Below are 285936 nucleotides of genomic sequence, written 5' to 3'. Positions count from 1 at the left end.
GCTTTGTCCAGTCGCATCCAGTTACTAATATATCTAGTTAGGTAACAGATTTTCTTGGAATTTTCCTGCTAAAAGGACATTTCTTTTTACTGATAACTAACTCATTTGTCCTCTATCTTACAACTCATGCTCTGGGGATTAAGTATTTGTCCATCTGCTTCCTGTTTTCTTTTTGCTGCAATTTCCAACCCACCTTGTTCATCTTACAGCAAACGTCCCAGTGTGTTTGTATTTGTTTCTTTCATGTCATCTTAAAACCCAAACAGTCACAGCAGATGGTCACACAAACTGACTTTACTTCTGCTTGAGGTTTCTTCCTTTCAGAGGGAGTCTTTCCTCTCCACTGTTGCCCTTTGTATTTGCCATTTACCATTTTACACCAGCTTGGGTTTCTAAATATGATGAATATGGCAAAAACTCTTCGGTATAATCTGTTAGTCACTTATAAAAGTCACCATTAAAAATTTCACACATCTGCTATTAGAGGAATTATCTGGATATGTCTTGCAATAATCCGGAATGAGGTCGATTATAACTGATACATTTGTTTTGATGTTTTTCTGGGTAATGCCACATTCACACCGGCCATGCCAACAGACAATCAAGCGACCACTTCCAATGGAAAAACCTGTATAAATACACGTATATACAAGTTTTGTGCTTCTCATTCAAAACTCTTGCGTTCTCACGTTACAATACAATATTTAAGTCCGTTTTTTGGACTCGACATACAAATTGTGCAACCATTGGGCGCTCATTAAAAGGCAAATCAGTTGAACTTTGACCAATCAGGGATTTAGATTTAGATTTAGTAGTGACGTGTTGGTAGGGTCCTTTTTAATTCACGGAAGTGAATGAGAAATGAATATTTGCAGTTTGCTCCTTACCGGAATTATGATACCAAGTCTTTCATATATCAGAATAGAGAAGTGAAAGAAAAAGCCTGGAGCAAGATTTGCAATGCTTCAACATTCCACCTCTTCTAATTGTAGGTACATGTGCTGGTATTTGGTAGTGACAGCCCACTGTTACATATTAGCATACGGTGTAAACACGTATGCTAATAGTGCATCCAAGATCCCACGTTCAGCGGCTCTATGTAAATGACCTGGATTGAACAAGAAAAGTGCTTTATAAATGCTGCCAATTCACCATTATTCTTGTATTCATGGTCAAGATGATGTGTAGAAGGAAAAAGCAATTCCTTGATATGCTGTTGTCTTTATACAAACAAGTTAAGATATCACTGATCACTCCTTTGTGTAATATGCCAACAAGTGTCATTTTAGCAGCTAGTGAATGAAAGACATAGGTATTGGTAATGGTAAGCTTACCAAATGCATCAATGTCAGCCGTATCCTGCACTAACAGCATCGGTGTACACCACAAACCCATTAGCTGACACAGAGTCATAAATGCTGCAGAAAGCCAGATAAAGCCGCCTCTTGTAGTCTGCAGTTCATACTGAAAAAATCAATCAAAGCAATAGAGAGAAACATTAATATCTCCATAGGAGGGTTTGAAAGGGAGGGTAATCAATACTGGCCATTCTTTCTGTAGAGTTTTATGGTGGCTAAGGAGGGTGGTTGTAAACTATTTTTCATATGGCAACTAAAATAAAAAAACAACATCTTTTTAGGTAGCTGAAGGAGGGAAAGTGGTTACAGAACAGTACAGCACATAGGTTACACTTTTATTCAGCATTCATGTCAGAAGGTGGATCTATTTGAGTGGCTACTAGTAAATTAACTTTAGCAAATTGTAGCATTTTTTCATCTAAAATGTATGTTAAATAATAAAAGAAAACATGTGAATCTGTACAATAATTAAACTAACAGGAAGTCATGAGTGAACTTATGAAATGGAAAATGTTTAATGACAAAAAAATCGTTCATCCTTACTGCAATGAATCACTTGACGAGCTGGTCTTGTTACATGTCATTCATTCTTGTTTAATAAAACTCTATCAGCCGCGCCACAAGGTGCCACAGTCAACTACTGAAACCTCCTGAGATCCTTCAATGACAAAAAGGCAAAACAAAAGTGTTCTGCCAGCAGACTGACCCAATAGATAAGTTCTTCTTGAGTCCAGTGAACCAGAATGAATTCAGCTCAAGCAATGTTTGTTTTTCACGCATTCACATTCAGCTGTCTGACCGAGCAAAGAAGCAAGAGAAGCTGCCACTTGGTTTTTGCCCTGAAAATATCAGCAGGACACAAATCTGCGAAGAAAGACTATCTGGTGAACACAATGTGGGTAGAGGTACAACACAGGAAAGACAGTAGAGAAACAACTATGGTGAGTATCAACCGGCAAGGAATGAAGTTTTTCAAATATTTTCAAAGTGTTTGTCATTTTTGATGCCAGATTCACCTCAGGAAATTCATTTTATATTATCTTACTTTTAAGTGAGTGTTCATTGTCAGATGGCTTTGTAACCCTGGGTCCTCTTAGTATGATGAGAAGAGAAAGACATGCATTTTAATGTCTTCCACAATCTTTTGATGAATTTAAAGACTGATTTTGGACGAACTACAAAACAAACTAGCATTTTCATCCCTGAGACAATTTACTTAGGAACTTTCTGCTGTTTGTCCTTCAATAGTTTAGAAAATTGAAAATGTAACATTACATTTTGTATCACTTGGTTTCAATAATTTAAATACAAAAAATCACAACAATTATTCACTTTTTTAAGTTTATCTAATTGGAAGAAATCGACAATTTAAAACTGTTTAAACTATTGTATTAATTCACATAATGTGTTCCTGCTACCTATGAGCTTACTTAATGTTTTTTGTAATTTAAAAGGTTTATTTCAGTCATTTAATGTATTAAAAAATATACTGAATATTATAAAAGTAAATTCAATTTTACAAAGTTGTAAAGGGAAGCATTTATCAGATACTCAAATTCAGCAGACGTCGGCCCAAATCACTGTAGTGACAATCCATGATGTATTTGTGCAGCTATAAAGCTCTGGATTGTTTCATTTTAACCACATAAGCATTGACTTTATTGAAGATTTTATGACCTCAACTCTGTACTCTTGATTTTCAGTATCTATCAAAGTATCTTTTGCACCACAACATTAGGCATTGAGCTTGCAATATTTAACCTATCCGTCAGGGGTAGAGATGGGGGGCAGCTGCCCCTTTAGCAAAAAGCCCCCCCCCCCCCCCCCCCCACACACACACACACAAACTTGCCCTCAATTTTTGAGTCCACATTAGAATCATTATTGACAAAGATTAAGAAATCATCATTACAAGCTTCTTTAAGCATTAGTAATTTAGTAATAGGACCTCAATTAAACAGAACTGCTGTTTTAACATTAACAATAGTAGCAATAAAAATAAAAGTGTCAGAAATATGTCTTTTTGATCCTTTCATTTGTAATGGCCTCCCCCAATTTAAAATTTTCTAGCCCTGCCACTGCAATCTTTCAAAAACAATACTAAAACAAAGATAAAGACAGACAGTTTTGAATGAAATAGAACCCAACAATTTTACAACTTATGGTATAGTTTTACTCTACAAAGCAGTCTTCCCTCTAAAAACAATGCCTCTTTTAAAAAGATGGTGAAGCTTGAAACTTTAACAGTACGTATATATTCTTTGATTGACAGGTGTCAGATAAGATGGGAGTTCCAAACAGCTATGGAGTAATTTTTGCTTGCACATGTGGAGTCATCTTGGGAATTGGACTATGCGCCAACCTTCTTGTTTTTTCCTTGTTCGCCAAGTACAACACCATCCGCAAGAACCGCTTAGATATTCTCCTCCTCAGCATGACTTTAGCTGACTCCCTGAGCCTTCTGCTCATCCCCTTCACCTTGCACTCCACTGTAAGCCACACTTGGCCTTTGGGAGACACCTCCTGCAAGGTTTACCAGTTTCTGCTGGCATTCAGCCTGGCAGCTAGCACCTACTCGCTGTGTGCAGTGTCGCTGGCCCGTGCCATGATTATCACCAACCCATATCAGCCCCCCACCATGGATGTGGTGATCCTCATGTTTGTTTTGGTCTGGGCTCTGAGCTTCTTCATCAGCGTGCCTCTGCGAATGTTTGCCACCAAGGAAAGTTTGAACCCAAGTTTGGCAAACTTTACCGTCTGCCTTCCAACCATTCATGAGCATCACTACCAAGTGGTTCTGAGCCAGTTTGTGCTTTACTACTTTGTTCCAATGCTGATCATCGCCTTCAACTATGCTCGCCTGGCCCTCTTTTTACACAAGAGTCCTGTAATGTCAGTGTCTAGTGCCAGGAACACTCGCAGAGCATCTGTAATGGTGTTTTTGGCTGCTACCACCTTCTCGGTGTGCTGGCTGCCTGGTTATGTGCTGGAGCTCTGTGTGTACTTGGAATTGTATCGTCAAGGACCAGCCTGGGATATGTTCTATTTCATTTGTACTGTGCTTCAGTACTTGCACCCCAGCATCAACCCTGTGCTCTACGTGCTGCTGTCGAAGCGCCATCGCCACAGGAGGGCAGCCTGGTTCTTCAGCTGTAACAAGACCAGAGTACATCCACAAATCATTAGTGTCACTACAGACACTCTTTGAGTTCAGGTGAATGCAACTAGGTCTGATTAAGCATCCTCTGTAAATACCAACTTTGGAGGTTTTTGTGATTTGTTCCTTGCTTTTAGTTGACAAAAAATTACAGAGCCCTGGACATGACGTAAAAAAAATTGTAAGCTTCAAATTGATAATTTGTGCACATAAATTTGGATTTTGTGGCCACAATTTAGTATGTTCTGCACAGAATGCATATTTTGCAGCCACAATTTGTGCCTTACAATTTACCACCGTAAATAATTTTTGCCCACAAATTAGTAGTTTGTGGGAAAAATTTGGCATTTTATTGGCATTCGTGTGCAAAAAAGTTTGCATTTTGTGCAAACAAATAGCATCTTATTATGAGGCCAGAACAGTCTCATAATTCAGAATTGCACACACTTCGAACGTGTGCATTTCCAAATTTATTTAGCACGTTTGCATAAAATGACATTTGTGAATCGAAGTGTGTGCATTTGTGACTCGGAGTGTGTGCAATTCTGAATTATGAGACTGTTCTGGCCTCATATCTTATGAGCACAAATAAGAATTTTGTGGGCACAAATTAGCATGTTGTGCAGTCAAATTAGCATTTTGTGGCTTGAAGTCAGTAATTTGTGGACAAAAATCTGCATTTTGTATGTGCAAATTAGAATTTGTATTATAGTACCTTCGATTCCTATTAATGTGTGCCCACAAAATACTAATTTGTTTGCTAAAATACTAATTTGTATGCATAAAATGCTAATTTGGGGCCACAAATTATTAATTTTAGGTAACTGTTTTTTTTGTTTAATGTCTTGTCAAATGCCCTGTCAGGAAGCGAGAAAGTGGAGAAAAAATGCTTTTCTTATGATTAAGACTGAACACCACGAGACCTCAAGGTTATCATTTTAGTAAATGATTTCTTTAGTGTTAAAATTTGTTATTTTAACAAACAATTTTAGACAAATGTACAATTAACATAAAATTAATTTAATTGTATGTCTTAATTGTGTTTTGCAATGGCATTTCAAGCATCACAAGATGAATCTTGTTGACTGATATGCAGAATTTGCTGAAAAACAGCGTAACTAGCTTTGTTAACACATTAACAAGCATTATAGTATAATTTTTAGGGTGTTAGTAAGACATTTATTAGTACAATAAGTCTAATAAGGTTAATTAAATTACCTAGTGAACACATTTACAAGCTCTATTATTACAATGTTTTTAAGATGCTAATGATTCCACACTTTAGATGAGGTGCTGCAAAACAATTAATAAACTGTTAACAAAGTTAATTAATACATTTGTTAAGCTTATAAGCAGTTTAGTAATATGGACTTTGAAGACAATGGTCTGACTTTAGATGTTAATGAATCTTATTAACACCTTCAGGTATTTGCAAGACATCTATAATGCTAATAAATATCTTACTAGCATCTGACACATTAATAATGCCTGTTAATTTGTTCAGTTTGTAAATAAAACTTATTAAGATTATTAACACTTAGGCTTGTGTGAGACACCTATAATGCTAATAAATTTCTTACTAGAACCCCAAATAATACTAATACTTCTTAATATGTTAAAAAAGGTTGTTAATAAATCTTATTAAGCTTATTAACATTGACACATTTGTTAGGCATCTATAATTGCAATAAATGTAACATTGGCATCTTAAAAAATTGTAATAATAAGACTTGTAAATGTGTTAACTAAGTAATTTAATTAACCTTATTAGACTTATTGTACTAATAAATGTCTTACTAACACCCTATAAATTCATTTATAATGCTTGTTAATGTGTTAACAGAGCTTGTTAAGGAATCTCAATATAAAGTGTTACCAGTTCATTTAGTTCTTCACTTTTCTCTTTCAGATGCTTCTTATTTGCTGCAGCCTCCTGACACTTGTTCTTGCAGCTATAATGTTTATATTTATTAATTTGCTGCTCTGCATTGTCTTTGGCTTACTTTAGGTAAACACACACAAAAAAGTATGTTGAAAATAAAACAATTTTGCCCCAAGGTCACAGGTTCAGTGCTTTGGCTCTTCCACCAACCAGTGACGAGGACATCCATTATGCACAGGGTTCAAACTATCAACAGAACCAATGAAGCCGGTTCACTGATACACAGTAGGTATAGCCACATGTTAGCCATATCTAAATATGTAAAACACCATGAGCTTATCCTGCTCAGTCATGGTTAATTCAGCACTTTGTGTTTACCAAATCAGAAACACAGAGATCAAAGGACATTTTCACGTTTTCTTTGAGTGTTGATTTTTGTGTTAATTTGAGTTTGAGGATTTCTATAAAGCTTAAACTTATTCTAAAGTACATTAAAGATAATTAAATGCCTCAATATTGAAAGTAATAGAAGTTGTGCACCTCAACTATGAACTGCTCATTCTAATTGCTACAGAAATAAATGGGCAATATTGTATTTTCAGAATGTATGTTTTATATTTCTGTGTGTATTTTTCATGACTGGGAATTGGATTTCTTCCCTCACTTCAACTGCTCCTCTGGTGTGGAAGTGCTTGGATGGGCTGCAGGGGTTGGTATATCAGTGAAATAGTAGTGCTCCCTGGTGTACGAACTATGAAACAGCCACACTTACAAAGAAACTGAAGAACTCACATGCCAATGAATTCAACGTAGCATTTTATTTTTTAGTCAAAAAAAAAAAAAGAGCAAAAAATAATGAATCCTGTGTAAAAATGTAGAAAATGTTTTAAATTAAACTAAATGAACTTCACTGCCTTTTTTACCAAACACCAAACATTGCAGGAGGTAGAGTTTTTCCCAAGTCCCTATAACATTAAAAAAAATTTAAAAAATGAAATTTTACAATACAGATTTGTCAAAAAATTTGTTTTCACTTTTAACCCTCTTTGAGTAGTAAATTAAAAAAAAAGTTAAAATAGATACATCACATAAGAATCAACAATAAATGCCGAAGTGTTTTTATTTTTACACAGCAACAGACCAAGACATGTAAGATTGATGCAAACGCACAAACTACATTTTCCGAATTCCAAATAAACCACATTCCTGACACGCTCCAGGAGTTAGCCAATGGTCATGGCTGGCAGAAAATAGTTGTGGCTACACACTGTAAGATCAGGCAGCTCTTGCCATGAGCTAATAATTCCATGTGCCTTATAGGCAAGTGTTGAAGGAGTGTTGCCTGTTTATTTATAGGAGTCTCCAAGGTTCCAGCACAGGGGTTTGCACTTTAATGCTGGATTCAATTACAGCTCTGCTGAAAGACTAAAATACAAAATTCATTTAGACATAAACATGAGAATAATACCTTTATATCTTAAGTTTGGGTTGGATTCATTTGATTATGTTTATTAAGTTTTGAGTCACCTAAAAAACGAAATATCAATGCACAATTCTTTCTTTTGATGGTGAAGGAAATCCCATTTCAAAGTGAGGGCAAGTTGTATTGATCTATTGCAATGTTGCAATCGCTAGCTTTGCTGTAAGGTAACCAGGCAAATGTAAAAGCAAGCAACGGAAACTAAAAGTAAAATTAAATTTGCAAAAACAACTAAAAATGATGAAAGATTTTCCCTTTATGTCAGGCAAACACAATTTTAAGACATCTTTGAAAACATCCATTTAATCACATGTAAAAGCCTTAGTTTGATCCAATGCCCCTGTCCAGCTGTGTGACCCAACTCCCAAAGTGCCTAGGATAGCACAAGGGTTAAACTGAATTTCAGAACAAGGGAGTGCTTGTAAAGTGCTTGTGTAAATGTGGTGGTTCCTGTGAGGAAAGTAATCAGCAAAGAAAATCCACTCATGGCCTCAAAGACTTGAAATTATTTGTCCTGGTTAAAGGTTTTTGGTGATTTAGCCAAGAATTTCAAAAGATCTTCAACAAAACATGACACAGTGTAACAGGGTGTATTTTTTCTTCATTTTTACTTTCTTTATATTTTCTGATTTTGGATGTATAGTGAAGTGACGGATGAATATTCATTACTGCGTATTTTTAATAACCAGCCGATGCCACTTTTTTAAAATGACATTTAAAAATGCGTTGAGCTGTTGAGCCAAATTAATTTTCACGTATAGTATGTGTAACCCTTGTGCTATCCTAGGCACTTTGATGTTGGGAGTTGGGTCATCTAGACCTACTAGACAGTGCGCTGAACCTTTATTCTTCAATGATTTGTGAACCTCACTGGTGTCCATGGATTACATGAAATCTTTCCACCCTTATCCACCTTTATCATGGTAGGGAGAACACGTTAATGTAAGGGTGGGGTCATCTAAGATTGCATAAGGCTTAATTAGTCAAGTCTGAAAGAAGCTCACCTGAACTTTAATGTTATCACCGGGAGGCTGCGTTGCAGAGGTACAGTGGTCAACCCTCCGATCGAAAGATCGCTGGTTAAGTTCCCACCATGGCTGCCCATGTGTCAAAGTGTTCTTTGGCAAGACACTAACACACCGTCTTTTTGCATTGGTGACAGCGGAGCCTCCATCAGTGCGTGTACGTGTGCATAGATGAACGGAACTGTGACTGTAAAGCGCGATGGGTCTTCTGAGAAGGTAGTAAAGTGCTATATAAGTATACACCACTTACCATTTGTTCCAATGAATCCATTCTGGTCTACCTGAATACCAATGATACGACCCTTTCAGCAAGCTGGAGATCAGAAGTGAACTAAAGTGCTGGTGCAATTCCTGTTTTCTTAATTAAACAACAACCAACAGTGCAGAAAAAAAACCCAAAAAAGGTTTAAAAACATTTTAAATATTTAAAATAATGAAGTAAAGAAGTGTAGACACATATATGACATCCAGAACAAATACATATTTTTCCTGCTTTCTTTCAGCATCCAGTCTGGTCTATAGCTTTTGCTCCCCTCTCATGAGCGCTCTGTGTGAAGGGCAACGAAAAAGAGGGTGAGACATTTTTTGGGTTTTTGCCACTTACACCAAGTCTTGTTGACGCTTTTAAAGTAAAAGTGTCTTGTGTCATTTTTTTAATTCGCTCCGGGCTTTCAACAGTTTGCTCAGTATGGTCCATTTTAAATAATGATGTTGAATATTGTTTTTTTACACAGCACTAAAAATGACCTCTAACCAGGCTATACATCAAACTTTCAGGAAACAATTGATTTTACAACTTGACATGGATACCATCATTTCATGGTTCTTGAGAGAAAATGTGTATTAATGTCAAACTGCAATCACCTATCATGGCACACAGACTTTTTTTTTCTTTCAACCACAACAACAATAAAAAAAAAAACTACAAAAAACACTATTTTTATCAGTTTTCTTTCATTTTAGTTTTAGTTTTAAATGACTGTACAGTATATAATGGTTAACATTCTTTAACCTATATTCTAATTTTCAAATATTAGTCAGGAAACTCAGTCGTAACAGGAAAACTACTTTTGGATCAGCTGATTTAACTAAAACCTCCATGCTAGCCATTTCAGCAAAGTTAACATTTATGTGTTTGTCATTTTTTGGCAGCAAAACAACTGAAAAGCTGTGCTTTGTGCAGGCTGTTTCACAATGTAGGTTTCTGTTAAAAAAAGATGTTGAACAGGCATTCAAATGAAACTATACTGATGTTCAGTGAAGAGCGTTACATTTCATTCAGTCACTGGCGCCTCATAAGTGAGAAGCAACATGGAGTTCAACAACCTCCCCAGGGAGGGTCGACATGTGAGCCGTGGAAGTTTGAAGATCCATCCAACAACCTTCAAACGCGACATGTTAGTCTCACCCACGTTTAACCTTTTGACCCTTAGAGAGCCTGATGGGTCAGACCTTCACTGAGCTGTTGCTTATGGAGGAGTATATGTTTTTTTAACTGTAAAATATTTAAAAAATGATTGGTAAATTGTGAAAAAATAAGTAATTCAATCATTAGGTGTGTGGTTTAATTTTTCTTTTCATTCGCACATAAATTTTTCCATTTAACTTCAAAGTCACAGGAGTTTCCCTGAAGAAAGGTCAGAGGGGGATTTTATCCAACCAAACAACTTCAGTCAAATCTTGAATCTGACCTCTTCTTTGAATTTTCTCTATAGGAGACTAACATTTTATGTTATTAAACTGTCTTTGTGAAGATACTTTTGGTTAAATTATCTGTGACTGTCAGTCAATTCCAAATGTGATGAATACAACATGTCTGATGGAAGCTATGGATGTAAATATCAGTAAATAAGAGTGAATTGACAAGAATAATAAAGTTACAAACATATTTTTTTAATGTTTGAAGTCAGCTTTGATTGATAACCCATGTGGGGCTTTCTTTTGAAGTGATCCCTGTGCACTTGCCTCAGTTGGGATTTTGGATGATACTGGGGGCTAAAAAAGGCAAAGGCTTGATCAAGGAGTGAAATCATAATCCGAGATGGGCGTGGGGCAAGACATGCAGAGAGGTAATTCCAAGGAACCCTGCCCTCCGGATCTGAGGTGTCCTGTTTCATATCTTTGCTGTACGCCTCGCTGCCGATCAGCAAAAAGCATGGACATCTACTTCAGATGACAGCAGGCTAAACTTGGTGGCTATCAAAGCGCAGGAACTGGCAAGTAGCTCTGCATTGGTGTCCACTTTCAGGAGTGGAAGCCCTGGGATCACAGACACCTCAGAGGCAGGAGAGATGTGCGCTCTGCTCTGTTATAGAGCAGATAATTGAGACGGTATAAACATAGGCAAGGAGCAAGCAGGATAGAGCTTTCACACTGCTAATTACAGAGACCTGCATGTTCCTCACATCTTTGATGCACATGTAAATGCGTACAGTCATTCCATCAGTCACTGCATCAGACCATGTGCATAAAGTATTGCTTTGGCATGACTTGGTCAGAATCCCAAGCAAAGGTGCCTGAATGAAAGAGAAATTATAAAACGAATAATGGAATGGTTATGGCCTCATTAAACAAAAACAAGAAATATAAAATAACAAACTAGAAAACTTGGGTGACACGCAACCTAATCACTATAGGCTAAAGCTAATTGTTAAATTAAACATGAACTCTTCAATTGTATACACTAAATCTCTGTTCAATCATCTTTTGATCTATTCTATAAGCATTCCCAGTGGCCTTTTAATTATGATAATGCCATTTTTAGCGAAAATGAAAAAAACTATGCTGCTTTCTAGCAGTAGTTTATTTGAAATTCCCCTCTGAGTTGTGGGCGGGACTATTGGTGTGGTTCAACCACGCCCGCTTCCCCTCTCTGTCGCTGGGAGCTCAGAGCAGGGCGTTTTGGGGCCCACTGTATTTTCTACATCACAAATAAGCTCTTTCGTAAACACCCTTTTTTGTCTGCTTCTCATTCCCAACGATTTAAAATAAAAAAACATTCAGAAATGTAATTTTAACTTTCTCTTTGTTAATTTATGTCCTAAATCATCAGAAAATTGTCACAAGAACATGTTAAAAACACCAAAAACACAATTTGCATCAGAGGGAGTCTATAAGAATCGTTTACCATCCCATTAAAACATTTACAGTTACAGGTCAACAAATCCAAAAGTACAAACAAGAATCCCTTAAAAGAGCGGAACACTTTGATAACAAAAAGTCTGGAATCACAGAAAGTTTTCCCAAGATGCTACAGAATGAGAGATGTTAACAGTACTACTAAAGAAAAACAGAAACACAACAGTGCTGCGAGAACGTTTTACAGTCTCAACCCGATCTAAAAATTATATTTACCTCCTGTGACTTTATGGTGCAATGCAGTCCCTGAACCGCCATGTGCTTCCGTCTTGTTTAGTGGCAGTTAAGCCCGTTTGCACCCATGATTGTAGCTAAGCGTCCAGAATATTTTACTTTGCCAAAAGAAATATATCCTGAAAGCTGAAATCATTTTCATGGAGAACAATGGTTAAAACTGGCCTGGAAATAATCAGAATGTATTTTTCTAAATAGCTACTCAGGACAGATTGGAAGATTGCACATTCTGAAAAACAAAAAAAACAACAACAAAAAAACGCCAACATCCTTCCATGCAGTTGCTTTTTCTATGTTTTAGACAGGATGTTGGTGGTTTACATGAATGAACCTCAACATCTTAACCAATTTTAGAAGTGATTAGAATAAATATCAATACACTCCAAGAATATCTATACGTATTCAGACTGTGTTCTTTTAGCTGGTTGCTAAATTGACTTATGGATCAAAAAGTTTTTTTTTCCTGTCTTGCAGCACATCTATCCCTGGTTTGATGTTTCTTCTTGTATTTTGAACAGGCTGGGGTCATCCCTTAAAAAAGTACAGACACATACATGCATACAGACACTTGGCCTGGGGTTCAGGAGGAGGTGAACGCCAAAGAGAGTAACTGACAGAAGCTGCCGCTGTCATTACCTCACGTCTGCTATAGGTTTGGAAAGAAAACTCAGCCTGTGTATATATAGACAAAGACAAAATTCAAACTTTAAAAACATATTTTCTTTTTACAATCAGAGCTTCAATGATGATACCAAAAGTGATAAATTCATATTGATCTCCACAGTCGTTGATTAGAAAGCAGATGTTCTCTTGCTGCAAGTGAACCGACGATCTTATTACAGAGGGAGTCTCCTGCCCTCATAGGTCGAGCCATTAATAACGATGGAAGGTTCCTCCCTGTCAGCAATTGTGCACCCTGCCATCTTCATGGCATGTGTCCCTCAGGCCTCTCCTTGGTACATGCAGCCACTTTTAAGTCGGAGTGCACGAGACCGCAAAGCCTCGCTGCATGTATTTATATGAAGCCAAGCGCAATCAAAACATAGAAACACAAGACACATCAAATTAAACAATGATCAAGGGTGATTGAGGATTGGTAATTACAGTGATGATGGGAAAGTGTCCGTAATGATTGCCAATTTAAGCAATAAATCTGGATGTCTCAGAGTCTCTGTGGTAATGACTGACTAATGTGTCGAGAGTCACGTGTCATCTTCTCAGCTTGTTTGTTGTTGTTTGTTTCCTTGGATACCATCAGTGGGCGACACTTTTGCATAACCCAGACTAACATTTGATGCCTGCCATAAGCAAATATCTGAGCAGCAGGCGACACAAAGGTCCAAAACAGATATTATACTGAAACCTAAACTTTAGTCCTTCATAAAAATGATAGAAAAAAATGTATAATTGTGTGTCTTTCAAAGGAATTTAAGATATAGGGGTTTATACTTTATTGCCAACCATCCTGTTGATTAAAGTGGGCTGTTGTTGTTGTAGGTTTACATTTACAACTGCAGCGTCTGACACAGAGCCTTACGAAAGCAGTGGAGTGAAAAAGAGAGAGCTAAAAATAGATCACAATGCAGCAGTGGACAGAAGAGTTTGCTGTGTGGAGTTAGCTGAAGTGAGGAGTTTGGAGCAAACATCGCTCATCAAAAAGAAAAAACTCTGAAAATAGTTGTGAGTCTATCAATAAACCCATATAATTTGATCATTTAAAAAACAGGGAATTTTAAACAAGTATAAGAACCTTTACTGGTATCTTGCAGTTTTGATGCAATGGACAAGTGTCACTTAAAACACAGATTTAATCTCAAAGAACAACTTTTAATGGTTTAAAATCAGATTGAAAAGTGAATTCTACATAAACTCTACAAGGAAATGACTACTGTGAGCTGTGACATGCAAACAGACAGGTCTGTGTTAGGTAAATTTATATTATTAATCTTTTATTTGTAAAAAATATCTTTATTCTTGGCTTCCTGTTTCTTTTTGTTTTACTCTACCTGTTCAGAAGATAGGAAAATAATAATCTTCCAAAAATATCACAACTTCCTATTCATACTGTAATCTGCCAAAAATGTGGCTAATTCCAGTCGGATCAAGTAAAAAAAATAAATCTTTTTTTAGGGTCAAGTTTTTTCACAATAATGTAACTTTTCACATTTACAGAACCTCTCCACTTTATTTTTTCAAAATAAAACAATGTTTGTGTTAATTGATATTTACAGTACCTGTCTTTACACTCACAAATGTAGGGAAAGGAGGAATTTTCCGTACAATTGAGGTCTTTGACTGTGGGCACCAATGTATGCTTTTCTTGAAGGCAGTTTCCTTTCTGGTGACTCAGGTGTGCGTCAGGCTTCCACTGGTCGGGTGGGTTTCAGGTCCTGGTTTTAGTATTTGGTTGATGTATTTTAAAAGACGCATCCAATATGTAGCTGCAGAGATGACAAGAATAACTTTCTGATTTTATGAATGAAGGACCTTCAGGGCTGTGGAATCCATTTTTGAGGACAGTATTTTTAAAAATTACCAAATCTTAAAGCGGAGAGCACAAAAAATACAATGTTTGACACAAACATGCATGGAGGCCGTGTTAAAGGTGATCTTATAAGGCTACTTGTTTAAAACTGCTGCAATGCTATGAGGTGAGTGAATATGAGAGGGACAGGCAGTAGCAGCAACAAGTGTCATCTGGTCTTCTAACATGGGGAGGGCTTTGGAGTTTAAAACGGTGTGAATATGATAGCCTCCTGGAGCCACTAGTACAGCTTATGCAAGTGGAGATGTGTGTGCACTATTCAGAGGCACTAATTTGACAAAAAAAAGAAGCAAAAATCAACAGCAGAAGAACTCATTTTGGATGTAAATGACAGAGGGTGACGGAAAAAAAAGAAGAGCTTGTTCTCCGGGGGTTGACAGCCGTTTGGGGCACAGGAGGAGTTAAACAGATTTACCCTTGGAAGGGGTAAAAAAAGATGACTGTGGTGTCCGAGCACGATCACGAAGAGACTGTGGCAGTGACTCCTCTGCTCCAAGATGCTGCAGACTTGGAACCAGCGGACCAAGAGTGCAGCGAGAGGCTGGTCATCAACATCTCAGGCCTACGCTTCGAGACGCAGCTGAAAACACTCTCCCGCTTCCCGACCACTCTCCTGGGTGATCCGCGTAAAAGGATTCGCTTCTATGACCCTCTGAGGAACGAATATTTCTTTGACAGGAACAGACCAAGCTTTGACGCTATCCTCTATTACTATCAGTCAGGAGGAAGGCTCAGGAGGCCTGTAAGTGTTCCTGTGGATATTTTCCTGGAGGAATTAAAGTTCTATGAGCTGGAAGAGGAGGTGATTGAACTTTTCAAAGACGATGAGGGCTTGCCCAGAGAGGAGGAACGCCCGCTGCCCTCCAATGAGTTCCAACGTCAGGTGTGGCTCCTATTTGAGTATCCAGAGAGCTCTGGACCTGCGCGGATGATTGCCATAGTGTCAGTTATGGTTATTTTGATATCCATTGTTATTTTCTGCTTGGAGACCTTACCTGAATTTAAAGATGTCCCCCCAGAGCCCGATAACCATGCCAATGGAAGCGCACATGGCAAGGAGCCCAGCCCGTTCACAGACCCCTTCTTTATGGTGGAGACGCTGTGCATCGTGTGGTTCTCCTTTGAGTTCATGATGAGGTTTCTGTCTTGTCCCAGTAAGCCGGTTTTTTTTAAAAACATCATGAACTTGATTGATGTTGTGGCCATAGCTCCATATTTCATCACCTTAGGCATGGATCTGGCAGAGCATCAGGGCAGCAGTCAGCAGGCTGCCTCTCTGGCCATTCTGAGGGTCATCCGTCTGGTCCGTGTTTTCAGGATTTTCAAACTGTCCAGACACTCCAAGGGTCTGCAGATTCTGGGCCAAACGCTTCGCGCTAGCCTCAGGGAGCTGGGACTGCTGATATTTTTCCTGATCATCGGAGTTGTTCTGTTCTCTAGTTCGGTTTACTTTGCTGAGGTGGAGGACCCCAACTCTGAGTTCTCGAGCATACCCGATGCATTCTGGTGGGCTGTGGTGACTATGACTACAGTTGGGTATGGAGACATGTGCCCCACCACCATTGGAGGCAAATTCGTGGGATCTTTGTGTGCAATCGCCGGAGTTCTGACCATAGCTCTACCCGTTCCAGTGATCGTTTCCAATTTCAATTATTTCTATCACAGAGAGAATGAAGAGGAGGAAAATGTGCAGCATGTCCACGTGACTTGTGGGCTGGTGGAGCAGCAGCCCTACACAGGTGAAGGAGATTCCATCCGAAGTAACTTGTCGCTTTCCCAAACGGAGTCCTATCAGGAAAGCGACGACTTGGAGACCCTGACGCATCCAAGCACGAATCAGTCAGATGCATATGTGGGGAAACTGACGGATGTGTGACTAAGAGTGGATTTGTGGTGAGTTTGCTTTTTGTAGGAACTTGTGTTTATACTGCCAGCAGCTCCTTAAAAAAAGAAAAGAAAAAAACAAACAAAGAAAAAGCGGTATTCCACAGCATTATGTGTGAGCTCTCATTTTCACAAACGAGGGTTATTATTAGACCCAACATGACATCATGGCAACGCATATAAATAGCGCATTGCATGGACTTATTGTGCATGTCACGTCCATGCGTTTAAGAGTTTAAGGTGTCATTTTACACGATTCCACAGCAGGCGGGTCAAACAACAGGGCAAGGTCTCTGAGTTACATGCGTAAAATGTGAAGTATCAATTGAGAAAAGAAAAGGAAAAATTAGAATTTCTTTGTTTTAGGTCCATAAGAATAAAAAGCTACAAAGAAACACAAATTTACACACAGTCAAAATACCTACAGCCACATAAATATCGATCACATACGTCTGAAATGTTTGAAATGGTAGATTAAAGTACATTTGCATTCGAGAATCGAACACTTTTTCCCTTGCAGTTTCACGCGTCTGAGCGAACCAACTACGATTCACCTGTGCGTCAAAACGCACAAGGAAGCGGGTCCTGCGCAGGGAGTCCCACAAGCAAAACGCAGAAAGTGAAGCTTCCAAATCGTATTACTGCTTGTGTGTCTGCGTGTCACAACGATTTCTTAGCTGAAGAGGGCTTAGGGTTCTTGGAAAAGGCTCAGCACAACATTGTTTAATGAATGTGAAATATGTTTAAAAACTACAAAACTGAAATTTAATGCAGAGAAATTAAAACTGGCACTTAAGCACACCCCAGTCGCATAATCTCATAACAAAGTCAAATATTTATTTCCTAATGTGTAAATAATTTTACTCTGAAAAACACGAATATTAACCATCACCTTGGAGTTTAGCTTAATCTGAAAAAACGCCCTAATCTTCACGCAAATGCACTTTTTTCATTATTATTTTTTTATATAAAACTTGCCCCTCATATATTCGGAAAATAAGATTTAAAAAAATCAGTGTTTGCATCGCAGCGTGAGCCCAGAAGTGGTGATCTCTGAGCGCCGCTTTGTGGATGATTGATACCTCTGCAGACAGCAAAACGTTCACGCACCAAACAGGAGCATTTCCCTGGATTTAAACCTTCTGCTTCTGCATGTGTCAGGAATCATGGGGGGCTCCGTGGATGTTTGTTTTTGCTGTTAACATTGTGGTTTGTTCTCTGTTTACGTGCAGAAAGGCAAGGATTAAGGAAAGCCTGACATCCTCTTCTCCAAAGTAATGGATCCTTTTCTTGCGGATTACTCCATGCATTGACAAAGTTGCAGAGACTTCCTGGCGGACATCAGCTTCTGTCTGCCACTTTTTGAGTGTCAAGAACATTCTTTTGCTTTGTAAATGTATTTTTGCAAAAATGCTTGATGTATATACGTTACAGTTTTGTAAATCTTAATTTTCAATGTCTTTTACAGAACTTGACTTTGATCCTTCTTAACTGATTGCCATGCAGCCACAAAAATCAGAAATTGTTTTGCTAACATGCATGATATGCACTCATGTGAATTTTTGACTAAAATAAACATTTTATTTTTCTATAAGCCTGAATGTCAAAGAGTTGTTGGCTGTTCTCACGTTTCCTTTGTCCTGAAACTCGAACTCTAAAAATTAGACTTTATGTTTAAAACAAGAATCCATTCGTGTGCTGATTGTGATTGGACAGTCAGAAAACCAACTAATAAGATGTCAGTGATAAAGAAAAGTATTTTATTTTGTTAACAATTTTTGTAAATATTCGCAGAAGTCTGCACCTTTTTTGCAGGTCAGCTCGGCCCATCACTGCTGTGGATGACTGTATAGATTTATGTCAGCCAATAGGAAATGATTGGCCGTGATGAGCATAATCATGCCTTGGCAATCTCTCCAGATGTGGGACCTTTCTAAGGTGACGCGGGTGACCTTCGCTGTCCGTGGTGCTGAAAGTTAACCTATTGAATTCTTCCACATTCTTGCTTTGCTACCAAAAGAACCAATCGATTTAGCATAAGAAATTATTTTATTCAACCTGTAAAAAAAGAAAAAGAAATCCAATATGTTATTTCTTACTTTTGGATTTAAACACAAATGTTCTTAATTGAGTAAAAATGACTGCACATGTCTGCGGAAATCAAAGTGATGGAATGAAAATGTTTTGTTTCTGTCTCGCGCACGATCTGAGGTTATTTCTTCAAGTTACGGATTTTTTAAAATGTAACACAACGGCTTTGGATGGAGTTTTCCATCCCTGCTTGCAGTGCTGGTTGCGCCAGTGCTGGCACACTGTTTTTGTTGTGCATGAGGAACTTCTGACGGCGTCCTTTAGTAGAGCCGGTCTGCATTGCGTCGAAACCCCTCCAACTCCTCCTCCTCCTCCTCCTCCTGCTACTGCTGCTGCTACCCTCCCTCCCTCACTCTCCTCCCCTCGCATCCACTGCACTTTCACGTAAAATGCACTGAAAACCGGCCTGACATTGTTGAGTTTTTTTGGTCGTCGCTGCTACACCTGTCCACCATCCTTTGATTTTTCTCTTCTTTTTAAAAAGAATTCGTTTCCTCCATCCTCTCCAGCAAAAACACCCCGTCCGTCATCCTGACCTGTGGCCAAAAGAAAATAGGTGCAGATTTATGCTGATGTAGTGATGTCTGGAAATGTCAAGGGCTCGGTTATTGCGCTCTAATGTATCTCCCCCTCCGAACTGCAGCGCGAGGTTCTCTCCTGCGGTACAGACTGCGAGCAGCTCTCAGCGCCGCGCACCTCGGACTCCGCAGCTGAGCACTTCTCTCTGCTACCTACTCTTCTCACTGGACCGCTCAGCTTTTCGTGATTTTTTTAAATGCATTTCACAAGGTTACCACTGCACTGAGGCTGAAGGCTGATTTTTGATAGGAGCCACGCAAAGTTTCCACCTGACACCGCACCGGTGTTGTTGGATGATTCCACTTGAGCCAAGACGTCTCAAGACCGAGCCACGGTAAGGAAAACTGCTGACTCGGGCATTTGCTAAAGTTATTTTACTTTTAGAGATCCAATCCAGCAGGATGCTGCTGTCGTCCATGTGTTCATAAATAGTGCTTATAGGGCCCATGCGCTGCATCATGAAACAAGAGTTGATTCATCACCATTGAAATCCTATGCGTCATGGCTAATTAGAGTGCCACATTACAAATCACTTATTCTCCTTTGAGACGCAGTGCCCTGTGGTTTCTCTGGTAAACTGAAAGTCACGTTCCAATAAAAGTTTGATAAAACATGATTAAAAATGACACTGTAATTAAAAAAGTGACTCAGGAAAATTATTAGAATGAAATCGATGACCTCACTAGTAAATGTCATTAATAACTCTTCTTGAGTTTTCTTTTTTTACTTTTATGAGTGGCTCCATGCATTAATTGTAGTCAGAGATCGGTATAAATATAAAAATGAATAAGTGCAGAAATGCTGAGCCAGCAAATATCTTGGCTGTTTGATTCCATTATTCCCTCCCTCACTCCCACCCTCCTGCCCTCCCTCTCTCTTTGGGTGACAGAAGCAGCAGAGGCAGCAGCAGCAAATGCTGCAGAAGCGCTGGAGAACAGCAATGGTCAAGTCAGCGAGAGCCGCAGTGGAGCCGCACTGAGGCAAAGCAGCCAACCGCCCCCCTGGCATCTGGGGACGCCTCCAACAGTCTAAGGGCTGTGGGATGCTGAGGAGTTGAAATTTTTTTCTCTCATCCTGAATGCCTGACCAGTCAGCCTAACCAACACCCCAACACATTTCCCGTTCCTCCTCCTCCTTTATCACCTGCTCCTGCTCTTCCCACAAAATGACCGTAGTAGCGGGGGATAACATGGATGACACCTCAGCCGTCCCGGGCCACCCTCAAGACACCTACCCCCCAGATCACAATGACCACGAGTGCTGCGAGAGAGTGGTCATCAACATTGCTGGCCTCCGGTTTGAGACTCAGTTAAAAACTCTCTCCCAGTTCCCAGAAACATTGTTGGGCAACCCCAAAAAGAGAATGCGGTACTTTGACCCCCTGAGGAACGAATATTTCTTCGACCGAAACCGCCCCAGCTTTGATGCCATCCTGTATTACTACCAGTCGGGAGGGCGTCTGCGAAGGCCAGTGAATGTACCCCTGGACATGTTCTCAGAAGAGATCAAATTTTACGAGCTGGGAGTGGATGCGATGGAGAGGTTCAGAGAGGACGAGGGTTTCATCCGGGAGGAAGAGAGGCCTTTACCTGAGAAGGAGTTTCAGCGTCAGATGTGGCTCCTCTTTGAGCACCCAGAAAGCTCAAACACTGCAAGAGGGATTGCCATTGTGTCTGTGATGGTGATCCTGATATCTATAGTCATTTTTTGTTTGGAGACTTTGCCACAGCTGAAAGTTGACTCCACAGGTCATTTCTATTCGGTGGGGAACTCTACTTTTTATTACAAGCCAAACATCTTCACTGATCCCTTCTTCGTCATTGAGACTCTCTGTATAATTTGGTTTTCTTTTGAGTTGATAGTTCGCTTTCTGGCATGCCCCAGCAAACCAGCCTTCTTCAAGAACATGATGAATACGATTGACATTGTGGCTATAATACCTTATTTCATCACACTCGGAACCGAGCTGGCAGAAGACCCAAACAAAGAGGCAGTGGGGGAGCAAGCGACATCTCTGGCCATCCTCAGGGTTATCCGTCTGGTCAGGGTGTTTCGGATCTTCAAGCTGTCTCGACACTCCAAAGGACTTCAAATTCTGGGCCAGACCCTCAAGGCCAGCATGCGAGAGCTGGGATTGCTGATCTTCTTTCTGTTCATTGGAGTCATCTTGTTCTCTAGTGCTGTCTACTTTGCTGAGGTGGAAGATGGAGGATCCTTTGTCAGCATTCCGGATGCGTTCTGGTGGGCTGTTGTATCCATGACAACTGTGGGCTATGGGGACATGGTACCGGTCACTATAGGGGGCAAGATTGTGGGATCTCTGTGCGCCATTGCTGGAGTGTTGACAATTGCACTTCCAGTGCCTGTAATTGTGTCCAATTTCAACTACTTCTACCACAGGGAGACCGAAGGGGAGGAGCAAGCCCAGCTGCTCAATGTTAGCACTCCCAACATCCCCTCCGAAAGCGACTTGAGCCGCCGTAGCTCATCTGTTGTCAGCAAGTCAGAGTACATGGAGATCGATGGAGACATCAACAATAGCATCGACAACTTTAGGGAGGCAAACCTTAGAACTGGAAATTGCACTATAGCTACTCAGAACTGTGTAAATAAAAGCAAACTGCTAACAGATGTTTAGACTTGAGGCCAGAAACTTTTACATGAGGTGAACCATCAGTTAGTAATGCTTGATTTACTCCTCCAAAGCACTCTTAAGCACTAAGCCTCCAACCATGCTCAGCTATACTTGAAAGGAAGCTGAAAAAATTGCTTCTGAAGTACATGCCATGTAGAAAGAACAACTTATTCTACCAATCCTAGAAATTTATAGTCATTTCTAAAAGAAAACATTGATCATAACAGATATACACGGCTCCCTAGAGGACACTGAGTGCATCTAGTCTTATCAGAGACAGGCGTAATAATTAAAATCTTATGCATGGAGTACAGATAACATTTCAGCAAGTTGCACAATGCACCAGAAACGACTACACACGCAATCCTCAGCAACCACGGTTAACCGCCAAGAAGTCCGATGACCTCCCGCCATCCTTCACCCTCTCCTCTCTCCCCACCCCCATAAACGATCAGCCACTCAGCAAAGCACCTTACAGGAGGAAGACTGATCCTTCTTCTTTGGATGTAAACAGATGGTGGTCTGCTTGCTTCACAGACATCTACACTGCTGTTGCAGCTGCTGTAACTGTGTTATCACCAAGTGATTCAATGCCATGCCCTTTAGATGCAATGCAGCGCCACGACAAAAAGCGAGCTTCACACGAGCATGATTTAGAGACTTTCCATTTTGATATTGGCATGCACAAGTCATGTGTCACACACCAAAAAAAAGGAAGGATGTTGTTTTGGATGTCTGTCTTCATTCCCCCTGGCACATATGTTTACATTTTGAGTGCACTGGACGAGGTTTTAATTTGAAAACGCAAATCATTTAGAAGTATAAGAAATGAATGTAAAATTTTAAGGGAAACAATACATAAATGAGATCATAGCATGAAAAAAAGTTACCTGCATTATGGCCTTTCAGCTAAGGTACTTTTGTATCCTGGTATATTAAATGCATGACATGAGTATACAGCCTGTTGCAATTCAAGCACTTTGCAGTGCCCTAACATCAGGGAAACTGAGGAAATCAAAAGTCTTTCTGAATTGTTATCAAATATATCGAAAGCCACCTTGAGGATGCAGAGTTTCTAATTTAAAAGTAGACAAAATGCTGACTAAGTAATTTCAGAAATGCATAATATAACCACGGTAAGCATCAGTTATTGTATTAGTCAATAGTTCAGTGCATGGACCTTTTTTGAACAAGATGTTATGCCATCTCCACCTCTCAGTTTAGTACAAGTTGGTTTAAAATCCAGAGAAAATTTTGAATTCATACTTTAGATTTTTTTGTGTGACATCAGTTGCGAGTGCCTTTATCCCTTCCACCAACAGGACCAGTGAAAGTGCCTCAGAGTACTCAGTCGAGTGAAGTGGATTTGTTTCAGAGAGTGACGCCAGACTAGTTAGGCTCAAATAGTGATGGGACGGACGGTTGAGAATAAAGATCCATGCTGCCATGTAAAACCCGCATTTCATGTCATGCACTTAAACATCACTCTGCATGTTTGACAATTTAACTCGAAATGTTTTCCTCCATGCCTTTAATTTGCACCATCCTTTTCCATGTCTCTACCTCAGCTAGATCATTGCAAACTTGCTGCAGAGCTGCAAGCTTCGAAGCAGGGCTTCCTATAATGCAAAATAGAACCATAAGTGTTAATTGCAGTCATGCAATTCTGAATGTGAAAGTCCCAAAGCATAGCCTTTACACAAGCACTTATATGTACAACAAGTAGCTCATTTGCAAACCTGCTCTTTTGCTCACTTAAAGCTGCGCACAATCAGGACATTAACTTGAAAACAGTTTGCAGAGATGACTTGACTTTTCCCATACTGTTGCAAGTCAAACGTTCTTCAGAACGGTGCTACGTCCAGTTTAGAGGGGTGTACACCTGAATGCTTTTAAAACATTTGTGTAGAATCCATAGGAGAAAAATAACTTAGCTAGTAAATACAATATATTGCACTTTTTGGGCATTATCATGTACAAATAAATTGTACCTCGTCCTTGTTTTTTTTGCACAAAGGATTCATTCAAATGCTTGAAATGCTTTTCTTGGTTGCAAGATTTTTTTTTCTGCAGTGCCTGCTTATTTTTCACGTGCAGATGGGAGGAGAAGTGCTGATAGATTGGGACAAAATGTAATGACTACTTGAAAATCTTCTGCCACTGTACATCTGCACTCCTTACTGGAATGAGTTTATCCGAATGATAGTATGAGTTGTACTGTTCGGGCTTTTTAGTGCTTTCCTGAAAAAAACCCTGCAAGACATATATCTGAAAAGAGCTTCAATGCAGGGAGCCTCCGAGTTTCTCAGCTGCTTCTGTTGGTGCAGTGGCCATCTTTTGTGGTGCTAGAACAGGAGCACTCTGTTGTCCTGTTACCCGACACATCATCAGAAGCTGAAGTTTTCAAATGATTTTTTTGGCTCTCACAGCAAAACATGAAACAGTTTCACAATGACACTTGCCCCTCACACGGACTGATAGTTTTCTGAGACATTTTCAGGAAAAAAAAGTCTGTAAATTTTGAAGAAATTAACAATCTCATCTGCTGTATTTACTGACAACAAACATAGGATGACATCTTTCTTCATATTTTGCTGTGGAGTCTGCCTCAGTAAAAGTTTTTCAGTTGTCAGTTTTTTTGTTGTCAGAAATGTATCAAAATGACTTTTTTTTCTTTCTGCAGTTAGGATAGACGTGTCCCGATGCCATAAGCAGAAATGTTGAAAATTATTGCTTTGGGGATCCTTGGAACACAGATCTGTAAGAAGTCAGCCCCATCTGTGTCTATCAGTCCAAAGTGAAGTGGAAAACATCACATTAGCAGTGAGACTATCAACAGATGGTGCTATGCATTCACCTGTCCAATTGAAAAAAATGGACATTTTGTTTGTGGTTTGGAAAAGAAAGAGAGAAAATCTTTTCAGATTGCACATAAAACACATAAAACAGGGCTACATGCAAAAGAGCCACTGGGGTCTTTGGATCTTGTGAAATCCCTCGGGGTAAAAAGATCAGAGCTAATTTGAGAAACTCACAGATAAAGATGTTTTTATAGTGGTTGTAGCAAAAGCTGCTAAACGGTTTAGTCAGGCTGTAAGGATGAGCCCATATTCATGTCTGCTGTTGGAGAAATTTGACAAAAGTTACAAGTAAATTTTGTTTTCTTGTTCCTTTTTCTTTTTTGCTCGCTGTGTAATGTTCCTTCTGTAAAAACACGGAGCGTTAATACAGCCCAAAAAAAAGATCAGCTTTAGCGAAAAATGCTATGTTAATACAATAACTTAAAAAAATGTAATCTCTGCATACTGTACTTACAAAAAGAAAAATGTGAGTCCTTTTTCTTATTTCTGTGTAATAGAACTGTAAAACGACTTATTTATTAATAACATGCCTTATAATAAAATAGGAAAAATACATCTTCTGCCAGCAAGCCATGAAAATGAAACTGCAGTGCAACCATCTCTCGCCATACTCTGGACGACACAGCCTATCAAAAAATGAATGACCTGCATTTTTTTTCTTTTCTTTTGAACAGAAAAAGGACAAAATGTGATTCACATCTGTTCAAATCTTTTTTCAGGCTCTTCAGCTGCCGCAATGTATCTACCTTCTGGTTGCAAAAAGAAAAAAATAATCTGCATGAGAGATGGAAGACTGCATGAGCTTTGCCTTTCCAGCTTCTGATCGACTGTAACCCAGCTGCACCTTTTAAATGAAGAAACCCTTGCTTTTATGCACATCGAGGCCCTGTTCAGAAGTCGAATTGCTTCCTCTGTCGGATTTCTTAAAGGCACCTTAGGGGCCTACCGGATTGTGGAGGTGGCGCAAGGTATTTGAGCTGTGCTCACCGACTGTGTGTTGTGATCAGGTTGTGCTGTCTGGACTCTGAATGTGAGCAACGTCAACAAGGGCTAGTTTCTTAGACTCTCGGACTGAAATGCTCTTTCAGTTATCTCAGTCCAGACTGTGAGAAACACGTCCATCATGTCTAAACAGGGCCTGTGCCGCCAACAATCCCCTGTACAGATTACCAGGCAAGTTTGGATGCTGGATTGCTTTCTTGCCTGCAGATGAGGCAACGGCCTGGACTGAATGTTGGGATGTTGTGTACCTCACTTGTTTGTTTTAAAAGTGTGATGGCACAGAGTTTGTATTTTCTATGAATGCACATTTGCCAGCTGGTCGGGAAGCTGGAACCTTCTGGAGTAAACTACTGGAGGACTGTTGAACTCTTGCTCTGCTCTTCTGTTCATCCACAAATCTAGCCCAACACATTGTCTAATGCAGCCATCATGTCATGTTATGTTATGTTTTGTCAAGAATTCTGCTGCAACATGTTCTGTTTGTCAGATGAGAAAAAGGCATGGTCAAAGATCTATGCAAGGGTTACTTGTGTTTTCTTTCCTATATCACCTATGACTTCATTTGACATTACGTTCAATAAATTTTTAAGGATCGGCCGATGTCCTGATTCTTTAAATTTAGAACGTTGCACACTTTTCACAAGAGGACACACAATTTCTCTTTTACTCCTCTCTACCTGCCTTCCCGCTCCCTTCTCCTGCGTTCAAACAGTACATGTGTGGCACCTGAAATATTTTGGGTTTTTGAATTTCAATCATTGAAAAGATTGTATTTTCAAGGTCAGACCTTCATACAAAAAATTCCTTTGCAGAAATTCACAAATGCTGAGAAAAATTTAAGCAGATGTTAAAAAATTAGGTTTTGTCTCCAACACATCTTTTTCAGCTACGGTAAATTAATCTTTTTAAGTCTTTTTTTTAATTCACTTCCATCACTGTTTAAAACTAGCGCTCTACCACCTACATTGTGGTTAACTTGATAATTATCTCATGATCACTAGTGCTTCATATTTCTTCTTATTTAGGAGTCCAATGAATATTTAAATAGTTTGATCTAAGAGAAGTTCGTTTTTTTTATTTATTACTTAACCAAGACTTAAGATAAAGTTTTCTTTTATTGTAAAGTACTACTAGTATTACTATTTAACAATGATAGTCCGAGGATCGAAAAGTAGCAAACACAATCCCATTCAGTTATTCAGAGGATCAATATCAATCTTTCCAAATTTATTCTTATTGGTAAAACTATCAACATTTGTTTCAACAATTTAAAGTTTTTAACTAAAATGAGAAACATCATTATTTCTTGTACTGTTATATCTGTGCTGCCAGAATTCAAGCTCTATATCAATATATTAATAAATTACATGTTACGTATGGTTAGCGCTCTCGCCTCACAGCGAGAAGTCCCTGGCTTGAATCCCAGCTGAGACCTTTCTGTGTAGAGTTTGCGTGATCTCCCTGTGCATGTGTGGGTTTTCTTTGGGCACTCCAGCTTCCTCCTACAGTCCAAAAACATGCTTCATAGGTTAATTGGTTACTGTAAAGTGTCCCTAGGTGTGCATGTGAGTGTGAGTGGGAATGATTGTCTGGACCTGCAACAGACTGACGCACCTGTCCAGGGTGTGCCTACGCCAAGTATTCGGCGGGACAGGCTCCGGCAACCCAGTGATCCCAAAAGTGATATGAAATGGTTAAGAAAATGGATGGATGTTTTATATGTGTCCAGCCTTCTCTGTTGCATCCGTTTTTAAAAAGAAATATTCACTTAAGGTAAACTTTAACTTATGAGGATTTTCCACATTTACAGATATCTGAGATAAAGCACACATCAAAAATATATATAAAAGCAAGTTAAGGCTTAAAAACCATAAATCAAAGATTAGATTTTTGTTTCATAAAAAACAAGTCAAGTAATTTTAATAAAGCTAATATTTATCAAAATAAAAATGACATTTAAGAAGATATTGCATAGGTAAAAAATGTGCAACAAAAATCCGATATTCGGTAAAAGCCTATTTAATGTATAATTAATCATAATGAAAACAAATCTCTTTTTGCAAGAATAAATTCATATATTTTCATTCTATTTCTTAAAAATACTTAAACACAATAGTTAACATAAATTATAAAATGTATTGATAGATGTTAAAAGGAAAAATGAATAAATGCATGAGTCCGATTCAACAATTCTTTATCTAATTTCTAGTTAGCTAAGATAACAATGACTGGTAAAATTTAGGTATAGCAAAACAACACACAGTTAAACTCTGAACGTCTGCAGTGCATAAAATGTGAAAGATTTCAGAATATTAAAGAAAATCCTGAGCATAAAGAACAAAACTGAAAACTTTTGTTTTTGGTTTGTAACCTTTGAGCCCTCACTTAGGACGCTGGGGAACTGAAACGCTTCTGTGATTAATGTAGCTATAGGCACTTGTGGGGACCTTGGAGACTCGTCCAGCACACATATAACCCGAAGCTGCATAAAAGAAAAAACAGTTAGAAAGTTAGGAACAAAGGGGAGCGATTGTTCTAATGTGCAGGGGCATTGTTTTCATTGAGAGTAACATGCAAACAATTAAAGTCAGGTTGAGCTTTTCTTTCTTTTTTTTTTTTTCTTTAAGCAAAAATAGCAAACGTCTGCAATACATTTGTCTTTGTCCCTCTGAGGTTGCGGCTTACGGTGACCTGCACAGAGCTCCTTCCCCCTTTTTTCTCTGCACTGCCCTCAGGAAATGCAGCACTCCTCACTCTGCAGGGAGCAGCCATAAGGGTGGGGTAGCTTGGCGCTGATCCCAGTCCAACCGCCTTCACTCTCTCTCCTTCTCTGTCTCACATCATGTTTCGTCTCTCACTCTTTATTTTTCCTCACTTGAGTGCTTAGAAACCCTGCTGGACTCTACCGACCAGGACCACAATACAATCCAAAAATTAAACTTAACATTGAACACCATTCAATAAAAGGTTGATTAGATGTTGGCTGTAAAGAAACAATTGAGAATTTACTAATTAATGCCCCTTATGGAAAAAAAAAAAAAAAAAAAAAAAACGGTCTGCTACATCACCCCACCATGGTCCCAAGCCCTGGATTGGGGCTACCAGGCAATCGCCCGGTGGCTGGGCCTCTTCCCCCGGGTCTTGGTAAGGCTCAGGCAGAATATACTTTGTGGGATCCCATAAGTCTATCACCTCCAGGAAAGATCACAAGGTGCCGGTGCAGTCAAAGGTGAGTGCCTCTGTGACCCAATGCATGGGATTTGGTACATGGTAATTGGTGTGTACTTATATGGTGCTTTTCTTTTATTTATTTATTTATTTATTTATTTATTTATTTATTTATTTATTTATTTATTTATTTATTTATTTATTCATTTATTTATTTATTTTTTTTTTTTTAACTTGTCCTGTCCAACAGCTGGGCAGACAGATGAGACCTGAGGGCCTTTTGTGTTGGACATATTTTACTTTAACAACAGGGGTTAATCTTCTGACAAACCAGAGGTATGTCTGAATAAACCCCTTTTGTAATCAAGGCCAAACTTTATTCATTTTAATTGTTTTTGAAAATCTTTTGTGTTGGACCGGACGGAAAAGGAAAGGGAGGAAGAAGAGAGAGGGATGTTAGAGAGGGGGAGATAGGAGGGTGATCATAGGAGGGGGGAGGGGGGTAAAACCATGAAACAGCATAAAGCAACAAGCTACTGGATGTTTATCATTACGGTAAGGTTCAGATAGAATACAAATCTTAAAGGGGGGGGCCTGTCCTCACACTCACTCAAATGTTGTAAACACACCTGTTAGCTGCAAAAATATCAACATGTCAACATGTACACAATACAGATATTGTTCACACATGCATACTTATGCCTTCAAGCCAACTAGTGTGAGATATTTCATTCAATCACGCAAACTATTAGTGCAAAGGTGAGCTAACACCTGTGTTCAGTTGAGTGTTTATGTTCTTCTAAAATGTATGATGGAATTTGAAAAGAAGGAAGGGGAGTGACCAGCCATCCCCACACCAAGACCCCCACCGCAGCAGCCGCGGCAGCCAGAAGCCCCCAACGCCACGCGGCAGCAGGCACAGAACAACCGCCCCCGGGGTGACCACGTCTGCCACCCAAGCCAGGGCCAGCAGGACCACCATGAGGCCCCCAGAGCCAGAGAGCAGGGAGGCATGGGGGGAAAGAGAGTGCCCCCCCAGCCCAACCAGGAGAACAGCCCCCCCGCAGCACCAGGAGGGCCCAACGCTGGGCCCCACCCGAGAGGGGTGCCCACAGCCCAGACAAGCACCTCATCACCACCCAGGGGTTCTGGGCATCCCCCCGCCCCAACCCTAGGTACGAGCCAGGACCCCCCAAGAGAGACCCGCACCGCGCTCCAGGCAGCCATCCACCAGGCCCACGGTTGGTCCAGAAAGGTGCAAGACAGGGGCCAGCCGCCCCCGCCCAGGAGGGGAGCACCCCAGGGAGAAGGGGGCCCACAAGGGTTGGTGTAGACATGGCCAGACCAGGCTCGGCCACAGATGGAAGTTTGGCAAGGTCCTGCACCCGGCGGCAAGGACCAGAACCCACCCCACAGGGACACAGACACCCCCGGTTCAGGTGTGACATGATTACTCACAGTGATGTCCCATCACCCTCCCCACCAAGGGGCCCTAAATGTCTAAGGTGCAGTTAAAATTGGCGAGTAGGGTGCTAAAATATGTATATATAAATATATGGTGCTTTTCTACCTCAAGCACTTCACAGTCCCATTCGCCCCTACACACACATTCACAAATTGATGGTAGCTCCTGTGCCTTTCATGTTAGCAATGTCAACTACCAGGGGCAATTCTGAGTTCAGTGTCGTGCCCATGACACTTTGACACATTGGCGGGCAAGGCGATAACTGAGCCTGCGATCAGAGGTTGACCGCTCTACATCGGCACCACCGCCGCCCCGTAACCATATGGACATGTAATGTCACCTCAATGAGTAGGAAAAAGCCTGAGATTGTGGTAGCAGCAAGAGACAGTAGTGCTTGCCTCCATGCATAAGTTGGGCTCTGAAACCCAACTCCTCCAGATGGTTGGACTTTCTTCTACTCTGAAGCTTCCTGGCAAGAAGTGAGAGGCTGAAGGGGGTTTGCCTATACTGTATGTGTTACATATGCATGTGTTAAAGAGGGTTGCGTCCCTGCGCCTCTGGGTTGGGGACAGGTCCCTTAATGGGTTTCAACTAGCGAGAAAAACAGGAGTATCTGGCTTTCTTGAAGTCTATAGAAGGGGCACTACAAAGAGCTCCAACTGGGGACTGAATTGTTCTACTGGGAGACGTCAACTCTCTCGTCAGAAATGAGCGTGATAATTGGAGGGATGGAATTGAGAAGAATAGCCTCCCAGATCTGAGTGGTGCTTCATTTATAGATTTCTGTGGCGGTCAGAGTTTTTCCTTAGCAAACAGCATGTTTAAACACAAGCATGTCCATCGGTTTAAGTTGCACCAAAGTACCCATGGCAGGAGCCTTTGACTTTGACTTTGTAGTTGTGTCATCTGACCTTTAGTCGATGGTCTTGTCAAAGTTAAGAACCAATCAACCTTGAATTAAATTTGTTGGTGGACAAAGAGGCCAGATAGACTTGGCAGGCCCAAACATACTATGAGAGTCTTTTGGGAACATTTGGCTGAGCTCACTGTAAGAAAGGGCTTCATCTCTTACATCTAAAAGAACTTAAACCAGAGACAGTTGAAAAAGGAGTCCTATTGAGCCTGGTTGGTTTGTGGAACTTCTGAGGCTGCTGACAGGTATTCACAGCCCTAGCTGCAACCACTGCAGGCAGTTTAAGAGGCAAAAATTCAGCCCTTGTAAAAGTTTGAAGAGCCCACAATGAAGGACTGTCAGTCGGCCATCCAGTCTCTGCAGAATGGAAGTTTGGTCCATAAAGCCAGAAAAAAGTCAAGGCTGTTCAAAGTGCATGTTGTTCTCTGGCAGGGATACCCCATATCACCGGTTCTGTTCAGAATATTAACTGAAAGAATTTCTCGGTGCAGCAGTTGGCTGGATGGAATCTGGTATGGAGACAGCAGGATTTAATTTTTTTTTTTTTAGAGATTATATTTCTCTAAAACCGGGACCTTCAGTGCACACTAAGTCAGTTTGAAGTCAAGTGTAAAGTAGCTGGAATGAGAATAAACCCCCTAAGTCAAAGTCCAGGTTATCTACCTAAAAAGGTGCTTTGCTTTCTACAGGAGATCTCCTGCCCAGGTGGAGGAGTTTAAGTATCGTGGGGTCTTTTTCATATGTTATGGAAAAAAGAGTGGGAGGTACAGGTGCAGCAGCTGCAATGAGACAGTCGTAGAAGCAGTCCATTGTATGAAAGAAGGAACTGAGATAAAAGGTAAAGCCCCCAACTTACGGGTCCAACTATGATCCTGCCTTCACCTATTGGTGATGAGCTTTGGGACACGACCAAAAAGATTAGATCCTGGATTTGAGTTGGGGGAGGAGATTGGCTCCTTGGGAGGAGCTTGAAGTAGATCCATTGCTCCTCCATATTGAGAGAAGCCAGTTGAGGTAGCTTGGGTATCTCTTTTCCTCCCGGGCAGGTCCCACAGGCTGGAGGCCCTGGGGAAGACCCAGGACACATAAAAGGGACTGTGTCCGTCAGCTCACCTGGGAGTCTCTCTGGCAGAACTGGAGAGAATAAAAGTAATTTCAAGATGTTTTTATTAATGTAAAAGTTTTGATTAAAAATAATTTTCAAACCATCGTTGATAATGCAAAAATTAGTTTTAATCTTCGCGAAACCTGAACTTACTTTTTTGAATCTTTGAAATTTTGAATAACTTTAAGACTATGAATTTTATGTATTAATGTCATCTTTGTTGAAAACTCTTATTAAATGTTACCAGAAGTTTAACACTATTAGTTCAATCTAGTTCTATTTTGGGTTCTTAAAGAAATTTTTAGCTCACATTGTCTCAAATGACTGAAATTGTTAATAAATGGAGATGAATGACAGCAGGAAGAAATCTTCACACATTGACGTTTTTCTTTAAAAGGTCAGGTGAATAAATGTCACCATCCACATGAAAATGACTGTCATGGCAATGAAACTGAGGTGATTTAGCCCAACATCCTTTGAATCCTCCCTCCAGGTTTCAGAGAGATGGAGGTATTGTTGGTCAGAGAGTTTCCTTGAATGAATTTAACACTTCTCTCTTCCCCCTGCTCTGTAGGTCCAGCATTCTCTGCAACTGTACAGACTGAAAGGTTACGCATCAGCTGTTATGTAAAAGTGCCCAGGAAGTGGGTTCTCATGGAAAATTTCTCTGTGGCTGTGAGCACAATCACACATACACACTCACACACACTGGGAAGGCTGGTCAATTTGCCTGACTCAGGCTTCTTGATATTATTAGATCGATTCTTTAAAGACAGACTCATCCTATTTTCCTGATACATAAATATTACACCGTTCCTGTTGATGTCTTCCAAAGTGCTTCCTTTGACCCCTGTGTCCTGCGTAAACAGCGCTGCACAGGAGTCCTCAGCTATCACCGAGAAACCTCTGCAGTCCCAAATCCCTGCAATGCTTGAACACAATAGTGTGAACAGCCCAATTTTTGCGTCAGAACGACCTGTAAACTATAGCTTTGGCAGCACTGTTGCATATCCAAAGCTGGAGGGGCCAAAGCCCAGGGGTCCAACTCCACCTCTTCCCTTGAGGTCCCACCTCCACCCTCAGTCCCTGAGATTCTCACTCTTTCTGGCCCACTTCCTCTTTGCATTACTTCCATCAGGCCAAGTTGCTGACACACTTGTTTAATAATTAAGGACATGTCCATAATTTCCGCGTCCTTTTGGAGGTCCACAAATGGTCTCTGTGAAACAGAGCAGTAAAATGCACCTCTTTACTTACCCCACTGAAAGCCTTCCATCATTGTGGTGATACAAGAGATGTGACCTAATCCAGTAGAGGTGTGTGCCAGCTGCTCTGAAGAAAACCCTTAAATTCCCTGCAAATGACTAATTTCCCCATTTTTAAGGATATTTGAAAAGTTACAAACTGCACAGTTTGGTTTCCACTGGAATTTAGTGAACCAAAACGTCATATCATAGTAGCTATGAATGACAGAGGACATGTCAACTTTGAGATTACATGGCTTAAAAGAAAAAGAAAAAAAAAGAAAAAAATGCCTAAAGTCTTTTTATAGATGTCTTTTTTTTTAAATCCACCGATCCTTGTTTCAAATTTGCCATCAAAGCTGCAAACTAGCAAACGTGCTTGCAGAATGAGGTAGTTTGAATCTAGTTTTACAGCCTCTCCTCCACAGCATGCAGAGTCAGCGCACCTGTCTGGGGGAGAAAAGTCAAAACTAAGACCAACAGGGCCATCACTGTGACCTTTCTGCTTCAGTTACATCACTGAACAGCATTCCAGGATGATTCCCAAAAAAAAAAAAAAAAAAAACTATGAAATGATATCATCATGAAGAAAAAAAAACTGCTGAGACAAAAATCTAAAAATAAGTCAAGAACAAAGGTTACTGTCATGCTCAATTGGCTGCTTGACGACACATTTTGGGTGGATGAGTCCTAAAAGGTATCAAACAATTATTATTTTAGGGTAAAACAGTAAAATTAGAAAACTTACTGTACAATTTCTTCCCAACATTGAACATTTTCTAAAAATTATGAACGTCCCGTTTCTTCTCCTCAAGATTGTAAAAGAATAATAATTAATTTGGATATGAATTATTTATATTGATGGGAGTGAAAATAGTTTTGAACAAGTATAAACTACAAAAAATGACACGCCCAAACAAAATAAAAGTTAAAAGTCAACATTTTATAGGGATAACAAAACAAAGAAAACCTCATAATTGATTCCTCTAATACAGGTATGATCATCAGAAGGCTTTCATGTATCCAAATGTCTTGCATTGCAGTGATGACCTTGGCTTAAATACAAAAGAAAAAAAAGTTTTTTAACTTTTTGTTTCTAAATCTCAAGATATGTTTCCTCCTCTTAGTACAAAAATAAAAACTTAAGACAATTACCCAAATTCATGATCAATATGGAAAATTACAAACAAAAAGATTCTAAGACATCTTTTTTTCATTATTATAAGCTATTTTTAAAAATGCAGTTCTTTCAGTTAAGCATTTTTGGAATATTTTGGATTCAAATATTTGACTTTTTGACAAAAATGTTGTCTTCAATTTTTTTTAGAACCTTACGATGAGCTTGGTTGTAATTTAGCTTTTTATTAATAAACAATAAAAGAAATCTATTCAAATCAGTTACAGATTATTTGAAGGAAAGAACATCTTCAAATCTTAAAGGAAGCAGCTCTGTGTTCGACATACATCTCTGTGGTACAGCACATGCAGACCATAGCAGAGCAAGTACACATTGTACTGCCATGGAGGAGGATTTCAGCTTTACTGGCTAGCACACATTAACTGAGCTGCTTGTGGAATTTACAGTAAAGGATTGTGTAGGTCAGCTGAGAGTTGTGCACGCTGCAAAAAATGTCCTTTTAATTGAACCTTTTAGATAAGCAGCCTCCTCTCCAAGTGCTGTCAAATAGCTGAGTGCACAACAATGATGGGTTAACCTCGTTTGTCATCTTTCTTTGCAGTTTGAAGCAAAAAAGATCATATTTGAAAATTGTAGTGGTTGTGTCACAATCTGGAAGGATATTGATCTTTGCCTACAAACTAACTCGATTATCCATAATTAACTTATAAATATTTAACTAAGAAATGTCTAGCTTTAAAGTTAGATGGTAAAACCACAAAATTGTTTGGCTTAATAAATGCACAATAGTCAAATCATCCAGCTGAGTAAGTGATTAAACGTGTGCTCTGGTGTTTTAAAGGCATGCCCTGAGAGTGAACGTCTTGTTAATATTGTCATTTTTTGCAGTGCAAGAAGCCCTACTGGTGAGAGAGGCCGTCAAACGAGCTGACAAATGGAGAGTGTTTTCTGCTGATAGCAGTCCCTGCAGGTTTTCCATGCTGGCAGCCTGCCCAGGACCAGGAAACTATGTGTACATACCGCTGCCTATCATAACCATGCCACATGTCAACCACATGGATTCTGATTTTGCTTTTTTTGCCTGTCCCACATGGACTTTTTTTTAGAAAAATGCAAAGAAAAATGTAATGCTAAAAGAAAACAGCCATTATGGCAGATCATTGCAAGGTCAAAGTGCCAAACACCATTTTACAGAATCTGTGCTTATCTGTCTTTTGCATCACTTTTTTCCATAAAGCACTTTAGAAAAAGAATTCTGCATTTTAGGTTTCCTGAGCCCCCCCCCCCTTCTTCAAGCGTTCAGATCTGGAATCTGCTGTTGTGGTGGATGTCATAATCATAATCTATCCTTGCTTTTCAGAATAAATAAAGTGTTCCATTTCAGTCCTGGCACTGCGGCTCCTTTGCCCTCTGCACGCGCCTTCTTTCTGTAGCTGCAGTCCTTGAGGAAAGCAAAGCTTCAGCAGTTTAGCAGACTGAACCCCTGCAGAGGACATCTCTGTGGATCGCTGTGAAATTGCGATAAAACACCTGGTTTTTGGTTCAAGGCTGCTTGTTCACATTTATTCACTCAGATTTCCTTTAATAAATCAGTACAGACACGATCAGAATTTAAAGATACAACATGTTCTGGAAAAACACACTTTTGCAAGACCTGAATAGATTCTGTGTCTTTTATAATTTTATTTTAAACTGCTTGAAAACTGTAAAGCACTTTGTGTTGCTGCTGCATGAACAGTGCTTTATAAATAAAGTTTGAATTTGAATGAGCTGCTAATTAGACTCAATGCAAGCAAGCTTTTAAGCTTTACAATCAGGTGGAAGCTAATTTCTTTTGGAAGTTTGGCATATTTTGTCATCCAAATTTTTTAAATATTTATATTTTTAAAGGAAATATAAATTAGGATACTAAGATTCTTTAAAATTTTAGACTAGCAGTGGAACAGAATGGTGGCCATCAACAAATGCATCCTGGTAACAAAAAAAAAGTGACAAATCAAGCAAATACAGGCAAAGTAGTTTTGCAATCCGGCAGATTATGGCGTGTACATTTCTACTTTTATGTTTTCAAAGGTTCAAAAGACCAGATCAGCTATCATTTTGAATGTATCTTGACAGATGGCGTGCTTCCTATTTCCCCAAGTATGAGCACTTTAATGAAAATGATTTTAAAAATCTAAGTATTAATTGCAAAATCTGGCAGCTTTCCGTGTCAGTTTTTGCCCCACCAGAGTCTCTCACAGGGCTGTGATTTCCCGTGGCTGTGGAGAAGAAACAGATGCTATTCTTGTAAGCGTCAGGCATGCATCATCACCCAGATTGCTCCATTATGTTACAGCACAGTGTAGTCTGCATGAGTGTACGGTGGCGTGGGGCAACTCTCAGCAAAGCGGCTCCTCCAACCCCCACCCACCCTCGGGTTCTTGCTGACTCACTGTCACAGGCCCGGAATCTGCTTCCTGCCTGCATTATTTACACGCTCACCTTCAACTGCTGGTGCCTCCTCAGCACACTCAGCCTGAAGCAGCTCCAACCATCCCAGGGTGTCTGTTTCATCTGCATGTCCGATTACACCTGGACAGATGCTGAGACGACATTTCGGCAGAATTAAAGTCATCATTTATGTCGTTTAAAGGGCAGCTATGCATTTCTAAACTGTTCCTATTGGAACAATTGTTCTGGTCTTAGTATCGTGATTTCTTCAAGATTATGTTTTCTGACACTCTGTGCCAACGTTTCTCACAAATTTTGTATCCATCACTCAGCAATCCCACAGCATGATAGCATTTCTGCCATGCTTTAATGTTGATCTGTTACACTCTGGGATAAAAAAAAGTGTTTGACAGTTACAGATTCTGCAGGTCATCCCACTTAAAAAGATGAGAGGTCTGTAATGTTCAACACTTCAAAATAATAAATAATTAAAAATCCAGGAAATCACATTGACTGATTTTTTGTATAAATGGAGTAAAAAATAAGCACTTATCTTCAATAAAAAAGCCGGAATTCCATCCTTAACAGAGCAGTTAATTCTTCTTTAGGAAGTTATTCTATCCTCCACTGGTTACCTGTATTAATGTCACCTGCTTGAACTGGTTATCTGTATAAAAGACGCCTGTCCGCACCCTTAGTCAGACTGCAACTGTTTCCCCAAGACCAAAAAGCTGTCTAAGGACACCAGCAACCAGGTTGTAGACCTCACATGTATGAACCAATCAACAATAAGCAAGCAGCTTGAAAAGTAGAGATCAGCTGTTGGAGCAATTATTGGAAAAACGAGATCCATGGCAATCTCTGCACCAGAAGTTCCATGGAAGATCTCATCTGGTGGGGTACAAATGATCTCTTTTGAATAGCAGAACTAGCAGAATCACTGACAGATAAATTCGTTTTGTTTTTTTTACCCACTGTCTCAACAGGTTTCATTTTATCCTCTGTTTAACTGTACTTTACTTTAACTGTTCAGCCAAGCATGTTTACTTTGTGGTTACCTTGTAAACACTGAAAGAATTTCACCTCACCGCTGCCTGTTTTTGTCTCTTTAAGCCGATTTAAATCAATGTATAGATTTAATGCTAAAAACTGATCATGTTGGAGAGGAGGGTGTAATTGTGCAAACCAGCACAAAAAAAAATAACTCATTCAACAATATAATTTAAGAATAAAAACAAATAAATGGCAATACACAAAAACTTGGCACCATATGTGTTTCTGCATTAGAAAATTTAAAAAAAAAATCTTTATAGAAATGAAATTAATAAAGTAAAATGATTTCATCTGAGAATAAAAAGGACAAACCTATTTTCTCCAGGTATAAATCCTCCATCTCTGCAGTGCAACTGTAAAAAATGTGCATTTATAAATGTGACAGAGCATATTAAATGTTGCTAAATCGCATGCATGCATCTTCAACGGTCTGTCATTAACGTCACGTGTGAATGACTTGAAATCTGACTGAACCAGCGACCTTCCCTAGTCAAGTGCCCCCTAGTGGAGGATATGAGAACAGAATACAAGTCTTCTGTGATCTCCCAGGACCAAACCCTCCAGTTGTTGAGTTCTGTAAAATGAAGGTTTGTTATTAGCTTGTTCGTCAGTGAATAAACAGAATCTGGTGGTGCAAACAGAAGAGCAGACAAAACTGTAGCTGAGTTTTCAGTTTATTTAAGGTTCATTTATTCAGACCTGCAGAGGAAAGTTCACGTTCTTTAAGCGCCTCCGAGTTGTTGTTTTTTTATTTTTTTCCTCGCAAAATATGTTAAAACCCACTGTATGACTCTGTTGGTTTCTCTGCTGGACGACTTTGTTCATTTTTGTGAAATACTGTTAAGGGGGGGGGGGGGAGTGTCAACAGGAATCAGAGTTAAGACTTTGTAAAGAAAAGAAACAAGAATAAAAGGGATGGTGGAGGTCAGAGGAAGGATTTGCTAGCAAATGATCTCATTTGATTCCTTTCTACAGTACTTGGTATCGTCTTCTGTTGGGATGCGCGCTCGCATTCAGCTGCCGAAGTCACATACAGGCTTGCATATTTTTTCAGCAGTCACAGACACGCCTCCAGCTTTTTCTCACCTTTTTTTTTAAGGCCTCGTGAACCGTTAACCCCATTTAGCTGGCAGATATCTTCTCTCAATCAGTCACCGTCCCATCGATGCAGAGGCTGTCCATGTTAGGGCTAACTACCGGAGGTGCCACACAGTGGCACTGTGAGTGAGTCTAACCCTAGGGCTCCTAGTGGTTTTGTGCCAGATCTCCCACCGCCGTGGCTCCCTGTGGTTGAGGTTTGTGCTCCACCCTCTGATACAGAGGTTCAGCAACCAAAAAAGAAATCTCCCTCCAGCTGGATGGGGCAAGTGGAAGCCCCACACTACAGGGAGTATGAGCAAAGTGGCCTTCCAGGCAGGCCATTTGTACACCTACTGAACAGGGAGCCAATGCATAGCCTGCGCCCTCCACTGATTGGTGTTGCCTTCTATTCACCCTCAAGCTAAATCTGAACTTCTCTTGATTTTATTTGAAAGAAAAAAAGTGCCAACTTCTCTGATTTCTTTTACGTCATTGAGTTTATACCACATCTGTAAGTTCGAACCGTTTCACAGTCTCTTTTTAGAGTGGGGATGACGACGATCTTTGGGGAAAAGCTTCAAAGAGCAGATTCACAGCTTGCTTCTTGTCTTGAAAACTAACCCTGACTTCAACTTTCCAAAAAAAAAAAATGTTTTCATGCTTAATCATCAGTTGTTGTTTTTTAAAGAGACCTCCACTCTGCTAATTGTTTCCTTGCCAGTTTGAGGAGTTAATTTGTGTTACCACTGGGCACTTCACGCTATTCCGATTCTTGCGCTCTCTGATGACACTAAGCTACACATTGAATCCCGTGTTATGCCCAAAACTATGCCTAAGGAGTGGTGATGGCAGCAGACGGAGGGTAGGGATTATTTGTGTGCCATAAAACAAAAAACAAACAGGGTTTCAGAGTCGACACGAAGGAAGGAGGAAGAGAAAAGAAGAAAGCAAGTTTGTTACTTTGTTAATTTTCGTTCTCTGCAGATTGGTGTGTTTTGCATTGGGAGGGGGGGGGGGGGGGGGGGGGGGGGGGGTTACAGAATCGGTGGGTAGATCGTGGTGGTGGGGGGAATGGATGGGTGTCTGCTGCAGTCTGTGCTCAGTGGCGATCCACAGCCGCACTCTGTAGTAGCTCTGTGACGGGCTGTCCTGGGGGTCTGAAGGCGGTCTGGAAGCCTGGTGGGGGGGAGTGGTACTGGCTGACTGGGTTGGCTGTGGGAGTTGGCAGGTAGGGAGCCCAGCCGCTGGCGGCTCTGTGGTGGAGGGGGAGGTGACCGTCGAGGAGGTTGCTGTGAAGGGGCTGGGGAGGGGGCACGGCTGAGCTGGCGGGGCCGTCCATGTCTGTGAGTGTCTGCAGGGACTTGAGCCAGTGGGGTGGGTTGTCGTCTTGGAGACAGTCTAAACTGTTGCCTGCTGAGGCTGGGATGCCTGAGGGAGGAGGGCAAAGGGGATTGAGAGGAGACCATCAGAGCGATCATGACGGCAGTTCAACAGAGAAATTCTTCAAACTGGTAAAATGCTGAAAACATCCAAATTGTTCCCCTAACAGGGTGAATACTTCTTTCACTGCACAGAATGTGTTCAATTTGTCACATTTACACAAATCTTTGATTGCGAGCAGACCTTTGTTTTAATTTAATAAAAGTGGATTTAATTTTCAACTTTGAGAGATTCAACAAGAGAGCAAAGTGAAAATGTTGAAGCCTGTCCGAGAAAAGTTTATAAAGTGCATAGTGAGAGGTTTTACAGCCTTAAAAAACATCGTGGCCTTTACCTATCCGGGTTATTTATAGAACAAAACCAGGGAAAACGAGGGAAGACTGTACGCTAATGACACCCCCCAAAAATGAGCAACATCTGTAAATACAAGAGAAAGTGAACGGCCTTCTTCTTACCAGAAGTATAATATAATGTATTGAAGCTGGAGGGAGGGGGTGGCATCTATTTGCCTCACAGTTATCTGCTCTACAATAAGGTTCTACAGTGGCCCAACGCTAGAACGCAGTTCTTGTCTTGCAGTTTTGTGATTTTTTTGTGCAGTATTTCACTTTTTTTATGTTTACAGTGCATTGTGTTCTGCACCCTGATTGGCTGCAGACTAATGTCAATCAATCTCCTCCGTGCCTCGTCTCCTGTCCAGAGTGTGTTCAGAATGCAAAGATGAGCTTTGGTTTCATTCTATAATACTGGACTCATATTTCTACAAAGGCTTGAACTTTGAGAGTTTCAACAAAAGAGAAACGTGTAAAAATGTCTGAGGAAAGATCATGAAGTGTGTAGTAAGGAGTTTCACAGCCTTAAATTATCTATAATAATTGTAAAAAATAAAGATGACTACTGTGCAGTAGGGAGGCGCCGGTTATTTTTAGAATGCAACTAGCACAATAAACAAAAGAACATTAGTTTATAATTTAGGCTAAAGTCACAACTGTTTTGCTAATTATGCTCATTTTAAATACAATACAATTTATTGTGTTTATTTAAAGACTTCAAGTTGGAAATGAAAACAACTTTTCAGAGAAAAAAAAAAAAAAAAGAATTGACTGAAGAAGACACCTACAGCTATTTCTACCTGTGATGATGGCCGGATCCATCCAGCTGGCTGTGCCGTCCCAGCTCAGACTGTGTGAAATGCCTGCTGGCCCCGGAGGCCCACCGATGTGGTTAACACTGTTGGAGGACGAAGAGGATGAAGAGGAGGAGGAGTTGGGGAGGCCGCCGAAGTTGATATTGATATTGGGTAGAAGAGCTCTGAGGCCGTCCTGCCACTCTTTCACATTTAAGCCGTCTATAGAGCCGCTGTTTTCTGCAGAGAGACAGGAAGCAGAGGAGTTAGACCACCAGATCTTTAAGCGACAGAACATTGTCGACACAAAGTGATTAAGTGCAGAACTGCAACTACCAATATGTCTGTCTGCACTCTGTAAAAATCAATACACACTGATCAAAACAAGTATCTCCAGGCTACAGGCAAAGCTCATTTGTTGTGATATTAAATAACTTCCTCATGCAGCACATCTACTGTGTTTTAACATACACAGCTTTCACTGCACACAAAGAACCTGCCAAGGTGACCCGAGTGTCAGGTACCTGAGATGGGGATCCCTCCTAGCCCTGTGTTGTGCTGAAGGGGCAGATTCAGGTCCAAGAAGTTACTATGTGAGGCAGCTCCAGCTGAGTGGTTCAAGTGTGTGATGTTATTTCGTGGGGGTAAGCCCATCCAGGGGTGTCTGGCAGATGGGGGCTGCTGCTGATTGGCCTGGCTGTTGTGACTGCTGGGGAAGCTGAACATGGGTCTGTGATGAAGCTGATGAAAGCGTGGCAGGCCACTGGGGAAGTGGTGGGAACTGCTGGGGTTGGGTTGTAGCATGTTTGGACCGTGGTTGGCCCCCTGGGTGAGGGGCCCGGGGGACAGGGGGCTCTGATCTTGCACCGACAGCTCCTTCTCTATCAAGTCGGCCAAAGCCTTGCGGGTGACGTCGAACGGATCGAAGCCTAGGTCGTCGTCTTGCTGCTTGGTGGAGGAGCCAAAACCGAAGGCTGCCTGCCAGTCTGTAGAAGAAGACACTGGTATTGTGTCTGCAAGAAAAAGGAGAAGGAAGACTTTAGAAGAACACCAACATTAACCAACATGGCTCCTGTAACGGCTCCACATACGACTAAACACAAATGATACACTTCCCCAGGCTCATCTGTTAAAGAAGATTTACAGTATATTTAGATGAATGAATACCTGATGTGAAGATGCTCTGTGGTTCAGGCGCCATGGGCCAATCAGAACTGCTGCGGGGGGAGCTGGGGAAAGGGGGCAGTCCGGCAGGGAGGGGGTTGGGATGTTTGAAGTTGCTGTTGTCTGAAAAGAGGGACTGAGACTCAGCGGATGCACCCTCAAAGGGCGAGCGGGCCGGGAGGTCCGACATGCTTATGGGCACCACCAACACGGGCTTAGTTAGACCCGGGGGAGGGGAGGGGGAGTCACTGGTGGGAATCTAAAAATTCAAAGCCGGAAAAGTGAGAACGCTTGGCTTCATATCTCGAGGATTTGATGTTTGATGGTGGTTTTACCTGTTGTATAGTATCTCCATTGACCATACCAATTGATTCTGAAGGCTTATCATTTGGACTGCAGATTAAAAGAAAAAGAAAAGAGTTTAAATATTTTCTGAGGATTTAATATTATTTTTCATTGAGGAGGCCTGTCTTACCTGTTGCTATCACAGTTGGAGGGAAAGGGGGACATGGCCGTAAGCTGGCCAGGGCCCAACTCTGTTTCTAGCCCATCTGAATTGTTAGCTTCTTGATCTAGATAATCTAGAAGCGGAGGAGACTTGCGATCTTCTGAAAGCCCATTTGGCAGCTTGCTATGTCCTGAAAGTGTTGGCCACCCATCTTTACCATTACTACTGTTGCTTCTGTTGGAAATAAGGGAAACAAATACGTCACACATTTTGATTCATTGAGGATTAGAATACAGACAAGCACGTTGAACGGACCTCTGTGTGGAGTTGGGTTTATTCTTTGACTTTTCTGTTCCACAACTTGGAGGTTGTAGAAAGCCTGGGTTAATTTTATAGAGGTCTTGGAGGAGTTTCTGTTCATACTCTTGATGTTTCCCAGCCTATAAGAGGTTCCACATTCACATCAAATGAAGAACAAGAGCAGCTTCGACTTTCCAACAAACAACACAAGAACAGCTTTACCTGCATCTCCTCCTTAGTAAAGCTAGCCGCTTCATCCCCAAGTTCATGTAGATACATACAATCAGGTTTTGGACATTGCATACTTTTGAGGAAGTAACTGCAGTACTTTGTTGTTCCTAAAGAAGCCTGTAACAGAAAAACAAGATAGAAACTTTAATGATAAGGCATAGTTCATTTCTAAAAAAAAAAACAAAATCTAATTTTTTAATGACTTAACACAGATTTAAAATTAAAAGTCAAACAAAAGTTTGATTGTATTTGCAACAGATTAGTGTCAGAAAATAAGCTTGAAAATACATGAGAAAAAAAAAAAAACAGAGGAGCTAAACTTCTTACCTTAAGTGTTCTGCCATCTACAACCACATTGTTGACACACTGTATTGCTCTTAGAGCATCTTCAGAGCGGATGTAGGTGACATAAGCGCTGGCACTGGGCCCCTGAAAAGCAAAGAGCAAACAATACAGGTTAAACAGACTTCCCATAGATCTCTGTGCACACAAGCCAAACTCAAGTTCAATATCAACAAACTGTGGTTCTGATCTTTTTTTTCTTTTTTCCAGTAAAAGCTACACCAATAAAACCACTGTTTTATCTGTAAATACTTTAAATGTTTTGAACTTACCTGTGAACCTGCATAAGATGTACTATTGTTGATAACCACTTTATGGATTTTCCCAAACCTCCCGAAATATTCAGGACGTTTTAGGACCTGTAAGGAAAATACAAAACTGTAAAATCTAAATATTTTCTAATAAGGATAAAAATAGTAATTTCTAACTAAATGTAGATGAGATTCTCCCTCAAAGAGCATATTCTTTTACCGTTTCCAAAAACTAGGTATAAGCATTTTGTTTTTGTTGCTGCAACCACGTGATTCCCACCAAGCAAATCCCCAAGAGTGCAACCTCCCAGTGGCAAAGGTAGGAAAAATCTGCGACTTTGTAAACTGCAATGCAGTACTCACCTCAGGGTCAGCGAGTCGCTGCGAGAGCCCCACCACAAAAACCAGGTTCCTCTGAACCACTCTGACACTGGCCAGATGCTTGCGATTTTCTGTCACCTTCTGCTTTTTCTCGTTCTGTTTCTGCTTCTTTTCATTCTTTATCCTCTGGATCTCCTCCTGTGACAGAGGCTTGTACACTGCAGGGTCCTCTGGATATGGCTACACAAAAAAAAAAAAAAAAAAGTTAAAAGAAAGAAAAATATTCACATTTTTAAGCTTAAATGTCAAAGATTTAACTACGGTTGGACTGTAAGGACAAAATGAATTGATCAGTGTATTTAAAGACTAGGAGTGGAGTAAAATAAAGCATCTCAACACAACTGTTTTGCCAAACGAGTGCAGACAAAAACCTTTTTTTGTTTGTTTGTAATAAACTCAGGGCTTTGTATCACCTTTCTGCAGGCCGGGCAGAGGCCATTCTCATCTGTGCGGATGCGGTGCCAACAGAAGCGGCAGATTTGATAGCCACAGGTGCAAGGAAAGAAATTGACATCATCAATTTCTAGTGGCTCCATGCAAAGAGGGCACTCCATGGGGTCGTCCTTTATTTCGGGGCTGTGGGACATCCTACGGTGTAGCACAAGTGGGCACTGAGGCTGGTCACAGAGCACAGGGCTGCAAAAATAAATAAAAATGATTTTAGGCAAATACGGTCCTTATAAGCAGTAATAAATCAAAGGTGAGCAAACTATTTGCTGTAAACATGACTGGTGTATAATTTGATGTAAACAGAAGAAAACTTCAAGCAGTTCATAAGTGAAACAAATAGAATAATAAAAAATATTTTTCGAATGGACAAAATGAACGTATATATTTCACTGAAGTTTTTGGTGCTACAGATAAACTGCATAGGGCTGCTTCAGAGCTGTTCCTAGTTTATCGTCAGTTCCAAAGCTAGAGAACCTGCTGACACATGAGCTACATATACATGTAGTACTTCAAATTTGATAATATGTCAGCATCATAGAAACTGACCTTTTTCAGATCTTCAAATAGTTATTATATATGGAAACAAAAAAGCTGATTTGCTGAGGTGACTCCTTAAGGGAAAAGAATGGAAACAAAGTCAAAATTAAACATTTACAAAAAAGGAAATAGAAGCACAACGTTGATTTATTCAGTTAAAAAAGGAGCTGAACTAAATCAACAGGACATGGGTATATCAGTTATTTTTAAACATTATTCAACCTTTAAATACATTTAGAAAAATGTCAAAAAAGTCATGAATAGTTTAAAACGAAAGCTCCAAAACTAGAAAATATAGAAAAGAAAAAAAAAACTAGCTTTTGTAAGCAAAACGGACAATTATGTTTTTAAAATAATCACATAACCCTATAATTGTGAATGATGCCTACAATATTTTCAATATAAAATAACATTTCATATAAAACACAGGCAAATTAAAAATATAGTTAGTTCAAGGTTAGGGGGGAGTGACTTTTTTTCAGAAAGTTTGTTATCAAACCTAGATGACAAACCCAACACGTAAAAAAATAGTAAATCAGGTAGTTCTCCAAATACGTGCGGTCAGCCCTAAACTTTTGTCTTGGCCATACAGAACCAGAGGAAGGACTAAGGTCAGGATTACAGTTGTGGTTAGGGTTAAACCACCAAACAGATCCTGAGTGTGGCTCTCCGCTCCTCCAGGGGATGGATCAAATTTGGGAACACATTTAACACACCTTGGTTTGTGACAGATAATGGGAGTTTAAACTTTAAGTTTAATAACACGTGCGGCCAACAACAAAATGCAACCTTGGACACCTATAAAATATGGGCGGGCAATGTAGCAAGGCGCATCTTGGCTGCACGTATTAGCCAACATGAATTTCCATCACTTTTTGTACAAAAACATTTTTTACATTTGAAATGAAAATAAATAAAAGTATTATATAAAAAAATAAAGCATAAAATTACACGTTTGCTTTTTTTCTACGAAGAAGATATCTGAAAGGAGATACAAGCGGTCATTAAGATGAATACAACTACCAAAAATCAAGAAGTTATGTAATGATATTGAAAGGCAGAGAGAGAAAAAAACAGTGCTGTACCATTATAAGTCGTGAAAAATGTTTGCAGTTTCTTTGACACAACTAGCATAGAGAACTGATGGTCTAACAAAACAAAAGGATCCCCCTTGAGCTCTGGGCAATGCCAAAACACAACTTGGATTAAATAGATGAAAACACGACAACCTATAAAGGATGCTGAGGGATGTTGGACAGACCAGCAATCACTATGAGTGGCTGTACTATTTAATAGTCAGAAAACTAGGTTTCTAGAAAAAGCTGAAACAGAACTACCGACAGCTAAGTGTCAAAGCGGGTGTTGTACATCTCTAGTGGCTTGACAGAGTTTTACACGTCACGTTTGACGCTTAGGAGAAAATAGGTGCGTTTCTCTATGAATATAACCCTGTTGAATAACTCGGATAGTTAACTCGGTCTCTACGTGACAGCATCGCTTAAGACAGATGGGCTTAATTACAACCTCAGATTGATAAACATAAACAAAATTAAGTTACATTAACGCAACACCAGCATTTTAGGTGATTGGTTGATAGCCTCCTGCTACTGACGTTTATTATATAGTATCATTGATTGTTTCGCAGACATCACCGTGTTAAAGAAAAATACAGAGATAACCCTGCGTGTGACTTTAGCTGCGTGGAGACAGACTGGCTCTGTCTTCTGGATCGTACATTATCGTGACAGATGTTTTTTTGACTAACGTTGAGCTAAGCTAACGTTAGCAACAAATTGGTACAGAACGCCGGTTCGACTGCTGGCGGGTATCCAGTTATGTTGTAAACGTGACTAGAGAAACAAAACACACGAAACACAAATCAAGCAATGACACGAAACAGAAAGAAAGAAAGAAAAATAAATGGCAATGACGTTTGCTGTAGACAGAAAAAAAATGACAGCTTGGGTAATGCTATGCGTTTAGCTTGAATGCTAGTAGTTAACGATAGAAGTACAAGGTTTTGGAGCCTATCTAACGTTGCGGCCTACACAAGCTAATATCTGCAGACAAATTGCTTGTACAGTGAACAGCTGACAGTGCTCCAAGTGCACCAATATTACCTGGACAGCAATTCTGAAATCTTGACAAAACTCTCCTGTCGGCGAGAGCTCGTAACATGCACACCCGCCCTTTATTTACTGAGATAGGAAGGAACTCGAGCTAGCGGTCTTGGCTAATGTTAGCGTTACTTACCCTGTCCGTATTTAGCTTAGGATTCCACTCCAAAGGAGTCACACCAAATTGGGCGGGGACTAAAAGCCAATCTAACAGAAAAGTCACAATTTATCTAAATGGACACTTAATATAACAGTAGTTGTGCTGTTCTGCTGTAATTAAAAGGTTGTAAAGATGTTTTGCCCCTTTCTTTTCTTGGTATTGTTGAGACAAATTACGCTCAAACCACCATCTTAGCTAGCATTATAGTAGGGAGGAGGGAGCGGGGCAAACATTCGGTGCCATTGAGCCTGCGCAATAGAACAGATGCTTTGTGGGAGATGGAGTTTACATGCTTCTTTTGCTTTAACATGATCCAACCCCGATTTTGCGAAATAAAAAAAAATGAAAAAGTAAAAACATTTGGAAGATGTAGATGATTTTTTTAATTGATTCATCAACAAAACAATACCAAAATATAAAAGACAGAGAATAGTCACCAATTGCTTTACAATATGATAATAATTACCATAATCCCAGCTGTTCAAATAATTATAAAACAAAACATCAAACAAAAGCCCTGGTTCTAAAATCTCAACATCAAGGTTTAGTTTTAATTATTTGTGCTGTTTTAAATGGCTGCATGATTTCCAGACACTTATAGCACTTACTGTATGTCTGCAACATTTTCATCTGACTTTTTTAAGAGTACCGGTATATAGGTTTTATATTAGCAGGTGTCGGCTAAAGTACATTTTTGAACTTGAAATCTATCTGCTTAAAGTCCTTTACACCCATAACCCACAACTTTAACATATTTGATTTATTACCTTATTTACCTTATTTATCAATGTGATAAAATGACAATAAAGATTCCTGATTCCTGATTTATTACACCATTGTGGACAAAGCACTTTTATGCATTAGTTTACTTAGTTACAATCAAATTTAACTATTAAAAGTTAAAAGGCTAAAACTTTAAAAACAAATAAATAAATGGCTTAAACAATCAGAGAAGTACACCCTTGTCTATCCAGAAAAAACTTGGTGCTGGCCAATTCATTTGTTTTAGTTTTGTAGGATCTACGGAATCCACACTGAGCATTGGAGATATGGGGTGCGGCGATGCCAGGGACATCTTTGCAGCCAGAAGACCCATTCGCACACAGTCGTCTGTGTCTTTTCCCTGGATAATTCCTGCTATCAAGGCACCTGCAAAACTGCAAAAACAACAAAGACATGATCAAGTTCTTTAACATGTTGCGATGACAGAAAGAAACATGAAACATTTATAAACTTTCCCAGTGAATTTAATTTACTGAATATGAAAAACAAATGGATATTTACATTTCTTTTTAAAGATGACTGATTTGGTATTTAAATTAATGAGTACTAGGCAAAATATCACATAGTAGCAAAGGGAATGAGGAAAAGGAACTGAAAATAGAAAAAGTAAATATTTTGCACCTATCTCCGGCTCCTGACACATTCACTGTCTCCTCTGGGGACACATTTAGAGCTGGGTAGTGCACTGCACAAAGCTGCCTTTTCTGCAAAAAACAAAAAGGCAGCAGAAATATTTCCACCATGCTGATTCAGGAGTTATCTCTATAGCTGAGATGAATAACTGCTCACTTTCTTCTGTTTTCTCAGCTGCAGGTTGACTGAGTCTGCACTGTGCTCCCCACACAGCAGCACCCCATTTGACCCAAGAGTCACCACCAAACAGTGAAGATGCTCCAGAAGGGGGCGTGAAAGAGACACAGCCACATGCAGGATTTCACTCAGAGAGGTTGGCAGCACTGGAGGAAACCACATCCTCAATTACCAATACATCATTTATATTCTTCACAAGAACTGAATTTGCAGATCTATGGCTGAGAGGCTTATTTCTTCTGAATGATCTGCTCACCATCAGGCGTTGCAATACCCAGAGTTTTATTCATGTTGCACAGCTCTGCCATGTTTGGGGATGAATAGGACAAAGACTTCCATGCGTCTGTCAGGAAAGGCTTAGAAGCCCTTTCCACATCTGTTGGCTCATACCAAACTATGACACAGATTATTCAAGCTATATTAAATCAACAAAAGCCTCTGTTTGTGTCCATTCCCAATATTCTTTAATGGCTGCACATCCGTACCATTTATGTTGTGCTTCTTGGCAAGAGAACAAATATAGTTGATGGTGGAGACAGGGATGTTTCCATCAAGACACACTAGAGCAGCTGAGGAAACCTGCTTCTCAAACTGTGACACCTATCAAGAGGATAAAAGCTTGTTTTACAATATTCCAAATGTATTAGCACATGTATTTTTCACAAAGCTTATTGTCAAAACTGGAATTTGGTTTTAAACTTCATTCTATACACACTGCAAAAACGAAATCTCAACAAAGTAAAAATACCTTTATTTTTAGAAAAGTAGTCTACTTTTCTGTCTTGCAAGAAAAGATTTTTTTAACATCAAAATAATCATAGTTTGAGAAAACGCGTCTTTTTCTTAAAACAATTCTTGCTAAAATAATTTTTCCTATCCCATTGGTATTTTTTTTTGCTTATGTAGAGAAAATCTTCCAATTGGGAAAATCGTTTTTGGCTTATTTTTCAGGGGCCTGTTTTTGCAGTGCAGTCTACATAGTGTCTGGATATTGTCAAACACAAGGATCAGGATGCACAAAAAAATTATAATTTCATTTTGCATCTATGTTATGTCTAAAACTGATTTGTATTATCAGTCATATATTTAAGCAAGAGCTTCTTTTTTATTTTTTACTATTGAGAAACACAGTCTTCATTTTCATAAAAACTAGTCCTAAAACTATGTTGGATGAAGCACAGAATCGTAATTTCCTGAACCAATCTAGCTAAATAAATACATAAAAAATAAAAAGTGAGCAGAGCCAGCAGGACTTACATAGTTCTCTGTGATGTGCTGGTGGATATCCATATCTCCTAAACCAAAACTCAGCTCTCCACTCTCTGAGATCACAACACAGTAGGTTGCTGTGTTGTGCCCTTCCAGTCTGGCCACTCCGCTTGTGTTCTTAGTGAAAATGTAAAAAAGTGCATATTTTGATGTTAAAACAACAAGATTTTAGACATGCTTGGGATTAACCACCTGCTGTGTCCACACACCATGTGTTTGCAGTAGTTAAACACAGCATCACTGTTTGCATCACATCCAGTTGCTGAAATGAACAGAGGTGCCTGGCCTAGTCTGCTCAGAGAGTCTTGAAGAGAGCACAGGAAGAATGGGTGCAATAATCAGCTATACTGATTAAAATCTGCACGTATAGGATTAGATAAAGGAAAGAAAAAAAAACCCCCAAACCAGCTATGTTTCGTCCTACGCCTCCAAATGACTGACACACACTTCCTGGGTTGGTCTGTCCAAACTGAATGAGATAAAAAACACTCTCCAAAGTCAGTCTATGTATTTCATTCTGCAGATCTGCACATTTATGCTTAAGATAAACGAAAAACTCACGTTAATTTTTTTTGTCTTTCCTTTGGCAATAAAATCAACATTTATCCCTCCAATAACCACCTGTAACAGAATCCCACCTTTTGTTTGAGTTATTTTGGAGTTGGACAGGACTTAAAAATGTACAGTTTTAATTCCTACTCACAATGTCTGATTTGGTGTTTGTAGAGAGATTTCTACGATGCTGATTTTGAATTTTTGTTGAGGTTTTAGCAGTCTGTTTTGATAGTGCACAAGCTATCTGACTGCCAACCTTTGCATTGTTGCGAATGAGAGCCATGTCTTTCAAACAAGAGATGTTAAGGACATTGGAGTTTAAACAAATTATTGGTTAAAAATCTCAAGCTTTGGGCCTAAAACAGTAACGAATTGTGAAAATCTAAAGTTTAGGAATCACACATGAGTCATTTTTCCTTTTTACTATAAACCTGTTACAAGTGTTTCATGTTTTCTTTGTAACTTCTAAATATCTCACATTGATCAAAGGATACTGGCTTGCAGGGACTTTCCTTGAGTCAGCTCGTTGACCTTTTGAAGGATAAATGGTGTCACGTCTTTACCTATGACACATTTGGAACTGAGGGAAATAAAAAAAAGAAGTGTTTTCCTATTTTGTTACAAATAAATTTTCCCAACGAAAATGAAAATGAATTAGGCTTTTGACTGATCTTCATTGAGGAGCTTCTCCACACCTCGCCTCTCTTACTGCAGCCTGGATGGCTTCCTCTATGTGCTGGCCTGCTGCTGCATGCTCCTCAGGGATGGGCACTGCTATCAGTACACCATTTTGGAGACCCAGTGAAAGAGAACTTGCTGGATAACAAAATTAAAAGTCAAGATGAAATAATAAGCAAAACCTTTGTGCACAATTTACTGACTAAAAAACATTAAAAGCCTAATATTGCATTAGCCAGGTCTTTATCATATTCAGGACACAAATGATCTGATATACCAATGAGACTTGCAGCCTCACTCGGGTTACAAACATGGTATGCAGAGGAAAATCCACTCAGTGGAGAGAAGAACGCTGGAAAACTCTTTGTCATTCCATACGTGGCGACACAGACACCCTGAGTCTCCTATGGAAAGATTAATAGAAGAAAAAAACTGAATCATAAATCTAAATTAATGTGATATGTTAGCCCTTTAAATAGTGATTTACTGTTTATTTTGTAGGAAATAGCTACATAAAAAAGCAAAATGTTCTTACAAGGAACTCCAGGGTGCGACCGATGTCCAGAATAGATTTGATTCCTGCAGAGACCACAGCTATGGGAGTTCTTCCAAGCTCTGTCAGGTCTGCGCTGATGTCCAAACCTGAGAAAAGGATTGTTTTCTCAATGAAAATAAAGTTCAATCTGTTTATTACCTTAGAATAGTCTTTAACAAGAATTTGTTACTGCCATTTTACAGAATTCTCCAAATCTGTCAGATTGATTTTGACTTTATCCATCAGTTGACCTTTTGGTGACAACTTTGTTCCATTCAAGTGAAGCTTTTTGTGAAAAGACACAAAATCGATGTAGCAACTTTTACGCACAACAATTTTTCAACAAGGTGAGACCAAGCTTACTGTTGTGTCCATCTCTGTGAACCCCTCCAATGCCCCCCGTGACAAAAACAGGGATCCCCACTCTGTGTGCAGCAATCATAGTGGCCGACACAGTTGTTCCTCCTGAAAGACCCTGAAAAAGAAACTGAAAATGTAGGACTGGACATAAAACCCTGACACTGTTTGAACTCAAGGTTTCAGTTCACAGCTTGAGTCACTCCTCATGCAGTTTGGTGCAGTTTAGTTCAGGATGTTCAATGTCGTCAAGGCATTGAACAATGACAGTCAATTTGTATTTCAAACAAGTTTGTAGTGTGTTTTAATGGAAGAGACACAGCACAAGCTGGTAATCAAATTCTCCATAGGAAGTAAAGTAAAAGTCTTACTTTGCTGATGACATAAGGCAGATCCCGTCGCGACACCTTCAGGGCGTTCCTGCATTGGGCGAGATGTTCGAGATCGCTTGGTGAAAGTCCAACGTGAATTTTCCCCTGAATCACACCAACAGTGGCTGGAGTGGCTCCTTCACTTTGCACAATGGCCTCCACTTCATTTGCAGTGCTGCAAGAACACATCAATCAACTTCATTATCATTGCTTTAATTAAACATTAACTTCTAATAGTAGAGCTCATGGAGATGTCACCTCAGATTGTGTGGATAAGGCATTCCATGTGTGATGATGGTGCTTTCAAGTGCAACCACTGGCTTGTTTTCAGCTAACGCCTGGGATACAGATGGGTGAACTTTGAAAAATAGGTCTGAATGAAAGTGCAGAAGACCAAGCTGTTAGTGACACAGAGTTGCTCTAATATCCATCTGATCAATTTCAATGTTAGAGGTGAGCTAAGATCCATTTACCCTTGTTGGACCATGTGCTGTGAGAAGTTTTAATTCCTCTCCTCAGGATGAGAGTTGAGACCTTTTTTAGCATCTTCATTCTGGTCACTTTTTGTTACGAACCTTGATAACAATTGACATTACATTTAAATGTGCTTTGGAAAAAAATCCCAGCTTAGAGAACAAATGGTCAAATCATGTTTTTGATAACAGATACATTGTTCCCTGAAACTAAATGTTTAATAATTTCAGTCATTTAGATTGGTTTGTCATCAAAAGCATTGTATTTAAGGAAAACATACATCGACCTGGATTTTCAACAAAATATGTCTATTGTTGCAAAAATTCTCAAGTACAAGTAAAGTCAAAGGGGAAAAAATGAATTCTCAAAAACTAGTACCGTAAAAGTAACATACCGTGATTGAAACACTTAACATTAGTAAAGTTATTATTTCCAACAAAATACACAAACTACAATTTTCGCAACTGAAAAAAATAACATAGAATCATATGGAAAGCTTACATAGATTACAGAGATTGCTCAAATGGCGGATGGCAATAAAACTTTACTTTACAACAAGCCATGGTAGCACTGGTAGAGCTAGAACATTTTGAGGACATATGAGGACACAAGGGGGACTGAAGACTTTGGAAGGGTGGCAAATGAGTGGAAGGTTTTAAAAATGAAATGATTAAAAATATGTAAAAATACTTAAAATACTTAATTTAAAGAACTCAAGATTTCATTTACAAATGCTGCTTTGCTTTATTTTTGCAATACTTACAAGAGCTTGCATTAATGACTTCTTAATTTTTGACAATAGTGATACAAAGGTTAATTCCGGTTTATTCCCAAAGAGCCCACAACTCTGAAGTTGATGAACTGTTTAGTTTTTGTTGGATCAAATAAATGCTAACTAATCCTGTTCCAATGATATTTGATATCTTCCTTCTTAACTTCGTTCATTGTGAATCTTTAGGGCAATTTCACTCAGTAAGATCTACCGTATCTTCTGGGATACTGACTCTTCGCTAAACACGTCACTCTTCAATTAATCTTCACTCTTATGAGGTTCCATTTGTGCCAAAAATATCAAAATGAGCCAATAGCTAAAGTATTCACTTTCTTCACAGCCAATCACAATCAAACAAGTCATAGAGGTTTTTTTTATCTGTATTCCAGACATTTTAATGCACACATTCACATACAGAATTAAATATTTCAATCACACTTTCAAGATACCTTCTTATTGAAATGTTGTCAGAGAGAAAATTTAAGAGGCAGAGAAATGTTTCACAAACACACATTTGGATCACAACAATGCATGGAAATCTGTGGATAAAGGTAGAGATGCTTGTATTGAAATAGTTTAATTCAGTCCTTCATTTAAATTAGACTGCAATGGATGGATGTTGGATGGCTAATTTTATCTACAAGTCAATCCACTAAAGATATAAAGCTGATAAAGTTCTTTCTCATGATTGACAAAGTCTATGAAACAACATGAGACACCTTCACCTCTTCATCTCACAGGTCCAGGCTGTTGACAGTCAGGTAAGCTGTTTTTGTTGTAGTCCCGGTCGATCTTGCTTATTTGGTTTGCCACAAAGATGTGCTATTAGCGAGAGGAGCGTTTACTGAAGCGTCTTCATTTCATGAGCCTTCTTTTGCCAAAGAGCCAAAAAACTTCTAAAAAATAAAAATGTTGAACCTGGCAGCCACTGTCAGTTTTTTAAAGAAGTAAGTAATTCTTTTTGGCAATTGCTAGTAAAATGTAGGATTTTAAACTTTCTCTTGAAAGACCAAGTACACCACAATACTTCCTGATTAGTTTGTTCTGGAGGTTTAAAGATGTTTCTTTGCACCCTGTTCCAACTGCAAAGTACACTCTCATTCAGCCATTGTGAGGATTATCTCTGCTCCAGTTAGCTGGCTGAAATTCCCACAGTTCTCTCCTTTTTTGAGGCCTCCTTCACAAGTTGGACCCCAAAGCCCAGTCAGGGTCCCCCCCACCACCTCGCTGCATTCATTTACTAAGAGACGTTGGTTAATGTGCATGCATAATGTGGTTGTTAAGAGTCCTTAATAAACTATTTACAAGACATTAACAAGCACCAGTAATGTTTTAGTAAACTACTTATAAAGACATTTATTAGCATTTGTTAATCCTATTCACAAGCTTTTTATAAATTGCTTGTATGGGATTAATAAACATTTGAACAGTGTTCTTATTAACAGTTCATTGAGTGCTTTGAAGCCCCCCCAATCTAAAGCAGGATCAAATACAGGGGGGGGGGGATCTTTAAAAGCCATTTATAAATTGATTACAGAATCTACCCATCTGAAATGTTTATTCAAAATAGATTTAGATTAAACATTGATACACTCTGTAGTTTTAGCTGCAATTCCCCTAAAAAAGTCATCCATCTCTTCTGGTATTGTCCTAAAGTTAAAGTGTTTTGGCAGAAGATGTGTGATTTCTTTATTGATACAATTGATTCTTGTTTTGTTTTATTCTGGAAAGATGTCTTGTATCAAAGATGTCTAATATAAAAAATATACAAAAGGGCTCTGGTTTACTTTTAAATCTCTTGCTCATTTTGGCCAAATTTCATATTCATAAATGTAAATTCTCTGGTCGAAAACCCTGTTTTATTGTATTCTTTTCTGAGTTAAATCAGCATATTAATAGTATTTGTAATTCTGAGAAGCAAAAAGCAATTAAAACCTTGTCTGTATGTGATAGATTCAACATTTTCTTGTAGAGTTTAGCCCCCTGACTTATTCCTATTTCAATTCTTCTTTTTTTTATACATATATGTATTAGATATTTGCAATTAAGTTCTTATTGCATACCTGAAAGTGAATCCTAGTAAAATGGCATAATGTGCAATAAGGTTTATACATTTTTTTTATAAATTGCTTGTATGGGATTAATAAATATATGAACAGTTCCCATGTCAAGCTGGACTTACATTTTTTAAGTCCAGCTGATATGACTCAACCTCAAGACTACACCACCTGGATGAACAAGAACCTTCATTGACAGTTTGAGACGCTTTGAGTGTTTTGCAACAAAGAACCAAAAAGTACAGAATATGAACATTGAATGACCTTTATAACACTAACCAAAGCCACAAATATATAAAAACTCTTCAACACATCACAACAACAATGTAAAAGAAGAGACACCCGTACTGTCCTTTACAGATTGTGCCTTAGTGCCTTATAACATTTGGAAATAAACAAATTTGAATAATCTTCAAAATGTTTGCACTCAGAATCTGCCCTTTCCAAGGGGCAGTAACTGTCCACAATCAATTTATAAATGGCTTGTATAGATCACCCCATGTTTGGTCACACTTTAGATTGGGGGGGCTGCAAAACACTCAATAAACTGTTAATAATAAAACTGTTAATATATTTATTAATCCCCTTCAAGCAATTTATAAATAGCTTGTGAATAGGATTAACATATGCTTTTTAAGGAGCTTAATACCACATTGCTCATGATTGTTAATGTCTTATAGGTAGTTTATTAAGGAATATTTTAATGGATTTATAAACACCTTATTAAAACTTGTAAGACAGTTGTAAGACATTTACAAATGCTAATTAATGTACTTATAAGCAGCTTACTAAAACATTACTAGTGCTTGTTAATGTCTTATAAATAGTTTATTTAGGATTCTTATTTTAAAGCGTTACCGTTGTCGTAAACTACAAATAAGAAAAATTCAGTCTCCAAAAATTATTTTCTTTAAGGTAAATATAAAACTAAACAAGGCTTATCTGTAAAGTGAAACTTCACCACAAATGAGGACCTGTGTGAATTGAAAGTAACAAGAAAACAAATGTGGAAAAACTGTCAAAAATGTAAAAATAAAAGATAATTTCCACAAAGTGTATGACATCAGATTAAAAGATCTGAAATGCATTGTATTCTGACAGGAAGTTATTTAAGAAAAAAGCTTCTTCACAAAGCAGAAAGTGCTTACCTTCCCCGATGCAACGTAAAAGTATTTACGGGTAACCCTGGACTTTGACTCAAACACTGATTGCACAGTCCACAGTAATCATGCTGATCTCTGTAGTCTAAACGTCTCTGGAACATGCACAAGTGTGTGAGTTTTTATGCCACTATTTATTAATTTTTAAACTTTTTAATTGTGTTTTTTTATGATATTTTAAGGAGAGATTGACCCCACAGGAATTTTTAACCTTCAACACAAAAGACTTTTATCCAGTTTTATTTTACAATAGCTGATGATTGTGCTCAACAGCATTAGAATTGAACTCTAAAGTTGAGCACATTTGAAGCTTTTTATCCAGGTGCATATCCATTTCATGTATGGAGAAATTATCTTCTTCTGTTTCCACATGATTCACAGCTTGGACTGGGTCAAACATAGTGCACACCAGGTGGTTAGTCATTGTTCTTGAGTATTCATACATGTCATCGGATTCCGGTCCATCCTCCAACTCTGAGCTTTGGAGTAATTCCTCCTCAAACCACTGTGGCTGCTCCCTCTGAAGGACTTGAAAAGCTTCTAAGGCATCCCGCAGGGCTCTGCCTGAGGGACACTCATGATATTTGTCCTCTGATAGTCCAACGATTTGCTTTATCCGGCCTGGTTCATGTTTCTCTGTGTCCAGGATTCGAAAAAATACTTCCTCGAACTCTTTCATCAGCTTGTACCGTACTGTCACGTTGAAAGGAGAAGGAACATCTTCCTCTGAGCAAATTTCATCAAAGTAAGCTATGATGTACTTTTTAAATGACACAGACTGGATAAAGTGGGGGAGCATGAGGGTGAAGAATGGAGTGACCATGTCACCTGCGAGTGAGCAGGCATCCTCTCTCAGAAAAACCCGTTTGCCACTGCACATGGCTCTCCATTTGGCTTGTACTCCCTGTGAGCAAAGAATGAGTATCTTATCTGATGAGTTCTCAATTTGTTCTTTGTGCCAGTCCAACCACTGAATGCTTCCCAGCACTGCCAGCCTAGTTGAATCCAGCAGGTCCAGAACTACTTCCGTCCCACATTTGGTCATAAGGAAAGCACAAAACTTGAGAACAATGTTTTTGTACAAAGGATGGTCAAGGGAGTAGATGATGAGCACACGTTTCCTCTCTTGAACCTGAAGGATTTGTGGTTGCTCTTCAGCTGTAGATGGGGATGTGTTTGAATGATCTGAAAATTAAAGGACAATTATATTTTCACTGTCTAAAAATGCATGCTGGAAATTATTCATTCATTCACTTGATGAAAATACAAACCTGTATGAAGACCCTGAAACCCTAAGTAAGCAAGGCAAGCAGAAACCACAAGCAGCAGCCCCAAAACCAAATAAATGGTTAGAGTCTGTAATGGAGTTTTATCTAAAAAAAGAAACATATGGGTGAAAGGCAAAGCATATTGATTTTAGCCTTAACTTGTATGGTATCTGAAAATCTGACCTTTGCAGTGATTGAATCTTTTTTCAGCAGTCTTGCAGTGATTCTTGCAGCGCAGAAAAAATGGTTGGATCTTTTGAGTAAAGTAGATGAAGATGAGCGGTTGAAGTTTTAACTCTACAAGGAATGACTTTATCAAGTGCTGAAACATCAAATTGAACTTCTAACTCACTGTCACCAAAGCTTTACATGCTCCAAACCTCCAAGAATCAACTTCAAGTGTGACATTCACTGATGTCCTGTTTTCCTGTTGGATTTAAAAAAAAAAGTTTTGTGTAAAATTTTGACATTAAAGCAGGAAGTTAAAACGTAAGTTTTCAAGGCTGACATAAAAAGGGGGGAAAATAATCATAGAAACCTTTGAGATGTTTTTTGAGTATGTAAAACTATTGATTTGGATGGAAACTTGGTATCTGTCAGCATGCTGGGCAGTTTTAAAAGTCACTATGACCGAGTCCTTTGGTTTCCCACTGGTAAATAAAACTGAGATTCTGGGATCCCACAAGCTACCTAAAACATCAAAACACACACAAACGCATAAAAGAAAACATGTTTAAGATCTAAATAACAGAATAATTCATGCTGTTTAAGAAGAAATAAAAAAATAAAAGCACAACCATTCTCCAGACAGATCCGGAACCTTTCAATGATTCTGTTTTCACACCCTGACAGCAAATAAAGACATTTTTAGGTTTGTGTGACTGTCATAAATGCAAACACAACTTTACACAAAAATAGAATAAAAATATCAGTCTTTACAAGCAATAAAAAGATCAACAAATAATGTACTTTAAAATTTTACTTTCTATAGTAATACAAGTAATTAAATGGTAAAACATGTTTTTTATGTAGTTAGAATGACAATGTGATGCAATCTTACCTGGTATGCTAATTTGCTTTTTGACCCTGTAGTCTCCGTAGTCAGGTTCTGGCAGATTAAAAACTGTCACGGTGTAGATATGTTTAGGCTCTGCCACAAGAGCCATGGAAAAGCTCCACTTGAGGTAAACCAATGAAACAAAAACAAGATCTATTCATGAACAGCTGCTATATGGTGACATTTGCAAACAGTTGTTTAGCAGTTGTTTCACAAACTCCCCAAAAGCGGGTTGAGAACTGGAAATACAGACTGATTAAGCCTTAATCACATGCTGAGCTTGATCCGTATGGGTGCTGTGGGTTTTTGGGATGTCCAGGCCCATAGAGGGTTGCAGACAGGACAGCCAAATCTTAAGAGGAGCACAGGTGTGTCTTGTAGCACCCTTGAGGACTGTAGAGCCACTTCAAGAGATGTCGTTGAAAGTTTTATTAAGTATTCGTAAGGGAAATGTAAGTTGCACGCACTTTGGTGCCCTGACGCCACACTGTAGTCATTCGTAAGGAGCGCTTGCTGGCTGCCCGCAAATGTCACATGTGCGAGGGTGTGCGTGTGATACCCAAGAGCTTGTAGGATGCCTACACTACGCTCTGATTATCACATGAACAGCACTAACAACCCTTGTGCAAAAAATGTGTACAAATACTGTACAACACATTTGCCTCTCACCTATGTCACCCTTACTTTACTCTTGCATTTTGTGTAAGTGTTTGCTATGACCTGACGCTAGAACCACGTCCATAGAAAGAAATGTGCACAAACATTTTCACTCTACCTGCTCACCATGCAGTCTACGACCATGTTATTTCATGGTGGTCTCCTGTGTGCCTCCTTTTTTTTTTGTTCTTTTGCCCCCAGACAACCAGTATCAAGCTGTAAGGGCAGTTGTGACTAAGTCTTTAGGCATGTTGTTTGAAAAGGCCATAAAAGATCTCAACAGTCAAGAAGAAGTACATCCCAAAGTTAACTGCAGTATTTTTAGTTGTGAAAGAGAAAAAAGAAGAGCAGAGTTCTGAATAATGCTGAATACAGCCCAGTCGGAAATTTTAACCTGTATGCTGTAGTTCTTTTCAATGATAATGTACATGAATACCCCAGCTACAGTTATTTGAAGCCGTGATGCAAAGGTAGAGTGGGTGACCTCTGATCAGAAGATCTTCCTGCCCTGCCAGCCCACATGTTGAAGTGTCCTTAAGCAAGATTCTGAACTCCACATTGCTCCTGGTGGCAATAGGTTGGTTCCAGTGTGGGACAATGAAGCTTCCATCACGGTGTGAAAGTGTGTGTGTGTGCATTGGTGAATGGCACTGTGACTGTGAAGCACTTTGAGCCCTCTAGGATGGTAGTAAAGTCCTAGACACGTATACACTACAGTTTTTACCATTTTTGTGTCAGAAATCTATTGAACTGTATGACTAGAAGGACATTTCAAGTTACCAAACCACATCATGGCTAATACGTTTAATTTTGAAACTAAATTTACCACTTGAGGGTGAACAAAAGCAACTTCCTGTTTGCTTTAGAACAACTAGTCATGTAAGAAGGTAGGTTTAAAAAAGGTATTCTCTGAAAAACAAAAATAAAAAATTGCTAGTGTGAGCTAGTTGCACTAAAATAAGAAAAGGTTGAGGGCAGGATACATGGTCACCTACATCGACATCTTACCACAAAGCTGCCCAAAAACAGTTTGCACCTCTTCACCCACATAGCCAGGAAGACACAGAAGGATGTGTCAAGTGACAGATAAGCATGCAAAGTGATCAACAAACTTATAAAAAAAGCACCTGATGTAAGTTAACAAAACAATTTATCTAACCTTTTCATTTTTTGACAGTGATTTTTGAAACGTGTATGAATACTGCACACACACACTTTCAGTCGTCATTTCATCCACAATTCTTATCCTCGTTCCGATAACGGCAGTAATTGAATCTGTAAAAAAAAGTTTGAATTTTCAGAACGTCTTACTTTTATTGATTTTAATTAGTTGACACCAGCATAGACTGATCAAACAATAAATCTAACTCAAAATAAAACTGATTGATTTTACGATCACCTACCGTCTGGCTTCATGGTCCAAGTGACATTCACAACAAGAGAATTTAAATGTTCTCTGGGGTCAAGAGTTACCCAAGGGTCATTTGGGGAAAACCTTCTGAGAGCAGTATCACTTTTATCCAAGCAGCCATCTGCCATTTAAGTGAGTTGACATTGACATGCATTAAAAACAAGCTTCAACATAAAAAAACAAACTTTTCAGCAAATTAATCTGATTGTAATAATGTGTTGTGAATCTAATAAGAAAGTTACCATAAATACTTAGGCAGACACTTACTATTTGCTCTACGGGTGCAGTTGTAAAGACCCTGTTAAAACATGAGAAAACTTTTCAAAAACTTCTGACTAATTTTTACAACACTGCTTACTTGTGTATAGAAATTAAGTTCCTACCTTATTGCTGCAGTCCAGTATCTTCAGAGAGGCTTCAGCAGCCAGACAAAAGCATAAAAACAAAAAAATGGTCATCATGGTGGAAGTCCCATGGAGAAAAAATATCAAGAAAAGGTCAAACTTTTAAAGCCAAAGATGATAAAGTAAATAATCTACTTAGATTTGGAAAACCGTTCATCTCTTACAGAAGTTGACAAGTAGCGCTTTTGCTTGCCTTTTATCAGGCTTTTGCATCTACGAACACAGGAAGTAGGTTTGTCACTTTCACTCCGACAAACACTGACAACGTGAAAGATGAATGTACCGGTACTAATAGTTGGTTGACAGAATGCATCAAACTCTGTTAGAAAAACTAAAATTAGCAGTCTTATGTGTCATATTCTGTGTGCAAAGTATAATTAACAGTAATAACTGAAATTTACAAGTGTATGTGAATGTTTGCGTATGTATTTACCCGTCAATGTCAGGACTAATATCCTAAGTTTGATATATCTGTATAGATGTATTTTCTGCTGTTTGTTTAGTTTCGTTTTATTCTTGTTTTGATTGCTTGAAATAAACCATTTCCAAATCCATATATATATGTGCATAATGTTAGTTTGTGTCCGTGTGTGAGCTCTGATTATTGAGGCAGCAGCATAACAACTTTTTAAAGAGGTTTGACACTAGGAGGCAGCAAGTTAATTCTACAATAATGAAAGGTCCTTTTAAAAGTGAATAAACATCAAATCAATGCATAAACATAAATATGTTTGATCAAACTTCAATTTTGATGAGTTCAAGTAAAAAAAAAGAAGTAAAATATAAAGCTTCTTCCCAAATAATTCAATATTAATTATTTTCATGGAGTCAGTAATTTCATTGCATTTTCACACAGTGAACCAAGTGAGTTTAAAAAAAAAAGTGTGGTTTTCCACCACACTTTCTATCTATTCACTGCTTAGTTACCAGGGAAAGTATTATGGGACAGAAATAAAAGGCATGGCTGTGGGTTAATCTCTGTCTCATTGTCTCAGTGTTACCGCGTGTTCGACCACTGTGCTAAACTATATCAGTGCCACACACAAGTGATCTGACCAGAATAGACTGTACATGTCTCCATTCTGCTTGATGGACACATCATGGTAATTGGGTTTTCAAAAGACAGGTTGGCATTTTTTAAACAAACACAGACACACAATCTTTTAAAAAGTCTGCCATCTTTTGCTAAAATAAAACATTAAGAACAACTAATTTTTGTTTCTATACTGAATCCCAATGAAATAAAGTTTTTTTCTGTAAAGCTGCATAAAACAGCTGCTGTGTTTAAAAATTGTGTTGAGGGTTATATTTTTGTTTTGAGTTATTGCAGAACTATTATACTAAGTACTATGGAAATGATGAGATGAAGGTGAAGCTATTTTTTTAAATGTACCAACTGAAAAGTGCCATAAAACTTTTTGTCATGAAGCTCTATAAATCGTAGCACATCTACTCTCTATGTATTTTGCTTATTTTGATTATCAGTTTTAAGAATTATTCTCGCTATAGGGAAAAAAAAAAAACCCTGCTGAAATGTAGCTTGAAAGCAGCTGGACTTTGAAGTCGCCCTCTGCCAGAGACTCATTGGACACAAACTTAAAAAGCACACATGCTCCAAGCTGATGGCATCTGAAGAGGGCTGCTCAGCTGACAGTTAGGTGAGGGGTCTATGAGGTGTGCCCTTGTGCGATCCAATCACATGAAATAAATGGGTCACACGTAGAGGGCGAATCAAAAAGGCATTGTGCATTATGATGCAGCAACTGTCAGGTGGACAGGAGGTCTATTTTAAAGAGCCAATGGCGTGATCTTTTGAATGCGTAGATCTGCCAGTAATAACCTCAAAACTGAATTTGTTTTATCAACTGCTGATCTCCTGCCTTGACTGATTTCTTCTCATCTTTAAGGTAAGTTTAATATTAATATGAATATTTATCAGAACAAAACACACGTCAAAGAGATTATGGTGTGTTTGATTCTTCAATCTGACTTTGGGGAGAGGAGGGAGCTTCTGTGACAGCACAAGGACCAAGTTATTAAAAATGAAAGCTGCTCGCACCCGACACAGACATGCACTGGCATTTATGCCGGGGGGAGTCGCAGCCAAGTCGCCAAGGTCTTAAACAAACTTTAACATAGCAAGCTGGCCTCAAGCTTCCTAATTATCTCATGATCCCTTAAGAGAGGGAATTGTAATTTGAAGCCGTCACTGCGCAAACGACTTATGGCAACTAATGTGACAAATTGTGGTCTGCTTTTATGAAATTTCAGCCACAGAGAAAAAAATGTGTCGACTTTTTCAAATATCATTTCCTTATTACCTTCATTTTGACTTTTCTTGGTCATTTTAAACTTATCCAGTTTTTCTTTTGTAAACATCCATCAAATTCTGAGGTTCAGACTATTTTGAAACTAGAAAACAAAGTGTAATAAAAAAAAAATCAAACTACTTGTTTTTAGGCTGTCATGCTCTAAATAGCAGGTTTTATCCAGCTTTCAAATGCCACACATTTGTGCTTTCACTGACATTATCAAGGCCACTGCCGTGCTTGGCACACTCTGAAGAATGGGGGCAATGCAGTCCAATATAGTTGGGCTGCAAGCTGCACTTCAGGCCTTTCAACAACAGAGCTAGTACTCAGGCCTGGAAAAAAACTGAAAGCATTCGAAAAAGCCCAAAGGACGGTTGAAAGGAATTATTTAATTGAACCAATTGGATTTATAAAAAATACTAAGATGAACAGTGAGGCTTTAAAAAAAGTGATTATTACTGCCCTACAAAATGTATAAAAGTCAAAGTAGAGTGACAAATACTTCTTGACAGTAAAAAAATATGTACGCTGCAGAGTTTAACATTTTTTTTTAAAAAATGATTTTATAATGTGCAACACTTAAGTACTTAGTATCAACCAATAATATTTTATCTCTTCTCCTAAGGAGCTATAAGCTGCTGTCATGTCTGAGGGGTGAGTGGTGACTTTGCAACCTTTTCACAGCTTGTGAAAATGCTTTAGAGAATACAAAAATAATATGTCTTTTGATCAGCCGTACACAAAGTAGCTTTGAGGGATTTTTTAAACCTGGTTTTCTTGTTGTTTGTCATGGTGTCTCATTATTAAACTTTATAAATAAGAATAAACATACATTTTTTGAATTTCTTTTACATATTTCTTCATGATGAAGACCGGTGAGTCAATCACAAAATGTTCTACATTCCATACAATTCAGACGATATTTACAAGTAGTTGTTTTGTCCTCTTTACAGAAAAAGCCAAAATATTCAGCAACACGCCGGCTGCTTTTAAAGGTAAATCCTTTGACACTCTCCAACATTTTTTAGGTTTTTTACAAGCCATCTGTGGTAAAGGTATACTTTGTTTCAGTCTAAGTTGCTGAAGAAAGCAGCTTCCATGCTGGTGGCTGAAACTGAAGAGAAAAAACGCGAGAAGCAAAGAGTTGTGAGTGAATCCTTTCCTCCACTGAAGCTCTCAGGTCTGTCAATCCAGGAGCTCCAGGTACTGAACAAGTGCAGCCAGATTACTACCGGTAATTTTTTCTTCAACAACTATTTTAAATGCCTGCTCTTGTTAATCATAGGAACTGTGCAAAGAGCTGCATCAAAAGATTGATGTTGTGGATGAGACGCGCTATGATATAGAAGTAAAAGTGGCCAAAAATGAGAACGAGGTATACAATGATTCCCACTGCAATGACTCTAAATACTTTTTTTTTTCTAACTTTTTAACATATTAATTTGTTTTGGCATGGGACACATTGATGTTTCACTAGCATGGACTACAAAATATTACATTTTTACATATATTAAAAAAAGCACAAAAATAACAGTAAAATCAGTATATTAAGGATAAATTGAATGTGCAAAAACATTTTTAAAATTAAGTTACACAAGTTGACTTTTGTAGAAAATTAGAAAAATACAGTTTTACAATGAATTGAAGGATGCTTCAAAATACTTGGGTTTTTCAGTAACTGAGTTATTTGTGGGGCAGATCCAGTCACTAAGACAGAAGATAGTCGATCTGAAAGGTATCAAGAGGCCCAGCTTGAAGAGGGTGAAGAAAACAACAGATGACATGCTGGGTGCATACACCGATGCCTCTAAACTCATGAAGGCTGACTTTAAGGCAAACCTCAAGACTGTGAAGAAAGATGATGAAAAGGTCAATTACAAAAATTCCAAACAAATTGGAAATGTTAGAAAGTTTGTTCTAAATTTTCTTTCTTTTTCTGATTATTTTAGAGGGAAGAAGTGACGGACTGGCGTAAGAATGTGGAGGCCATGTCTGGCATGGAGGGCAGGAAGAAGCTGTTCACTGCAGGACAATAAGCCGACGCTCATCTTCCAAACCTAAAGTTTGAAAATCAAGAGCCCACATTGTTTTCTTCAATTATGCCCTTGTTCAACCATCACAGACAGAACAATCACTTTAGTAAAGTTTGCTCTTTTAACAAAAACAAACTAGTTCTATTATAGTCTGAAGATTGAATGTATGAATATGTATGAAATGTATATGTTACTATTAATGTATGTGTACAAAAAAAGAATTGTAACTGCGTTGACTTGGTGAAAGTATTGTCTTTGGCTGCTGTCATGGAGGGCAGTACTGTTGTTGCACAGATGATGGCGCCTTTTCACAACCTATAAATGCAATGCAGAATCAAGACGCATATTGATCCCTGAACTTGAAGAATTTTGTTTCAATAAATTTTGGAATAAACAAACACAAAAAAGACAAAAAGACAAATCTTAACGCCCTTCAGGAACAGGAAATATCACAATTATCTTATGGACTATAGTAAAGTCACCACAAATTTTTATCACCCATTAATCAATATCCTTGCAGATATTTAGATTACAAAACATGCAAAAGTGTTATGGTGTGTGCTTTTCGTGTGAAAGTGGAGGTGGGACAAATTCTCCATAACTCCTTTTTCTATTATTTATTACTGTAAAATGGAATCCAATGGATGTTAATAAGAGAACCCCTTCAACTATCTGCAGCACTCAAACATGCACATTGCCAATTTTATGGCTCCATCTTGGCATGTGACCATTCTAAAGTGAAGACATTTTTGATAAGATGTAGATTAACTAAATTCTTTGTCTCATTAGAGAAATATCTGGAACTTTTTAAAAGATTTATTTTGATTAACAAAATTAATCTTATTATTCGCAAAGAAAAACATTTAATTAAGATCAAAACATCATCATAGCGATACACATTTCAAATAAATTTCTAGATAATTTTAACAGTAACAAACATTTAGTTTTAAAAAATATATGTGAAAGCTGAAAAGACTTTTTCAGATCATTTGCTCAGAAAAGGTAATAATGCGTTTCAACATGAGTCCCACACACTTGCAGAACTGACTTCAGGATGCTCAATGATAGTATTATCTCTGTCCATGTCAGGTCATCAACCTTTGGCAGCAAAAGATGTCAATTTTTTGCTTAAAATATGAAACAAATGAACAAAGTGTGCATACACTGACATGCAACATTTAAGCTGGAAGTACTTGCTAAAACCTAGGAGAAGATAAAGAAAGCTTAAACTTGTCCTGCAGGAAAATTAGTTTGATGCATCGCAAGAGCAATCTAACAAACAAATAAATAAACGAAAACAGTCTCATGGCATTCTCACATGCAATATGAGGGCTACACAGTGGTGCAGTGGCTTGCCTAACAAAAGGGAAGTCCTGGTTCAAATCCTGGCTGGGTCCTTTCTCTGTGGTGTGTGGGGTTTTCTCTGGGCACTCCAGTTTCCTCGCATGGTCCTAAAGCATCCCTATTGAGTTTAACTGGTGACTCTAAAAAGTCCCTTAGGTGTGACTGTTAGTATGTGTGGTGGTTTTTCTCTGCGCTGCTCTGTGAAGGTCTGGCAAAATGTCCAGGATATACCCCGTGTGCCCCCACCGGCTCCAGCAACCCCATAATCCCAAACAGGAAAATTGCAGTTTTTGAAGATGGATGGACATACCGGTACAACAATAGCAGAAGAACAAATAGGCCAGTATATGACCTATTGCTTTATTCAATGTAGAAATAATGCTAATGGTTTTTCAACTTTATGATCCACTTTTTAGTCCACAACGAAATTCCAAAGAAATAATTTGGGCACTAAAAATTACACAGTTGAGATGAAATCAGTTACAACCCTGGGTGTGGGACACTCACAATCACAATTCATGTTATTTTATTTTTATTATTCCATCAAATGAATATGTTGCACGAAGCTCTTTCCGAATGTCTCCTCTCCTTTTTCTCTGTCTTTGAGCCAGTCATGACGAAATGAACATAAACATTGATCCGTTTCTTTTAAAACTACAATTGTGCTTAGATTTTATTTTTGTATTAGGGAATTCTACAAGTAGTGATGTTCTAGTTTAAGCAATAAAAAACCCTTCTTCGTATTTTTCTTTTGGAGGAAATTTTTTCAAATTTGTTTCAAGTTAGTGCACTTGAAATAGTTGCTTTCACATACTTTCTTTTTTGTCTTTGTTTTACATATTGAAATAATGTCTCTCTGCAAGAAATTCCTACATTCACCACCAGATGTAATTCCATTTTTCTGTCATGGTTTTTGTGATCATCACCTTTCTTAGTTATTTAGAAGTGTAGGAAAATCGCAGTACAATTTGAATTTAAATGTTTTATTTTACCCAACTCTGCATGCAGAGAAACAGAACACAGTGGAAACTTTTGGAGACATTCATGTCCAAAATTAACTATTCTGCACATTGTTCTACTTAGCGGATATATTTAACACATTTACAGATCCACATTCAATTATGATTCATGTCCAAGCCACAGTTTCTTTTAGCCATATTATATGCAATTGCTCTCTGTGTTAAAATGAACATTTTTGAATTGAATGGTTTCTTCTGCTGCATGTTTAAACAGTGGCTAAGTGAGATGATCTCAAAATCTCAGTGGAAACAGATTCAGTTCAATAAGTAAAGAAGACGTCCTCACTTTGGAAGAATCTGTCAGCTATTTCCAGCATCTTTAGAAAAAGTTGTGATTCAAAATATAGATACAAATTGTTTTATGAAATGAAAACTGAATAAATCCTTGAATATTTCAGATCCTTGAATACAGATCAACAAAGACAGAGATTTGCTTGCTTTATTTTTCAGTGGATTGACGTAAATGAGAAAAAGTTAATATTATGAATATGGAGCAAATGTTCTGTTCCTCAAATAAGTTACAATGTTAAGTTCTTTAGGCAAAATTTGTAATTTCAGATTCAGAATTTAACAGAAACTTGTCAGATTGTCAGTGGCAGGAAAAACAAAAAAGCTAAAAGAAAACGTGATTTATTTTATTTTTTACAAAATTGGTTTTAAAATAAATGAACATGAAATTCCAAGAACAAACCCAAACTCCCACAATCACAGTTTTGATGTGAGCATGACAGTATTTAATGTTGCAATTCCTCAATTCACCCCTGGAGTAAAATTTCCCATTTACTCCCAAGTACAAGAAACAAATTCTACACCAAAAAAATGAATGTATGTTGAGTTGTTTCCAGGTGTCACTTTGTTGTTAATTAATTTATATTTTTTCATAACAACAGACTGGGCATAAGTTCATATTTAGGGTAAAGCTGAACTTTTTAACATGGAAATGAATGAAAAATGTCTTCCTTCTGCAACGACCCTGGAGCTGTTGAAGAACTGAAAATTCTTAATACTTCTGGGTTTGCTTTGAATTCAGAAGCAGAATGTTGGGGCTGGAGTTAACCACTTGCTGCAAATGTGCTCAACTTCAGCTCTCCAATTAACAAATAACATTGAAAAATACACATGGCTTTTTTTTTATTTTTATTTGTTTACTTACTATGTACGTGGGTATCTTTTGTGAAAAAATTTGACCCAGTATTTCAACACTGGGCACTGGCTGGCTCAGTTTACAAGTAATTATGGTCCAAGGAGCACCTGCCCTTGTTCCTCTTTCTGACCTCAACAGAAGTGGGTTATAACCTTTAAGCAGCAGGGTTCGTATCACAACACAATATACAATAGAGAGGAGATCTTCATGATTAAAACATAAACAGGCAGAATGATTTTTAGGATCAAAAACATTGCAGGTTTGCTAAATAGCAGCATGATTGTGGCTGCATGTTGCCATGTCAGGACAGCACTGTGTGTTCCTGGACTTTTCTGAGCAACACTGCATTGACTTCTACCTTCTTCTGCACTCCTCAACGTGATCCGACTTTAACAAGTTAACCCTGCTCCAGTGGGAACGCCTGGCCCTGACCTTAGATGAGTGCTAAACGAGCACGCTCTCTGCCACCGACAGGTGTTGCACAAACATTTGAAGTTACCAGGTATACAAAGTCATAAATGATGTTTTATTGCCTCCTTTGCTGTGTGAATATTGTCATGAAGCTGAGGGCCATGGTTGAAGTCACTGCACTCTTTCACTGTCACAGACTGTGAAAGAGAACACCTTCGTCTTCAGGGGGGGCACTATAAATTGAATTGATGACTTTCCATGTCTTTGAGAAAGCTGACTTCATCTCCCTCACACACATTTGTTTTCAGTTCTCAGCTGCATCTCTAGAGTCTGTGAGGCTTCAGCTGCTTTGGGTAAAGCTTTCTGATATTTCTAATTATTTCTATGGTAGTTTTTGTTAACTGAAATTTAAAATTTAAAATTTTAAATTTTTTAAATTATTAACCATAATTTTAATTTTAAATTTAAGTTATTTTGTATTTAAATTGTTCTAGCACATTCTCATGTTGTGACTTCTCTTTTTTGTTTTAGTAAAGTACTTAGACTGTTTAGCAATAGCAGTTGGATGAATGCTGACGTCAATCATGGCATTGGATTATCTGGTCATTTATCTTCTTGTCACCAATGCAGAACCTCTTAATTATTTTAGCACATGCACTGTTGCAGCTTTTTAAAACTTCACAAGAGCTATGCAGATATTAAACTATGTTAAATCTACAAATTTGTTCATATTTGTAATTTTTAAAAGAAACAAAAATGGAAGAAGAAAACCAATATTTTTTTTGCATGTTTGATTTATCAATTGAGTGACTTCTCAATTAAACTTGTCAAGGCATTATCTTGCAGCTCAGCAGGTCAGCTTTTAAAAGTTACAAATCTATTGAACTCATGTGCAAAATCCGTTATTGTAAATTTCATTTCCTCTAGATACTTGAAACATTTCAAGTTCTTTTATTTTCCACTAGTGCAAAACCTGAAGGAAAACATGACTGACGCGTACGTATCATGTCCTTTGGATCTTTCTAATTAAAAATAACAAGTATTAATAAACTGTAATAACTTGCAACCTCTTGATTTTCTCATGAAATGCTTATTTCTTTTCTTGACCCTGTTGACTCAATAGAACTGTAAGTATCTGGTATATATTGTCATATTAATTAGACTATATATAATAAATGAATGTGCAAGAACTTTCAAGTGGTTTTTGTGTGTGGATTGCAGAGAAAATCAAAAATATCCTCATCTCGACGACTGGGGTTAAAAGTAAGACTTTCGTTTCAACTATTGAAATTGTTTTATGCACAATTTTAATTATTCTAAAATTGATTATTTGACTTGTGAGCTAACAAGATTGTAAAAATTTTGTCTACAAAATAAAAATTTGCAGTTGTGCTGAAAACCCAAATAGAATGATTAAAAAACTCTCTTTTACGTTCTCTTTTCTGTTCTTTAGATCAGACTTTTGGCAGTTGCTACTCAGATGCTCCAGGATGAGAAAGAACAAAAAATGAGGGAAAGAGAACTTACACTCAGAGAGAGACTTCCTCCCCTTAACCTGTCTGGCCTGTCTTTACAACAACTCCAGGTATTTTTTTATAATGTTATGAATATGTTGTTTAAGGAAAAAAAAAAAAAACGTTCAAAGAGCTTGTTTTGTCTTTTGCAGAACCTTTGCAAAGAACTGCACCAAAAAATCGACATTTTAGATGAGGAGCGCTATGACATTGGTCTGAAAGTCACCAAAAATGAGAATGAAGTAAGCAGTTTAAAAATAACTTGTTAGAAAAATATAGTTCAGTAAGAGGATGGCATGTCTCAACAAAGATCATACCAAAGAAAGCCCTAATAAAATTAGCTTAAAAAAATACTGTTTTCGAGAGGTTGCATGATGTAACACCAAAGTTATAATGAGAAATTGTGCTTTTAATGACAATTTAACAATGTGAATAACAAAAAATATGTAAATACTTTGCCGCATCTGAAATACTTAACAATACAAATACAGGGATAAGAATTCGATACCTCTTGCTAAATATCAGTAAATTAGTCAGTCAAGGTTTCCAAGTATTTATACTTTTTTTTCTGAAAAACCGTGTGAAACTTTAAAAATAAAAGTATAACGAGCATATTTTTATTGATGTTGGAATCATTTATTTCTATTATTATTGCTATTATTATCACCCTTTCTGCTTTGGCTTGTTTACCTCATGTCAAAATTTTTGTATTACTTTTTACAGCCGCAAGAAACGTCATTAAAATGTGCAGGTAGCATTTTAATTCTGAAAATCTACAGACATAACAATAAAAAATAAATAAATAAAAACAAATGCTACTTATTATGATTTTGAAATTTATAAAATTAAACTTTTGCAAAAACAAAAAGTTGCCTGAAGGTTTATTTTCCCACAATTTGACAAAGTTTTCTGAAAATTTTAATACACATTTATTTCCAACTAGTGTGGTATCAGCAGAAGCAGGGGTTCTCCACCTTTTATTTGATTTTGAAAACAATTATTTGGCTATGTTACATTTTTATTCATTTAAAATAAAACATTTATCCAAATGAAATATCAGACAGTTAAAGAAATTCTCTTAAAAAATGTAATGAGTAAATGTTGTCAAAGTTTTACTTGTTCATCTAGATTATCTAATTTGTATATATATTATTTGTGTGTAAAACTTACCCAGTTAGGTAAAAAAAACTGATTGTAAATTAATCTGATGATGGAAAAAGTAAGAACATATCTCTTAGGATCAGAAAGAATTTCATTATGTGATTTCTTGGACAGATTGAAAACCTGAGACTGAAGATCACTGAGATTCAGACCAAATTCAAGAAGCCCAACCTGAAGAGAGTGAAGATCTCAGCTGAGGCGATGCTGAGCGTTCTGCTGGGCTCCAAACACAAAGAGTCCTTCGACTTCAAGGCTAACCTGAAGACAGTCAAAAAGGAAGAAGAAAAGGTAAACCAGTCAAACGTTTAGAATCTGACAACCCCTGAAATAAAGCACCGTTTAAGTTTGGTTATGATTTTGTATCCAACATTTTTTATTTCTTCCAACAGAAAGAGGAGGTCACTGACTGGCGCAAGAATGTGGAAGCCATGTCTGGCATGGAGGGCAGAAAGAAACTATTTGATGCTTCTGGCAACTGAAGGAAAATGCATATTTCTGATCAGATTTGATGCAATAAAACATAATTTCCATAACACACACAGTACAATAATAACTTAACGAAATGAAAAAAAGTTTAAAGTTTATAGTGTGACAGGAGATTTAGAATTTTTCATTTTCAATAGACTATCAAAGCCGTAAATTGAAACGCTTTAACAAATCATCTTATTTTTGCGAATTCCTCTTTATTTTTAAATTACTAAAGGATTTTTTGGTAAGAGCAAAGGTTCTTGAAAATGCAAAGAAATAAATACATTTTTATCATAGCACATGGCACAATGGTTAGAGCTCACAGGAAGAAAGCCCTGGTTAAAGTCCCAGCTGGGCCCTACAACAGTCTGATGATCTGTCCAGTGTGTACCCCACCTTTGCCCAACACTAGCCAGGTTAGGCTCTGGCAGCCCTCATGACCCTGAAAGGGATGCACCAGGGTTAATACATTACAGCTTGTCAGAGTGCTACCTTGACATAAACTTTTGTGTTTTCAGAGGTGTTCTGTTTGAAAAAGGAGCAGTTCTCCATTGTAGCCTTAAGATGGCAGCACGATTCTTCATCATTTGTCTTTCCTGAAGCCTTCAAGGTTCTCTCTTCTTGTGTAAAGACTTACTGGACTGTTACCTGGTTGACAAACTCTGATGTCAAAATTGTTGTGACTAATAAAGACATTTAAAGGAAATAAAACAGTAAATTTCCTTTTTTATTTTTTTGTTGTTGCAAGAGGTTACATATGTCAGTGTTTGAAGCAATTTTCATCCTTTGCTGTTGTTTGTCTCCATTACAAATTTTGGATTTATCTTAGACATAAATTGATGCAGTAAAAAAGGGCGACTTTTTTCCCTCCTCAGCACTGAGAAGGAGTCTCTGAGAAAGCATCATAGATGAACAGTTGCCAGCAAGAACTTTGACACCCTGTACGAGAGGGATATAACAGACGTAGGGCAAGAATGGTGAAGACAGAGGGTCTATTTTGGTGAGCCACTCACATGAGCCCTGGGATCTATATATCTCCCCTCCTTCATCCCTTCTTAACTCAGACAAAGAGGTCTCTGTGTCGTTGTCAATTGCAGTTCAAGGTAGGGAGAGTGCTTTTTACAAAAATGTAAAGAAATTTTGCTGGTTCACACTCAATGGCATCTTTAGCGACTTTTTTAAAAACTTTTTTTTTTTAATTCTGGCTGATTCTTTAATATAAAAGTGATGAAAATACGGTTTAATGTGTTTGAACTTCACATTTTAGGGTTAGAATAGTTTTTTTCTCTGTAATGTTTAAATTTAAATAAATTATTGTGCTTTATTAAGTGACATTTTGGTTTTTCGCAACATTCTGCAAACTCAAAAGTTTTGGTCGGAAAGAATAAACAAGAGGAGTCTTAAGATTTTCTCATTGTTTCTTATACAATTCTTATTGATTCTTTTCCCAAAAAAATGGTTTTTGGACTACTTTTTTGTTTTGCACATATTAAATTAGTTGTATTTTGTTGCATCTCTACTACATAAATAGAATGACATTTCTAATTTATTTTTTGCCCCGTTAGGTACAACAAGGAAGAACACAGAGTTGCCACCATGTCTCAAGCGTAAGTACTTGCTACATTCATCCTAATATAACTTATTATTTTTCGCTCAAGTATTTAACACTTAGGTGCTGTAATAATTGCATCTTTCTTTTCTCATCACATTGTATCCATCTTCATCCCAATACACAGGCCGGTAAGTATTGCTAGTTTTCTATAATGGGTTGCACTTAAAACAAGAGAGACAACTTTTCTTATTACCGTATGTGAAAAAATGGTAAGACCTGGACACATTCACATGCTTTTCAGAAACCCAAGCCCAAAATATCTGCATCGCGTCGATTGTTCTTGAAGGTATTTCATGCTAGTTTATCTCAATTACGCAAAATCTTTGCCAAATAGATTTCTTCTTCTTTGTTAGTATAGATTTACCAACAATGCATCTGCTGTGTGATCTTGTTGTTTTATTTATGCCAGACAAAACTGCTTAAGAAAGCCATGACTATGCTGGAAAGTGAAACACAGGCCAAAGCAAGTGAAAAAGAGAGGACTCTCGCTGAGAAAGTGCCAGCCCTTCAGCTGTCAGGACTGTCTTTGCAGGATTTACAGGTATCACAGGAATTACAGTATTTTAAACCCTCTCCTTTAAAAAAGTTGTGTAAGAGCATTACAAAAGTGTCAGAAAGGTGTGTTCTATTGGCTGCAAAAGACTGGGACAAAAGGTCCTACACTATGAAACAGAAAGGTTTATGAAAAGTGAGTAAAACCACCATTAAAAATGGTGGTAAATGGTAAAGAAACAGATGTGAGACAATGTCTTTCTGCCTGCAGAATTTTTGCAAAGACCTGCACAGGAAAATTGATAAGGTTGATGAGGAGCGCTATGATCTTGCTGCTAAAGTAACAATAAATGACAGAGAGGTAAGTATTTCCTTTTTTATGTAAAATAAAGCATATTTGACGGTATATGCATCCAGAATCAACAAAGATAAAAAAATGCATTTGTTTATTGCACTTGAAAAAAGATACAAGATCTGTCCCAAAAAGTTTTCGAGATGAAAGGTAAGATGAAGAGACCTGCACTGAAGAGGGTGAGGGTGTCTGCAGACGCCATGCTGGGAGCTCTGCTGGGATCGAGGGTCAAGGAGTCTGTGGACTTCAAGTCTCACCTCAAGACTGTGAAGAAAGAGGAGGAGAAGGTAAGAGAAGGAGGCATAAAGTTTAATAACGTTTATTTCATTTTTACTTTACCCAATTAGGAATTACACAAACTTTTAAAAATGTAAAATTTCATATACTTCTGTAACCCTTTCGTACCTTCATTAAGACATGAAGGGCTTTACAGTTGCAGTACCATTCATTCATTTATACACACATTCACACACTGATGTTGGTAGAGCTGTCATGCAAGGCGCTAACCAGACCACCAGGAGCAATAGGCCTACAGGATTCAGTGTCTTGACCAAACACATGGCAAGGCAGGAACCGAACCTTTAACCTTTAGACTGCTCTCCCAATGATCCACAACTATTCTGAACAGTTTATTTAAAACAATAAATATAGTACAGTACTATGGTACTACTATAGCAATATAGTAGTATTTCTACTTGGACAAAAGAAACAACTGTGGGCAGAATTACTTCCTCGTCTATATTTGGTCAGAATAAACTGGTTCCTGTTTTCCACACTGACTCTTTTCAGAAGGAAGAAGTGACTGACTGGCGTAAGAACGTGGATGCCATGTCTGGGATGGAGGGCAGGAAGAAGCTCTTTAATGCTGGGCAGTAGGCTTGAAGTAGTCCTTTTTGTGAAGGTGTTTGCTGATTTGAAACAGGTGAAAGTTGAAATTATATTGAATTAGTGCTGTACTATTGTAAATGTTTGTGCAATTGTCACCAATGACCTATCTCTGTTTATATTTCTGCTGTGAAACTATTTTCAGTTTTAAAAATGTGTATTTAATGTAAATGCACTTTGATTCATTTGGTCTTACAGTGTCCTTTACACATTCAGTAGCAAATGAAAGAGGCGCAATTTGTGTGATTTCATGCAATCCAATATGACAACTCTACAATTAATAAATGTTTACTTGTGGTTTGTCTTTCCTGTTTTTGGAATAAGAGGAAGCTGTAATATATCCACTTACTAAACAAGTGACAAAAAAACAAGCTACAATTATTTTCTTTAAGGCAGCTTAAATTTAAAATAGAAAAAAAAGACTGAATGTGACACTTTCAAAATAGAATATATAAAAAGACTTTTATTGGATTGCATTGGGTTTTATTGTGTACCTTCCGAGGTATGATTGAACAGTATATCACTTGACTGTTTCACTTGGTGTCTTATTGTCAGATCAACCTCTTGTAATAAAAGAAATCTAAAGGGAATTCCTGTGGGCATGCATTTTGCCCAAAGTTTCTTAAATGTTACAGACCGTTTTGCTTTAAAATGGGTGGTATAGTAAATTAATGCTTAGGCTAGCTTTGGTTGTGCATGCCGAACTTTAATGTGAAAGTAATTATATTTCATAACAAGAATTTGAGCTTCTGTATAAATAAATAAAACATTTGTCTCATTGATTGCTTTTAGTTCAGTTGTGTGATTTGTGGATACAGGAGAAATTCTTTTTATTTTTTTCTACCAATTTTTTTTTATGGTTTTAGAAAGTTTTGCTCTCTATTGTGGTATTCAGAGCTTGTCTCCTCTACTAGCATAAACAATTAGATTTTTTAGGTAATTTTACTAAAAAAAAAGGTGGTTCGGTCTCCTTTTTCACAAAGACAATTCAAAATACACGACTGATAATGTTGATTATTTTATTGTCTAATAATGTCACTGTAGCTGTAAAACATGTCTAATTTGCTGGACTTTAATTCCAGACACTTACTGGCAACAACAAAAAAAAAAAAAGAACAACAAAACCCAGTTAGCTCTTCAACTCTTATGTATTCTGTCCTGGTGAGAAACAGAACAAGCTCCTTCCTAAGAAGTGTTTACAATTTATCAAAAAACATTTTCCCCCCAATTTCACTCTGGAATTTGAACATATACATTTTGGCTTTCATAGTACAAACGTTGACTCAAATAAAAAACTCACAATAAATCTTATTTTTATATTTGGCAAATTTTATATTCGTTAATGCAAATTCTCATCATCTTCTATTTTTTCCCCCATATGATCAAACTCAAACACATTGAAATGCATCTCTGTACTATCTCTAAAAGCCTTAATCAGAAAGCTACAGGTATATGTATCTATGAAAGTTGTAGAATCTTGAATGTTTTTGTGTAAAATGCACGTTATGCTCCCCTGGCATATTTAGTTTTATTTTGAAAAATTGTGTTTTACTTCCATTTTGTGCAATAAAGTTGTGGGGAAAAAAGAGGAGCTACTTCCTCTTTGCTCTGACTCTCTTCCTCCTAATATGGGCATGAAATTTAGTGAGGCGACGCCTTGACGCAAAATCCAGCGTTGTGATTGGTTAATCGTGACGCCAATCAGGAACCTGATGGGTTGGTTGTTGTGGCCTGCAAGAACCGTCAATATTAAAGAGAATCGGGGTTTTATCCCACGAAAACCCTCTTATTAGGTAAGACCGCGTTGTTTTATTGTCATAAAACATGTAGATTTATTGGTTTAATGTTTTGACGCCAGCTTTTGCACAAGTGTCTTCTTTACATGATTGTTTAGGTCATTTGTGTCGGTTGCCCATCCATTCAGCTTTAGCTAAGCAAACAGTACTGACTGTATGTTGTTTTTTATTTTTTGTATGAACAAGTTCTCTTTTACTACAATAATTAAAGTTTTGTTACAATGATTAACCATTTGAAGGTAAAATATTACATCTTTATTGTAAACATGTTTTTCCCAACATAATAAATGATGAGTACGTCCATGTTTCTACTAGATCTCGGATGTCCAAGTTCTCACTCCTTCTGTTGAGGCATGGAGAGGGGGCCTGGAACAAAGAGAACCGGTTCTGCAGCTGGGTGGACCAGAAGCTGAGTGAAGATGGGGTGAAGGAGGCCCGGGACTGTGGCAGGCTCTTGAAGGAGCAAGGCTACCAGTTTGACATGGTGTTCACCTCTTTACTCAGCCGCTCCATCCATACGGCATGGCTGGTGCTTGAGGCTATGGGGCAGGAGTGGGTTCCTGTAGTCAAATCTTGGAGACTCAATGAACGCCACTACGGAGCCCTCATAGGACTCAACCGGGCCGAGATGGCTCAGAAACATGGAGAAGAAAAGGTCAAGTTGTGGAGAAGGAGCTATGATCTCACTCCACCTCCCATTGATGAATCCCACCCTTACTTCCTGGAGATCTACAGCGACCGCCGATACTCCACCTGTGATGTTCCAAACGACAAACTTCCCAAATCTGAGAGCCTAAAAGATGTGTTGGGCAGGCTTTTGCCATATTGGAACGGCACTATAGCCCCAGAGATAAGGAAAGGCAAGACTGTACTCATATCTGCTCATGGAAACAGCTGCCGGGCGCTGCTGAAACATCTGGAAGGTGTGTTTTTGAACTTCTTCCAGCTTTCAGAAACACTACACCTTTATGCTTCTGTCTGTTTTTTGGGTGATTTTTTTTTTTCTTGCTCTAAACGTCTGCAGCCTTTTGCCTTTAAGTCACCAGTCATTAAATGAGGAAGACATATTTTAGTTCCTCAAATGGAAGGTTGAACTTTTGCCAAAATGTCAGAGAGGTCGTGTTACGTTTAATTGTAGCCATGCTGACCTTTTATCACATACGCACTGGATGCACTTAGTGCTATGACCTGCTCAGCAAACGCACAATATATGAACCACTGCTATGAACACAAATGGAGTTTTGCTGCCTTTATTGTTGCTTTTCAAGTTAGACTTGTAGTGCTATTGATGTGATTAGAATGTGAATGAAAAGCAACACAGCTGCCTGTTTCTATCAGGTCTATTATAGTTTAGAAATCTGTTTGAGTTGAACAGAAAAAAAATAGTGAATGCACATTTTGATTTCAACATTTGGTAAAAGAAAAAAAAATCCTGAAGCTAAGAGGGTTTGATGACTTTTAATTTAAAATCTTTGGTTTATGCTGGCAAGATTAAAATTAAAAATGGAGGGGTTTCTGTAGTTTCTTTTTTTCTGCACTCTTAAAATACTTTAGTCATTTCTTCAACCTAATCATGTTGGGATGTAGTTTTTGGCTCACTTTTTGGGGCAGTTTTTTGGGTTATAGTGGTGTCATTTAAACCCAATTTATAGTTTTGTCTGAGTTTTTTTTTTTTTTGTCCTGAGTTAAAATAACCTAGCAGAAAGTTAGTCCCTTTTTGACCTCGGAGTTGGGTTAAAAACAACGTAACTTGTGTTATTTTGAACTGTGGCATTTCTATTGTGTGTAAACAGAACAGAAAATGGAGATAATGCACACTGTATCAAGCACTTCTCAAATAGCCTTTCCTCTTATAGAAGACCATAATTTTATCCATTCCTTTTACATTAAGCCCCCACTGACCTTATATTGGGACTGTGTAGCTGTAAATACAGTCTAATTGTGAGACTTTGATGTTATTACAGTACTATAAAAAGTAAACCATCGCTGAAAAGCTCTATATAGGTGTGGATTTATCTGTAACACTTGTTTGCAATCAACCATAATATTTTAATTTTGCAATAAAGTAATGTGTTCGTTTCATCTTAAAACTTCTTCCCGCAGGTATATCAAATGAGGACATCGCCAAAGTGACCTTACCCACAGGGGTACCAGTGCTGCTGGAGCTGGATGAGAACCTCCGACCTTTGACACCCCGCCTGCTGTTGGGAGACCAGGCGGAGATCCAGGCAGCCATTAAAAAGGTGGAGGACCAGGGAAAAGCCAAACCGTCAAACTGAACACATAAATGTTACTCATTGCCTAAAAACGCTGAGGACCGTTTAGCCTGACCTGTAAAAAAAATACACAAAACTTGAACGAATGATAAAGTAACAGTAGGCAATAATAACAGGATTTAATTGGAAGGAATAAGCTAATCGATGTGGGTCTCAAATTTTAAGCCGCTGTATATCTGTGAGTTGACCGGATTGGAGTACAAACAGTACGCATCCTGTTAGGAAAACATGGAAACTGTAGATGTTTTTGCACTGTGTTCTGTTTGTATACACGGATGAACTCTGTCTTATTTGTGAGAGTTCCTACTTCTTCCTTTTAGTGAGCCGTTAGGGGATTATTTATTTATTTATTTATGGATTTCCCACCTCAACTAACTCATTTCAAGTTAATTAGCGTGAGATGCTAAAATCCGAGGAAAATTGTTTCAGAACCATCTTTTTTAGTCGGTTACATTGATGTTAAATGTCTGCCCTAAACTTTAAACAGGTTAGTTTGTGCTGAGAGAATGTTCATTTGGCAAAAACACATCCGCTGTCTGTCTACCACTGATTGTTTGGCTGCTTCAAAAACAGCAGGAGGAATCTGTTTTCTCAATGTTGGTTCTCGCTCATCATGGGGATCCGAATAGCTAAGTCAGCTCAAAGTTTGTTTGTTTTTTCCATTTAAGAACTAAACTCATAAAAAGCTGAACAGATATTTGTCTTTGTGAGCATCAGAACTTACACTACCTCCTTCTGGGTTTCACTCAGGATTCGCTCTATCTGCCTTTATTACCACAATCAGGAACCAGCTCTCCAAACCTCTTTGTGCACATTTATAGTAAAACCCATCCCTATTAACTTCATTTAACAAACAAATTAAATATGGTTAATAAACAGACTAGATATCCCAACCTGTCAATGAGATTTGCCAATCTAGATGTATGTGAAATAGATTGCAAGTTCTCTCAAGCAAACTTCTGAGGCAGACAAAATCTGGTAATTTATGAAACAAAATACTATTACTTTGTTCCGGTACTAACATTTAAAGATTGAGAGAATTTTTTTCTGACAAAGGAAATTGGTTAAAAAATGAATAAGCTGTGAGGCACAGAAATGCTGCAGATGAACAAAGCTTCTGAAATACGTCTGTATCTGAATTTCTGTTTCTGTTCTGTATGTTTAAAGTATGCTCGCTATGGTGCAGACATTACTGAAACACTGGGTTAAAGTGCATTGGTATAACTATATTCATGTTATGCATACATGATGGGTATTACTTGAGAATTCAAAGAGAAGTCTTTAGTTCATCTATTTTGGTCAATGTAGTTTTGTAAAAATGTTAAGTTAAACGTTGGACTCACTTTACTGTAATAAACTAAAGGAGTTGGGATTTAGATTTTTTTGGTTTAATAACAAGGTTGAATATGTTACAAACTGCCAACATAACATCATAATATTTATTTTTACTTTTGACAAAGAATAGATAAATATGGGAAGTGTTATTGCTGAAGTGTATGTTTGATCTTTTTTTAAGTGTTTTAGTAAAAAGCTGTGCCACTATCTCGTCACACTTCCATCTAAATGTTGTTTTAGTCAAATTGACCATTCGTTTGCTAGCTCCTATAAGAACATTCATACCAGGTTTGTGGGTGGGGAACACTGATATTAGTATTACGTCTTTTTTTTTTGTCATCAGTTTGGTTTTGTTTGATGAAATAAACAGAACTTTCTGGAAGTTGCTAAGCATTCCTGGTGTGTCTGTTATTTTAAAGTTGTGATTTATTGGGTTATTTATGATTTTGCCAGAAGGAGACATTCGCGGCTTCCCAGTGAGAACAAATCCAACAATGATTTGGTTTGAGTGAAAAATTCCTGCAGTTTGGTCACTGAGAACACTGGGAACAAGGAAACCGCTTGGTTACCACAGACGGCTCCAGAGGACTGGCTCAGTGTTTAAACCATTTCTGTGTTTGGGCCAGACCATTGGGCTCAACAACATTTTAATTGGACTACAATCAACAGCTGGTTGTTTTTGTAAACACATAAATTCATCTTGATGATCAGAGTCCTCTCATTCAATGTTCGACACAACTTTATTAATCCCTCAGAAACTGACTGCATTGATCCAAATATAAGAAAGATAATCTGAACATTAGATTGCGATCATAAACTGAATCCATTACACATTGAAACGCTTTGGGATGTCCATATATTCTTAAAATGAAAATCCAACTCCTCCGCTTTCCAGATAAAGTCAAAAGCAGCTGGAGCAGGCGGAGCTGTGTCTGTGGTGCTTATAAACCTTTGGTTCCCTTTTTATTCTTTGACTTACAGTGGGAACAGTCACTTTATCTGCAACCCTGGTAAGTTTCATTGTCGCGATGCTGTGGACTTTATATAATGTAGAACGCAAGAATAGTGAAGAATGTTGCTCATAGAGTTTCAATATAAATATCTAAGTTTTTTTTTTTTAATCTCCAGAGATTCTTAATTCATGATTTTTCTTATTTCAGCATAATGAAATGTCAATATGAGGAAAGTGTAATTAGCTTTAATGGATGCTTGAGTGAAACTTGGAATCAAACAGAAACAGATAATTTCGAAGATTTTTTTAAAGATTTGTATTTGCAGAAATGGGTCTCATTGTTATAACTTTGTCGCTAAGGTGTTAAAATGCATGTCTTTCAGATAATCTTCCAAAATCTAAATGAAGTGTGTCATTTTAAATAATAATAATACATTTTATTAAATAAATACATTTTACTGTGGAATGCTGGGAAAAAAAAGATCTGCAATGGATAATTACAAGATGCCCTGTGAGGGGATTTTATTTTTTAATTCTTAAGGGACTTTTTGCTCTTAAAACTCTTAAAAAAATATATTTACAAAAAAAAGGAACCTTAGTTACTTAAAAGGAGCTTCATTAGTTAAAAACAGAAAAAAATTGTGGTGCAATTCTTCCAAGGGATCATAAACGCAGAGCATTCCATTCAATTCAGCAATTTGAAGTGATGTTTGGAAGGAAAATCTCTATAATTTAAGGAGTTTAATTTTCATCCCAAAAAATGTTGTAGAAAGGAAGTGACCAAGTTTAAAAAACAAAACAAAAAAAAGCTCAGACATTTTCCTTTGGTGGTTCAATCTCCTTTGTCTAAAACAGAAATCAAAGGTGTAATTTGATCGTAGTATGTGTAACTTGTGCAATAAGCAGACTGATGTCTGTGGACACACATGCGCCAAGTCAGCCTCCTACTCCTTAGATGGTATTAAGGATAAAGTCTGCAATCAAACAAGGCTTTGCTGTTTGAGATGCTCACCCGTCTGGTTGGGGACTGTGTTTGGATTCTCAAAGCGTCCTCCCTCTTTGCTCTTGGTTACTGCAGCAGTCAGTGTGGGAAAAAGCAAACATCTGTGTATGAACGAGTAAAGAGCAGTGGAGAGGCATTTTGCGTCCTGCTCCTTCCAGACTTGCATTTTAAATGCATACATGACGGTTAGCTTTATTTGAACAGAAAACTGACTATGAGATTATGAAAAGAAATTGTTTTTCTTGAAAAAGAAATGTGTATTTCTGTCATAGAAATTAATTAGGAATTCATTTGCCAAATTGTAATTTGAAACTGGATTCATTTAGCTAAAGGGGATGGAACAGATCAAAGAAAGAGTGATTTGACAAAAGAGGAGGTCCTTTGGATGAGGTGATGGTGCATGAAATCAGTCTCCAGAGGACAATTTACAGGGGAGGTTGATGTGTGTGACTCCAAACTCAAACATCCATTCATTTCAATTTAGTCCACTAAGGACAACTAGTTCCCGTGTAGGCTCTGCTTTAAATAAACATTGTATTCTTTTCTCTAATATTGTATTAGCTGCAAAGAGCTGCCATGTTTTTTTGTGTTAAGAAATGAATGATGGAGTTGACAATGGAACAGTTATTTGAGGGTAACAGCTTTGCAGAGGAGCAGGTATTTTCTAGAGTAAACTCAGCTCTTTGTAGCGTTGCACTTTGCCAAGCTGGGATACAAACAGACAGAGCCTCTGCATTTCCTTAAAAGGAGGGCAAGTACACCATCTGAAAGATTTCAAAACAGGGAGAGCTCAGAGTTGCACTTTTATTTCTCTTTAGGTACCTACATATGATGATGTACCCGCAGTTTACTTTAGTTAGGTCATAATATGCTACCAAAAGTGAGTATGTAAGGAGAAATTTCATATCTTTTATTTATTTTATTCTTTTTTTGAAGAACAACTGCGCCATAGCAACATAGGAGGAGAGGGCTGAGTGTTTTTCAAACGAACCGCACTCAAACATTTGAACGAGCAACAGAAAAAGCTCACAATGTGTCATGTTGTTGCTTGTAAACTGTGTGGAATTCCAGGCCTTGTCATGGACTTTTTTCACATATCCATGTTTGGTCATGTGGACTAAGCAGCTGCGACTTTGTGACTGATTGCAAACGCCTTTCTGGCACATGTTTATAAGTGTGTTGAAGGACTTTCTCCATCCTTTAATGTGGATTGCAGGGAGCTGAAAGAGTGTATACTCCATATTTGTGTATGTTTACATTTCGCACTAATTCAGGTCGGTTAACCCTTCAGTTACAAATAATTTACAAGAGAGGATTAGATTTGTTTGGTAAAATAAATAGTGGGAATAGAAATTGAGAGCTTAAAGCTTTCAAAGCAAGGAAAGGTTGACAGAGGTAAGCAATACCCCAAGCTAGTTAACGAAGGTTAATCTTTTGTTTAAAATCCTAAATCCAACAAAGGCTGATACAAAGGGTTACAGATTTATTGTAGATGTAATAAAATGTTAAACAAATCCCAGTACAGTAAGTAAAGTTGATTTATGAAGTATTAGCAGTTGTAATGATAAAGTAGCAACGTGTCTCACACAACGTGGGACTTGTGCAAAGGACTGGAAAGTGGAACTAAAAATGTGCTGCAAAAACAGAATCTTCATAAGGTAAAGAGACCCTTGTTTCAAGGAAAAAATTTCTTTTTTTCTGTCTTGCAAGAAAAATAGCCTTGTCAAGAAAGTATTTTAATAGTAATACAAAAAAAAAGGATTTCAATAGCAAAATAATCTTAGTTTGAGAAAACACGTCGTAGAGACTTTTTTAAAATTAGAATTCCTGGCAAAACCATTTTTCTTACCACATTGATGTTTATTTTGATTATTTAAAGTAAATCTGCCAATGAGGTAAGAGATTTATACTTATTTCTAAGAAGTCTGTTTTTGGGCCATTTCTGCACATGCACTGTTTTCTTGCAAACTTTTACAGAGCCACAACTGAGAGGGTCTTGTGTGTCAGTATGGTAGTGTGGTACCGAAACTCCACAATCCAGGACAGGAGGGACCAGTCCCGTGTAGTGAGAACGGCACAGGCAATAGTGGGATGTCGACCACAGTAATCCAGGAAAAGGATCAGCGAATAGCAAAAGGTCGCTCCCACCCATGCACTTTTTATCTGATTACTATCAAGAAGAAGGTTCAGGAGCATCAGGTGTAAAACAATCAGACTGAGGAACAGCTTCTTCCCAGAGTTGTTAAGCCATAGCTCCTGCAGTGCAATGCCCAAACCCCACAGCCATCGACAACCCCCAAACATGTCAGTTCTCCGTAACTTTGTCCATGTGGTCTATTTATTTGTTTGTTTCTTTTTTATTATGCTAAAGCTCTTCAGAAATTTTTTATTATGTGTCCTAATGATATTAAATATTGAAACAATAAAATCACATTTAAAACTCTAAAAACAACTTATTTCATTCTCAATAAGGACAAGCCATCAATTATCATTTGGGGTTCAAGTCCTAAAGAAACTTACAGAACCTTCCTGCTGCTCTGTTTAAGATTGTTCATAGAAATAAATCTCAGATTCATCTTTTTTTTAACGTTATTGTACATCTATTAGCAGGCCGTAAAACAAAGACAACAATCATTTTTAGATTTATTGGGATCCAAGTTTTCACACTTGAGACCCTTCCCTAAGCGTCTGTCATTGTGGTCAGCCCTCAGACCCAGCAGCCGCAATCTTTCACAATCTGTTTTCCAACGTAGTTTGGACTCAAGTCTGGGTTGGTTTATTCTCATCTTCTATTTACTCGAAACCTTCTCTGGATGGTTTGGAAGAAAACCAACAGTTTATTTTCTTGACTTTTGCCACTTTTGTGTGTGTGTGTGTGTGTGTGTGTGTGCGTGTGTTATAACAGGTTTGAAACCTTGGTCCAATCAAAATAGGTGGATACAATTTCTAAAAGAGTTAGAATGAACCAGGTTCAGTTTATCTATGGCTAGAGAGGCAGTATGTCCTAAATGATCAAGTTGAATCTGTCTAGAGTACAAAAACTTAAAGATACAGACGCAACTGAGAGTTCTCATTAATCACTGGCTGTCAGCACAGAACACTGACTCTGAAACCAGTGCACTCAGATATTTGTCCTATAAACCAGAATCCCATGTTTACATTGGACAGATGGATGTGATCAATTTCTTGCCTTTCAATTTTTGGCAGCGTATCTCCAAATACTTCACCTCAACAGGAAACCAGAACTGTTGTTTTTAGTTCTTGATTTAATCCTGTTAGTCTCCATGCTGCCTGGTTGCACAGAGAACCGCCAAGGTTCTGTAAAAAGTGAGATTGTCTTTGGATGAGACAAATTAGTCGTACAGATTACATTCTGTCCGAAAGCTCAGTCTGCACTTCAACGATCTGTTGTATAATCCCACAAAATAAAAGCATGAGGGTCTGGAAGGGGTTTTACACCAATTCTGACTGCATTATGACAATTCCTCACAACATTTTCTTTTTAGTATCAAAAACATTTTCTTGATAGATGATTGATAAGCAAGCTGATACAGAGACTTCTCAGGTTAACACCTGTATCTGTTTCCATAGGTCTGCCTTTATTACAAAGTATGTAAACTAGCTTACTCTGAAGTATTTTTTCCAGTCTAAACAAAGCATTTTGAGCGTAAACACTGTCTCTGTTTGGTGCTTTAAAAAATACATAAATGTCCTGTAGTTCCAGCATTATTCAGTCAGACTGTCTTAACAGTTTTTTCACATTGGGTTTGTAAATTTAACATTTGAATTCGTGGTTCTGCAAAATATAAAAATATTGAGGATTTTAAACAATTTTTTAGAATTTCAAATTTAACTTATTAATTATTTAAGTTTAAATGTATACCTATTAGCATCCACAGCATTCATCATTTATATCATTTTTTAGGTAGAATAACAAACAGCATCACATTTAGCTTTGTCCAACTTTAATCAAATATTCCTTGAAATTATTTTGCATACATCACTAAATTTCAAGCAGTGAAGTTAGCATTAGGTTAATAGCTTGGCAGTATTGGAATTTTCATAGCATTTTTAGCCACAGCTAGCATGATGTTTGTGGCTCTGTCACACCTGCTTTGACAGTAAGCAATATCTTTGCCGCTTTAGTAGGTATTGGTTTTGATATTTTAATTATTTTTAGAAGCTTGCATTATCTTTGCTGAAAAATTACCACTTACCTTTAAAAAAAAAATCAATTTAAATCCTGTTGAGTTGATAAAATGCTGTTTGCATCACAGCCTGACCTTAAACCAGGGGTGAGGAATACATTAAGCTTTAGGTATTAGATTTAAAAAAAAAGAAAACACATGGTGTTGGTGAACAAAGGAAAGGTTAAAACCAAGTCTATTAAAAAAATGATTATTAACAAGAAAGAAATGGTATTAGTAGTATAAGTATTTATTTTTTAACCTTCTTTAGAGATTGGTATTAGCACTTCAGTTCGTTTTTTTAATTTTATTATTAACAAAAATCATTTAACAGTTTGGAACCAGATATCCTCAGAAAGCTGTGATAAGGCCTTCTACACTTCTATGGCAACGATTCTCTCCAATCAGGAGTGAGCATGTTAAAAGCCACGCCCCCTTCCTCTGTAAACTGGGCTCAGGAGAATCTGTCAATCAGAAGCTTCAAATATTTGATGCGAGCCACCTAAATTCTTGGGGCATCTGATTGGTCTGTTTATAACTTGAGTAACTTGCGCTACAGCAAAAATTTCATAAACATGACAAACATAATGACTGAGTAATAGCTATTTATTTCTCCATAGACATTTTGGGGATTTTGGCTTTTTTAGACCAATGGGTCCTTTTGTTTGAATGACTGTTGCTAATAACATACTTGCCTCATTGCCATCATGTTGTTGTTCACCTTTCGGCACATTCTGTTAGGCGTTGCCACAGCAAGTAACCTTTACTGCTTTGCACAGGCGGTTTGGCAAAGAGTTTTTACGCCGGATGCCCTTCCATCCTGACACAACCCTGTATTTCCAAGATACAGGGAGACCCATGGAGGCAGCAGTGCAAAAGGTCTTGCCTAAAGACCCACACTGAATTTTAGCTCATTGCATGTCTTGGGAAGCAAACCCAGGCTTCCTCATTGACATCATATGCTGTTAGATAGCTCTAACAACCTTTACACATTTCTCTCCAAATTGCATTGCATTAACTCCAGGTCCTGTTTTACCAGAGGCTCCATGGGGAAAAAAAAAGCACCATCCTTTTCCAAGAAGTCCTAAATTGTTTAAAGCTATTAGTGCAGTGAAGATTTTTTAAAAAGAAAACCTTTTTGGGTCAGATTATTTATGAGCTTAAGTAACTGTATACGGTGTTGGCGATTGTAAACTAAACTGTCCCATGCTCACATCCCAGAAGAACCCAATGCTCAGAGTCGGTGGGCTCCTCTGAGACAAGAAGATAAAAGGACAAACAGTAAGGACTCCTCTGTTGGACTGGACTTACACGACTGATTTGTTAAAATAAGTGTGAGAGAATGTCTTTCAACTGGTTCTCAGTTGCACATCCTGTTGCTAAAAAACAAAACAAAACAAAAGGATAATAAAGTTCTACAGACTTTTGTGACAAAAAACAGAAAAAGTAAAAAAGAATTTTGCTTCAATTGCCAAGGATATTCTTTTATGCATATTTGATCATAAAGATATTTTGGGTGTAAAAGTCAAAAAAGTGTATTTTTGGAGTAAATTAAATTGGGAAAATGAGTGTGTAGTTGGAAAGCTGAACCTTATTTTATATCACTACAATTCAAGATTTTGGTCTTGAATAGCTGCAGCCTGCTAGAAACTCAGCTATCCCTGTATCCTTTGCTGCTGATAACAGAAGTTTAGGGTATTTTGTCAATTGAAGCCTTTATCACAAAATTTTAGAAAGGGATGGAATAAAGCAAGGAAAAGTAAACGGGCATTCATATTTGACTGAACACAACTGCAGACAGTACAGGGATGGTTGGAGAACAAGCAGCTCTGTGCTACCAAATGTTTCTCAATGTATGTCAGTGACTCCATGACAAATGTATGAGCATAAATCCAACTACGCAACCAGCAGACGCAGCAAGTCTTTTCCTGAGATGTAGATCTGATGCTAGCATGACATACATCCAAAGAGTTTGGGGGTTTGCAGCTCACACATCTCATATACTCTAACCTTAAACTGTAATTATAGTTCTCCTTTTTAATTAATTTAACATTTTGCACATTCAAATACACTATTTTTTGCTTTGTGTTGACAGTTTCAATATAGTTACTACCAAAAAACTTTGCACATAGTTTTTAAGATGGATCTGACAGTTGTCTCCCTTTTAAAACCCTTGTGCTATCTTAGATGAGCCCACCCTTGCATTGACGTGTTCTCCCTACCATGAAAAAGGTGGATAAAGGTGGAAAGATTTCATTTAATCCATGGACGCCAGTGAAGATCACAAATCATTGAAGAAAAAAGGTTCAGAGCACTGTCTGGGTCTAGGTGACCCAACTCCCAATGTTAAAGTGCCTAGGATAGAACAAGGGTTACGAAAGAAGATCCAGAGAAACAGGTGGAAAAGGGATGGGCTGCAAAAAAAAAAAAACCTGAAAAGAAAAACCCCAATTATATCTTGAATGAATAAAGATAGTGGATTTCTGTTTATGGAAGAAGTAAACAGGACAACACAAATCAAGTTCAAGAGGGTCTGAAGTCAGTGATGAAGGAGAGGAAATCGAGACAGAGGGGAAGAGGAGGGGGACTGAGAGAAAACCAGCGTTGCCTTTTCTGGTAGTTGAAGTCGCTAAAAGAACAACCAGGAATTTTTGGGCTGCAGTAGGACTGAGATATAAACCAGACTGTAGAAGCTAATCCATGCAAAGAAAGCAGACAGTAATGTCTATGGACTAAACCCAGCTGCTGCTGCGGTACTGTTAACCAAAAGTCTGTTATTTTATTTTATTTTTTTTTGTCCCTCGTGATAAACACATTTGATATTTGTCTCTTTTAGTGAGAAAATCGTAAATTTAAGCCAACATGGATGACGACTTTGACCGCCGCATGGAGCTGAGGAGGCAGAGGAGGGAGCAGATGCGTCTTGAAGCTGACAGGTGAGTCAACACTGGAAAAACAGGAAAATGTATATGCTGAAAGGGAAATATATTTTTGGCATCAGACTCACTCAGAAGAAAAAGTCAATCTAAAAATTTAGCAAACTTTAAAAAAAGAACAAAGAAGAGTTTGCACTACATTGGTTTAAATTCAAGTCATGGTCCTGACTTGAAGCAGAGTCTGACACAAGAATCAGGGCTTGATGTGTCAAAATGGTGCCTAAAAGTGGCACTGGAAGAACTTCCATGAGGTTTTTGCACATAGGAGATTATAATAGCCACACCTCTTTTTTTTTAGGTGTCAGGGGTGGTGCTGTTTGCGTTTATCTGCACTTTTCTGTTATGTACCGGTATTTAAAAAAAATCTTCAAACAGATGTCATACAGATAAGTTCACATTTACTTAAAAAACATATGCTACGGTGGCCCTGAAGTGCAAACCACATCAACAAATCACTCAACTCGAAAACATATTTAAGATGACGACAACAAAAAAAAGATGAAAAAAACAGCATCGTATTTAAGAAAACAAAAAAATGTCAAAAAAAAAAACGAAAAACACAAAAGTAATTTCCAGAAACTCCATGCATTTCTTGCTGTTGATCACCTGACTCAGGTGTTTCTTCATCCTGATTGACTGAACACACCTGGTCCAGGTTATCAACAACACATGCAAGGTGGAAGATTTTCATGAGTTGGGCAGCTCTGGGTTAAACAAGAAACACATAAAGAAAATGAAATACAGTTCAGTGGCAGCAGAAACACAACGAAACAAAACAATAATTACATATTTTATAACAAAATTATTTCACTAAGCAAAGAAAACCTCAAAATAACAACCACCAATGAAGGTTAAGGGATTGCTCCTCTGTCAAGTCATTGCACTTCCTCTTAGTTCACCAGACCACAATGCTTTGATAAAAATCCCGTCTAATTTAATTTGCCGACAAAAACACATGCCACTGGGTTTCAAAATTTAATTTATCGTAAATGATCTATACCTAAAACTTGTAGCACACTGATTCAACTTAAACAGCAACATAAAACAATTTTAAATTATCAAAATAAAATCACTTTTATTGATGACTTGTTTGTTATTTTTATTAAATAACCTCCAAACCAAGCAACTCCATAATTTCACAGTTCACGTCTTTTATTTTCTCCAAGTTGAGTTCCGAATTGTCTTATCAGCAGTGCCATTAGAACGCCATCAAAACCTCTGAATGTTCCCACAGTCGAGCTGCCATTTCTGGTTCCAATGCCAAACCCTCATGCCCCACAGCCCCTCAGCTTCCCTGTTCTCTGCTGCAGACTTAGGAATGTTTCAAATAGCATTTTGCCAGAAGACGCCATTGTTAATGTTTTTTTTTCAAGCATGTTGATGGGAGTGTTGGATTTCTTGGAGTTGACCCACGCCATTTGAAAGAAGCTTACCAAAGGATTTATCGAAAGTTCACCTTTTTTGTCTGTTTTGAAATCATTGATAAAAAGAAAGACTACAGTGGTTTATTTCTTTAACTTCACTCTGTCTCTTTTATTCTTTTATTTTGTGTACTTTAAGCTTAAGATTGTTTATAGGTATAAAATTAGTTTTAATAAAAATAGATAATGCCAGCCGCCCATCCATCCACCCAGTCTTCATCCGTTTTTTTAGAGTCTAAGCAGAGATGCCTAGACCTCCCTCATCACAGAAACATCCTCAGTTCTGCTGCTGGGGGAACGCCAAGGCCCTCTCAGGCCATCTGAAAGACACAATCCCTCCAGCACATCCTGGGTCTTGGAATGATTGGAATGCCTCTACAGGAAGGCCTCCAACAGAGATACTTTAGCCACCTCAACTGGCTGTCATTGTGGAGGAGCAGCGGCTCTACTCCGAGCTCCACCTGGTATCTCTAAAGCAGTGCTTCCCCACCTCAGGTCTTTGGGGAACACTGGCCTGCATTTTTTCAACCCTACCTTGCTCTAACACAACTGCCTTTGATGACTTCCATCATCAGGCTTCTGCAGAGCTTGATGATGAGCTGAATCAGGTGTGCTCAAGCGGGGCAACGAGGAAAGCAGGCAGAGCACCCAGCCACTCAGAGGAAGCGCATGATTGTCAGCAGACTTTGTCTTGATTAAGCAAACTTGGAGAAATCGGATTTCTCTGGGTAAAATCCCCCCATGAAACCAAGTTTCTGGTTAAGATTACCCAAGAAAGACAATCAGAGCCTATAGGTTGTATAATGCATCCACTGTCATTAAAAAAAGTAAATACATTTTGTAGTCTTTGCAAAGTTACCCTCTGTCTTTGGTCTTGAAACACTCCTACTCTAGCATTTCTTCAAAAACTTTTTTTTACTTTATACACATTTCTGGTGATAAAACCTTCAGACATCTGCCGAGGCTTTTTTGGAACAAGCAGAATCAGAAAAATCTTCATCTTTACTGACCCTTTATGTGTTCGTTTAAAACATGCACCTGTGCCACAGTTACTCTATAGGGGTTTTGCCGAATTCTGCTGTAATATTTGGGCCAGACAAGCCATTTTTAAATAAAAGCTATTTGACATGCAGCTCCTGAAGAATCTTGTCATATTTTGTGATTCATGAAAGTTTTGGGTGCATGAATGGGTTTGATGTAACAAAGGATATACACCAAACAGTTGAAATGATTTTACTCACAGGCTGTTAATGCAGATGTTTGCTGTTTTGTCAGGTCTGGTTTCACCAATGAAGATGAAGAGGAGGACGCATTGGAGCAAAGGAGACGCGCAAGGGAGGAAAGGAAGAAGATGAGAGACTTAGAGGAGTCTGGTGGAACTGATGTAAACAATACCAACAGGTATAAAGAAAGTTTAAGTGGAAGTGAGGGAAAAGGGCAGAAAAAGATGATAAAATATAGTCTCCTCAGATTTCCTGGGGCACGTTTTTTACATAAATAATTCTTGTTTATCAGTTTATTTAACTGATGTTTTCCCTGGTTAGCCAAAACCTTCAATCTCCTCTTTCATTTAATTACAGATTTTTAGAAATTGACTTTGATGCCAACTTTCAGGGCTGGGAATCACTTTCTTTCCTTTTCTCTCAGCTTGCCAGAGATCAACTCCACGGATAATGCTGGTGCTGATGATGACCAGGCTCTGCTGGAGCGCCTGGCCAAAAGGGAGGAGCGCCGTCAGAAGAGAATGAAGGAAGCTTTGGAGAGACAGAAAGAACTGGAACCTACAGTCGGCACCCCCAATGGCACAGACGGCACGCAGGATGAGCAGTCCTCCTTTACTAACGGCAACACACAGCAGGATGCTGAGGATGCAGACGGGAAAAAGAAGTCTGTTCAGGAGGAGGTGGCAAAAACAGATACAAACTCCTGGAGTAGGCAGGGAGATGAGAAAAAAGAGGATGGGAAGGTGGGTTTTTGCATAAGTGTGTGCTTGTGGGGAATTGAACATTTCCTTTAAAGTGAAAAATGCGTTTTACTTTTTACAGAATTCTGAAGAATCAAGCACAACACTCCCCCACAATGAGGTGTGTTTTCTTTCCACTACACCTTCAAAACATCTTGATAAATCAGAGTAAAAATGGACAACAATTAAGGGTGAGTTGTTTTCCAGAAGGATGCTAACAGTACGGCTGAAGCGACAGAGGCGGAGCCTGAACAGCTGAAGTCAGAAACTAAGAAGGCTGAGGAAAAACCTGCACCTGATGTCCATAATGAGGAGAAAGAAAGGAGCAAAGAAGAAGAAAAGGAAAAACAGCAAAAGGAAATGGAAGAAAAACTACGGCAAGAAGAGGAAGAGGAGGAGCAGCAAAAAATAAGAATGGAAGAACAGCTCAAAAAGGAAGAGGAAGAAAGGCAACAAAGTGAAGAGAATGAGAGGAAGAGGAGGGAAGAAGACGAGAGACAACAAATGGAAAAGGAGGAGAAGCTTATAGAGGAGAAAGAAGAGAAACAAAGTAAAGAGATGGAGGAGAGAATAAAAAAAGAGGAAGAGGAGGAGAGAGAAAGACAAAGAAGAGAACAGGAAGAAGAACAGAAGAGGGAAATTGAAAGACTAAAACAGGAGGAAGAGGAAAAATGCAAAAAAGAGATGGAAGAGAAGAAGAAGAAAGAGGAAGAAGAGGAAAAGCAGAGGATAGAAATGGAAGAGAAGAAAAGGGAAGAGGAGGAGAGGCAGAAAAAAGAGCAGGAAGAGAAGAAGAGAAAGGAAGAGGAGGAGAGACGGAAAAAAGAGCAGGAAGAAAAGAAGAGAAAGGAAGAGGAGGAGAGGCGGAAGAGGGAGATGGAGGAAAGGAAAAGGAAAGAGGCTGAAGAAAAAAAGAAAAAAGAGGCAGAGGAGAAGAAAAAGAAAGATGAAGAAGAAAGGCAAAAAAGGGAGATGGAAGAGATAAAAAAGAAAGAGGAAACAGAGAGAAGAAAAAAAGAATTGGAAGACAAGAAAAAGAAAGAGATGGCGGAGAAAAATAAAAAGAGGGAAGTGGAAGAGATGAAAAAGAAAGAGGAGGTACTGATATTCTTTGTGCCGATCCATTTGATTTGTTTGTCATACTTTACTTTTTTTTCTCTGCACCAATGTTTGGTTCAGTGCAAATATGTTTTTGACATTTTTCTTTTTATTTAATCCTCCCTTTTGCGTAAAGGCTGCAAAACCAAAGACATTTGGCTTCAAGGAAAAGGTAAAATAAAAAAGTAGTAGTTAATGTCATATTCAAGATTTCCAGGAAAACCTAACCAAATGGTTTTTTTCTTTTGCAAGGCTGATACTGTCCAAAAGAATGGCGCTGTGGCTGAGAATAAGTTTAGGAAAACAGAAAAACCTTTTAGGTAAATCAAACTTACTGTGCACTTGCTGTTTCCTGTGTTGATTTCAGAACCAATTCAGTTAATTTCCTCGTTTCAATCCAGCTACATAACATATTTTAATCCAGGTACATTTACTTAATTGTGCATGTTTCTGCAAACAGAGACAACCCTCCCTTCACAAAAGCTGATGATGAGGAGCGGCGAGAGGCTGAAAGTAAGCTGCAGGAGCTGAAACAACGGCGAAACAACACGGAAAGCGCTGAATTTGAGAAGATGAAGCAAAAGCAGCAGGACGCAGAGGCCCAGCTGGAGGAGCTGAAAAGGAAGAGGGAAGAGAGGAGAAAGATCCTTGAGGAGGAGGAGAGGCAGAGGAAGCAGGCGCAAGAGGAAAAGAAGGCCAAAGAGCAGGTGAGGAGGGTGTTCAGCAGGAGAACAGCTGAGGACATTTCTACCAGAACTCATACAGATATCTGATGTTCATTTTGTAAAATAACAGGAGGAGAGAAAAAGAATGAAGGAAGAGATCGAGAAAAGGAGAGCAGAGGCGGCAGAAAAGAAGAAACAAATGGAGGAGGACTCTTCAAAACCTTCTTTCACCATCCGCCCAAAAGGCTCCTCAAAGGTGAAAAAAACATATTCAACCCTAACAACTGTATAAAAAAGTGTTAAAATGTGTCAAAATTTGAATTGGATAGTTAAAATATTTCTTGACATTTTGTTGCACTACTAATTTTAGGTTGGTGTTGTGAGGGGCTGTGAGCTAGCGGGAGAGGATATAAACAGATGGATGACAGGAAGTGGGGGGTAGGGTGGCTCCACGCGAACAGTCCCACCCAAAAACAAGAGGTTAATTTCTATTTAACAACTGCCGCTCTGCAGAAACTATGTCCTTGACAGCGACACAGGGTTTTTTTTTATTCACCAAAAAATGACATAATCATAGAAAAAGTACCACTGTGAACGCTTTTACAGACCAAAAGATGATTGGAGTGGGACTGTAAGGATTTCTTATTTGCAGTTTTAAAAGTTTGAGATTGCTCAAATACAGTCAGACAGTAATATTGACATGTTTTGCCGTTGTAATTTAATTTCTCCTGAAAATGTATTATTTCAGAGAGCAAAGCCCTCATGAACACTCATGAGTACTACAGCTCCTTTGCTTCTTACTACTTGTCGGTTTGGTTTTGTGAATTTGCATGAGTTTTGGCTCCAGGTCAGCCACTGACAGCCAACACAGCCACCTAAATCACAGACAGGACTTTCCAAGAACAGACTGCTCCGTCTCAGGGGATCTGTCAAATCCTCGGATCTTCTAGAGACAGGGAGGAGGTCGGGGGTAGCTTGACCATGTCATGATGTATCTCTCCAACTTGTTTTGTTTCTTTTGGTTTTGTTCTTTTACAGATTGGAGAGAAGGCTGAGTTTTTGAGCAAATCTGTTCAAAAAAAGTGAGTAATGCAAAGTAAATGGACTATAAAGAAGGTTTTTTCAATTCTGAGCCTTGGAGTCTAACTATTAGGATTTTCATCCATGCAGCTCCACAGCCAGAGTGTCACACACCCCAATCGTCTCCAGGGTGGGTAACAGACTGGAACAGTTTACTTCTGCCATCCAGGTCAGTCTTAACAAAAACCCACAGCCTGAAAACTAATATTTTAATCGTCAAGCAATATTTGGGGTTTATTTATATATACTTAAAAATACTTCACGTTTATTCCTGTATTTTTTTACGTTTGAAATATATTTTTTGTACATGTCTGACATAGTGGGGAAGGTGTTAAAAAGACACATGTCCATCATTATAACTACAAACCATATAAAATCATCTAAGACCTTTTTCACAGGGAAACAAAGAAGTAAAAAACCCCAAGTCTCCGTTGGTGGACATTCCTGCAGGAGGCACCCGCAGCATCAAAAACATGTGGGAGAAAGGAAACGTCAGCAGTTCCTCTGAAAGTCCAGCTCCTGTAAACAAGGTCATTTAGGAGGAGGTCGATCAGAAGACACGACACCTTATATCCGAACGTTCACTCAATGTTGGTGTGGGAATCTGTTCAGGATGAGGCGGGAAGTAAGAGAGATACAGCAGGACGCCTCAACAGCAAGACTGGAAAGCCCGGAGATGCACAAAAGGCAGCAGCAGCAGGCCCTGCAGCAGCGGGAGCGGCACCCCCAGCCGCAGCAGCAGGAGCAAAACAGCTAGTGAGATCTAATAAAGAATAATCCTTGAGTATTCTGTGCATGCTGGAGCGCTCCTTTACAACATGCCACTCCTTTGTCAGCAACAGACAGCAAACCGGCAGAGTGGAGTCTGGTGACACCATGTGTCTGCTTTATGAAAAGCAGCTCTATCCCTGGAGAACCCATAGGGTCAATTTAGGCTCTTCATTCTGTATTTATTTAATTTTATTTAATTTTTTTCTATTTTTTTTACTTTTATTTATTGATTTTTTTATTGAAAATGTACTAAAAAGAGATCAAATTAACTTTAAAAGCCCAGATGACAATTGTTTTAAATATGATGCAAATGCAATTCAAGCAGAAAAACATTTTTAACTGCAATGCTTATTCATTTTTTGTCTGTACTAACTAACTTTAAGTAGTGTTTTAACTTTTTTGATACAGAAAGAAAAAAATATTGGCAAAGGAGGTAAACATGTGACATAATGACAAGACCACACAGCTATAAAGTCACAAAACCAAAACTAGAAGCTGATTCCTTTGACTCATTTTCACTTTTTAATCAAAAATAAATAAACATATTGCTGTAGATGAAATAGACACTGTTTGTTCTCCCTGAACTGCTGAGTCAACTGCTAATCCTTCTGGAGCTTCTGGAGACATTACACTATTTAGATATGTGGCAGCTTTTCTGGTGACGTACAATATTGTTCCGAAGGAAAATTTATGGATGACATGTCTTTGGTGTCAAATGGCCTGGCTAAAGTAGTGCTGGAACCCATACAGCAACTTTTGCAGCGGTGGTACTCTCTAATGGACATAGAGGTGGAGCAAAGTAGTACATGTGTGTCTCCGTATCACTGAAATATACTTTTGACTTTTCCTGCAGTGATGGACTGTCACTGTGTTTCTGTCCTCTATAATTACACACCAGATAGTCAGCTGCCTGTCTGACATTGCCTGAAAGACTTGGGCCATAAATTGAATTAAGTAGAACAAGCATGATTTTGACCATAAGCAATTTTCTGAAAAACGTATAATCAAATAATAAAAATGGGTAAGAAAGAGGACCAATTTTTAGTTGTATTCTTTTTTGCTGATCCTAGTCATTTTCAAAACGTATTTAGATTCCATGTGACAAAAAGGTATTTTAAAGAGTTAATTGTGCTCCTTTAACTAAAGTGATCTTTCATTTTCTTTGTGAAGGACACTAAACAAGGTGACATTGGGAGTAAACGGGGCATGTGGGAAACCAAAAGGAGCTCGACTCCTGGAAAGGTAATCCACACACGTGCACCCCTCCTCAGACATGATTTCCTTCTTGAGAATTAATAGTGAGCTCTTACTCTGCATTTGTTTCATTTAGTTCACAAAATAAGTGAAAGAAGAAGGTAATTTCTTGACTGTTTTCAGCATTGCACTTAAAGCATGAGCTGCTTGCTGTGATTAGAACAACGTTTCATGAATTTAAGTCAGTAAGTCACAACAAATGTTCGTCCTTCAGTCAATTGACTCTTTTGTAAGTCTATATATGAGAAAACAATGCTCTTCTTAACATATTAAGTTGGTTTTTTGATGTATGTAGAACATATGTATCTCAATTTCAAAATTTTAGTTTTGATATTTTTCATCACAATTGACTCTCTTACCACACAATACTACTTTATATACTCTCAGTTTTATGCCCTTTATGCTCAGGTTTTTTGTGGCTCATTTCTAATCTATCAGAATATGATGATTTTATTATTATTGAAGAGCTTTTATGTGTTAAACCTGTGCAGAACTAATCTAAAAGTGCATGAATTTATGTCTAAAAGCTGTGTTTCATGCAGGCAGAGACAATAACTGAGCATTTCACCAACACTTTACATGAGTGTGTTCGTGTGGCACTTGGCATCTCACACTTCGGGTTTAAGCACCTGTCGCACCATGTTGTCCTATTACACCACCCGTTTGACTTGTAATACTTTGGACTTGTTCAATAATCGAAAGGATGAGGGTGGGCTTTGTAGAAGCTCCTTTATGATTTGAGAAAAGCTGAAGCTTATTCCATTAGCTCTTAATTTGTCATTTGTTTACTACTTCTTGTCACTTTGTTCTCACTCTTTTCCAGACGGCTGTTGGAAGCAAGGCCAAGCTCTTTGCAAATAGTGAGTCTCCATAACACACTGGATTTACATTATATAAACACAAATTAAGAAAAAAAAAACATTTTTTAATTAAGATTGGTCAAAAAGTACAAGGATAAGCTTGGCTTCTCTTGAATTACTCTAAGCCTGTGTTAACTTCATTTTAAACGGGCCTCATCCTGATCGGCCCTGGGGGGGACTGATGTGTATTTGCCCTTCACTTCCCATGTAAAGGAGAGGGTTTGGTGGATTTATAGGTCACAGTAGGCACATTATGTCTACAACCCACTGTCCCTTCTTTGTACCAGAGTGGGACCTCACTGTAAATCAAATCTGCTGCTGCAGATTTTTGGGCACCGTCTCAGATCTGTGGCTCCTGGGTCTATATTTGAAAGCCGTCACCATGGCCTTGTTTCCCAGTATAAAGGAAGTTCCACAGCTCCCAGGATGGCTGTCGTGTTTGTCCGGCTCACTGTTCACCTGTTGCCACCTTTGGCCGTCCATTGCGACGCAGAGAGTCTGCATACTGTCAGACATACCAGAGTGCAGCTGCTTGATTTTCACATTACGTTTGAGTGCTAGTGTGGATTACTTGCTGTTCAAGCAGTGAGCGTGGCTTCATAACCTGGCTTACTCACTCTGTGGTAATGATTAAGACAAAAAGCCAGAGCATCAGGCTTGAAGCCTCGAAAATGAAGTATATGCAATGCTGACACTGCAAATCTGTCTCTTTCATCGATTAAAAAAAAAAAAAAGTCAGCTTGTTTATTTGAACCCACAGTGTACGAACTGGAGAGTGAAACAATGTAACTGCAAAGGTGTGTGACAAGTGTCAGCTTCATCCCTAAATAGAAATCCTTGTTTGTAACCTCACAGCTTCCTCGGATGGACAGCTGAGGGAAAAGAGTAAAGGGCAAATGACACAGTAACAGCTTTCAGTCACAAAGAAATGTGACTGCAGTTGATTGCTCATCTGAGTCGGATCTCCAAACTTGAAAAACCTTTGAGTCAAAGAAAGAAATGATAGAAAAACTGCTAAACTTTAATAGGATATGCTTTGATGCTGACTGGACAGTATATTTAGTGTCTAAATTGAGCTTTGTTGTCTTCCTGACAGCTATTGTGAGACCCTGATATCCAACCTGACCTTCCAGTTGACATTCGTCTGTACAAACAGGGTTTGAACGACTGCATCCATTCCTGAACTTCACGTGTGTCACACCAGGAGGGGCCAGACCGAGTGACACCTCATGAATCACACGCCAACTTCATGCTTAGGCATCCCTCTGCTTAACTCTAAAAGTAAAGCATTTTGATGTGGCAAAATGAGTTCCCCTCCTGCTGTTAGTCATCCCAGGATTAAAAAATGTGTTTTTCCTTCTTCTCACTGCTTGTTTTTTTATATCTTTTTCCCGAAATTGTTTTTGAATATTTAAAATAGTAAAATCATGACTGACTGAAGAAAAAGAATAACTAAATAAACCTAAAAAAAACTTAAAATAAAATAAATGTGTTTAACGTTTGGACTTGCAATTAAAAGACATATTTGATGCTTAATCTTTTGACCTTATACATTGTGCATTCTGAAAGTTTAAATAAAAGCTTTAACAAATTACTTAGTTCTTTTAGAAAATGTACATTAGTCTCTTTGTTTTCCTAATTTGACATTATCAGGCAAGAAGGTGTTTAAAATTTGGTGTTTTTTTATGTAATTACTAATTTTTTTAGCTTTATTCTAATGCTCATTTTGACAAAATTATGACTCAGTTGAGTAACTTTGCGAACCTGCTCTAAAGCTTTTGTTCTGCCAAGTCACTGCAGTAACTTTTATTAAGGCTTGTGTTAATCTAAGGATTCACTTGTGTTTTATTGAAAATATTAACAAAAATCAGTTCCTTCAAGATTTGTGAGTGACTGAATTACAACTTTTATGGTTAAAATAAGTTAACAGTTATCATTATTTTTGCTTAACTTTGTTTTGAAATGGGATGTGATGCATAGATCCAGGAAGTTTTCAAACCTGTATCCCGCTGGCATGGATAATGACTATCAGCAGTGCTCAGCTGTCCTTTGTGTTTATTGCTAAGAAGTGTTCGCACATTAAGGGACTAAACAAAAATGGAAAGCATGCCAAGTATTAAGGACCACCATGCACATTGTCAATCTGAGCATCAGCATTTCTATCAATTCTGCTTTATGGAGCAGACTCAGTGACCTGACCTCTGCTCTCCTGGTTACCTGTGCAGCATCTCCACTGACAACTGCTAATAAGCCTGAGTTGATGTCAATTTTCCTAAAAGCTTCCTCCGCCTCAAAGCACTGACACTCTGCAAACATAACTTTTTATTGTTTACCATCTTAAACTTCATAAAACACCATTTTATTTGTGTAATTATTCAGTGACCAAAAACAGCTCAATTCCAACATTAGAAGTGTCTTAAAGCCTGTAACTAACTTTAAATGTGTGTTTAATATCAAGTGAACCCTGCAAGAATGTATCATGTATCTCAGTATTTTTGTGGTGTTCTGCTTTGTTTGAATGTTTGACAATAAAAAGGATGGAAAAATGTGAGTGTCTTCTCTGTCGAGGGTTTGTTGAAGCCTAGGTAGTCGGCTTGAAAAGTCATGTGACACCATGGGTTGGAAATGCACCTGCAGAAGGTGTGTGGATTCAAAACAGCCCTCTGATGTTGAGCTGCCTAACAATAGATGGGGCAGCCATAGGGCGCTGCAGTCACATGAGATTGAAGGGCTGGACTGTGCTCAATCTGTGTGTTGAGCTCTAGGAGCTAAACTCTGCTGCTTGTCTCCTGCCAGGGTCTCAGGGTAAGGACATCATTTCAAATGCAAATTCAACATGTTAAAAGAAGAAAGCAAAGTTTAACCCTATTGAAATAACTCTAACGCTTTCTAAAAAATATTTAGATGATTTAGCTGCACACAGTACAAATAGGTTTAAAATCATTATGATGTGCCTATTAAGATATTTTTCAGCCATATTTAACATCTGAGTAAAAAACTGTGTATCCACTGTTTGTCTATTACTAAGACTAAATTACATAATTTAGTACTTATACCCTTTTAACGTGAAAAAATGTTTTACAAATCTAATTAAAAGCAGATCTGACATTATTTTGTACATTTTTGTGACTCCTGAGCAAACAATCTGGTTTAATATTTACAGCTAAAAAGTAAACAAGCATTTTTAATCCTTGCTCTTGAGTTAAGTGTGAAGGTCAGTGCAGCTGCAGTGCTACAAAAATAAATACGTTACGTATATTTTATCAACTACAAAAAAATACATTCACAATGTGAAATTTGACCCATAATTTGTTCTTTGTAGCTAAAAGAACTATATTTTTTTTTATATTGTCTTAAACCTTCGTCTAATCAGTGAATTTAAAGTTTTGAAACATTTTCTCTATTACCACAGCATGATGTTAATGATTAAAAATATTGCTGCAGTAACTTAGATCTGTTTGGATCCATTTTGGAGAGTTGGTCCAGAACAACATGTCTGACACAGAAGAAGTCGTGGATGAAGACGTCCAGTATGTACACCTTCATATGAGTTCATTAAAGTGTAACATCTGCTCTAATCAAAATGACACTCAGTGGAGTGAATACAATTCTTTTATCAATACATAGATATTGTCTTAATTTTCTTTCCCTTTTGTTTCTTTGTGATTCTTCTGAAGGGATGGAGAAGGTAAGATGTCGATTTTCTTTACTAGCAGAATCATGCTGGACCTGAAAAAGGTTTCATTTGGCAAGAAGTTCACAGAAATGTTTTATTCGTGTTAAAAGCCCTTGTATAAGTGTATGGTGGTGTTTTTTTCTTTTTATCAATCAAATGGGTTTTTTTTGCTTTTTTTTTTTTTTAATCCAATTTATTGGTCTTTACCAAACAAGGTATGACTCCTACAGAACGTCAAGTCAATAATTAGAGGGTGTCAGAGATGAGATCTTTTTACAATAAAACTCCTTGTCTGCATGGTAACATAAGATTCTTTTTCTGGAGGAATCAAACTTTTGATTTCTGCAAAGTGTGACAAAAAAGATATTTATTTTGTATGAGATAAGGCGAAAATCTCACAATTTAAGCCACATGAGAATATCAGCAGCCAAACCATCATAAATGAATATAAAGTATTTATTTTCTTACTAGTGTGTATGTTTATGAATTTTATTATTATTATTTTTTTGCTGCAGATGAATCTAAGCCAAAGCCAAAGTGAGTTTAGCTTCCTCTTTTCACCTGTCTACCTCTAGCAGTATGGCTTGCAATGACTAAAACATATTTTATTTGTGCAGGTTCATGACAAACATCACAGCCCCAAAGATGCCTGATGGAGATAAAGTGGATTTTGACGTGAGTCCGTACATTTCAATGACCTGGAATCATCAGTTTGAATGAGATGATGAGCCACCCTTGTTGTGTGTGATTGTGATTGCGGCGGCAGGACATGTACAGGAAGCGTCAGGAGAAGGATCTGGCTGAGCTGCAGTCTCTTATTGAGGCTCACTTTGTTCAGCGCCATAAGGATGAAGAGGAACTGGTCGCTCTGGTTAACAGAATAGTGAGCCAGTCTGTCTGTTGGAAATCGTGATGTATATGTCTTTTAATGTGATGATAAACAAAACTCTATTTTTGTTTAAAGGACAAGCGTCGTGCTGAGAGAGCAGAACAGCAAAGAGTCAGAGCTGAGAGGGAAAAGGAGAGGCAGGCCAGACTCGCAGTAAGATTTTTTTATCTGATCCCTTTCCTCCCATTTGACCTGATGGTCTTCTCCTAAATAGTATGTCTGTCCTTCATACAGGATGAGAGGGAGCGCAGAGAACAAGAGGAGCAGCGTAAGAAGCAAGACGACGATGCCAAGAAGAAGAAGGTCCTCACTAACATGACTCAGCAGTACACAGTTGGACAGAAGGTGTGTCTTTTAAAGGAAGAACTAACTGGGGGGGGTATCTGCACCTGCCTCACTTCCAAACTAACAGTTGGGTTTCCGTTAACAGAATGAAAACAGGAAAGGAGCCAAAAAACAGACCGAGAGGGAGAAGAAGAAGAAGGCCCTGGCTGAACGCAGGAAGCCTCTCAACATTGACCATCTCAATGAGGATAAACTCAAGTATGACTCAAATGCTTCTTGGTCAAAAAAAAAAAAAAAAAAAAGGGCTAACCATTGGGATGCTCTTTCTAGCATTTACAGTCCTTTGTCCTGTGTGTGTTCAGGGAGAAGGTTGGTGAGCTTTGGCAGTGGCTGATGGGTCTGGAGGCCGAGAAGTTTGATCTCAGTGAGAAACTTAAAAGACAAAAATATGACGTGAGTCAGCTCCTCTTCATCAAAAATATTTTAATGCATGGAGTCTGAGTCTTTTAGCCTAAATGACACAAGAACAAGATTTCAGTTTATTTGAGAGGTTTAAAAAATAAAATGTTTTAGGTTTGAGGTGTGCCAATGATTTAGAAACCTCTTGCATACAAAATAACCACAAAAACGTCACATTTTTGCAGATTAATCAGCTTCTGTGTAGAGTTCAGGATCATCAAAGGTGAGCAAAAGACCCTGTCGTCTAAAATTTTATTTAAAAAAAATACAGATCTGTCAGCCTTTAAAAACCCATCGCAATGTCATGTGAATTCAAAACAATTTTTAACTGCAGACCAAATAGACTTCCCCTGAAATGTGCCTCTCTTCCTCTCTCAGTGCCAAGGGTCGGGGTAAAGGAAAGATGGGCGGCCGGGTGAGGTGAAGCCGTTTGGGACAGAAGCAACAAAGAACAGAGAATTGCCTGTGTGACTGCAGAGAAGCATGTAAAAAGTTAATCTGAGCAGCAACAAATGTGTACATGTGTCGTGAAAAAACAAAAGACAGAATACTGTGAAGAAATGTCAGCATGTCTCTGATGAACATGTAATAAAAGGATGAGCTATGTTTGTTTTTGTCATTTCCATCTTTTTATTCAAATCCACAGTAAGAACATTCATTTGCAGCAGCAGAACACTGCAGAGCTTTAGATTGATTTATTGGCTGTTTTCATTACATTAGGAAATATATCATCCAGGACAAATGCTTGTGTAATGCTGCCAAATGGTGACAGAAACAATCTGCCTATAATGTATGAACTCTGGTTTCTGCAGATTAAAACTATATTCTGTCAAATACATATTCACACAAGTGCATCAGCAGGTCGTCTGTACAGTCTGACGGGCTGCAAGACTCTGCAGGGGTGGGGGGGTTGGAGGTTTCATGACGGACAGTGTTTCCTGAAGAGGTTCTCCTCACCACATGTGGGTTTCTCTGATCTCTGCTATCACCTGGCTAGATTTCTGCAAAGCCTGCACACAGAGAAACAATAAAGTAACAAGTTAGAAAACTAAAAATACTGATGCTGTGTATGTTCATGTACAAAGGAGGCATAGGATTTTAGACAGCTTTCTCTTTTTTAGATGTGGCATTTAATTAGAATAGATTTAAACAGTTGCTTTTGAGGAATAAATGTCAAACAGGTTGTACCGTATTTTCACGTCTATAAGGCACACTTAAAAGTCTTAAATTTTCTCAAAACTGCAGGGGGCGCCCTTTGAGGCGGTGCACCTAATGTGTAGTTGTGGGGCGTAGAAGTAAGTGGCAGAGCGAGCAATGAACGTACCTGCTCACTTGTTGCCGCAACACAGCACCTTTGTTCTGATCACAGAAAGATCGTAACAACATGACAGTCACTTCTCTTCACAGCTCCCTAACTCATTGTGTGGAAAATACTTCCCATGAGTCTTAGTGGCCATGGGCGGGGCTAAGTCCCGGGTTCCCTCAACGTTATTTACAAAATGGCTGAAGCCCTGTTTAAACTGCAGCTACGTGGATTGATGGATTTTTAGATGCAGTTTTATGACTGAAAAAAAAAACCTCCTCCTGCTACATATTTTAAACACACACAGAGTGTTTGTGTGTGTGTGCTTATGCCGTCTCTTCGCCAGCGTGTGTGTAGAAAGGAGGAAAGCAGACGCACCCGCGTGAACAACAAGGAGGGGGGTCAGGCGCTGAGCGCAAGTGAGTCTGTGGTCATGCATTCAGTTTGTGTTACTCAGTTAGGGAGAACAGTAAAAAAAAAAGGTTTCCTCTAAAGAACAGAGACTGGTTCCTTATTAAGCCACTCTGGAGGCTTTCAGGATCCGGTTGGGGAGTTAACGTGCCTGCGCCTTAACACCCAGTACGCCTTTTGTATGTGTCAAAGACTGAAAAAAAAACCTAAATGAGACCGCGCCCAATGACCCGGGGCGCCCTATGGTCGTGAAAATACGGTATTTACCTCTGTCTACTTTTGATTGGTATTTTCACAACTGGCTCGTTTAGTTTGGTTTAAACCTGACTTGTTTGGTTTAGCTAAAGAACAGAATTTGTTCCCCCCGTTTATTTCAAGCATTATAAGCCAATAGGACTAAACCAGTACATAATAATATAAACCACTGAATCAATCGTCAGGATGTTAGTCAGGACTAAGTGTGCAGGTGTAACTACACTGATGCAAACTCTGTTTCACACCACACAAGAGAACTAAGATCTCTTCAAAGAGGTGATCACAGGCTGCTCTCAAACAAAGTCATTAATAGTTTGTTCATGTTGTATATGTGAACTGGTCCAACTCTAAACGTCATAAGTCGTTTGGGCAAAAAATAAGCTACCATAAGAAGGAAGGTTGCATTAGCCATAGAAAAATGTTCAAAGTAAAAAGTAAAAAAGCTTTTTTTAAATTTCAGAATGGATGAAAAGAAAACAGAATAATAATCCACAAACCGTAGGCTACCCCAAATGTGATTGTTTTTCTAAAGTTGCATTGCAAGCTTCTTAACCTATAAATTATAACCTATGAGCTTTTCTACATTCTAACATGAAAGATTTAAAGCTTTGAATTCAAAATATTTATATTTTACACCAGATTGAAGGTCTCATCTTAACTAGTTGCAAAACTTAAAACATTTTTTGAAAAGAGAAAATAAATGGGGGGGGGCTTATGCCCCTTTTGAATAGTGTAAGAATATATATGATATAAAAATAGATTTAATGAGCTGTGCATGGTTTAGAACTGGCTCGTCTTTGCTGTCTGTAGAGCAATGTGAAGAATCTGTCACCTTCAGCATGTCCGCCGCCTCTGTCCGTCTTTGAGCCATGTCCTCGGACTCTATCAGCAGGTCGTCCAGCAGGGGGCCTTTGTATAACTGACCCACCAGCTCGCTCTGCAGGCAGTCCTTCACATGGTTCACCAGGAAGTGCATCACTGCTTTGGGCACACTGGGGCCAAGGCAAATGTCAGCAAAGAGTTGTCAAAGTTTGCATCCCACCAATTTCAAATTTAAAACTGTATACTTGTTTAAATGATTCCGCAATGATGTCAGCAGGCGTACCTGTCTTGAATGTTTTTTCGAACAATTAGGAAATAAGACTTAATGAGCCTCTCAATGACCTCGCAGTCCCTCTGCTCCCGAGCAGACAGCTTTCTGGTGACTGGAACCGGCTGGTGATGAAAAGTCAACAAATGAACGTGGTGATCCTTGGATTTCAGAGATTTGAACACAGGAGTTTGAGAAAATAATTATTTTAACAACTACAGTGAAACACATGACAAACATTTTTAAACCTTGTTAATAAACATTAAAGTGGTGACTTTCTGGTTTTTTTGTCGGGTCGATACTAAACATAACTGCTCTAGAGGAGATCTGCATGGAGGAATGGGCCAAAATACCATTTTGTCTCTCATACTTGAGGTATACCTATGAAAAAAATTACAGGCGTCTCATCTTTTTAAGTGGGAGAATTTGCAAAATGAGTGGCTTACTAAATACGTTCTTGCGCCACTCTACATCTCAAAAGGTTATGACTTAAAAAAAACCTCAACCTTTATAAAAATAAAAAAGGATGAAATATGTGGTACAAACAAGCCTGCCAGGAGGCATGTGGCAGGAGAATGTGCAGGAGGGTTTTTCAAGAGCTCTAGACTTCATAGCTACAGTCTGTACACAGTTGTGACATTTGTACTAAATAGAATGAGGTTTATATATCAAAATTCAGCTCTGTGCAATTAAATAGATATTTTATCTTGCCATAGAGATGAAAAAGGTTTCAGAACCATTTTCCAGGTGAAGTCTTTGCAAATTTGGGATATTTTGTGATATAACTGCGCAAAAAACCACATTGTGGTCATTAGGTAAACTATTGTTTTAAATGGACTGAAATCCACAAGTCAGAGGATTTTTCTTTGTTTGTAACAAAATGTATAGACTAAATTTTATGTTCTCCTTGCAGTAGGACATTTCAGCTTGGAGGACAGTTTTTGGATAAATTCAAATGGTTCATTTTTATCTTCATGCACTGAAGCTCTGTGCTCATGAACGGTTGGTCAAGATAAACTCCTGTGGAAAAGGACAACATTTGAATAAAAGAAGTAGGATCATTTAGTTTTTTAATTGAGACACTGATTCAAAAAAAAAGTTAAATTGTTTCTTCTGACGCTGAAAGCGCATAGGTAGGAGAATTGCAGTACATGAAGCTACAATATGTTTAGCATCTGAAAAGACGTAGAGCTGCCCTTTTAACAGGTTACATATTTTAACAACTAAGTTTCTCCTTTTTTTTTTTTGAACAGTTGTGTTTTTGTTTACTTTTGTGGCCCTACAGGCTCCAGTGATTGCATATAAAGCAGGCTAAATATGCCTCTTCAACTTCTTTCCAACTTGTTTTTACCTGTTCACCTCCTCCAAGTTCCTAAATTATCTTAGATTTTTTATTTCCTGGTATGTCTGATAGTTTTGTAAACACTTCAACCAAACGTGTTTACTTGTTTAGCTTCTTATTTCTAAGATAAATCTCCTCCTACCACATCCAGCAGGTTGACCGCATGGCTCCTCTGGGGGCTTGGAGGGATCTGGGTGTGGAGCGCGACTCTATCACCTGATGAACCCTCATCTCCCCTCCTCAACATGCCTCTCCAGCTGCCCGTCCCGCCTTCTGTCTGCTCACCAGCGGGGGCGCTCTGAGAACCACCAGCTGGTGCCTAATGGTAGAACAGACAGGGAGAGAGGAAAGGTTACAAACATGACTCAAATAAACATAATAGTGATACATGAATTAACAAAATACACTAAAAACAGCTTTAAATAACAGTAATGAACCATAATTGAAATGGTCTGGTAGGCAGCTTAAAAATATTTCAAAACGTAGTTGAAAAAACTTAAAACAACATTAAAAACAACTACAATTACAACTTACAAAAAAGTATCTTTATGTATCACTGGAATAAATTAAATAATTTGAGTCCCAATAACACAAATGGTTTTTGTGTTGACATTCCAGAAATACTCGTTCTTTTTAAATGTCACCCGTCCGGTTGATGTGATGTCAGAGAAACAATGTATAATCACAAAAGATCTCACCCGTTATTACATAAGGTTGTTGTACCCAAATATCACAGGACAATTAAGTGCAGTTAGTGGCATCCATGCAGTCCACATGCAGAAAATAAAGGGTTAGATATAAAAACTGATCCTCCAACAACTAAATCCTTGAAAAGGTTTGTTCAGACTTTTTCTTTTTTATAAACTCAAGAAGGATTTAGGAGTTGTCAGTTATCAGGTGCTAGCCTTGCTGGCAGTGAGCAAACCAGACAAACCTTGAGAACCTCGCCCTCCAGAGCAGGAGGATCAGTGTAGGAGAAAGATTGCCCACTAGGGCTTTTAAGGGACTAAAAGAAGGGAGGAGAAAAGAGGAAATGGACAAAAAAAACACTGAAGTGAAATAAAAACCATTATTTCAACACAAAAGAATATTTAGACAAATATTTAGGCAAACAAAACTAAAGTAAAAAAAAAGACCAAAAACATGGTAAAAAAAAAGAACTGGAGAAGATATAGTAAGAAAAAGCTGACTCATGGATTTGGAATTTACCTTGTCTCTGGGAACGCCGGCTGGCATTTCTTTCAGTCTGTGACGCCTCTGTTCCTACAAATCAACCAACATCAATGGAAGGAGGGGTTTAAAGCACATGAGTGTGTAGAACATCATCAGGGCAGACATATTGACAGGAGTACAGGTCAGTCTCTTACATCTAGATTGTTGTTTATGAGGCTGCACGCATCAGCAAAGTCCGGGTGTTTAGTGTTGATATAAGCTAGCTCTATGGCAACCAGGTTATGAACCTGAAAAAGAATAAATAAATAAGAATGTGACTTTACATTAAGACAGGTAGAGAGATGTATCTGGATTTGCTTCTGACCATTTCGTTTGTGACTGGGAGCCTCTTCCTAAGAAGAGAAGTAACCACTTCCACTACGGCATCGATGAGCTTTGGAAACCTCAACAACTCCTACAGAGAAAAACAGGGACTGTTGCTGCATCTGTTGAGTCATTTTGTTTATGGATTCCAGTAAATCATGGGCATAAGGGTTTTCAGTGCGTCCACGAGGAAAGAACAAGGTGTTTCCTACCTGTGTGCTGTAATTGCTGCAGTGCTGGATGATCCTCTGCATTTCCTCGTGCACCAGCTCCACACATCGCAGGCTGGGCTCCTCCAGACGTTTAATCTGCCGCTTCACCAGCAGCTCGAAGGAAATCTCTGGCACAAATAAGGCAGGCCTCGGGCCCTGTCGGTATAATTTGAACTATGAGTTTTATTAAGTTTTTAGAAAAATATGTTTAAAAAAACCAGACAAAGATACTAACAGTTGCATTTCTTATTGCTGTCAGAACGTCCATGGTCGTGAGGCCTCCCAAAGGATCAACAGACTCCAACGTGCGCCCAAATGTCTCATGGAATATATAACAAATTCTTGCTCCGCCACATCTAAAAAAAAAAAATAATTAAATACATCAAAAGCAGGACACTGTTATAATTAATGCTGTATGATACCCTTAGCGCCCCCTAGTGCTAAACAAAGCCAATCCCCAGAGAGTGTTGTAACTCACAGTTCTGCTGTCTCAATGTACTTGGCTGTGCCTTCTATGGTGTTGCAGTACTCTGCAGCAAACTTGGTGATGAGCTGCAGCAAAGTGGAGTTCTTGTCGTCCACGGGGTTCCCATAACTGTTCAGCAAAGACTGGTACTGAGCAGCCAAAACATTGATTCTTGTTTTCAGCTCAGGAAGACAGTCTCTGATGTGGTGCATCAATAATCTGTGATGACATCAATCCAATCAATGTAAAAAGTTATTCAGCTAGATTTGGAAAAACAGAAAATAAATAAAGTTCGAAGGTGCAAATCTGCATCTAACTTCATACCGATTTAACGTCCTGGCCAGATATTTGGTTCCATTTCTGTTTGCCAGGGAGGGGTACTTCTTTTGCAGGAAGGCATGTTCATCCCGAATAGAATCAACCACCAATTTCTTCTGATTAATATCCAGCTGACTCCTAAAGAAACATACAAAGACTGCGGTGAATATCATTTTGTCTTTTACTACAGAACATAAAAAAGCCCCACATACTGCTGTAACACCTGTTAACTACTCCAATAATACCCAGTTTGACTGGAATGACTCTCCCCATCAAGACATCCATGGCATCAGTGCCTGCATCCATCAGGTCCAGCTTGGTCACAACTGCAAGTGTCCTCCTGCCTGAAAACAAAAAACAATAATGATCTAGTGAAACAAGCAAGAATCCATGACTAAAGAGGGGCAAATCGGAGTTAATGAGTTAGAAAAAAGGTAAACAGACAGACGGTGCGTACCATCAGGGTCCACCTCACGGGCAACCTTAAGAGCCTCTGAGGTGGCCATGTCTGTGTTGGCAGCAGTCACAGCCAGGATGATGGAGTTTGGGTTGGAGATGTATTTTAGGATCAGCTCTTTGATCTGGATTTCTATATCTCTGGGTTGGTCTCCCACAGGGACCTGTTCAAAAAAAGAAAAAAAAGTACATCACTGCAAATACACAGTCAAATAAAATATGAGCATTTTCATTCCAATTTGTAATGTTTCATTTGCAAAGTGATTCATATTTTATTCACAAAGTGATTATGGTTTTTATTCACAATCAAAAATATTTATTTATTTTTAAGGAATTGAAGGAGATCAATTAGTCTTAACAATAGACAAAATGCACCCAATAAAAAAAGAAATACCTAAAGTTTGACTGTAGAAAGCTAAGAAACAGATGAGTCATTACTTCTCAGCAAGTATTTTACACAACATGCTTATAACTAAATGGGATCTAAATCCGGGTGAGTCCTAAAGATTTATCTCTAAAGAGTTCACAAAGTTGTGTAACAGATTGATTTTCACAATACATTTGAATCATCAACCAAACTACAGCTGAAGATAACTAAAATGAACAGATCTATTACTTTTTTCAGCCATTTTTTTACAAAATTTTGTTCATTCATTCCTTCATTTTCTATTCCGTTTCATCCCTTTGGGGGTCATGGGGCTGCAGTAAAAGAAAGCTCACTTTAGTGATACCAGGGAGGTCCACTAATGTGAGGTTCACCACATGAGGAGAGAAGATTTTGAGGTGAATGGGTTCATCACTGATACCCTAAAAGAAAAGAAAAACAAGAAGTCATTCAACCCCCCCCCAAAAAAAGAGTCATCACTCCAGGAAAATTTGATCTCATCTGACTTTTTTTTTGGTGGAATTGAAATCGGTACAACAAACTTACCTTGTTATTTCCAGAAATTCTTTCGGTTTCTGCTTCAATTTCCGCCCTAATTTCCTCAAAGTCCGTATAGATCTGGAAGAGATCACAGACATTTAAAACAAAAAATATGATTTAAAAAAGTAAAATAAGGTGATCTGAGTATACTATAGGCTTGAGAATAGCTGTACACAAGGCTAAAATGAATGTTTAGCATCTGAAAGGATGTGGAGCTGCCCTTATACCAGGTTACATGTTTAAACAATTACAATTTTGCAGCAAAAAAAATTATCACATACATGTTGATATAATGGAAATTCATAGATCAGAAAATGGGGGGCTGGTATAAACAATAAGAGAAGATAAATTCAAATTAATTTTGTTTTTATGTCACCTTGTTTTTGGTGTGCAGGAATTTCCCCCATTCCTCTCCATCGATGCCTGTGGAAACACAGTAAAGGACAGAGGTTTTAGTGACGGTTACATATCACAAGTGGCTTTTAGAGCTGTGTAACTATGACAACCGGTGTCTTTTCAGTGTCTCGTTGGGGTATGTTTCTACTGGACAGCAAAGGAAGGAAAAGCTCCTCAGAACCAAAAGTTCAAAGCAGAGGCCGAACAAAACAAGAACTCAGTAGAGCAACAACCATTTTCAAGCTGTGATAATGGAGGCAAATTATTAATAAAAGCAAAAATATAAAAACATGAACAACTGAGGGAGGAGGAAGTTTGTGACTCTAAAGTCAAAGGAATTTTTTGCTATATATAAAAAGAAAAAAAAAACAGGAGTTTGATTCCTTCTAGATGCTTTGTGACAACATTGGACGACTTACATGGCGGATCTAAAATTAATATGAGCCCAGTAACTAATTTTATTTCTTTTGAATAATCTATTACATTTTTTTTCTGCTTGTTTTTTACTAGCTAAGAAAAAACATCTTTTAGGAAGTTGATCCTATAGATCTCTCATTTATTTATTATTTGTTCTTTCTTTGTCTGTATATTTGTCTTTGCACAAATGACACGCAAAAGGCATGGATAAAGTAAATAAAGCCCCAGAGACTTGAAATTGAAAGAAAAAAGAACCTCCACAAGCACAAAGCAGAAAAGATTGAGCAAAAAGCAGGGTGGGAGATGGAATTACATAATTGAGCAGAGGAGGTGTGCGATACAAGGAGGAAAAAATTAGAATTGGAGACCTCTGCAAAGCCGTCCATTTTTCTTGGGTTCTGCGATTAAAGAGAGACAAGAGGAAACGAAAGAATAAGGGAGAGCTGCAGCATCTTTAGGCTTTGTGAGAGAATCTGCAGAAGCACAGAGTTCCACTGAGGACTTCTCACAGAGGACAACAGCAGAATGGACCCCACTGTTCAGTATTTGTACTTGAAAAGTTGACCACTCAAGTTGATAGGATAAAATTAAGTAGCATCGACATTACCAAACCAAAATACAAAAAGAAGGGGAAAAGGGACGTTACCGTTCTCTTCATTGGTTTTCCTGCGATCCTCGGGATCAATGTGAACAAGCTGCAGGATCAGGGGCCGGCGTGTGACGACGCCAGTGCCGCGCGGCAGGATGTCCCTCCCAACCAGGCTCTCTAAGACAGAACTCTTGCCACTGCTCTGTAAAACCAAGTTAATGTAGAAATCCACAAAATAAAAATGGAAATATTAGTGAATTTACAAGAAAAACCAGTTCAATATGTACAAAAACAAGTTCAAAAGATACTGTCTACAAATACCTCTATAGCCATTGTTACTGTACTGAAAATATTTCTTCCATATCAACAACTGAATCTTATACTTTTGTTAACTTGTTTGCCACACTTGATTCACCTCCTCAGAGACTTACAATCAATTCAAGTCAATCACATGATATGACACAGAGACAATCAATTCTTAATGCTTGATATGCAGCCTCAGCACTTGCAGTCACTGTCTGATAAGGGGCAAGCCCAACATGGCATGAAAACATCCTATCTGTAGCGTGCCTTCTCTCTTGGACTGAGGCCAAAGAGTCTGGGACAGTCTCATCCTATTAGGTGACCACTGGAAGTAAACTAGTTAGACTAAACCTTGCTTTTAAAACCAATTAGGCCGTAATGTGTGCACGTGCTAGCTCAGTCTTAGTTTTTGTTGTTGACAACCAATATCAATATTTATGTATTTATTTTAAATTTGCTGAAGTTAATGAATAGTCTGTTAAGGGAACACAACAAGGTGTGAAATTTTGTAAATATGACAGTGAAGTGCTCAAAAATAATAAAAAAAGGAACTTCAAACATAATGCATTGAATTTGAACTAACTTTATTGGCAGTTGAGACTTGAGTCAAAAATGGTTGAGTTCTGTACTAAAAAAATAAAGTATTCTGATAAGAATTTTTCATTTAAAAAGTTTTTAGAATGAAAAACAATACTCTATGATATTTAATGCCATTAAATAGTTATAGCATGACATTAACGCAGCTGTCAACTCAGCCCAAACCCTTTATGAATCATATGAATCTGTTGACAATGCTAACTTAGCTAGTGTGACACCTTACAAACCAAATGTTGACGTTAAACGGACTTCTTATCGGTAAAATTCTCGAATAGAAACGAATACGAAGAGAGCAGACACTGGTTTAGACATTCTATTAATGAACTTGCTAGCGTTGAATTAGTTTCTTACCTGGGTTCCAACAACGACTATTTGCGGTAGTTGCATGATATCGGCACCGACTGTGTTAAAAACATCTTGCAGCTTATTTATAACAGGAATGAGGGCTTCCATTAGCTCTGATACAAATCCCGGGCAGCCAAATACACAACTTTGTTAAGGTTTCCACGGACGGTTACAAAGTCATTCAACGTCCCCCAGCTAACGCTACTTTCGACCGAGCTTTACCGATAACTGCGCACGCAGTTAGTGTATTTGTTGCATCATGGGAATTGAAGTTCAAAATGAGAAGAAAGTGTTCCTGCACAAATGTAGCATAAGTTGCCGAAGTAAATTTCTAACCGCTGCGTTTACCACACAACAGTGACGTCTCACGCATATTTACCTTTATTTTAAGCACTTGCTGCGATGTTTGGAGGCGCAAACTCGAAGGTTGTTGGTAAATTCTGATCACATTCAAGGCACATCAATGTAATTTGCTGCCATCTAGTGATACAAGGATGTATCTTACACTTCTTGTGTAAGAAAAAAAATCCAAAAGTGTGATTCGTTTAAAACTGTATTATAATCTCAAACCAACATATTCAGTTCCTGCTCAACAAAAAACACTTGCGTTACAACTTTAAAAAAGTAGAATTTCCCCAAACCTAATCAAACCGCACAAATTTACAAAATGTTAAGTAGGTTACTGATCTTATAGGGATCCAACAATTCCCTTTCAATATAATTTAGTTCAAATCTCCATTTTTAGGTCATGGTTTTATTTTAGTTCAATATATGATTAAAATTCCGAAAAAAAAATGTTTTATGTTGCTTAAAAGAAAGAAACAATGAAGAAAATCTTTACAGTTGGCTATATGAAGCCGCGTGTAATGTAATAAAACAGTAAATGATAAATTCTTCTTAAATTTAGCGCAGTAATTATAGACCTTCTACTTAAACATATTGTATGCAAAAGAGATGCAACACAATTTGGTTCAATGATGTAACACGGTTTGATTTTAAATTTAGAATTGTGGTATCCCTACTTTTTACACCATTAATCCAAACGGCAAATATCACTTTACCCCATTTACAGAGATCTAAATATCCTCAAAGATTGGTTTGCTCTTCTAGCAGTGATTTTGGGATGCAGGCTAATGTTGCTGAGATATAGACTAGTCAAAACCTGATGTAAAGTGCAACCATTGATTTTTAGGTTGTTCTGCCTGTCACTCAAAGCTACACGTCCAACACAGAAGCAGATGTGTCATCTGACCTAAATGCCCAATTACAGGTCAGAGATTTTCATTCCAGATTCCAAACCTCCTGAAAAAAGTCCAAATGACAGAACTTTTTGATCTACAGCTTGTTCAATTACACGAGGAAAGAAATGTAGTTTTGTGGTGTAATCATTTGTACAGAAAAAACAAACCCTATTTGCTACGCCTAAATTAACACTGAAACTTCTTCATAGTATTTCATGCTATCAAATGTTTGACAGGTTGTTTTGTCAAACTCATTTTAACGTGTCGTGGACTACATGTTGAAATTCCAGAGTCTGAAATGTCTCTCTATGCTTTTTTGGGTTTAACCCCTTACTGACTAGGCTCATACAAAAGGGTCCGCATGGAGCCACAAAATTCTGGCTGTTTTGGGTTCTGTGTGCCTCTATCTCTATGTCACTAACTCTGAGCTCAGCAGAACTATGTTTTGTCCTTTTGTTTTTGTCCTTCCAGTTCAGTAGGCTTGTGGGAGAGTGTCTGCCCTGTGGCTGTAAGGTCGTTAGTTAAAATCCAGACTAAGTCATACCAAAGACTAAAAATGGGACCCAGTGCCTCTCTGCTTGACTCAGCATTAAAAGTGTTGGATTGGGGGGGGGGGGTTAATCCACCAAATGGTCGTGTCTGCAGCTCACCGCTCCCCCAGCGGATGAGTCAAATGCGGAGAACAAATTTCACTCAGTGTGTGACAGCTAATGGAACTTTCTGTAAAGACCTTTTCTTTGAGATGTATTTGTTGAAGTTTAAGGGTTAATTACTTTTATGGCATGCCTTAGAGCTCTTTAAAGCTACTGCTTAGACCTGAAAAAGGTAATTATCAATGGGGTCAATATGTTTTTCTTGTGCTGTAAGATCTTCAACAGAATGAATGTTTTTGAAGGGTAAAAGACTTATAGTCACACTATTATCATCTTTTGATCAATTTTAAACGTGTCCGCAGATTTTTATTTATTTATTTATGATTATGTAATTTTTTGCCAAAACACAAAAAAACTGTCGTTTTCTAGGACATAGTTTCTGTAGAGCGACAATAGCTCATCAGAAATCCTAAACCTGTAGTAAAACTATGTTTTCTGAATGGTTCAAAGTCATTCTAAAGATAATCATTTCATTATCAAAATGAATGGACCAAGTATGTAACATTATTTTGAGGGAGAGGGATTTTGGTAAAGCATTAAGTCTGTTTGATTTTTTTTTTATTGTTTTGAATGCATGTAAAGACTGTCTGCTCCTGCACAGATAGAATCAGTTTGACAGTGACATGTTAAGTTGATTTCTATCAAAAGTCATAAAATAACGCACCTTGAAACATCAACTAATCATTGAGGCATTAAATCATAAGATGATGTAATCGATGACTAAAACCATTACCTTGTTTTTACTGAAGTGCAGGAGGAAAGACAGTCAAGGATGATGGTGTGAGAAATGATAAACAAATGGATTTGTAATACATTTAACACAGATTTTATTAAAGAAAACTTAGAGGCAAAGAAAAACCCTCAAATTATTATATCTCAAAAAACAAAGAGATGCGTTTTTTCCCTCACAAACTAAACATTAACATCTGACTCATTTGGGAAAAATGTAGACATTTTTCTGAACTCTTTAACTAAATGAATGGAACATCTGTAGAAAAAAACAACAACTGTATGATGGAGAAAAAAAGGAATTATTTCACATCACAAAGAAGAGCCACGCCCCGCAGAACCCAGTGTTCTGGAGGTTGGGTCGTTTTCAGTCCCACTGATGCGATGCAGTTGATATCTGTTCTGGTTGGTTTCTTGTAAATTGGACAGGAATAGAGACGGGGATCCTTTACAACTGCAACACAAAAACACACAAAAAATGGGGTGTGGTACATATGGGGAAATAGCGCTAGGAGATTAAGGTTTTGAAATTAAAGCTCTTTGGTAGCAGAACTCTTCATAGTTTACAAAATATTAGCATCAGAGGGATGCCACCCAGCTCTGCCACGGTCAGTTTTCATGAAGGTAAATCTGTTAAAAATCTGGCAATGAGCTTAAGTCAGAAGAGCAAATTTCATTCCTAGTCCTGCCTCTTTTTACCTACTTAAGTACATCAATCATAATATGTTTAGCTACAGGAGATTCCTTGAAGAGGCAAAAAAGCAGTTAATGTTGAATCAGCCTGTTGATAATGAAACCACAAGCTCTTAAATAAGGATGACTTTACAGAGATGAGTTTTTCTGACTTTTCTTCTTCTTCTCTGAACTTCCTGAAGCTGAAATTTTGTTACACCAGAAAAAAAATCATCATTGCTATTGTTTATTCAAAAATGGCAGATGCAAAGATATTTTTTGAAAAAAAAAACCCACTTATTCGTGTATTTTTTAAGGCAGCATTTATGATGATTGTGGTCCACATGGAAATTTCTGAATGTTTGTCTTAAACACCTGCCTAGCATCAAAGCCTTTCGGACATAGCTTCTATGTGTTCTCATTTATGGAATATAACTTTCATAAAAAGCTAAAGAATCATAATTTATTAATACATTATTAATGTAATGATTCTTGTTAATCCCTTGGTGCTGGAATTTTTATATATTTATATATATAAAAATTCCCTTATGTATTTGCTTTCAAGTAGAAGCCAAATTAAGGTAATTTTTGAAGTAAAAGTGGTTTGTTGCATATTTGCATCAATAGATGTCAAGCGGTTAAACCTTGGTCAAAAATGAATACACCAAGTGTGTGTGGTAGTGTATGAGTGGACCCTTAATGCCTCTTTACTCAAAGATTCGAAACATTTTACATACAAAAAAAGTTTCTTTAGAACTACTTTGTGATCTTTGCAAAAACCTAATGCAGGAAAAACCGCTTTGTGTCCCTCCTGTTCCTGTAAGACAATAAATTAGAATGCAAATTTTTTTTTTTTTGCCCATTTAGAAATGTTTCTGAACCTAAAATGCAAAATAAACTGATGCTGTTGGGGGTACCTATATATTTCCACATAACAAAGACCATCTCATGATGGTAAGAGACAGTTTAATGGTGAAGACTCTGAAAGATAATAATGGAGGATATGTAAACAAAGGATAGAGTGAAGGCACAGCGACGACTGTCACCAAGTTTCAGATGCCCACCAAGGCGTAGAGATTAAAAAGGAAAAACCTCCATCTGAATGAATAAAACCAAACTTTAAAAAATATTTTGTTCTACTCAAGATGTTTTAAGATCCCTGCCTACTTTTAATTTTGTCTTCTTTATGTTTCATCATCTTAGTAAAAGCCTCACTCCCACAGTCTGAAGACAGAGGCCCCACACTTGGTCTGCAAGTTTGCACAGAAGGTCTGTGTTGCAGTAACATAAGCATGAATGCCAGCAAGTAACTGTTGTGTCTGTTCATGGTTTACGCATGCTCACTGAGATGACCCAAAGCTAATTCCACTGAAAACAGATTGTCCATTTAAATATCACATGTATCCAGTATAAGGATGGGATGTGAACCTTAAAGAGGATGAAATTTTAAGATCTTATAAGGACAGATCAGATTAATACAGAATAAATCCTTCCAACAGTCTCCCATTGGTGTGAGTTCCTGAAGAACATGCTCACCATTGTTCTCTGCATACATCCAGATCACAGGCATCATTTCAAAGAGGACTTTGGGTTTAGATTCAGTGAGCCTGCAGTTGTTGCGGTCCCAGCTGGCCCCCTCCAGGTAAAGGCCATATACATACACCCCCTTTGCAGGCGGATGGGGGATGTCATCCTTCATCCATTTGGTCACCTCATTACAGAGCACCATGCGGTCCAGGGCCCAGCCCTTGTTGGCTCGGGCTATTTCCTGTAAATAAAAGAAATCTGCCGTTTAGCCTAACAAGAGGGCTTGCAACACTTAAACATTAAGCAGTTTCTCTGCCTTACAACAGTTACTATTAGAAAGGATATTATGCAGTTACAAGAAAAAAAGAGTTTCTTTGTCAGTGCAAAAGCCATTTGCATTAGAGGTGTTGTCCTTGAACTAATGTTAGACTTTAAGTTCAATTGATTTAATACTTTAAATGAAGTATCTTGTAAAGCTAACATGCAAAAGCTGATAATAAATTGGAAGAAAGAATTTACAGTAAAATCAGTGACTGTCCAGAGTCTTGATGCAAAAAATCAAATCTAATCAATACTTATTATTACTCCTAGAACTCAACAACTATATTCTAAGTAAAACACACATCAGCATTTTCAAAATGGCCTCTAAGTCTGAGGAACTGAGATTTTCCCACAGAGCAGAATAGGCCAGTGGACGGTAACTGAGAATCAGTTTTTTCCGTCACTGAAATAAACTCAAAAATTTATTTTTGTTGAGTTTTTAGACCTTGTGAAGCTTTACCCCCCACATTTTTTGTGAACAATAAACCGATTGTAGAAACTACTAATCATGTGAATCCATCTTTTGTTGTTTTGTAACAGCCTGATGTGGTGTGTACCTGTTTCATAGCTGTCAGGAAACCTTGAGGGTTGAAAAAGCCCGTCATCCAGAAGCAGTTGGGCCGGCCTTTAAAGAGCCAAGTCTGAAACTGACGGTTCCGCTCGAGGAGCTCTGTGAACCAGAACCCCAAAGTGCTGGAGGCCCAAGACTCCTGATGAGGAAAATAAAAAAAGAAAAGCTAAAAACAAAATAATCAGTAAGTTGCAACACAATGTGTGATCCCTGGAGGATCCAAAAAGAATGACAAAAATAGTAGCAATCAGCAGGAAAAGAAAAGCATAATGTTTAAAATTGTTCCTGATTAGTCTTGACAAATACTCAAAAAACCTAATAAGAATCAATTAAAATAATCAATAATCAATTTGAAAACTTGCCTCTTTATAGTTTTCAGGCAGTGGGAAGCAAACATGTAGACCTTCAGAGCAACATGAAACAGCCCAATATCTAATTTATCTTTCACTATGTTTGACAAGTTAATATTTGTTTTTAGATATTCTAAAAAGGCTGTTGGTATTCTAAGATGAAATGAGTCAGAAGCTGTTAATGAGTTAAAAAAGACTATCACAAGGACCCATTTCCCTGTTTCCAAAGGACTGACATTTTAAAATTAAAATCATGCTTACCAAGGAATTCTTAAGAACAACACGATCGATATGAGAAATCACAAGTGAGGAACTCAAGTCAGCTGACCTTCATCCAACGAGCTGGAATACGAGCATCATACATGCAGTCCAGGGCGTCCCGCAGGTTCTCGCTCATGATGATGGTTCCATCTATGGCTAGCTTGAGGTCAATCAGGGTGCTTCGCACCAGCATTATGACCCTCTGCATTCGATCGATCTCCTGACGCAGAAAGATGTTCATGGGCTTTAAAGGTCCCATCTTCTGGAGGCGCTCTCGAACCTGGATTCATACAAAGAAAACACACAACATCCATGTACAAACACAGCTGTTTTGAGTGAATGCAAATAAAAAGATAAGTCTAATGTAAACAAAACAAACTAAATGGGAATATATATATAAACAATATCAGTGATTCCTAGCCTTTTGGCAACATTCTCTTTCAGCTTCAGATCCTTTCTTTCTTTTTAGGATAGTTTCCTTTCTTACAAAGAGAAAAAAAAGTACATTTTCTTTTAACTTTATTAACTTGACGAAAAAAAATGTTTTCAGTGTATGAATGATAACATTGTTTAGCAGAAATTAGTTATAATACTTTATGGATCAGACACCATACTCTAAAAAATACTTAACACATAAAATAATTATTTTTACACATCAATGGAACAACTTAAATAAAACTTTTGTTCCTTTTGTTTGCAAATTTTTGTAACACTTCTACAAGAATCCCTTTTGGAGTCTCATGGTTGCTGGAGCCTATCTCAGCCACAGGGGAGGCGAAGTACACCCTTGATGGTTTTTCAGTCCATTGCAGGGCAACACAGAGACACACTAGACTCACATCCATCCTCTGTCCATCCATCCGTCTTCCAAACACATTACTTTTCTTTTGGGGTCACGGGGCTGCTGGAGCCTGTCCCGGCTACTGTAGGGCATTGGCGGGACACACGCTGGACAGATCACCAGTCTGTTGCAGGGTCACACAATCGCACATTCATTCTCACATGCACACCTAGGGGCTATTTAAAGTCACCAATCAACCTATGATGCTTGTTTTTTGGCAGTTGGAGGAAGCCGAAGTGCACGAGGAGAAGATGCAACAGTCAACCAGGGCCTTCTCACTGTGAGGTGAGAGCGCTAACTACTGCGCCACCATACAGACCATCATCTAACACATGTTCCATCATGTAACCCAAAATATGAAACTAACGCTTCACATATTTATCACACATTTGACACCCATAGCTTACCCAAATAAAAAAAGAAAAGTGGAAGATAAGCTCACCTCAAAGGGAATGTAATCAGGGGGCAGCTTTTCAAGCATGTCATCGGCCATCCTGGACACTGCAGCCTCTCTGGTCTCCCCTCCTCCTGATGAGCTGTCCTTTGGTTGAATACTGAGGATGGTGTCCAGCACATCCTTAGCCTGTTTACTCTGAAACGTTATATCTGCGTTTGGGTGAAGACCAAACACCTCAGGAGTGTCATAGGCTGGAAGACCCTGCAAATGTGGAGGACAGAGGATTTGAGACCATTTAGGTAGAAGTAAGTAAAAAAGATTAAACAAATGAATCACCCAATCCCTTCCAAACATGAACGGTCACGTTTTATCACTTCAGCATAGTGTTGGCATGTGAAACGTGCATATGACTGTTTTGATTCTTAATCAATGGATCATGTTGTGCTTCCAAAAAAACGAAACAGTGTGTGCATTGTGCATTAGCTAAGAACGGGGGGTATTGAGCCCACATCTGAGTTTGCGTCCCTGGCCTTTTACTCATTTCCTAATTGGATCATTTTGTCTCTGTTTTTAGTATGCTCTGACCCAGAACCATTCAACCCGTTCTGACCTCACTCCTCCTGTACTCCCTACAGCCTCTGACCTACCTGGACCCCCACTAACCCTGGATTCCAAGCAGCTCTCCTTCAATAAATCTTTTTCAATAAATCACACATCACCTCACCTTATCTGACCATGACATTTTGGGGGGATTAAAGCTGTTAAAATGTGGCTGTGTGCACCACACAGACCTACTGTCTTCTAGGACTAGTCAACAATTCTCTTCTATGTCTGAATAATGCTAAGTTCTCATGTCATCCCCAGTGCCTTTTTGAATTTCTCGCCACTTCTGGAAGATCATGAAATAAACTATACTTTGACTCTTCATCCACTTGGTGTTCTCCATGAGGAGTCCTGCAGCAGTCAAGGCCAATTTTCCACACTTGTCTCATAGGATAAACTGATTTAGTAATTAACCAAGCAGCTTAAAGAAATCCCATGGCTCACCAACAGATTTTCTCCCACAACATAGTCAATGACTCATTAGGGAATACACAACTTTCAAACTTTTGTATTTAATTGTTAAAAATAAAGCACAGGTAAAGATGTGTAAAAAATTCTGTACATTGGATTATTTTCTTATTGTGTAAATATTTTTCAGGGATAGTACTATCAGTCTGAACCTGTGTTCTACACTTCATGAATCCAGCAGCACATTATACTGCTCAATTTGTTTTTCACCCATGTTCACCTATTTTGGATTGTTTCCAGAATTCAATTGGAGAAACAAGACTTTTGGCTTTATTTATTTTTAAGAATCTATCACATTTTGACTTAAACTAATGTTTGGAAATTTAGAATATTTTATGACAAGATTATACCAATGTGAGAAGGTTTTGTGACACCAAAATGATTGTGTGTCATGTCGAAGCTCTTACAGACAGCAGCTTGAAGGTCAGTGGAGGAGGCTTGGAGGAAACTGTCTGGGCTAATAAAAAAGGGCTTCTCAGTGTCATGATGCAGATTTTTTGTTGTGCAGTCCTCTTTGTTTATCTCTCTAAATTTCCCTAAATGCGGAAGCAATCATGGACTAAAAGTAGTAGTGTTGTCTGCACGTGCTCAGTAGCCTTACCTGAATGTAAGCCAGGTATTGGTCGACGCTGGAGCACTTTGGGATGCCGTAGCCCTTATAGAAGTTAAAGTCACGTTCAAACATATTCTTGTTGAACCACACCTTAGAAAAGGTGTTGAGCAGACGCTTGTCATAGTCATCAGTGACACGGCCACCATATTGAATCTCCCCAATCATGTATTGGACTGTGTTCCATGACACAAGCTGAAAAAAAAATAAAGTGTTAAAATGTAAAGAAACTTCTCAATAACAATATAACTAGAAATAGATAAATATATTATTATGTACAGACATTAAAGACTATTTTAATTTTACACTAATTTCTCAATTATTTGTATTTGTGGGTTAGATGAAAGTGAAGTACAGGCCAGGCTGATTCAAGTTGTGGTATTTTGCAATTTGTATTCCACTTTGGTGCAACAAATGCAGGTTTTATGACCCTGAACACATTCTTTGAATTACACTACTTACAGTATATTATTAATTGTATCATTATTCACGATAGAACTAAATATGCTAAGTTAATGTATATAAAACATTTAAATAATCACAGGACTTTTTAAATGCTAGTTTTAAACTATCACACCACTGCTGATTAATTCAAACATCTATGACAATTCAGTAAATAATGCCTAAGTGTTATTGTAGTTAAAAGTCAATCATCAATTTGACGAATGAGATCAGTATTTTAGTTTGTACCAAACTTCATATGAAAAAAGGTCACTTTATTCTTCATAGCAAGCAGATGAAGCAGGACATAACTTATTTCACATTTAAGAACAACTGGACATGCATAACACCCTGTTATGACATTCATGGTCATACGTGGTATTTTTTTGCTCAACTCCTTTTAAGAACATTACTTTATGTTATTTTAAAAAAAAAGAAAGAAGCACATTTGAACATGCAGATTTTGTAAATTTTGCGCAATATTTTCTAAATTTAAATGTATTGCACAGATGTTTCCAATTTTAGGAAAGGGGACACCTTTGAAATCTTGCAAAAGGCAGAAACAAGTAATAAGTGAGCCAGTTGTCTCACCTGGTCATTCAGACTCTTAATTATTTATACTGAAATTTTTTTGAAAAAAGGTGTAACCCACTTGTTTGGTGTCCATATCGTCCAGATGGTTCTGAATAAACTGGACTGTGGCGTTGAAGTCAGCCTGGTTGAACTCGTAAGGGATGTTCCATCCTAGAGGGCCAAACTTTCTCCTCTCTTGTACTGTGCTGTGCAGAAACGCTACACAGTACAGCATTGGCTTCCACTGGTTCGTGTTGCTGACATCCAAAAGGTCCTGGTTGATACCTGGAGAAGGATTCACAGAACAACTCAATTCAAAAGATTGACTCCAATAAAACCAGTTTAAAAAACAGCTAAAGGTACTGTGAAAAAATAACATTTATTCTACAGTTTGCCTAAAATATCCTCTCATAAAGATGTGACCATGATATATGCCAAACATACCACTGGAAACAATGAGGATCACTATTTTATCTGCCAATAAACAGCACAAATAGATTTCTTTATCAATTCAACCAAAGAAAAAAAAACTGGTTTATGTATATGGAGTTTTCTTCACACCTCACCTCGCTCTATTGGGGTGTATTATTGTTAAACGTATCATATTTTTACCATTCTAGAGTTAATTTCTGGCATAATAGTGTCCTTGTGTTCTGTCAAACTTGTGTTTGTTGTATTTCCTTCTTGAAAAAACCTTCTAGGAAAAAGATTTTCTAATATAAACAAAAACCAGCAAAACTGTTTTAACTCCTTTCAGTTTTACAAGCCTCCACCGGGGCTGATGATCTTTTTGTACTAGATCCATAAATTGCTAAACATGCATTTTTTGTCTTTTAGTTACATGTCTTTATCAGATCACTTTCTCCTAAGAGTGAAGAAGAGTGATGGTCTGTGTGTCTTTGTCTTCAAGGCCTTTGCTCAGAACTGCAAACAATACTAATAATATGAAAAAATGTTCCTACTAATCAATCAATTATGCCCTCTTTTGACATTTTTCAGGTTTTAATGTTTGGCTGTGTTTCCATGGTCAAACCATGAACAGTTTTTAGCTAAGTTGAACGAAACAGACTCACCTCCGTAGGTTCTCTTGAGGCCTGCTTTGAGGCCCTGTGGGGGTTCATTGGTGAACTTGATGGACATCTGCAGGAGTGTGATGGGGAAGTTTTTGTGGACCTCTGTGGTTATCCAAAGACGGAAGGAGTCATTAATACATTCGGTTTCTATCACGGTGTCCATGAGCTCATCCATGAAATTCAGGCCCAGGTGGCAATTCTGGAGTAAAGCCCAGCCACCCTGAAAACAGTGACAAGGGTAATGAATCTTTAAAGACTGTACAATAAAAACTTCTTAAACTTAATTTCAACAAGCATATTCTTTTCTAATTCAAGGAAGCGTAGGAGCAGAGAACTGACTCACATTAGCCATTGTTTGCTGCAGCAGCTTCCGGGCATGGACCTCTTGTCCTTGTCCCATGGACACATATCGAGTTTCGATCTTTAGCTTCTTTCCCAGAGCTATGATGGAGTCAGTTGGATCTGACCCCATCGACAGGAAGCAGATTAAAGGCGTTCTTGGGTTTGACTCCTCCCATGTCCCCTCCACGTCAAGAATCACCCCTTCAGTATACTTCTCCCCCATTGCATCTCTGATGTATTTTCGGGCCTGGAGGAGAATTTTTTTTTCGGTATGTTGTCAAATATTATCACACAAAGAACAAGAACTAATTGAGTTGCAGTTAGTAAAAGCAAAACTGAGAGAAAAAATAAATTATTAAAATAAATTCAGATTTGTTTAATTTAAACTAAGGTGAACTTTAGAAACAAAAAAGAGACAGAATCAATGATAAAATGTATTTAACTATTGACTTAGAAAACGTTTCACAAAAAGATTAACAAAAGTTTTCGGCAACTGAGCCGTATAAAAGACAGTGATGTAAAAATTATGTTTCTGAACCTGTGCAATAGTCCTGTCAGGACACCAGCAGCGAATGAGGAGTAGACGTCTAAAACAGTCAAGAGATTGGTAAGAGTTTGGGAGAACTTCTTCCTCTGGAGCTTCCTTATCAAACCAGGACTTCCACAGTTTCTCATGATGACTTATCTGGAAAACAGGGGAGCTCAGTTGTATTTCAACAGCAACAATCAATTTTAGTGCTGGGGTTAACCTGTTTCATAAAACAAATAAAATATAGTCAGGGAACTATAGTGTATTGAAAGAAAGGTACATGTACATTTAAAAATATGTGAGGATACATGAAACGCATGTTGTAGTAGATAAATACGGTATAATACTTAACAAAAACGGAAATGTTCTGTGTAGTGGTTTACACTACACAGAACATTTAGCTGTTTTGACCTAATAGTTAAACAGTTTCAGCGTTTTCTATAGTTCTAAAAATGACTTCAGTCCTTTTTCCTGTAGGTTTCCAATGAACTCTAAGGTGTGCTTTTGATCAAGATGGATCGAAATGTTATTGGGCAGTGTCAGAGCTTGTTACAGCATCCCCTTAAATAGAGCCAAGGAGGGCCAGAAGGGATAAAGAAAATGACTTTGGAAAGGCCTGACTTACTGTAGATGCTAAATGTCAGAGACAATGGAAAATGGTATTTTATTAGTAATGGAGCCAAGATGAGACACGATGCTAGTGAGCATAAAGGAGCTGTAAATATATTTTGACATTTGAATATAAGATAAGAGCCAGGAAGAGCTGTAAGGAGATTCTCAAATAATACCAAGCCTCCATAGCCTCCAAGCCTCCATATACCAAGTAAGATTTTCTTTTTGCTTAAGAAGCTGAAGCCATAACTGAACAATCTTTTAGGATAGCAGACGTGAGTGGGCTGTACCTGGTCCAGAATTTCAGAGAATTGCCATAGTTTGCTGAGCTCGACGAGATTCAGCCAGCTCATGTCCAGAATCCATTCAGCAGGTTTCTGAGGGCAGGTCTTCAGGTCCAGAGATGCACCTCCTGGATTATTTAAACACACACATTTACACCTAAATTTTGAAAGGTTTATCCAAACAATGAGCCAAAGTACACATGTTCCTCCCCAAAACGATGTTAATGCTAAAACTATAAAAACACATGGGTCACATTCAAAATTGTTTTTGCTTTTTTAAATAAGCAGAAACAATAAGATATACAAAGTTAAACGTGATTCAGAGATCAGCATGTCAAAGCAGACAGATGGTAAAGCTGCATGCATGTTCTGTGGCTGACTTTTCTTGCTCTGACAGTTGCTTCTTTGCTTTTGTCCATGGTGGGGGGATCCTACTAAATCTGTGGGTCTCAAAGAGCCCAGGATTTCCAGGATACATGTAAACACAGACTTCAAACTAAACGATACATGAAAAGAAAGTTGTTCAAAAGATTACCACATTTCCTGAAAAATAACAGAATGATGTATACTTAATAAGGTTACATGAAAACACTATACTGGGTTACTTAAGACAACCGCACAATGTTTTATGAATGGCATTTTCTAACGTATCAAAATCGTTTTGAAAACATTTTTACTTATATAATTTTGTGCTGATTCTTGTCTCTTACCTTTGATCAGTGTGAGAAACTCCTTATGCGTAACATTTTTGCCCTGCATGTCAATCTTTAGTGTCAGGAGCAAAGTAAAGAGAAACTTGTGCTCTTCGTACAGGCCGCGGGCTGCGTAGTAATAGACTTTGAACGTCATGTACTCAATGATGCTCTTTATACGTTCGCTGGTGTTGGAGCTTTTAGAAGATCTGTCCAGGATAAACAATATTTCAGAGGTTTTGTGCAGTTCATATAAATGATGCTAATTAAATAAAACAGATTGAAACTTTTTTATCTGACAGAACCAAGCACAAATGTAATTTACTATATGATAATAAACATGCCATTATGTTTTCAGGTTTAAAAGAAAATACCAAGAATATATGAATCTACATGATTTTGCACATTTTTACTTTGACAAAGAACAATCATGATCAATATGTTTCTAAACCTAGATATCTTCAATATAAAGATCATGAGCAGCGTTATGGATTTAAAAGTCTTGTTAGAACTTTGAACAAAACTCTTGTTTAATCTTTCGTTTGCTAAAGGCAAAAAGGGTCACAGATGCTGAGCATCACAAAGACAAACATTTTAAAAAGACACATAAATGCCCAGGTTATAATAAATAATTAAGCATATATTTTAGTTTTGGGAGGTTCAGTTACTTACCGAGCTAGAGAAAGATCAAACAGTCCTAAGAACTGTGTGAGAGAGGTCTGGTACATGACGTTGACCATGCTCATCTCAGTGATCAAAAAGTACAGGATGCTGCCTCTTGTGGCGACTGAGAACACATAACATACAAACAATAATTAGTTGACATAAAGCTACTTAATTCATTCTTTGGTTTTAAGTCACATAGCTCTAAACTGTGGTATTCCTAAACATACAAATTACCACAATGGGATATCACGCTCCTAGTTTACAAAAATAGTACAAATTACAAAACAAATATCTTGACTTTGGAGCTTTAGTCAAAGCAACAACTTAATTTCCTCTGGGTCTATTCTGATGCCTTACCAGGTCGGTACTCCTCTCTAGCAGCATTTATCTGGATCTGAGTATCTCCTGCTATCTGCAGTTTCTGATTGACCTCCTCTGCTGTCTGCTTGGTGTTTCCAAGCACAACGATGAGACTCTCATCATCCACAAGTGAGCCCTACACCAACATGACACATGGACAGAAACATCACCTTTGATTCTCCATAATCATATTTTTCCCGAATTTGTACAGACCTGAATTTCCTTTGCTTACCTGTGTGCTGGTCAGCCTGTACAGCAGGTTGTCCTCAAGTTCCTTCATTTTTCTCTTGTTATATGTCACATCTTCTAAAAGGTCAGTCCTCTCCTTCTCCATTTCCTGATGATTTGAGCACAATGATGAGCAACACATTTTTGCATTTATTGCATTTTTAAGTTGAACTGATGTGAAGTACAGCCCCATAAAGGTTTATGCTGGTATCCGAACTAAACTTCACAGAATATTCTCCTTAACTGCCAGAACCTGTGTAAAGGGTTATAATTTTGAAGTGGGGATATTTCAAGTTACATTTTTCAAGAGCCAAAATAAGGCATAAAGGAGGGAGATGAGTCAAAACATACAGGAACATCTACATGCTTCATTTAGACATTAAGTAAAGCATCTATGTAAAACTAAAACTGAGTTGTTAAGATATGATCCTATATAGGGCCACAACATTTTATACTGTATAATTAAATGTGTGTGTGTAAAATACCCGTTTTTCTGTGAGAATGACTCTGCCGAGAAGCTGGTCTTCAAGTCCTCTTATTGTGACGGTAAAGTCAATAATTGAGGTGCGGGCACTGATTTCTGGAGTATAAGCTGGGTTAGGAAGCTTAGTGGTCATGTAAAGCTTGAAGCCCTTCATCACATCCACCTCTTTGTCACCAATTTTCACCTGGAAAAAGAAGACGTTAAAAGGCCCAGGATCAAATAAAAATAATAATTATAGTTGAAGAAAACATTTATGGTTAAAGGCCATCCATCATTTATAGATGACTTATACTTAAGGGCTTCTAAATAAAAGCATATTGTGAAATTAAGCATGAAAAAAATAGAACAAATTAAAAAAACTAGTCTTGATAGACTTGCCCAAATACCTGTTCAATATGTAAAAGATGCAGGTAAATATGCATCCGTGAGTATATCTGTCACAAAAAACATTTATTAAACTATACCTCCCTCCCTCCCTCCCTCCCTCCCTCCATCCCTCCCTCCATCCATGTCAGTTACAACATATGTAGGAATGTTTTCCTGACTAAAATTTCAGTATCAGTGAAGGTAGAAAGATTACGGTTTACAAACAACAGTGTAATTTTACTAAACATAGCTTCTGAATTCCATTTGACCGAACCTCTTCAATAAAAAGCTCAATATGTTCTACCTAAAAATAACACTTAAATTCCACTTAAAGTCCAAAAGGCCCCTTTGAAAACTTTTACTGCTTAAAAAAACATCCCTAAAATGAATATCAATAGCAAATTCTTGGTTTAGTTTAGCTAAAGTTTTGAATATAGAAAAACTTACATTAAAAACATATCAATTAATCACAGATATACATATGTGTAATTTGGAAAACCAAGGCATTCTGCTCTAATGATCACAGTAAATCGAGTTTTAAAGTTCAGTTTAGAACACCCCCTGCTCTCCCCATGACCTTGTGCTGCAGTGGGTATGGCATAGATGCACATCATCTATGCCAGGCTCCATTCTGATGGAGCCTGTGACAAAAAAGCCACTCCAAACCAAACCACATTTGCTCGCAAAAAATAAATCTGGAACATATCAGATTTTCAAGTTTTTTTTTAGCACTATACCTTGTATGTTGATCCAGTTTTAATAAAGTTTTTTTCTAGGACATTGTCTAATACAGGATCCAACTCCTCCCCAACATCTTCAATCAAAAGGGGGCGACCAAGAGACAGACTTTCTTCAAGATGGTTCCTGAAGTACTTGTGGTTCAGTGACGTAATCTGAAACCGGGAAAGCAAAACCATAAAATTGCTTCTACTGTAATTTTTATACATAGTGCATCGAAATAAGCAAACCTGCAGTTCATTCTTGGCCTCTTTGTTCTTGATCCACGTTTTTCCTTGCGTTTGTGGGTCAATAAGAAGCGGGAAGCGGGCGGCTTTGGTCACAATAATGCCATTATGGATGGAAAGCTCATCGTTAGGAAGTCCCTGAAGACAGAGATCAGATCAGTGAGGCTCCGTGACAAGGTTTGGTTATGGAACACATGGTTAGCATTAGCCAGGCACTAACCTGAAGGTTCCATTCACTAACAGTAGAGGCATCAATAAGTAGCTCCGTTATATCGAGATTGTTGCCGAATGGGATGCTGCGCTGCTTCAACTCACACTGCCATTCGTTTAGCAGGAGACTGCGAAACTCCTGATTAAAAGGACCAGAATAAGACAGAAAGGCTGTGGCCAGAAGAACATCTCCTGAAACAGAAAACATGTTAAGTCATTAGATCCCAAAAGAAATATAATCCAAATTAAATAAGGTGAGCTAATAAGTGTCCTTTATCTTTTTGAATACTGTGAAATTGTGAAACTTGAAACATGGAACTCACCCACGAGGCGCTTGGTTTGGGCTGCAAACTCTTTGCTCTGTTCTGTCCATCTCTCTTTCTCACCAGCAAGGCCGCTGATGAGATTGGATGCTATTTGCATCTTGCGCCTGCAGCGCTTAGCATCCTCGAGCAGGGTCTAAATATCAACAACCCAACACACAGTTTAGTGATCTGGAGAAATTGTTGTTTAATAGTGACCTTTAGTCTACTCATCCCATTAGATTGGTGCTGATTAAAACTGTTAATGTTCCCAAACCGTTCCCAAATTTTCAGAACAGCAGTAAACAGATGCAGCAACAATGTACATCTACAGGTTCTTTCTACCAAAAGCCCATGGACAAAATAAAAGTCTCAACAAAAATCCAAATCCTAGGTTCTATATTTTTTAAATCAGTTTTAAGTTGAGACAATGGTAATGCAATAGATAGAACGAATTGGGGCGGAAGAGAACTTGATTTTTTAAAACTTTATTGCATATTGACACATTTACAAGGCGCTTGTCAAAGTTATATTTACTGTTTACTGTTTTACTGTTTAAAAGTTGGCAGTTCTTGTGGTTGAGGACTGAGAACCTGAGACTTTGTACCCTTCATAAACCTTCTGATTTAAAAATCTGTCTGAAAAGTATCTGTATGAGCTGAAAAAAATTTTTCTCTGCCTCTGTAACTCAATTTTAAATGTAAATTATTAGTTTTGAATATAAAATATGTTGTTTTAAATTTGGGTACTTCTATTTTTCTATAAGACCAGGAGTCCACAATAAACACTGCTATTGTGAAGCAAAGAATATGTTCTAATTAACTATAATTCCTAATATATAACCTAAAAGTGCATGCAAACCCAAATAAAATGTGTTATTTTAGGATTTGCAGGTGATGACCAAAAAATGATGGTGCAATAGATGACAAGCGCTAACAGCAGTTTTTAGATACTTAGAGTGCTGCAGGGGCTCTTTCATTGAGTTTTGCCTTTCACATGAAATTGTTTACATGAACAGAAATAATGCTCTGACCTGCTATTGACAATGTGACTGCAACCACTATTAGGTTTCTTATTCCATGAATCATATTGCAATTGCTACAATGAGCTGTTTTTGTGTGTTCTTTCAAAAATGCCAGTTTTGAATTTATTTCAAAGCAAACATGCAAAATGGGTTGCGAGTCTTATTTTGTTTATTTTACACAACTTGTAAAATAATGTATGTAAGTAATGTTAGCACACAATTTTACACAAGGAAACCTTTATTAAACCAGGCTCCTCAATTCCAAGAAAAAAATCATTTCAGCTTCCTTTAGGATGTAGATTTTTTGTCATTGATGTTTTATGTGAGTGTTTGTTTTGTGATTTAGTAAGGCTATAGTTTTGGTCAGTAGAAGGAGCTAAGTATGTAGGTATTCATGTATCTGGTTAATAAATTCAGAGCTTGATTTTCCAAAGTGTGGACAGTTGCTCACCAGTTTCTCTGTCATGGCCTCCTCATACTCTGCTCGTACAACGTTCAGTTCTGCCTGCTTAGCATCCAGCTCAGCCTGAGCTTTCTCCAGATCCAAGTTAGCGACTGCCAAACGGTTTTCTTGCACTGCAAGGTTAGCCTGATGAAATACAGCACAGTGATCAGTGTAATGAGTGATTTTTTTTTTTCAGATACTTTATTTATCCATCAATGGGGAAATTCTTCTCCGCATTTGACCCATCCCCTGGGGGAGCGGTGAGCTGCAACTGAACTGCGCTCGGGAGGCGGTAACGTTAAGGGTCTTGCCTAAGGACCCTCACTGAGTGATGTTAACTGCTCGCCATTGATATGGTATTTCAGAGTATTATCTATAAAAGAGGCAGATGCAAAAAAAATCCGGACGTACAGTAGAAAGGTGATTACACTGCAGGGTATAACAAGTAAAAAATACTTTTTTCTTTGTAAGACTAAGACTGTAAAACTATTAAACTGGCAGACAGCCTTTTTATTGAGCAGCTCTTACATAATTTAGCCTGAAAATTGGGTTATTAAAACAATTTAATAATTTATCTTAAAGACAGCTGTTTTAAAAGCCTTGTATTGCGTAAAAACCAGGATTGATTGGAGAGAATGTGTTCCCTTTTTGAAAGAAGATATTCTTGAAAACACAAAGTTCACGCTGACAGTTACCTTCAAGGGCAACACTTCCTTGTTAATGGCGAAAAAGGAAGCCATTGCTTTGGTCCAAGATAAAAGGCCTGCCACATTGCTACTCGCTGTCCTGGCTCTTTCAATGTTGTAGTTAGGTAAGTTAAAATAGGGCTGCAGCAGCTCCACCGTTTCTTCATTGATGGTGTCTTTAGGGAATTGCTTAAAAAGAGAGAAAAACAAGAGAAGTGAGCTGAAACTTGACTACATTCAGTGAAAAAGGAACACTGTATACAGACTGTCTGTGTAAACCTTAATACCTTATTTAAAATAAATGCAGGCTGTTGAAACCAAGTGTTTCAGGTGAAAGGTGATGCACTGTTTTTTCTTTTTATTTCACTTCTTCTATATCAGGGGTCTGCAACCTTCAACACTTAGAGAGCCAGTTGATTTCTTCCATACCAAAACCCAGAAGGAGCCCCAAAGTCTTACTTTACTCTTCAGAAAAATGAGACACTGATTTGTATTTTTGTTTTTCTTACTATTATGCTTTATCAAAAATTAAAATATTGTTTATGGCATCGATAAAACATAAAAGTAAAGAGAAAATACCCTTTAAAAAAAAAAAGAATTAATTTATCATTTGAAAGAGGTTCATTTGCCTTCCATTCGGTTGTTGGACGACCTGCTCTATCGCCTGAGCTAAAGTGCCGCCCATTATTTTACCATTCGTGGTGCATCTTAGCCAGAAATTTGTCAATCTAACAAAATTAAATTAAATCAGACTTAATTTTTGAACCACAAGACACACTTAAAATCCTAAAAATGTTCCAAGGATAAAAAATCTGGTTTACAATCTGTTGTGCCTTAAGTCTGGACGTGCTTTATTGACCTCCAATTAATTTTCTGTGGTGCATGACCCTTTCAAAATGTTTTTGTTTAAATGAAAAACGTTTTACTTTTCTTTAACTGGAAAACCACAATAGAGACAATAGAGCATTAAAAGATACACATGTGACTCTAGAGCCTCAGGTTGCAGACCCCTGTCCTTTATGAAGACAGGTTTGGTGCTAATGTTTAAACTATGATATGATCTCTAGTTGCTAGACCAATACCAGTCTAAGCAACGTTTGTGTGACATTAGTGATTATTTGAATAACTTCAATATTTAAAATTGCACCTTCAATTCGCTTAAAAAGCTTCCAGATGTCATGAGATTAAGGGATTCCTGCCAGGAAGAAGTGATGAAGTTTGTCTCTGCATTGATCTCCACAGGGTTGACCCGCCTCCGCAACAGCAGCAGCACACAATCCATGGTTTGCATTATGAGGGGCGGGGGGCGGCTCAGTGTTCGCACTGTGGCAATGTCGGATGGCTTGATTGTCTGTCAGCAAAAACAGCAAAACATAGAAACCCAAACATTTAGCAGTTTCAAAACTTACACCACCTCATTGTGTGTTAAATTTATCTTTAAGGGCCCTTCTTGTACATACTTGCATAATATTGCTGACAGAAATGTAGCAAAATATGCCTAGAGTAATTAAAACAGGTTCTGAAAAGCAGCAGGGGTACAATTAAAAATGAAAAACTTCTTTTATAACTAAATAAAACATGATGTTGATAACTTAGCCGTTTGTAACATAACTGTTGACAGGAGGAAAACAGGTGCAAATAAAACCAGAAATCACACTTTGGTATTCCTTTTTAAGTGCCATACTTGCAGAGCAGCTTCTGCTTCTTCAAGAGCTGGCCGCGCCGCTTCAAGTTTTTCCTCTGCGATGGCTTTGTCAGCTGTAATACTGTCAACTATGGCTTGGGCTTTGTCCTTCACTTTCTGCACCTCTACTTTTACTAACTCTGATGCTTCGGCCTTAACCGTCACCTCTTTAAGGACCTGGAAGAAAAAATGGAAAATGCATTTTATTTGTTATAGCATAGAGAAGCTACATTTACATCAGCTACATTGTTTATCACATCGTTTAGACATTCTCATATTGCTTATAAGTAATCTCTCCTAAATAAAAGGAAAAACATTTAAAGCATTCCCTCTTAAATGGTGGATGATAACAAAAGAATATTTCAAATGAAATTTGAACCCTGACAATATTAAGTTTTAGAAAACACAAAAACACGTTTGTTTTGAAATAATAATTTTTTTTTTTTTCGTAATTTTTAGAAAAACCTACTTACCATGTCTGCTTTCTCGTTGGCAATTTGTAGCTCTTTTTCTTTCACCTCTAGCTCTTTGCTCAGAGCTGCTACAGACTCAGATGCCTCTTTTAGCTTTTGCAGCCCAGTGTTCATCCTGAAAATGTGAAAATCTCACAGTCGGTAAAAGCAAATGTTGCTGCTGCATACATTTACTATTCAGTTTGTCATATTGTAAGTATTTTTACACATTTCAAAATAAAGTAAATTAAGCATTTGGCGTCTTTAAAAAGACAAAAGATCTTTTCATTGCTGTGTTTTTTTAAATTTTTTTTCTTCTTGACTTTAATAGAAATAAATTATGTTGTGATTTGTTTTCTTTGCTGTATTTCAATTTTAAATTTCCAAATGTCTAAAACAACTTTGATCAAAAGCTCATTTCATAAAAATGAATGAAGTTTACCTGTTAGGTCAACAGTCATGATAACAACAGAAAAAAACAAAAACATAGGGACAATGTAAAATGAAAAATACATTCTAAATGCAAAAGTGCAATATGGCCATGAAACAGAGTAAATCTTAAAGTCAGTTTGCCTGTTGGCCAGCATTTGCACTTCGGCCCTCTTCTCCACATAGATGGTCTTGTAGCCCTGAATGAAGGACAGGTAGGACTTGGGAGTGACGTGGGTGGAGCGACGGTACCTAGATTCGATCAAGAGAGACTTACATTAATTTTATGACACCAGAGAATTAGAAAATGCTGTGTTTTCATGGAACCTTTCATTGAATTTCACAGAAATTGGGCCTGCACTACATGGTGATGAAAAAAAAACCCTCAAACCTAAGAGTTTTTCCCCCCAGAATCATTTACCTCAGAAAATAGTCAACACACTTTTCGGCAACACAATCCTGGAATGAGCCCATGCACTGAACCACCTCACTTTTGACCTGAGGAGAGCAGTCTATGTCAAAGGCAGAGAGGAAGTGATGCGAGACTGAAAGAGGTAAAAAACGAGAGAAAAGCAAAAATCAATGGAAAGGAGAGCAGATAAACTAGAAATAAACTAGAAACTAAACTAGAACACGTTCTTTTGTTTTATCAGTCATAGGCAATCTACTAGATTAAAATGATTCAGTCTTCTAAGACCACAATCCATTTCTTATTTTTTGCGCTGTAAAAAACTCAAAATAAATATATTATAAAATATACTATAAAACAAAGATGTAAAGAAGTGTAAAATTAGACCAAATCAACAACATTCAAGAAAAAGTACCTTCAACGAGGGCATCTTTCGGCCAGCGACTGAACCAGTCCATGGTGCAGCCGGATATCAGAGCTGGAAACTTCAAAGCCCGATTGCGGAACTTTTCCCCCACAGGGGAGAAGCACAGAACAACGTGAAGATTGTGTCTGACTCGAGACATAAAATAGTCATACAGGTTCTCATTGGTTGGTGGACGCCTGGGAAACTCTCGTTTCATGACCGGAACAAGATCACTGAGAATCTCATCCATCTCATTTCGAGCAAACAAGTTGGACACCTATAGACAGAAATGCATTTGTTAATGGAACAACCTGTCTCTCATAAGTTTAAGTGGGACAACTTGCATAATCAGTGACTGTCAAATACTTTTTTGCCCCACTATAAATAGATGCTTTTTTACCAAAACACCTTCCATTAGTGCTAAACTTTAGACATGTTACAATATCTTAGTCTTCATTACGTGTAATTTACATGTAATATAGGTTAAATATAGTCTGCAAACTTGTGGGACGGTGTTTTAACAGTTTCACTGTCACCATTTGTTTCTATTTAACTTAAATTCTAACATGACTAAAACCTTGTTTCTATTATAGTTCCAGTTTCATCACCATGTCTCAAGAAAAAGGACAAGCAGCATTTGTATGACCATTTCCTTGGTTAATCCCAGAGAAAAATCCCACAAAATCCCCATCTCAATTTCCGTCTCTGGTCCCCACTTAAGTTTTAAATCTTCCGTAGAAGCAGTATCTGCTGAAGATGAGAAAAGGGGGACAGAAGGAAAAGCAAAAAGTACCCAGATGTGGCAGAAGAACACACAATTTAGCATTGACTAGATTAGGAAGCAGGCAGAGGATGTGGATAGAAAAAAATTTGGGATGAGGAGTAAAGAGGTAAAGAATATTTTTCCCCCCATGTGTGATATTGACCTCTCCTGATGACAGAACGTTGTTCATATACTCCAGGAAAGACTCCTCCTTGATCTCGTTGTCAGTATAAATGAAGCTGATTCCTTTTCCTTGGTGACCAGCTATTCTGTACAAACTTTTCAAATCTTCCATGAGGTTGGTTGTATTATACAGGCTGGGGAAAAAAAGAAAACATAAACATATCATTCTCTCTCTAGTCTAAATCGAATGCGTTCCTATGCATTCTTTAATGCGAGCTGTTCTTCCGTTCATAAATTATGCGAAAAATATAATGTACTTTAAACATGCACTTGTTCGTCGGGTTACACTGGTTCTTTTTTCTCACCTTTCAGAAATACAAATGAGTATCTCTTAAACACAACAGAATATAGTATTTTTAAGAAAAATGCACAAATAACAGCAGACAAATGTGGAGATGTCTTCTTCAAAACTGTCTTCAAAACTGTCTTCAGACAGGCCTACTTTCAAATTCTTCATTTGCAAACATTTGACAAGCTAGAGAGAGAAGCCAGAATAAGAGCAAAGAGGCACACAGCCTTTAGCAGAACAAAGAGAGAAATAAACAACATGAAAGAGGAGACATTTTACTTAAAATTACATTCTATAAAACAATAATAATCTGTTGCAAAAAGCTGAAAATAAAATATTAAAATAAAGAAAGATCAGGAAAATAAATGTAAAAAAAGGTTTTAGTTTAGCTCCAGCATTTAGAAATGTTGAATTCTGGATGTGACAGGCAATGAGTCCTTCTAAAAGGCCTGATCTATCATACGAACGTGTTCATGCTTACATTGCACAACATCATTACCGTGTGAGAGTGATCTGGAAGATCTTGTAGCCTGCAATAAATGAGGCAAGTCTGGTCAGGCTTTGTTTTCCAGAACCTCCAACACCCACCAGTAAGGCGTTACCCCCTGGTGTTCTGATGATTCTTGACACCTGAAAGCATAAAGCCAAATGGTCACTAGAAAAGCAACCTTTGTAAAATAAAAATGTCTAAGACGTATGTCAATATAATGATTAGTAAAAAAAACAATGATCCTTTTTGGATTAAAGGACCAAAGTTAAAATGAAAATACAGAAATATTACTGGAAGTGCAAGTTGGAATGCTTTGCAAAAAGGGACTTGATTAACTTTAGAACTAGTTAATCAGTCTGTCAGGCTTGTTTAATCTTAATGAATAAACAAACCGTGACCATGGATTTTTAATTTTATTAAAACTTATGTACTAAACTATCATGACAACTTCATAAAAATAAAGCTTAAGGAATACCTTAATTAGATGGATCATTGCATCTTGAAAGAAGACCATGTCCATCCCATTGCCTCTAATGCTATCATTGTATTGACAGAGGAACATGTTAAGACGGTCTTTCAAACTCTCAAAGGATTCAATAGGCTCATAAACTTTGGGCATATCAAAATCCGACTCTTCCGGCTCCTCCCCTGTCGGAAAAAAAAAATCGATATTTACATTTTAAAATGCCTAAATACCAGGACAATAAAAGAATGGAAAAAACTTGTTGCACTCATACCTGTAGCTTCAGGTGGATCTCTCAAGAAGTCCACAAAATATCTCTCCACACCACAGTCGACCACTTTCTTATGTTCCTCCCCAAGCTGTTGTTCCACGAGCTTTGCGAGTGTCTGGTCAAACCACTCCACATCATCTGGCATGGTGAATCTGTCGGCTATCACTCGCTTGCACTCATGCTTCCAAAGTGCCAGCAGCACCTGGAAAATGATGTTTCTGGATGAATGCTTTTCATTTTCATAAAAGGTTTCTAACTTAAGTAACTAAAGTGCATTTATGGCTTCCAAACTGAGGTATTGTAAAAGTTTGAAAGTATTTGGACTGATTTATGTCTTGCTTGTGTCGTCGTTTATGCTTAAATATGTTTAATCATTTTATTATAAATCTTGTTTTAAATTTAAGCAAAGGTCTAATCATTCTGTCAGAATATTTAACAAGACCTGTTTTCTACTCAAACTGATATGAGATGACGTGACAGAGTATTTGGTTTGGCTATTAAAGACAAATTTATTCCATTTTGCAGAAAGGTCTTTGTCTTCCTTCTACTTGAAATGATTAAAGAAACACCAATTTGCGTCATTTTACTTTCCTTTATCTGATTTATTGCTTAAATGTTTCAAGTTGTAAAGACTAAAAAACTACAATGGTTTAAAATACTGGAATCATTATGTTTTACAACAAGCCATGCTGGTACAATGTTCATTTTTCTCACGTGGACAGAGTTGATCACTTCAGCATTTGTGCAGAGCATCCCTTGCCAGATCCTGGAAAGATCTCTCAGGTTGAAGATGTAATGGAACTTTGCAGGAGTAGGAAGCATTTTGATCTTGGTCAGCTGCCAGAGTCGGCGGGTCAGTAACACCAGCTGCGGTATGGTTCTCTGAACCTCTTCAATGAAACCACGCTGTGCGCAGAAGTGGCCCTCACCAATCACACCTAGGAAATGAATGAAGAAATTACCCAAGACCCCTGTCAGAATAAATGAGGAGGAACTATTTCAAATCTATTATATTGAATGGAATGGATAGATGGATGGAAACAAGTTTATTTCGAATATATATATTAAAAAACAAAACAAAACAAAAAGAAAGAACACTCATAATTAAAAAAAAAAGAGAATATAAAGAAAACGTTCACGCTCAAGAACCGTTATAAACACAAACAGAATTTTTTTTTCTTTTTTCTTCCATATATGAACACATATATTACAAACAATTAAACAATTATACATGTTCGAAAACATATTCACACTTGGACCTGTTAAAATCTGATGAAGTGGTCCAACAAAGTTTACTATGAATTATCTGTTGGTTGACCTGTGAATGAATGAACTGATAAGCTTAATACTTATGGCATATGGTTTCTTTAACCCCCACATATAATCTGATGATTGGGTAATCTTCTGCTCTTATGGTAGATTGCCATCTCCTTTGCACGTGTTCACATGGATTTTATCTGGACATTACTTAATCTATATAAAACTACATTCTTAAACTATTTAAATCACATTCTATTCATCCTAAAGAAATGAAATTGTTTTTTCTGATATTCCTCTGTTTAGTTGTAACCTTACTTAATGTGCAGGAATCACAAATAAATTCATAAACTGCATTTTTCCTCTACTGAGTTCTGATGATTTTAGAACTTTTTATTTGCTGAACTCTATTTTTTAGCCTTTCTATAATTTAATTGTTTATTTTCTGTCTCCAATTTTCTCGCACATTTAAATCACAATTACTATAAACAAAATCTTTAAACAAAACATTCTCAAGCCTTTTTACCCACCAAATATCTTATCTATGGAAGCATTGGAGGGCAGTGTACAGTTAAAGATGGAGAACTGCCTTTTCAGTCTTTGTGGAATGTCGTTGCGGCCTCCACCCGGATGAATCATGGCTGCCAGAAACTGAACATCCACTATATTGGTGAACTCTCCTGGCTTCTCCAGGTTGTAGAAGCCTTTCTGCTCCATCAGCTGTCGGACAATCTCATTTGTCACCTTATAAAGGCAGAAAGTAAGCTTATTGTGAAAGTTGCTCCAACAAAAAGGAACCAGAAATCTTATATTAGCTACCAACCTGGTCTCCCCACTCATTGACCACAGGCATGTTGATATCATCTATTAAAATTGACATTTTCTTCCCAGCCGGTGGACCATAGGTAGTTCCCATCCTTTTGTCCACATAGCTTTCTACTGTCCTCTAAAAGCAAACCAAGGTTTGCAGAAAAAAACAGGCATTTCAAATCCAAAACAAGAAAATGACAAAGAGAGATAGACATCTGCATTTCTACTGATAGATATGAATCCTTTCTGATTATCAAGCATTTACACAGTTATTTGTACAGCTTGACAATACACAGCTGCTTCTTTAAACCTGAAACGTTGTAACACCTACATTAAACAAACAGAGAGACAGTGATGAGGAAGTGGCTTTACCTGGAACATGAGTGGCGTGGTTGCAGAGGAGAAGTTTAAACACTTGCCCAGTTGGATCTCAGGATCATATTTAGACATGAAGCTTTTCATGATAACAGTCTTGGCTGTACCTTGTTCTCCAATCAGTAAAACGGCCTTTAAAGATAAAAAGATAAAACAGTTCACTTCTGTATGCCCACCATTTTTCAGCATCCTAAAGCAGTAAATATTTTTGGAAACATTTATACAATCATGAAACAAAAACTTGGTGTCAAAAATGAGGCACTAAATAATCTAAATACATTTTTGTAAACCCATTCAACAAGTCTACAGAATTACTCAAGTAATGACTGACTTGCTGCAAACTAACCAAAACTCGTTGGGACTGGAAAAAACTTGAGTGGGACATTTCTTTCTTTGTTGGATTAACAAAAATGTTTTCAGATGTTTAAGATACAATATAGAAATTATAATCTAAATAATTTTAACACATTTATATAAAGAATAAAGTTGCATTTTACCTTTCCCTGCTTTGATATGGTGTCAATTAGAAAGTCTGTTCTAACATTGTCCACATTGGGAACCAAAATGGAGCTGTATTTAGGGGTGACATCGGGTGGATAGATGTATTCTTCAACCCTGGTGCTCCAGTGGACCCAATGACCTGCAAAAAGACATTTCCAAACTTTCAATGGTAAAGCAAGGTGCTGGGACAGACCTTAAACTTTATAAGGATGTTTTCTCATTAAAGAAATACCAAAAAAAAAATCCACAGAGGAATGAGAGATGTATATAAATAGTTAAAATAACCTGCTGTATTAATAGTTATCTATTTATTTTAAAAGCAAAGTGTGGGTGGGTCTTTATCTACTTTATTCATAACTGTTCAGTTACCTTCGGCTGTGACATAGTAGTCAAACATTGTCTCTTCCCTGCCTGGAGGGATCTCTGGCAGACTTCGACGGATGACATCATTCCCTCTGAACCAGAGCTCCATCTTCTTCCGGTCCTCCAGTTCCAACAAGGCACCGGCGCTCCACATGAGAGCAAAGATATATAGCCGCTCCAGGTGCTCTCTGGGTAACTCACCACACTGCTCCTGAAAAAAGAACAAACGTTACATCAATAACTTCAAGGGTTTATTCTTTACATTAAAACACTCAAATGAGTGGATAATGTCATATTGCAAAACTTGATTTTTTGTGCTCTATTCACTTTACTAAACCAAAGTGTGCAGCTCTAGATGTTGTCAACCACAGTGCAAAGACACAGGTTTTATTTAGTGCTTCCAGTTTCAGTTTTTTTTTAACTCAATAATGGATGCAATTACATTTTTTTGTATCGTCAATGTAAAAACCAATTTTCCTATTGACACAAAGAGAGAGTCTCTGTTTTGTGTATTTTTTCTTTTTAAGTTAACAGATAATTGTTTGTTTTAGTTCTGTATTCCAGCTTTTTACTGATCAGAAGGGTCCTCTTTGTTGATTAACTCCAACTGTGACTGTAACTGTAGTCCAATTCTGTTCTAGTTTGTTATCCAAAGTTTGGATTTTAGGTTTATAGGCAGATTTGATCATCTATTTTAAAGATGTAAAGTTTACTTTCATTAATGGAAATTCTCCTTCACTTTTATGTTTCATATTTCAATTCACTTAATTGATGAGGGCCACTGAAACATTTGATCCACTTCTCCTGTGCTATTATTATCCGTTACTTTTCCAATGGTTCCGGATGTATCCTAGAAAAACATTGACTGTTTTTCATTTTTTCAAGCAGCAGTACAAAAAAACGACTCCTAGTTAAGTTGGTTTCCATAAACTGAAAATACGGTTGAGCTTTAATCTTACCTTTAGTGGAATGAGTCCTTGCAGCATGTTTATGCACTGCATGATGACAAAAGCCTCCAGCATGTCCATCTTGAACTCTAATGACTGCACACTAAAGCGATATAGTTCAGAAAAGGAGGAAGAGAAGAGCTGCCGCAGGACCTCTGCCTCATTGGGGGAGCGCTGCTTTAGCCACCCCTAGGAAGAAAAAGAAAATCATCTGGGTTCATACAACTATAAGAACTGTTTTTAAAACATTATTTGAAGTTTTGCAAGAGTGATTCAAATGAAATGTCTTACTTTAAAACAAACACTTTGTCCCACAAACACTGTCAAACTCTAAAGAATTTCATTTAATATCACTTTAATACATTTTAACCAGATGACTCTGATGTGAAAACGTGTTTTCTTTTATCTCATTACTTTTCTCAGGTTTATTGAAAGGAAAATAAAAAATCATAATTTTTATATAAAGTCCACTTACCTCAAGTATTGGGCTCCAACCGAGTACAGAGGAGCTCATGAAAACCATGCCATTTCTCGACACTGTGGCTGGGGAGGCATTGTCTATGTTGTGTGGTTCAAAAACCACTTTACAGTTGGGAGCCATTGGTATACGGTCTCCGTTTGCCAGTGTAAGAGTTCTGTTGTCATCCAGAACTGAGTTTAGATTTTCAATCCAGATAGCATCCACGGGTCCATCCAAGACAATCCAGATGTGCTCTCCTGAGTGATTACAAACATGTCATCTGCAGACCTATAGGCACAGCAGCTGAAATACAACATAAACTAGGATTTCTGACATTAGTATTTATATATACATCAAGAACTTTATAGGCCATTAAATTGAAAAATATATAAAATCTTGTTAAATCTCAAATGATAAAAGCAAAATAAATTGCAGTTTAATCTTCATACTACATACACGTGTTACTGCTGATGTACAACATTTTTCCAAACTCGGGCCACATGCTACTTCAGGGAGACTAGGAGACAGTAGGTGGGAACATGAAGTTGTATGTTGAGCGAGAAAATTCCTTACCCTTCTTTGCTTTCAGAGTTTTCCTCCACAGTGTGGAGAAGATGCCATCCGTCCAGTCATTAGTGGCCACATCCAGTCGTCCAAACATCTGGGGTGCAGTGATTGCTTTGGGGTTCATGCGCATCTCTCTGTGGGGCTGGCCACACTCTGGAAGAAACATCAATGAACGTGTGTTAGGCATGATATAGTATGTAAACACAAAAGGCACAATGACTTGCATGCAATTTCGGAAAACAAACCACAGCAAAATCAGTTAAAATATTTCAAAAGGTACCTGGGTCACTGTCCTCTTTTTAGACTCAATCTGACGATCAAAATCTGATATTGCATTATAACTTTGAAACCTTCATTCTCCTAACAAACACTTCCTTTCTATTTGGCAAATTGTTCAGGTATGTACCCAGTACATAAGTATCCTGATGTACTGGGTACTGTGATATGTGAAGGTGGCCACACAAAGTGGTAGCCATGGTAGTTTCGGTGATGTGGTTACAGGGTTGTTTACTGTTCCTCATTGTTCCACCATTCACAAAAAAAAAAAAATTTTTTGCAGCTAATGCACTGGTTTAAATAAATTTCATAGTGAATTTTTGTGATGATTAAAATACTTAGGAAGTGCATTTTTGGCTGTGTAGGATGGCAGAATTGCTTCTCAATTCCAAATACTATTAAGGACATTCGTACCAAGCAAACATTTCACCAGTTTCTTGTTGCTTTCATGAGATCAAGAGTAAAACTTGAAAGACATTGAGCAAATGATTAATCTTTCAACCCTTTTATCCTAATGTATTACTGTTCTTTCGCTTTAGTTCTCTCTCATATAGATTTGAAATGCTTGCATTATCTCGCTCTAGCCACTCTGTTTCATGTCAGTCTGAATTTTAAAAGAGAAAATTTTGTGTTCCTTCCTTTGATTGCTTTAAAAAATATTGAAGGAGTTGTCTCATTACAGGCTGGTGTGACATCCACAAAATCGCACCTGTCATAGCTTTCATCAGTATCTGGATACAAGTTGTCTTTCCGGACCCACTGGGCCCCAGAGCCATCATGCCATGCCGAACCCTCTGAGTCTCATACATCTGGATGACCTTGAGCTTCCAAGGAGGGTGGTTGATCAAACCTGTCTCTTGGATCTAAGCAAATGAACAAAAAACATGCTTGGATTCAGATGTTTTAGTCTATCCAAACCAACGATAAGTTCTATAAAAAAAAATTTCATTCTACTAAAATGCCAATGACACACATAGAATACCAAACTCTCCAAACGTATTCTGCATTTCTTGGTGCCCCCACAAACCCTTGGGTTAGATCATTGAGAAATATTCAATTGTTTTGTTCTAACCCTTTTGAGTTCTTTATTTCTAGGTACAGTTCAGTTAAAAAATATTTATTTCATCTTTAATTTCTTTAGCTCTGTTTCCCTTTTTTTTCACCTTCAAGTGTTCTTTCTAAACTCTGAAGTCTGCCTGGAAACAGAATTCTGAGCTGGCCGTTTAGCTTCAAAAAGGTATATGAAAAATGCGGCAAGCTCTCAGTCCACTTTTAATCAATTTTCTCGGCTGTTCTTTCATCCTTGTTCACTTTTTCTACTTCCCAACTTTTCTCATTCATGCTTCTTTCATGTTTCTTCTTCTTCTGTTAGATTTGTAAATTATAAAACAGTCACAAGTATATCTCTCACTCCTCTTACCTTTTTATCAATGGCAGCTTCCAGCTCTGGGTAACCTTCCTTATTGAGCTCGATGCCTGGGAAGAGGTCCTCAATCAAGCTTAGGAAGAGCTCCTCATCTTCATCAATCTAACAAACCCATATATAAAGAAATGTTTGCAAAAACAGACAAAAGGACATATTAAACTTAAGTGTTGTGCTCCTTGTGACAATTTCTTTCACTTTATTAATACAATTTTGAGGTTCTAATCCAGATAAACATTTTTTAACAATTGTTTTACTAAAGAATGATTAAAACCTCAAAGACTGACCAGTTTGGAAAGGTTCATGTCCTTCAGAACTCTCTTGACGATGGTGGACTCCGTGTCGCTGGGGTTGGCTCGCTTAGCTGCTCCAAGAGTTCGCAGGACTGATAGAATGTTTCGCAAGCCAAAGTCATAGTGAACCTTAATAAGCAGAGATTAGTTTAATTTTAAGACTTTATAATTAATTAAAAAGTACAAAGTAGAAGTCGTGGGTGAACTGGAGATGCATCTGGTGGTTGTGTTCCTTTCCATATTGTACACCTATCCCACCTGTTAGCTATTCACAGTTCCGAGTTCACACAGGGCTTCTGGGGGTCTGATCGTTTACCTGTTTGGAGAGTTGCTCCTCACACAGCTTGTAAAGTGTGAAGAATTTGCAAGCCAGCTTCACATTGTCTATAAACCCACAACTGGCCAGTTTTACTCGAATAATGATCTGCCGGTCAGGAACCATCATGGATACAGAGCGGAAGTTAATTTTCAGGTTTTCAGGAAGCTCCTGGCGACCAGCATAACCTGGATTCTGAATACACAGGAAAGGGATAGTAAATGTAAATTTATTGAAAAAAACAGTCTTAGAGCAAGTTAAACTCCATTGTGCAACATATCTGATCTTTCCACTATGAATAACCTAACCTCTAGATATATTAGGGTCATTTATTGAAAAAAAGCACAAATTAATTGAATTTAGTATTTTGAATGCCACATATGCTAAGCAAGGCTTAGATTTTCCATTGGTTCATCTTCTCCCACTTATCAGGTCGTGGGGGCAGCAGCCAAAGCTGTTATGTCCTGATTTCTCCTCATCTACAGAGGCGTCCAGGATGCATTTAAAAAGATGCATCCTGGACAGTCGGAGGTACATTGGAGGTACATTCTTTCATAACAGCAAAATAAAAAAAACTGACCATTGTAAGGAAAATGCCAAACTCAGGATTCATGTCAACACTGTCTCCATCAGTAAAGACAAAGGTTTTGTGGCGATCCTTCTTGCAGGTCAGAACTATTGCAATCTGCTGGGCTGCCACTGACAACACTGGGAGCTCGATGCGGTTAAACTCATCAAAACAGCCCCACGAGCCAGACTGAGCCAGACCTGGAAATCACACACAATTAAACTCTACATGATTAACCAAGGAAACTTAGCTCAAAATTAACTTTTGTCACAATAATCATATTTTTGTCACAAGGTTGTAATACTAAATCTAATTGGGTTTCATGACGTTTACCTTTAAATATCCTTCCTAAACCTCTAAAGTCCATTTGGTCCGAACAGTTGAACACCACCACATACTTTCCCAGACATCGCCCCATGTCTTTAATGGTCTCAGTTTTACCTATATGATAACAAAACAAAACAGCATTATGTTTTCAAGTCATATATATTATTTGATTAGCATGATGATCAAATATGCTTGATAAACATATCTTTATTTACATGTTTACTACCAAAACTAACTATTTTAACTTATGCTCAATCTGTTTAATGCAAAAATCCCACTGGTGTATCAGAAAAAAAAAAAGTCTCACCTGTTCCTGCAGGACCTGCAGGAGCTCCACCCATGCACATGCCAAGAGCCTGAGCTAAAGTGATGTAGCACCTACGCAAGTAGAAACACATACGTAGAAAGTACATTAAAAAAAATTAATAGTAAAACTGTGCTTGCAAAATGTTTTGAATAATCGAGAAAACAAAAGAAATTAGAGAAGTGTGAGAAAAGAATGGTAGTGTTCAGAATTTAATTGTAACTATTTTGTTGTTGTTTACATTTTGCCAATCCCAGAAATGATGAAAAATATGGCATTAAAGAAAGACAGAGAATGAGACTGAGCAGAGATATAGCAGTGGAGATTGTGAGGTTTCCTTGGGTCAAAAGACCATGGTGAATCTTCTTTGCAGATCTTCTGTCAGACATCTGTTGTTAAGCCATTGCCTGACACTTTACTTCTCTTCACATCTCTACTTCTCTCCCTATGTCTGCCTGTGTGCATGACAGTGATTTGCTTCACTTCCACTATCTGATTCTATTAATTGCTGTCTGCAATGATATTATCTTATAGAGGTGATGATCACTAATACCGACCTCTCCTTCACTCACTTTATTTTTCTAGACCAAAGGACTAGACTTAAATACTGATAATAAAGCTTAAGTTCTTATTCTTTTAAGGACATTGAAACTCTTCTAAGGTGGGTTGATGTTATTGTGTTATTTAAGTAAATGGCCTTTTCTGATTTGTCTTCTGAGAAACACTGAAAGCTAAAGAAAAAAACACTTTGTGCATTGTGTGTGACCTTACAGGGGGCATTTACCTGTCAGTCAAAGGTGTAATGACGAGCCTCTCAGTGCAGCCCAGGAACTCGTTTTGGTAGTCAAAGGACACGTCTGTGATGTTGATGGTCATCTTGTCTGAGTCCTCGTTGAAGTAGAAGCGGCACTGCTTCAGCCACTCAAAGTCACTGGGGTTATCAATATGCAAGCGGCACTAAAAGGAGAACAGGTTAGAGCAGGTGAAAAGAAGGTACACAACTAAGACAGGGAGAAGAAATATACCAGAAGAGATGAGAGAATAGAGGAGATGGCAAATGAAAAAAAGGAACTAAGCATCGTTTAGAATGATATAAGCACAGGTTGAAAACTGCATGAATAGGCACTAAAGGACAGATTTACAGGTTATTTGAAAGAGATGTAAAAAAGGGTAATTAGATAAAAAACCTATGAAATGAAAGGAAGAAGGTTTAAAGAAGAGGATAGTAAGGGGATGGAACTAGAAACAGAATAAGCAATATGACGAGCATCAAAACTAAATGAAAAAGAGAAATGTCAGAGAGAAATGAAATACATCAGATAACAAAAAAGGAAAATATGGAACATAAATTAATGTACAAAATGTTTGTTGTGACTAATAATAAGAGCAATGAAAAATAGCTCAAGATTTTTTATTTAAAGTCCCACTCCGATCATCTTTTCAGCTATTTTAAAAACATTTCCAGTGGTCTTTTAATTATGATTATGCCAAAATCAAAAACCTGTTTCATTTTCTAGGACATAGGTCCTGCAGAGCGGCGTTCATTAAATTTTCCCTCTAAAATCTGGGCGGGACTGTTGGCTGGTTGGCTCAGTTGTCTGCGTGTAGGACTGACACGTGGGAAACCATGGTTTGTTTTGCTTAGTAGATGACCTTCATCTACTGTGGGCCCTTAGGCAAAACTCTTTGTGCTACTGCCTAACTATGTAGCCAGAGTCTTCCTGACAACCCTCTGTGCTGGTCCCCAGCCCAGATGAGATAAAGGGTTGTCAGGAAGGGCATCCAGCGTAAAACTCTGCCAAACCATCAAACCACCTGTGTGAATCAGTGAAAGCTGATTCACTGTGGCAACCCCTGAAAAGATGTGCTGAAAGGTGAATTGTGGGCGGGACTATTGACGTGTAAGCCTGCTCTCTTCCCATCATCCATCTGTTTACATGCTCTCCCGCTAGCTTACTGCCCCTCACAACCACAACCTAAAAATATTGATAGTAAAATATATATGTATTATGTTGGAGCTGTCCAGCTGTAGTTTTGAGCCAAATGCTAGCTTTGTGGAGGAGAACAAGGACGTACATGGATGTGCATTTGTCTACAAGTGGATGGGTCAGAATGAATCAGAGCAGGGTGCTTGTGGCCTAATGATCGTAATTTTTATGTGACAACTTAAAGCTTTTTCCAAGAACATTTTTTATATATATATATATTAGATTTTACATATATATCTGTAGGTGTCCATCATGAGAAAAATGCCACAAGAACCTGTCAAAAACACCAAATCACCATTTTTCATCTGAGTCTTTAACCTTAAACACAAGCAGTACCTCTGAGACTGTGTTTAGAGTAGGTTTAGAGAGAAATTGAGTCTTGTGTGATAAGAAAAAGGTGTGATGTCTCATAATTGACGTACTGACCAGGTCATCAAATATGTCCCGTTGGTGAACATGAATAGTGATGAGGGTCTCATACTTGGTCCTCTCCACAGCCCCCAGATCCTTTGTAGTCATATCTATCAGTGTGTTGAGCAAGTTCAGGAAATGCTGATTGGTTTTGGACATAATGCCGCGATCATAGTGGGCGTTGGTGAGAGCTTCTTCAGAATCTCTTGTCCAAATCATCTGGATTCCAAGCAAGCCAACCTAGATTCAGAACAAGGTTATTTCAAAATCCCATCATAAGCTTTTAAGGCTCTGAAGCCTTTTATAATCCAAGCATAAAATTATTTCATTGTAATGTCCAGGTAAAATTGCTAATATGAAATATTTACTTACTTGAGCAGAGAACGAGTTGAGAAAGTCAATAAGTTCAAAACCCTCGTTCTGGATGGCAAGAGCAGCCTGTCGGATCACGAGGTGCAAAGACCTCTGGGATTCCTTCAAGAGAGCATTCAGCCACACCTCCACATTCCCCTCTGCTGTGATGGGACGGTCTAGCTCCATAGTCTCCTTCTCCCGTGATGACACAGCCAGAATGCGGTCATATATCTGAGACAGGTGAAATATTTTTATTACACCGGTTTGACTCTTCTATTAATTTGTCTTTATTCCTGTTTTATTATACCTCTAATTCATTCAGAATAAAACTACCCTGGATTTATAATCTTATAATTTGAATGCCTGTTGTTATATTTTTTACTGTGTACAACCTCTATCTCTCTGTTTTTTCTGAATTCTTTTTCCTGCAAAGGTTGGGGCGAATTGAACGAAAACATGAAAAATTGAACCCCAAAGTAGTTTGATGAAAGAAAAGAAATCACCTTTTCATGAAATTGGACAGATTTGATGTTGTCAAAGACATTGAGGAGGTGGGCCTGGATGGTGTGGGAGTCAGAGGCCTGGCCCAGGATCTCCAGCAAGGCCGGGTCAGAGACAAAGAAAAAACGTGGAAAGAGCAGACGCTTCTTCTCCAAATAGCTGTTCATCCACACGATTTAAAGAAGAAAAAAAAGCTCTCCGTTATAGTCTGTTTCATTTTTTATCCTTCTATGTTGTAAATGACGTTTCTGTTTTTTGTGCTTACCCAGTAAGAGACTTCTGGCAGCTATCCAGCTGTTCCAACAGGTGAGGAAGCAACTGTCCCATAGTCACATCTCCCACACAGGACTGCACGACATTTGGCATTTCGTGAGCTCGCGTCATGATCTTCATCCACGACTTATCGATGCTTGAAAAAAGTTTTGCTTCCTAAGGAAATGAAATAGTTTCAATTGAATAGTATTTGAAATAGAATGCTTTAAATTATTGACACCTTTTAAGCAGATAGTGGTTAGTGGATAGTTGCAATTTTGAATACAGGTGGATTGTAAAAGGATTTTGCAAGAAAAGCTGGTTAAAGGAGGTGGCCAGTGAGTGTCCATCCATCACTGCTGGCAAACCAACAGCAAAGTGCTTTGATTAAGTTGGGAGCAATCCAATGATATTTTCGGTTTGTTTTAAATGCCTTTTATGTTATAAACTATGTTACCAAGCATTACTTCATTTGTGCAATTTGCTCACATAATTTTCTGAAATAATTTTGAGAAATTGGAACATGCATGGATTTTGTAAACAAAATAGAAGAAATAAAAATACAAATTACCTGCAAAAACTAAAAGTAAATATATACATACTGTTGCCAGAAGTTCAGAAACATTTAACAGCAAAAGTTCCTTCTCTAAACGTTCAAGCTATACAATAAACTGGAATGAATTAAATCTTCTAACACTATTAAGAGCATGTATGGGATTCCTCAGCTGAATCAATATCTGTTTGACATCCAGCAGGCAACATATCAATTATAAAGAATTACCAAATTAATTAACATATTAACAAGTACATTTTAATGAAAAAGCAAGAAACCCTATATTACATTGTCACTAGCAAATCATTAAAATCCAACGGAGGCTTGGAGGCCACGTATTTTATACACTATTGTTTTGCAAATCAGTTTGTTAAACTAAATTAATTCAAAAACAATTTCAAATCAATAAAAGGAAATAAAAGAAAATTAAAAGTAAAGAGTATGAAATAAAATAAAATAAAATAATAAAGATTTAAAGATTCAAGATTATAATAGATTTTTTCTCATTTTGTTTGTTTGTTTAAGATACTGTATCATGAAAAGCACTAAGAGCAAAAAAGAAGAATAAATAATGAAAATGAAGGCACTCAGATGAGCATGGAGAACCATTAAAAAAGAATCAACAATGTTGTTCAGACAAACTTACACTTGCTACAATAAGTGCCATAGATAAAAACAAGCATACAACAGATCAGGGCATTTTCATATCAGCCGTGCTTACTAAAAATGATTTGCTCCAATATGATACACTAAAGTGAGTGCTTTAAACACCAGTGCTTCTGGTAAAATCTCACTAATGTAAAGTAATTTACCTTAGGTAACTGTTTGGCAATGTCTCCACCCACAAAAACAGCCTCCAGATAGATCCAGAGGTTCTGGACAATCATCCAATGTTCGATGATATCAGAAGTATTGGACAGATACTGAACCCACTTCTGAATTTGGGCTTTGAATGGTGTATTGTACCTGGAAGACATTGAAGTAGCATGTGAGATGTAAAGCATGAGACTCATCACTGTGCTTTTCAGGTTCATGAGGCAGTTAAGCTTTCCACCCCCCCACACACACTTCTTCTGTTTCAATTTCATTGCTAATAGCAAGTTTTTGACACTTTTGTGAGCGTGGGGCAAACCTGTTGCTCATGAGCGACCCCAGAACCATCAGGCTGTCCTCCAAACTGGCGATAAGTTCGGATGTGCTGTCTCCTCTCAGCAGCAGCTCCCCACGGTTCTTAAAGCCAGCGAATGTGAAAGTCTTGTTGTCCCATTCAGTGATCACCTCCTTCAGCTTCTGCTCAATATCTCGCTCTTTGACTGCACTGATGCAGATATCCTGCAAAAAAGGAGCCCCCAAATTGAAAAGAAAGAAAAAAAATACTTGATGTGACGTTTAGAATCTGCAAACCTCCCCAATAAACTAAATCATAGATTTGTTGTTAACTTATACTGCTTGTAAACCAAATGTTATTAAATGAACTTTTACATTTATTGAGTTCCTTTTAGTCTTTTATAAACGCACTATGTTTGTTCTGTCAAAGTAAGACTTTACACATCCCAGCTAATACCTAATACTTATTTTGAAATAGAACTGAAGTTCTGAAACACATGATGCGACAGCCTTCTCTACAAAGCAATCATGAATTATTCATAGGTAGTTTATGTTTCCAAAATGCTTATTATGTTTAATGTTTGAGTCTGTGTGTCAGCACATTTAATTTATCTGATTATCTGGTTTCCATGCTATGAGCACTGCAACTGTTTTAGTTTATAAGTTTGTTATTAGAACTTGGTATCATTGCAAAAGTTTTTATTCTAATAACCAAAATGTTATTTTAGTTCCTCAATAATTAATAATCCACACATAATTTGATACAGTATTAAGAATGTGTTTTTTTTTCAGTATATCTCAACCCTTTATCTTTGAAACTTTGGTTTAACATTTAACATGTACTCTATTTTCCAATGCATTTACACTACTAAATAGAAACTAATTTTCATGTGAAAATAGTGGTGCAAAAAAGTTCTGATTTGCTGCCTTGGATATCAAATTGTTGTTTGAATTAAAATGATTCATTTGATACTCATTGGCATTGACTATTTGTTCAGCTCCTTAAGACTCAGCCCTGTTTAATCTCCATGCTTACCTCAATCTCTTCTTTATACTTGAGTGGATCAGCCTCCATGATGTTGCGCAGCTTAAAATTTTCACTTTCCACATCCAGGTTATGTCCAGTCACCTGTCCATAAAAATTAGTTAAGTTAACTTTATTTCACTCCCAAAAATATTTCATTATAGGAGCAAAAATTTTAATCATAAGAAAAAAAATTCTAAAGCTGTCAATAGATGATACTTTTGCTGACCTCTGTAATTCTCTTCCAGTGACGTGCCATCATAGCCTTGCTTGTCATAAGCTCCAGCAAGGGGCAGCACTCACTAAATTCATCAATGGTTCTCTTTAGATCCAGGAAGGCTTGCCACTCCTTCAGAGCCTGGGGCAATTTGCGGCATCTTTAGGTCAAAACGCATATGTTACCAAGCTTAGAACTACCCTTTTTTAAACATATTTTTTAGTTCTTCTCATTCCAATGCAATTAAAACCACACAATTTTAAAATTTTACTGTTTAGCTTTTTTTCTTCTGGAAATCAGCTTCTTTCTTTGCATCATTCTTGTTTCTGCTTTTCTCAAAATCTTTAACAAAATTATTCAAGAATTCTAACCTTGTCTGAAAGTCAAGCAGCTCATTGTTGATCTTCTCTATGTTGATGTTAGTCCAGAGGATGTCATAATAACCATTGACTGTTTCGATGACGTTGTTGTAAAGGCCATACAACTTCTGTAGAAGAGTCAGCTCTGTCCGAATCTTCATCAGCTGAGGATGCTGGGTTACAGTGATTCCGAACAGCTTTGCTCCATCACAGTATGTGGTGTACTTCAGGAACAAATTATCAAATTGATTCTGAGAGCCAAGACAAAGCCAAAGAAAATATCATCTTTAACACTCATGGCAAATGTTAGGTTTGTAGGATTCTGTTGACAATACAATTGTAGGTTCAGTCCATTTACGGAACAGCAAACCTGAAACATGATGAGTCTGTCACTGACATCTTGAGGAGCAAGCCCCACCCCCATTGGCCCATCCTGTAGGAAACAGAGGTAATACATTACAATGTAAAAAACAGAATACAAACAATAGTATTCCTGTTTATATTCTCTTACTTTGTCGTAGTCCTGGTAAAAGTTCTGACATTCTTCCTGTAGGACTATCATGTTGCTTTCCAGTTCCTTTTTGAACTTCGGCTGTAAAGTTTCCAACTCACTTTGAACCTCTGTAGACCGGAACATGAGCTTATCCCAGTATAAACGAAGAGTTTCCACCTTTTCCCCCTCTTCCTTCTGAACTGGAAATTTATACTTATTGAGCATGGCATAGGACTCCTGTGTTAGGGAGAAAGGGATTCCTCAGTCTTATATGTTCACACTTCAATTTTTCTCAAATATTATTAAATCTTATTTAAATGAATGCATTAAGAGAAATAAAGCTTTAGAAAGAGACTTTGAATACCTTTTTTTTTTTTTTTAATCAAAATCTGTTGGAAAAAAACCCTGGAACAGTTTCCCCTCAACTCAAAAATTACAAGGAAGCTCCTCAAGGGGTTAAAAACTGACCAGGGACAAAAATTATCTGCTTCATGTGATTCTGCTAAAATCAATAGTTTTATGTAAAATACGCTTAATGATTTTCTGGCAACCTTCAACATAGTTTTAGAAGAAATGTAAAGTTTTAAGTATCAAACATGTTTTATCTGAATAAGAAAGATTTAGCAAAAATCAATTAGCCTGTTTAAAAACACTTATTTCCAGAGCTTACCTCTATTGGTCCAATTTGTAACTCTATTGATATCTGGTCTTTTCTGATCTTGTCAATTGCAGCCATAGCAATGCGGATGTCATCCAGGTCTTTGATTGGTCGATTTAGTTTTTTTCCAGCTTCATCAATTATTGCAAGGATCTGTTCCAGCTCTTGTTGATATTTTTTGTTACAGCACATTTGATAATCGTTCATCCATTGCATTGTTTCAACAGTCAGGGAGGTCTTGAGGGATGCTTTAAAATAAATAATAAAAAAACAAAAGTGTTTAGCAGCTGTTTACTTAAAGAGGAATTTCAATATTTATAACTTGGACTAACCTGTGAATAAAGCTAAAGCTCCCACATTGATGTAGTCTGGCTCAGAGTTTATTTTTGTCTCCAGGTCCTGGTAATAAACAATCTGGCTCTCAAATTTAGACAGCAGTGGATTAGTCTGGTTGAACCTGTAAAAAAATATATAATTATTAACGAAAATGTATAGTAATTAAAAAGAATTGTGGCTAGCTTTACAAGTAGAACTGAAATATTGCATTCTTTTTTTTTTAATTGCTGCACCTTTGCAAAGAGTCTTCCCGGTCAGTTCTCCAGATGTGATGGTATTGACTAAAATGGTCTAAAGCTGTCGATACTTCCTGTTTGGGAGTTATGACAGAAAATAAATATATAATCAATATACTAACACACATGCGCTAGTGCATGTGAATTGTGTGCATCCTTTATCACACATCTACCTTTTTAGTGGAAGTGATGGAAGAGCTGAGAATAGAGACCAGCTTGAGAACCTCTTTGTTTTCCGACACATTTTTGTAGTAGTTTCTGAATGGAAAAGCTTGGATCACAGAGGCACTGGAGATGCTGCCATCTGTGAAGTACAAGGCTTTCAGGACAGAGTGTATAGAGTATACGTGAGAGTATAGAACAGCTGCAGTACCCTAGGTGGATCTATGTAATACAATAATTAGAAACTCAACATTTTGCGTTTGAAAAAAAAAACTTTTCCTGAGGTTTATTTTAGTTTTGGATGTAAGATGTTCACAATAAAATGTCCTAAAAACAAAAACACTGTACTGGCAAAGAGTGAAGGTTGTCTTTCAAACTGATTCATGGAGTGAAATTCCTTTTAAAGTCTCTGTAACAGTTTGTGGCCTGCTGAGCTATGACTTAAAAGATTTAGACAGAATGATGGAATACGAATGTCATTCATCAATTCATTTTTAAACCCGCTCAATCCCTTTCAGGGTCACAAGGTTGCTAAAGCCTATCCCAGTCACTGTTGGGTGAAGGAAGGGTACACCCTGGACAGGTTACCAGCCCATCGCGGGGGAATTATCCCACAACATGTCTAGCAAATGTCAGATGAATTAAAGTGCTGAGATGAATTGCTGTATACTTTCATACCAGCCAGACTCCTGTGTGTTGTTGCCACATCCTCTGCTGCACTCTCAGAATTGTCTTGCTCTAGGGATATCATGCATCTTTCATCCATTTTTCCCTGTCAAAGAAAAAAAAAAGTGTCAAAAAAGCTGTTTTTTTTCCACAAGGAAATCCATTAGTCATCAATTACTTGTCAATTATCTTCAACAGTCAAACGCACCAAAGAGAGCCTGTCTTTGCTCCATTGGCCTACTCCCTTGCTGACACTGACCACACACTCTACAATCTGGTTCAAAGCCTCCTGGACTTTTTCCAGTGCTGGATTTATCACAATGTCAGGTATGGAGAGAACCACGTCCACTCTGAAGACTGCCTGTTGAGCACGATTTCTGTTTCTGCCAGGGGGCATGTTCTCACCTATAAACAAAAAAAAACTCCTATACATCACATGATGGGATTTTCATGTTTTACACTCTATTACTGCATGAGCAAAGAAAAAATTTACCAGTGCTACTTTTTGCGAACAAAGGTTGTAAAAGTGTGGAATTAGCAAAAACACAGATGGCTATACAAATACTCAATGTTATTTTCATCTTTTTTGTTTCGTTTTAGACAAAGCTAACCTAAAAAATTGGTAGAAGACGAAGAAAAATGTTTGCGTAGCATCTCCAGGGTGTTGCGAGTCATCTTGAGCAAAGCATCCAGGTTCCTGTGGTTAAAGTGGGAGAGCAACTTCTGGGCCTCCTCCTCCATTACATCTTTTAAATCCATCTTCTTTTTTCTCTTCACCAAAGAAGGGGAAGGACCAGTGCTCCCCGATTGGGGCAGTGTGGTTTTCGAGATGAGATGGCCCTCACTTTGATGCTCATCTTCTCCTGTAGAGGTGAAACAATACTACATATTGACAACATTACGTGGATTTATGTTTACCTTAGCTTTTCATTAACTCATCTTTGGTATCCATCTATCAGTTCATCTATTTTCACCATCCCCTTCATCAAAGTGATCAAACTGAGCATCTTAGTAGTTAAAAAAATGACAAAAAAACAACAAAAGAACAAAGGTAATTTTGATTATTTATTAAAACTTAGGTAACTCCGAACTGTTTTTTTAAAAATGTGGATGTAGTTAAATGGCATCTGTGGTCTATATATTTCAATCCCACACTGTACATTGGCTGTATAGTTAAATGAGTGGCAAACATAAACAAACACTAGCAACACAATCTTTTCCCACTTGTATTTCCCCATTGCGTCACTGAAAGATAGCTAGATTCTATCTATGCATTTCTACATACTGAGGTGTCTAGACCAATACAAGCTAATGTGGTCATTTCACAGTGTCCTACTTCAACAACAGCATACCTTCACTCTCTAGGTGGTCGATGGTCTTGCTGTCAGTGCAGCTTTCTTCCTCATTTTTCTCCTCTTTCTCTTTCTGACTGTCCTCAAACTCCATCAGCATGTTGATCAATTCATTAGCAGCTTTCTCCACGAGCATGCTCTTATAATGAAGGTTCTGGGCTTGTTTTTTGCAAAGCTCCTGTACATTCAAAACATCTTTTAGTCAGTGCCTTGGCAATGTCACTTTGAAAAAAAATAATCCATATAGACAAAAATGAAGTAATAATAATAATAATGGATTGGATTTTTCTGTGCTTTTCCAGATGCTCAAAGCACTTACATTGTGTCCATTATTCATTCACTCCTCATTCATACTTGGTGATGGTAAGCTACTGATGTAGTCACAGCTGCCCTGGAGCAGACTGACAGAGGCGTGGCTGCCATTTCACGTCTACGGCCCCTCTGACCATCACCGGGATCATTCATACACATTCACACACCAGTGGAGCCACACTGGAGGCAAGGAGGGTGAAGTGTCTTGCCCAAGGACACAACGACATTTGGCTGGTGGGAGGGGGGATTGAACCGCTGACCCTTTGATCATTGGATGACCCGCTCAACCGCCTGAGCCACTGTCGCCCCGTAAGTAATCATGGAAGTGACCTAAAATGTACAGTTATGGTACTTTTTCAATAAAATACCCAGTCTGAATATTTATTTACCCTGGTGGTGTGAACCAACTCCTCACAAGTGACTGGGTTATCCTCAGGCAGAACACACAGTGTGACCATACTCATCTCCTGCAGAATTGTATCTATCCTATACTCCACCAGGTCATTCACTCTGTTCATCAACAGCTCCAGGTCATCTTGGGACATAGAAAAACAAATAACAGAAAAAGGAAAAGAGAAAAAAGAGGTAAGAAAGCATAAAACAAAGGGTAGAGTTTAGAGACAAGAGACAGGGGAGCTAAGGAGCTAAGGGGACCCATCCCACAAGTACTCAATGAATCCATCAAGTCATGCCTTTGTATTGAACAACAGGCTGACCTGTTAAAATTTTAACTCAACACATAAGGCGTGATTTGGCTTTTCTTTTTTTCTTTGCTTACCCAGTGCTTTTTTGGTGTCCCTTAAATACTTGTCAATGTTCAGTGATGTCCAGGTGAGATAGGTCAAGCCTGGCTGAATAGCCTCATCTACCTGTAAAAAAAGCTAGATCAGTTATTAAGGAGCATCTTTTAACAAGGCTGGTGTCAATATTGTACACGATTAATTATTAAACTTTTAGAAGAAAAAAATAATATGTGTCGCTTTTACTTGAACCCTCCCAAACAATAGTATTTTCATTAACATCTGTCCTCTTTAGAGTCAGGAAAAAATCAACTCAAAATGTCATTGCTTCACCTTCTTCAGTTTCTTATTGTTTAAATAAGAATATCTTTATACTGTACATTTTTCTGCTGCTTTTGCCATTAATCAGCCTTCAGAAATGTATTAATTTACTAATAAAACTATTGAATCTACATAACAAGCACTCATTAAACCTGAATATCTGTCATTTCCATCTTAAGAACTGCTAAACTCTGTGTCTAAATGTAACTCACACTGTAGTCATTGCTTGGGTTTGGGTTACTCATATGCTTTTCTTTCTCATATTCATGAGCATCTGTCAGGCTAACTAAGGTAATGTCAACATTTGAGGAATATCCTACACCTTTGTAACAAAAATATACTCTAAATCCAAACTAAAGTTGTATTAGCTGCTGCTGTATTTCTGTTTATTTTGTCTTAAAAAAGCTAAATGTGCTCATCTCTTAAAATCATATCTTTACTGGATGAAAAGTCACTTTATTTACCAAAGTAAATGAAAACTTTGTTATCTGCTAAATTTACTAGTTGATTAATTGGGTTCTGTTAACAGCACAGCTATCCACCTACCTGAAGATTTATCTTACCTTAGCAACATGAGGCATGGCCAGCTGGTGGAAGATGGGCTGAATCTTGGCCCGCACTCTTTCGTTCTCCCTGAGCATAAACTGGGAAACAGATTGCACAGAAACTCTGGTTAAAATCTGGTTTGTCATGGGGTGGATATGTCAGTTGACCGAGTGATATTTAAACCAAGTCTAAAGTAGTGCTCGGTTGCATCTGCAATGACAAACAACACTTTGATGTGTATGTCCAAAGTCGTGTGGAACTGTGTCCTCTGATCATGCCTTGCATCACCTCTGTGTCCAAAAGCAACCTTGGAACCGTTAGATTTGAAAGATTCTCTAGATGAAATAGCTTGATCAAGTTAATCGCTAGACTGCAACATATAGTTAAACGTTTGAAAGCAATGGCAAATGACAAGTATTCTGGGTGGCACAAATGTGATGAACATAGGACAAGGGAGCAACTCCGCAAGCCAAACAACAATCCAGGGTGTCTAAAGAGAAGTTTACAGGCATGACAACAGCTGCATCAAAAAGGGTCAGTATGCACAAACAAAGCACAAACAAAGCTCACTTAGCAAATTGAGTCCCCTCATGGACAGCAACAAACATGGAGGTTTACTAAAAATGGCTCAGCTATAAACTGAAGAAACTCATACCATTCTCATACCCCGTAAACACCATGCAATTCAGCTTATAATTAGACACTTTCATACACAAGTGTGCCACCAGGGAAGACACCTTACTGAAGGTGCAAACAGAGCTGCAGGTCTCTAGACAGTAGGCAGAAAGAGAGCAGTTAGAAGCGTCATTTTTAACATTTTTAACAGAACAAAAAAGTGAACACTTATCTTCAAGATCTTGGCTCTGAATGGCTATTTAATCCACCACATGCATCCCACATGGCAGGTGCTTGTGAGCATGTGATCGGTGTGAGTTGACGTGTTTCTAGATACCGTTCCAGCACGGAAAGCTCACTTATGAGATGTAAGTGACGTTCACGGCAGAAGTGATGGCGATTGTTAATGCAAGACCACTAACTACAGTTTCCACTAACCCAGAATATCCTGACATTTTCACCCATTTTCATGCCATGCTTCTCACACAAAAAGTTGGAACAGCTGAAGTCCCACCGGGTCAGTTTGATAAACAAGACCTCTACAGGGAATAGTGGAGATGGGTTCAGCTCAGCAATTACAGCAAATATCTTCTGGGGACGATGGCAGAAAGAGTTCTTAAGTGGACTTCAAGACTGGCTGAAATGGAAAAAATCAAGACCCAATCTACAAGTCGGAGATGTCGTCCTGTTCAAAAATGGACAAGAAAAATGAAATGGTTGGCCACTTGGAGTAGTGATTCAAACTTTTCCCAGCAAAGACAACGATTCAGAAAACTAAGTGAAGGTGTTTCGCAACGGTGAAAAGAATCATTACGTAGGACCCATCAGCAAAGTTGCCTTGCTTGTCGCAAATAACGTTACTCAATAGTCGTTATTTCTATTATGGTTGGGTGTTTGATTTATGAAGTGTGACATTTTAGGAAAAATGTCAGGCAGGAAGTGATTTGTCTCCCCCAAGGTTGCAACTTTTCTTCTTAGTTTAATTAGCTAATTTGAAATGGGTTTTATTTTTATTTTTTCTTATATTTGGGGTGACAAGATTTACAAATCTTTCTAAAAATATAAGTTTTGTGTCTTAAGCTTCCATCTAGTTGTATGAGAGAAAGTGGGAAGCTTGGCAACCCTGTGAGATGCAATGATCTCTTTTAAAATTAAAAAGTGGCTGAAGAAAGGAGAGTTTGTGATTATTTGAAGCCCTTTTTATGTTTAGCTCGCTGCATATGCTGAATCAGCACATTTGGCTGAGGGCAGAAGACAGTTGATTCATTAAAGACTGGAATTTTAACAGGGTGTCCCAAGTGTTCAAGCTAAATAAATGTTTAGAAATCAGAGTTTTTGTACATTAAAATCAACATAAATGCATTTCCTGTCTGACAGTACGGTATGAACCCAATCAAAACACTGAAAATTGTGTACCTGCATTTGGCTGTTGTTCTTCTTGAGGGTATACTCTTTCTGCTGTAAAACAGCAGCAAATGGAGGGATCTTTAAATTCATCCGTGCCATGCAGTTTGTCTCCATTATCTGGATCAGGAGCTCTGGATCAAAGTTTACAAACAGCTCTCCTGTCTCCCCTAATCTGACCAACAGAGTAGCTTCCAACCCCAGTCTTGCATCCGTCACCTACAAGAGTATTTCAGAGCATTGTTTAGGAAAGCAGAGTTTAGGCAAAATGGAAAAAAAAAAAAAAAAAGCGAATCAAAGCTAAGAGTCGTAATAAACATGGATGAACTCACTCACATTGTGTATTAGATATGCATCTTACAAAATCCATCTTCTTTACCTTTGTCATCCAGTTGTGATGATGGAGTTTCTCATACTCCAACAGAATCTCTGTCATCCTATTGAAGTTCTTGATTATGTTCTTTGCTTCTTGAGTGGAAAGAACACCTGGTTGCTGTGAAGGGAGAACAGAACTATGTAGCTGGTAATTATTCGTATCAAATATTGTTATTGTGGATTAAAAAAGGTTACATTATTGAGAGTAAAACTATTAATTATCAGAAGTTATAATTAACCTGTTGGAAGAAATTCATTGGATCAGTGATTCGCCTGGACAGGATCCGAGCCCACATGATGCGACCTGCCATCGGAGGTAAGTCTCTCTCGAAGGGGGGGTCTAACTTCTCCTTTTCAAAAATGTCAGAAACCCATTCAATATCTTGACCGTACTTCAGCAGGATATCTTGATATTTAGTGTCAGTGCCAAGATCCGGGATGCCAAGTCTGTTTTTAGTGAATTCCAGAATACAGAAAGATAGTTTTTTTTAGGAAAACAAAAAGAAATCTATGGGACCCACATAAGATGAAAGGATCCTTCCCTCTTTTCTGACTAATGCAAACTTTTTAATTCTTGGTTACCTTTCAAACTGGTGAAGCACATCCAAAGCTCTCTGTGTGTCTTGAATGTTTTCAATAGTATCATTCATGAATTTCTCCAGCTGCCTCTACAAGTACAAGAACATGAATAATGTTTAGTTTTCTGAACTAAAAGCCTAAACTTTAAAGAACAAACAAATAAAAAAAAAATCCATTATAAGAGTACAAAATGACCCTAGATCCACTTTACACTGGATTTTTTAGCGTTGATTCATTTATTTGAATGTTTGCAGCAAAAGCAGGAATAAGTAGAACAACATGCAGAAAAACACGTCATTTTTACAAAGTGGCACTAACCCACTGGTCAAGCCTTTGCAAAACCCATAAAATGTGAAAGCTAAAGTAAAATATAAAAGCTATTACTGGTATGTTTATCTGAAAATGAACTTACATGGAGCTCAGAAGTCCTTTTGCAAAACTGCTCAAAGTCAGTTTCAAAGTTAGTTGCACTGTGGTCAAGAAAACTGTAGGATTTGTTCTTCATGCTCATCAAGATGGGCTGTGAAAAAAAGGAAATGTACACAAGTTACTATAAACTTGCTTGGGTCAAAAATGAAAAGCAAAGATCTTAAGTTTATTGGAAGGACTCTAAACATGCAAAAAGCTAATCTTTACACAAGAATTAATCTGATCATCAACTAATTGTAGTTGTGCATTAGGGCCATACATATATTGGGTTTCATTGGTTTCTTTTGTCTGTATGGTCCAACCCTGAAGCAACGTTTACATTGCCTTCAGCAGCGTGCGTTCAAGTGGCCACACACAATGAAAAGTCAATCTAAACGAGCGTAATTGAGCGATTCGGGCTTCCGCACTTAAACCTCCCATGCTCACACATTACTACCCACACTTTAAGACCGTTTTTGTCCTCTACAAAATGCGCATACATTGAAAGTTAAACCAGGTCGAACTTTAACGAATCAGAGAATTGTGTTTGGTTGTAATGAATGGCATCCCTTTTAATTGACAGACGTGCCCTCCGGTTAAAAATTGATCATGAAGGAGAAATTATTATTATTATGATTTGTGCCTGTCCGCAATTACATGACACCATGTCAATCATAGATTGACATTGATAAAGCTGTGAAAGAAAAAGCCTGGAGCAAGATTCACCAAATTTGCACCGCTTTGACATGCGCACCAAGCTTCTTCCATCTGTAGGTGGCAGACATATGCTAGTAAACAGTAGAAAAAGTCAAAGTAAATTAATTAGGAAAAAGCGCCTCCCTGCTTGTCCAGTGTGAACACCATGGGCTATATTCGCATTCAAGGACATGCGTTAGCATGTTCTTGCCTTGTGTTTCCCTTTACTGGTCACAGCTATTGATCATCCTTAATGAGCTTGGTTCAGGTGGAGATTTACTTCTTTTTTCCATTTAAAAGAAGTTTCCCCCTCCACAGCCATTTTAATTCCTCCTCACAATTGGGGCTTCCATCAAAAACTGTTGGAGTGGTCTGTACCAAATTGGCCTATACCAATTTTGAACCGTTTTCTTTTTGGGTTTCACATTTTTGGCCAGGCTTGAAGTTGTCTTGCTGTTTTTGTGTGGTATAGGTCCGTTATCAATTTTGAGCACAATTTCAATTTCCCATATTAACCTTCCATCAAGGTGTAAGGAGGATAATTGCCTACAGTTATGAACTAAGTGAAAGTGTCCTGTTATGTAAATGTCTGATAACATTAATCATGCATGGAAAAAAAATCCATGCTATGAAGCTAGACAAAGCACACTCATTTGTCTTTTTAGGTTTTTGAAATCAAAATATCAATATTGTCCCTGTCAGCAGTTTTGGATCTTCAGTACATGATTAGATATTACAGTATTAAGAAGTATGTGTCTTCGGTTAGAAATGAAATGTAATTGACAAAAGGAAAAAATAAAACAGGAGCATCAGATAGGCTATTTTTAAAGAAAACGAGTTAAAGAAAGTTAGTGCAGCTGTTAGAAAAATTTGATTAATAGACATGGTGATATAGTTCATGGTCCCAACTTTTGTCACAAGATGCAACTAACAACAGAAAGAAAACAGAACATGCATTGATACAAGTGGAAGACTGTCTATCCAGATTACCTCCCATATTTCCTGCATCTCTGTAGTCTGTACATCCACAGTAGCAGAAACAGAGAAAACAGCTTATATCAATATTTACTCAGGACAACAGAACCCAGGTTGTATAGTGACAGCTGGAACACTATACATTTTACCCATAAAAATATTTATGGCAATGATTTCAGGTTTTTACTTTTTGTATATCAGACTGCAACTATGAGTCACTATTATTATCCACATTTTCAAAATAAATTAAAACCTTAGATATACTTTTTTTCAGTCATTTCCAAGAAACGTTACTCTTTTTAATTGGATAAAAGGGTAAGTTGGATGATAACTATAAATCAATTTCATTGTCATTGGGTAGCAGCAGATGTAAATGTTTTTAAAAATTGCTTTTTAAAAGCAACAGGATCAAAAGATCTACTTACTTTAAATCTGGTGGCAATGGTTTCAAGCCCTTCAATCTTAGAGTCCTGCAGCACAGAGTAAGTGGAAATGATGTTGAACATCTTCAGAATCTTCTCCATCCGGCTCTGGAAGGCATCAAACTTCCAAAATATGTACGCCTCGCTGAAGTCAAACTGCCTCTCTAAAGGAGCTTGCTCTAACTCCCTCTTGGTTTCTTGGAAACAGCGCCTGTACTCCTAAATAACACATTTTAGGGGAATAAAATGGTAATTTTCTCAGAAACTGTGACAAAATATCCTTTACAATACTTTTAATGCACAAATCATAGTTTAAGACACTGCAACACAAGTGATTATACAGAATTTATAAAATTATTTTACCTTATTTTGAAAGAGCAACATTTTGCAAATAAAGAAAACATCAATTAATGACAAACGCAATGCATAATAGAAACTATAAAAAACATACCATAAAAAACACTGACATGATCAATAAACTGGTTTCAATACCTGATTTAAGTGAATAGCAGCCTTAATTTTTCTAATTATCTCTTGCCTAGGCTGGTCCCATATTGAATCACAACCATTGTTGGTAATGTAGGCCTTGCAACTAGATACCATTTGATTTGTCACCTGAAGACACATGAAGATGGTTTGAGTAAAACAAATCATGCAGTTTGAGAATAATTGTGCAAACAAGAGTAAAGAATGATGCTGCATCCAATAAAAAGGGGAAAATCTACTGATAATAATAATAATGGATTTATCTGTGCTTTTCAAGTCACTCAAAGCACTTACAGTGTGTCCATTATTCAGTCACTCCTCATTCATACTTGGTGATGGTAAGCTACTGTTGTAGCCTCAGCTGGCTGCCAGGTCATGCCTATGGCCCCTCTGACCATCACCTGGGCATTCATATGCATTCATACACCAGTGGAGCCACACTGAAGGGCAAGGAGGGTGAAGTGTCTTGCCCAAGGACACAACGACATTTGGCTGGGGGGAGTGGGGATCGAACCTCTGACCCTTTGATCTTTGGATGGCCCGCTCAACCGCCTGAGCCACTGCCGCCCTCATACTGAGTATGTAAAGGTTTTATTTGGTCACATCTGTTCCCTAATACAAAAAAGTTCTCATTTGCCCATCGCAAAGTTAACATGATTCATACAAACTAAAAATATAGTTTTAATATGGGGAACAAAATGTTTTGATGAGTTATGTCAACTGTTCACTTGGGGTCTACAGTACCAGCAAAAAAAGTGTTGTTATCTTTTCTGAGTCGTTGTAATAGCGAGAAACGTTGTGAATCGTTCTGATGGCATTGATCAAACTTGGGACTGCTTTCACTATTGCCACCTGGGGGTGAAAAACATCAAATTGTGTTAGTTTTTTTCTTTTTTTGAACAGTAGAACAGTTTGTACAGGATTCTAACATGCACCTAGTACAAAAGCTTTTCCTTACAGGGTCACATTTGTAGAGAGGTTCATAAAAGGTCTCCAGGCTGTACACGTATTTGACGTTGTTTTTGGCTTCATTTGATGCAACTGTGATCCTCCTGTCTATTTCAATCCATGACTAAGGAAAACACAATATCATGCTTAGCAATACATTATTCATATTGGCAGAAAACTTTATCAGCCCCTACTGGTGAATGCCAGCCATGTCTGACCTCAATGAGCTTTGATTTGGCCAATCCAAGTACCCTCAGTATCGTCCTCACATGAGGGCTTTTTAGCTGCTCCAAGAGATAGCTGAAGCGGGACATCCTCTTCTTCCAGTAGTTTAGCTCAGCACGAGGACCGAGGTCATCAGTCACCTTTCTAAGCTGGTTACTCTCAGACAGAATCTGAAGGGCAGGATTTTTGACAAGATAAGTGAACCCTTCATTTGGCCCTCAGAAGAGCAAAAGAACCCAGTGGGAATGTTTTCAAAGAAAATATTACATCACATATTTACACATTCATACAAAGAAAAGTTATCAAGTCATTGCACTATGGGTCCGATATATCACACAGGTTGGAGAAAAATTTGAGTAAATGGTTGTAACAATAACAACTATTGCAATTTGTCAATGCAAAAGCAATTGACCAACAGTTTGCTGCCAGCTGCTCTAAAACTCATAAATCTGTATGAGGTTAAAGGAGGAAAAGGGGATTTTTAAAACCCCTCTTACCAGTTCGATCTGTTGGATCCAGCCTTTCATGCAGGCCTCTAACTTCTTCACCTCTGTGTTGTTGTTGGCTGCAGCCGTGTAGTCTGCTGGAGTTTTTAAAGCCTGCGTGTCAAACGTGTCGCACTTTTGCAAAGAGACCTGGAGAAATACCATGACAGTGCATTCAACAACATTCCTTTCTGAAAAAAAGAAGAATTTATCTATGACAAAATTTGAAATTTTACCATTGAGAATCTGATCAATTATCTCGAAAGCTATCATTATTTTAATGAAAGTTTTATTGTGACATGAAAACTGATCAAGTATGTTCCCCTTAGATGAGGCTATCGATAATCTAGCCACAGGGGTTGCAAGCCAATTACTTCTGTGCCGGTCCCAAGCCCGGATAAATAGAGAGGGTTGCGTCAGGAAGGGCATCCGGCGTAAACATTGCCAAAATAACCATGCGAATCATTCACAACACTTTAGACATACCGGATCGGTCGAGGACCGGGTTAACAACGACCGCCACCGATGCTGTTAACCTACAGGGTGTCGGTGGAAATTTGACTACTGTTGGTCGAAGAAAGAGGGGAGGCAGAAGGGTCCGTGGCCAGAGAGAGAAGGGAAAAGGCAAGAACATAGGTTTGAGAATAGGGACTCTTAACGTTGGCACAATGACAGGGAAAGGCAGAGAGCTGGCAGACATGATGGAGAGAAGGAAGGTAGATGTACTGTGTGTGCAGGAGACAAGGTGGAAGGGCAGCAAGGCACGTAGTATTGGAGGAGGATACAAACTGTTCTATCATGGTGTTGATAGGAAGAGAAACGGGGTAGGAGTGATTCTGAAGGGGGAGTTTGTAAACAGTGTTCTAGAGGTGAAAAGAGTCTCAGACAGGATGATGAGCCTAAAGTTAGAAATTGAAGGGGTGATGGTGAATGTAGTCAGTGGGTATGCGCCACAGGTTGGCTGTGAGTTAGAAGTGAAGGAGAGATTCTGGAGTGAGTTGGATGAGGTCATAGAGAGTTTTCCCAGAGGAGAGAGAGTTGTTATTGGAGCAGACCTTAATGGGCATGTTGGTGAGGGCAACAGAGGTGATGAGGAGGTGATGGGCAGGTTTGGTGTGAAGGAAAGGAATCTGGAGGGGCAGATGGTGGTGGACTTTGTGAAGAGGATGGAAATGGCTGTAGTCAACACTTACTTCCAGAAGAGAGAGGAACATAGAGGGACATACAGAAGTGGAGGTAGGAGTACTCAGGTGGACTACATCCTATGTAGACGAGGTCATTTGAGAGAGGTTAATGACTGCAAAGTGGTGGTGGGAGAGAGTGTAGCCAGACAGCACCGCATGGTGGTGTGTAAGATGACTCTGGAGGTCAGGAAGAAGAAGAGAGGGAAAACAGAAAAGAAGACCAAGTGGTGGAAGCTACAGAATGAAGAAACCTGTGAGGAATTTAGGCAGAAGTTGAGACAGGTCCTGGGTGGTCAGGATGAGCGTACAGATGACTGGGAAACTACAGCAGAGATTATCAGGGAAACAGGTAGGAAGGTGCTAGGTGTGTCATCTGGAAAGAGGAAAGACGGTAAAGACACTTGGTGGTGGAATGAGGAAGTACAGGAATGCGTCCAGAGGAAGAGGTTGGCTAAAAGGAAGTGGGATGTAGAAAGGACTGAGGAAGGTAGACAGGAGTACAAGGAAGCGCAGCGTAGAGTGAAGAGAGAGGTGGCAAAGGCCAAACAGAAAGCTTACGATGAGCTATATGACAGGTTAGACACAAAGGAAGGAGAGAAGGACTTGTACAGACTAGCCAGACAGAGAGACAGAGATGGGAAGGACGTGCAACAGATAAGGGTGGTTATGGACAGAGATGGAAAGGTGCTAACAACCCAGGAGAGTATACAGAAAAGGTGGAAGGAGTATTTTGAGGAGATGATGAACGAGGAAAATTACAGGGAAAGAAGGGAGGAAGATGTGTTTGTTGTGGAGCAGGAAGTAGCAGAGATTGGAAAGGATGAGGTTAGGAAGGCTCTGAAAAGGATGAAGAGCGGAAAGGCCGTTGGTCCTGATGACGTACCTGTGGAGGTATGGAAGTGTTTAGGAGAGACAGCAGTGGAATTTCTAACAAGGTTGTTCAATAGGATTTTAGAGAGTGAGAAGATGCCTGAGGAATGGAGGAGAAGCGTTCTGGTCCCGATCTTTAAGAACAAGGGTGACACGCAGAACTGCAGCAACTATAGAGGAATAAAGTTGATGAGCCACACAATGAAGATGTGGGAAAGAGTAGTGGAAGCCAGGCTTAGGAAGAAGGTGGAGATTTGTGAGCAGCAGTATGGTTTCATGCCCCGTAAGAGCACCACTGATGCCATATTTGCTTTGAGAATGCTGTTGGAAAAGTACAGAGATGGTCAGAAGGAGCTGCATTGTGTGTTCGTAGATTTAGAGAAGGCGTATGACAGGGTGCCGAGGGAGGAGCTGTGGTACTGTATGACGTCGGCTGGAGTGGCAGAGAAGTATGTCAGAGTAGTTCAGGACATGTATGAGAGAAGTATGACGGTGGTGAGATGTGCTGTAGGTCAGACAGAGGAGTTCAAGGTGGAGGTGGGACTACACCAAGGATCAGCTTTAAGTCCCTTTTTGTTTGCTATGCTGATGGACAGGCTGACAGACGAGGTAAGACAGGAATCTCCCTGGACAATGATGTTTGCGGATGACATTGTAATTTGCAGTGAGAGTAGAGATCAGGTGGAGGACCAGCTAGAGAGGTGGAGGTTTGCTCTAGAAAGAAGAGGCATGAAGGTCAGTCGTAGTAAGACAGAATACATGTGTCTGAACGAGAGGGATCAAGGTAGAAGCGTTAGGTTACAGGGGGCTGAGGTGAAGAAGGTGCAGGAGTTTAAGTACTTGGGGTCAACAGTTCAGTGTGATGGGGAGTGTGGAAAAGAGGTGAAGAGGCGAGTGCAGGCAGGTTGGAGCGGGTGGAGGAAAGTGTCAGGAGTGTTGTGTGACAGAAGAGTGTCAGCAAGACTCAAAGGAAAGGTGTACAAGACAGTGGTGAGACCAGCTCTTCTCTATGGGTTAGAGACGGTAGCAGTGAGACAGAGACAAGAGGCTGATATGGAGGTAGCGGAGATGAAGATGTTGAGGTTCTCCTTAGGAGTGACCAGGTTGGACAGGATAAGGAACGAGTACATCAGAGGGACGGCTCATGTTGCCTGTGTTAGCGACAAAGTCAGAGAAGCAAGACTGAGATGGTTTGGACATGTTCAGAGGAGGGATAGTGGATACATTGGTAGAAGGATGTTGGAGATGGAGCTGCCTGGTAGGAGGGCAAGAGGACGGCCAAAGAGGAGATATATGGATGTCTTAACAGAGGACATGAAGTTGGCTAATGTTAGGGTAGAAGATGTTCATGGTAGAGTGAGGTGGAAAAGGATGATTCGCTGTGGCGACCCCTGATGGGAAAAGCCGAAAGAGAAAGAAGAGATGAGGCTATCGATGTTGCTTTTGGGGTTTCTGGTGATGTAACGCCCTTGGGCATTTTGTGTAGAACACACATTGGAAAAAAGTTTTATGATTTTTTTAAACTTTGCAGAGCTTGATGATAGACTAAATCATGTGTTTTTTTAAAAGGATAGAACAAAAAAATAGGGTACCTAAGACCTTGATCCAGACAATTTCTTACCTTTTCTTTTATGCACTCCTCTGCTCCGACAAGAACAGAGGCAAAGCTTTCAAATAAAGATATATATTCCTCCTTTATAGCCTGGGCCTCTGGACTGTCTAGTTCTCCCCAACCATGGTTAGTCTTTTTCAGCGAAGGGATGAAGACCTCAGACAACAACTGCTCCATGCTCTTAAACAGACCTACTTCTGTTGTGTCCAGCATATTGAAACTGATATCCTGTAAAAAGAAGTGGTGCATAATTTAAATTCATGTCTCTGTACGTGACAGTCGCTTCATGGAGGCAAGTTTTACAAATTTAACACTATCACACTATTGAGAACAAATGATAGTTCCAGATAGAGAAACTTCCTTTCTTTGTCTAACCAGAGTTTGTGACCTGAAATGGCGCTGAATGGGAAGAATTGACAACACATGTGAGAGCTAGAGAAAGCACACCAGCTTTTGAAATTATGTGTCTTCAGCTGTACACAAAGACCTTCAGGATGTTCAAGTTAGTAAGTGTAAAAGGAATGTGTACTGGATAGATATTGATTGCAAATATACTAGCATCATTAGGTGACTCACCCTGTGTATGTTTTCAGAAGTCACCGGCTTTGCAGTATTGGTTCTTATAAAGAAGACACACATTCCTGTCAATTCCACAGTCTTTCCGTCTGTTAAAAACACTTTTTTCTTTTTTTGACCAGGCTGCTGGGAAACCAGATGAGTGACTGGGAAGCTGTCAGCTGCTGAAGAAGGTGAAATACAAAAATCAGTGATAATACATAATTACAATCAGCACTGGAGATTCAGGAATCAGAACTGACATCTTGATGATTAAACTTTTGGACAAGAGTCATTCTTGGAATTACTAACAATACTAGAAGTACCAATATTTCTAGTACTACTACTAATAAAATATGTAATCTTTGGATTCCCGCACCCATTCAAACCAGAGGCAATTTTCAAAAATATGAATAAAATACAAAAGATCAATCACATTCTCAAGTATGTTTGTAACACCAATAGATTTTGAATTTACTAAAAAACACTATACAAACTTTATAAAAGGTGACCACAGAAAAATGAGGCACACTTAGGGAGTTGAAACTACACAGCATGTAGCAGTTTAGTTTCCACAAATGAATTTGCATATATGTTTTGCCGAATTAAAAATGAAAATAACACATCTCCAATATTTATGAAACATTGAGTGTTTCTTAAATTACCTCCTCCAGTTGGTCCATTGTCTTGGTGATAAAACATGAGGTGTGAAAGGCCATCCGCCACGAAGAACTGCTCCATGTGCTCAATCTGCAGGGAGAAAAACTTTAGTGTAGCGTTTTTAAATGCTGATGCAAACAAACAAAATGACAAAATTACCCCAAAATAAAGAGTTCTCCATAGTACTTTAGAATGAAGGCATAAGGTTAAGCAATCCTGTAAAAAGTCTTTTAGTTGAAGGATTTACAGTAAAATAAGAATCTTAATTTTATATATTTATGATTCAATACCCTGTTATTTCACTTGAAAATTATCTTAACACAATAATTAAATATCATAAAGCTGTAGTAAACATAAAAGAATTATAACAGAATAAATATATTCTTTCATATATTATGATGATAAAATCTAATTTATAATCACTTGAGAAAAAAAACACATCTTGCTATTAAACACATCTTCCTGTGGTATGATGCACGGTAACATGTTCTTTTTTATTTCATAGTTTTAAATAGTATTGCTTTAAATATTTTTTTCTTCATCTTATTAAATAGTTGCTTTTCAAACAGCTTTTCACAAAAATAGGAGTAATTTGAAACTTGATGCCAAGTATTTGTTTATCGACCCACTTTTTCAGCTGTACTGGTTCACCAAATAGAGCTGGAAAAAAAATGTTTTTTTGTTATTTTGAGTAGAAAAAAATTAACTTAAAGATTGTTCATGCTGTGGTTGTTTATTTATCTTTTTGATTTAAATAAATCCCCAAAATGGGTTCTTTTTTTACAAAAAATATTACTTTTGAATTTTTAACCCCCCCAAGGCTTAAAGTTTCTTTCAAAACCTGAACTCCCTCCAGGATGGCATCTTCCACATCGTCCTTCTCCAGTCCCAGACATAGGGCCAAGGTGTTGAGGATGTAGTCATGCCTTCCATCCAGCTGAGCACGCTTCGCCTCACGCTCCTCCTTCAGTGGTTTGCAAACATAAAATAAACAATAGAAGCACATACTAATTTTGCAACAGTAACACCTTAACTAAGACAATCAAGTGACACGGATCTATAAACGTTTGACAAATTCTATTCTAAATGCTTTAAAAATATGTAAAATATATATATATATTTTTTCACTACATCATGTGACAGAAGCAATTGGACAACATTATTTGTATAATATATGGTGTGGACTTGATATGGCGTTTCCTACTTGCAATGGCAGCCACTTCCTGTTTTATCACTTGTAAATTTTTCTTTTTGCAAAAAAACTGCTGATATATAATGTTGCTATAATTAACTTTGGGTGACAGCTTTTAACAAAGGTGACATCATGAGGAAAATTACTAGGTGTAGTATTTGGCAGATTAATTTAAATAAGTTATCACAGTTGTTTATAAAGCAGATGGTGTTTGGTTATAAAACTGAGCAAAATACATAAAAAACAGAAAATTAATTAAAGTTGACTAAAGGGCCTTTGAAGATCAAATGCAAATCCTTGCATGGCTAAAACACATACAGCAGAACCTGGATTAGGTTGTGAGAAGGCTAATACCACAAACAGAAGGAATAAGAAATGAAAGTCAAATTAGAAAGTAAAAGATAAAGTTCAAACAAAATGTAAAAGACACGAAAAAAGGGATCTGAATTAAAGTAGAGACGATCACTGCATGGAGGTTCTACTGAAGAACAATCACACAGCACAGATGAAAACAAAACACTATTCAGACATCCCTATCTTAAGGGATGGTTTGATAATGAGGGTGTGAATGCCATCTCCTGCTAAACACAACAAAAAGTTCTGTCATAGAAAATAATCACTCAAAACAAGCTGTTTACCTTGTTGTGGTGGTCTGATTTAAAATGCTGCATGGTCAGCTTCTTTATGACTCATTCCATCATCCTCATTTGTTTTTCTTTATGAACTTTATGAACTAAAAACCTTTTCAGCAAAAAGGGTGTGATACAGAACAGGAGGCTCTGCAATACTGCAAGTGCAATCCCTCGTTTGCCCTACCACAAAGGCTTCTGCTTTCAAATTACAGCAGCTTTACTTCTAATAGAGCAACATGGTGTTGGATGAACTGTTGGCCAGGTCCTGGTCTCACATTACAAGTCTTCTTCTCTTATAACCCTGATCATGGAGGGGGGATTATTGTTCTTCAAAAGTATCGCTAAATTAAAGTTTAAAGGTTAAACATATGTTGTCAGACTTTATCAATATGTGGTAATTCAGGGGAAATTGTTTTGCATTAAATTTGAATTTAAGATTTAATTTTCCTTTTTATTTTAACTTCTTTCACCCAAGATTTATTGCACATTAGAATACTGTATGTTTGTGCAGGTAAATCAAAATATGAAAAAAAAACTTTAGAAACTGTCTACTATTTCAGTGTCTTTAAATTGTATGCCAAAATGCTTTTTTCTCTATTAAATTACTTCACATTTTTTGTCATTCTGAAAGAAAAAATAGCTTTGCACCATCACTGCATGGGTCAAAGTCACAGTGTACAGTAGTGTTCATTAAATATGTAAATATTTCTTGCACCAAAGCTTATACTATGAAAACACCCACTCTGTCTTCTATCGATCGATCGACCGACCGACCGACCTACCTACATATAAATACACACATAAAAGGATATAAGATATAATGTAATTTAAACTCTATGAATCTAAATCCTCTCTGAACAAACAACATTCAGCTTTTTAAGTGGCAGTTTTTCTAAAACAACACAGCGCCATCTAGTGGACTTACCCTTACAGTACAAGTAAAACATAAAACCGCATTCTCTCTGGTACTGAGCACATTGTAACCCCGAAAAACAAACATTCATAAGAACAAACTGTGGCAAAATCTTAAAACATAGCCGTGATCACAATTTTGTGCAAAAATTGAGAGCATTGGTTTTTGATCCAATGTTCTGAACACGTTTTAAATATTTAGAAACCTTAACAAAAAAGCCTAACACAATTGTCTGCATTAAATAACACAAACAAAAACAGATTAAGAAGTAAACTGACCCTAAACTCTTGACCTATGACTCTGTTTCAATGAAATTGAATCCATGTCTCCCTGTCCAGTGTGTAAGCATTTGCATCGCCATGGAGATTGTAGCAGTAGGTAAAAACAATCTGATTAGTTATTAACAAAGGTGTATTTTTCCATGCCACTTAGCATACAAAGGCCTCTGTTGTCATTCTTTTAACTCACAAGAAGTGCAAGAGAGTGACGTCACAACACCTACAGCAATGTTTCTGAAGTCTGAGACGGCTCTCATGCAGGAACTCTAAGGTGTTTCAGGTTCTAAATAAACATATGGAACCACATGTGACTTTTCACCAGCTTTTGACATTCATGTTGATTTTTAGTTCTGTTTTTGTTACTGTTAATCTTATTTTTCTTATTCATTTTGTAATAAAATATATATGGGCCTAATGATAACATAACCTGAATGCTCTTTATTATTGCGCTGTCTTTAATGCCAGCTGGTAACTGGAACAACAAAAACTTGGAACATAGGTTGACATATATTATTTCAAACTCACCCTTACCAAATATTAGCAGTACATTTTAAGTTTATGGTATAAGGTATATCTGAGTATAAGTATAAATATAGAAAGTAATCTACAGACCATGTGTAGTGTAAGAAGTACTGTATACTAATTGAATACTTCTTCAGACCAAATTGGAACATTTTAAGTTTACAATATAGAGATAGTATATGAAAAGTAAAATGCAAGCATACTGCCTCACTATTATGTTGCAAAACAGAAGAGGATTTGGGCCATGGAGAAAGAACAAAAAGAGCAATGAGAAATTCCAGCATTAATCTCAGAATTCTCATTCCCCTTTTCCTTTCTCCATAGCCCTGTCATCTTCCATATTGAAGTAGGCTAAAGCTTAATAAACTTTCTTCTTTTTTCCTACGGGCAGATTAAAACACGAAAGTTAAATATGTTTTTCTATTAAAAAATCTTTTGTTAGCCTACTGACTAAGTTCATTCAGAAAGAGCAGCAAAGTAATGAAACACTTTTAAATGTACCCGTTTGTCTCTTCTTCTAAACGTTTGTCTGTTGTCATATTTTTTTTAAACTGCCTACAATTGAACAAAAAAATATTTTAAAAGCACAAAAAACTAGGAAAAAACAAGTGCACATTGACTGTGTTTCAAGTGTCTAAATATATCCTCTCTCAATAAACGAAATCAATAATTAATTTTAACTTTCGGGAATCGAACCTTTATCTCCGGCGTCCCTCTGGTCACGTCGCGTTGCGAGCCTCCGCTATTGTGACTGGATTTGGACATCCGTGAGGAGACAGACATTATTTGAAGTCTGTCTTTCTTTGTGGATTGTTTTAAATGTAAAGCTAAATCGATTTCTTGTGGCAGCTAACCTACAGAGATTTAGCAGACGCTCTGGTTACACCAAACAGTGAGTTGTTTCCATGGTAACAACGGATGAAAAATGGGGACAAAAGGCGCTTATCTATAGAGATACGGTAGAAGCACAGCATGGTCAACGGTTTTACGGTAAATAACCACTACTTTGGTTCCTTCCAGGTTTAACTTATAAATTGAAAACAGCATTTTTAATTTTTTTAAGTTTCTTACTATTTATTAATAGATATAAGTAGCCATATATTTATGTGGCGCCCCAAAACTCACAGCAGAATCTTTTGTGTCATTAGACTTTTAGCTTTAATTCAGAAGTCACAGTTTCTTATAATATCTCAAATCTTCCCATCTTCAACTTCTATGTTGTAGTTGGCTGCCTAGCTCTACGTTTAACTGTGTTTGGAACTGTAATGCTTACCGTTCTAAAACTTGAGTTGTATTGGTTTTACAGAGTGGAAGTCTGGATTTTTGGCGGAAAAAATACTTTTTGGTCAGATTCTCATAACTTTTCTAATTGGTTTTTCAACACACCACCACGTCACGGTTTTTATTAACAGAGAGAACATTTTAGTACCATCAAGCTGATCTCCTTGCGGTCTTCTCTTCAGAACAGGTTGAGGAGGCCTCTTTAGCTCTGACCCTGTCTAGCAACAAAAGACAGCTGAAATGCGATTGGTTAAATGCTCCAATGTGAAAATACGTGTCTGTCTGGAAGCAGCATAACCATCATAAACACAATAAAACGGAATGGACAGACCTTTTGGAATAATTTAATAAGTATCCATGGACAAAATATAATTACCACATGATTCTGATATTTCTTAGGCATTCAGAGAAGGCCCTGACGGCCCACTACTGCTTTTTTACCTTTTCTGCACAGCTCTTATGATTGCCTCTGTGTGGAAAAATAACTATTTTTCACCTTTATCTTTTCTAATACGTATTTTTTTTATCGAACTAAAATAGATTTTTATTTGATTCTTCTACAAATACGGAAGCTATCATCAATCGAATAGACTTTTTTATTTACATGTTTCATTTAATTCATTGATGTTGCCTCTTGTTTATTCATGTTTATTCGTGTCAATCGTATGTTGTGTTCAAGGGAGGAAAAAAATGCGGAAAAAAATCACCACCCAATCAACGCACTCCATTTATGGGCCAGTTTTTAATGACCAATAGTGAAAGAGATAAAGAGTCACGTGACCCTTGTTTTTCTGTTGACCGACACCGCTTCACACCGTTCTAGAAACATTCAGACCAGGAGACAGTTTCGAATGGCGATACGGAATAAGACTCATTCACGAAGAGAGAAGACATAATGAAATGGAAGGAGGGCTAATCTTTTGATGAAGTGACACCTAAAGAACGGCTGGTACGGCTTGTTAAACTTTGTGTAGTCTTTAATCATGATGCTAGCAATGTAGCTAGCTTAGCTAGTTACATCGAGTATTTAGCTGTATGTATGGCAGTAAATTGTTTTTCTTATGTTATAAATCGATTTCAAAAGCCAAATTAAAATGTATTTTGCTGTTTATGTGACATAGTTTATTTATTTATTTCTCCCCCTTGTGTCTTATACTAATTTTAGTGACTTGATCTGATGGCAGAAGAACGGACGCAACATTTTCTTGATTGATGCCGGACTCAAAATTTCCTCGGAAATCAGCATGAATCACAGTTGGGCTCCTAATGTCTGGGTGAAAGTAAACAGAGTGACTCATAAACTGCCACCTTTTGCTCACCGGGCAGCTGGATCATTTTTCATAGTACCGGGCGTTGATGTTCCCCACAGTGCTGGTTATCTGAGCTTCAGGCACTTTCATCACTCCAGGGTCAGGAACAGAAGAGGATGGATTTGTAGAGCTAACCACGTCAAGCAACGCGTTGGACTCCACACCAGTTGTTTGTGTTTGAACGCTTCAACCTCAAAGTGGTCAGCTGGTCTCAGTCAACATATGTCTCGCTTTAGAAGTACAGTGGACTCTTTGTCCAAGGCTGTGAGCGGGACTCAAGCTGACCTTCTGTCCATCATGTCCCGCATCAAATCTAAAGGTTCAAATGAAGCCCCAGCTAAAAGCCTGACAGGTAGTGAATCTACACCTCCCTCCACTGATGGTGCCCTTCCCTCTAAAGCAACCACAGCACCAACTCCCCCAGATCTATCTTCAGCCAGCGTTTCCACATCGGTTGCTCCAGTTGATGTGAAGGCCACTACCTCTACTCATCCTCATACATCTACTCAAGTCACTGTCACTGCTGCCATTGTAACTGTCTCCGATGCTCATGAGAAAAAGCTGAGACGCACAGTCTCCGTTGTCAAAGCTAGTTGTGCCAAGAAGCTCATCGCGCCTTCTCCACTACTAAACCACACAGAGAGCGGAAGCAGAGCTCCCAAAGAAGCCCCAGCACTTTTCCATCCCAGCACTTTCCCTGTCAGCCTCGATGAAACGTACACCTACCTTGCTCACCACATCAACACATACTTTGGGAGCGACACAAAGACTCAGGATCAGATAAAGGACATTAAAGAAGGCTTCCCATCTCTCCCCCAGGATCAACAAACTTCAAACCTCGCCCAGATTTCTAATAAACCCGCTCCAACTGCTCGCCCCACACCTCCGTCCTCCAAAAAGAGCTTCGGACAATACCTGTCATCCTCAGCCCCCACCGTTCAGGCATTTGTCGGCAGCTACATCGCTCCTTTTGTTCCTAAGTTTCGGACAAGAGAAGCCAAAAGTTCTGCAAGCGAGGAGATGAAGCATGAGGCTCTTCAAGTGAAACCGATCGAGGCAACCGTTAACAAGGAGCAGATGGGAGCAGAGGAAAAGGCCAAAAAACTTCAGCTTCAGCGGGAAAAGGTATATTTGCTAACAGAACAATCATTTATGTAGCATTCATAGTATTGTTTATATAGAAACTTTGTCAGCTTTCTCCTGACATATTTCAACTTTTTTGTTTGTTTTCAAACCTTAAAGTTTATTCAAAGAGGATATTAGCTCTTTTATTTGCTATTTAAATAAAACAACAGTATCCTGCATTTGAGATGTGTTACAGCAGGCTGCTTGTTTACATGCTGACACTGGGCAGCTGATGGATTTCTTTGTTACTTCAGTTCCGGGAATCTGCCTTCAAAAATAACTCTGTAGGATGATACATGTCTGCAGACAGCATGTATAGTGTTTATACTTAAAAAAAATAAATCCAATTTATTTTCCACCTGTTGGAACACTTAGTTTTTAGTATCACATAATTAACATTTTCACATTGAGAATTTTTTTTTTATTAAGGTGATTTGGAAATCTTTTTTAATAATTAATTTTTTTAATTTTTGAAGCATTAGCACAGTCATTTTTACAACTTATGACTTGCAGATTTGTGTGTCTGCTGAATCAATGGGATGTTTTAGCTCAGAATCCACAATTTAAAAGAACAAAATCTTTTACTTTATTGTGCGTCTTTTAGATTATTGCCAGGGTGAGCGTGGACAACCGAACGCGGGCTTTGGTCCAGGCCCTCTACAGAGCATCTGATGTTCGAGTTTACATCAGCAGGGTGGAGGATTTAAGTTACCACCTCCTGGAGTTTCCAGACACTCGTATTGTTGCAGTAAAGGTGAGAAATCCTCCCTAAAAAAATTCTATTTATGATGATTGTGCTGTGAGTTTTATCACCAGACAAAACCAACGTTAAACTCTGCTGCCAAAAATGAATGTATGTAAACAAAGATGTGTGTGAAATTACTGGAAGCTACACGTGTTGACAGTTATTAAGTCTCTACTTTGTAGTGAAATTTTAAGAATTTTAAGCCTTTAAAATGCTGCTAGCTAATAGTTAGAAAAGGCAATCTAAACCAGAACCTGCATCATAAAAATCAAACTGTTTTTTTTTTCAGAAAATGTTTTAAATCAGCTGCTGTTGTCCCCACCTTTCTGACTCAGACTCTTTTTAGTTGGAAACTGTAGTAGTTGTTTACAGAAGAACATGAATTTGCTTCAATCTGAATGAATTAAAGCAATATCCCTTTGCCCATAGGTATCTTGCAATAATAGAATGAATTATAATCTTTTGACAGGTAATTGTCCCACTGCTTTCTAAATGTAAAAAATATGACATGCTCCTCATTATTTTTGAAAATAAACAGCATAGATAATTGCATTCATATTCTGTAAATAGCCTATGAGCAGCACTATACTGTCATTCAGCTTCCAGTTTGAAGAAAATCATCAGGCGAGAAACTTTTACTTTCTATGAGTTTTAGATTAAAATGAACAAAAATGCAGCGTGTTAGGGGTTTGGTGTGAAGGACATTAAACCTGTGTGATGTTTTTCACATAATATTAGTAGTTTCTATGAGTTGTCTTTTACTTTTAACTCTGATCTCAACAAGTCCTAGCTTCTTTTAACATCTGAGTTTTACCCTAATTCATTGAACAGGAAGTTTGGTATATTTAATTTATTTTCCACTGGGGATTTTTTCCCTTTTTCTTTTTCTCAGGAGAAAGCGATTCCTTGCCTCCTGCGTTTAATGCAGGCCAACGACGCAGGCTTAAGAGCAGCAGTCAGAGAAGCTCTGGCGCTAATTGGCTATCAGAAACCGGTTCGGGGACGAGGCATCCGCGTCTTGTCCATCGATGGAGGAGGTTTAAGGTACGAGAAATAGTCATGCCTTTGATCTGTTTTTCTGGTAGAAACCCTTTATTTCTTGTGGATTAAAAACACAACTTTAACTTCTTGGACTGCATAATTCTTCAATAACTTAAATAGTGTTTGTTGCACATGCAGTCATATTAGAATGTTCGTAAAAGCAAAAGTATTTTTACAGCGCTCACAAACAACCAAAGTGTTAATTTGATGTGTTCATGACGTGGTGAAAAGCTTCAATTCTTCATGTGACGGCTCCTGGTATCACACTTATTTACTGCTTCTTGTATTTTTAGGGGACTTCTTGCTCTTCAGACTTTGCACAGATTGGAAGCACTTACTGGCAAACCCATTTACAAGCTGTTTGACTACATTTGTGGCGTCAGCACAGGTATGTTTGCCCCACTGCCCTATTTCTGTGCCCACAGCAGCATAGATGTGGATTATCCAAGCGGAGTGCAACATGCCACACACGGCGCCGGCTGGATTGACAGCACGGATCACTCAGTGACCCATTTGTTGCTCTGCTTTTACTTTGACCTAATTTTCATCAAAAGCCCACCCCCAGCCCATAAGTCGAGTTGTTTTTTATCAAAACAATCAAAAAATAACACATGAAGAGTTTCTTTTATTATGTTTAGTTTAGTTTTATAAATTGGTTAAACTGAGAATCTAATGGTTGCTAACCTTCTGTTTCCAAGTAGATTAACATTTTAGTACGTAGAAAAACCACCAGGGGGCGTGGTTTATCTTCCAAATGTCCTCAACAACTTAGTGTTTTTCCTGTCAAAGCAAATAAAGACCCTTCATTTTATACATGGAGCTCATGAGGAATTGCAGTCGCTGGTTTAAAGCTTGTTGATCTCAGGTTCTCCTCTTTCAGGCTTCATCTCCTCCAAACAGCACTGGAGCTTCGTAATCGGACCTAATTAATGTTGTCAAATAGTAATCGAATCTGTCTGGCAGATCACACGATGCTCACATATTTAATACCACTCTGGGCCTCATCTTTCTGGCTTTATTAGTATTTAGGAAAGACCATATTTGCTGGTATAACACTGGTGTGGCAAAGCAATTGTGTTGGCACTCTTTGGTTGTGACAAAGAGCAGATTTTATTTTTTTTGATAGCTACATCAGTTCCATTCTCTTCTTGTAAATATCTGATCAAAACGTAATAGTATTCCTGACAGTTAATCTTTTAGCTAATTATCTTCTTGTCAGCCTTACCCTGTAAGTGATACCTCATGGGTAATTTTACGGAAGATGCCATAAAAGCTTACAAATTTGCCAGTATGTTAAAAGCTAATCTGACACTTTGGAGTTTTACTGACTTCCTGTTATGAGTAACCCAATAATGTGGTTACTTGCCTCTGTTGGTTTCATTCTTTAAGAAGTTTGCTCTTTCTCAGGCGCCATCCTGGGCTTCATGCTCGGCGTGCATCAAATCCCCGTGAAGGACTGCGATGAGATTTACAGGAAGCTGGGATCGGACGTGTTCAAGCAAAACGTGATTGTCGGGACGATGAAGATGAGCTGGAGCCACGCTTTTTATGACAGCGAAGCATGGGAGAACATCCTCAAGTCAGTTCCACTGGATATTGCAGGCCGGTTGCTCTACTTAGACTAGCAGAAAGCAATTGCTATGTAGCCTTTCAAAATAATGGTCTTGTTTTTTTTAGTACTGCCTTTTATGATCAGTCAATCAATTTTATTAGTTATTGTTTTTGGCATTCATGCTTTATCAAATAAGGAATGCTTACATGTATCTCTAAATGACTGTAGTAAGTTTTAGAAGGGTAATATCGTCTTAATTTGAAGCAGTAAATAAATGAAACATTTCTTTTTTTGCTACAATAGAGAAAAAATGGGGTCTTGCCTCTTGGTGGAAACTTCAAGAAATCCAGAATGCCCCAAGGTGAGCTTTAGAAGATCTTTTTTTATCATGATCCCATGCTGTTCTGTTTGTCTGCTTCTTTAGGAATATTTCAAACATTTGAGGCAGTGTGCCTAAAGAAACATAAGAGCTTCAGTCCTCTGTTAGCCTCGAGGGAGCAGACATGTTTATGATCTGTCACAATGTCAGCCGCACATCAGTTCCTGTTGTTTTGTAACGAAAAGCCAGCATGAAATGTTGTGCTCTGCACCTGTAGGTGGCAGCGGTGAGCACCATTGTGAACAGGGGTCTTCCTCTAAAGGCCTATGTGTTCAGGAACTACAACCTGCTGCCAGGGGTGCGCTCGCATTACCTGGGGGGCTGCCAGCACCAGCTATGGCAGGCCACCCGAGCATCATCTGCAGCCCCTGGCTATTTCCAGGAGTTCACATTAGGGGGCGATCTGCACCAGGTCAGTCACATCGCCACCAGGCAGATTTTAGAGGGTTGCTACGATAATGAATCGCGCAGTTAATTTAAAAAAAAAAAAAATCAGTATTCAGCTAAAAACATGAGGACCTTTATGCGACACGTCAGTATGATGGCAGTCACTTCAGAGTTTATTGTTGGACATCTGGATCAGAGATGTGGAAACACATTTTCAGCCATCTTTGGTGCATGCATTAGCCATCAGAACCTGAACAAAAACCATTAGTCATTACAGATCGATCTTCTCGTCTGTTCTGCACTCAGGCACTCGGGAAGGGCAGAAGACTCGATCAAATACACACAAACACACAAAGATTGAATATGATGGTATTTTATTCTGAGTTCATAACCCCTACAGTCGGACAGTTCATCATTGTTCATTGGCTCTCAAAGAACAGCTGAATGGAGAAGATGTCAACTGCTGCTCAGCCTACAGGCTTTTGTTTATATCAGAAGGATAAGCTGTGTGCCTTGATGGGAAACTCTCAGGACTAAAGAGCCGATGAGTGGATGAACCCCTAAAAGGACAGACAAAAAGTTGCCTTTAAAGTCTGCTGAAGTGTTAAATCATTTTGCATATCTGATATCTAAACATACTATTTTCAAAAACGTTTCCAGTGGTCTCTTAATTATGATTACGCAGCTTTTAGCCAAAATCATAAAAAACCTGTGTGTCATTTTCTAGGACATAGTTTCTGCAGAGCGGCAATAGTTGGTTACAAATTCAGTTGCTTCTCCCACACTTTTGGGGAGAAGAAACCCCAACCCCCTTCCCATCATCCATAACAGAGCTCTCTGTTAACACACTCTTTATGCTAGCTTACGGCCCCTCATACCTCCAAGCTTACGTTACTGGTGCAACAAAAATGGCCGTACTTTTTTTGAGCCAGACACCAGCTCAGACGAGGAAAACAAAGACGAACATGAATCTGTTTGTCTGCAAGTGGATGCATCAGAATGGAGCGGAGCAGGACGCTTGTGCCCTACCAATGTCACAACTACAATCTTTATCACACAGCATTTTTTCACGTGGTCCTGATTTGCCACAACTTGAATAAAGAAATAATAATGTCCACCATGACGAGAACATGTTAAAGACATACTCAAAAATGCGTTTTGTTGTTTTTTTTGGGTGTAAACAAGTTGATGACGGGAAGTAGGGGAAGGGTTGCCCCATGCCAATTGTCCTGTCCACACCTCTGAGTTGAATTTCTAATGAACAACTACCGCTCTGTAGAAACTATGTCCTTAAAAAGGACACCGTTTTTTGTTGTTTTTGGTTAAAAACTGCATTTTTGCAATAAAAAAACACAAGGAACACTTTACAATAGATCAAAAGATGATGGGAGTGGGACTTTAAAAAACACAAAAAACCCTATTTTCATCAGAGTGGGTATTGAACTAATGTTCTTTTTTTTTGTTCTTTAAAAAAAGCCACTGTTTGAGTTTTATTTACTGGAAACCTGCGGTCAGTGCAGCATGCTGTCCCAATGATGTCAGGATTCCCGGGAGAAAAAGTCATCACTGTCTTTCCTCCAGATGCCCACAGATTTCTCTACTTAATTCCAGCTAAGGCAAAACAGTCAGCCTTTTGTGCGGCGAAGGGAAGAGTCGTCAAGCTGTGCGGTGAGAGCGGCGGCCAGAATTTTCCAACAAGAGTCTGAAAGAAGTTGATTTGTTCATTGATGCGTCTGTGATTTCGCCGACCGGGACGATAAAAACTACAGAGGCTCGACTGTAGATGCAGCCAATGTGGCTGAAGAGATTTGGAGTTTGGAGGAAGGAGAGCACTCTTGGTGTTATCAAAGCCTTGACATAAGCTACAGCAGCTTTGAAGAGAATGCTTTAATGGAGGGGAGGGGGGCAAAGGAGAAAAAAAAGACAAATGGAGGAGACAGAAGGAGGAGGTGTACGTTCCTCTTTAAAGCTCTCAGTTATCTTTTTCCTAAAGTCCTCAGATGTCAAGCGGGGGATGCCATGGCACTTGCGCAATGGAGAAGAGGGCACAGTTTTTTGTTTTTTTCTGCCTCGTTGCCATGGCGTCTCTTCAGGCGATGGGGTGGAATGAGTCGCTTATTATGTGCCCGATCTTGCCAGCGTTTAATGGGAGGCATAAAACCTGCGGGCCACCACCCCCGGTGTGACCTCATGAGAGCGCCGCCACGGCACGACGCTCGACAGAAAGACTTCACACGGTCGCAGATGGAGCGGGTCAGATCTGCCCTCATGGTTTTCCTCTCTAATGAATGAACAGATTTCATGCTTCTGCCCAAGAAGGCATCAAAAGCGGCTGCTGGGAGTATTCAAAGAAGAAAAAAACATGTTCAATTGCTTTTCCGATATACAGCCACAAAAAGAAAAACACTCTACAATCTTTAGTTTTTCCTTCTTCTCATTCGTCAGGCCAGTTCAGGTCAAATTGTTGCTGATGGTTGCACATTCATTACTCATGAGGGTTTTGCTCAAACAGTGCTGCAGCTTCACGACTAAAATCCGTTTTTAGTCACTTTCTCATCCCAGCTCTGTCTCACTGTGTTAAGCCTTCAGAATTTGGCTCCAGGGTTGTTGAAAGATGGATCTAAAACATCTTAGCCTTGCTGCGGGCACATTTTCCCCCTCAGATTGGAGATTGATGTTAATTTGACTAAATATGGGAAAAGAGAATAAATGTTGCAGATGCTGTTGTGCTAAATTTTAATAGGTTTTTGTTTTGTGGAGAAGCTCTGAAAGAACATGTTTGGGAATCAAAGTGGTGAGCAGCCCAGGACTTTTTTTAATTTGATCAGTAAGATGACAAAAACTTTTCTTTTCTCCATCTGACTTCTCTGGAGCTACACACACTTCCAACAGTCTCCAAACCTTTAAAGATCCACTTTATTAAAACTTCTGTTTTTGGTGATTTTAAAATCATTCTTGCGGCATTTTCTGATAATGGATGACATTTAAAAAGAAAATTGCCGTAAGGTGAAAATTGCACCATTGCTACTTTCCATTTGCAGACAAATAGACCCATGTACGTCTTCGTTTTCCCCATCTAAGCTGGCTTTTGGCTCAAAACTGTCTGGTTGGATAGCTCCAAAATGGCTCGCCATTTTTGAAATAGGTAATGTTAGGTTGGGGGTGTGAGGGGCTGTGAGCTAGCGGGGACAGTGTGTAAACAGAGAGCTCTCAGTAATGAGGACGTGGTTGCTCTGCGCCAATGATCCAACCCAAAACTCAGAGGTGAATTTATAATAAACCACTGTTGCTCTGCAGAAACTTTGTCCTAGAAAACAACCGTTTGTTTACTTTGGCTAAAAACGATGTCGTCATAATCAAAAGACCACTTTAAAATAGATCAAAGGATGATCAGAGTGGGACTTTAAGAACCGGTGAAAGGATTCTCTTGAATTTGATCTACTTCTACTTTAGGTGTTGTTTCTTTGACCTAAATCTTGTACAGGAATTGTTTGGAAGGTGAGTCAGTGTTTAGTCACACATCCAAGGAAAACAGGCATGAAAATGGAGTGAAAACTTTCCTTCAGTTGAACCAAATGATGTTTCTTTATTTTTTATTTTGTGAATCTGTGCATAAAATCAGAGAAGAACATAGACTAAATAAATGTGAAGGGGTTCTGCACTCGTCTGTACCACTCCACCTGAGTGGATACACCCAGCAGGGATGATTAATCGTTTCAATTCTGGGTGTTCATGTGTACTTGTGCGTTTCTGTGTGGGAAAAGGTGAACAACCATGGCCTGTCTTTTTTTCTTTTACCCTGCACGCCTGAGGCAAAGCTAGCAGTCTCACAGATGGATTGCATTTCTCTTCATCAGTTTATGGCAAAAGGAAGATGATTTAAACCTCATTGCGACCTTTGGGCTTTGTGAAGCCAAGAAGAGAACTAGTCAGCGTAATTGCATAATATAGCATGAAGACCTTTGACCTGAGTGGAGCTCCACACAGAGGTGTCAGTCACATCCTTGCTCATCACAATGACAACCTTTAAGGAGTCACGATTCAGTGTCAAGGAACAGACGAGCAAACATATTTTATCCCATTACAATTGAGACCTTTATCTTCCTGTCATTTCTATTATTTCTATTTTTGCCCTTAATTTTACTTTTCAGAATCAAAATAAGATTTCTCAGAATATTATTTTCTCTCAGATTTGCTAAAGTAATAAAATTAGTTACAAAAAAGGAACCTCGCGAACAAGTTTGATTTAAGTCGTAACGCAGCTCCATCCCTGTCAGAGATGCAAAGGAGAAAACCCGCTGATGCTCAGTGAAGCTGCAGTGAAAAATCCCACAGCAGACGGATGTCAAAAGCTCTCTGTCTTTTAGAATCAATCTAAACTGACTCAGGGCACTGTGTTTACCCACAGCTCACACCCCAGCAGAGATAAAGAGAGCCACAAGAAGACAATGTTTTGTGTCTGACTAATGGGAGCGGACATACTTTGGAGCATGAAATGACTTCTAGTGATCTTTATGATAGCACCTCCTTCTTAATCAAATCAGCCTCCACAGCCGCCTGAAAACCACAGTGTCAATAAGCCCACAAAAGCAGCAAGTTTTATTCATTTAACTATTCAAGGCATATATTCAAACACTTTTTCCATATTTGAAAAGGGATAGTGTGGAAAAAAGGGGGCCTCCCTTTCAGATAGTTTTCATAATAATAGCTCGTTGGCGCTGTAGCTCGTCATGAAATCTTTATTAGAAAAGGTCAGATAATGCAAATTAAAGCCCATTATTAGTTCAGCAACCTTATCCAAACAATTAGTTACTATTGTAGTTGCCAGAAGAATAAAAAATAAAAATATAGAAATATTTGTATAATTATGGTCTATGAGAACAGATCATGAAGTCTCCAAGGGTTTATAAACAACGGAGGCAGGAAAATCTTTCATTTTAAATGCTGAGTTTTCCAGGTTTTTAAAGTGCAGCGATTTATTGATGCATCTTCCAGTTGGTATTTAGGATGAAAGCTGGAGTTATGTGTCATTCATCAGCCTCTTGACTGATGTCATAAATAACAGAATTGTAGGTAATACCTTCAAGCAAGCGGTGCCTGCAGCAAGCTTTACTTTAAAAAGAATCTGTGAAATAGTACTCAAAAAAGCATTTCCTAAGTTTGGGAACTTTTTATTAATGACATGTAAGAATGCATGAACTAAAAAGGCTAGCAATATTTGGTGTAATAATTAGATTTTATGCTACTAAAATTATTTTTATCATGATCACAATTATTAAAGTAAATACATGCAAGTTGATGTATTTTACTGACATCAAAATACAATTATGTTACATTATGAGTTAAATACATTTACTTTTTTCTTAAATTAGAACATTAATAGCTAAAACATAATTTCAGTCTTTGGAATGGATGGATTTAAAATTTTGTCTCTCTTGTCCTTTCATTGCAAAAAAGCCAAAGTTCTTCTACATTACAACAAAAATGATTATATTACTTAAACTTTAAAGAGGCAGATCTGTATGAGATAATGTAAAATGCTGAGGGGGGGGGGGGGGGGGGGCATAATTTTTGTTGGAAAACTGACTATATTTAAAAATGATATTCAGCAGCCATTATGTAAATCAGACATTAGAGCATTAGAACTCTTGTCTGTTCTCCTTAAATCAATTAAGAAGACATAATTGTGTATTTCACAAAGGCAAAATTCAAGTGGAATTGAACCCTTAAGAGATTAATTGTGTACAAATGGCTGCATCAGAAAGGGGTCTAATCAATGGAAATGAACTTCACCTCACTCATTTTCCTTATATGGTGCACAACTTGAGTTGTAGGTATTTTTACACAGAACTTTTTTTTTTTAAAGCTACAGTATAAAAATAAAAAAGTGGTTACTCAAATGTGTCATTTTTTGCACTGCATTTTTAAATAAAAATGTGTAAATCGTCAGCATTTCCTTTTGCCCCCTTCAGTAAATCAAGATCCTTTAAGCCATTCTTCCAACAGCACAGGGTGCCTCCAGTGTCAAGTAGCAGACTCTCCTTTGAGGCCGTGGTTTTTCTGAGCCGCTTCCCTGAAATGGAGACCAGCCGTGGCACTCAGCCACCAGCGTATACGACCATGGCACAGTTGGCTTCAAGTGTCACATGGGTTGGCACATGGTGTATGGTCGTCCGCTGTTCCTGTGAAACTCGCCTGCGGCCGTCAGCACAAAGAACACATAACTGGACCCTGGCTGTCACCATAATTGCCAACGGGTTTGGAAAATGGAGCCTCGCAGAGTGGCGTGAGCGATAAGAAAACTGCCTAGCTGTTTTTCTTCCCAGCTGGGTTCATCTTATGTCCCTCTGCAGCAAGTTGCTCCAAGTCTCTATTAGGAGCAATTCTAATCCAAAAAGCTTTTTTTTCTTTGACTCATTTCTTGTTCCTGCTGGGGCCTAATGACATGCTTTGGAGAAAGGGCTACCTCAGCACTTCTTTCAGGCTTTGTGGTGGCGTGAATCCCTCTTTGTAGGACTCCAATCTTAGCCACCCTCTCATGCGCTGGCTGCCTCTTGAACTAATACTCCCATAAGAACAACATCGCTGAAAATGACAGACAATGGTCTGAATCCATCTTTTTCAAAAGTTCTTTGAGAACCACTCAGGAGTGACCTTGTTGGAAGTCCACACTTGAAAGCAGGCTTAGGAGAATCTGTCAAAGTTTTAAATGTTCGCAGTAAGACATACTTTTTTTGAGGTATTTATTTTTTGCTACATTTTGGATGGTCCTGCACCTCTGTCTCTTTAGATTATGAGCAAACTTTAGTCTCCCTCACTTTCTGTTCTAAATGGCTGTAAGAGAGCTGGTGTATACCGGAAAGATGAGCCGACCCCTCCCGTATTCCCAGAGTGTGTGAACCAGTGCAGCATACTCCCTGTTCCACCCACTGCATTATATGCATCGACTAAACGAGGGATATTCTTTCCATCAAACATCCACGTACGTGCAGACGCATAACAGGCGTTCATCTCTCCACGGTGTCCCAAGACACTTACACTCCCCCCCCAGCCCCCCCCCCTCTCTTTAATGAGAACTGGCCCTTGTGTGTTTGATCCTGCTGCCAGCTCGCAGCCCCGCGGCCCCTCAGCCTCATGCCTATTCAACAATCCCCACAGACGCTCCAGTTGCTCCCCCACTGCTTTGAGTACAATATGGATACAAATTAAAAGCACTCCTGTGTGGTTTTTTGGTGTATTTCAAAGCAAGTCTAGGAGGAAATTGAGGCTTCCCGGCTATGTATTGGAGCTTCTGTATTTGTACGTTCATATGGTGTTTCTGCAGAAACCTGCAAGTAAAGTGTCCTCTACCGGTTTGTGTGCAGGACGGAGGCCTGCTGATCAACAACCCCACGGCCCTTGCTATCCATGAGTGCAAATGCCTGTGGCCCGACACGCCCGTGGAGTGTGTGGTCTCTCTCGGCACGGGCCGCTTCGAAACCCCCGGGAAGAACAATGCCACATACACCAGTCTGAAAACCAAACTCACCAACGTAATCAGCAGTGCCACAGACACAGAGGGTAAGCAGCGCTAATGAATGCTTATTTTATGAATATATTCTGATTTGTCTTGAGTGGTAAAGAAACTAGAAATGTACAGTTTCTGTTTTTGATATTTTTTGAAAAATGTGTTTAACACTTTTGTTTCCTAAAGTACTAAAACTGGTCTTTTAATTATGATGATTTTTAGCCAAAATCCTAAAACTTGTGTCGTTTTTGAGGATATAGTTTCTGCAGAGCAGGGCTTCTCATTCCTTTTCCTTGAGATCTACCACCCGACTGTTTTCCAGTTCTCTCGGCTCTGCTAGCTGTTGATTAGCTCAATCAGATGTCTCCACATTCTGACTGATTGAACACACCTGGTCCAGGTAATCAGCAGCAAGCAGTGCAGGGAGAGCTGGAAAACAGACAGGGTGGTAGATCTTGAAGACTAGGAATGAGTAGGGTTGCTCAAGAGTGACAGTGGTTCATTGGAGATTTGCCTCTGAGTTGTGGGCAGTGTAAGCCTTACCCCACTTGCCATCATCCCTTTGTTTACACTCTATCCCACTAGCTTACAGCCCCTTACAACCCCAATCTAACATTACGGGTGCAACAAAAAGTGCAGGCAATATGCCAGCAAGATGCCAGGTCGGACAAGGAAAATGAAAACATGCATGGATCTAGTTGTCCACAAGAGAATACATCAGGATAGAGCAGAGCAGGGATCTGACTGTAGCACCTACGTCACAGCTACAAGCTTTTTCATTCAGCATTTTTTCGTTTGCCCCTGATTCTCAACAATTTGAGTAAAGACGTATTCAGAAATGCAATTTTGAGCTTAATTTTCTGTAAATGTGTCCACCATCATTAGAAAAATGCCACAAGAAAATTAAAACACCAAAACCATCATTTTCATTAAAGTGGTCTTTAAGGATGCATCAGTCTCGTGTCTAATAACAGCTTTGCTCATCATCAAAGTCCAAAATTGTGCATTTATTTTATATGATTAAAATAGAAAAAGATAAAGTAAACAGAGTAATATTTGGACTATTTGTTTACCAATAAGATGGCTTATACCCTTAAGGGGCAGACCGCTTCCTGTTATCACTGATAAAGGGAGCTCTCCACATTGACTTAGTCTCAGATTGATCTCATGGTGGTGCTGTGCAGCACTGCTTTCATGTCCTTATCACCTCCTAACATGGTCCCTTCTGCTGGGCCTGAATTTGGTTCTGCCTCCTCCCTGCTGCTGCATGGAAGCAGTTTTGTCACCCAGATGAGATGCCCCTTTAACACTGGTTCAATCTTGGAAAACACCCCGCAGTTTGTTGGTGAACTTTGTTGTTCAAAAACATTAGCTGTACTGTTTTTTTTAAATATTTTTATCTGGACTGATAAAGTAAAGAGAGCTCCAGACATTTCCCCTTGTTGTTTTCATTCTAACTTTTTAGCTTTTTTTGTCGTTAAATCAAAAATATTTATGTTTAAAACATTATATTTAAGTTGTAACTGTGCTCATAAGTATTTTTGGTTTTACTACACATATACACATACTACACAATACTAAGGCTATTTCCTGGCCTATATAAGAGATTGTAGCACGGAGCTAAATGTGGTGGGATATATAACTGACCTACTATTGGTCAAAAGTATCAACACATCCCAACTATCAAAGTAATTGTTTCCAGTTCAAGATGGAAAATTCCAATAAATGGCTTGTAATAATACTAAAATTTTGTATTTGCAACTATCCTTTTATTTCACAGTGCAACTAGACATTACTCTCAATTTTATTGAAAATGAATGAGACATCAGAGTGGTCTCAAACTTCTGATGGACTGTGTGTCATACGTAATGATATTTGGATCATTTTCATTCCAGAGTGAGCATGTGTGGGGAAATCTTGTAAATGCGTGTTTTGTATTTATCAACCTGACATGTACTTTTTTTGGGTTTAAATAAAGTGGTCATTCATGAAGCCCACAGCTTCTATTACTGTATTTAACGCAAATCAGGAAGTTGCATATGTTGCAGTACCTCCAAAGACCACTGGAGGCAGGTGTCAGATGAGTCTGATTCTGTTTTGACTCTCACACTAAACCTCTGAACATTCTTGCATCTGAAGCTTTATTGACGTCTATTAGGGTTTTTGCTGTTATCCGTGATATCTCTGGGGTAAAAAGACTGGATTGTTTTTATTTTGCTACAACTCACATTGGCACATTTCTAGGAGCGGGGCTTTTTGATGAGCCCAGTGCAGCCAACAGAGCTTCAGGTGTCACTTTGTCCACTCCAACCAATATTTACTGAATGTTTTGGTGTTAGGCAAAACTCCAGTCCCACTTCAGGTCCTGTTTTTATCATGCAGAATCCATCGACTGAGAGATCATCTATCCAGTTACTACATGCCTGTCCTCACACTGCTTTATTATGGTAGCTGTTTAAAAAGAAGTTGATTGAATTTACCCTGAAAAGAACAACTGTTGTCGTTGGTGCTCGACTACTAGTAGAATATGTTATATTCATGTTTAAACACATGTAGGTGGAGAGAACAATCCACTATTGTTTAGATAATCCTTCATAATCTCATTTAGATTAAGAAACAACTCTTCAGCTATAAAATGAAAAGGGTTTTAGCACACCATTTTTTTTAAACCTTGCTTTGAAATGGTTTTTGTTCTCAGGAATTTTGTTGTCGCTGCTTTCCCTTTCTGTGAACTTGTCGGTGTTAAACATTTCAAGATGCAGCGATTGGCGATGAACAGTCGATAACGCTCTGTTCATATTCTCAAGATAAGCTTCTACAGTCTTGTTCAGGCGGGTTTGCATGCTGGTAATTTAAAACCAATCATGCAAATCAAACAAAAACAGCTCTGACTGACAAGCCAGGCATCTTCTGTCAGAACTACCTCACACTCTGAGCCTCAGGCGTTTACTTTGGTTCCAAACGTAACGCTGTGTGAGAGCTGACAGACCATGAATGCCCTTCGCCGCTGCAAAGCAGTGGATACATGTTTATACCCTCTGGAACATGTTTCTTACCTGTGTGGTCTTTTGACGTTCCTTTTGTCCTCCAGAGGTTCACGCCATGCTGGACGCCTTCCTTCCTCCCAACACCTACTTCCGCTTCAACCCATTCCTTAACGAAGACATCTCCATGGATGAGAGCCGCCATGAGAAGCTGAACCTACTCCAGGCAGAGGGCCTCCGGTATTTGGAGAGAAACGAAGAAAAGATTAAAAAGGTTGCAGCCATTCTCACGCGAGAGAAAACCGCTATCCAGAGGATGACTGAGTGGGCCAGACTTAAGGCTGACATGTACCAGCATCTGCCTTTCAAGGCATAGATCCACACAAGTTCCCATTTTACAGCAAAATCGTTCACTATGTGTGAATATAAAATAATAAAATAATACTTTGTTTTACTACAGGCTAGAGAAACACTGTATGAAGGCACTAATCAAACCACTTGATTTTTAGTTCTACTTGGATACTTTATTTTGAAAGTAACATCGGTTTTAGGAAGTTGTAAGTTTTACCTCAAACATTTTAGGTAATGATCTGATTATTCTTGATATTTATTAATACTCTTGAAGAATTTTACCAACAAATGTTAATTTACCTTAAATACTGGCTATACATTATATTAAGAGAGACAAAAACTATGAGCATTTTTGGTTTATGTGCTGATATTCCCTACAAGTTCAGGCTCTGCCTCCTCAGTAAAGTAACTACCGGTAGATGTTTTAAAAATCTTTATCATTACTTTACTGATGAGTTTAACTGCTGTTGAGAAGTATACTTTTTCTTCTCGCAAATTCTTTTTTTCAAAATAAAACACTTTTAAATGTTTAACTTTGCTTTCAAAGGTTGTAAAATCCTCACAAACCTGTTTGTCCCATTTTTCACACCTATGTGTAGATAGACTATAAAATGAAGTGTAAAAAGTGACTTTCAGTTTGTAACACTGGAAAACAGAAAAATTAACAATGTTAATGGTTAAAGATAAATTATTTATGATTTTTTTACGAAAGTGTATACAATAAAGATGCAGCTAACCATAAACTTTGTTTAAAGCGTTTGTGGTTGTAGTATTACATATACTATAACTTTCATTTAAAAGAAGAATCGCAGTGGTGAGACCGTCCAGAGGATGTTTGGTTGTTTTAACTCTCCGGCATTTAGAGCTCAGTTGTTTGAGCCGTTTGTGTGTTCTCGTTGATGTTGCCTGGTGGATTCCCTGCAGGCTCCTCACTTGTTCTATTCTGCACCTTCAGCATGCACCCCCCATGCACCCATTCCCTTTGATGCCTTTTCACAAAAGCTTCTCCGTCTACCTTGAAGTCTTGTGTTTGTGTCCTTGAACTATGATGTGTTCCGTTATCACGTTGGATTTATTTTAAAGGATGTTTTTTTAAATTGTTTAAAGTTGTTGCAGGACTTTCAATAGTGAAAAAGTAGCATTGATTTCCTGCTCCATGCTTTTGATGAAAGTATACTGGAAATATGCTTTTTCCAGGCTTTAAAGTACTGTTTAACACAATGTCAGTCACTCATGAGGGACCTGCAAAAAGGCAATTGCAGAAATCATCTAAATTCATGGAATTTCCCTTTTTTTTTTCTTGTTGGCTTTGTGTCAAAACGGTTTAAGAATGTAATTAAACCCATCACTCAACCCTACTGTATTCTGCCTCCTAATTATTATGTAATGGGGGGATAAGGGTGTTGGTGTCCCTCACAGTTTGGGGATCCTCCCAAGTTCAAACAAAACTTTATTGTACTTTTTTGAGTCATCATTATCACTCTGACTCTTAAGTCAAACATTTCTCATCTGCAGAGTGACCGTACTTGTTTCCTGTCTTTTTTTTTAAAACTTCTATCTCAAATATATGCTGAAAGCAGGGCCGCATTTGTCAGTGGAATGCTATTCCCGGCCTCATCCCTGAGCTGCCTGTCATAAGCAGGAGTTAGGTGAGATGAGATGGCAGTTCAAGGCTGGTCTCAGGCACAGCCAAGCAACTCTGCTGATCCAGTGATGGATCGCGGCTCCCTCCAGCGTAAACAAGGTCCGCTGTCAGCCCCCCCCCCCATCACCACATAAACACTGAGGGGGATGCAGGCATCTAGGCTCTTTACATTCAAAATTCTTGTTTTATTTGAAGTGAGACTTCAAAAGAAGTAGTATGTAGAAATAAATACTTTCAATCTTATTAAGAATTCCCTGGAGAGTCATAGGATCTCATATTTTCTGCTAAAGCTAGTTAGTGAGATGAATTTTTATTTTGTCAGGTTTCACTTGGCTGCATTAATAGTCCTGCTAAATGAAATGGCACTTGCTTCCCACCAAACTTTTTGCTGTCTTCTTAAGACCGATTTGTTTTTTTTTTTTGCTCTAGTGGTCCTTATTTGACAGTAGCTTGACAAGACAGGGTGAAGGAGGAAGAGGAGTGACATAGTGAAGGGTGACAGGCTGAGATTCAAACCCACTCTGACTGCAGTGTGGACTTACAGCCTCAGCACACCATGCACCCGCAGAAGCATCTAAATCCACAATCTGCTCTAGGCAATTTATATACATTTCTTATCAACTGCAATGGCTGGAAAACTGCTGAATCACTCTGTACTTTGTGAGGAATTTTTTTTTTTACTTTAGTTTGTATCTACTGAATAAGATTTAGAAGTCCTTTATTTGTCCCTCAATTGGAAAAGTGGTGGAAATTAAGAATAGCAATAACCTTGTTCTAATATTAATTGGGAAAAGGGCTATTAGTAATAAAATTAAGAAAAAAATATATTATTAAAATAAAATAAAGGGCCACATTCTTACACTTTTGCAACCTCAAGCAATCATATTTAAAGTTGAGTTTTTTTCGATGCCTGAATTTATTTCCATGAATAAAAAAATCACTTTTGTTTTTGCTTTTATGTAAATTTTGTAATTTTGGTGCCAAATGGGTATGATGGACGTTTGCATCAATAGGCATCAAGGGCTCAAAAGAATTGAAAAAGTTGTGCATTATACATGACACTGGATCTGAGGTAAATTGCAAATCTAAAATAACTCAAGAGTCAAAATGTAAAAAAAAAAAGAAATGTAGAATTTGCATGAATCACTGTACTGTAGGATTATGTGGAAGATTATATGAAATGTTACAAGTCAAGTTCCATTAGTTTTCACACATCTAGGAGTGTGAAATTTGTTCTCTGCATTTGACCCATCCCCTGGGGGAGCGGTGAGCTGCAGACAGCTTGGGAACCATTTGGTGGTTTAACTCCCCAATCCAACACTTCAATGCTGAGTGTCAAGCACGGAAGCATTGGGTCCCATTTTTAGAGTCTTTGGTATGACCCGGCCGTGGATTTGCAGGACGTTCCAGTGTCAGGGTGGACACTCTACCACAAGGCCAATGAGCTGAGTTACTCATTTTATTGTCTATATCTTAAAAAACAACAAAAAACGTAAAACATTTCACAAAAAAAAGTATTAATAAAAAGATTTCAAAATAACCTTTATTTAAATTTACAGCAAAATGTCTTAAACATGTTTGTGTTGCTGTAAATATTTGCAACATCAGGGTGTTTTTGTTTTTCCTTTAACACCTCTGAGTTACAGAAAATTCTCCAGTTTTCTCAGTTCTGAATAAAGTCAGTACTTGTCAGGTTTGTGCTTTCGCTGTTGTGAACATGGTTAAACACAGACGCCAAAGGCTGCCACAGAGACGCAACAATGTCATTACTCAGCACTCTGAGATGATGTGATCACATCTGAGTCATGAACCTGTTGCCCAGTGGTAATTACATCACTAATTTGATTTCTTTCTCACCTTCGGTAAAATTGCTACACATCAAACGTAAACAAAGCATTCCATCTCTGCCTGGGAGTTAGGAGTCAGTAGCTCTGTCATCTGGTTTGCTGCTATTTTCCCACCTTAGCTTTCATCTCTTCTTCCTCTGGGGGCGTGCTCCTCAGTTCCATTTTTCAATCAGCTTCTGAGGGAAATTAACCCAACTCATTTGCACTTAATTAGTTTTAGGGAAGCGGATGATATGGGGGGAATGTACAAAGAGCTTATGACAAGGGCAAGGTCAATTTGTGGTTGTCTTGTTAATGTGGTTGGCATAACATGAAGACTGGTGAATAAATAACAGAAAAAGAGCTCAGGTGTGACTCGATCTCTTCACTTTACAGAGCATGATGCTTTTGGATCCCGATAGCAGACGACTTCCCGCTTCCTCTCTAATAGGGTTTTGCAATTTAAGTGCCATATTCTAAAGTGTTGTGCCCTTGAACCCATAAAGAATAATTCCTTCCGAGTATTTGACAGATTTAATCCATGGGGAAATTATAGGAATATTAAAATGAGTTTGAAGACATTTAGTTTTAACTGGAGGCGATAAAATGAGAGGCATTCCCCAGTGAGGCACATTCAGGTGAGGAGCTTCAGGTCCTTTCGAGAAAAGCTTTGATTTTGAAGGAACTAGTGGTATTGTTTCTTACTTTTCAAAAGGATTAAAAAGATGATGGAGGGGACTAAAATACTTTAAACAAGTGTCATGTTGAAAGACTTGAACCCTTTAAAATTGTATTTTTTGTGTTGTTTATAACTATGCACCATCCTCCTACATATTTTCCACAAAGTACATGAACCCAACCGCGATTTAATGTTTTTAACATGTTATTGTGAAAATTTTCTTGTAATGGAGGACATTTATGAGAAAAAAACAAGCCTTAAAGGTTGTGTCTGAGAATTGTTGGTTTGTTGTGAATCAGGAGCAGATGAAATAATGCAGCTGGAAAAAGCTTGTAGGTGTGACATAGAAGCTACTGTGGCGAGCCACAAGCTTCCCGCTCCTCTCCATTCTGATGCTTTCGTTTCCCTGTTTGAGCTGGAACCAGGCTCAAACTGTACGGCTGGATATCTGAAATATTGCTCACCAATAAGTGGAAGACATGAAAACAAATGGATGATGGGAAATGGGGACGGGCTTACTCAGCTCTGCCCTCAACTCAGGTGAATTTCTTATGAACTACTGCTGCTCTGCAGAGACTATGTCCAAGAAAACAACACAGGTCATTTGATTTAGGCTAAAAATAGCATGATTATAATAATTGAAAAAAAGCCACTGGGAACGATATAGAATAGAAAAGGAAATCTTTATTTGTTTTTTTCTATAGCATTTTCCCCAGAAAGAATCACAGTGCTTTCCAAAATTACAGCATAAAATCAAGCCAAAACACAGAGGGCTGAAAAGAAAAATCCAATATTAATGATAAAACTTAAAACATAGTAAAACACAGTAAAAACATGGTACATACTAGATGAAAAATAATCAAAATGGTACTTTAAAGTAAGATTTCTTGGGAAGACCATTTTCTTACCCCTTTGGCAGATAGATTTTAAAGAAAAATCTGCCTATGGGGTAAGAATAACTTATTTCTAAGGGGCCTGTTTTTGCAGTGTAGACAGTTGGATTAATGTTTCTAAATATTTCTGTCTCTAAAAAGCAAGTGCACTTCAAAAGCCACATAAACACCTCTTTTAATTGTTGATCTATTGGCATTTATGCAACAATTCTGTGACAAACATGGTTCTAAAACAGCTGGACATTAGCCCACCGTGGAGGAGTTACATAAAAAAATGAAATGTTTATGATTTTGGGGTTTTGGCGCTAGAATTAAGATTAAACCTTATATTTAATTTCCTGACCCTAAATCCACCAAAAATATCAATTATTAAAGTGCTGCTCCCTGCTGTTGTAGTCCACAAAAATGACATTGCAAAGCTTTCAAAGGGCAACTTTTAGTTCGTTTAAAGCTCAAACTTATCCAGCTGTTGCCCATCTGCCTGAATCCCATGAAATATGTTGTTTTTGTGAAACAGTTCGTTAGGATGCTTCTGTGCCTGGAGGAGGCCGCCGCTCATCAGCAGCGGCGCTGCAGCGCGCACGGTGGGATTGCGCGCGCAGCCGCGCGCCCCCGCCTGCGTGAGGGGAGCAGAGGAGAGGAGAGAGGAGCGAGGCAGAGGAAGCAAGTGCAAGGAGTGAGGCTGTCGAGCGGGACGTAAACACGGAGCTGAGGACCAGACTTCAGCAGGTAAGACGCACCGAATCCCAGCTGCTGTCGCGGGCGGACCGGCGTCCTGACAGGTGTTAAGTCCAAACAGATGCAGCTCCTCCTCCACCCGAGCTGGATGCTGGAGCATGTCGATCTTCTCTGCTCCTTTCTCAGCATTAGAGCGCGCTCGGGTTTTATTGTACTGCATTCCACTTATGTGTTACTGAGGGGAAACTTTGTGCCAAATGAGATGAAACGCAGGAGGATGTTGGATGCTGAAAAGACACTAGTGTTGGATCTTTATTTAAAAAAACACGTATTTCAGCAGATAACAAATTGTACAGGTCAGCTAGAAAGAAGACTTTTTTGTGTTTTTACTATGTTGATGAAATGCTGTCTTAATGCACAAAATCCCTCATGTCATATAAGCTGATTTGCTGCTGGGATGTATAAGTCCTGCCATGCTCATATCCCAACCCACACTTGTTTGGTTTGACTTCCTTTGACCAGGCTCCGGTCTGGCAATAATTGCCCCCCATGAGGTGTCATCACTTATATCTCCTGACATTTTTATCACCCATCCATGGTAAAAGAAGAAAAAAAAATCATCCAATCCTAAGCCTTACCCCCCTTCCACCTCCTCCTCCTCCTCTTTTTTTCAGTGTGCCCCTCAATCAAAGCTTCAGTCAAGGAGGGGATCTCACCATCATTACAACAACACCCAGCTCACCCTCCTCTGCTCATCACACACACACATGCCTTGAGTGCACACTTTCGCTCTCTGTTCAGTTGGGCAAATGAATACAATGCTAATGACCTCTGCTGTATTGTCTCCAGCTCGTCTGCTCTCTGAAAAGGCTGACACACTTTCTTTTTAGAAATGTTTATTCACTCTCACCACACCGTGTTTTAATCTGTTTAAGACAATAACAATATGTCTGTCCCACCATATGCCTTGTTTTTTTTATTTTTTGGTTTAATGCAAAAACTGGTGGCAAATTGTGGCGTTCGCTGTCCACCCCTTCCTTGACCTGGATGCCAGGCATCAGCAGCTACTGGAGGAGAAATCAGGCTCTCTTAAGAAATGTGGAGATTTTGGAACAAGATAGTGACCTACATTGTGCTGCCATCTTTCCTCTCACCATCGGCACAAACAGCACAAGGCGGGGTGGGATGTGTGGGGGATTTGCATAACTAAGGGATTATGACACATGTTGGCCGGTGTTGTCGAGAAAGCACCAGTCTCGGGGCACGCTGTTGACCCAAAACCAGTGACGAGTGTGCCGCTCTCCTGCGGGGGCTGTGGGAAAAGCTTGGGTGTCGGAGGGGAAAATGCCAGGGATTTCACCCTGTGGGCTGAAGAAGCACGCAGACTATTCGGGAAGAAGTGATGAGCTCTCCTTGTGCGAGCAGCCGTCTGTGGATGGGTGAATGCCGTCAGCCAGATGGAACAAAGTGTCTCACAGACAAGAGAGCAGCTCTGACTCTCTTGTGACGATGATGATGACAAGATCTTTTGAGGAGCCACACTGGAGATCTTTTCACTGATGATCTGACCAAGAGTTATAATGTTCCATTAAACTAAAGTTCAAGTATGAATCTAAAACCCACAGGTCTTCAAACTTAGCCGTAATGGTGCCAAAAAACGGAACTCTTAAGATTTTCTATTTGAGACTTACTTTAAATTGAGACAAACACTAAGAAAAGTTACATGTCAATTTTAAAACTGCCTAAATTATTAAAGTATTTTTTTCAAACTAGATATTTATGCTTATAAATCTAAGGTTAACAATATCATTGGTAGGGGCTATTGCCATCATCCCATGGGCTTCTATAATTAACTCATAGCTCCTCAAATCCAAAACTCAGAAAGCTTCAAAACTATTATTCAAGACCATAAGAGGATATCATGCTGAAAAAAAAAACCCCTTAGCTTTTCTTTATGGTTTATCAAAACAACAATTAACCCTCTTTTGAAGGCCTGTGAGATTTTGTTTTGTCATGAAAAATGGCAGAGACACAGTTCAATAATTCACCATCACTCCTGCTGACTGACTGATAGAACGTCTGCTGATGGAGACACGCACAGAAGATCCAGCAGCCGTGGTAAAAAAAAAGAAAGGCCGTGCCATTCATCTGTGATGTGTCTTAGTCTCTGGGGGCTGATAGCAGCAGCCTATCCATTAGTGTCACTGCAGCCTGGGTGTTTGGTCCCCAGTGGGACAGCCACACACACATAGCAGCAAAGCTCACTGACGTCGCCTGGACTCGCTAGTCTACGACAAGTTTTTCTCACTTTGGAAAATGATGATTACCTTATTAGCAGGCCATGACAGAACCCACTCCCTCTTGTCCCTTTGTTCCCTTGAGGCCTTCAGCTGTAATTTTGGATAAAAAAACATGCACAGGAAGGAGCATCCAAACACTTGAACTTTTTTGGGCAAAAATTCCACCTTCTCGAGCAGAGCTGCTTTAAATACTAGCAAGTTGATACAATTTATGGAAGGGATAATGCCCTTTAAGATGTGTATTATCAGAAATTAATAGACTTTGACTTTGCAGAACCAACTGTTCGACGCAAAGGACAGCGGTTGGTTCCACCCAGTCCATTCATTTCTGATAATGCACATGTCAAATGGCATTATAGAACTTATTTGATAGTAATTTGCGGATGAAATGAATATCAAATCAATTAATTATGCTATTTTTTAGGTTTAAATTGTGTTTCCCAAGAAATATTATTTGCTACAAGTGCAACACCATTTAATCCACAGTCTGCAGGCAATCAGAATTGATTATTCACTTGGACCATGTTATAAAGGTTTTATATAGCAGCTAAGGGTTAACATCACCGCTTAGCTAGAGCTGTTAGTCTTCACATCCTTAACTTGGGTAGTGGTGCTGGTGGGGCTCAGTATCACATCAAAAGTTCACGACTCAATTAAATAAGAAGTTATTTGTCACATTTTCATTGAAAATTTTGTTTTTGGGGCTACAAAAACTGTTTTCTTATAATCAGTTATTTAAACTAAACAAAAGTGGATATTTAAGTAATGAAATTATGAACCAAAACAATAAAAACATTAAATTTGTTTGCTTGAAAAAAGGAAGAAATTGCTTTAAGATAAATGTGTTCATTAATCGGATGAATTGATATTGCAATTTCTTAGTAAATATAAATAAAAGTGATCTATTTTCAACCCCACGTCCAATTGTTGGACATTGTGACACAGAAAAGAGGGAAACAAATGATGAAGATGACCTGTTGACTCTTGAATAAATTAATGCAAGGAGAAGCAGAAAGTAGCTAGAGAAATGGGAACCTGTGAAAGCTAAGCCTTTGTTAATGAAAGATATGGTGCACAAAAGATACATAGAATTATTATTTTTTTCCTAATCAATATTTTTACTTCTTGAAATATAAAACATCACATAACCTTAAAACCTTTTATCATACAAATTAAATTAAGCTTTAATTAAAAAATGTGTAACTTCTACAATTCAAACCAATTCAAAAATATTCTGAAAATAATTTTTGAACAAAATATATCCTCTAGTATCAAACAGGCACCCTAGTTTTGATTTTAAACGAAGTAACACTCCTTCTCTTTAAAAATTCTATTTACAGTCTTAGTGGTTGTTTCATGTTTGTCGCTTCTGTTAAATTAACCTGTGATGTTTGGTTCAAGGTTGGGCAGATGGTGTAGGAGTGGTGGAGGTCAGTGCAGACATCTCAGGACGGCCCACTGTGACCAAGTCATTACACCAGAGCTTTACAGCGTTACACTCATCAAACCCAATCACTCAAGGTTGCCAAGCCAACGCCATTATCCCCCTTGTCAGGTTGTTACACCCTTTAGGAGGTACAAAACACGAAGGGATGTTCTGTTTTGTTAGGGCCAACTGCCAGGGGATGCCAGGTCTTTCTTTTTTGGAATAATTAGATGTAATATTGAAGGTTTCATCTTCAGGCTGCAGCAGAGCTGATGGTTAACTGGCTTCAGGTTAACTCAATATTAAAGGTACATGGGGATGTAGTTTGAAAATTGTTTTATATTTTTATTGTTTTCAGCCAATAGAAGGTATAGAATGAATGATCTGGAAATAAGTGGGTATCTAGCTGTCTGTGTTTTGAGAGGGGGGTGGATCATGTACCACCATCCTCGCAGAGCAAGTACAGGGAGGGGGGAACAAAGAGGGTCTGTTTTCTTCGTCTGTGCTGGTGGGGAGGCACTTTTTCTTGCAACTTTTTTGCTGCCTGTGTGAACGTTTGGGAGGATCGAGGGGGTTATGTCACAGGAGATATTCACAACAGGGACTCGGGTGTTGGTGCCCCTTTTAGAAGCCACGGTTGTTGCTGCAGACAAATGATGGGGAGGCGGTCCTATGCTGGAGTGGCTGCACACAGCTTTAGGGCCGGTGAAGCTCTGACCAACTTTGAATGGGCAGCAGATGTCAGAGAGCTTGCTGGTGGCCCAGTGGTAGCTTACAACAACAATCGAGACTTCCCGTTTTCCTGCGCTGACAACAACAGGAGATGGGCATCGCTCCATCTGCAGGCTTGCCAGTTTTTTCAAAGAATTCAGGAGGACTATGCTCTTGGGGCCTCTGTTCTCAAGCCTTCATCTTCCTCCTATTTGCATTAAAAAAACTAAGCAGCACTCCTGTTGGCACAGCAATGCAATGCACTTGTGATTTCTAATAGCTTACTATTTACATTGCCAGAGCTTTTTTGGTATTCTTCCAATGCCAAAGCTCATTTTCTCACTATCAGATGGAAGATTTTCTCCACAAGGTTTTAGTGGCTTGTTGTTCAACCCTACATCATCTGAACTTGTCCTTCAAGAGTCTGCAAAGATAAGCGGAGAAACGTCGATTGTCTTTGCCACACATGGTGCAACAGGCACTTTCCTGAAAAGAGGGAGACACTTAGCTGTCAGCTCATGAATAAAGTTGACATGGAAACACACATTTGCCGTAGTTCAAATCTCACGCTGACCCAGAGGTCTTATTTAGGCCAGGGGTTCTAAGGGACTTACCCTCTTCGCTACCCGCCACCCCCTCCCACAGACCGGCCCAGAGTTAGATACCATGTAAGCGACTCAGCAGCCGCCTCTGAAGGGTCCTTAATCCAAGCGGGATGACAGCTTGGCTCCAAAGGCTGCTTCCGAGGCTCTGAGACCAATGGGCTTTTCTTTTCCTATTTTTCATCCTTTAAACCCCTCAAACTCAACCTCAGGAATTCTGGGGGAAAAAAACTCAGTTTAGTAGAGGACAAAGGCACGAGATGGTAAACAAATCCAAAAGTGGAGGTTCTTTCATTCAGCCAAAGTTAAATGAGCACATCCTCTCAGATACTAAAAGCAGATTGTACAATGCCAGCATTTTTTCTGACCTGACTGCCCTGTGTTGTGAAAAATTATAATCTATACTCTCATAATCTTTTTCCAGGCCTCAGAATGATTAGGAAAGATTAAGGTCACAAAACCATCAGAATCATAAAATTTTGTACCACTGTCGTACCTAATCCTCCTTTTTTCCCTAAACCAGTCAGCTGCATCATTGAGGAGTCACATATCCATCAAGGTTGAAATGAATCTATGGTTAATGTTCTTGCTTAACTTAAAGCATCACATGGTTACCAGCGAGTGAGGATTTACGAGAGATCATTTAACTATTTAGTTAAATTTTTGTAATGCATCCCCTCATTTGCACTGGGCACTGTCACTTAATACACCCCCTGAGCTAAAACAGTCAAGTGTTGTCCATTGTTTGCTAACAAGACACATTTGTATGTTACTACATTTCTTTATGGACTTGTACAGCTTTAAAGCTGCGTTCAAATTGAAAGCAATTCGTGCGATTCGCTCCGACGTGATTTCAGTGTCAGGCACAGCACGACGGTCAAACGGGTGCAAACGGGTGCCACTACGTGATTGGGACGTTGTGGCACATCCAAAGTAAAAAATCCACACTTTGGCGAGAACGTCACATCGCTTTAACCAATCAGGAACTTAGCTTTTGGCAAATGGAGCAATCAGTAAGTGGAGTCCAAAACTAATACGAAGAGAATCTGATCAATATCTTCTTATTGGCATTGACACCATAATAAAAAGGTCCTCTAATTTTATTCTTGTTTTTACTTTTTCTCTCCTCTGACTAATGCAGAGACCAAGTCATCAAACTGGGTTACATAGACATGGAAGTAAAATTGGTTGAAATTGGCCGTCATTCAGACGCAGCTCCTGTGGTAGATGTGACCCTCACCGTACTGGGGGAGTCTCTGAATGATCTCATGAACTCAGACATGGAGACGTGATTACTGATGTTTATTCAAAGCTCTTTAAAATAAATAAATACGATATCACAACATCATCCGTGTCTTCCATGCCTTGTAAATGAGATTTACAGTCAATGGTTCCATGTAGTGATCAGGCTAAAAACATTTGGTGGTAGCTTCTGCCACACGCATCAGGGGTGTCAGGTTTATAAGCTCATTTTTGGACAGGCCTTGACCAGCGAATTTGCTGCACGTCCAAATAGAAGCGGCCGATGCAAATTTGATGCTTGAGTCGCAATCGGTGTGATTGTAACACAAGGTTTCCACAGATCTCCATTGGTGTTACCTCTGCTTTGACCCAGGTGGAATTGTGTTGACATGACAGATTGTGTTGGTATTAGAAATAAATTAGCTTTAAAAAATGAATTACTGAAAATGTGCCTAAAGCTCTCTTTACTAAGGACCTTAGGAAAGTGTACAACCAAAATGGTCCAACCTCCTCAACACACTTCTAGTGCTCCTCAGATTCATCTTCAGGTTCATCTTGTATGTAGATATTTTAGATCAAAACAGTTGATTTAAAGTGTTATTACTTTAGTTCTATTGTTCTATTTGTAAATATAATGAAATAATTATTAGATATGAAAGATATAAAATAGATATAAAGTATCCATCTATTCATCCCAGCTTTGAGCATTGTGAATATTCCATTCTCTTTTTTAAGGGCCAATTAAAAAAATTGTCTATAAAATGAAAAGGTTAAAAAAAAAATCCCCGGAGTATATGACTATGTTAGTCACAGAATATCAACAAAAAAGACTGTTTGAATCACACTTCAATCAAAGACTTCCGAAAATGTGCTGCTAAATCGGATTTATTTCTATGTAAAGTCTGAGAACAGCTGAGGAATAGCAATCAGTTTGTTATCCTTGTGGCCAGTCGTTTCTCAGCTCTGAGCATGGACTTTTGGAGCAGAAGGATTAAAAATATAGCTCCTCGCTGTTGGCTGACTGGGAAGTCTCTGATAACCCAACAAAATGTGGTTAAAAGCTGTCTGGGCCACCGCTGAGCTTTTGCAGCACAGCGTTTGTCTCTCTGTGTGCCTGTGGAAATATCAATGATTTTCATATTGAAATATCAATGTGTCTTTGTCAGTGGCTCATTGTTGATAGGCAGATCCCCGTGGTGTTAAGAGCCTAAGGCAAAGTCTCAGAAGAAAGAAAAATGTCACTAATAGTCTTAGTTTGTTTACCACCTTCTTTCAAATTTGACACTGTCACACCATTGTGTGTTCAGACCTTTGAGATGAATGACTTCTGGTTGAAGTTGAAAGGGCTTGGGCCGGGCTAAAGACCTAATGCTTGGGTCTTCAAGGTTGGCTGGTTTTTCGGGCCTCTTGGGGCTCAAGGCACAATGACGGCATCTTTCCATGAGTGGAGCTTGCAGTGGAAATGTTACTCAAAGGGCTTGCTGCGTGACAGAGCACACGCCCCCACAAATCTTGCATGGGAAATACAGGGATATGTCTCCTCTCGGACAATTCCAACGTCTCACTGCTGTTGGATTAATATAACAGCTATTTTTGATGTTAGGAACTTGACATTTTGAGAAATGTAGAAGGCAAAGGCCATTCTTCAGATGTTCAAATGTACTTTCGTTGAATGCTTTCGGCTTAGAATAATGGATCGGATTGTAAAAGCACAAAGAGGCTTCTTTTATCGACAAGCTGCCCACGTTTCGGGGCTCTTATACGATTGCTAAAAACTCTATCGACGTTTGGATCTCAATTTTCCTTGATTGAAGCCCAGCAATTAAAATTGCAGTTTGCTTTCTACAGTTGGTCTTTATGATCATGATATGCACAGGGCTTAAGTAATTATTTAAACCCACATTATTTATAGACGGGGCATTGGCAGTACTGAAAGCAGATTAGGCTGCTGTCTCTTCTATGGCCTGTTGCCAAGTTTCAGTTCATTTTCTGAGTTTTCACTCTTGTTTTTTGTATAATTTCCTGGGTCTGTTGCTTTGACTGGTTAGTTGTGTTTTCCTCATACAATGAAGCCATATATAACATGGAAGCTATTTCATTTCCCCAAACTAACTTCTAGCACTGTAAAACTTTGTAAATACTTGTTTTTTTCTTGCCTCAACTTACTTTTTAATTGCATGTTGATAAAATGGTGCTTAATCATACTAGAGTAGATGAGCTACATAAAGATCAAGTTTGATTGGATTCTCCACAGTCATGGGTAGTGACAAAATATCTAATTAAGCTTTAGGCGTCCCCAGTCTCAGGATTACTTTGGCCCCCGCACCCAAACCCCAATCCTGGGAGACAGAGATAACCACTCTGTCATAATCTGAAGGGGGAGCAGTGGGGAGAAGGATGGAGATGAAATTCATTTATGTCAAATCTACGGGGTTGGCTGATACTGCAGGTTTGGCTTTGGTACCTGTTCGCCAGCGGCGATCGAACACATCAGATGGAGGAAACTCGAGTCAGACATCGCAGGTTAAGATTTGCAGGAGTTTAACTTCTGTTAAAAAAATTGTCAGGAGAAAAGATGTGCGTGTGACTTCAGTGTGTTTTGAGAAGATAATATGAATGAGAGCAGATTTCATGCAAAGTTTTATCCATATCATTCCCAATCCCCCCTCCAGCTTTGAAGTCAGAAGTGTGCTTGTATGGGTGGAAATACAGACAGATTAGAGAACTGAAAAACATGCTTTCAAAGCACTTTTAACCCTCTTCCTCCTCCTACCCAAATCTGCTTTTTGAGACCACATGAAACCCACAGAAGAATCCCCTCCTTTGTCCACACTTTAGGATGTGGGCTGGGTATCCTCTTTGAATTTTCTCTACATTGAGTGAAAGTACAGGTTTACTGTGGTTATTTACCTCTCTACAGCCCATGAAACCCTCTCAGCAGGAGAGCTCTATTGATCAGGGTTTGGCTTTTAGGAAAAGCAGGAACAGAAGATGGAAGTGGTGTGGAGGGAGACGGCTTGAGCGCCGAGGATGACCAAATGACCAGGACATGCTCTGCATCTCACCGGGATGCAGCTGAAATATAGTCGTTCCCTTTTGATCCGGCAGACAAAGCATCTGCTGGAGGCCAGGGGACAAGTTGTCTCTGCACGCATCCTTTCTCATGTCTCCAAGGAGTCAGTGAGCCAGTTTGAGTAAAGCTTGGTGTATTCCACTATCCTGTTGTGAAATTCTTGTGTTTTTTTGTGGGTCTCCATAAATAGAAACAGGCTTCAGGAGCCTTTCATTTCTGTTTTTTTTGGGGAAATTTTGTTGTCATGGTAGTTTTTCTAGCACAAGATGGAAAATGCAGTCAGAGCCTTGAGATGTCTCATTTAACCTCAAAGCATTTTTAAAAAACGGACATTTCCAATGGATTTTTGGTAAACTGGGATTGAGATGAAATGGGACTTTGGGCATCAGTTTTAGTGCAGACACAGCACTTGCAGCATTGGCTGGCCACATCCTTGACAGCCCTGTAATTCCAACCCAAATGGCTGCTTTAAAGAATGAAAAGCCTTGAAAAAAAAGAAAAAAACTGCCACTGAACTGAATCATCAATAATACTGGGGTCTCGGCTCGTATTGTGTGGAACTAAAACCCAAATGAGAAGGTGGCCGTGGCGAGGACAGCGCTTCACAGTGTTCATTTGATTGACATACCTCCCAATTTTTCACATCCGTGCTAAAAAGCATACAAGTGACTCTTTTCCATAACATTGGACAACTGCATGGTTAACCTCCTGCATTCACTGGTGGGCCTCTGCTGATTCGAGCTGAAGCAACCTCAACATATTTGTGTTTTGTGATGTAAAAACCTTTTAACCTGAAGCTTGTATTTAGTATGGTAATAAGGCAGGGAAGATGGGAAAAGTCAGTGTTTATATTTTAATATGTGGCTTAAAAAAGCTTTTAAAATCCTATGAAAAAACAGAAAAAGGTTGGTCTACATTGTCGAAGAATTTTACTTAAACATAAAAAACCTTAATTTAAACCTGCAATTGCAATTTATATATATTTTTGATGTATTTTTCATGTCCCCCAGCCGGGACTTGAACCAGGGGCCTTCAAAAAAAAAAAAAAAAAAAAAAAATACATCAAAACTCCTTTCTGTGTGGAGTTTGCATGTTCTCCCCGTGTATGCGTGGGTTTTCTCCGGGATCTCCGGCTTCCTCCCACTGTCCAAAAACATGCTCCATAGGTTAATTGGCAACTCTAAATTGTCCATAGGTGTGAGTGTGAGAGTGCATGGGTGTGTGATTGTGGATGTTCTACCCTGCGACAGACTGGCGACCTGTCCAGGGCATCCCCTGCCTACGCCCAAGTAGCCGGGATAGGCTCCGGCAGCCCCGTGACCCCGAAAGGGACAAAGCGGTACAGAAAATGAAAAAAAATATATTTTTGATATTTCATGTGGGAAAACCCTCTAGTACCAGTTTTACATTTTCACTTTTAGCCATCGTCATTCTGTTAAGCCTAATGACCATTATTACAGTGTTACCGTGTTAAAGTTGTTTATATTTTTAAGCTGCAAAAAGTTATATTGCTCTTTTTGTGAGAGGTTTGCTGATTTTCTTTTATGAAAAACATTGATTTAATTTTTTGATATTTTTGAAAAATATATTTTTTTAAATTGAGTAAACATTAAAACTACTACCTAACCTTCTCAATTACCTGCTTACAAACATTTTTTTGATAGTCAAACATCTGTTAGATGTATTAAATCAATTTTAATTTGGATTTTTACAAATATTGTTGGTGATCACTCATGGAACTGTACAGGAATATGACATTTCTAAGTTCTATTGCAATGCAAAAAGTATTCATTGTTGCTTGCAGTTATTTTATTTCTTTCTCAATGGTAAAACACCATACTATGTCTGTAGCATAGCATGGTATTCATTTTGCTAGTGCCTGTTTACTTCTTTCAAGATGACGGCTAATGAATGCCACAAAGTTCTGCAAAGCCATATTTTCAATGTTCAACATGAGACAACATACTTTTATTTAGGCATCTTGTTGGTCAGTTTTTAACTTGAATAACTTCCATCAAAGAAAAAAACAGAATTAACAAGAACAGATTTAAAAAGGTGGCAAGCAAAAATTGGTTATTTTGACAAATAGACGCTGTGTCCAAATTCCTTCACTAGTGCACTATAGTGCGTTCGCCATTTTGCTGTTCTGTCTGAATCTACAATTTCAAAATCCAGTGCCCCACAAATTTCCCACAAGTCTCTGCAAAATACCAGTGTACATCGATTCTCACCATTGGCGAATATATACCACAATGCATTGAGTTTCAACAATATTTACAAAAAAAATTGTTTAAAAATGTTTTTTAATAAACAATCAACATTTTTATCTTCAAAACTCAGTGGATTCATAAATAGTTGTTGTAAAATGCTCGTTTTGATTAGATTTTCACTTCGGGAAGTTGGTGATGTCATGTTTCCTGTTTTTTAAAAAAAAAAGAAAAAGTAGTGAGCATGGTGTCCGAATTGCTCTCAAAATCCAGGGCACTAGATAGTGGAAGACTATCTGGTTTCTTAGAGTGGGAATTCGGACATTGCCTGAGTAATAGTTGTTTATTTCTCTATAGAAGTCTATGGAATTTTGGCTTCTTGGCACCAGAAGGTACTTCCTGTTTGGAATCCGAGGGTTCCCAGTCAATGGGTGTGACTGGTCTGATCTGGAGATGACATCCTTTCTAATGTTTGGCCAAAGTCTTTTGATATGAAGCAAGTTAACCTGTCTGCAGGAAATTCCTTCCAATAAAGGATACGGTAATTTCTTATTTTAAGAGAAGGGTCAGAGGAGATCTGAACAAACTAAACACTTGCCACTGCTCCTTGAAGTATCTAACTAGATCTCAGGCACATTATGAATAAAAAGATTAAGTTACTGTAGCTGGTTTGACATTTCCATTACATCTTTACCAAAGGGTAGCACATCTTTGAGGGAAAACTTGGAGGAAGCTATTCAAAATTAATTAATCATGCTTTAATTTTTTAAGCAAAGAATATGTATCTATAATTTCTGTGTGCTTTAAATCTTGCAGGAAATCACACAAACCCTTAATTTTTTCCTGCCTAAATTCTGGATGAACCACTTATACACTGGTTACAGATTTTGATTAAAATATTTCAGGATCACCACTGACTTGGAGTACAAGCCACAAAAATAAAGTGGGTAAAAGCATTCAGGTGCACCCCCCTGCTGTCAGTCCTTTCTTGTTTACCGTCATGTTTCCGCCACCAGAATGAGATTAGTTTAGGAAACAATTTTGCCCACTGCTGCTTTCACCATCTCTGGGTTTTTGTTGTTCTGCGCAGGTTGCATTAGTTCTCACATTTGCTCATGAAAGCATCAAAACCAAACAGTTGGAGTTTTATTGTTTTATGGGAACAAGAAAGGATTTGCTTAGATGAATAGTTTTGAATGACTCATGTTACTGGAGAGGTTGTGGTCCTTTTTAAGTCCCACTCTGATCATCTTTTGATGTATTTTAAAAGCTTTCCTAGTGGACTTTTAATGACGGTTATGCCGTTTTCAGCCAAAATAAAAAAACGAATATCATTTTCTAGGACATACTTTCTGTTAGCACAGATTAAGCCCGCCCCTTCCCGTCCTCTATTTGTTTTTCCTCTCTTCCACTTGCTTACAGGGCGGCAGTGGTTCAGTGGGTTGAGCAAGCCAGTAATCGAAGGGTCAGCGCCTCGATCCCCACTACCCACCAACCGTTGTTGTGAGACACTTCACCCTCCTTGCCTCCAGTGTGGCTCCACTGGTGTGTGAATGTTCATGAATGTCCCGGTGATGGGCAGAGTCACGCCTCTGTCAGTCTGCCCCAGGGCAGCTGTGGCTACATCAGTAGCTTACCATCACCAAGTATGAATGAGGAGTGAATGAATAATGGACACATAGTAAGCCGTTTCAGTGTCTGGAAAATCACAGATAAATCCAACCCATTATTGTTATTATTATTATTATTATTATTATTATTATTATTATTGTTTTGGAAAGTCTGGGTCAGCTTTACAGTGAGTGATGAAACCTGTTTGTCGGTCAATCATAGCAGGAGCCCCGTCTGAAGGTATGGCTACCAGCTTTTCTAATGGTACCTTTTTCTGCACAAAAACTCCTTCACCATGTTATACATTTCAACTCCTCTTGTAGTTGTCTGTTAGGGCAGATGTGTCAGGAATTCTTCTCTTGTGGAAACCAAAAGCTATGCTGTACTGTTGCCGTCCACAGACTCATCACACTGGACGTTAACCACCTGCACTTTGCAAGATCCCGGTCCAGCTAATTCGCCAAGTTATCAGACATAGCTGACACTCATCTAGACATTGTAGTGGAAATTGAATGAGTTCTATTGTTCTCATCCTTAGGGACAGTGATAGCAATTATCATTGCTTGTTTCTTAATCTGATAAAACCTTCTTCTACTTGATGAGAAAATGAGCAGGTCTAAACGAGGCTTAGATTTAAGAATTTTTTTCATGCTATATGCATAAGTCTTTGTCCTTTAAGGCAACAGATTGCAGTCTACCCCCCCCCCCCCCACAGGCTGCTGTCATATTAACATTAGCTTGGAGCTCCAGAATGGACAAGAAAAAACAATGAGAATGGCTCGAGCAGGGCGTTGCTCACGGGGCGGTCGCTCGTGCCAGGCGGTGGCACGTGCTCGGGCCCGATAAATGCTACTTGTAGCTTTAATTGTTATTATTATTATTATTATTACAGCCCCCCACAACGCCAACGTGACTTTACAGTTGTAACAAAAATGGCGAGCAATATTGGTAATGACTGTGACGTACATGAATCTAATCGTCTACAAGCAAAGTCATCAGTAAGAAGGGGAACAGAGAGCTTGTGGCTTGCTGTAGTAGCTTCTATGCTACACCTAAAAATTTTTTCAATGGCATTTTAGCATCTGGTCCTGATGTCTGCCATCATCAGAAAAATCCCACAAGAACATGTTAGAAACACCAAAAACATGATTTTCATTGGAGTGGGTCTTTGAGGCTTTTTCATGTCCACAGACTCAAGTGGTGGAATTACAAGTCTTTGTTGAATCTATAATCTCCAGAATGATGCTTTGAGATCCCACTGTGATCACAAACTAGCTGGTGCCTCATCAGCACCATCAGAATTGAAAATCCACTTCACATGCCTTTTAATTTGACTAAAATAAATACAACATGGATTATTAAATAAAAAGTTCAAATTGAATTTGACAAAAACGAAATGTGATTCTTACATGAGTCAAATTTGAATTATGAATTAGCTTGATCTCCATCTCCACGCCCGTGGCTTTGCTTGAATTAATCATGAGAAAACAGCATTTTGAAGGTCATTTATCTTATGTCCTGACAAAGGTCTGATTTTTTTCTTTGCACACACTTTCTGCTAAGAAAATACAAGAATGCATTCCATTCAACAAGAGGGCCTGATGTCCTTTATGATTTATGTTATTGTTAGTGGGTGTGACATGGAGCAAAACTGCTGTGTTACGGAGAACTTTTCCCACTGCTAGAACAGTGGGAGCTCTCAGGGCTTCACAGTGCAGGAGAGTTGCTCTAAATGTTTAATGGAGAGTTACGGGATAAAGGGCATCTTCTGTCTTTGCTGCCTGGCCTGGCTCCAGTGCTCACTGCAGCATTCTGACCCACCACGCTGCAGCGTTAGGACTGGAAACCTCTACTAGATGCAATCTGGCCACAGATAAGTAATGCAGTCTTCTGCTTCCCATTGCACAGCTGCCTCCCAAATTTTTTTTTTGCTCTAAATATGTGCATGTACCTATATTTGTATTTCTGTCCTGGATTTCTGTTTTACAGTGTTACTCTGTGGCTGGTTTGCAGGTTGCCTGACAGCCACCATTCAGCTTGTGTCACTGTTAAACCCTCAGCGTTCCTGTTGAGGCCCCGCCCGTCCCTGAATGGCTCTGTCAATGCTTCTCGATGACAATGCATTTTTTTTCTTCCATGCCATAAAGCAGATGCTGTATTGGAGCAGCACAATGCAGGGCCCATCTGAAACTATTTACCATGTCAATGGCACACTGGGATCAGGATGCCAGTCACTGTGTGGGGCTTTTTGACTCGCCACTCTGTAATGAGTACATGCTGGAAGGAAAAGGAACAGGACAGCTTCAACTGGCATTGTAGACGCTGCAGGCCGAGAGAAAATGCAGAATAAAGTGCTGATCCAGGCTATCCATCCGTGGCTGAGGCTTTTTATACCTTTTGAATGCTGTGATTATTGTGACACCGAATGAGCTTGTCAGCAGCTGGCCCCAAAGTGGATCAGCGCAGAAAAAACAAAGCCCAATATAACTGAGATGTTTTTTTTTGTGTGTGTCAAAAATAGTTTTGTACCTTTGTTGTGCTTGCAGTTCCTCTAAAAAAATGGTCTCATATCTGCGATTAGAACTGATTTTTTTTCTGAACCTCTTTCTGAGGTGAACTGAAAAGAGTTTTTGGGTGAAACAGAAAAGCCGTGCAGTCTGTCTTTGGTGTGAGTAATACCTGCCCTCTGTAGAGTTACTTTGTCTTTTCAAGAGTATTTCTTCCTTCATCTAAAACCCTAAATCATCAATGAAAACAGCACTGCAGTTATTTATCAAGGTGGCACTCAAAAGACCTTGAAAGTCCAGATGTTCCTAATCACAGAGGACGGTTGAGCAGTAACGCTTAACTGTCTGACTCCTCTCCTCCTCGGATTAGATATGAGTCCTCATAAAGACATCCTGGAGAAGGAGGAACAGTCAGATCTAGCACTAAACCTGAGGTCTCTTTGGGTCCTTATCGCCACTTGTGGGGATAATCTTTTCTAACTAAAGCCTCCCTGTGGCCACCGACTTGCTATCAGTCATTTCAAGGATGCACTCTATTCATTTGAGGAATCTAGAGAGGGTTAAAAAACAACATTGTTGTCATTTGATGTGAAGGTATTTCAAGGTAGTTCCGTCTCTCGGAAAGGTTAAAGACTCACTCTGATGAAAACCATGCTTTTGTTGTTTTTTTTTAACATGTTGGTGGCATTTTTCTGATGATGGGGGATATATAAAGTAAATAAATATTAAATTGCATTTTAAGTACCAGTATTTCTTTATTCAAATTGTTGTAAATCAGACAAAAAATGCACTTCAAACAAGCTTGTATTTGTAGCTCCCTGCATGCTTGTCCACGTGCCCTCAGCCTGCTTCAGACGTACATCTTCTTTTTCCTCGTCTGAGCTAGCATATGTGTCAAAACTGTACACCTGGAGAGCACCAGTATTGCTTAGCATTTTTGTTGCACCTGTAATGTTAGGTTGGGGGTGTGAGGGGCTGTAAGCCAGTGGGACAGAGTGTAAACACAGAGCTCTCAGCATAGAGAAGGGGGTTTGGGGAGTGGGTGGGGGTGGCTATTTTGCTAGAAAACAACAAAGTTGTTTTTTTTCTTAGGCTAAAGCGGCATAATCATGATTAGATCACGAACAAGACCACTGGTAACAATTTTACAAAAGAGCAAAAGATGATCAGAGTTTGTTCTTAAACACTTGAAACAAAAAAAAAACATTCAGACACACCAGGTGGGATAGTTCTCATGCTTTTGCAGTCAAAACACTTTGTATTTCAACTATGACAAAAAGAGAATCTGCAGCTGTTTGCAATAAACTAGTCAAAAGAGCTATAAGTAGCTCCAAACACTAATACTTTTATCAGTGTTTATTAGAGGGGCCCTTCTACTAAAATGCCTTGCTAAGCTCCAATTTCTGGCAGCTCTCTCTAGGAATCAACTCCATGTGGACAGTGGCCTCCTGCTAACCGCTTATTTAACCCTTGTGCTATCCTAGGCACTTTGACATTGGGAGTTGGGTCATCTAGACTCCACAAGACAGTGCGCTGAACTTTTTTCTTCATTGATTTGTGATCTTCACTGGTTTCCATGGAATACATGAAATCCTCTTCACCTTTATCCACCTTTGTCATGGTAGGAATAACATGTCAATGGTCATCTTGACTCCATAGGATAGCACAAGGGTTAAAAGTTTCCATTTATTGAAATCTCCTCCAGTCCTATCTGGGATTTTCTTTAGGCTTCAAGTCAGGCGGAGGTTGCTATTAGTTTGGAATAATTTTTACACTTTTTATGTTTTCTAAGCTTTTTCCCTATTTTATTTAGCTTCCTGGTGCATTTCCTGTTTTATTTCCTTACATTTCATTTTAACCTTTTTTTTTACTGAACCCACTGTAGGTTTCCAGACTGTAAGGTAAGCTAAGAAAATGCCTTTTCCATTTGATGCGCACAAATAAGATGACCAGTCTGGTTGTGTGTGTAAGTATTGCAATCACATGTTGTCTGAGCCCCCAGCGAAGTTGGAAGTAAACTAAAACATTGGGCTGTTTACCGCTATCTTTTCCTACCATCCCGATGTCTGTTCCATTCTGCCTTCTGATTTCTCTAAAGAGCCAAAATAACAAAAGTCAGAATGGCATAAAATTGTTTGTATTGCTTATCTAGTGCCGGAACAAATAGACACTATCGAGACAAACACATGCTGTGCAAAAAATTTCTCCGAGTTAGGAATAAGTGAGCGCGTAGAGAAATCCCATCACAGGGAAAAACTCGGGTCCAAATGCCTCGAAATGACAAAGCTGTTGTCAAGTAAAGGCTTTCTCCTCGCAGCTTCTTCTTATCCACTGAGCCAACATGGTGCATTCAAGCGTGGCCTGTCTGTCGGCTCCGTTTTGTCACTAATTTATTAATTTAAGCAGTGGCAGACATATTTAAAGACAATAGAGCAAGAGCTTGGGCTTGAATTAACCCCAATAATTATGCAGTTCTGCAAGAAGAAAAACTCAATTGTTTCTTTTCCCCCCTTGTAAAAATAAGATTCCAGTGAATAAATTATTTGGTGCAGAAAAATATTCAAACTTATAACTAAGAATGACAGGGTGAAATACGACCAAATAGGCACCCCATACTATCTAATGTGAAGTCTTGTTTCTGTTTGCATGTAATGGAGGTACGTACCCAACTTGAGTGCACTACGCCATTTTGGGAGTGCTAGGGATCCAAATGCTCAAAACATTTTAAAGCACTTTAGGGGTTTCTTACTTTATTGTGCTAATGGGTTGATTTGATCAATACATGAGTGTTTCTGCTGCATATACCTAAAGGTGGCAGCAGGCATCCATGGAAGCCATTTGATACCATTAGTGAGTGCAGTCATCAGTGATGGATCTGAAATTGGAATTCATTTTCGCAGAGCTTTTGATTTTGTTTGATTTTTTTATTTGTCTGATTTTTAAGAACATTTGAGATATGGATATTTGATCAATCCACTAACTTTAACTTGTTCATGTACCATTGAGGTTTTTTGTCTTAGACTTGCCAAAGGTGCTAAACTAATGTGAGCCATCCAAAAAAGTCACATGCAAATTTGAAAACAGTGTTTAACAAGACCAGGTTTGGTCACGGAGGCTATGTTCCAACTGTCAGTTTGAAGCTTGAATAAGAAGGACATGGACTTGGAGCCAGGTACATTTGCAAAACTCCCCAACTCACAATCCTCACCAAGTTGCGAAGGTCTGTTAGTCAACCTTTCAACACATCCCTTTAGGAGTCGCCACAGCTTTCACTGATTCGCACAGGTGGTTTGGCAGAAAATGTGACACCAGATGCACTTCCTGACACAACCCTGTGTTTTATCTGGGCTGGGGACTGTGTAGCCCTCCTTGAGCTACATATTTAAGCAGTAGTGCAAAGAGTCTTGCCCAAGGACCCACACTGGATGAAGCTCATTATGTCCCCTGGAAAAGGAACTCCGATTTTGCACCAGTCATATATGCAGCCAACTGAGCCATCATGCCGCCTGCTCACCAAGTTGCGAAAACCCTATGTAAAAATAAAAAATGCAAAAAATTCATAAAAAACAAAAAAACTTGCACACAACTTGGTTTTAAAATGTTTAGCTTTAAATCTAGGTTTTTAACGAAAGTGCTGAGGACTTAAATGCATCTTATCATTTTATTTTATGCATTCTTTAACACAAACATTGCACACAAATTGGGGTAACATCCTTGACCTGACACTAGCAGTGTTTGAACTACTTTCCAAACTTGTTTGACTTGCTAATTGGTTACAGAAAGGAAAGGGTTGGGACAATGTTGTGACCTACAAAATAAAAGTCCTTAAACTGGCCCTAAATGGAACACAGTTGTGTTACCTGATCAAGTCAGGCATCTCTTCTGCCTTCAGCTGAAAATTTGACACTCACCTGCCAATCAGAAAACTAGGTTTATGTGCAATAAAAAAAAAAATCACATATTCTGTGACAGATTTTTTAAAATCGGTTGTTGGGTTTCTGCAAGTAAAATTAAATTAAATTATTAATTCATCTATAGTGTATGATCAGATGTGCTATTTTGCATTTATACAGTTTGAAAAAGGGATAGTTTAACCTGGTTCAAAAAGAAAAATAGTTCTTAAACCAGAACAGATTAACTTCTACATGTTCTGTCAACATTTCTTAAACTTGTGAAAAACAAACAAACCTCAAAAGTAAACCAGGATGACTTATTCAGTGATAACACCTGCCTCCATCTAATCATGTAGCTGACTGTGTAAAACGGGAGCTGAAAACAACAATCCCAGAAGCCTCCTGTGTCAGCTGCTACATCAAGGGCGGCTGAAATTCTGGCTCAGGCATAACGCAGAGCTGGAGATGAAAGCCTTTCTCCTTGACTGTGCCCAGCCCTCAGCCTGCTTCAGATGAACAGCGACGGTACATCTTGAGAGCAGGACGCCTAGAAGTCTGCTAAAAAAGGACGATTCTGCTGCCAAAATGTCTTCTTGGGGCTTGTGTTTACAAAAGCTCGTGCCAGATTGAATGGAAAATGTCAGGGGTTTGAGGCTCTGTTGTCACATATGTTCTGCGCCGGCTCCTGTGTCACCTGTATGGTTCTGCGGAACGATCAGTGCATCTTCAAATGGACTGTTCCTGTGCAGCCAATTAATGATACAAAGTAAATGCTACCTGGCCAGTGTGACAGGAACAGTTTGTCTTGCAAGTTTGAGACACCTTCAGGGGGGGGATCAGCAAGGCTGCAATTAAAAAGCAGCTAAGTCTGCAGTCCTTAAAGACTCAGTTGGAGTGGAAAAAGCTACTGACTTAATGTAGGTTTTCATACAGCCTTACATGCAGTCAAATCTAATTTTCTCATTTTTTTGGTTTTTAAAGCCTTGCACAACTCGTTTTCTTCTTTTCTCCAAACATCCCCTCTTCCTACCTTCTGTTTCTTCTACTTCTGCCATGCATTCTCCTCTTCTTCTCCTCTGTTGGGGCGGCCATGGTGCAGCGGCAGGGCGGTCGACCCATGATCGCAATATTGCAGGTTCGATTCCCACCTTGCATGCCCATGAGTCGATGCTTCCTTGGGCAAGACAAGACATTGAACCCCACCTTGCCTCTGTATTTGGCAGCAGAGCCGCCACCAGTGTGTGAATGTGTGTGAATGTGTGTGCATGGGTGAATGGTTCTGTGACTGTAAAGCGCTTTGGGCCTTGTAGGTAGAAAAGCGCTATATAAGTATACGCCATTTACCCTTCTTCTGTTCCCTTCTCCAACTTTACAGCATGCTGCACTCGAGCGGCAGCAGTGTGCAATTGTGCAGAACCCGGACGAGCAACCAGTGATATCATCCCATTGTCCCTGTTCTGTCACCTGCACCACAGAACATGTACACTGTGAGGGGGAAAGAAGGATGAAAGGGAGATAAAGGAGCTCTGGGAAGGAAGTAAAGTTTTTGGTTTCATTCAGAGGTTTTGGCATTTAGCTTAAAGTCTAATCGAGGAACGGCATTAGATGCACAACCATATTTGCTTTTTGTTGTGCGTTGGATTTCATTGCGATAAGAAATATATTACCTTGCACCACTGCTAATATGAGAGATAACTTGTGGAAAATGCTGACAGTTGGGCTCTTTTTAATAAATTTGCCTTTGACAGAATGAAATCTGTCAGCAAATGCATCATACCTTTACAAGATTTCAAATTTACATGCAAATAAAGGGATTTATTAGAGAGTTAGATCATACAAACTTCTAATCTCCAGAAATCTGCATCAGAAAAGCATATAATAAATATCATTTATGGGGGACTGAGTCAAGGCTAAATGACAGTGGTCTGATAATATGTTATTGGACTGAGTTAATAGCTGAAGGCTGTTGAGCGCTGCCTCTGCCCCCTGCGGCTGCCACCGCCTGCTTTCATGTGATATCCAGGCTCCTGTCCAAGATCTGGCTTTGAATGTGAGCAAAGTTCCTCAAGATATTTTTCTGAAATAGGGTCTTTTTTCTTGTTTATTTCTAACTATTTCTTATGTATGAATGTTATAGTTGATCTTACAGAAAATTAGTAGTTGTCAGAAATAAAGAGGTCTTCGTTATACAGTTTTTCAAGCTGAGTTGGCAGTTTTTAGTGAATTTAGGAAAAAAACAGTAAAATAACACAAGTGGAATATTAAAACCGAGTCAAACTATTACCGGTATGCTACTTTCACTTTTGAATGTGATGCGTGTTTGTTAACGCTCTATTAACGCACTCTTTAACCCTTGTGCTATCTTAGATGACCCCACCCTTACATTGATGTGTTCTCCCTACCATGACAAAGGTGGATAAAGGTGGAAAGATTTCATGTAATCCATGGACACCAGTGAAGATCACAAATTATTGAAGAAAAAAGGTTCAGCGCACTGTCTAGTGGGTCTAGATGACCCAACTCCCAACGTTAAAGTGCTTAGGATAGCACAAGGGTAAATGTGCTTTTGGCATATGGGGTTCTCTCTGCACAAGCAGGAAGGGGCTTCTTCTTTTACCTTTGCTACTGTTTACTAGCGCATGCCCACCACCTATAGTTGGAAGAGACAAACTATGAAATGTCAAAGCGGGTAAAATCTGGCGAATCTTGCCCCAGGCTTTTTCATTTACAGCTCTATTCCGATATTTAAAAGACCTGGTGTCATATAATCCCAGCCGGGCACAAAACACAATTATTAATTTCTCCTCCATGATCAATTTTCTAAGAGTTGGTACTTCTGTGAATTAAAGGTCATGTCATATGTACGTCGCTACCAAATCAGAGTCCTTAATTAGTCAAAGTTCAACAGCTCTCAATATGTCTTCAATGGCCATGTTATCTGTATGAAGAGCCCAAAGACGGTCGTAGAAACTTGTGTAGCTAGGCATGAATGCGTCTTGTGTGAAGCCCGTAACACGCATATATATACATGGATTTTTTATTAGAGCGGTGTGAATTTAGATTTATATGGGTATTATGATCATTTTAGCTTAGAGGTAACAACAGATAGACACACTTTCAGACAAAAAATAGGAGGTTCTATTGATGTTCTCATTCTGTATTTCAAACTGACTGAGTCGTTTCATTTCTATTCCAATTGAAATCTGAAAAAGTTGTTTTGCAGAAATTATTCTTGTTTTCAGTCTTTTGCAAGCAGAACATAATGAAAGAGGAGTGCACACTGTGAAGAGTATTTTTTTCTCTCACTTTTTTCTCTAAACCCTGAAAATGTATGAATTCCTCTTGGTGATAAGGTTTAACCAAAGGCAAACCAGTCTGTGTCACTTTGCCACTGCAAACTAATGTTCTTAAGTGAGGTCTGCAGATTAAACCTTCATTTCCAAAATGGTTAATTTAAGTGTGTTTACATCCTCCAACATTTCTGGAGGCCAAATTTGTGTTGAAGTGACATGTGTTGCGAGAGCTGGTCACCCAGCATGGGTGAGGATGAAGAAGATGAGAAGAAGGAGGGAAGACGGGAGATTTTATTGCGCTCCTGCTGCCACAAACATCTACTTCAAAAGATATTTTTGGGAGACTTCAAGCTCCTTCAGCTGGCGTTAAGGTTGGCTGATGAAGCTGATGAAGGACTAACGAAATAGATTCAATGACTGACAGTTATTTGGGAGTCTTTTTGCTGTAGCTTCTCACAGTTAAAGAGAGTAAAGCTCAAGCTCAGTGTTAAACGAATGCAGTTGGCTTGGTGTGTAATGCACAAGTGAGGCAGGTTCCTCCTACTTATGGTCCTAGTGTTGCCAACGGTAACAAGCAGCTTGTTTGATGCGCCCTGTGCAGCATCGATTGCTCCCCTTCACAGACGGGGGATGGAAATTGGTCCTGGTGGGCAAGCGAAGGAGGTGCACACATGCCTGTGCCTTCTGTGGACACATATGGACACTGGGATCAGCACACACACTGGGAGAAAGTGTGTGTAAGGCTGTATGTGACTTAACACTTGGGGATGCTTGCAGCTCACTGGGCTGAGGATGATCTTCTTATGGGTGACAGTATGGAGCATATAGAAGAGGGCCGACCTGCTCTGCAGGCCTCCTCTTTTCTCTCTCTCTTGGATGTTTTCCATCTTCTCCCATGCTCTCCAATCTCCAGTTTGGAGGCTGCCCCACACACATGGGGTCAAAGCAGACTGCAGTGCTTCCTTCTCCTGCTTCATTATCACATGAATGGTTGCCATATTGCTGCATGCTGTATGGATACTGTTGGAACTCAGAGTCCTTGGCTTGGAGAAAGGGAGCTAACAATAGCAAAGAAATCTCTGTTCTATACCTCATAGAAGAGGCAGCATGTCAGGAGAAAACAGGAAGGTTTCCTAATAGCTTTGCAGATTTAGACCTCTTGGCTGCAAAACCAGCATTGTCACAATATTAAAATCACTTTTTTTCCTCTGGGAAATTGTGCCACAAACACACAAGAGGAAGCAAACACATAAACTCCATGAATGCTGGAGCAATTCAAAATATTTGTCAACAGAAATCTCATCTGCAAGTCCATTTTAAAGCACAAGATGTGTCTTCTTCATTTAATTCCAGTCATAAAGCTGAAGAATGTTCAGCCACAAGGAAGTCTTAAAGGAAAAGTCTGCTTTATTATCACTTCTTCTATAGTTTCTTGTTATAAGTTGCTAATGCAGTTCTTGCAATATATGAATTCAATGAGATATGATTTCATTCTAAGACATCTTTGTTTTCGAGTCTCTATGAACATGTGATCTATATGGCAAATTTCTGGTGATTATTAACACATGAACAAGTGATGATGCAAAGATGACTTTTTAGATAAGGTTTTCATACCAGAGATGCCTTGTGTAATTAAAAAAAAAGGGAGTTCAAGTCATGTTTAAGGTTTTATTAAAATAAATGAAGCCTGGAAGCAAATTTATTATTGATATGTGCATCCTACATGTAATAAAAAAGAAACAGAAACTGGATAAAAAAAATTCTGAACACACAGGATTGACTTTAATAAAACCAAGGACCATTATCCGAAGTTGAGATCCTGAAAGTTTATGCATGTAAACTTTTGTTTTAAATTTCCTGTTATAAAAGCTTCACATGCATGCGAAATAACCGTACTGTTACTAATAATCTGTAAAAATAATCTAAAATAATCTGAAAATGATTGGACTCATACTCTGCCCTGCTGTTTGACCATGTGCCTTCATCAAAGAATTAGCATCTGTGTGTGTGTGTGTTGTGTGAACGAGACAATACTCTCTCAATGTGTCTAATATGTTTCTATTTTTCATGACAAAATTGAATGATTATTTAGTGAATTGGAAGAAAAGAAATGTGGACGTGTGAACAGTTTAGTCAGTTTTTTGTCAAAACTATGCCGGATCATAACCAGTGTAACAATGAAATGTCATATAAAGATTACATATGAGGATTCTGAGAACTGTAAAGAAATGCAGAAATGCAAAATTGATTGAATCATTGTTTGGATCTTTTGAACAATATTACCATGCCAAGATGATTGATTGGTCATCTTGACATTATAATAATGTTCAAAAGATCCTAAATTCCCAGCGACTCTCTGATAACGCATCCAAGAGCGTCACTCTCATCCTTTATTTTGGAGAACATGCACCACATCTGAAATTAAATTGGGAACTGATCACCAGGTGAGTGTTTGGAAGCAGATTTTTCTGTGAGCTCTCTGACAGGAAAAGCAAACAGATATTAGATGCAGCAGATGCAGTCTCAAGCAAATGGGAAAATTTAATGGACTGAATCGACAAATGATGAGAATATTAAGTTAACAAAATGGTGGGAGGAAATTTGAAAATGGAGCAGCCCGGAACATTTGACTAAATCAACCAAAAAATGAGAAAAAAAACACTTTAAAATTTGTTTCAGAGAAGTTGTAGCTCACACATAATGTTGATCAAAGCAGATCTAAAAATACAAATTCCATATATATTTAGGATTTTCTGACATTACTTGCACTTTAAGAAGAGAAGAAAAAATAAAAGAAGAATTGTTGGGTTAAGTAATGATCCAAGGTTGCCATGGTTCATTTATGATAAGTATTTACGATCATTATTCTATTAAAGTGTTCTATTCACGTTTTATATCAGAGAGAGAGCAGTGTAGCTACTAAAGGCTTTACTATAATTCAAAGACGGTGAACATCTTTCAACCCTGTTATTCGATTTAGTTTGTTAAGAAAGAAGCAATTTAAGGCCCCAAAAATGAAAAAAAAAAAAAAACACACACACACAACACAAGATTGGCCTTTATTAAATGCAATACTTATAATTATATTAATTCCAAACATTTACGACAAGAAGAACGTAAAGCAGAAAAATGACATATGGAACAAATGACTGGAACATCAAGAACAGAACAGAAAAGATGTTAATAACTACATTAATGACAGAACAGGACAAAGATGGGAAAAATCATTGTAGCATCTGTTAAAAGACAAAAGATGTACCATTATTGTCCGGACAATGAAGTACTCTGGATTAAAGGGCGCATAAAGCGAAAAAAAAAAAAACAGTCAGATAATAACCCAGAAAGCCCAGAGGGACATAGAGGCAGCAGGGATTGATGGGTAGTTTGTTTAATGAACCTTTTTGTTTGCTTCTTATAACTGTGATAACCAGATGATCACAAGAGAGTCCAACATGACAGAAAGTCCAACTTTATTCACAATAACTCTGTGTTGGTCAGTTGTACCATGAAAAACAATAAGCTCACTTTTTCAGTTCTTTAGGTTGAAGCACAGTATGTACCACTCCGTCAGGGTTCTGACTACAGTAGCTGTAATGCTCTCACAATTTGTTAACCAAATAACTGTATTGTTGACCAAAGTCACACTAATAGATTTTGTAATACTGTGGAGTGCCATGTAGCACATAAAATCGATTTGAAGTCAGTAAACACAACCATAATACATACATACATAAGATGCTCTGTCTTTTTTTGATAAAATAAAAATTTTAAGTGTGGCTTATGGTCTAAAGAATAGGGTATGCCAGTAACTGGAGAAAGAAGGGAATAGGAATTATTAAAACACAAAACAATGGAACATCTGTTAAAGATAAGGCGTATATTGTCATTATAACAGCATTATAGCATTATGGCAGCAGTTCTGACAGACAGTGTTCGGGTTGTGATTGGTCTTTGAGGATGTTTTGGCCATTTTTGTTTAGTTCTTTCAGAGAGAATTGCATACAATAGAGAACTTTAGGATGCTGTCTATGGTGCACTAATAAAAGGTCACCAGGAGTATCTCAAGCAACGTTCACACCACCCTCAGCAATGAGCGTTCAAGGGAGCACTTCCAATAAAAAGTCTATATAAACGAGCATAAATGCGCGTTTCAGGCTTCTGAATTCAAAACTCTTGTGTTCATGTATAGTTACACACATTTTTAAGACCATTTTGGGGCTCTATGTACAAAACACGCATAGCCATTGAACGTGTGTTGAAAGTTGAACCAAAAAGCCTGAAGCAAGATTTACGAGATTTACACCGCTTCAACACTTTGCATCAAGCCTCCTCCAACTGTAGGTGGTGGACATGCGTTGGTAAACAGTTGAAAGCTAATGAGTTATTGAAGGCATTGGTGTTGGTTTGAGACGTTTAATTTTCTATACATTTACCTCTAAAAAGAAAAAAAGGTGGAAAAAAATCTTCTGAAACTCTAATTGAGTATTTGTGGAGATTTTTTGCCTGAGGAAGCATTCCAGTGAAGAGGTATTGAAGTGGCACTGCTACAAACAGGAAGGATGATGACATCTCTAGCAACTGTCGGTTGTTTTTAGCTCAGCTTTGGATTAAAGACTACACGGTGAGAAATGCTGATGAATTTTAAGAAAACCCGGCATCTTCAGACTTTTAAGTTGAACAAATAAACATGGAAAAATATTAAAGACCGGGGAATGTATTTTTGCTTCCAAATATTTGATGCAAATCTGTGTCATCCTCAGTTCACCAATGCAATACTAAGTTGTTGTTGAGACAAATATCCATAAATTTTCCTGCAGGCATTCTTAACTTTCACATTTGCCTTTGTTTTCTTAAAAAAAAGTTTTTTTTTAAATCAGTTTCTGTTTATTATTGTTTAATAACTTGTAGCAATACATTTTAACAAATAATTTAACATTGACACAAGAATAAGACTTTATTTTCTAGTATTTTGGATTACACATGAGCTGCAGCTTAAAGCTTCTTTTAGTTAGACTCTTTGAGTTTCCAACGATCTCCGTGAGGCTCTTTGAGTTGAAAGAAATATGGTGAGTGTAGGTCCTTAACCTCAGGGATGGTCTGCTGCCTGCAGGTGGTAAATCTTCTCAACACAACACTTGCTTTGTGTTTTTAACTGCAAACTCTGCCTCTCTTACTCTGTTTGTCTTTCACTTTTTCTCTCCATCATCCTGTCTGTTGTCAGCGCTCCTCGTGGCTCCATGGAAACCAGGCACACCATTCTCTTGCAGTGTGTCTTTGTGTGTTTGTGTGTGTCAGTGGGCGGGATCGGGGTCTTGTTTGGTTTAAAAAAAAAAAAAAAAAGCTGAGGAGAGGTCGCGGCCGTCCCTGTGGGTGTCTTGCTGTAATTCATGTAAATTCCCTGAAGAACCTAGCCGCTTTGTTTTCTTTATTGTCATTCAGGCTGAACCGCTGAGGGTCTGTTTGATCAGTTCGACCTGATGTTGAACATTTCTTGACGTGAAATTCCATCATGTACGCGAAGCTGTTTTGACGGCTGACTGGAGTCTTTTTCTTCTGGTCGCCTGGATATGGGACACCTCAGGGCCTTTGGGCTCCTCATCGTGTTGTAATCTGCTCAAGCAGAGGTAACAAGGCTAAAATGATCACAGATTACCAGAGGACGGTGTTGTCTTTTCCTCTCAAACCTTTTAACATTTTATACAACTTCATTGAGAGCAACATTGAAACGTTTACTTAAAGATACAAAAACTTGTATTTGTATTAGCTATCCAAGAGATAACTATGGACTATTAATGTGTAAAAATATTACCCCCCCGCCCCGGCCTTCTTAGCCTCGTGATCCAAACCCTTTATTTTCCCCATGTGCCAATCATTTTTCACCCCCTTTCAATATTCAGAGCTGAAAAGGAGTGTCAAACACACACATTCACACAGTATACTCCTATGCTTTAGACTGAAGCATAAACTATGCTTTGTTCAAAGATGGAGGACATTGAAATATGTAGTTACCATTGAAAGTATCGTCCTATTGGTGGGTCCAGCGGTCCTGTCCCAGTGTGTGTCCGAAGGGGCCAATGGGCCGCCACTGATCGCCCGGTGTCACCGCTCTACAGAGTCAGTGTGCAGAAATAATGTCCCTTTAGACTTGGTCAATCACGCCCCTCTCTCAGAGAAAGCACGTCCCTTTCACTCACTTCATACTCTAATCTGCATACTTCACCACGATCCATCATTTTCATGAAAGATGCCTGATCCAATGAATGCTTTCATTTATGATCCCCTCTTCTTTTAAACTCATGCTGTGATTCCTGATGTGAGGAGAGCTTTACCTGCTGAGTCATGTTTACATTTGCTCATTAGGGAGTAGTAAGGTAAAGTTGTTGGGCAGAGGGGCTCTGACAGTGTGTAGGCTGAAAGATTTATCACTGCAGGTTAGTGGGGATTGTAAACGGGCAAAAGGTTGAGAGTGTTGTGATGCTCTTTGTCTCGCCTTTCTTATGCAGGTTGGGTTTATGTGCCTTTCTTATAGATTTTTTCCTTTCTGTAACTTCTTTTGAAATTTGACAGACGTAAAATGTATAGTTAAAATCAATGAAAAACAATGTTTTGTCATTCACATTAAATCCTGTGATTCCCTACTGAGCTTATTTTGAAAAGTCCACAGATGTTTTATTGTTAACTAATGACAACTCCAACTTTCTATATGTTCTTAGCATGCTCCGAAGTTTTTTTTGAGGTAGACATAATGAAAAAAGCAAGTACTGAAGATGATGAGCCTCATAGAAATACTGCTAAAAGAAAGAAAACAAAAAAACTGATTTTTCTAAATAAAAACCTGCCCACTATTAATGTGCAGATCTGTGCTGTAATGAGTCCCAATACCAAAAACATGACAAGAACAACATTCTGAGCTGGACTGGATTTTTCTGGCTGTTGGTACTCTAAAACCTAATTTAAGTTTTTTACTATTGCCTGTTTTAAAAGGGAAAAAATGCTTTTCTTTAAACAATAAATACCCAATCCTATGAAATTTGTGTTTTTGTTTTTTTTAACATGCACTTGGATCATGTTGCTCATGATAGAGGACATATGTAAAAGAATTTGAGATAAAGACTGCCTGTTTTGACTATTTCTTCATATCGTGATGGATCAGGAGCGGACAAAAACCCACAGTTTGAAAAAGCTCATATTTGTAATGCAGCAACTGAAATGAGCTGGCTGAAGTCTTTCTGCTCCGCTCCATTCTGATGTATACACTTGCAGGCAAATAGATCCATGAACATCTTTTTTTTTTGAGCTGCCATCTAGCTCTAAACTGTATGGATGAATATTGTTCACCATTTTTGTTAACTTGGGGTTGTGAGGGGCTGTAAGCTGGGGCAAATTTCGGATGAACTCCTGTCGCTCTGCAGAAAATAAGTCTTAAAGTTTTTGATTTTGGTTAAAAATCTTGCTTAATCAGAATTAAAAAACCACTGGGAACACTTTTGCAATAGACAAACATAGTTGGAGTGGGACTTTATCCTGGACAAGGAGTTGTGCAACCTTTAAACTTATGAATCTAAATTTTATTGGATTTGATATGAAGTCTAATGTTGGTATTAGCCAAATGTTAGTGTAATAGATTTAAAGACAGAAACAGACGAGAAGGGAAAGATGTGGAGTAATGTGTAATGTGCTGTTCGGATACAGGAGTCCAGTTCATTGTTCAGCAGGTTGAATTGTGTTCTTTGATGCAGATAATGTTACATTTTCTCTGCTTTTGTGTCGAGCGGAGTGTTATTTAAGGCTGAGTGCAGAGAAAAGCCTCTCTTTCACTCCATTGTTGCCCTCTGCAACCATAGCTAACAGACGTCAAAAGACTTTCCACTCCTATTCTTTTAAAACGGGCGCAATAATGCCAGTGAAGAGTCGGCAATAACTTTGCTTCCTCTCACTGAGTCAACTAGATTAGATTGCATGAGCACATTTGTGGAGTGTAGGTAAGCATGCTCTTTGGTTTCTGACTGGATGGGAGAGGAAGTCCTGAAGATGAGCCTGCAGGCTTTTTTTTTTCTTTTCTCCTTGTAGCTGCTGTGATTCTCCACCACCTCCGCCCTCCATTGAGCATCTAAGGTGCATTCACCGCACCACAATCTGCACAGCTGACAGATATTTGCTGAACTCTCCGTGCTGTTTGACTTAACATGAAATGATATTGTCAGGTTGACTTTGATGCGGTGCCAAGTTCATAAAGCAGGATGTTGCGCTTTGTCTTCTCCTCATTCTGCTGTCAGATGCATCCGATGCAGAACAAATAAGTTTCTGAATGTTCGGTGCTCGTGCACAAACATGTCTCCGTAACCAAAACCGGTAACTTTCTGTGGCAGCTGTTCATGTGAAACTGGGAAATGTTTAACCCGTATTGTGGATAGACAAAAGGTTTTTTTTTTTTATCCTTGTGAGCATGGGAGGGGAGAGTGTGCGAGAGGAGGGGTTGTGGGTGTGTTCGGGGGTGGGAGGAGGACGATTTTGAGAGGGAATCAGCTCCTCTCCTACTGTCATTCAAAGAGAATCCATCGAGGAATACACAGCCTGTGGGATTAACACATCCAAACTGCAGGCTCAGGCAGCAAATGCACAGGCTGGCGGGAGCCTTTCCTATTGATTCCAACACGGATAAAGGTGAGGGATACTCTTATTTTTAAATCGTTTTAGGGTGAAAACAGATAGAAGAAAAAACAGATGCCCTAAAATATGTGTACGTGATCAAACCACAACAAAACTCCAGATTAGATTTAAGTTTCACATATATTTAAGTTTTAAACATGTATGAAAATGTTTTAATAGGTATATAGGTCTAATTTCTTTTCTTTTATGAAAAATCTAAGACCAAATATTTCCATTTATTAATATTTGTAGAAATGGAAATGAGATTTTCGTAAAGTTTTTTTTTACCACACTTGACAAAAGAAATGTACTGTATTTGCAGTGATAAAATGCTTGGTAAATTTCTGCAGTTACAGATCAACCGCAGATCATATTGTGGTCAATAGTTTGTACATTTCCAACATCACAAAGTCCTCTTTATGGTTTTCTCCCATTAAGTTCATTGGATCTTCTGTGGAGGTGCCAAAGCTGCACAATCTTGTCCTAACAAGCCACACAGCCCCCAGTAAATTCCTTACAGGTAAAAAAAAGTCTTCAATTTCCCTCCCCATTTCAGGTGATAATTATGTTCCATTGGGAGATTGGTATCATCTAAAGCTATGCATAGCCTCTCATTAGACTCTAAAATTAAACCCACAGGCTGCTTCTGTGCCGTTCAGCGCCCTTCCTCTCCATGACTCAGTCAGGCAGCAGCATTCAAATGTGGACACCCATCAAAACAGCACAGTGGAGGATAAATCCAGGCCTCATTAACAGCCGCTGCACTAAGCCACGCTTCTTTGACCTGTTGACATCTCCCTTTACTTTACTAAAATGACAAATGGACAAATGTGCTCAGAGGGAGGATTTTCTCATGCATGGAAATGTTAAATCTCAGGGTATTTGCATGCTCTTTATCGGGAGGTTGCAGCAGTAAAATGATATTCATCCCTCCTGTTGTTAAATGCAGCATCCTAATATGAACTTAATACATATTTTGTGTTTGTTTTAGTTACACGACTAAACTTCAGGATTAGACTATTTCTTGGTTCATTAGAAAAAATCGTCTACTTGATTTCTTCTATTTTGTTCTTTTTTGCCACATGGTGGCATAAAAAAAGTTTTCAAAGCAATTTCTTTGAAGAAAACCAATAAACCTAGGCAAATACTTTTTGACTGTTCCATGACAATTTGCAACTTTTAATTGATGTATTTTTATTCATTATTGTATAAATAAGTCAATATAAAAACAAAAGTTTTAATTGAAAGATCCAAAAATCCAGGGGGCTAAAGTTGTTCAACTCATTGAAACTACTTTGTCAGAAATTCAGTCTTAGTAGAAGTAATCTATCCTTCTGTCTATCACAAAAAAATCTGGTCACATTTTTTTTTTTAATCCACCAAAAGCTAAAATTACCAGAGCACCACCCTTTCACACTGACATCTCTGGAAAGCCCCAAATGTCCTATGTACATACCAAAAGGACTTATTTGAATATTATGTAGTGGTTGGAATATATTCAGGTTTAGGAAAATCCATGCTAGTATGAATCGTTTGCGATATTGGGTGCAATCTTCTACCTCCCGTGAAGAGGTCTCCCGAAATATTTCTTGTTTCCCACTTCCTATCTGACTTTTTCCATTTCGATCACCGGTTCCGTTCTTCATCACCCAAAAAAACCCCGATCTGGATTGGGCTCTGACTGACTCTGCAGTGTCAACAGCCAAAGGTGGGGTGTTGGGGTGGCTGGTACAGGGGGAGGCTGTCTTTGATGGGATCAGGATGTTCAAAGAGGATGTGCAAAAGGTCACACTCTTGGTTAGTCATTTTGGTCAAATCTCACTTGCACTCTGTTGTTTTCACTCATGCCCAACAGAAGCAGCAAGATTGAGTTCATGGAGAACCTTAAGAGCTGATTTATAGCTCTGCTCCCAAGTGTGGAGTCAGCATAGATGCCAGCAAAGATACAAAAAGAAAATACTTGAGATCCTTCTTGTACCATTGTGTGAGAAGAAATGCCTGAAAAAACTGTGAATTTCACAGATTGTAAAAATATAAACTAAAAACGCATCAAAGAAATCACACATTTTGGACTCACACAAAGGCTGCTTAATGCGATCCTGTTTATTTGAATCAGAAAGGCTGCAAATGAAGAGAAAAAGTATGAACTGCGAGACACAAAATCTGTGTGTATCTAACAGTTGCATGGATATCATGGAACACAAAGGCATGTTTTGTACTTACATGTGGACTTGTGTCTGTGCAGCTTCCAGCCTCTCCTTTTGAGCGACACACTGAAGTCGATAAACCCTCTGCTAAAAGTAAATTGGATTAGCTTCTTCAATCAGCTAGCCTGTCATTTCCTTTGGGGTCTCGCCTTTATCGTAATACAGTTTACTGAAGAGAGAAAAAGGGGGCTCTGCCATAAAACAAAACAAAACAAAAAAAGATACCGGTAAATGAAAAGTAGAAAAAGGGAGTCGTGTATTGATGGAGACAGAAAAGAAGGGGTGGATACGAATAGGAGATTCAGGCTTTTTTGGGACATGTGGTGCACCATTGAGGTTCACATTTCATTTGTAAAAGCCTGTTAGAAAGTGCATTAAAATAAATAATCTTAAATTGGCCCAAGATCACACCTGTAAAGCACTGGATTGAATCCGATACGGAACAGCAGGGGGGGTCATGTCTAAAGACAAAATCTATTTGCTATCTTCTATGTATTTTAGTGTACAATGAGAAGAAACAACAAAAAATGTAAACAGAGATATGTGAAAAAAATGGACTAGTCATTACTTTTCATAATAGGACTAGTTTTCTTAAGATATTGAACTCTTATTTTTTGCCACAGTATAAAGAACTCTTCAATGCAGTCTTTTAACTCCTTTAATTTTCTGACATTTTTTGTTTTTTTGTTTCTGCTTTTTCCAATAAGTCTTTGATAAAGTGTGTTCTTATTTTGTCACAAAGTGATGATACAGCTTTCTCAGGGTGGATCAGTAATCAGTCTAAACTTCATCTAAACCCGAATGGTGCCTAAAAGTTTTCTTTTTAGATTAAAAAAGGCCAGTAACACATGTTTCATTGTCAATATAAAAGAGATAACTAGAGTTTATGTGAAAAGCTGTTTGATTGCTAGATCAAAAAATGATCTATATCTCAAAATAGTTGCACAACTATGACTTAAAGCATGCAATTTTACTGTTAACTGTAAATATTTAGAAAGAACATAAAAAAAAGGAGTGTTTAACCTCTTTATCACTCTACATTTGAATTCCACTTTTTGCTATAAATAAATCCTTCATGTATTTTAAACTAAAACATGATTTTTTAAAATAATTGCTGATTGTAAAGTGGTATATTTTTATAGGATGCTGAGTCTGGAAAATGTGTCGTTTGGCTTTCTGTGGCTCTCTTACAAGTGCAGCCTGACTTTTTGCAGTGTGTGACTCCACATGGAGTCCTGACCTCACAGCTGAAAGGAGGATGACACCAAGGTGATGGGAGGATATAAAAGAGAAGCTGTCAAAGAGGATTGGTTATGGCAGGTTGAAGGGCAGCAGATAAAAAAAGGAGGGGGTGCCAGATTAGACAAGAGGAAGATGAAGATAGTTTGGAGAAATGTGGATAAGATCGAAGAGGAAAGAGGATGGAAGTGAAGATGGCAGTGAGGCAGGAGTGAGAGGTTTGGAGAATAAGAGCAGGAGGAAGGAGGTTGGAGAAAAAGAGAGATCAATGAGATGAGACAAGACAGGAGGAGAGACGAGGGGAGGAGACATGTCTCCTCTCCAGCCGATGCCCCTCTTGTCTATCAGCCTTGATTACACACGGTTGCTTCTGAGGATCCATGATCTCAGTCCGCCCTGCACAGCTTGGGTGCTTAATTCCTTGCACCTCCAAATCAGCTTACAGTTGGGAGTGTTTATGGTGCATGGAACAAATATCCAGCACACGCGCAGACGATTGCACATGACAAAAAATATTATACTGGATGCAATGCAGAGAGCATCCGATGTGACAGGGGTGCTTGGGAGATCTCACTAAAGCCAAATAGAAAAGGAAGATGTACAAAACATCCTCTTCAGAAAAACGCTTCAAAGACCCACTCCTATCAAAATCATGTTTTTGGTGTTTTTAACATGTTCTTGTGGCCTTTTTTGCATGATGGAGGAACAACTTAAGGCAAAGATTGCATGGCTTAGTATTTTTTTATTCAGATCATTGTGAATCAGGATCAAACAGAAGAAAATGTTATTTTCCTCGTCCGAGGATTGGGCTTGTGAGGAGCTATAAGCTAGCGGGAGAGAGTAAAACCAGGGCGGGCTTACGCTACGCTAACAGTCCCGCCCACAACTCAGAGACAAATCTCTAATGAACTCCTGCCGCTCTGGAGAAACTATGTCCCAGAAAACGACACAGGTTTTTTTTTTTTCTTTGGAATTTTGGCTAAAAACTGCATAATTGTAATTCAAAGACCACTGGGAATAGTCTTATAATAGATCAGAAGATGATCGGAGTGGGACTTTAAATATTCATGACTGTTTTAAATGTTGTCAGAAGATAAAATGTTTTTGTTTTTTTCCATTCCATTTCCAGATTGAAGAGATACAGAGGGAGCAGCAAACAGTGAGCCAGAAGGAAAGCAGCAAACAGGGACTTTGGTTTCTCTGGTAAGTGGAAATTCTGACTGATTTCCTCTTTACGTCCCAGATACCAAAATGTTCCAAAACAGCGTGAGTTTGCAGCCTTTTAGTCAAATGTTCTCTTTCAGAGGCATTTCTGCTTTAGTAGAACACACAATAATGCCAGTCTGTTGGAGATATTAATATACAGTTTTTTGGGGAGGTTGAGTTCAAACAGCCTAACCTTTCAGGATCCCTTTTTTTTAAGACGACCTTTTCGTTCTGACTGTGAGGCAAAGGTCGCCTTAGCTTGACTGCCTTTCACCAACCAGCCTGAAGCTTCACTGTTATGAAAGGTTTGGAAATTCAAACTAAATATTGTCTCTAGTGTCCAACTAATGCGGTTGTCAAGGTAACACACCCTCTCATCCTCCCCCTCTGGTGCAATAGTCAGTGCTCTTACAGCCCAAATTGTGCCAATTGCTCCTCTGTTATTGACACATAATGTGTCATAATGGAGCGGTAAATAGTATCCTAATGGAAGCTTCATAATTACCATCTCGAATAGTTGCCTTAAGCAGAAAGACCCAGGATGCTTAGAGCCCACAGAAGGATCCTATAATAACCTGACTTTTGCATCATTCCCTGATTGTGTATCAATAAAAGTGTACATTGGGAGGGAAGTTTATCTAATGCCCTGTGAGTGGAGGTGATGCAGAGTGATGTGGGTCCACTATCCACTAGTGCAGGGGTCGGGAACCTATGGCTCGCGAGCCATATATGGCTCTTTTGATGGTCACATGTGGCTCGCAGACAAATCTTTAAATATAGTTTTTTTTTTTTTTTCATTAGACCAGTCCTTCTCGGGCGCGATGCGATGCCAGAGGCGCGCAGTAGTAGCGGTGCTTGGAGAGAGAAATCTGCGCCAGCGCTATCAGTTACTATTATCTATTATTTCACAGAGTTTGTACCAGCTGGAAACCTGTGAATTGACGCGCCTAAAACTACGCGCTCCCGTCTCTGAGAAAGAGCGCGCAGATGCGGGGACGGGATGTGTGAGGGAGAAAGCAGAGGGTGGGGGTGAGGTGTTGTGGGGACAGGCTGCAGGTGAATCGCGCAGGGATTGTAAAAACGTAAAACCCGCTTCCCGTCACTCACTGCAGCGTGTGAGTGTGTGTTTGGCTCCGCGTCTGCATGTGATAAGAATGTCTCACATCTACAGAACATTCAGACCTACGATCACGTTTAAAGTCTCAACGCCTGAACGAAGCAGAAACTCACCACGTATCAACCAGACTAGACCATCAGCAAAACTACCACGAGAAATACTCATCATTTATTAGCAACAGAATAACAATGTTATTAAAAAGAATCCACAGACTTATTGTACTTTAAAAATGTTGAAATTAAATCAAATGCACACATTCATTTGTGTATTTAGTTTTAAACAAATTGTCGCGGACTGAGTTGGATGGCTGTTGGGCCGCGTTAAAAGTTCTGGAGTTCATTGAACGCGTCAAGCAGAGATCTGATTGGCCCTCAGTTCTGTCGCTCAGCCTGTTGTTAGGTAGTTTGGACCAATGGGGTTCAGCTATGGGCCGGATAAGGAAATGGGAGGGCTGCAGCGGGAGCAGGGGAATATAAAGTTGGGAGAAGCGCTCTCGTGTCGGCGGGAGAGATTCAGGAGTTGCTGAATTAATTGAACGGCGTTTGTTGCGGTCTGCAGTAACCAGAATAAAGAACTTTAAAAGAGGTTAAGTCTCCGTGCCTCAGTGTGGGGAAGGGACACTACATTATTGTATGGCTCTTTCGAAATTACATTTCAAAATATGTGGCATTTATGGCTCTCTTGGCCAAAAAGGTTCCCGACCCCTGCACTAGTGTGTTAGAAAGGAATGTCAATCCTGCTGCATGATGTGGCTCCACGCCGACGGAGAATCAAAGAACTCCAACGGCGCTGTACTTTGTTTTTGTATTTTGGCTGGATCGGTAAAAGGTGCCTACCCGCTCCACTTCCTCACATTCGCTTTTTCTGTCAGCTCGTCTGCGAGCCCTTCCCATTTCTTCTTTGTCATCTCACTGTGAAATTGGCTTGTTGTTGTGAATGTGTGCTGTGGGCCAGAGAGACTGAATCCACAGTTTTTTGGGGGCTGAGTCACAGAGGGCCACGCTCAGAAGCTGAAAACTGAACGCGTGAAGAGTTTATCCTAAAAAGCTTTCAGCCCACCAATGAAGAACTGCAGACTGACCCATTTAGCTTTTTAAAATGTATTTTTACTTTTTTTGATCCCAAATGAGTAAAAATACATTTAATACTAATAATGTTATGTTATTTCAGAATAAAAGCATGGATCATCAGAAGGTTTTTTTATTGTCAGTCTTATCCAGTTTCCCACCTGACAAACTTACTAAAAAGGAGGAATTTCTGTACTTTTTAAAGAGATTTTATGTTGTTTCTTTTTAATTGGTTTAAAAAAAATCCTACCCTTTTCTGTCTTCAACAAGCTAGCGCCTGTACGGTATTTGATGTTTAGGGGGAGAGCTGTGTCAAACTCGTCAAAAAGGATGCTAGAGGCAAGACAGCAGAGTGCAGATGCAAGCTCAACTCTGGAAAAAGGTCAAAGAAATGTGTTAAAGAAGTCTTTACATCCATGTTAACAACATTTTGCATATATAATGATGAGTAAGACACTAGTTTTTTAGATTTTTGAGAAGAGGCTACAGAAAAACAGCAATTTTAGTAACAAACACTGCAATTAATCTGATGTGTGGCTTTGCATTTGCATTTCACACTAAAGATCGGGATAAACACAGAGCTTATAGCTGAGTTAACGTTGCAGATGGTGTTTGTGCATGTCTGACAATACAAAAAATATATATGTCAATGAATGGGTCTACACACGCTAAAGAAACTACAGTAGTAGAAACCCTTGTCGAGTAATTGAATTTCTTTTCTACTTTGAGGGAATAACAACTTTTTACTGGATTTTGCTCTATTTTTTTTACAACTATCCCTAAATGCAACAAAAACATAAAAACAATCATGATGTTCCTCAAAGATGCTTTCCTTGGTGAAACGTGTTAATGGGAGAATATAAAGCCCTTAACGATGTACTGGATGTTCTCCAGTACAATGTTCCCAATTCAAAAAGAAAAACAATGACAATAAGATGTTTTTCCCTCATTACAAGTGAAATAATCTGCAAAGGAATTTGTAGAATGATTTTTTTTTAAATAAGTTGTAAAACCCTGCTCTTTAGGACTAAAATTTAATATAGAAACTAGCTAAAAATGCCTAATTATTAGGTGCATTGCTCTAGCAATTGAAAAAATAAAATCATAAATTTTGTCTTTCCTCAAGGAGGAATTGTACATGTTTATAGTAGGTCTATTAATGCACTTCCTCCTTAAATATGTTCAAGTTTAAGCACTATAACAGTAATATTCTTATTTCCGGACCATAATAATCCTAAAAATAAAACTAGAATGACATATTTTAGGATGATTTCATCTTAAGAATTAAGTGTTCTGGTTAAAAAAAGATTCGTTAAGAAGTGAAACAAAAAGTTTCATTACATTTTCCTTAAAATACGATTTTTTCAAGATCATATGACTCAACAAGATATTCAAAATGTATTTTCTTTAATCAAGTTGTTACATCACACTTAATTTAAAGTTACTAGTAAGTTAGTTTTGGCTAATATCAAATGCAATAAGATATTTAAATTAGAAACTAGAAAGTGTATTTGGGGGGATTTTGTGTTTTTGCAGTGTAAAGTTTACGTGGCTCATAAATATAAGTGGAAATGTGGATGTGGATCATTGCTTCCATCTTAGTTAGCTTGTGGCATCTCCAGTGCCCACAATCATGCTGTGGTGTTTAATAATATGCAAAGACAAGGATGATGAACAAAAACGGAGGTTATCCTATACATTCATTAACCCCTTTATACCATTAAATTCAGGACTCCACTTGCCTTGAATGGGAAAAAAAAACACAGAAGAACATTTTTTTATGTACCAGTAATTGGAAATAAGGTCAGGCATGAAGGGGTTAAGCTACAAAAAGTTAATGCATCAACTGTGTGTCCTTTGGTAAATGAATGTTTTTTTTTTGTTTTTTTTTACTCCTATCAGGATTTATTGAAGTACTGACCCTCTGCAGGTTCTATTAATGGAAAGTTTGTGGAAAACAGCCCCATAACTGAGTTGTTATCTTCTGTCAGCGAAGTCTCTTCTCTCACAAGTGGTGAGAAAGCTGCCACCGTTCACATCAGCGTTTCTGGAATCACAGAATCACAGAAACTGCGGATGAGACGGCCTCATAGATTCATAGCGGGGCCCTGGGCTCCTTCTGCAGCATGTCGTTCCAGACGAGCGCACCGAGCTGTTTCTGAGGAGCCTCTTTGATACAGGCCCGACGATTCTCTGACAGTTCTCTGTGTCAACAGCCTTGTGTGCACGCCGGGTCTCCTGAATGTGAAATAGGAGGTGCGTGGAGTGTCTGTGGCTGTGCGAGGAGCAGACCCAGAAAGACATGGCTAGTCTCAGAGAGGAGGACATGTCTAAACAAAAAGAAGAAAAAGCAGAGAAGGACAGAAACAGGCTGAGTGGTGAGAAAGTGGATAGTGAGGGCCCCTCTGGAGAGGCTCCTGCCTCTTTCACCTTTCTCTCAGGATGCTGAGAAACTTTGTTCACAACAAAGTCACAACAAGCAGATTACCAGACAGCCTGGTGAGCTTGTTCTGTGTCTGCATTTGCACCTTTATGTGCACTCAGTGCCTACTTTTTATAGAAAACAGCCTAAAGGGGAAAGCAAATCTCTGAAAAACCAGTGCATTCATGCCATTTAGGAGCTTTTGTTATTTCTTTACCCAGCTTTTACAGAAATTGTTGGCTGGGTTATGCTGCCCAGACATTACTGACTCTACATGATCAAAGGGCTTTTCTTTTGAAAGCACTGCAAGTCTTTTTTTGTTCTTCACACTTACAGATTTGATTTGTGCGTCTCTGATTATCGATGTGGCTTTGAGAGAAAATTGTCCTCCTGTTGTCTAAAGCTGATGTGTTTTCATTTGTTTGGAGTGGCCTCTGAGAAATCTAATGCTTTATGTGACCGGTGAATGAAGATCCTGGTTCAAGGCCGGGTCCATCTGCTTATTACAACATGCAGCCCTCTCCTTGGGCGCCGTGGTGGAAAACAGATGCTTGAGTTTAGATGTAGCCCCGGGCTCACCTGCATCTCAGCAACCTGTAATGAGAAGTGTCTGTGTGTGCCTACTGTGAAACTGTGTGAAGGTAAGAGGATGGATAACATTGGACAGCACGATAAAACAGCAAACATCTTATTTTTGCCTTTAAAATATTACTTTTTACTAAGAATTAAGTGGAAGTGCTATTAAGTTAGAAGAACATTCGTGTAAACAGATTTATTTATCAGATTATTTTTTAATTTGTGCTTTTTGGTTACAAGTGAAAAAAACAATCTTAAAACAGACAGAATGAAACCTTTTTTAGCATTTTTCTAAATACCACACTTATGTGTGTTTTTTGTGGCAATGCTTGACATCCATCTTTTTAGAACATCCCCAGCTTCTTTTTTTTGCAGAGGTTTTTCTTTAAAATACATAATAATTCCACAATAATCCTGAAACTTTACAAAAACACTACATTCTGGGACATTTTGTCTTTTTTTTCTGCAAAAATTGTGAATATTTGAATAAAACAGATTTTTTGTTTTAGAACAAAGATCAAAAACACAAAAGAAAAATGTTTAAATCTGAAAACAAATCAAAGACAAGGTTAAACAATGTGTAAACTGTATAAAAAAGGCTGACAAACCTCCTCAAAGCAACAATGTTTCATGGATTTATTTTTCAAGGAGTATCGCACCAATGCGTCAGTGCTGTTAGGTAAACCCAAAATTTCAAAGCTGATTACTTTTTTTAAACCTTCACATTAAATTTTAAATGAAAACCATACCAGTAGCAGGTTGGCATCAATCCTGTCATTAAAAACAACCAATGTGATTAGCTCATTTATCGGTGAATGCAGAGACCTCTTAGGGTGAAATTAAATGGACTCCATGCCTTTATTTATTAATGCATTTTGCTATTTTAACTTTTGACTTATTTATCTGTTAGAAACTTTTAATCCAGCAAGTTTTACTTTATAGAAGTATTCAACACAGAAGTCCTATTTTTTTAGGGTTTTATTTCCCAGACATGGCTCCAGCACAAGATAGTTTACTGTATCATTATTTGCTCTCTTCCAGCCCGGGGGCATACAGAAACTGACACTCCCCCTGGTCTCCTTCTTGGGAAAGTCAGTCAAGCACACAGCTTTTGGCAGCTTTTTCAAGATTTTTTTTGTACCTGCACCGACTGAAAATAAACATCTACAAAGCCTCAGCAGCTATTATCCAACAGTCACCAGACACTTCTTCTATATTAGCGACCGGTCCCAAGCTGTCAAACGCAGACAAGGGACAGAGGCTGTTTGCGGAAGCCTGGTGGACTGTTTAAAAAAGGAGCAGGGCTTCTTCCAGCATCAGTGTTTGAAACATAAGGGAGGATGGAGGAGCTCTTGTCAGGGCCAGTGTGACTGATGGGGCCAGATGATCCGGATGGAAAAGAACTCTGTCTGAGATTGGGAACAATAAACACCAAACTTACCTGAAACACATTACACATCTGTGCTTATTATCCACTATTATCTGCCAACTCCCACACCCATGAGACAAGTTCATGCAAAGCCCTGATATGTAGGCATTAGTTGCAAATCAAATCCCATCGTGGGTTTGGAGTGACATGCCACACTCTCATCCTTAGACGTAATTAAATCAGTTTCAATTGAAATTCCTTGGAATGAAAATGCCCTGTGCCCTTCTTCCACTCAGATACAATCAGTGGACGTCACTCAGGAATGTCCGAGGTGGATTGTCTAAGGACAGATTCCATGCCTCGTCTAGAGATGTTTGTTAAGTTTAGCATGTGAAAACTAGACTCTTAAAATAATTGGCAGCAGTTCAAGTCCTTTTTTAAATGGAGCCCAATTGATCTGTGCAGCATTTGAATCAATGGACACATTATTATCATGATATGACATGAAAATGTTTGTTTTTATCAAATATTCTTAAATGATAGCTGATTTAATCATGTCACTTATAGATTTTCTCAGAGCCAGTTTAGCTCGTGCTGGTTTGCGGCGCCTTCCGTCCGTGAAACCCGGGTTCGACTCCTGGCTGCTCCCTGTTCCCTTCTCCAGCTCTGCCGGTTCCAAGCCTGGTTTGAGAAGGTTGCGTCAGGAAGGGCATCCGGCGTAAAACATTGCCAAATTTACCATGCGACTCGTGCGCTGTGGCGACCCCTGATGGGAGAAGCCGAAAGTGGAAGAAGACTTATAGATTTTCTCAGTCACTTGTTTAAAGGGTTGCTATGTTTAATGTTTTTACAGCATAAGTTAGAGATAAACTAAGCTACCTGCTCCACTTTACTCCATTCCGATGAATTTACTTGCATACAAATAGATCCATGTAGGTTTTTGTTTCCCTTGTCCAAGTTGGCATCTGGCACAATGCTGTACTGGTAATGTTGGACTGGTAATGTTAGGTGTGGGGTTGTAAGATAGCGGGAGAGCGTGTAAACAGAGAGCTCTCAGTAACCGGAAGTGTTAGGGGGCATGTTTGCTCTGCACAAATGACCACAACTCAGAGACAAATTTCTGACAAATTTCTTCCACTCTGCAGAACCTACAAGACAACACCAATTTTAAAATTTTGCCTTATGCTGGCCTAATCATAATTAAAACCACTGGAAATGCTTTTTTAGAATAGATCAAAAGATAATCGGAGTGGGGCTTTAAAAAGTCATATAAACACTTCTATTGACATCCTAAACTTTTTCTTTTTCCCCTTCAAAAGCACTTGGAGGAATGCCTTTGAGTAAAGACAAAAGTAAATACAAAAGTAACAATAGAATATTCATGTGAAATTAAATTCTAAACCTTTTTAATGCACACAAGTGGTAACATTTTACAAGAGGAGCAAAATTAAGACAGATTGGTTGAAATCCTCTCATTGGCACATAACAGATTTTTTTCAAATCATGTGTTTGTTGAGTCCAATTAAATATTTTAAATTCTCGTTTATATATATTTATATATTTATACATATATATATATATATATATATATATATATATATATATATATATATATATATATATATATATATATATATATATATATATATATATATATATATATATATATATATTTCTTTTTATAATCTAAGTTAATTAACTGATCAGGAGAAAAAGCTTCCCTGCCTGGTTTCAGTATTGGTAAAGGTATAAGTTTCTATTGTTTCCTCCTGTAGAGCAGACCTCAATTTGATTTTCTCACACTTTGAAAAGACCATTGTGTGTCTTCTCTACATCTGAAGCTGGATGGTGAGTCCTTTTGGAAAGCAGCAGTGGGGAAATGATTTGTATTCACCTGCTGTATCTGAATGGACGTGGGGAGGGGCTTGGAGAAAAGAGCGCGGCTGTTACATAGCGCTTTCTTTATGTGGTAATGGATTGCTTGGACATTCACAAACACACATATTGGGGTGTGCCTGTCTGTCAGTGCTCAACCCTCTTGGATGAATGGCAAATTTTAATCAGATCTTTTTCTGGAAATGATGTAAAAAGGGGGTAAAAGTATGCATGTTTCTATTATTTTGGACCACCAAGGTGGACATGGCCCAAGTCACATACATACGTCCGTCTAACCATCCTGTCCTACTAATTATTTCCTGACTAGTTTCTAAATGTAGGTGCACTTTATTTTATTGCCCAGCTGGGCATCTGGATTATTCAGTCAGCAACACAAAAGACACAGAGTGAAACCAGGGACGGGCTGTAATGAGCGACTCCTCTTACAGTCTTACATATAGACCGTCTGTTGTGTTGGGAAACCTTCTGAAGACAATGACGGGATTTGAGAGGTCTCCAGCTCCCTGAAACCTTCCTTTGATTGAATTTCCTGGCATTGCGATGCAGTGTTGGGGATGATTGTGGAGTGGGAGTTGGGGTCTAGAGAGGGGGGTATAAAGGGAAAATGAGGACCCTCCTCTGTGCTGACCTTTCACAAACAGGTGGGGTGGAGTGGCTGGCTTTGGGGTAGGTGGAGAACTGTAGGAGCGGCCCATTGTTGTTCTCTGTGAATGTAGGTGTGTAACTCGACAACACTCGAGCCACCGCCTGCATCCCCATTCTCTGTGATGGATGGCCATTTATTTTATAATAGCAATGAATGCTGATGAGTATTGTGCACAATGTTAATTAAAATGATGCTTTTAATTTTGTTGATTTTAATGATTTGTTTTGACGGGAATGCTGGATCAAACCAAAGTATACTGTAAATTTTATATATTAATGTACTGTAAATATGAGGCAGTTTTCCAAATCTCCTGCAGAATTCAGCAACATTCATCCTATTGACCAAGAAGAAGGAGAACAAAACATACTTTCTCCATGCTCAGCTAAAGATCAATTTCAAAGTTTTTTTTCTGGTTCGCAAAAGCTTTAGGAGTTTTGGGCCTGGCTATTTAACATTATTGCTTTTACCTTTTAACCTCGAAACAAAAAGAGTCGTAACAAAAAGCCACGCCGAGGTCTTGTTCCAACATCCTCCCTGAGAATCTGCTCGACAGTGGAGATTTTTGATAAGAAGTTAACATTTTACCTTGGATTCTTTCATTTAATGATATTGTTTCAGTTTATCTTAATTTCCCTTTAAATTCTTTTATCTTGTAGTTATCTATATTACATATTTTAAATACTTTTGTTTGGTTGACCTTACTTATTTGTTTTAAATTTTTGACTGTTAGACTAAGTTTGGAAGATTGCTTTCATTTCTTAAAATGACATTTTAGGCATGTATTTTTTTAATTAATATATATTTTCCAACTAGTCCTGTCCAGCAGCTGAGCAAACATATATTTGCCTGTGTGTTGGACAGATGTTACTGTTAGTTTGGGTGTTATGTAGCTTTGGACACTTAAGGAGTATATTTGTATAAACCTCCTTTGCATCTGAGGCAAAAGAAAAATTATTTTATGATAATACTTGTGTGATTTTCGTTTTGAAAAAAGATGGGATTGGAAAGATAGGGGACATTGGTACAAGAAAGGTAAAAAATTGGTTAGAGGTTGGAGGATTATTAACGAACCACATAGGAGGGGGTAGGATTACAAACAAATTGTTATTAATTATAATAATTAACTAAATAATATATATAATTCAATTCAATTAAATTTTATTTGTTTAGCCCAAAATCACAACAACAGTCGTCTCGATGGGCTTCGAAGTAAAACATGAACTCAAAAGGATCATGAATACAAAGAGTTCAATAGGAAAATACTAAAATGAACTAACAAACTGACTAAGCTATACTAGCATCCCTGCCCTTAGACCCCCCTTCGCGGTATATATATCTAAATACTGTTTGATCCTTTGTTATTTTATGTAGTTATGTTAAACTGCATTGTCTCCTGTTGTCAGAAAGCAATTTCTTGTTTTTTCTTTGGTCCTCAAATTTTAATACAGTTATTTTACTATTTTTAAAATGCTTGTGTGACTATTTTTCTGTTTTGGACTTCCTTCCTTTTGGGGAGTCTTGGACAAGCATTTTGAGATACAGAATTATATATAAAATGTGAAATATAGTGACGTGGTGGAACCTTAGTGATTCTCAAAATTGACTTAAACAGCAATTTAATGAAGGATACAGAAAAAAACACCTTTTCATTCTGGCCAAGTGGCTGTCAGCTATAAAAGGCGATAAACTTTACACCACGGATACACCATAGGATACACCACGCACAGTTTGCCAGACAAGTGTAGGGTTAAAAGCATATGACCACAAAGAATTATGCAGATAGAAGACTGGATGTAGATGTTGAAAGCAACTCTTGGACTCATCGAACCTGAAAGGAACCCTTGCATTGCAGTAATATCTACTCAACCTGGCTTTGAAAACACAAGTTGGCACAAGTTGATCTTTACTTGTGTGCTACTTCCATGACGTATTTCAGGCATAGCAGTGCAGCTAATTTTAGTAACTGTACTTCAGTTGCTTATTATGGGACACCTCTCAATCATGCTGCAACTGTCCCCAGTGTGACCAGATGAGTGTGTCAGATAAACTTTGTTCCAAACTCTATTCTAACAGCAGCACAGATGGCTGCTACATTAGCCCCTATTGTTTTAAACAGGTGTAAAGAACCCGAAAAAATACATGAGCATTATATTGGAACAAAAATAATTGGATACGAGCCAGATATTAGCATTTTAAAACCCAAATGTTTGCATTTGACATATGCTGAAGCTTTACGCTGCTATTAGCATGCCTTTGGTGGTTTATATTAGACTTCCACAGATTTTTAATCAATTTTTGTAAGGGAAAGTGAGAAGAACATTTTGTGGTGTCATTCCTGAGCCTTTTGTTTTAGATCTGTGATCTCCGTCTTATATTTAGTCTGATAATGAGCAAAAAAGTGGTCAAAGACTACAGGCTGTGTTCAAAGGAACAGACCTCTTATCCACCTACTCATTTCTCACTTTTACATTTCAAGTGCTGGAAACAGGCTGTAGCAACAGATTGTTCCAGCTCACAGTGAGTTCTTATGCTTTGTTATCTGCGGATTTTGCTCGACTGAATGATGCCACACAATGGACAGGCAGCTCCAAAATGGCCAGTCGCTCCCTGCCTGCCTTCACATTTCACCACATGAGTGTTTATTACACAGCTCTAGAAAGAGGCCTAGTTACATCAGCTGTTGACCCCATAGTAATCGCATCTGTGAACACTGTTTCATTGTGCTGCTTTGGCGGACATGGCCCAAAAGGAAACTTGTTTCTAACAAAACAGCCCAGCTTCCAGTTTGTGTGAGTCCAAGGTGAGCTCTTTTTGTGCTTCCTGTCTCACACAGCCGGCCTTTATGGCATCCTAATCCTAAGCTAATGTAAACTCCACATTTTGGCCCCATCTTGAGAGACCCTTTACAATTGGTGTAAGGCATCAAGTGTGGTACCAAACAGCGGTTTTAATCAACTCTTTTGTTAAGAACAGACAAAGGTCAAAGGTCCATGTTGACCATGTGGCTATCAACAGTCTTGTTTCCTTAGCATCACACCTGACCACGACATATAGGTTTAGATATTTAGCTCTTGTTTTTTTTAACATATATTTCTTAGTTTGAAGTGAAGTTGGCTTGTTTTTGTTGGCTAAGAAATCAAAGAGGAACGAGGGATTATTTTAATGTAATGTTTTGTGGTCAAATTTTGAAAGCTTATGCGTCCTACTCTAGCCCGTTTAGTTTGGCCCAAAGTTTGTTTCTTTGGATAGTTGGATTTATTAGACAGGTGTTCTTTTGAACTCTGGTGCAGACAAGTCCAAACAAGCAAATTCTACATAGGAGGTCCTTGGTTAAGAGTGAAAGTTGGTCCAGCAGGACTCCAAAAAACAAAACAAAATAAAAAATCCAAGAATCCATACCTCTATCGACTCTTATAACCCGCTGTATCCCTCAAGTGGTCAGGGGGTTGCCGGAGCACTGTCCCAGCTACTGTTGGACAAAGAAAAGAACATGTCGTTAAATTTCTTATGGGTAACTGTCATATAGGGTTGTTTTTCCCCTTTTTTTTTTTATCGGTGAAGGTTCTCGTTTATCCTTGGACACGTTTCACCTCTCATCTTGAGTAATACTTGTATATAACCAAATGAAGGTTGGAATTTTTGAGAGGCATTCTCCACCCTTTTGACTCAGTTTTGCTGCACTATTCCAGTGTGAAAAGACCTTCACATTCTTAAAGGTGTATAATGAGTTTCTGTGTTTAGCAAGCATGCATTTTTGGCATTTGTTGGCGCATGAGGACTTGATTGTATTGCAAATGTCATAGCATTCCTATTCATTTCTGTCTCAAAGGATTTACGCCTTTTTCAACAGATGAAATTTATGTGGAAGTTTTTCTGAGAGCAGTCTTTTTTCTAAACGCTTTAATCCAACAATATTGAATGCTGAGGACTTTGAGGCCTTTTTCCATGTAAAAAAAAGTCCACTCCCTGTTCATTCCTTTGTTGCGTTTACTTGCCACAATGAACTTCTTCTCAGAGTATGAAAGGCCGTACGTGCAACGCTCTAATGTTGGGGAAGGCAAACTCAAGCTCCGTCCACAACATCCTGCTCAGTAAAAAAAATACCAACAAGACAGCTGTTTATGTAAATCCTTTAAAATGAATGCATGGTCAGACATGCACCAACCAACAATCCCGTCAATACAGAATTATCTCTGTAGAATCTGTGGCGGCATAGAGATCAGCGATCCAATAAAGGTCAGATTTTGATGCGCATTTTCTTATTCAGCCTTGTGATGGTCGGAATTTGCTACTAATCGGCTTATTTTTCAATACCCGATCTACTGTGCAATCGGATGGCAAACAAGATGATAGTGCTTGCTTTGAGCACACTTTTTTTTTTTTATTCATTCAGAAGCCAAACACTCAGTTTTTTCTCTCCAATAAGTAGCAGCAGAGGGAGATTGAGAGGGGCTCTCCCATCAGAACCAGTTATGAGAAGCGCTTGGTGAAATGTGAAGGCATGACTTCCCAACAGCATGTCCAATTTCTTTCATCCACCAAAGTAAATTGTTATTCCTCAGTGACAGGAAAGCAAAATGCTTTTAACTTTCACTGAGGCTAAACAGGTCAGGATTCCCTCCTTAGCAGCACCATCTCATACACCGGCACTGCTTCCATCTGCATGCTAAAGAGGAGCCCTCTGTTAGGAGGTCCGGCGCCGGTGCTGATTAGCATTTGGACAGTGGGGACAGAGAGCAATTCGTGGAGTGTTGTTGGCATGTCCACTGAGAAAGCTTTGTGAATGCCAACGAGCTGTATCCTGAAAGAGGGTAAAAAACACAAACAAATTGCCGGACGTGTTGCATTAGCAGCTGATGTCGGAGTTAGAGTTAGGAGGTGTTGCATATTGATGGCTGTGGAGGGAAACAGGTGCGTTTAAAAACCTGCTCCCATTCAGTTTAAGGACAAATCAAAAGCAGAGAGAAAAGGACGACCGCCATCGGTAATGTCTATTTTTAGCTCCTTATGTCCAACCGTTTGTGTGGAAACATCAAAGGGGAGCAGCTTTGGTGCATATAAGGATGTCAAACACCACCTGTGACAATTTGGTGGTTTTACATCCATGCACTTTGATAGATTTAAGCTTTATTCGTAATGTACAGTCCACAGACTGGAGGCTAGCTTCGCAAATACAATGACTGCAATCTGCACAGATCAAAGCTGCTGCAGTTTTGGACAACATTGTTCATCCCAATAGAACCAACACACAAAAACAATGCAGACAATGTTCAGCTTTTTGCATGGGAGCTGATGACTGCCGTTCTTTCATTGTCTGGTGCAGATAAAAGGCCCTGGTCTGTTTTTGAGCTGTGCCTTCTGGAAGAATGCCCGTTCATATGTTAACCACACCGACTATTTGCATTTGGTTATGAGGGCTAATGAAAAGAATACAAAGAGAGCGCACTCAGGGTCAACCCATTGAATTTTCATTGTTTGTAGCAGCTAATAAAAGGGTTGTACATGCCAGAGTCCCGGTTGAAAGATTTTTGTGTCAGTACAAACTCTGAATCAGCATGTTAACTGTTCAATCAAGCAAATAACATTTCATTTGATTTTTGTCAGCCTTGATAAGACTGAGTTATCCGCTTAGATTAATTCCAAATGAGCATTTTCCTCACCTGGTCACAGCTGAGATATTTTATTTTCAGCAGAATCCAGAACAGGATGCCAGCTGATGGATCCTCCACAGCAAAAACCTTTGAACTAGTCTTTGCTTTTATGGCAAAAAGGACTGTAGGCAGTTTTAATGCATTTATGGCTGGCAGCTATGAAAGAAAAGAATCGGTTTTTTATTCCTATCCATTTTCTAATTATCATCTTCCTGCATATGGAGCCATTTTTGTCATTATATCCCCCTATTCATCTGCATGTAGGAATCCCTGCTGCTCCATTAGGACCATAGCAGATCTCACAAAGCCCTGATTGCACAGAGCATCAATAGCACTGATTATGGGAGTTAATTAGGCTGCCTGGCTTGAGAGAAGGCTTGTTTCATCAGAAACGTCAAAGCGGTGCAGCACAGATGCTGTAAAGTAGAATCTGCCATCAGTGATGTTTGGTGTCAATTTATTTGATAGTGGCTCCCATAAAACACAAAATGTATTTTTTTTATCTGTTGCTGCTACTCATCTTGGATTTTCCTGTTGTCAGCCCTTCATTCACACTTTGGTCAGCTTTCATTATCAGTTCCGGATTCTCCGTCACCTCCGTCTACGCGCTCAGACGTGTCCTGACCCTCAGCCTTCAGAGAAGCGGCATGAATGTACACTATTCTCTGTGTGTGTCTGTGTGGACGTGTGTGAGCATGTGTGTTTGCTTGTGTACGCCGTGCACAAAACCAATTAGTTTTGGGACTGTGAAGTAGCTTGCTATGAGAAAATGACAATGGGGTAATTGAAGACGCTGGCTGAATGAGAGGCCAGGCGGCTCAATGCAGCTTCAGCAGAACAGTGTTTCCTTTTCAGGCGACAATAAAGCTCCTGTTAAGGTGTTTTAGAAAATGTAGACAGTCCTTTAGATTAATGCTTTTCTTCTTTTTGACAAATACGTAAGTTAGATTGTTTAGTGGAATTTAATGGGGTTAAGTTAGGCTGATAAATAATTGATTACCTGCATTTAGAGCTTGGATCAAAGCTCACATTGCAGGTTTTTTAAACGTTTTGTTGCAATCTTGCCTTCTGAATTTCAAGATCCTTAATCCAAAAGATTAGTCATTGCGTTGTTTGTTTGCCAAAATCTGCATCACATTACCATATAGATTCCTGCAAACACTTATACAGGGTGTAAATCACGTCTGGAGAAAACTGAGGTGCAAGCAAACTGCTGCAAACGTTCTCCATAAAATGACAAATACTGCAATAAGCTCCAGAGGAAAGCTGATCAAAGCATTTACAGTAGAGGGGGGGGGGGGGTGCTTGACCGTTATGATCCTTAATGCACTCTAAATGTACAGAAAATTCTTTGATTAGGAGAATCTATAGCAAATCCAATCTTCTAAAAGCAGACTGAACCAAACCAATGACAGACTTGTAGGGAAATATTTAACATTTGAAGACCCACTTCAATGGAAATATTTTTGAGTGTTCTTAAATATTTCCATTGAACTCCTGCTTCTCTGCAGAAACAATCTCCTAGAAATTAACGCAAGTTTTTGGATTTTGACTAACAACGGCTAATTAAAAGACTATTGGGGGCGCCTTCAGAATGCATCAAAAGATGATTGGATTGGGACTTGGAGATGTTGCTCTGCATGAATGAATAATACCAATGTCAACACACCGGACATGTAACTTTTTTGCATTTACTTATAGTTTATATAAGCTACCAACTCACATGGAAGGAAAAACACGTCAAAATAGATGCAAAAATAAAGATGGACGGATAGAAATATCACAAAACACCAAACCTTGATTTTTTTCCTGAAGGGGTTTGAAGTAATCAGTTAGTTGAGATAGAAATTCATCACTGTTGAGTTTTGAAAAGGGAGAAGATGGTATGGACTTTGGTTTCTTCACTTTCACCTGCAAGGAAAGCAGCTCAAACACCTGGATATTTTTGTTAGGGTGTAATGTTTCTTCATAAGAGCTCTTTTCCTGTTATCAGATGGCTGACAGCGCAGCACTGGCACTGTGCATATGTATATCTAGACCTCAGCAAGAAAGCTTTATTGACTTAGGCTTTCCTATCTCTGCAAAGCCAAGATGCATTACAGAGTTCAACAACAGAGGTAGAGACTTTGTGTCTCCTCAAAGAATTGTTCATTCAAATATGAACTGGCGTTCAGATTTTTTGTCAACACATAGTCATCTCTAGAAAACATCCATTCTGCTGTAAGTGCGAAGGGAAAAGCTCAAGTATGGGACTAATGTGATCAAATGGGGGGGGGGGGGGGGGGTAAATTTGAACTTTCCTTCTAGTGGCTGCTTTGAGGTTTTTTTCTTTGCAGCTACAAATTCTCTTTTTTTTTTTTCTGCCGTCCTGCTCTGGGAGTCTGGCCTCTTATCAGCGCAGCTCGCAGGGATAATTATAGCACACATGCATGCTTTGCGCACACTTGCACACTCAAGTGAGTGCAGGCACACACTCTCTCGCTAAAACTGAGCTGCTACAGCTCATTAAATTGCAAAATGAATCCTGGATGGAACTTTGGCTGGATTCCAGATAGAAATCTTTAATGTTCGCTTGCTGTCACCATGGCTGATATTTTAACATCACCCATGATTGTTTTATTATTTCATGTAGAAATAAGAAAAAAGTGTGTGGATGCTTATGATGCTAAATTTTAAAAGAAAAGTTGCTTTTTACGCAAAATAATTGAGTCCAAAAAAGAATTTTGTTAAACAAATCTGAAGTTTTTATTGTACATGTACAAAAACCATAAAAACATGGCCAGTAACCTATTCAAGGTCTGCAGTTCTCCCTGCAGCTGCAAAAATAGGGTGCTGAAATTAACTCATGGATCTTTGCATGTCAAATCCCAGGCCAGACCTGCCTCTAGGTGTACACACTGCAGCGGGATTGGCTGCCCAAAGCAAACACCACAGAGCCTCCCAGGAGGAGAGGTGTAGTTGGAGCCAAGAGCAGCAGACATTAACTGTCATCTCTCATACCACAAGACTCCAGCTTTAGGGCCAGAACTCAGTCGTGACCTCGGGGCAACGCTAACGAATACATGAGCTCCCTATGGAGGGGAAGGCCCAAAACAGCTCTGACTGTCTGACTGTTTAGCCTCCAGTCCCAGACAACTTCCACCAGCCCATCTTCAGTCTTACCCACCTAATCCCAAAGTCAGAAAACATACGTTTCGTTCTATTGTGCAAGGCCTTGATGATATGCTTTTGTGATCTTGCAGCTAATTAGTCTGCCTAAACTCTAAATGAGACTGTTACAGTTCAATAATGGACAAGTAAGACGAGTAAGGCCTGGAGGGAAACATAAAAAGGTCTGACTTCTGTCTTGAAGTAAAAAAGACAAAAGAAACATTTAAAATGTGATTTTTTTCCCTCTTTATTCAACATCTGAAGTATACATATTGACCTAAATCAGAGGTGGATTTAACAGTTTGGGGGCCCAAGGTGAACCATAATATGGGGTCCTCTGCAGGGATTGTTTTAATCTTTTTTTTTACTCAACCTCAAACAAAAAGTCATTCAAATGACCTATGTTGTTTAGAGGGCCACAATCCAAATGTCTTGATTTGCATCTGAATGATAATGATGGATTTAACTGTCAAACAAATGTCTTCTGCATACAAAACTTTCTTATTTGAAGCAAAATCTTTACATTTAATGAATCAATTATTTTGTTAACCGCAACCTTTGTAGTACAGGGGAATGACACTTTTCTTGTCAAAGATTCTGTGCATCAGCAGTAAACTTGTAACGGGGTAGCAGAATATGGACCAAGTGAAAGAGGGAGAGACTTATGGTATTTCAGAGGTTTTATGTATTTTTATTGTCATGATAACCACTTGGAGAGAAAAAATATTCGAAACTTTTTTTATGTGTTAATCTTGGAGCCCTCAAAGTGTTCGGGGCCCCAAGCAGTTGCCTTATGTTAAATCCGCCCCTGACTTGAATCAGTTTACATGCTTTCCCATTCTTGCTGTGGTTGGTATGAACGTTTGGAGCAGCTTTTTGTGTTGAAAGTAATCGACTCTATTCATACAGACAAAGTTGTAACACGAGAAAATAAATTTTCACCGAATAAAATTAGATGAGTGGCCAGCTAACCTTTCATCAGTCCATTCAGACCAGCTAGTTCACTTTAACCAGCTGATCCTGCTGTGAGGCTCATCAGGAAGACGAGAACAGTTCAGGCATTGAGGAAACCCGATCAAAGACTGCTAGCTGAGTAAAACCTGACCTCTTTTTAGATCACTTGTCTTTGTCTGTCAGCCATTCAGACCTTCTGAGGAGAACATGTAATGGAATGTAAAGTGTGTCGCCTGATACCTAATAAAACTGACAGGGCAGCAGGGCCTAATGGCATTGTAAAAACAGCAGAATTGACGTGTTTAGTAGAATCAGCTGGCTTAGACCCTGTTGCTCATAATTGGAAAGAACTGGATCAGAGAGATAGCCTTGAGCAAGATGCAGCAAATGGCAACAGACATTGATCTGTGGCTGCAGCCTCTGATTCTGACTCTTTCATCCCCCTTTGACCCTTTGTTGAACACAGAACAGAACAACCTCTGCGTTATGATTGGCTGCTTGGATCTCTCTGCGTTTCGGTCTTGCTCAGTCTTTGTTATTTTCTCTTGCCTGTCTGCAGCCGTGGATGCGGCAGCATCCTCCCACGGCGTGACACAGAGGCAGGAGGACGTCAGCGGGTTCGGGCCAGAGAGCTTCATCACAGGCTTAACCATGAAGGGGAGGAGGATGGTGCCACTCCTGCTGTTGCTGGGACAACTTGTCGCTGCGCTGGAGGTCCCTCTAGACCGTAAGGCAACAGATCACACACAGCTTCTTCAATCAGAGCAGGGCCTTCTGAGGCAAGCAGTAAAAACATCATTTGATCCATTTATTTGTGAGTGCATTGCATTCGATTATGGTTTTTTTTGGGGGCTTTGGTTAGAGTAGATTCTAACAGAGCTAAAGGGAAGTACACAACTGTGTTTGATCTAACAAGAATTGAAAAAAGTAAAGAAAAAACATAAAGGGAGGAAGAAGGACCTCACTACAAAACCATTGATGCCTGTTGATGCAAATGTACATCAAACCACTTCTGCTCCAAACTTACTTCAATTTAACATCTACTTGAAAGCAAAAGATAATCAATTTTTGTTTTCATAGCTGGAAATAAAGTCAGGCATCAAGGAATGAACATTTGCCTAGCAGCTGCAAAGAGTCTCCGACTAAAGATTCTTCTGTTTCTGAATAAAAAAACGTTTTTTTTCTCTTTGCTCTTGTAAAGTTGACTGTAAATTTCCACAAACTGCATAAAGACTCCACATTTTCTACACAGAGCAAGCCTTTTTGAGTCACTGTTCTTCTAGCTTCTGTCCTAAAACATACACTTGCACTCTTCACCACACACTTACAAATGATTTGTTTCTGCATTTTTTTCCAACTCTGTCTGCTCTTTTCATTCCTTGTAGATTTACTGGCATGACTCTGCAATTCCTTCTGATGAGTGGTTGCGTAAATATTTACATAAGAACCAGGATAATTTTGTGCTGGAAATGTGATTTTTAAACAGCTTTGAATGGGTTTAACTGCCTTTTAACTAAGAAAAAAAAAGTTTTGTTCCTTTTTAGACTAGACGCTGACTTAAATTGTTACAACCGAGGAAAACAAAAAAATGATGATGCCATAGGTAACAGGGACACTGCAGATCCAACTAACATAAGGTAAATTTGGTTTGTTGAAAAAAAAAGTAGTAAGGAAATATTTTTTATTAATTCTTGTGAAAAAGAAAACAATCTTCGATTACAAGTTTTTTTTCTTTCGTGCTTTTCTCTGAAAGCGCCATTGAGTTTACAAAAATATTTATTTTTTATATTTTAGAAATTGACGAAAATGACTGAAATGATTTTTCCTAAACACAAGAAGATCAGGTATTAGTAGTAAAAAATTCTGAACCACACAGAACTAAAATAATAAGAAATAATCTTTTTTGTTTTTATAGAGCCAGTTTAAAACTGTTGCTCTTTATTTATTCCCAATAAGCTTCAACTTTATTTGGTCTACTTTTCTTGTTCCTCAAAAATGTATTTGTTATTTTTCTATATGGAAAAACAAAAAGAGCAAACAAATAATTTTTAACATAAGTAAAGAAATAAATCTATTGAATCCTCAGTAAGTGAGCATCCATGTTGTTTTTTCTTTTTCTTTATTGTCCCTGCTGATAAGTTGGCGAGTTGGTCAGGGACTATTTTGCCCTTCAACAGGATGAAGTGGACATAGAAAACAGAAAAATATCAAGAAAATATGAATTTCTTTGGATAGATGTTGGAAACTTTGAATGCAGAAGTGACCTTGTCCATACTTTCTTCACTGAGTTGAAAATCGAACCTAAAAAGGACTGAGAACTTGATGATCACTCACGCCTGTTTCCTCTCCACTGTCACATTTTTTTTTCTGGTTTGCCGATTGTTGGGGAAAAACCCTAAAGTTCAAGAAGGATGTAAGTTGCCAACAATAAAATATCCCCAGCAGGACTGTTTTTGGACTTTTTGTGTTTGTTGATTTTTTGTGTAGCTGGAGATTTTTTTACATTATTTTTTATATGAGTGAATCTGTGTGATTTGGAGTGGACTTTTCATTTTGCATGAGTTCTCTGTTTGCTGTTTCTGCTCCTTGTCTGCTCCTCTGTACTTGTAGGTGAAACTGCACACAGCACGAGTTCCTCCTACACGATTTGTTTTGTCGTAGTCCATTAGTTGCCTCCGCAGCTCTGACAGGAACACATTAGGCATCAGATAATGGCTGTAAAAGGAAATGCACCTGAGTGTCCTGCATGCCTTTCTGCTGTTGCACTTGCAAGAGCTTTTTATTGCATGTCAGCAAAACTGTTATGTGGGTTTGAGCCTCAGTGCTTTTGGTAATGACTGCTTGTGTGGTCAATACAGCTGCACAGGGATGTTTTGCTATTCAGGACATGAATAACACGCTCTTATTTTTTATTTTTTTGATTGCCTGTAGTGCCGCAGCCGCCGACAATAACTTCTCAGTCTCCCAAGGATCACATCATTGACCCACGAGAGAACATTGAAATTAAGTGTGAGGCAAAAGGGAATCCGGACCCCAGGTAGGGGGAAAAATTCACGTCTCGAAAAACAGTTTGTTAATAAAATGTATGTTTGTTCAATCCTGCCACTATTGATCAATGAAAAGGGAGTCACTCTGCTTTCCCCCCCCTTTAGTTTCTCTTGGACGAGAGACGGGGCCCACTTTAAGATCGAAGAGCACCCCAATGTGAACATGAGACCCAACTCTGGCACCCTGGAGGTGGACATTACCAAGAGAAGAGCTGAAAGCTTCGAGGGGGTCTACCAGTGCACAGCCGAGAACAAACACGGAAAGGCTGTTTCTGATAACATAGTTGTGCGTCAGTCCAGTAAGTGCATTCTCTCTGTTCCATTTCCAGTTTGATTTAGAACATGCACATTTCACCTCATATGAATTTCATCTGTTTTCTTTTTTTTTTTTACCTTTTAAGTCACTTTTTCCATCTTAAAAGCACTTCTAGAAGGTAACGCTGCATGCAGAACAGCATTTGTTTTACCTCACGGGATAGTCGAGTCAAATCTCCTGTTGTGTTTTTTTCCCTTAAGCTTTTTTAAATTCAGCTCAACATCTGCCTCCTGTTTGTCACATCAGATCTGTCATCATGTCTCAACAGTCCATTAGCATCCAGATTTTCATGTCAGGTTGAAGTGACTGGACACAAACGCTGATGTCAATGTAACTCTTCTGACAGGATCCCCCTTGTGGTCAAAGGAGAGACTGAAGCCGCGCGTGGTCCAGGAAGGCGTTTCCTTGGTGTTGCCGTGCGAGCCCCCCGCTGGCCTACCTCCTCCTTTGATATTCTGGATGGACAATAGTAAAACACGCAATTTAAATTACTTTTCCTTCGTATCTTCCTTATAAAGTATGGATCTAAGTGGTACCATTGAAGCAAAAAAAAAAAACAAAACATTTTAGACTCGTTAATGCATCAGAAGGGTCAATTCATGTTTTTTTTCTTTGTATAGTATAGTTTAATAAAAAATTTGAGATTTTTTTTTTACTCTTTTAAATATTGATAGAAAATTCTGTTTTTTTTGGAATTAAAGATGTGTTTTCAAAATCTATTGATGAAATTCACAAAAGATATTTGTGATAATGAGAAAATTAGATTTAGATTTAGATCGTATCAATTATGATATGTTGGGTGATTTGCTGAGTTTTAGTCACAACAAAGTTAGTCTAGGATGCACAAATGGTGACATGAGTTTTCAGGGAAAAAGAGCACCTTATTTACCCAATGTCTGAAATTTCATCCACACATTTCTAACAGGGTGTAACTTTATTATATATATCATTAATTATCAACAAATGTTGCACTCTTTCAATACAACAACTAGTCATTTAAAAACAAATAACAACAGATAAGTTATTCTCATCATAAAGTTTTGAAAATTAACCAAGCCCTTCTACTGCCCCTAGTGGAGCGATGATGAACTACAGAAAACATGAACAAGGTTCTATAAAAGGGGTTTTAAGGAAAGTTTGGATCATGCTAATGAGATAGGGGTCACAGAAATGCGTGTGTCATACATTATACGAATGATTATATAGGGTTAATAAATAACTGTTCATTTCAGACTTCCAAAAGCTGCCTCAGAGCACGCGAGTGTCCCAGTCCTTGAATGGGGACCTGTACTTTTCCAACGTGCGCAGAGAAGACTCCCGGAATGACTACATCTGCTATGCACGCTTCCCAGGCACTCAGACCATCCAGCAGAAGCAACCCATCACTGTCAAGGTCCTCAACCGTAAGTCTCCAGCAGAAGCAAACAGAGCCCATTTAAGGTGCAACGAACTTGTGCAAGACAGATGCACAGAGAGCGACAGTGTTCTGCAAGTAATGCGTGAGCGCGTGCACGGCGTTTGGAGCAGCGTGTGGGAGGAAAACAGCTTCCTATCTGGGATCCCATCCTCAGACGCCACGGGCTCGCCATCCTATTGAAAAGACATATTGTCAGAGCTCTCACGCTTCTCAACACTATCTGCTGAGCAGCCATTCACCGCCACTTCTCTGTGGCACTCTGTGTACACATTCTCCATCCCCCAACAAAGACCACTCTCATTTTCTGTGGCATTTTTATGGCTCACATGACGACAGCCAGCCTCTGATGGTTTCCTAATTTGTTGTCTTTTTTTTGTTGTCATTTTCAAGGTTTAAGTTATTTCTTTTCATTCAAAGTCTGTTATGATGTTCTCAACTTGTGCTGTGTGATTTTTCTGTTGTGTTCCAGTGGATTCAATCAATGACACAATGGCAGCTTTTTACAATGACACTGATTTATTTAGCGGTGAGTTTTGACACCGTCTATACGTTTAACCCCTTTGCTCCCGACCTGGAGCTCCGACCTCCAGCCTCCTACCTGCTAACATCCACCCTTCAACCCGACGTCCTTGGGCTTTCCAGGGGCTCACTCTGTTCTAATCAAATGGGACATTTGACACCCTCTAGTGGTTGATCCTAACATAGCACCCAGGCCTGAAGCTTACCCTCTCAATTACCCCCTTGACCCCCCCAACATGATTAACTTCCCTTTTTTCCCCCCCTTTGCTCTTTCCAGAACTCTTTTGACTATTAACCTCCTCTTGTTACTGTTTGGCATTACTGCTGTCCGGGGATCATTTCATTTGTACCAATCATTTAAAAAATCGATACAGCAATATTCTTTCAAACACATCTTCAGATTTGATTGCCAAATATTAATAGTTTAGCTCTTTTTTGGATATATTTTCACATCTTTTAACTCTTGTCGCAACTTGTTTTAGTTTTCTTCCAACCTTTCTTAATTTCTAAATTCTGAAAACATTCACACAGCTATTTTCTTAATATAGGACTGCAACAAAGCAATAACATATATATTCTTACGAATAACCTCCTAAAATACAGAGTATGAAGTGTTAGATAAGACCGTTTTTGAGTTGAGAAACAGCACTACTGTCCAGCAGATGTTTACTGTCATAACCGAGTTGTCCATAAAAGGCTTAGTGAATGTAAACAGCCTTGTTTGATGAAGATAAATCTTCCTTCAGGACTTATGTAGACTACATGGTGTCTGCTCTGCCTTTTTGACCTTTTTGATTGTTGACATGTGACCTCAGAGGCCCCAGCAGATGAGAGGATGCCTTCTTTTCTGATTCCAAAAGACCGCCACAGTTCCAAGGTGGTGTTGAGAGGACACAAACTGGACATGGAGTGCATCGCAGAAGGACGGTAAGTCCAAACATTTTTTGTGACTGGATTTCTTCAATTGCTCATTGCACGACAATGATTACTGTCGCTCTTTTCACCTTTTCTCTTTAGTCCCACCCCTGAGATCTCATGGACCAAAGATGGCAGTGTTCTCCCAGCAGGCCGCACATCCTTCTTGCAGTTCAACAAAACTCTGCAGATCGACGATGTGTCTGATTCAGAGGAAGGAGTTTACCGCTGCACTGCGACAAACAAATTTGGCTCTGTGCACCACACCTTCCACGTCACTGTCAAAGGTTTCCATTTTTTTATTTCAGTTTTTTTCTTGGAACTGATGCTCACAGTTCCTTACACAGCAGTGGGCTGACTTGATCAAATCTCCACCACTCTGTTCTTCTTACAGCTGCCCCTTATTGGATCAGCGGCCCCCCCAGTAACCTTGTTTTGTCTCCGGGAGAAAATGGCATGCTGACCTGCAGAGCCAGCGGCAAACCCAAACCTCTCATCAGATGGACCAAGAATGTCATGCCCATCGAGAGTAAGCACATCCTGCGCAATGCAAACACCATTAATTAGGATGATTAAGACCATTTTTTGGGATGCCGTATCCATCCTTTCAACTGATAAGTGCTTCGGTTTAATATTGCAGCTTCATATTTTCACCAGTCTTTTTGTTTTCATCAAGTCATAGCTTTAAGGTGACAATTCTACAATGATTACATATTTAAAATGCTTACTCTTATTTTTTCATATTATCTTATCAAACATGATTATTGGTACTTGCAGACTTTATTCCCATTTTCTTTAGTTTTGTCCTCTTCTTTTTTCTTATTTTCTTATTTAAGGGCTAATAATTTGTCCAAACATTATTCTACAAAGTTCTGATGTTGTCACTCAACTTGTTAACATTCCAGCAGGTTTAGAAGATGACACCATGAAGGTAGAGGATGACATGATCATCTTCCGGGATGTAAAGACCAGTAACAGTGCTGTGTACCAGTGTAACGTGTCCAATGAGTTTGGTTACCTCTTGGCCAATGCCTTTGTCAACGTGCTCTGTAAGTTGAAACAGAAGCTTGTATTTGACCCATTAGTTCGTGTGTGTGTGTGTTTGTCGGGGGCAATAAGCTGAAAATAAACCCCCACTGCTTCATTGTAGCCGAGCCTCCCAGAGTCCTGACACCTGTTAACAAAAAGTACGAGGTCATCCGAAACCACCGGGCGATGTTGGACTGCTCATTCTTTGGATCGCCCATCCCAAACATAACTTGGTGAGTACATGAACTTCGAACAGAGGAAAGTGTGTTTTCCACTTTTTTTTTTTTTACATGTCCTCTCTGTGCTTCAGGTTCAAAGATAGCAGGTCCAGCACTCTGGATGGAGACTCTTACGCCCTGCATGACAACGGCACCTTGGAAATACGGATATCTCGACCAAGAGACAGCGGGAAATACACTTGTGTTGCCAGGAATATCCTTGGGATTTTTGAAAATCATGTCTTCCTGGAGGTCAAAGGTGAGAGTATTGCTGTTGTTTAGGCTAGACTTCATGCCGCCCCCCCCAAAACATTTTAGATGTGGGGACGTGTAATGCGTTAGTGATTTGACTAAAGGAGGTTGCTAACAACTGTTTTTCCTCCTTGTCATCAGAACCCACCCATTTCCTGAAGCAGCCAGAGTACCAGGTGATCAAGAGGGGAAGATCTGTGACATTTGAGTGCAAGGTGAAACATGACTCATCGCTCACTGCCACCATGACCTGGCTCAAGGACGACGAGGAGCTTCCAGATGATGACCGGTCAGAACACTGACACGTCTGCGGACGTCTCATTTTTACTGTTGTTGTTTGATGGCATTCTTTTGAAAATGAATGTGAGCTGATAGGAAAATTGAATTGTAAGTTCACAAAGTATTTTATTTAATACCACCAGCAATAGTGTTTATTTTTTAAAGATAAAGTCTTGTAAGAGTGTTTTCCATCAGATCAAATTAGGTTTTTCTATCCTCAATGCAGATTTGTTGTGGGGGCTGAGAGTCTCACCATCACTAATGTGGTGGACAGTGATGCGGGGATGTACACATGCATCATGAACACCACTCTAGACCACGTCTCAGCCAGCGCAGAGCTCACTGTCGTAGGTAGGTAACACTGAAAAGGAGCTCAGTTTCAGTGTTTGAGTGTTTGTAGTAGTAGTAGTAGTTGTAGTAGTAGTAATAGTAGGAGAACTCTGTTTTTAGATCTACTCTGTGGAGTAGGTCTGTGCTCCACTTAACCCAGGAGATTGCCAGTCAGCCTTACCCAGGTTAACTGGAAGTGAGTATAACAGGGCAGACTCAGACAGCGGTCATGTCAGCTGCATGAATATTTGATGACTGCTTTCCGAAACAGTCAGGTAAATGTCTGCTTTCTTACGGCTGACTGACCACTGAACTCACTGTTTTACTCCTGCGCCTCCCCCTCTATCACGACCACTACCACCCACTTCTTCCAGACACCACGCCTGCCCCAGCTGTTGTCGACGGTAAACCTGCTGCCTGCGTGAGCACGCTGACGTGCTCTGCGAGCATGGCTCTGTGTTGGTGGTGAATCTGTCTGTTGAATGCAGCATGTCAAGGCTGATGATACTTTTGGTTCTGGGTTATTACAAGACAGTTTGTTGTTTTCTTTCTTATTTATTACATCAGTGTTTATTTTGTTTTTTACTTTTTTCTATGACCTTTGGGGATTTTGTGCTTATTTAGTAAAAAAATAAGTGGGTACATTTGACTTTAAGACTAAGAAAAATTATGAATTCAAAAATGTTTCATTTCTTTGAATGTTTTTAAATGATGCATTTAGATGTTTCATAAAAGTATTCCAAGATATGCAGAATCAGTTTTATGTTTTTCAAAATAAAAAAAATCATTCAGTGAGTCATTTTGTTTGCATGATGAAGCATCTGCATGAGTCGTTAAGTTAGAAGAGGTTTTTTTTTGGTTGAAGCTCACAACTTAAGATGTATTTGGCTGTCAGTGAAATTTCAAAGTGTTTTTGTCGTTTGCTTCATTTGGTCACAGCATGCTATGGCTTTATAAAAAGGAAGAGTACAAAAAAAAAAATCACTGATAAGATTTTTATATTTTTTCTGTTTTTTATCCCAGAGCGACCTGATCCTCCGACTGACCTGGAGCTGACAGACCAGACTAAGAGAAGCGTTGTCCTAACTTGGATCCCTGGCAATGAATACAACAGTCACATCAAGAGTATGTGTGTTAGGAGGAGTCTGTACATTTAACACCTCAATTGAATTTTTGCACTATTTTAAATTCAGCTAAGCTCTCAAAGCAACGTCTAATTAGTTTTGTTTTTATCAATCAACTTGAGTAAACTTTACTGGGAATCTTTATTCAAAAGTTTAAGTTTGTTTCTGCAATAATAAAATACCTTGTTATATAATCCTTTTTTTACATCAGCCATTATTTGTATAAGCTACGCTATATTGTCTGCAGTGACCTCTATAAAGTTAGCCCCATCAGTTGTTATAAAGAGCCTAATTTAAAAAATTCTTGAAATAGTGAAGATATTACATTAATTATGCACACATATAAATAGTTCTTGTTAAAATAATTTTTAAGTCCTCAGTGATGCATCATAAAAATTTTTTTTTAGAGAATTTTGAAGTAGTATTTTTTCCATGTAAACAAGAATAAATATACATTTCCTTATGTCATGTTTAAGAATGAATACATTTCTTGCTCTTTTGCAAGATAATTTTGAAAATCAAGTTAGATCCATTTATGATGGTTCATGTTTAATTTCATATATCTGATTTTAAAAAGTCCTATTTTGGATGGAATGTAATGTTTGGATTTTTGCTCTCACAAATTAAATATTTGTGTTTTTCAAATAAATTTATTCTATGTTTTTTTTAAAATAATTTAATACTTATATTCAAATTTTTAATGTTTTAAAGTCGGTTGGTATTCCAAAAAGTGCTTTTGTTGTCTTTATTTTTTTTACCTATAAATCCTTTATTTTGAATGTTTTTTTATACTGCAACTTCTGATACAAATGGTTAAAATGTAATTATCATGTAAATGAAATTTCAATTTGGCCAAAAATAGTAAATTTATGTATTTTTTTCTATACTGACAGTAAAACAAAAAACACCAAGTTTAAGATAATAAAACCCCATAATTTTTGTTGCCCAGAATTCTTGGCAACAGCTTTCATCTGAAACTATGAGTAATGAGTTTTTGAATGTTTTTTTAACCTCATAAAGGTTAAATATAAAAATAAATAAATGTACAAGTGACCAAAAATAAACTTCTATCATTATTCAAAATGTTGCTGTCTAATAAATGCAATAAAACTGTATTTTTTCTTTCATCAGATTTCCTGATCCAGTATGAAGATTCTCTGCACCATCGAGGTCACTGGCATAACCTTACACATGTTCCTGGAACCAAAACATCAGCTCATCTCAAACTATCACCCCACGTCCACTACACATTTCGAGTTCTAGCCCTCAATGATGTGGGTTGGAGCCAACCCAGCAACCCATCCCAAATGTACAAGACCGATCCTGCAGGTACAGAATTTGGAATTGGCTCACATGGGGTACATTTGGAGATTTAAATGAAGCAAAGTAAAGGGGTTGTGTGCAGCTGCACAACGTGGAAGTCACAGACAATCTCAATGTGGGCCACCATATGGTGGCTTTTCTTTTGAAAAAGCTGTGATTTCTTTTTAATGGTCTGTTTTTCAGCTCCAGACGAGAACCCTACAGGAGTTCAGGGATTGGGAACAGAACCTAACAATCTCATAATCTCTTGGAAGGTAGTCACATCTTAAATGTTTTGACCCCAATGCATTTAAAACACAAACAGAATGATAAATTGCTGCAAAGAAAACGTTTTGTGCTGAAAAATTAGGCAAATGTTATTTTTTTTCCCCCGTTTGGTAGCCTCTGACAAAGCTTCAATCCAACGGTCCTGGGCTTCACTACAAAGTAATGTACAGGGAGAAAAAGCCAGGCAGTGAGTGGATCACAACAAACGTGGCAAACAATTCCAGATTTGTGGTATCCGGTACATCCACGTTTGCTCCATATGAGCTCAAAGTTCAAGCTGTGAACAACTATGGCGAAGGCCCCGAGCCGGCAGTTGTCATTGGTTACTCTGGAGAAGATGGTGAGTTAGAATGACACTTTTGGTGCATTTTTTCCAAACTGCTATGAAACTTTGTGTTGCTTTTTTTGTGTCGTGCAGTGCCAAAGTCAGCTCCAACGGGGCTGCGGACAGTCGTTAGGAACAGTACCATGGCAGAGGTTGGCTGGAAAACTGTCTCCGATGATTCAATACGAGGATTTCTCAAAGGATACAAGGTGATCCGCAATTATACTGTTGAATGGGTGTATGCACATGTTTGCACGCTGCAAGTTTGGATTCAGCTGGTGCATACCAATTGCATCCTGCAGGTGCACTACTGGAGAGACCATGGCGTCCACAGACATCACCTCGACCATGTGGAGAAAATCCTCACCTTCAGCGGAAACCGCAGCCATGGCATCCTCCCTGGTCTACACCCCTTTAGCGATTACTCATTCTATGTGAAGGTTTTCAATGGGAGAGGAGAAGGACCCCCAAGCATAACCAAGCACTTTAGGACACCTGAGGGAGGTAAGAAGACCAACACTGTCTGATTTCCATCTCCTATTGCCTGACATCTGTGGGTGTAGACTTTAAAAAAAGATGTTTTTATTTCTCCAGTTCCTGGACCTCCTACTTCTCTGGTAGTTTCTAACCCAAACCTAGATTCCTTAACCCTTAAGTGGAGTCCTCCTTATGATCCTAATGGGCACATCACTGGCTACACCCTCAAATACCAGCCAGGTGAGATTTTCTTCACAACACAATACTTTAGATTTTTGTAACTCACACCGGTGACACTTTCTTCCATGTAGCGTGTAGTTTTTGTACGTCACTCTTTTCCATGTCTTTTACCGTAATCTAATAGTTTATTATGGCAAATACAACAGTACAAATTAACAGTTGGTCATTTCTATTTCCCTACACCTCTGTTATCTTCTCAACCCATTTTCCCCCTCATTTATGCCCCATCTACAACCCCCTCCTTTTCATCCAAATATTGAACTTACTTCATTGCTTTCCGATACCCCCTTTTCCTCTCCAATCCCACCATTCTTGTCATCCATCCTTGTAGTCAATAACTCCAATGAGCTGGGCGAGGAGGAGGTGCTGGCCCTGGCTGCCAATGAGACCTCAGTCACTTTGCCAAACCTCCAGTACAGCACACGCTACAGGTTTTATTTGAATGCAAAAACTAAAATTGGAGCAGGCCCAGCCATTACTCAGGAAGCGGTCATCATGGTGGATGAAGGTAAGTCAGATCAGATTCAACAACCCTTGGGATCAATATTTAATCCTGAATTCTAGTTTTAATTTTCATTCGGAAAAATCAACAACCATATAAAATGTTTGTCACAAAACACATCTATTTAATTTTTATGAGGAAGATACACAACAAAAAGAACATTTTAAATCAATTTTACTGAAGATTTGTCCACATTTTTTTAAAGATTTAAATATAAGAAATAAAAGTTTTTATTTTTTAATGTGCTTTAGAAAAAAGCTTTTATAACCTTTATTTAAAACATTTTACAAAGATTTTACAAAAGTCAACTTAAAGGCCTAAATGTTAATCTTAAGTCTTGAATGTGTCACCATAGCCCTTTTTTTAAATGCCAAAAGCTCTTCAGTCTCTGAGAAGCTGAAAGCTAAATCAAAAATAATAGTGGCTTGTGAAATCAAGCTTGAAAATAGAGAATGTGACAGTAACCTTGTTGGGAATATTTTTTGCATGCGTGACAGAACCTGCGATAAGTGACTCTATTTTCTCCTACATATTGAGGAGGATTTTGCCCTCATAGAATAGAACACATTAAAGCTTCACTTAGAACACATACTATGTCTCAGAAACCATCTGGATGATGGTGAAGCAAATTACCTCTTACCATAGATGATAGATGTTAGGGCACATATGCTTTTAAAATGCAATTTCTTTGCAGCTATGATGGTTTTCACTCTTTTTGGATGGAATGACTACACTTTTAAGTTTTTTTTTTCTGTAGCAATCAAGTGAAAAGTAATTTATGCCTTTCTATGTTCTTGCCTAACGATGTGAGATTTGCATGCAATCAATCTTGTCCGTGAACCCCCTGCCATTGAGGTTTTTTATAAGCTGTTTGTCGATCGCTTGGTTTTGGTTCAGCTCTTAGGCTTGACAGTCATTGTGTCCTTGGGGAAGCCCCCAATTGTAAAATACTGTGCAAGTCGCTTTTGACAAAATTGGCTACAAAATGCTTTGGAAATGTAACAGGGAACCCAGCAGATATGCAATCTTCGGCTTTATTGGCTGCGCTGCAGATCCAGTAACACCACTTACAGTTGACCATGCTGCATGTTGGCAGACTTGATGTTCTGTAGATAATTGCAACAAAATCTAGCGCAAGAACCAGGAGAAACTTCCAGACACCTATGTGGTTTGCCTAAGTAAAGAGAGAACATTGCAGTCCCACTTCAATCTATATGACATGTTTTCTTCCCTGCATGGCACGGATGTGCTTGGCATGTTAATTATGTGCAGCTTGGCATCTCATTACGCAGTGGCTTTTGAGCGTCTCCTGTGGAAAATGTCTGCATGTCTTCTTCATGTGTGTGTCTTGTGCCGTGTTTACCCCTCTGAATGTTGTTTGCAGGTCAGAGCCAAACATCTCATCCTAAAGTATGGTCTCGAACAGTTCATCCGCCACTCAAGGGTACAGACTGTGCTGTGATTTTAGTGCAATGCACGTCTTTAGACTCATTTTGTAATCAAGTTTCATAAGGTCTCCGTTTTTGTTGTGTTTTGAAGCTGCATTTGCTTGATAAATATTGGTCTAAGTGAATGTATCTAGGCAAATATCGAGACAAAGCTTTATTTCCTTTGATTAACAATCTTGTACGACTGCCTGCTCTTGATAGCTGTCTCTTCTCTCATGTGTACAGAGCGACCGGCGAGTCCTTTTGCAAACGTTAGCTCTTCGGTTGGAGATGATGGTGCCCTGATCAGTTGGGAGTACTGGGGCTCCGAGAAAAATGTTTATGTAGAGTACATAGCAAACAACAGTAAGCAAGCATCAGTATTTCTCTCAACTCTTCCATTAACCACCAAGAGTCCGATTCTTTGTTACTGGCATGTGCAGGTGAATAGAAATGTTGGCAACCATCAGGCTTTTACCAGCACAGATCCAGTTGTGTTAAAAACGGCTTCCTGTGATTGGATTGCTAATTGCTAAGTGCTGTTGGTATGGATTTTTCATTTCCAACATGAATGCAATTAAAGCAGAAAACCTGAGAGAAAAGCAGATCAAACATTCTTGTTATGCCAGATGAGTTTGACTCAAGTGCCTCCCACTGTTTTTATCCACCTGCAATAGGATGGAGGAGCTAATGTCGTATAACTCTTTCATCAACAGTTTAATGGATTAAATTGTGGTGAAAAAAAATCACGATACTCATTTAGAAAAAGTTACTATGAAAAACATCATCATTAGTCGCAGCACATTTCATGTTGAGCCCATTGTGAATGTATGGTGGCCCGAAAGCTCAAATATAAAGTGACAAAATCAAAGAAATCAAAAACTACATTATAACTTTTTCAGAGCATTTACACTGTGTGCTAAATATCCTTGCTTTAGCATTGCCAGGTCTTAATCTATATGCTTATAAGCTATATTTTATTTGTTTAGAAAAATATCTTGCTTCAGTTTGGACTGTAATTTTCCAGTTAATTAGGAGTTTGGCTAAGCTTAAAGGCAAAGAACACAGAAACAAAGAAAGGTGTTTTTAATGCTCTAATAGTCATCCAATTTCTAGATATTTAGAGTTGGTGGCTAAGCAAATGAAAATGAAAATGCAAATTTAAATGTAACCTACTTGCTTAGCAAATAAAATGTTCCCTCCCAGCCTACTAAAAGAAACTTCAGTAAGTCATTTTCTGCAGATTGTCACTATGCCCTGATTTGGACTTTGATTAAATTATCGGCCCAAAAGCTGGCCACGTAGCATTGCTGGCCATGATGACCCATAAATATGCACTCTGATGGAAATTTTGTTTTTGATTTTTAACATGTTCTTGTGGCCTTATCCTGATGATGGAGGACATATGGAAAGAAAATTAAGCTTAAAATTGTATTTCTGAGTATTTCTTTGTTCAAATCGTTGTGAATCTGGAGCAGATGAAAAACTGCCATTGGAAAAAGCTTGTAGTTGTAATATAGGACCTACAAAGACACAAGCTCCCTGCTATGCTGCTTCCATGCATCCACCTGTACAATTAGACATGTATTAGATCCATGTATGTCTTGGTTTTCCTCGCCCGATCTGGCATTGGACTCAAAACAGTATGCCTAGATAGAGGCGATATTTTTCACAATTTTTGTTGCACCGGTAAAGTTATGCTGGTGGTTGTGTGGGGCTGTAAGCCAGCATGAGAGTGTGTAAACAGATGGAAGATGGGAAGTGGAGACGGGCTTACTATGCACCAATAATTTAAAGACCACTGGCAATGCTATTAAAAATGCTTTGCTTTTTGAAAAGCTTTGGGGATTTTCATAGGATTTTTTGTAATGTAGTACTCTAAGCTTTTGGGGCCACCACAATAACTCATTCATAAACTCCATAATCAATCCCAATTGACTGTAGTAAACTTCCATACCAGTAGATGCTCCATCATGCCTCCATGACCTCCACGGCTTATTAGAAGCTGCGTTCACCCAAGTAAACATATCTCACTTCATAAACGTTTCCTACAGGTGAAAGTGAAGAGGAGTGGCAAAAAGAGCTTGTAAATGGCTCTCAGAATGTTAAGCTGAAGGGCTTAAAGGGCGGCCTGTCCTATAGGGTCCGTGTGGTGGCCTATGGTCACCACGACCAGCCGCTGCATTCGTCTGATGAGCTTGTGGTCACAGTTCCAGGTGAGGCAATCCCTGGAATGCAGCCTTCGTCCTTGCGTGGCCGTGTTGGCTAGTTTGTGGCGTTTTGTTGTCGTACATCATCAAGCATGAGTTCAATGGATGTATAGTGGTAGAGAGACATCATCTGAAAGTGCACATGAGTGGATGATATATTTTTTTTGCGAAATTCTAGGTTAGTAAATTGCAGAACCAGTTTACTAGTTTAGTAAATGTGTAGCGTGTATAATTTTACCCCCTGTATACGTATATGTTTGTGTGTAATTGTGATTGTCTGTGTGTCACTGTGTGTACCTATAAACTGTGTGGTCGATGCTGCTCAAGCCACTGCTAAGATTTCTAACTTCTCTAACATGAATGCTTCCTCTAACAAGGGCTAATGTAAAGTGAAATCTCTAATTATTAAAGATGAGAAAATCATGTAATCCAATCAGCACATGGTTGTAGATAGATGACCCCTTGTCAGGAGATGGACATGTGATGTGGGCGGGATTTGAGATGATTTGAGATTTGCCTTTTTTTGGACAGCGATGGTGAGCAGACAGGTGGACATCGCCACTCAGGGATGGTTCATAGGTCTCATGTGTGCCATTGCTCTGCTCATCCTGATCCTTCTCATCATCTGCTTCATTCAGAGAAACAAAGGAGGGAAGTACCCTGGTAAGCACAAACACCAGCATGCAAACATAATAAGCTGCAGTTCAGTGTTATTAGTTATCCCTAATGGCTGCCTAAAATGAATATTTTGACAGTTTCATCTTTCGGGGTGTAAATCAGGCCAAGCTTTGAACCATAATCATTGTGTTCTGTAATAAGAGCATTCTCTTTTCAGCATCTTTTAGACATTAGGACAAATATCAATCAAGTTTATGAGTGGATGTTTTCTTTTTGTCTCAGTATTGCTACAAAGATTACATTTTAAGAAAAACTGTTTTTTTATATTACTTTCCTGCTTGAGGGCCTTTGTCTAAATTGTTTTGTTTCTCATCAGTCAAAGAGAAGGAGGATGCCCACACAGACCCAGAGTTTCAGCCCATGAGAGACGATGACTGTCCCTTTGGGGAGTACAGGTGAGAGAAAGTGACCTGGTTTAGGGGCTCCCTATCTTTACTCATCGCCCTTCCTGGCCCTGTACCAAAATCTGGCCCAGATCTGACCCCCCTCTCTGGGCTGAAGCTCTCACTTCTCAGATGACCCGTTGATAATCCAGATTCACTCACAAGAAATGGAAGAATTGCTCCCGGTCTGGACTCCTATCTTCAAACATTTATTCGTTATCGTTTATTCTTGTTTTTGAGACATCTGGGGTTTTATGCGTGTCTAACGCTGTTATGTATGCTGTGCATGACTTTACAATTTATGGAAGAGGATTCTTCAGGTGAGGGGGTGTCTCAAATGGTTTGAAAGCTTAAGGAAGACTGTTATAACAAAAAGATTTGAATAAGCTGCCTTCATTCCAACCTAAATATTTGCATTAGTCCCATTCCAGCCAATAAGCTATTCATAAACAATATTTGTGAGGTCGAAAATATCAACACGTTGTCTAGTACAATGCTGCGTCACCTTGACTGGACTGCAAATCGCTTCCAACATCATTTAGATGTATTTGCCAGCATCCTCCCTCTGGGTTGCTATCATGTTGCACGCAGACAAATGAAGCACTTTAACTCTGTATTATTATCATTTTTTTAAACATTATTTTATAAGTCAAATTCTATAATGGTCTTGCTTTTGTATTTTATATTCCTTTTTGTATAACGTAGACGTAAATATGTTAAATGGATTTCAAGACATAAAAAAATCCATATATACAACGAGATACCTTTTATGCATGGATATCAAATCTCACACATTGTTGGCATTTTGATTTAAATAGAATCATGTTCATTGAAATTGTTGTTTACTAATAGATATGCAGGATGTGGATACATATGAATATAAAATGAAATTAAAGGCATGTTTGATGGAAGCAAAGTTGGATATAAAAGAGTTCATTTATGCTGTGAAATAAAAAAAAGTAGGCTAAATCTTACCTTTAATAAAAACTAATAAAAAGATCTGATTATTTGATTAACATTTGTCACTACAACTCAAGTAATGTTATGTGTCATATATACTGGTATGTTTGTATAATTTTCCTCTGAAAAGTTTGAAAGTGTTTCATGGGATTTAGTGTATATTTGTTTGAAAGTTAACAAAAATGTTGTAGTTTACCAACACTGTCTAAAAAAATAAGATTTTTCCCAATAAATCAGCTTTAAGTCAATCAATTTAAATGTCTGTTTAAAAAAGCACATTGCTAGTTTTTATGGGAAAAAGAAGAAAAAATCACTATATTTGTTGCAAACAAATAATTGGCAATAGATTTGATGTTAACACTGTAACAAAATCTGGAATTTTCTCAAAAAATGTTTTTAGGATGAGGGCTGACAGTTCACACAGAACATGAGGTGCATGGGTTTATTCAATCAAAATGCAGATTTCAATTCAGGGGCAATAGTTCAAAATTACTCTTTTAATTTTTTAAACTAAAAAAAAGTGTAAATTCTATCAACTTATTTATAATGAAGGAATATACATTTAATTGCCCCTGCTGAAACAACATGGTAGACCAATTGCAAGAGGAAGGTTGGAAATAATATAGTGCACTTGTGAAAGAATCTTCAGCATTTTGCTTAGATGGATATTTTAACAAAATGCAATAACATGCATAATAGCAAGACTATTGCTCTATAATTTCTCCTGATTGTGTTTGTTCAGTAACGTCTTGAAATTGCACGAATGTGGCTGAAAGTCATAGGGGTGTAGGGGAAGGTAAGGACGGTGTCAGTGGGTGGGGTTGAGGGGATCCAACAGTCACTGTGGAGAAAAATGCTTGCTTTCATCCAGTTGCACATTCTCCCACACAGCCTTCATCGTATTCAGTTCTCCTCAGAATGGTTCAGTTTTTCATCTGCTCCACCTTTTTTTCTCATAATGCTTTGCTGATAATTGCTTCTTGTTTTGAATATTAGGACCAATTATGAGCTCGTTTGTGTACGTGGATGTTTTCAAATGTGTGAAAAGCAAGGAAGCCTTTCTTTGCACATGTTTAATTCATTTTGCCAAGTGGTGGTTCCTGTCATGCTTGAAATGTTAGGCTGAAAACTGTGCTCTCCAGCTTTATTCATATCATTGATTTGTGTTGACTTTTTTGTTTTTGTCGAGACTTCTTCACGTCTGGTTTCAGGGGGAATTTGAACCCAGTGTGATTGCTTAAAAATGATTCCCCCGTTGCCCGGCAGAAACCAACGAATCACTCACAGCTGCCGTTTTTTTTTAGAAGTGGAGCAAAACAAATTCATTTGCCACACAAAAGTGGTAAAAATTGGGGACCTGTGATGCTTCATCTAAAAAAAAAGTGTTCACTGATGTTGCTGCTCCATCTGTCACCTCATTTCATGTGCAACGGCTTGCATGTTATTTTCTCTTTCAGTGACAGTGAGGACCATAAGCCGTTAAAAGGGAGCCGCACGCCGTCTAACGGGACGGTTAAGCGAGACGACAGTGACGACAGTTTAGTAGACTACAGTGAAGGAGGGGACAGACAGTTCAATGAGGACGGCTCCTTCATTGGCCAGTATAGTGGCAAATCCATCAGCAGGGAGACTGCTGAGGGCCCGCAGAGCTCAGAGGCCCCATCCCCTATCAATGCCATTAACTCTTTGAACTCCTTTGTGTAGCCTGTTTAGCTTTAACTGGCCACTATGAGGCGCTGCACAGGCCGCCTGCAAACCTCCACAGCTCCAGCATCCCTCTCAGCACTGCATGGCTTTATGACCTCTGCTGACATATGACACGCAAAAAAACCGCAGAAAGGCACGTTCTTATGTCACTTTATGGAGAAGATGAGGAAGCACAATCATCAGGCTTTCAACAACACATGAATAAAGTGATACATTATTTTTCACATTTTGATATTAGTCAATGCAGCATCGGCCATTCTCATGAATGGTGTTCTGCTGATACCATCGTTTCTCCAAACTAGGCTGACATCAGAAATCTTAAGAAATTTAAATTCTGTGCCACAAATAAATCATGTTGTATAATCTTAACTCTGTTTATTTAAATATTTACAACTTAAGGTATCAGAGGACACCACAAAAGTGGAAGAAAACTTACAAACTCTCGTGTTGCATGTCTCAGTTCCTGCAGAGCTTTTTCTCGGCACTAACATGTGGTGACTTAGTCCTGAAGCTTCTTTTCCTGACGTTCCGTTAGCGGATTGGACAGATCCAATGACCTCTAGAGCTGTTTTGATGGGAAATAACATATGCACTCACACCTCCCAATGCTTCAGCACATATAGCTGCCTTTAATTCTCCAAACAAGTTTACTGCACTCAGACTGGAACAGTTACAAACAGTAGAATAAAGCTTGGTTCAAAAAATCTGCAGCCATGAAATCCGTGAGAGTATTTCTGAAGTGGGTTTATGTATTGAGATCTGTGAGTGTGTATCTGTGTGTTTGTGGGATGAAAACTGTACATTATTTAATTCCTCTTAGGCAGAAGTTGTTTATATGTACTAACTACACTTTAGAGCCTTTGAATGGGATCACGGTTCCTTTTCTCTTAACTTGCATCAAGTTTTATTTTTTTTAAAGTTATGTAAGATATCTGTTTCATTTGTACATAGCTTGATTGATTGTATTAAAAAACTGGTTAAATGGCACCATATAAGTGGCAATATTGTGCAGGAAATGGGTGATTTTGTTTTTTAAAATGATTTTCTTAGAAAATTTATATTTCCTTATTAGCTTTTTTTTTTTTGCTGTGCAACTTGAACGTTGTTTTATATGAGCTGGACTGAAAACTGCATCTGGTTAAACTTGCTTTGTCTTTTGCCAATAACACCCTGATGAATAAAGCCGTTTGGCTTTATTCCTGTATCTGATCGCTGTTGTTTCCATTTGGTCAAATGTAAAAAAATAAAAATAAACTGACGTTCTACTCTGACAGCATTCCAATGGATTTGTATTAAAGGAACAGATTTGTACTAACAGATACTTTCCATGTTTATTCAAATTTCTATTCATTTTGGCGCAAGTATGAAACTATGGCTATGGAAAGCATAATGAAAGAATAAAATATTATCTGCTGTAAGTTTCCTGCCTCTTTAATAATGACTTTTGATAAAACCAAAATCCCTGTGTTTTGAACAGTTTATTTAGAATTTATTTTTTATTATTATTTTTTTTTTTTATTGCAATAGAGCACAAACGTACTGAATTGATCTGAAAGAAAAATACCGTAAAGTCCGGGTTATAAAGCGCACCCGATTACAAGCCGCACCCACCTATTTTAACGTGCTTTGATATTTTTGTACATACACACACCGCATTAGTATACAAGCCGCTGTCTCGACAAAGCGCGTCCTGACTACCAGAGTGTGCATGGCTCATTACCACACTGTGGGCAGGTACTGGCCTTGCTTCAAGCTCATGTATCTAATTACACCCACATCTGAAACAGCATGGACCTCTATTCTGTTCACAAGTTCCTCAGTTATGGGTTTTTTTATTTGATTTTTTTTTTATTTTTTTTAACTTATGGACAATCTAGGTATCATACATAAAATTACTAACAGTAACCATATAATCAACATTACATCCCTCAGTTATGATGAGGAAATTTACATCCGCGATCCCCCATTTCCCATGAGTCTTAGGGGCTAAAGGCGGGGCCAACGCCCGGCTCGCCACACTGTTGTTCGTGTTTAAGAATGAGCAAGGAGCAGCAGTGCATGGAGGGGTGAAAAGGAACAGCTCTCCTTCCACTTGTGTCGCGGCAGCATTATGGTACTAACGGGGCTGGTTAAAAAACATCGGTAAAATAGCGCGCGCCTCAGCGCGATACGCGCGCCTCAGCGCGGCGCGTTCGTCAGAAGCTTCCTTTCACAACAAACGAGTAAGCCCTGGCTGCAGCCTGCAGAATGGGTCATCATAGTGGAATGCTTTGATTGCAGAGGAATGTGAACACGCTGTGGAATGTTAACCCCGCCCACGCTGAGCCCGTGCATTTGATTCACCTTTGTCACAGCAGTTGTGATTGCAGGAAAGGGGAAGAATCAGTGGAGCACATTTTGTGTCATTGTGAATTGTATGAGGAAGAAAGAGAACAGAAGGAGGAAAATTTGAATGGTGCAATTTTTTTTATGTATCACTCAAAAAAATGATTCAAGCCCCTCTTTCATGTAACACAATAAAATTCTGTATGTTTTATTAAAAAATATTTATTTTAAAAGATTGTATCTACATTTAATTGACCTAACACAAAATGTATAAATAGTTTCCCCTATAACTCCAGTAATCCAAAATAATTGAGTTCAAGTAAGGGGCATGCTGTTGAATGCTGTTTTCCTGTTTCTCTTTATTCTTTTTGCCGTCTCACGGCTACAATTTTTCACCTATTTTAACCATTGAACTTTTAAAATGTTCAACTCCTTCATCTAATGTAATGCCTGGTATGACTATTAGTCCTTCAAATCCTTCGACTTTTCAAAAGTGAAAACTTTAGTTCGCTTTTTCCACGTAAAAAACGAAACTGTGGCATGAAATCGCTTCAACTCGGCTTCTCCCAATAAGACGAAAGACGATCATGGCCACGTGCGTGATCACCGGAGTGATAGCTCAGTGGCTTAGATAGCGGGTTAACAACTCAGAGGTTCTGAGTTCGAATCTAGCATTAGACCGTTGTTGCTTATTTTTTTTTCCTTTGCCTTTCTTGATAAAATTTAGTTCGACTAACTCGATTATATTTCATTACATGGAAGAATTTACTTTGAGGTGGGGTTACTCATATTTATTGGATGTAAATCCTGACAAAACAATTAAATTGAGTTCATCCAATGAGTTATTTTTTGAGTCTGTGAGGCCAGACAGAATTTATTAATTCCTTAATGCATGCACATGGAAACTTGTAAAAGGCATAAGAAGGCAGGAATCATGGTAGAAATTCCCTAATTCAATTAAATATTTTTATTTTATTTTAGCACATACAATGAAAAAGGGATCATGAATACAAAGAATGCATTAGGATAATACTAAACTTTAACAAAAAAGACTAAGCTAAACTGATATCCCTGCCCTTAGACCCCCCCCCCTTCACAGTAAGGAAAAACTCCTTAAAAACCCGTAGGTGGCAATATTGCACATGGAAACTTGTAAAACCACCAAAGAAGAAGACGGGCTCAGCATGGGCGGGGCTAACATTCCACAGCGTGTTCACATTCCTCTGCAATCAAAGCATTCCACTATGATGACCCATTCTGCAGGCTGCAGCCAGGGGTAGTTGCAACAAACACTTGTTGCTCCCCGGACGCCTCTGCGCTCCGCGCTCGCCAAGCGGGCTCCTTGTCTCCCCTTCCTATCCGAAAAGCTCACATGGTGGCTGTGAGCTTTTCAATGCAAAATTCCGCTCAGTCAGAAACCGTAAAAACGACCACATGGATTTGTGTTTCCAGTCGTGTCCCGACAAAATAAAGGCTGATGTTATTCACACATATTTACGTGCAGCCAGCCGAGTCACTATGACTCAGAGGTAAATACACTTCTGAGCATGCGCTGTTCTCTCCGTCACGCAGCTGACCGGCATTTCCATTTACTGATGGGGGATTTTTTCACGCTGCTTTTAACTATTGCTTTTAACTTGAAAGCTTTATCATATTGTAGCGGCGATCAAGTGCACGTTGGGTCTAATGGCACCAAAGGATTCTGGGATGCGGCCGGGCATGCGTGTTTCTTTTTGTTGAACCATGACTGAAGTGTCTAAGACCTGAAGTGAGATCCATGCTGTTTGGCTGCTCAGAGGTGTGATAAAAAAATGACTTGTGCTTGGTGGTGGATGGCGCATACAAAACCATTCACCGAGCCCGAATGTTCGTACATGGCGGCCGCCAATCAAACCCATAAATTAGCTGCGTCGCAGAATAAGCCGCAGGGCTGTGAGCGCAGGAAAAAAGTAGCGGCTTGTAGTCTGGAAATTACGGTAAGTGTAATTAGAGATAATTTGACTAATCTGGATAATCATCCTTGACAAATAGTCAAATAAAAAAATAATGAAAAAACGTCCATATTAAGCGATTCAGAATGAATCAACCTTTTTTAATGCTCACTTATGGCCCTGCCTCTTCCATGTCTCTCATATTATCAAAGTGTCGTGGAGAGAGGGATCTGCCATCTGCTGTGTTATCACACAGCAATGGTGTGAGAAAGCAGGGAAGTTCACTGTAATGGAAATGTTCTCTGGCAACAAGAACAAAAATGCATGTTTTTCATTCAGGTGCAAGGATTCTTTGTTTTTAATTTTTAGCAACAATTGTGGAAATTCTTTGAATTCATTGTTTGATTTACTGGTTCAAGCCTTAATAGTCGACAATACAATGATAAATCACACAGATATATCAAACTTAATTCAGAAATTTAAAAAATGCATTAATTAAAAAAAAACAAAGAAAGAAATCCACAAAATGCAAATAGAAGATGCCTGTCTTACTAGTGCCATATTTCATAATCATATATAGAGATTCTTGGAGTGATGCATGCAACACACAGTCAGGTCATATTGGAATAATTAAATATAGGCTTTATTTTCTAAAGTCAAGCAGAGTTTGATTTATTGCTTGAAAAGGAGAGGGAAGAAGATCATTTAGCTCACCCCAATTAAGTCACTTGATTTTATATTTTGGGTAGTTGTTAAAATCCAGTTCTTGTTAGGTCAAGTGCAGATTTGTTTGTTAAGTAACAAAATAGAGGGCTTAGTAATTATCCCCAGAAAATATTCATTCATAATGTCAGTAAAAAATAATATAAACCAAATGTCAGTAGTTAGAATGTGGTTGCATGTATTTTGGAACTAGCATCTAAATCTGAAAAAGGTTAAACCACCTGATACTCACAGATCAGCAGGTGGTTGAAACAGGTGTCAAAACACAAGAAAATGACATTGTATTCAATAATTCAGACAAATTATCATTCAACTACTAATCTGTCATCGACATATTTTGATGACATTGACAGATGAACTCTCCAACATGCTTTTTTAACAAAAGAAAAGTACCTCTGCTGAGAATGTAATATAGTAATGGAATTATTCATGTTTTTAATTGAACAGGGCTTTCAGGCATCTAATCCTATTATGTATATCTTCACACATACTTTTTCTCTATGTTCAAAGGAGCCTATGTTCCCTTACTTATTGATCTGCTCTAACTCGTGGTGTCTCTTCTAATTAGTAAAGGTTGAATTTTCAAATGTAGCCATGTTTTTTTATTGAAAAAATAAACTGCATCCACTGCAGCTGTTGTAGATATCTATATGTTTTGATGTCACACCTTCAACTGACATCCTGACAAGTTTGGGGTAACACAGTTGACCCCTACTGTGGGCTGTTTTACTGCCCCCCTGTGGCCCAGTTGGATTGCGCTTCCTGGAGATTTCCTGACATTAGGAGTTTAGAATGTCCTCAAATGAATTATTGGCAAATACATAAAAAACAATTCTTCCAGTTGCATTTAAATATAGATTTGGACCTTTGAACTCCCCCTTGAAAAAAATAAATAAAAATAAATATGTAACAGCACAAGAGGATAAATACCCCAAGAAAAAAAAATTCATTTATTCTTCCATTCAATCATCTTCTAAACCCGTTTTCGGGGTCACGTGGCTGCATTACCCGGCCACTCGTGGGTGAAGGCAGGGAACATCCTGGACAAGTCACCAGTCTGTCGCTGAAAACACATTTATAATTGCTCTATTTAAACCACCAAAATCAATCAGATGAGGGGATACATTTAGATAAAAACTACAGAATAAACTGCAAAAGGCACAGTTGTCTTGTCTGTTGCTCTGACTTTG

General features: G+C 38.6%; 16 protein-coding genes across 45 annotated transcripts; 11 read left to right on the top strand and 5 right to left on the bottom strand.

Annotated features, from left to right (window-relative positions):
• Window positions 1–3642: 3642 nt before the first annotated feature.
• LOC101173629 (neuropeptide Y receptor type 6-like) lies at window positions 3643–4566 on the top strand. The gene has a single exon (XM_004069915.1). It carries the CDS (start codon window positions 3643–3645, stop codon window positions 4564–4566), a length of 924 nt encoding a protein of 307 aa, XP_004069963.1.
• Window positions 4567–15045: 10479 nt separating this feature from the next.
• LOC101161723 (shaker-related potassium channel tsha2) lies at window positions 15046–18297 on the top strand. The gene is made up of 2 exons (XM_011475948.2): window positions 15046–16712; window positions 17936–18297. Exon 1 carries the CDS (start codon window positions 15256–15258, stop codon window positions 16693–16695), a length of 1440 nt encoding a protein of 479 aa, XP_011474250.1. The 5' UTR covers window positions 15046–15255; the 3' UTR covers window positions 16696–16712; window positions 17936–18297.
• Window positions 18298–19152: 855 nt separating this feature from the next.
• Window positions 19153–26466, top strand: LOC101161480 (potassium voltage-gated channel subfamily A member 1). Its single transcript, XM_011475946.3, has 2 exons — window positions 19153–19707; window positions 20263–26466. The coding sequence occupies exon 2, from the start codon at window positions 20539–20541 to the stop codon at window positions 22009–22011; it is 1473 nt and encodes a 490-aa protein (XP_011474248.1). The 5' UTR covers window positions 19153–19707; window positions 20263–20538; the 3' UTR covers window positions 22012–26466.
• A 12580-nt stretch (window positions 26467–39046) lies between these two features.
• cnot4 (CCR4-NOT transcription complex subunit 4) lies at window positions 39047–48641 on the bottom strand. 4 transcript variants are annotated; one of them, XM_023955677.1, is made up of 13 exons: window positions 48394–48641; window positions 45567–45789; window positions 45136–45333; window positions 44794–44880; window positions 44507–44608; window positions 44171–44296; window positions 43964–44088; window positions 43676–43882; window positions 43536–43593; window positions 43204–43459; window positions 42561–43049; window positions 42031–42276; window positions 39047–40898 (listed from the first exon to the last, which is right to left on the bottom strand). In XM_023955677.1, exons 2-13 carry the CDS (start codon window positions 45738–45740, stop codon window positions 40570–40572), a joined length of 2397 nt encoding a protein of 798 aa, XP_023811445.1. In that variant the 5' UTR covers window positions 45741–45789; window positions 48394–48641; the 3' UTR covers window positions 39047–40569. The 4 variants fall into 4 exon arrangements, with proteins under 4 accessions (XP_023811445.1, XP_023811448.1, XP_023811446.1 ...); XM_023955680.1 differs by having other exon boundaries at window positions 42043–42276; window positions 48394–48640; XM_023955678.1 differs by lacking the exon at window positions 48394–48641 and adding an exon at window positions 48261–48383.
• A 131-nt stretch (window positions 48642–48772) lies between these two features.
• On the bottom strand, window positions 48773–58359 carry LOC101173144 (pseudouridine-metabolizing bifunctional protein C1861.05). Of its 3 annotated transcripts, none has more exons than XM_020703886.1 (19): window positions 58227–58359; window positions 54249–54350; window positions 54034–54148; window positions 53776–53950; window positions 53411–53522; window positions 53048–53154; window positions 52790–52916; window positions 52530–52650; window positions 52329–52414; window positions 51983–52119; window positions 51841–51900; window positions 51685–51748; window positions 51489–51583; window positions 51268–51396; window positions 50496–50610; window positions 50267–50404; window positions 49990–50156; window positions 49822–49904; window positions 48773–49574 (listed from the first exon to the last, which is right to left on the bottom strand). In XM_020703886.1, the coding sequence occupies exons 2-19, from the start codon at window positions 54325–54327 to the stop codon at window positions 49364–49366; spliced, it is 2121 nt and encodes a 706-aa protein (XP_020559545.1). In that variant the 5' UTR covers window positions 54328–54350; window positions 58227–58359; the 3' UTR covers window positions 48773–49363. The 3 variants fall into 3 exon arrangements, with proteins under 3 accessions (XP_020559545.1, XP_011474247.1, XP_020559546.1); XM_011475945.3 differs by lacking the exon at window positions 58227–58359 and adding an exon at window positions 55747–56351; XM_020703887.2 differs by lacking the exons at window positions 54249–54350; window positions 58227–58359 and adding an exon at window positions 55747–56350 and having other exon boundaries at window positions 54034–54113.
• A 103-nt stretch (window positions 58360–58462) lies between these two features.
• Window positions 58463–63386, bottom strand: LOC105354202 (interleukin-17 receptor A-like). The gene is made up of 11 exons (XM_011475944.2): window positions 63015–63386; window positions 62899–62929; window positions 62624–62752; window positions 62380–62495; window positions 60567–60684; window positions 60304–60351; window positions 60045–60196; window positions 59859–59933; window positions 59690–59759; window positions 59510–59611; window positions 58463–59423 (listed from the first exon to the last, which is right to left on the bottom strand). The coding sequence occupies exons 1-11, from the start codon at window positions 63090–63092 to the stop codon at window positions 58483–58485; spliced, it is 1860 nt and encodes a 619-aa protein (XP_011474246.2). The 5' UTR covers window positions 63093–63386; the 3' UTR covers window positions 58463–58482.
• A 1373-nt stretch (window positions 63387–64759) lies between these two features.
• Window positions 64760–67789, top strand: LOC101172899 (troponin I, slow skeletal muscle). 2 transcript variants are annotated; one of them, XM_011475942.3, is made up of 8 exons: window positions 64760–64942; window positions 65973–66001; window positions 66219–66222; window positions 66301–66342; window positions 66419–66550; window positions 66633–66722; window positions 67046–67216; window positions 67297–67789. In XM_011475942.3, the coding sequence occupies exons 2-8, from the start codon at window positions 65991–65993 to the stop codon at window positions 67381–67383; spliced, it is 537 nt and encodes a 178-aa protein (XP_011474244.1). In that variant the 5' UTR covers window positions 64760–64942; window positions 65973–65990; the 3' UTR covers window positions 67384–67789. The 2 variants fall into 2 exon arrangements, with proteins under 2 accessions (XP_011474244.1, XP_011474245.1); XM_011475943.3 differs by lacking the exon at window positions 65973–66001 and having other exon boundaries at window positions 64761–64942.
• A 3729-nt stretch (window positions 67790–71518) lies between these two features.
• On the top strand, window positions 71519–75152 carry LOC101172654 (troponin I, slow skeletal muscle). Of its 2 annotated transcripts, none has more exons than XM_004069911.4 (8): window positions 71519–71651; window positions 72264–72294; window positions 72422–72425; window positions 72520–72561; window positions 72752–72883; window positions 72965–73054; window positions 74088–74261; window positions 74363–75152. In XM_004069911.4, exons 2-8 carry the CDS (start codon window positions 72284–72286, stop codon window positions 74450–74452), a joined length of 543 nt encoding a protein of 180 aa, XP_004069959.1. In that variant the 5' UTR covers window positions 71519–71651; window positions 72264–72283; the 3' UTR covers window positions 74453–75152. The 2 variants fall into 2 exon arrangements, with proteins under 2 accessions (XP_004069959.1, XP_020559543.1); XM_020703884.2 differs by having other exon boundaries at window positions 71552–71651; window positions 72226–72294.
• Window positions 75153–75504: 352 nt separating this feature from the next.
• LOC101161235 (troponin I, cardiac muscle) lies at window positions 75505–78567 on the top strand. The gene is made up of 8 exons (XM_004069523.3): window positions 75505–75544; window positions 76007–76048; window positions 76178–76181; window positions 76295–76339; window positions 76463–76594; window positions 76817–76906; window positions 77011–77184; window positions 77687–78567. Exons 2-8 carry the CDS (start codon window positions 76038–76040, stop codon window positions 77771–77773), a joined length of 543 nt encoding a protein of 180 aa, XP_004069571.1. The 5' UTR covers window positions 75505–75544; window positions 76007–76037; the 3' UTR covers window positions 77774–78567.
• An 893-nt stretch (window positions 78568–79460) lies between these two features.
• Window positions 79461–83584, top strand: bpgm (bisphosphoglycerate mutase). Its single transcript, XM_004069910.4, has 3 exons — window positions 79461–79575; window positions 79894–80501; window positions 81682–83584. Exons 2-3 carry the CDS (start codon window positions 79901–79903, stop codon window positions 81855–81857), a joined length of 777 nt encoding a protein of 258 aa, XP_004069958.1. The 5' UTR covers window positions 79461–79575; window positions 79894–79900; the 3' UTR covers window positions 81858–83584.
• An 8122-nt stretch (window positions 83585–91706) lies between these two features.
• On the top strand, window positions 91707–103930 carry LOC101172158 (caldesmon). Its single transcript, XM_023955470.1, has 18 exons — window positions 91707–92084; window positions 92168–92267; window positions 94964–95089; window positions 95336–95654; window positions 95734–95772; window positions 95859–96324; window positions 96697–96749; window positions 96886–96921; window positions 97002–97069; window positions 97210–97456; window positions 97545–97670; window positions 98453–98496; window positions 98585–98663; window positions 98893–99024; window positions 99107–99250; window positions 100436–100507; window positions 101343–101379; window positions 102476–103930. Exons 2-18 carry the CDS (start codon window positions 92194–92196, stop codon window positions 102490–102492), a joined length of 2079 nt encoding a protein of 692 aa, XP_023811238.1. The 5' UTR covers window positions 91707–92084; window positions 92168–92193; the 3' UTR covers window positions 102493–103930.
• A 126-nt stretch (window positions 103931–104056) lies between these two features.
• Window positions 104057–107294, top strand: LOC101160231 (troponin T, cardiac muscle isoforms). The gene is made up of 12 exons (XM_011475941.3): window positions 104057–104184; window positions 104824–104909; window positions 105057–105067; window positions 105571–105592; window positions 105673–105730; window positions 105822–105938; window positions 106020–106097; window positions 106179–106289; window positions 106375–106487; window positions 106592–106682; window positions 106874–106911; window positions 107067–107294. Exons 2-12 carry the CDS (start codon window positions 104872–104874, stop codon window positions 107110–107112), a joined length of 723 nt encoding a protein of 240 aa, XP_011474243.1. The 5' UTR covers window positions 104057–104184; window positions 104824–104871; the 3' UTR covers window positions 107113–107294.
• On the bottom strand, window positions 107295–117894 carry LOC101160650 (dynamin-1-like protein). Of its 4 annotated transcripts, XM_011475938.3 has the most exons (20): window positions 117656–117894; window positions 116462–116606; window positions 116184–116213; window positions 115379–115425; window positions 115009–115080; window positions 114798–114884; window positions 114079–114241; window positions 113845–113965; window positions 113628–113759; window positions 113316–113522; window positions 113073–113193; window positions 112838–112993; window positions 112627–112716; window positions 112457–112549; window positions 112299–112352; window positions 112024–112095; window positions 111232–111408; window positions 109763–109872; window positions 109490–109649; window positions 107295–107698 (listed from the first exon to the last, which is right to left on the bottom strand). In XM_011475938.3, the coding sequence occupies exons 1-20, from the start codon at window positions 117755–117757 to the stop codon at window positions 107642–107644; spliced, it is 2196 nt and encodes a 731-aa protein (XP_011474240.1). In that variant the 5' UTR covers window positions 117758–117894; the 3' UTR covers window positions 107295–107641. The 4 variants fall into 4 exon arrangements, with proteins under 4 accessions (XP_011474240.1, XP_011474242.1, XP_011474241.1 ...); XM_011475940.3 differs by lacking the exon at window positions 112024–112095 and having other exon boundaries at window positions 117656–117893; XM_011475939.3 differs by lacking the exon at window positions 116184–116213 and having other exon boundaries at window positions 117656–117893.
• Window positions 117895–120353: 2459 nt separating this feature from the next.
• On the bottom strand, window positions 120354–181305 carry dnah5 (dynein axonemal heavy chain 5). Of its 3 annotated transcripts, none has more exons than XM_023955674.1 (88): window positions 181122–181305; window positions 177730–177852; window positions 176894–176978; window positions 176250–176413; window positions 175683–175901; window positions 172020–172157; window positions 171516–171692; window positions 171308–171421; window positions 171094–171201; window positions 170356–170478; window positions 169867–170082; window positions 169457–169483; window positions 167775–167882; window positions 167366–167451; window positions 167023–167230; window positions 166788–166901; window positions 166421–166627; window positions 164407–164487; window positions 163561–163651; window positions 163172–163317; window positions 162471–162648; window positions 161730–161981; window positions 161327–161523; window positions 161131–161224; window positions 160464–160594; window positions 160288–160364; window positions 160051–160175; window positions 159731–159966; window positions 159079–159297; window positions 158938–159000; window positions 158580–158818; window positions 158221–158368; window positions 158004–158096; window positions 156993–157192; window positions 156673–156826; window positions 155321–155484; window positions 155058–155214; window positions 154573–154785; window positions 154216–154440; window positions 152586–152758; window positions 151805–151875; window positions 151504–151611; window positions 151183–151370; window positions 150603–150797; window positions 150281–150415; window positions 149991–150098; window positions 149280–149433; window positions 148301–148447; window positions 147743–147984; window positions 147280–147456; window positions 146327–146531; window positions 145954–146096; window positions 145454–145588; window positions 145095–145217; window positions 144802–145015; window positions 143729–143952; window positions 143018–143216; window positions 142756–142928; window positions 142290–142420; window positions 141482–141635; window positions 140565–140832; window positions 140162–140285; window positions 139885–139992; window positions 139333–139447; window positions 138860–139036; window positions 138323–138526; window positions 137185–137364; window positions 136496–136633; window positions 135042–135177; window positions 134729–134910; window positions 134512–134646; window positions 134281–134436; window positions 133179–133361; window positions 132698–132802; window positions 132463–132601; window positions 132112–132226; window positions 131458–131648; window positions 130754–130875; window positions 129861–130007; window positions 129324–129569; window positions 128981–129200; window positions 127987–128192; window positions 126885–127088; window positions 125258–125473; window positions 124042–124254; window positions 123350–123502; window positions 122481–122712; window positions 120354–120726 (listed from the first exon to the last, which is right to left on the bottom strand). In XM_023955674.1, exons 1-88 carry the CDS (start codon window positions 181206–181208, stop codon window positions 120575–120577), a joined length of 13953 nt encoding a protein of 4650 aa, XP_023811442.1. In that variant the 5' UTR covers window positions 181209–181305; the 3' UTR covers window positions 120354–120574. The 3 variants fall into 3 exon arrangements, with proteins under 3 accessions (XP_023811442.1, XP_023811443.1, XP_020559538.1); XM_023955675.1 differs by having other exon boundaries at window positions 176250–176410; XM_020703879.2 differs by lacking the exon at window positions 169457–169483.
• Window positions 181306–181331: 26 nt separating this feature from the next.
• On the top strand, window positions 181332–200445 carry LOC101171662 (calcium-independent phospholipase A2-gamma). 3 transcript variants are annotated; one of them, XM_011475937.3, is made up of 11 exons: window positions 181339–181415; window positions 182530–182655; window positions 182872–184141; window positions 184746–184895; window positions 185779–185930; window positions 186221–186315; window positions 187335–187506; window positions 187783–187840; window positions 188076–188270; window positions 195610–195805; window positions 198844–200445. In XM_011475937.3, the coding sequence occupies exons 3-11, from the start codon at window positions 182951–182953 to the stop codon at window positions 199110–199112; spliced, it is 2478 nt and encodes an 825-aa protein (XP_011474239.1). In that variant the 5' UTR covers window positions 181339–181415; window positions 182530–182655; window positions 182872–182950; the 3' UTR covers window positions 199113–200445. The 3 variants fall into 3 exon arrangements, with proteins under 3 accessions (XP_020559541.1, XP_011474239.1, XP_023811444.1); XM_020703882.1 differs by lacking the exon at window positions 182530–182655 and having other exon boundaries at window positions 181332–181415; XM_023955676.1 differs by lacking the exon at window positions 181339–181415 and having other exon boundaries at window positions 182486–182655.
• Window positions 200446–204749: 4304 nt separating this feature from the next.
• Window positions 204750–281185, top strand: LOC101171409 (neuronal cell adhesion molecule). Of its 16 annotated transcripts, none has more exons than XM_023955663.1 (33): window positions 236222–236337; window positions 236761–236842; window positions 240898–240971; window positions 260382–260549; window positions 262224–262235; window positions 262754–262859; window positions 262975–263168; window positions 263532–263654; window positions 264418–264588; window positions 265072–265128; window positions 265937–266048; window positions 266139–266323; window positions 266431–266565; window positions 266945–267085; window positions 267187–267298; window positions 267376–267542; window positions 267677–267824; window positions 268041–268165; window positions 268519–268548; window positions 269168–269269; window positions 270400–270597; window positions 270775–270845; window positions 270973–271198; window positions 271277–271392; window positions 271486–271687; window positions 271778–271900; window positions 272232–272408; window positions 273787–273846; window positions 274076–274195; window positions 275884–276045; window positions 276571–276702; window positions 277034–277112; window positions 279518–281185. In XM_023955663.1, the coding sequence occupies exons 4-33, from the start codon at window positions 260474–260476 to the stop codon at window positions 279762–279764; spliced, it is 3909 nt and encodes a 1302-aa protein (XP_023811431.1). In that variant the 5' UTR covers window positions 236222–236337; window positions 236761–236842; window positions 240898–240971; window positions 260382–260473; the 3' UTR covers window positions 279765–281185. The 16 variants fall into 16 exon arrangements, with proteins under 16 accessions (XP_020559524.1, XP_020559528.1, XP_023811431.1 ...); XM_020703866.2 differs by having other exon boundaries at window positions 266942–267085; XM_020703865.2 differs by lacking the exons at window positions 236222–236337; window positions 236761–236842 and adding an exon at window positions 204750–204859 and having other exon boundaries at window positions 266942–267085.
• The last annotated feature ends 4751 nt before the right edge of the window (window positions 281186–285936 follow it).

This window comes from Oryzias latipes, chromosome 6, assembly GCF_002234675.1.
Source record: "Oryzias latipes chromosome 6, ASM223467v1".
Lineage (NCBI taxonomy): Eukaryota > Metazoa > Chordata > Actinopteri > Beloniformes > Adrianichthyidae > Oryzias > Oryzias latipes.
Note: the sequence above shows the minus strand (reverse complement) of the source record. Positions and strands in the feature narration are given on the sequence as shown.

Coding starts and splice junctions, on each gene's coding strand:
- LOC101173144 (XM_020703886.1), bottom strand. CDS start 54,327: ATGAAGATGCTAAAAAAGGTCTCAACTCTCATCCTGAGGAGAGGAATT. Junction 52,917..53,047: donor GTCGCACCCTGGAGTTCCTT/GTAAGAACATTT, acceptor ATCTTTCCATAG/GAGACTCAGGGTGTCTGTGT. Junction 50,157..50,266: donor GGGTATTGCAACGCCTGATG/GTGAGCAGATCA, acceptor GGTTTCCTCCAG/TGCTGCCAACCTCTCTGAGT.
- dnah5 (XM_023955674.1), bottom strand. CDS start 181,208: ATGTCTGTCTCCTCACGGATGTCCAAATCCAGTCACAATAGCGGAGGC. Junction 159,967..160,050: donor AGCTTTAGCTTTATTCACAG/GTTAGTCCAAGT, acceptor TTTATTTTAAAG/CATCCCTCAAGACCTCCCTG. Junction 125,474..126,884: donor AATACCTGGCTTACATTCAG/GTAAGGCTACTG, acceptor CCACATTTGCAG/GGTCTTCCAGCCTATGACAC.
- LOC101172654 (XM_004069911.4), top strand. Junction 72,562..72,751: donor CTCGACGACTGGGGTTAAAA/GTAAGACTTTCG, acceptor TCTGTTCTTTAG/ATCAGACTTTTGGCAGTTGC. Junction 72,884..72,964: donor TGTCTTTACAACAACTCCAG/GTATTTTTTTAT, acceptor TGTCTTTTGCAG/AACCTTTGCAAAGAACTGCA.
- LOC101161480 (XM_011475946.3), top strand. CDS start 20,539: ATGACCGTAGTAGCGGGGGATAACATGGATGACACCTCAGCCGTCCCG.
- LOC101161723 (XM_011475948.2), top strand. CDS start 15,256: ATGACTGTGGTGTCCGAGCACGATCACGAAGAGACTGTGGCAGTGACT.
- LOC101172899 (XM_011475942.3), top strand. Junction 66,551..66,632: donor TGTCAATCCAGGAGCTCCAG/GTACTGAACAAG, acceptor TGTTAATCATAG/GAACTGTGCAAAGAGCTGCA. Junction 66,723..67,045: donor TGGCCAAAAATGAGAACGAG/GTATACAATGAT, acceptor TTTGTGGGGCAG/ATCCAGTCACTAAGACAGAA.
- LOC101173629 (XM_004069915.1), top strand. CDS start 3,643: ATGGGAGTTCCAAACAGCTATGGAGTAATTTTTGCTTGCACATGTGGA.
- LOC101171409 (XM_020703865.2), top strand. CDS start 260,474: ATGAAGGGGAGGAGGATGGTGCCACTCCTGCTGTTGCTGGGACAACTT. Junction 270,846..270,972: donor ATCTCATAATCTCTTGGAAG/GTAGTCACATCT, acceptor CCCGTTTGGTAG/CCTCTGACAAAGCTTCAATC. Junction 276,703..277,033: donor CAAAGGAGGGAAGTACCCTG/GTAAGCACAAAC, acceptor GTTTCTCATCAG/TCAAAGAGAAGGAGGATGCC.
- LOC101160231 (XM_011475941.3), top strand. CDS start 104,872: ATGTCTGACACAGAAGAAGTCGTGGATGAAGACGTCCA. Junction 106,488..106,591: donor CTCAATGAGGATAAACTCAA/GTATGACTCAAA, acceptor GTGTGTGTTCAG/GGAGAAGGTTGGTGAGCTTT. Junction 106,683..106,873: donor TTAAAAGACAAAAATATGAC/GTGAGTCAGCTC, acceptor ACATTTTTGCAG/ATTAATCAGCTTCTGTGTAG.
- cnot4 (XM_023955677.1), bottom strand. CDS start 45,740: ATGTCCCACAGCCCCGAAATAAAGGACGACCCCATGGAGTGCCCTCTT. Junction 45,334..45,566: donor TCTGCCCGGCCTGCAGAAAG/GTGATACAAAGC, acceptor TTTTTTGTGTAG/CCATATCCAGAGGACCCTGC. Junction 43,883..43,963: donor AAACCCAACTCCACACAGAG/GTCCGTTCAACG, acceptor TATTTCCAACAG/AAGCAACAGTAGTAATGGTA.
- LOC101171662 (XM_020703882.1), top strand. CDS start 182,951: ATGAATCACAGTTGGGCTCCTAATGTCTGGGTGAAAGTAAACAGAGTG. Junction 186,316..187,334: donor CATTTGTGGCGTCAGCACAG/GTATGTTTGCCC, acceptor GCTCTTTCTCAG/GCGCCATCCTGGGCTTCATG. Junction 195,806..198,843: donor CAGTGCCACAGACACAGAGG/GTAAGCAGCGCT, acceptor TTTGTCCTCCAG/AGGTTCACGCCATGCTGGAC.
- LOC101161235 (XM_004069523.3), top strand. Junction 76,340..76,462: donor CGCGTCGATTGTTCTTGAAG/GTATTTCATGCT, acceptor TATTTATGCCAG/ACAAAACTGCTTAAGAAAGC. Junction 77,185..77,686: donor TGAAGAAAGAGGAGGAGAAG/GTAAGAGAAGGA, acceptor GACTCTTTTCAG/AAGGAAGAAGTGACTGACTG.
- bpgm (XM_004069910.4), top strand. CDS start 79,901: ATGTCCAAGTTCTCACTCCTTCTGTTGAGGCATGGAGAGGGGGCCTGG. Junction 80,502..81,681: donor GCTGCTGAAACATCTGGAAG/GTGTGTTTTTGA, acceptor TTCTTCCCGCAG/GTATATCAAATGAGGACATC.
- LOC105354202 (XM_011475944.2), bottom strand. CDS start 63,092: ATGATGACCATTTTTTTGTTTTTATGCTTTTGTCTGGCTGCTGAAGCC. Junction 62,930..63,014: donor TACTGGACTGCAGCAATAAG/GTAGGAACTTAA, acceptor ATGTTTTAACAG/GGTCTTTACAACTGCACCCG. Junction 59,760..59,858: donor CATGTAAAGCTTTGGTGACA/GTGAGTTAGAAG, acceptor TTTACTCAAAAG/ATCCAACCATTTTTTCTGCG.
- LOC101160650 (XM_011475938.3), bottom strand. CDS start 117,757: ATGGAAGCCCTCATTCCTGTTATAAATAAGCTGCAAGATGTTTTTAAC. Junction 116,607..117,655: donor TAGTCGTTGTTGGAACCCAG/GTAAGAAACTAA, acceptor TTGGTTTTACAG/AGCAGTGGCAAGAGTTCTGT. Junction 114,242..114,797: donor ACCTCCCTGGTATCACTAAA/GTGAGCTTTCTT, acceptor TTTTTTGAACAG/GTCCCTGTGGGAGACCAACC.
- LOC101172158 (XM_023955470.1), top strand. CDS start 92,194: ATGGATGACGACTTTGACCGCCGCATGGAGCTGAGGAGGCAGAGGAGG. Junction 95,090..95,335: donor GATGTAAACAATACCAACAG/GTATAAAGAAAG, acceptor CTTTTCTCTCAG/CTTGCCAGAGATCAACTCCA. Junction 95,773..95,858: donor CAACACTCCCCCACAATGAG/GTGTGTTTTCTT, acceptor GTTGTTTTCCAG/AAGGATGCTAACAGTACGGC.